Source organism: Symphalangus syndactylus, chromosome 5, assembly GCF_028878055.3.
Source record: "Symphalangus syndactylus isolate Jambi chromosome 5, NHGRI_mSymSyn1-v2.1_pri, whole genome shotgun sequence".
In the NCBI taxonomy this organism is placed as follows: Eukaryota; Metazoa; Chordata; class Mammalia; order Primates; family Hylobatidae; genus Symphalangus; species Symphalangus syndactylus.
Genome location: NC_072427.2, coordinates 70,098,838 through 70,387,195, shown reverse-complemented (window position 1 = coordinate 70,387,195; position 288,358 = coordinate 70,098,838).

Sequence of the window (288,358 nt, the reverse complement as noted above, 5' to 3'; positions counted from 1 at the left end):
TTTTAATTTCCAAAAAGTCCCCATGCACCCTTTATAGGCATTTGTCAGTTCTCACTTACCAACTTTAAACAGATGTAAAGTTGCATCTAAATGTTACTTTGTTGGAAAGCAGGCATAAAACTTTGGGGTAAGAAGCTTGCTCATAAGAGCTCACTTCATTTGCACTCACTTATATGAGTTGGTATTCCCTAGCAGGAATTGTTTAATGGAATCATGTATTCTAAATGAAACTGGGAGAGCCGAGAGAACAGGCTGGAGAAAATGGAGATTCATTTTCTATGGCACCCCTTCATGTGTAGACACATAATGAAAAATTGGTGCTCTCTGGAGGCTGAATTTGGCGAAACAAAGCAGAGTTTAGAGAACATGCTGGGAAACTTCTTTCTGACCCTCCAAAAGCCACTGCACAGAGGCTACTCCCATCCAAGAGGCAGTCAGCAGAGAAAGGTCGAATGTGGCTGAAAAACCACCACCATGATGAAGCATTTCCTGATTTCTCTACTCATAATTTCTCTCTCTACTTTAGTTCACTATACTTTGTTTATATTCATTTTTATCTTTATATTCAACAAAATGATATTGGCCTTCCTTAATGAAAATGGTCTCGTTTTCTCTTTTTATAACTGAGAGAGTTGTTGCAAGGATTATAATATCCAACTATTACATTTTATCTAATGTTACCCACATCTTCTTTAACCAGCATATTATTTCAACTTCCTCCTCACAATGCTGATGAAGAATTTCTTAGACTAGAACAGATATTGACACACTTATTTTCATAACAGTATCATTCATGATAGACAAAATGTGAAGGCAACTCAAGTGTCCATCAGCAGATAAATGGGTAAACACGATGTGGTGTATACATACAATGGAATATTATTCAGCCTTAAATAGGAAGATAATTTGACACATACCACAACAGGATGAATCTTGAAGACATTACTCTAAGTAAAATAAGCCAGACACAAAAGACAAACATTGTCTGATTCCACTTATATGAGGTTTCTAGAGAAGTCAAATTCATAGACACAGACAGTAGAATGGCGGTTGTCAGTGGCTGCAGGCAGGGAGGAATGGGGAGTTAGTGTTTAATGAGCACAGTTTCATGTGGGGAAGACGAACAAGTTCTGGAGCTACATGGTGATAATGGTGACATAACAATGTGAATGTACTTAATGCTTTCAGGACTGTACTCTTAAAAAGGGTTAAAATGATAAATTTTATATTATGTGTATTTTACTGTATGCAGTAAAACCATTTTTAAATTAAATAATGATTCTTATTTTCTCCCAGAAATTCCTGGGTTTTATCATTTTGTTCCAGATTTTTTATTCTGCCTGTCCCTAACTTTTCTGTCTCATGTACCAGCACATGCCCTGTATTTGACTTTGGACAATGTTTCAGTATATTTTCACATACAAAATGCTAAACACATTACCTAAGGGATCTGGAAAGGCATTTTGTTGTTGTTTAGCTGCAATACCTCAGAGCAGAGAAATTTAGTTATGAATTACTCTTGAGGTTTTTGGACAATGGGACAGAATGTGCTGAAACAAAGAAATAATAATATTATTAGAGTCAGAGAAGGCCACTCAGCTCCTTGTTTCAGACTCCAGAGAAAATATGTCTTTAGAAATTAAAAGATATCTCATGGAGAAGCTTCTTAATTTAAAACAATTCAAATTGAAAAGAAAAAAATAATTTCTGCTGATTATTATATTTTCCAGTTTGTCTTTTAGTTTTCTGTAAGAAAGAAAGCACCATCTAACTTTTCCCAGCCAACTGCTTACTTAATTTTGGTTTCTCTCTTCCTCTCACTCTCTCCTTTTCATATATAAAGCCCCTTCAAACTTACAGAATGAAATCCAAACTCCTTGTCACTGAATATAAAGTTTATTACAATCTAGCCTCAGACCATTTTTCATGCCTTATCTCCTAACACTGCCCAACAGCCTTAGATTTGCTCCAGGCATACCCCACCACCCACCTTCCAGAATGGTTCACGGTGCATCATTATTTCCTTTCTTTACACATGCCATGTCCTCTGCTCATAATACTTTCCCATCCTTCTTCGTGTGACACCTTTCTGCTCATCTTTAATTTGATTATCACCTTCTCTGTGAGGCATTCTGTACTTACTTTCCCTCCTCTGCCCATTGGTTGCCTACCCCTCTGAAATGACTTTTCAGTGATTCAAAGACACTGTGTCTAGTTCTGCTCTGGTACTCATACCACATGGTCACCATCGGTGTACGTGTTTCAGCTTTTAGGCCAGAAGATTCTCCAAGTGGTGTCATAATTATATTCCGGCACCTGGCACAGTGTCTTAGAGTAGATTCTCAGAGCCTTGTTTGACTACATAGATGAATAATTAATGAAAATGAATGAATGCAAATTAAGACATAAACATTCATTATGGATTTCACAGATAGAACACATAAACTTATTACTCAGAAGCAGGAATGAAGGAATGAAGGTACAGATTGTGTCTAATAGAGAGGGCAGAGCTTTTGTAGTTACCTTGAATTTCAACCCTACTTAAAAATTCAAAATCACTTTATGATTTTGAAAATCAATTTATATCAGTTAACTCCTTCAAAGTTGAAAAGTAATAAATTGTCTTCATTATATAAAATTAATGATTCTTCTAGCAATTATTAATAGAGAAGAATCCCTTTCTACATAGAAAATGTGTGATAGGAAAGTACATAGAATTGTTTCCACATACAATACTTTTAAGTTATATCCCTGGAGCCATTTGGCCTGGGATGTGAAGGTGGAAAGAAACTTAGTTTTATGCACATGCACGCTCACACACAGTACACTCTCTTATGTAAACCAGGCAGTGACAAGTTACTTGGATGGCTAAATCAAAACTGGCCCACCAAACAAAATTGTGCACTGTGTTGGAGAGCATTAGGGCTGCTGGGTTTTAAGGTTTGCCTTGGCTTGAATTCATTGTAACACCACCCACCTCTCTCCAGTTGGAATATTCTAACCAGGTCACCTAGATGCTGTGAAACAGATGTTCATTGAAGGGAAAAGGAAATAGGTGGTGTCCATTGAAAAGTGATAGGCATGGCAGAGGGGAAAGTATATTTTTACCTGCAACACAAACCGAATATTATGGAAAGTTATTGGTAGGGCAGAAATTCCTAGCTCTCCAGGAATCTGCAGCACTTAGTAAGCACTTCAGTGTACTGAGACACAAGAAAGCAGAGTGGTGGGGTGCTTGGGCTCTGAGGACAGACTCTTCGGCTTTGACTTCCAGCTCTGCATTACTAGCCATGTGACCTTGGGCAAATCACTTAATCTTTCTTTTCGGTTTCTTATCTATAAAACTGGGATAATAATAATGCCTACTTCATAGGGTTCTTGTGGTGATTACATAAATTGATACATGTAAAATATTTCCAATAGTGCATGGGACTGCTAATTATTATTATTACAATGATTGTCTCTGTGTCGTGGGACACCATTGCTGATTTGGGTTGGCAGTGATTTAATGGAGAGTTCTAACAAGGGAAGAACTCTTGATCAGGCTCCATCAATGAACTAGAAAACCCAGTATGTTCTCCATGCTAAGAACACTTGTGTTTACAAAAGCCAGGAAGGGAGATGGCAAAAACAAGAAACTACAGGCCCTCAAGCTATCCTTTTACATTCCTAAAACCGCAACTTACAAAGAGCATGCACAGGCTGTGGGCTGGTTTCAGCTCTTCTCCTGCTAACTAGCTAGGCAGCCTGTCAGCAGATTGATAGAGCTCTTACTTGGGAACACTTAGCTTCAGCTTTGGGACTCCAGATTCCTTCCTTGAATCTTTCTCCCCTACACCTTCATGATCTTTCCAGATTTTCACTTGATGCCTTTTTTCTTATAAAGGAATTTATACTAGTGAGGGTTTTCTTACCTGATTAAGTTATACATCTGTTTTGCTATTTAAGGTGTATGTTACAAACAGATTTCTGACATTGTAATAAAAACTAAACGAAGTCACTGATTGACAGCAGTAGAATCTTAGCTTGGATCTAAAACCAAAGCCTAAATAAACAAGCAAATATTTAAGCATCTGTGTGGTTAATGACAAATAATGTCATGTCCTCACTATCAAATATGCAGATGTTAAGAATTTATATACTGTATTTGCACACACACATGACTAATACATACAAAATAGGTGAGTTCATGTATGTACATCTATTATCTATCTGTCTGTCTATCTATCTATCTATCTATCTACCCATCTATCTTGTAAGTTGCAAAACAGCATGAAAATATGGTTTCATTCGGTAAAACGTTTGAATACAGTATGTTTTCTAAATGTTTATGTATGCATAAAAAACATCTGAAGATATACATATTTCTTTTAGGGAGTAGAATTTGGAGGGTAGGTGAAGGGAGAAGAGGAGGTTTTATTTTTTATGACTCTGAACTGTTTGAAATTTTACAACAAACATGTATTGCTTATAATAAAATGTTTCAAACAGCTATTCATATATATCATATTCAAATGACAAATTGTCAAATATAAACAAAAAGTGCATTCTTCTCTGCCAATAATTACTGGCCATTTCTTGAATAATTCAAAAGGATTTTCAAGGTTTTCTGTGGCTCAAGAGTAGTAACTTTCCATAATTGTGTAAAAATAGAGAATTAAGAAGAGATTCGGCTCTATCAGAACTTTTATGACTGAGGAATAAAGAGTATAATTGGGAAAGTTATGAGAGATGAGGTTGCAGAGGAAAGCAGGTATGGTATACTAAGGCATTAGACATTGATACATAAAGCAACAGAAACGCTTTAAGTAGGTAGAGTAATATAAAAGTTGCATTTCCAACAGACTACTGGGTGAAAGTTGGAAAAAGAAGTGAGTAATGCAAGAGTGGAAGCAGAACTTATGATTTAAGACTGATAATCTTAAAGCTTCTGCCTCAGTTGAGGAATAAGGCTTATAAATCAAACATTTAGAGAACAAAATGTTAGCTTTTTAACCGAGGAAGTTCAATCAGGTGCTAGTGTCCAATGGCTGGGCTTTCTCATTTCTTCTTTCTCAATTCCAAGTCAAGACTTTGGACTGACCCATTCAAGTGACAATTTCAGCCTGCAGAGTTAGTTATTTGTTCCTTGCAATCCCTAGGGACTAAAGGGGGAAACGAGGCACAGGTTCTCAGACATGTCTTTGGAGGCAGCTTTGGATCAAGACCAAGGCCTAATTATCTTGGTCTGAAGAGCAGAGAAGAATGTGTCCTTTCTTTGGGCAGGCAGATACCACTGGACAAAATCTAAAAGGATTGAACCATGAATGCTCGTGCCTCTTCTTTAGGGGGTGGGACCATAAGTGAGAAAGCGAGGAGACCGAATTGTTGCTGGAATACTTTCCTCTTTTTCCACTAAAAATTTGATGGTTAGGGAATAAGTATGACCCCGGAGCAGAGGGTCAGGCAGAGTGAGCTTCAATCACTTTAGAAGTTGCAATGTCCTGAGATAAGGGACAGATTCCCTGAGGTGGGGTGGAGCATCTTGGAGTCAGCTGGAGTACAGTGATGTGCTTCTTCGGCATAGAGTAAGAGTTCCTGTAGAACCATTAAGAGTTGGCTCAGCAGAATGGGAACATGAATTTATGAAACTAAAACTTAGGGGCTTTTTTAAAGAAATTGGAATCAGCTGTTTTCATCTTAGAGGAATAAGCTAATAGTTTAAAGATACATTTGCAAGGTTCTCTGGTTGTGTTTTGAGGTTTGCCATTTAGAAGAGGAATTCCATCATGTTCTGTCTCCTCTCTCTCTCTCTCTGCAGGTATATAATAATATCCCTTTTCATGCTTTAAGCTGCATACTATTTCATGGGCAGGCCGAAAACAAGTCTGCAGAAAGATTTGTGCATGAATGTTCACAGTAGCTTTGTTCATAATGGCCGCTAACTGGAAGACTAAAAATATATTTATCAGCAAGTAAACGGATAAGCAAATTGTGGTGTATTCATACGATGGAATACTACTCAGCGATATGAACAAACTATTAACACACAACAGCATGTATGATCCAAAAAATATTATGCTGAGTAAAAGAAGGCTACAGAGTACTTACTCTAGATTTCCGTTTATATGGAACTCTAGGAAAAATGAACATAATGCATAGTGATAGAGAGATCAGTGGTGGCCTGCAGCCAGTGTTGGGATGTCAATTTACTGGAAAAGGGCACCAAAAAACCTTTGAAAGTGATGGAGGTTTTTGTAAATTAATTGTACTACTCTTTACAAAGATGTATGATTTTGTCAATCAATGTGCAAAAATCACTAACATTCCTACACATCAACAACAGTCAAGCCAAGAGCCAAATAATGAACGCAATCACATTCACAATAGCCACAAAAAGAACAAAAGTACCTAGGAATACAGCTAACCATGGAGGTGAAAAATCTCTACAAGGAGAACTACAAAACACTGCTCAAAGAAATCAGAAATGACACAAAAAAATGAAAAATATTTCATGATATTGGATAGGAAAAATCAATGTTGTTAAAATGGCCATAGAGTCCAAAGCAATTTATAGATTCAGTGCTATTCCTATTAAACTACCATTGAGATTCTTCACAGAACTAGGAAAAACTATTTTATAATTTATTTTATATGGAACCATAAAAGAGCCTGAATAGCCAAGGCAATCCTAAGCAAAATGAACAAAGCTGGAGGCATCATTCTATCTGACTTCAAACTATACCACAAGGCTACAGTAACTAAAATAGCATGGTGCAAGTACAAAAACAGACACATAGACGAATGGAACAGAATAGAGAACCCAGAACTAAGACCGCACAACTACAGCTACCTGATTTTCAATAAATCTGACAAAAACAAGCAATGGGGAAAGGATTTCCTATTCAATAAATGGAGCTGAAAGAACAGGCCAGCCATATGCAGAAGACTGAAACTGGACCCCTTCCTTATACTGTCTACAAAAATTAACTAAAGATGTATAAAGACTTAAGTGTAAAACCTAAAGCTATAAAACCCCCAGAAGACAACCTAGGCAACATCATTCTGGACATGGGAATGGGCTAAGATTTCATGATGAAGATGTCAAAAGCAATCACAACAAGAACAAAACTTGATAGATAGGATCTAATTAAACTAAAGAGCTTCTGCACAACAAAAGAAACTATCAACAGAGTAAACAGCCTACAGAATAGGAAAAAATTTTTGCGAACTATACATCTGACAAAGGTCTAATATCCAGCATCTATAAATAAACAAATTATCAAGCAAAAACCAACCCATTAAAAGGTAGACAAAGGACATGAACAGATACTTTTCAAAAGAAGACATAGATGTGGCCAATAAGCATATGAGAAAAAGCTCAACATTACTGATCATTAGAGAAATGCAAATCAAAACCACAGTGAGATACCATCTCACACCAGTCAGAATGGCTATTATTAAAAAGTCAAAAAATAACAGACACTGGTAAGGTTGCAGAAGAAAAGGAACACTTATACACTGTTGGTGAGAGTGCAAATTAGTACAACCATTGTGGAAGACACTGTGGTGGTTCCTCAAAGACCTAAAAACAGAAATACCATTTGACCCAGCAATCCCATTACTCAAAGGAATATAAATCATTCTACCATAAAGATACATGAACATGAATGTTCATTGCAGCACTGTTCACAATAGCAAAGGCATGGAATCAACCTAAATTCCCATCAGTGATAGACTGGATAAAGAAAATGTGGTACATATACACCATGGAATGCAATGCAGCCATGAAAAGAATGAGATCATGTCCTTTGCAGCGACATGGATGGAGCAGGAGGCCATTATCCTCAGCAAACTAATGCAAGAACAGAAAACTAAACATTGCAATGTTCTTACTTATGAGTGGGAGCTAAATGATGAGAACACATGGACACATAGAGGGAAACAACACACACTGGGGCCTATCAGAGGGTGGAGGGCAGGAGGTGGGAGAGGATCAGAAAAGATAACTAATGAGTATTAGGTTTAATACTTGGGTGTAGAAATAATCTGTACAATAAAGCCCCATGACACAGTTTACCTATATAACAAATCTGTACATGTACCCCAACCTTAAAATAAAAGTTAAAAAAATAAATAAATAAACAAAGATGTACGATTTTATCAAACTTACTAGACTCTAAAGTGGGTACATTTTATTGCTTATAAATTATGCCTCAATAAGATTTAATTTGAAAAGTTCTCCATAAAATCAAGTAGGGGAAGATGTGGATCAGTGGAAACTCTCTTCAACTGTTCTTGGAAGCATGCATTGTTACAACCATGATTGAAAATGATTTGACATCATCTTATACATTTAAAGACACACTGTCCTAAAATTCATAAGAAAGTCAAGAATGAAGAAAAATCAAAATAATTTTGAAGGAAATGAATAAGAATTTGCCTTACCAGGTAACATGACATTTATAAAGAATCATATAGGTAGACAGATAGATAAATTAAAATATTGTGACATTTGTACAGAAATAAAAGGCAGGATAGAGGAATTACATACAGATTCCTGTATGTATAGGAAATGGTTATGCCATGCCAGGGGTAATTAGTTGTTTGTGGAGAAATAATAACTGTTCTATATAACACACTCATCTCCTGTGTGTATTACACTTATATAGATCTTACTATTTGTCAGGCACAGTTATAAATACTTTTATATATTAAGACATAGTCCTCCTAACAAGCCTATGAAAGCAGACTACTCAAAAAATAGTGACTTCAGGGAGCCTTTTGAGAGACTTAAGATAATTTACCAGGTTGTTTAAGTACAGTGTTGAACATTTGTGGCTCATGAAAAAGCTTAGTGAAAAATTATATGTATGATTCCCTCAAAAAAGAAAAAAAGACCTAAAGAAGTCTTTAAAAGAAATACCTTTTCCTCTATAAAAATTATTTCTTCCCTGAACCCCACACGCACACAAACACACTCAAGTGCACGTGCACACACACACACACAGACAACTTAGTCAACTTTTGTCCAGAATTTTAACATAATATATATAATTCTGTTGAAAATAGGTAAGCAAATGGGAAAGTAAGATACCCTTGCAAGTAGGCAAAATTCTGACGGTAAACCTTTTACTTTTTTGCATTTTATGCCACGTATTTCCTGTAAATTATCTCAATGTCTGTCCTATTAACATTATCTTCAATCTGTGTTACTTTAAATTCATAAATTCCAGAAACTCTGTCATCAGTAATTCACAATCTATTAAAAATAATATAAACAAAACAGGTATAATAAAAATGAATTATCTATGTATATTTTATCATTAATAAGAATCAAAGAGAGGTGTTTGGAAGTCAAAAATGGTATGGTGTAAATGGATCCAAATCAGTAAAAGAGAATGTCCTTAGGGAGATACATTTTGATGATTTCTTAAGTGCTTTTGGTTGGAATAATCAACCTGTTTTAAGCAGATGTTAACACTTTAGTAAGGGATCAGATATGAAAAAATCATCTTCCTGGCTAGATTGTGTATGCAAGCAATATTGACTAGGAGTAACTATAGTTATATAGTTAACCAGTGTAGTATAAGATAATAGAGTTCCTTAGTTGAGTTCAAAGAATCAAAACTAAGGTTTTGTATTTCCGCCAGTAGACAAATCTGGTGTTTTCAGGAATCAGATGAGAATTAAATAGGTGCAACCAGGAAGAAGTGCACGGGAACTTTCTTTCTTTTTTTCTTTTTCTTTTTTTTTTTTTTTTTTTTTTTTGAGACGGAGTCTCGCTCTGTCACCCAGGCTGGAGTGCAGTGGCGCGATCTCGGCTCACTGCAAGCTCCACCTCCCGGGTTCACGCCACTCTCCTGCCTCAGCCTCCAGAGTAGCTGGGACTACAGGTGCCCGCCAACATGCCCGGCTAATTTTTTGTATTTTTAGTAGAGACGGGGGTTTCACCGTGTTAGCCAAGATGGTGTCGATCTCCTGACCTTGTGATCCGCCCGCCTCGGCCTCCCAAAGTGCTGGGATTACAGGCTTGAGCCACCGCGCCCGGCCGAATTTTCTAAGAAAGAAGCTGGACATGAGGCAAAGGTATAGCATAGTGGTTATAAGAGCCAGGCTCTCAAGACAAATACCTGAACTCAAATCCTGACTACTATTTACTAGATGTGTGAATGAGGGTAAGATTCTTAACCTCCATATCTCAGTTTGCTTAGCAGCAAAAGAGAGAGAGTACTAATAACTATTTCATACTGTTCTTGTGAAAATTAAATGACATAATCTATGTTAAACAATTACAACAATGCTTAGCACATCCTAAGCGCTCCACGAATGTTCATTTTTATCATTACTAGCATTTTAGTTCGCTGACGAGTAATGCTGATGGAGGAGACAAAAATGACTGCTTTCGCTTGTGAGTATAATCTAACTATAATTCCAATGAAACATCAACTTTAATGTACACAAAAAAACACACGCACACACAAATGGAAGCCAGGAAGAAGTGACAGTCATACAAATGCAGCTGTGAGAACTTAGTAAACATCTTGCCCATAGAAACAGAATGGTAAGGACCAGTTAGAGAGGCATAGTTAGCCAAGGACAGTGTTGGGACTTGTCCATGAACCAGAATTATAAGAATTTGGAGGATAAGGTTATGAATATTTTTTAAACATGTAACAATTTCTGAATTACAATTCCAGTGAGTCATGCTGCACTTATTGCACCGGGGAGCGTAGGGTGTGACGCCCATTCACGTTCTTGCACATACTTGCTTGCTCTCTCACAGGGGATGGGGTGTTTATGGACATAACCTCACTCAAATCTGTACTCCTTTTTACAGATTTTGAAACGTTACGCAAATGGCCTTCAACTTACCTCAAACTGTGTATTTCACACACTTTCTCTAACCTTCATGTGGCTTCAAGCCCTTCGTCATTATCCCATATTGAACTTGTAGTCAATTAAAGACACTCAATATTTTTCATATGAGCTAGTTGGTCATATCTTCTTCATCTTCAGCTTATAGCTTGAGGGCTTTAGGAAAGGACTTTAAATTTCCCCTTACTATATTTTAGCTTGATGGATTTGATCTATCAGTCTCCCCTGTTTGTTGAGACCACACTTTGTCATTGTATTAGTCCATTCTCATGCTGCTAATAAAGTCATACCTGAGAATGGGTAATTTATAAAGGAAAGAGGTTTAATGGACTCAATTCCATATGGCTGGGGAAGCCTCACAATCATGGCGGAACACGAAGGAAGTGCAAAGAGATTCTTTACGTGGCGGCAGGCAGGAGATAGCTTGTGTAGAGGAACTCCCATTTATAAAACCATCAGATCTTGTGAGAATTATTCACTACCATGAGAACAGTATGGGGGAACTGACCCCATGATTCAATTATCTCCACCTGGCCCTGCCCTTGACAAGTGGGGTTTATTACAGTTCAAGGTGAGGTTTGGCTGGGGACACAGCCAAACCGTATGAGTCATCCAACAAAATTTTTATCTGCCTTGGTTTTGGGTCCTCAGTATATCCGGTGATCATGCATTCTACTACTTCATTAAAGCCACTGATGAAAACACTGAAAAGAAAAACATTGAGGACAGAGCTCTGGTGCAAGTCATGACATTAATTAAACAATTAGCATGCTTCAGGTATATACTCTATATCTATAGATAGCAAACTATATTATTCAGCCATGCCAACAGAGTATATAATTACGGGACCACATATAGTCAGGGAATTCAGAGCATATCCTTTGAACTAAAATGTGAAGATCTGGCTGTGATAGTTCACATTCACTGTAATTGTTCAAATCCAACAGAGCTATAACTTTAGGACTATACTTCCTCTGAATCATAATATTGTATTTTTAGAAAGCAGATAGGAGTTCTTATAATTGCTTTCTTATACACGTTTCTCATAGCTCTAGTCCTGGCAGATTTGGGGTTGTAATGACAGTACTATTTCATGGTCAAATATATTCTGGAAATGCTACCTACTGAGGAACTCAGTTTTGCATTGCATGTTAGCATCACGAAGATTCAGAAAAGTCCTTCAGTGAAGAAGGACTTGTTTGACTATGAAACGCTTGTTCATGAGATACCCATTAACATTCCAGGAAATTGCAGTTGTACAGCATGGAGAGTTAGGGTCTTGTGAAACAAGGTCTAAGATCCAGGGGAGAAGCCCTCAACATTATCGGGCTTAGAACACCATTGTGTATAGGAGCCTAAATCATACGGGAGAAGAAAGAGAGGCGCAGGCTTCTGTGATGAGCCCTTCTATTGGTTCTCTTCCTCTGAGCTTTGAGTCTCCAACAGTCCAGTGACCCTCCTCACTGGCTCTCCTGGTCCCTGCAGAAGAGTGTGGAGGACAAGGGGTTCTGGAAAGACAGTAGAGGAATTGTAGTTAGTCCTGGCCCAAACGGAAATCTTCCTGAGTTGAGGCCTCTGGATAGTTCTTCATGACAGAGGACAACAATTAGCTGTGACACACAATGTTTCTGAAAGATGTGACTCATATAACTTGCTTCTTATTCCCATGGCTGAGTGTGGATCATTCGGAAAGGTGTAGCCAAGGTCACGTCATCTATTTTATAGAATGGAATGAAAGACATCACTCTTACTTTCTGTACTTTCCCTTACTCACTGGAAGTCTTTTTCTCTTTCGGAGTGTTAGAGACAAGGAGAAACAGAAAAATCGTCTGTATTCTGTTTGTTGGTTTTGTGGGAGAAGGAGCCACTGGGAAGAAACCCAGTGGGTAGAGAGAAATGAGGCTGGCCTCTGATCTACATAAGCGCAGGCTGAAAACTGCACCTTCATTCCCCTCTCCCTGCGTATTCTGGGACTGTGAGATGATGAGAATGTCAAGGCATGACTTCAGTTTTCTGATTACCCAGGGGTTATGTCAGTCAGCCAAACTACAGGCTCTGCCCCTGCCTTCTTGCCCGATAGCTGACCTTGACTTAGCAAGACCACCCTCCTTCCAGCATAAAATCAAATCCTCCAATTTGCTCATCCGTGACTTCTCCCACACACGAAAGAGGCCAAATGTGTTTAATTACCAGAGATTATGTTGTAGTCCAGTGGGCTACCACCCTACAGAGACTCCCGCTGAGATCACAATGTTAATTTCCCTGTCAGAAGTCTGTCCTGATTTTAAGCCATGTTGTCTCGGTAGTGAGGAGTTCAAGGTTTTCCCGTTAGCTCAGATATTCAGTCTTAGGTCGCTGACGAGACACTTCTGGCAACAGCAGGAATCATGATTCCAGACTTCCAAACAAAAACTTTCATTAAAAGCCCTTCCAATCTCTAAACACATGCTTCCCCCCACCCACTTCTTTGCCTTTCTGTGTTTCCTTCTGTTTTTCTTGGCAGATGTTGGTGTTGGGTAAATATTCCTTTAATGGAGGTGCTTGTCTGTCAGGTCCCATCAAGAGCAAAGGAAATGGCAAGTTAATGAATTCAGGATTGTGTCTGGCAGAAGGTGTGTTCCAGTTCCATGTGGCACCTCTGGCAACAGGTTAAAACAAAACAAAACAAAACAAAACAAAACATAACAATGGATTAAAAATGCCGCACTCAGAAACCTGATTTGAAAATGGAATTAAATAATTGTCCAAAATGTAAATGTCCCTAAAGCCATGAGCAAGTGATGAAAGCAGAGGAGAGAGGACCAGAAAGGAGCAATTTCAAAGCAGTCATAGGACAATTAAAAAACATTTTTTAAAGCAGCAGTAAGAGTTTTCCAGAATGAAATTAGTTCAAAAATGTAAAAACATGTTTTTAAGATCTTGCCGTCCATGTGTTGTCTGATGAAGGCGGCAGCAATGAACTGCCTGTAGCGGGGGCATCTTCCCTACACTGCCAGAGCGGCTCCACGCAGGTCCAGGCAAGTCTGCCCTCTGGAGCGTCTCATTCTTTCTAATGCCAAGCAAGGCCTGATCATTAAAGAAAATGCAGGATTGTTGGTTGTGTCATTTCAAGTAAGTTTGAACAATTAGTATTTTTCAAATTAAATTATGACCAGTATCCATGGTGACAATATCCACTTATTTAATGAGGAGGGAAGGCAGGCACATATTATTATATTTTGTTTGTGCAGAAGCAGAATTCAGTATGCACTATAGCAGAGGATAGCATTATGGAGAAGAAAATAAGATTTACTTGGATATTCTTTATAAACAAAGGAAAAGAGGGAAACTTTGAAATGATATAAAAACTGGAGAAGGAACTAACTTAACTCCTTGAACAAGGAAAAGGCTATTGATAATGGAACAAACATATCAAACATTTGTATAAAAAATACCCTCAAGGAAGAACAAGTAGAAAGTTATAAAATTGAAAACTGTTGGAGAGTAGAGCTGAGTCAGGGATCTGTTTAGCAGAAAACCTTTCTTTGGAAAAACAGAAAACATTTGAGCACCTTAATAGAATGGCATGTTGGTCTCCTTGTAAAAAGCAAAAGCATCACTTTCTATCTTAACTCTTCGGGCTAACAGATCAATCATACCTAAAGATGCTGCTGATCAAATATGAGAACCATGTTATTCTTTGTATTTCTACAGAGTGGTAGAAGGTTTTATTGCCTAAGTCATTAACAACAGGCTTTTCTTTGCAAAAGCAATACAATAACAGCAAAAACTATAGATAGGCACAGATCCTCAGTGGTGCAATTAACCTGGATGAGTCCATGTGTTTATCAAGCACTCTCTCATCCCTGACTTCTCAGCTTACATTCGCACCTCATTCCTCACCAGATTCCTCAGTACAGAGTCACTTTAATAAATACTTGCTTAATGAACAAACAATGACTGGGTGAAAAACAGATATTAAATAAAAGCATAATAAAATGTAAAGTATCGTATTGCCCCAAAATCTTCATCTTCTTTGAAGACTTGAAGGTAAGAAACTGAAGGTAAAATCTCCAGAGAAAGACAATTTGACAATTTGGTTTATTCTCCAAGACATTTCAGAATACTATCTTTTGAAAAATTGGAGGGAGTCATGTAGAGGATACAGGAGAATCCCTAGGTGCCATAATAAACTGATGTCAAGACTCACCAATCCAGAGACCAAGACTTTTCCAAGGCCACAGCAGATAGGGTTGACACTGAACATGTATTATGAAAGGATGCCAGAGTCTTGGCATAAGCTCCTCTATCTGGAAGACAAGAAGGATGGGCCTGCCCGAGAATTTTTTTGGAAAGGATGCCAGGGAACAGCATGGGTGAGGAGAACAGAAGGGGACTCATTGGGAAACATTATTCCAGGGACAATAAACAACTAATGAGATTAAAAGGAGAATTTTGAGAACAGAAGAATATCTGGTACTCTTTTTTTCCAAAGCCTCACAACCTCTGACCCAAGGACTTAGGGAGAGGGCCTGTAACAGGTAGGACTGAACGTAAAAATTGCTGCAAAACATCGGAGTGTAAGGGGATGCTCTTTATGTGCTATTGTAACAAAATAAGTATAAAGGATTTTTTATCCTCCCCTCACTAAAAGGATTATTGGATCATACTGGAAGAAATAATGGTAGAATGGATGGTTTTAATGAGAAGTGACAGAAGGCTTCAAGCCACAACCAGCTCTACGAAGACCACATTATTCCACTCTTCAGAATCCTCTGGCAGATTTCCACTGTTCTCCAAATAAGGCTGAAACTCTGCCAAGGGAACAAAAGCCTACACAAAGTGCCCTCCATCCTCACCCACTCCATCTCCTCCTGCTCTTTCTCCTTCTTTCTCCTCCAGCCACTATGACCTTCTTGCTGTTTCTCAAGCAAACCAAACCAAACCTACCACAGCCTCTGGGCCTCTGCACTGGATTTCCCTGCTGTCTGGCAGGCTCTGCCCTAGATATGCACCTGGCTTCTTCCCTCATTTCATCCAAGTTTCTGCTTAAATGTTACCTCCTTAAAGAGGACTTTCCTGATTCACCTTATCCAAAATAATTTCCCACTTTTACACTCCGACACTAGATAGTATCTATTGCTTTAGTTTTATTCAAAATATTTATTATTACTTAAACCATGATTGTATGTTTATTTACTTATTGCTTGCTTCCTACGAGAATGTAATATCCATGAAACAGGTTTTCTTTTCTATACTGAATATCTAGACCCCTAGAACAATGGCTTGCTCATAGTAATGTCTCAATAAATATTTGTTGAACAAATTGATGACTATTCCAAAATAAGACCTATAAAGACAATGTCCAGATTGGGCTCTATGTCACAGAGCCAATATTAGCAGCCAAAGAGTATCTTGACAAAACAACAGTGAGAAGGGAGGGGCAGGGGCATCTAGGGAGCAAGGTCTGGGTATACCAACAACCCAGGCCACAAACAGAAGAAGGCTTTCCCAGGGGAGAAGAAATGCAGGTTGTGAAAGCAGAAATCTAAGACATTCATTTCAAGAGTGGAAAAAGAGAAGACTATTGACTGGTGATTGTGAGAATAATGTTAGGATGACAAGCAACCCAGCTTAGGGCATTCTGGGACTCATGAGGAAGAATTAGAGTTGGGTTAGGTTTCCCTATTTTTTTTTTAAAGAAATGGGGTCTTGCTCTGTCATCCAGGCTGGAGTGAGGGGTACCATCATAGCTCAACTGCAGCCTAGAACTCCTGGGCTCAAATGATCCTTCCACCTCAGCCACCTGAGTAGCTAGAACTTCAGGCATGTGCTACCACACGTGGATAACTTATAATTTTTTTTTTTGGTAGAAACATGGTCTTACTATGGTGCCCAGGCCTGCCTTAAACTCCTGGGGCTCAAGTGAACCTCCTGCCTCAGCCTCCCAAGGTGCTGGGATTACAGGTATATGCCACTGTTCCTGCTCCTGGCCTAGGCTTTTCCTCTTCTGATGGTGGGGGCTGAATCAGAATTATGTTGATTGGTTAATAATAGCCCCACTCTGTGCTGAAACCAGTGTGGTCAGGAAGACATGGTCCCTCACAGAAAAATCTCAGGTCCCAACCGTGACACCTTTTTTATTACAATATAGTTCAACATTATGATTTGAAGTTTCTTTGAACTACTGTGATTTTATGTCAAGCCAAATGCTGGAAGTTAGTCTATTAAAGCTCTTTACATCATATGCTAAACATCAAAACATGGTAACCACATTCTAAAAATTTGTTTTTATGAAATGAGAACCTCTGCTGAGCCATATAAGAACATCTAGTAGTCTTACTAGCTTGTGGAATCACCTTTGCATACATACTTCAAGACAGCAGAGTAGGGATGGGTCTCCTTGATGTTATTTATCAAACAGCCCTCAACACTGAAGACTCAGGGCACAGCAAAAATGAGTCTAAATATAGAAATAAGTTTGACACCCCAAATTTGAGACACAAGAAAGATATAAATCTCTTTTCTCTATGAAATAAAGTACTGATAAAACCAACAAAAAGGGGACCTGAGAATGAATATTTTCAACCCCATATATTTTCAAATACAATGAATGCATATTTACTCAGAAGAAATTACCTACAGACAGGAGAGCATCTAATTAGCAAATTTTAGTTTTAAAAACATGCTTTTAACTTTGGGATGTTTACAGGCAAGTTTGTTTATCTAAAATAAATCACACCCCATTGAATGCCCTAAAGTTACTACAATGTTAATTCATTTAGTACTCGGCCTAACACATATCAGTTGAATAAGTCTTGGCAGTATGCAAGTGGAAGGGATTGAAATAGATACTATCATGGTTTATAAACAAAAAGGAGACCGACTAATGTTACATGAATCTATTCACACTTGAGAGTGCCAAGGTTTTTAAGTTACAATGACGATCTCCATGATAGTGAAATAATAGACACAAACTGCCCTGGGTTTCATTCACCCACACAAATGAGGTGGCGTCTCTGCAGGTGCAGGTGTGCGTGGCAGGAGTGCACACATGCCCACAACATCAGATTCTCACTCTGCCCATGCAGGTGAGGTGTGGAACGACAGAAATATTTTGGATGCTCTCCTCAAAACTGATGGAACACAGACCCAGGAAAAGGCCTCCATCACCACAATGTAACCATTCCATGTAGAGGCATGCACTTGGGATGGGCTCTGGAAGTGGATTTGAAGTAAATGTTAGTGATTCATCCAGGACTGTAATTTCTAATCTAGGAGAAACACAGGTGCCTGAGTTTATAACAGATCTCTCTTCTGAAACCTCCAGCTATGCACTGCTGATTTGTTATAATGGTAGAGGTCCTGAAATATTATCTTTAAAATATACATGACTTGGAGAAGGGGCTGATTCTAAAATTGGGGCAGGAAAAATCCAAGATGAGTTCAGAGCATCTTGTATCACAAGTAAGTAAGGTAGTACACAGTATTGGATCATCTATATTATTAATAAGTATCCCAGGTGATGCTAAGCTTATCAGTTCTGAACCTTATTTTGACAAGACTGCCTTAGAACAACCACCACAACATTTTATCTTTCAGTAAATTATTGAGGGATATGAAACGGTGGTGTTTCCCAAGTTAAAGTCAGATTAACTGCACTACCAAGCAGTTTCTAAAGTACTTCTGCCTTTAAGGCAACTTAAGTTGAGTTGACTTGCATTATTTATGGACCATTTAGACAAAATTGATGTTTCTTATAGTTTATCAAACTACTGAGTGTTTCTCAGGGTAAGCAATGTGCTACCAAGATAAATAATGGAGGCCACAGAGCAATAGCTATGGTCTATATAGAAGCATAACCCAATCTCCCTGATAGCTATAACCCTACCCTATAAAGCAAAGGGAGCGAGTGAGCTCACGCAGTGCCTTTTCTTCCCTCTATTGTTGAATTTCCTCTTTCGCTGGTTCTGATATTTTCCTTTTTCATGGATTATTCTTTCATTTTAGTAAAGCATATCCACTAAAATTCTCTTGAGAAAAAAAATGCATGGGAGGTAGATAATTTGCAAACTTCCATGCCTGAAAATGATTTCACTTGTATCCACATATTTGATTGATAGTTGAAGTATCAAATATTTTAAGGTGAAATAATTTAACTAAAGTTTAAAACTTTCCCGACAATGTTTAGTGCCTTGCCTTGCCGTCTTTCATCTATCAGTTTTGCTGGACCATAAGCCATGCTTATTTTCTACTTTCTCCTTTCTTTATAGCTCATTTCTTTCTCTGAAAGTCTTTAGGATCTTCTTTTTGTCCCAGGTATTCTATAATTCATGTGGTTATGTGCTTGGCTGTTGGTATTTTCCACTCATTTAGCTGGAATCTCATGTTATTTTGTTCTGGGAAGCTTTCTCCTATTTTTAAAACATAATTTACTATCTTCTATTTTTCTGGTCCTTTTTTGGGATTCCTGGTCATTAGATATTGAGTCTCTTGATTTGATGATACAGGAGTTCTCATAGCTTATCTCATGTGACACATATGGTTCCTGTCTATAAGGAATTCACATATGTTCAATTTTTTTTTTTTTTTTTTTTTGAGACAGAGTCTCACTCTGTCACCCAGGCTGGAGTGCAATGGCAATGGTGTGGTCTTGGCTCACTGCAACCTCTACCTCCCTGGTTCAAGTGATTCTCCTGCCTCAGCCTCCTGAGTAGCTGAGACTACAGGTGCGTTTCACCACACTTGGCTAATTTTTGTATTTTTAGTAGAGACGGGATTTCATTATGTTGGCCAGGCTGGTCTTGAACTCCTGACCTCGTGATCTGACTGCCTCGGCCACCCAAAGTGCTGGGATTATAGGCGTAAGCCACTGCACCTGGCCAGTCATTCTTTCTATTATTATATTTATGATTCCTCTTAGAAATTTATGTCTTTGATAGTTGTCCAAAAAATGTTAACCTTAATTCAGCTTTAGTCAATGTGGATTGTTTTTTCTTTTTTTTTTTTTTTTGTTTACCAGGAAACTAATGTTGGAGAGAAAAAGAATGTGTGACTTCATGATCTTGGTGGGGTCCTTTTCATAGCAATTCAATTATTAGAGTCCATCTAGATGTAATCTTAGTCTTAAATCAGTTTCCTGGTAACTGGGTGAAGACACATTTAGTGTCAAGAGCATGCTTAAATGATCCTAGCAGCATTATTTCAAGCTCTCATGCATTTCACTTGGTAACCATTAGAAGAATCAATCAATCCTTGGCTTATCAAATGAGATTAAGTATGGTCAAAAATGAGACCACAGTGAAGTCAACTAAGCATCAGCTTTAAAAGTGTTGTTTCTAAAGGCAATAGCTAGCTTTGCTCTTTGAATATTGGACAACTTCAGAGTCAGGTATTTGAAATGCCGAATTTTAAATACATGTGTGTAGTGGTGTTGACTTCCCAACATAATGCTAAATATGGTTCATTTTGACTTTCTTGATATTTTGACCTCTAGTGTAGACTACACCATCTTCCTGTGTTACACATAGACTAGGCTAGGGTTTGCCTTCAACCATTCATTATCTTGATGTCTTCTTGGGAAACTTTGGGATATTAAGCCACTTTAGATGGGTTTGACTATATTTGCTATAGCATCAGAAGGTGCTATTACCTATCATTCTTTTTTTTTTTTTTTGAGACAAAGTCTTGCTCTGTCACCCAGGCTGGAGTGCAGTGGCCCGATCTTGGCTCACTGCACCCTGTGCCTCCCGGGTTCAAGCGATTCTCCTGCCTCAGCCACCCAAGTAGCTGGGATTATAGGTGCACACCCCTATGCCTGGCTAATTTTTGAATTGTTAGTAGAGACGGGGTTTTGCCATGTTGACCAGGCTGGTCTCAAACTCCTGAACTCAGGGGACCCACCCACCTCGGCCTCCCAAGGTGCTGGGATTACAGACATGAGCTGCCACACCTGGTCCTACCTATCATTCTTTTTTGATTTTTTAACATGTCATTCATGATTACTACCATGCCTAAAATCATCGTCTCTGGATATCTCATATGTTCCTTTCTTCCTAAATGTTGATTATTTTAGGTATCTCTGGGCCTAAGTTGCAATAAAAAAATTCTCTGGAAGGCAGGAAATATGTACTATTGTTATAATGCCATTCAGTAATATCTGCTTTATCATTCATTTTCATTTCATTTTCATTCTTTTTTTCTCTTTTTGTCTTCTTGTAATACGGCCTAGTGGAACTAGCACGGACTTGAGAATCAGACAGACTTGGATTCACTTCACGAATCTACCACTTGTCCTGGCTTTGTGACTTTGATTGGGCTAATTAATCTTTCTAAGCTTAAAGCTAAGGTATGACCAAATATGCTGATTTTGCAAAACTGTTACCATGATTACATAATAAAATGAATCTCATCTTACTAATATGTAATTAACGTGTAATTTTGAATAACATGATTCTACTAATTAGGGTGTTTTTCAAACCTTGTTGTTCACCAAAATCACCTGAGACACTTAAAAAAAAATACAAATGCCCAAGCCTCAGTGATTCTGACTTGATCAATCGGGGATAGGACCCAGACAGTCGTAATTTTTAAAGGTCGTAGGAAATCCTAATGTACAGCCAGCACTGAAAACTATCTGGTGAGAATTCAGTGAATGACAGCAATCATCATTCTAGGGTGAGGATGAAAAACTTCTTAGGAAACATACAATGGTAACAATTCTTAAGCCACCACAGGGAAGATGAGAGTCTACGGGCTACAAAAATAATCACCTTATTTTCACCTACCTGCATGATTTGCAGTGCTAGAGTCATGTGGGGTTTTCCTTGTTTCCTCTATACCTACAAAGACCCTTGAACATGGCTTTATAGATCCTGGGGAATAAATAGACACCAGTTGTCTTAATACCAGCAAGATTTAAAAGAAACATATTTCAAAGTAATTACTCAGGCATACTCCACCTATCCTCATATATAAAATTTGATGTGAAATTAAAGAAAAAAGTCCCTTAAAATAAGTCAAAAGAATTGAACAATGAGAACACATGGACCCAGGAAGGGGAACATCACACTCCGGGGACTGTTGTGGGGTGGGGGGAGGGGGGAGGGACAGCATTAGGAGATATACCTAATGCTAAATGACGAGTTAATGGGTGCAGCTCACCAACATGGCACATGGATACATATGTAACAAACCTGCACATTGTGCACATGTACCCTAGAACTTAAAGTATAATAATAACAATAAAATTTAAAAAAGTCAAAATAATTATTAAATGTAAATGTACAGATATGCTGAAATTTTTTAAAAAATTATTTCTTTATAAAATTTCAAAAGGGAAACAAGTTTGGAAAGCTTTAATATGGGTACTAAGGAAAGTTTTAACCTATTTTAAGATAAACAAAAGTCAAAAGTCTTTCATAATCTTATTTGGAAGAACATGCACAATTATGGTTTTTGCTTTCAGTCTAAAACAACCCATAAATCTCATAGCAGTTTGTTACTAGTATTGACAGATCCATAATTAAGTTATTCCACACTTAAAAGGTAACTCTAGAAAGTAAGTCAAAATAAACATTTTAGCATGCTAACAAAACCAGAATAGGGGTAAGGCCACCAGGGAAGAATAATGGCCTGACTTCTTTTGCAGCTTGTCCAGAGGTCTGAATACAAGGAGAATTAATATACCCTATTATGTCAAAAGTAAATAACATTATTATTCTTATTATTACTGATAATAATTTTTCATTGCGCTGGAAGAGGCTGTATAAACAACAAAAATAACCACTTAAAGGAATTACTACAATGTTTGGAAATGTAAGATAGAAAACTTGCAATAGAATATTTGTTCCAGAATATACATATAAAGTCACATCAAAGGATAATGGTATACCCTGGTGGTTTTTCCCATGAAATGCAACTAACATGGTATTAACATATTTTATACTATTACAGAACACCAAACAGTTGCTAGGCACTGTGATAAGTGCATCATCTTATTCAATTTAATTTTGACTCATAATAATTTAAACATTATTATCCTCGTTTTACCATTGAGGAAACTGAGCTCAAAGAGATTAGGTGCTTGCTATTCAAAGTGTGGTCCACCACCAGCAGCAGCAACAGCAAAGGCATTGCCTGGGTACCTAAAAGAAATGTGCAAGGATAGGCTTTTCCCCAGAACTCCTGATTGGTATTAACAGTTTAAGGAGATCTCCTAGTGATTCTGATGTGAGAATAACACTGGTATAAGTGAGTTGCCCAAGGTCATGCAATTAGCTGCCTCTGAATTTAGCTTTGTCACTGTTGATATAAGGCAGGCTCTAAAATGTGTACCCTAGGAAGTAAATGATACGTGCTACTTTTTATGAAGGTAAGGCTCTGAAAATGAGTATCGTGCAGGGCACTCATAGGTCAACCCAGAATGAAGGAGGATAACAAGGGTTGTATACTCCACAGGTATGAGTGTGAGATGCATCCCTCTGCATTCACAGCAATGGGGGTCTTCTGCCCTGACTCTAAGGAACAAATTCCATCAGCTTCTCCAGCTACCCAAAGTGTCCACGCCTCAAAGTTTCCATCCCCTCTCCACTCCATACACAGGCATAAGAGCATTATCTTTGATGGGGTCAGGGGAGGAAATGCTCCACTTTCCCCTTGCTGTCACTGTCATCACCATCTCTGACTGTCCTCTGAGCGTGGGTGTTAGCTCACATTCCTATAATGAAGTCCCTCATAGAACAGCACCACTTGTGGGATTCCCTAATAATTGAAGATATTTCTTATTGTAGTTCTCCAACTTTTTGTAGAGATAAAGCCCCCTCATTTATGTCTGGGAATCCCTATGGGTATCTCATGTGTGTTCAGTTAAGTCCTGTCAGCTACCACTTGGTACCCTCTGTTTTTCTCTCCCGCCTCTGCCTGCACAATTTTTCCTATTTCCAAATCCCTTCACTGTATCCACAGACACTGCTCTTCAGGGGCTCACAACTGTGGCTTTTCCTGAGACTTCTCTGCCACGAGGCAGCCACCAACACAGTAATCCTGGAAATGCTTTGGAGATCAAGGCTGCCATAACTTGTGCAGCTTGCAGGAAGAAAGGCACTGTCCCTTCGGGGACATCACTGGGGAACTCATAACAAAGCCCAATTCACATGACCAGCTCAGCCCTCTCATCTCTCAACTAAGTCTTCACTACTGGGCCAGGCTCCTCTGCCCAGTCCTCTCTTGTGCTACACTGTCTGTCTACATCTCTGTATATGGCGGCTTTGTGCAGTACCGAGTTCAGAGATGCCCAGTGAACACCGATTGTTCTGAATGGATGAACAATTTCTCTCCATAGTTCCTCATACAAATTCTGGCAGGCCTGGCCACCAAGTCACCAGACACCCTGAGGCATGTCTTAGCTACCTCAGTGAAGACAGCCCTCACTGAGGATTCCTTCCGTTAATAAGAAGGATGGATTCTGAAGAGATTGGTGCTGTTAAAAATTAGAAAGGAGACACTACTGTAGTCATTATTCTCTCTGAATGCCCGTGTGACAATGGGCTGTTCTCTTCCTCTCTCACCTGCAGGCCTTGTAACCTGAACTCCTTCGTCTCATTTCTGAAGGCTGCCTCTTCTCCTGAGTGGCTTCACTTGGGATTTAAAACCTGCATGAAGTCAAGGCTCAGGCCTGGCTTCCTTGGCTCCCAGATCATATGACCAAGTGGGAGTGATCAAGACTGCTGGCTCCTCCTCACCTGAGGCCTGTTTCTGTCGCATCCCAGCCATCTCCTTGTTGCAGCTGCCCATTACCCAACACCAAGCAGAGAGGACTTCTCCCAGTGACACTCACCCAGTGTCACCTTTGTCCACAAATATCTAGTCTTGTGGAACATGTGGATTAAGATACCAATGAATTCTTGTCTGTTTGGGTTCATGTTTTTCTATTAGGATAAAGAATATATAACCAGAGACTAAAACTAAGTGCTGTAAAATTAGTGGTAACATTTTGTTTAATCCTGAGAGACACTTTGTGAGTAAAAACGTTTGTTAGGTGAGGAAACTGAGAATGAGCCAAATTTGTTAATAAGTTAGCTTGCTAAGAAGTAACACAGTTAATAAGGGTTATAGGCTGGATTAAAATTCCTATCTGGCTGCCTCCTCCATATGTGCTCAGAGTCTTTGGACAAGTGTGGATGCTGAGTTAAGGGAGTGAGGATCTCTATTCCCAGTGGAGCATCCTTGTGAGAGCACACATTCATCCTCAGCCAAGACAGAATCAGTGGCTCTAGAGTTAAACAGCCTTAAGTGAGGGAAACAATGGATGTGGTGTTACTTAGGTTTGTCCCTCATTGCATTGATAGAAGCTGTTAAGCACATTCAGTTACAGATTGATGTAGAGTAATTCCGACAAAAATGCTCAACAGCATCGACTGTGGACAGTAGTCCAAGATGGTGTTCAACTGTCTCTACATAACTGTCAGCAAGAGACTCAGAAAAATATTGTGGGCCCTGGTGTCCGTCTACACACTGCTGATCAAGCTATACCTGAGACTGGGAAGAAAAAGAGGTTTAATTGAACTTACAGTTTCACATGGCTGGGGAGGCCTCAGAATCATGGCGGGCTACAAAAGGCACTACTTACGTGACGGTGGCAAGAGAAAATGAGGGAGAAGCAAAAGCAGAAACCGTTGATAAACCCATCAGATCTCATGAGACTTACTCACTATCATGAGAATAGCATGGGAAAGAACCACCCCCATGATTCAATTACCTCCCCCTTGGTCCCTCCCACAACACAGAGTAATTCTGAGAGATACAATTCAAGTCAAGATTTGGGTGGGGACACAGCCAAACCATACCACCTGGGAATGGTGCTGTCAGGAAAATGTGCTGCCACTGCCAGTGGGAGGCCATGCCAACAGGGGCCACCATCATTGTGACCCAGTGATGAGACTTGCACTGGAATCTATTGCCAACAATAGTTACTTCCACCGAGAACCAATTCTTCTCTAGAGGTTACATGGAGGCCACCCACTGGCACAACCCTGAGAGAAAGTCCAAGGCCACCCTTGGGAACCCAGATAACATGTAGCCTGGGGAGACCTGGCTGCCTTCACTATTCCCAGGCTGAGTCACATTTGTGAGGATAGAGTTTGTTGATCTTTGAGGAAACTCTTCACTGAGGATGAATAACAAATTCCCCCATGAAAACCTGGCAGGATTAGAGGCAATGAAACTTGATGTTTGGGGAGCCTTCTGCAGAGAATTACAGTTATGACTGGGTTCCTTGGCTGGGAAGTGCTTGGAGAGGGAGGGTTACATGTTATCATTTACCATTTGCTTTGGGACATCTGGTCAGCAGCTGTTGACAGAAGACTCTCTTAAACTTTGAGGGTCATCACCATCACTGAGCAATGATTTTTTTTTTTCTTTAGAGCTGATCTTATTCTTCTGGCATTTCCACTTTTCTCACATCTATTTTTGAGGTTTAACCTAATTCCCTCCTGAAATTTCTGGATGTTTCTCTGGGGCTCTTGCCTTGCTCTTTATTTCCAAACACTTTTTTGGGAGTTCTATTTACATGACTTTGCTTAAACGTTCCCAGACTCCTCTCAATCAGCTGTGTCTGCCCACCAGCACAGGCCATTCTTTCATCATTTCATTCCTGTTTGGGTCTTGTCTTGCAGTCCCCTAAATGTTCCCTTCCTGCCTCTACCACCAAAACATGTCACTCTTCACTCTCACACAAAAACACCCTTAGCAATGTTTACATATAATAAGCTACCTTTTTCCAGTGCTTGGGAAATTCTCTAGGAAAAACTTTGTCATTTGTGGAGGCTTCTTTAAACTCTATCATTCTGCTGATTTTCCAGGTAATTACTGCTAACTGCAATGCTTGTGGGCTAACAGCAGCCTTGGATTACCTTGTCTTTACCTTCTCCAAGCAAGCCAAGAACACTCCCATGGCACTAGGCAGAGTTTCCGAGGATGGGAGGTCACTGCTAATTCTTCCCTCACTGAAAATGTGCCACAAAGTGCTGCTTGTCCCACAGGCTTGGGGTGAAGACTAAATGACATAATGATATCAATGTGTGTTAATAAATACAGTGCTTTACTCAACCCAACACAACTTCTGGCCATCATCCTTCCATTCACATTATATGTCTTTGATGCAAAGGATTTTGGAATTCCTTCCAAGTCATCATTTTCATTCTCACATACTTCTCTTGTGATTAAGTGGCCCCACCCAGCTGATTCTTACGAAATTTGTGAATTTGGAGTCTTTGCATAGGCTTTACCTTATGTGTATAGTTTATTTTTTTTAACGAATTGTATTTCTTTACTGGTATAAATAATATTGAAGTTGCTGAAGTTTTCTTTTTCTAATTCCTTTTTCCTTTTCTTACACAGAGAATTTGCTTGAAATACATAACAAATTCTCAATATGCGGTACACTTCTCCACTACATTCTCAGGACCCCAATTCCTTCTAGCTTGTAGGGTTTCTGCTGAGAAGTCTTCTGTTAATCTGATTAAGTTTTCCTTTATAGGTTACCTGACGCTTTTCCCTCACAGCTCTTAAGATTCTTTCCTTCATCTTGACTTTAGATAACCTGATGACTATGTGCCTAGGCTATAATCTTTTTGTGATGAATTTCCCAGGTGTTCTTTGAGCTTCTTGTATTTGGATGTCTAGATCTCAAGCAAGGCTGGGAAAATTTTGAATTATTCCCTCAAATATTTTTTCCAAACTTTTAAATTTCTCTTCCTCTTTAGGAACACCAATTATTCTTAGGTTTGGATGCTTAACATAGTCCCAAACTTTTTGAAGGCTTTGTTCATTTTTTAAAACTCTTTTTGCTTTGTCTTTGATGGATTGTGTTAATTCAAAAGCTTTGTCTTCGGCCGGGCGCAGTGGCTCACGTTTGTAATCCCAGCACTGTGGGAGGCTGAGGCGGGCGGATCACGAGGTCAGGAGATCGAGACCACGGTGAAACCCCGTCTCTACTAAAAATATAAAAAAATTAGCCGGGCATGGTGGCGGGCGCCTGTAGTCCCAGCTACTCAGAGAGGCTGAGGCAGGAGAATGGCGTGAACCTGGGAGGCGGAGCTTGCAGTGAGCCGAGATTGCGCCACTGCACTCCAGCCTGGGCAACAGAGCAAGCCTCCATCTCAAAAAAAAAAAAAAAAAAAAGCTTTGTCTTCAACTCTGAAGTTCTTTCTTCTGTTTGATTTTGTTGCTGAGACATTCCAGTGAATTTTGCGTTTCTCTAAGTGTGCCTTTGATTTCCAGAAGTTGTGATTATTTTTTATTTATGCTATCTCTTTCACTGAAGAATTTCCCTTTCATATTGTGTATCATGTTCTGATTTCTTTAAGTCGGACTTCACTTTACATCTTGTAGTCCCCAGTGCCTATTGTTCCCATCTTTATATCCATGTGTACCCAATGTTTAGCCCTCACTTATAAGTGAGAACATGTGGTATTTAGTTGAATGTTTCTGTGCACAGTCACTTAAGAAAATGACCTCCAGCTGCATCCATGTTACTGCAAAGTACATTATTTCATTCTTTTTTATGGCTGTATAGTATTCCATGGTGTATATGCACCACATTTTCTTTATCCAATCCACTATTGATGAGCACCTACGTTGATTCCATGTCTTTGATATTATGAATAGCACTGTGGTAAACATATGGATGCATGTACCTTTTTGGTGGAATGATTTATTTTCCTTTGGGTATATACTGAGTAATAGGATTGCTGAGTCAAAAGGTAGTTCTATATTCAGTTCTTTGAGAAATCTTCAAACTGCTTTCCACACTGGCTGAACTAATTTATATTCCCACCAGCAGTGTATAAGTGTTCCCTTTTCAATGCAACCAGGCCAACATCAGTTATTTTTTGACTGTTTAGTAATAGCCTTTCTGGCTGGTGTGAGATGAGGTCTCATTGTGGTCTTGATTTGCATTTCTCTGATGATTAGTGACTTGGAACATTTTTTCCTATATTTGTTGGTTTGCTTGTATGTCTTCTTTTGAGAAGTATCCATTTGTGTCCTTTGCTCATATTTCAATGGTGTTGTTTTCTGCTAGTTCATTTATTTAAGTTTTTTACAGATTTTGTGTATTAGACATTTGTTGGATACGTAGTTTGTCAATATTTTATTCCATTCTGTAGGTTGTCTATTGATTAATAGTTTTTATTGCTGTGCAGAAGCTCTTTAGTTTAATTAGGTCCCACTTGTGAATTTTTGTTTTTGTTGCAATTGCTTTTGAGGACTTAGCCATAAATTCTTTGCCAAGACCAATGTTGAGAAGGGTATTTCCTAGGTTTCCTTCTAGAATTTCTATAGTTTGAGGTCTTACATTTAAATCTTTAATTCATCTTGAGCTGATTTTTGTGTATGGTGATAGGTAGTGGTCAAGTTTCATTCTTCAATACATGGATAATCACTAATCACAGCACTATTTATTGAATAGGGAATCATTTTCCCATTGCTTATTTTTGTCAGCTTTGTCAAAGATCAGATTGTTGTAGGTATATGGCTTTATTTCTGAGTTCTCTGTTCTGTTTTATTCGTCTGTGTGTCTGGTTTTGTACCAATACCATGCTGTTTTGGTGACTGTAGACTTGTGGTATAGTTTGAAGTTGGGTAATGGGATTGCTCTGACTTTGTTCTTTTTGTTTAGGATCCTTTGGGCTATAAGCTCTTTTTTGGTTCATATGAATTTTAGAATAATTTTTTTCTTAATCTGTGAAAAATGACACTGGTAGTTTGATAGGAATAGGGCTGAATCTGTAGATTGCTTTGAACACTATGACCATTTTAATGATATCAATTGATATGGTTAGGCTTTGTGTGCCCACCAAAATCTCACCTTGAATTATGATCCTCATAATCTCCATAATCGCCATGTGTCAAGGGAGAGACTGGGTGGAGGTAATTGAATCATGGAGGTGGCTCCCCCATGCTATTCTCATGATAGTGAGTAAATTCTCATGAGATCTGATGGTTTTATGAGGCTCTTCCCCCTTCACTCAGCACTTCTCCTTCCTGCTGCCTTGTGAAGAAGGTGCCTTGCTTCCCCTTTGCCTTCTGCTATGATTGTAAGTTTCCTGAGGCCTGCCTAGCCATGCTGAACTGTTAGTCAATTAAACCTCTTTCCTTTATAAATTACCCAGTCTCAGGCAGTTCTTTATAGCAATATAAAAACAGACTAATACATTGATTCTTCCAATCCATGAGAATGGAATGTTTTTCCATTTGGTTGTGCCATTTCTGATTTCCTTCAGCAGTATTTTGTAGTTCTTCTTGTAGACATCTTTTAACTCCTTAGTTAGATGTATTTATAGGTACTTTTAGGCTATTGTAAATGGGATTGCACTTTTTATTTGGATTTCAGCTTGAATGCAATTGGTATATAGAAATGCTACTGATTTTTGTACATCGATTTTGTATCCTGAAACTTTACTGTAGTCATTTATCAGTTGTTGGAGACTTTCAGTGGAGCCTTTAGGGTTGTCTATGTATAGAATCATATTAGTGAAGAGAGATAGTTTGAATTCTCTTTTTCTATTTGAATGACTTTTATTTATTTCTCTTGCCTAATTTCTCTTGCTAGAACTTCCAGCACTACCTTGAATAGGAATTTTGAGAGTGGGCATTATTGTCTAGGTCCAGTGCTCAAGAGGAATGCTTTCAGCTTTTGCCCATTCAGTATAATGTTGGTTGTGGTTTGTCACAGATGGCTCTAATTATTTTGGGATATTTTCTTTGTATGCTGAATTTGGTGAGGATTTTTATTATTAAGGTATGTTGGCTTTTATCTAAAGCTTTTCTGTATCTATTGAGATAATTATGTGGTTTTTGTTTTTGATTCTGTTTATTTGGTGAGTGACATATCAATTTGCATATGTTGAACAACATTGCATCCCAGGAATAAAACCTACTTGATTGTGATGAATTAACTTTTTGATGTGCTGCTGGATATAGTTTGCTAGTATTTTGTTGAAGGATTTTTTTTATGTCTGTGTTCATCAGAGATATTGGCCTGTAATTTTCTTTTTTGTATCTTTGCCAGACTTTGGGATCAGAGTGATGCTGGCTTTATAGAATGAGTTAGGAGGAGTCCTTCTTCCTCAATTTTTTGGGTTTCAGTAGGGTTGGTACCAGCTCCTCTTTGCAGATATGGTAGAATTGGGCTATGAATCCATCTGATCCAGGGCTTTTTTGGTTGGTGTTTATTTATTTATTTATTTATTTATTTATTTATTTATTTATTGAGATGCAGTCTCACTTTGTCACCCAGAATGGAGTAGAGTGGCATGATCTTGGCTCACTGCAACCTCCATCTCCTGGGTTCAAGTGATTCTCCTGCCTCAGCCTCCTGAATAGTTGGGATTACAGGAATGCACCACCATGGCTGGCTAATTTTTAGTATTTTTAGTAGAGATAGAGTTTCACCATATTGGCCAGGTTAGTCTCAAACTCCTGACCTCTTGATCCACCTGTCTCAGCCTCCTGAAGTGCTAGGATTACAGGAATGAGCCACCACAGGTGGCCGGTTGGTATGTTTTTTATGACTGATTCAATTTTGGAGCTAATTAATGATTTATTCATGATTTCAATTTATTCATTTTTCAATCTTGGAAGGTTCTGTGTTTCCAGGAAATTATTCATTTCCTCTAGATTTTCTAGTTTGTATCCATAGAGGTATTCATAATAGTCTCTGGGGGATATTTTGTATTTCTGTGAGGTCAGTTGTAACATCACCCTTGTCATTTCTGATTGTGCTTATTTGGATCTTCTCTCTTTATTTGTTCATCTAGTTAGCGATATATTAACCTATTTTATCCTTTAAAAGAACCAACCTTAGGTGCCATTGATCATTTGTATGAATTTTTGGGTCTGAATTTTTTTTTCATTTCTGCTCTAATTTTAGGTATTTCTTCTCTTCTATTATGTTTGTGGTTATTTTTTCTTGTTCTAGTTCCCCTAGGTGTTATGTTAGATTTTTAATTTGATATCTTTCTAACTTTTGACTTAGGCAATTGGTACTATAAACTTTCCTCTTAACACTGTTTTTTATTTCTGCATCCCAGAGATGTTAGTATGTTGTATCTCTGTTTTGATTTATTTCAAACATTTTTCAAATTTCTGCCTTAATTTCATTGTTTACCCAAAAGTCATCCAGGAGCAAGTTGTTTAATTTCATTGTAATTGTGTGGGTTTTACAGATCATCTTGGTATTGGTTTTTGTTATTATTCTACTGTGGTCTGAGTGTATGCTTGGTATAATTTCGATTTTTTTGAATGTATTGAGACTTCCTTTATGGCTGAGCATGTGGTCAGTCTTAGAGATTGTTCCATGCGTAGATGAAAAGAATGTATATTCTATGGTTGTTGGGTGGATTATTCTGTAGATATTTAGTTTAGTTTTTCTGCTACAACGATCTAGCTTATGCTGTCAGATGGGTATTGAAGTCCCCTGCCAATATTGTGTGGCTGTCTAAACCTTTTCATAGGTCTAGGTACTTGTTTTATTAATCTGAGTGCTCCATTGTTGGGTGCATATACATGTGGGATATTTATGTCTTCTTGTTGAATTGAACACTTTATCATTATGTAATTTCTCTTCTTTACCCGTTTTTACTGTTGTTGGTTTAAAGTATGTTTTTTCCCCCGATATGAGAATAGCAACCTCTGATCATTTTTGTTTTTAATTTTCACATGTTACAACACCTATAGCCTCAAAGTAAAGTCTCCCCTCACTTTGAGGATATGGGTGTTGTAACATGTGAGATAGGTCTCTTGAAGACAGCAGAGGATTGGGTCTCATTTATTAATTCAATTTGCCACTCTGTGTCTTTTAATTGGGTGTTTAGACCATTTACCCTAAAGGTTAATATTGATACGTAAGGTTTTGCTCCTGTCATGATGTTGTTAGCTAGTTGCTTTGTAATCTTGAATGTGTAGTTGCTTTATAGGGTCTATGAGCTGTGTATTCAAGTATGTTTTTGTGGTAGTAGGTATTGTTCTTTTGTTTTCATGTTTAGAACTCTCTTAAAAATCTCATAAGGCTGATCTCATTGTAATAAATTCTCTTATTGTTTGCTTGTATGGAAAAGATTTATTACTCTTTAACTTATGAAGCTTAGTTCGGGATAATATGAAAATTCTTTATTGGAATTTCTTTTATTTAAAGATGCTGAAAATAGGCCCCCAGTCTCGTCTGTCTTGTGGTGTTTCTGCTAAGATGCTATTAGCCTGATGGGGTTCCCTTTGCCCTTTATAAGTAATATGACTGTTTTCTTTAGTTGCCTTTAAGGTTTTTTTCTTTCATGTTGACCTTGGAAAGTCTGATGACTTTGTTTCTTGGGGATGGTCATCTTGTATAGTACAGGGATTCTCTGAATTCCTTCAATTTTCTTGTCAACCTCTCTAGTGATATTGGGGCAACTTTTGTGGACTATATTCTCAAGTATGTTTTCCAATTTGCTTACTCTCTCTTCTTCTTTCTTAGAAATGCCAATGGGCATGGGTTCGGTCTCTTTATATAATCCCACATTTCTCTAAAGTTTTGCTCATTAAAAACTTTGTTTTCAATACTTTTGTCTGACTGGGTGACTGGAAGGACCAATCTTTGAGCTCTGAAATTCTTTCTACAGCTTGGTCTAGTCTGCTGCTATGACTTCTAACTATATTTTGAAATTCCTGTAGTAAATTTTTTAATTTCAGAAGTTCAGTTTGGTTTTTCCTAAAATGACTATTCCATCTTACAGCTATTGGATTGTTTTACTGGCTTCATTTAATTCGATTTCAACTTTTTCTTGAATCTTGTTGAACTTTCTTGTCCCCTAGATTCTGAATTCTATGTCTCTCATTTCAGACATTTCAATCTGCTTAAGATCCATTTTTCTGGGAACTAGTGTGATCCTTGGGAGGTAAGGAAACACTGTCTTTTTGAATTGCTGCAGTTCTTCTGCTAATTCCTTTTCATCTCAGAGGGCTGGTGTTTCTTTATCTTTTTGAAATTGATGCCATTTGAATGAGGCTTTTTGTTTTCATTTTATTTTATCCCTTGAGGGTTTGACTATGGTGTATACTATAGATAGTCACTTGGCTTTGTTTCTGGGTGCTTTCAGAGAACCAAGTCTGTATAGTTTCCTTAATTGTGGTTAGTTTCCTGCACTCGGTTTCACATGTGATAAGTGCTGAATGAATTTATTTCTGTTTGGTGGTGTCATTCAGGCTGCAATCCAGTAGATGGTGATTAAGAGTAAGAGCCAACAGATAAGCTCTTACTCAGTTGCACACCTCTTTTGTATTTTATTGTGTTTGCAACAATACCATGGGGAGGGGAGATGGGGAGGCAAGAGACAACTCCCTCACCAATCTGTTCCCAGGTGGGCTTTGTGGGACATCCCTGTAATCACTGGTGTTGCACCCACATTTTCTTAGCCCCAAGAGGTGCCCTTGAAGACTGCACTCTCCTTTCTCTTATGGCTGGCCCAAGCCAATGTTCAGGTCACCAGGAGACCCACAATACCCAAGGACCTGCTGGTCCTCTGTGCTTGGCAGAGTTGGAGCATGTTGTGGGGTATGTCTGCAGATAGTCTGGTGATACAGTGGGTCAAGAGTAGAGGATTCCCTGGGCAGAGTGGTGTCGCTGCAGGTGTGCAGCTAGTGTGGCAACTGTGGCCCAGCTTTTTTTCTCTCAGTAGATGGCTGTGGGAACTGCCCAGCTAGTACTCCCACACTGAGTCTGCCTCCAGTGTCTGCCCTGGGAGCAGGTCTAACGAGCTAGTTTTGTCCCAAACCTTCTGCTCCCAGATCACTGGGCTGTTTCTCGTGTTATGAGCCATGAGGCTCCCTCAGGCAGAAGCTGCAGCTGGCAACAGGCTACACTCTTTCTGGACCAGACTTGCAGAGGTATGGATGCCTAGCTTCTGCACTGGTATATGAACCTATGCCTCACTCTTCCTCATGTTCCGAGATGGGGGTTGCTGTCCTGATCTATCTCAAACCACAGATCTCAGCTCAATTCCCTTAGGCAGTGTGCTCAGCTCCTATAAGGTTGGGACCAGGTCTGCATCTTTGTTCTTTGGCGCCTTGGGGTTAAGCACTGCCTATGCTGGAGGAGTCAAACTGCTCCCAGGCTGCTGGTAAATTAATTAGGCAGGTCAGTGGAGGCTGTGCTGTTTGCACCCTCTTGCAGGAGCAGCCAGGCAAGGGCCTTGGGAGGAGCTGACAAACGAGGCGGAATGCAGATCAGGTTTTCCCCAGTCCTGTGGGAAAGGCATCCCTGCCAGGAAGTTAGTAGAGGCTGGAGTCACTCAGAGCAAGATGGAGAGCCTCGGGGGATGGGTTCCTATGATTGTGTTTCACTGTACCTGCCTCACATGTTAAAGCTTCTGGGCTTTGTGGGAGTTCAAGCTCTGCCTCTGTCTACTTTCTGGGCAGTTCCCCCTGCCAATTCAAATGTGTATGGCGGTTGTAGGATTTGTGATATTCAGGATTCCAGAGATCCATATCAGGAGTGTTGTGCCCTGGAGTTTCTTCACTCACCCCTTAGGACCTGTTTAAGACTGAGAGCCAGTCCTCGCACTCAGTCACTCTGTACAGGCTTTCCAGCTTCCTCCCTCTTTAACTTTGGTGTCTGTGTTGTCTCTTACTGCCTTTCAGTGTTTTTCTCAAAAGATCTGTTCAAAGTGTGGTGATTTACTTGATATTTTGGTTTCTGTTGGTGGAAGAAGCTTTTCCTGCCTGTGTCTAGTTGGTCAACCCCCGTGTCATTTGTTTTTTTGAAAATTAGCTTTGCTGGTTATAGTATTCTTGACTGACAGGTTTTTTTTATCTATCAGCACTTTAAATATATCATCCCATTCACTCCTAGCCTGTAAGGTTTCTGCTGAGAAATCTGCTATTAATGATGAGGATTCTCTTATATGTGACTTGACTGCTTTTAGAATTCTCTGGTTGTCTTTGACTTTTGACAGTTTGACCATAATGTGGCTCAGAAAGGACCTTTTGGGGTTGAATCTACTTGGAAATCTTTCAGCTTCCTGGATCTGAATGCACTTATATCTTCCAAGACATGGGAAGTTTTAAGCTACTATTTCATTAAATAGGTTTTCTATGCCTTTCCTCATATCTTCTCCTTTTATAAATCCCATAAGGCAAACATATTTTCACTTAATCATGTTCCATAAATGATGTAGATTTTCTTCCTTTTTACAATTCTGTTTCTTTCTTTCATCTGACTATTTCAAAAGACTTGTCTTAAATTCACAAATTCTTTCTTCTACTTAATCTAGGCTATGGTTGAAACACTCCATTGCATTTTTTATTTCATTTATTGAATTTTTTACTTCCAATGTTTCTTCTTGTTTTTAAAATATCTATCTCTTTGTTGAATTTCTTATTTACATTATGAATTGTTTTCCTGATTCCATTGAATTGTCTACATGTATTCTCCTGTATCTCACTGAGTTTCCTTAAGATTATTATTTTGTATTTTCTCTGAGACATTTTATAGATATCCTTTACTTTGGGATCTGTTACTGAAGAATTATTGGGATACATTGGAGGTGTTACATTTCTCTTTCTTCGCTTTTTCATATTTCTAGTGTCCTTGTGTTGATATCTGCACATATGGTGGAACACTCACTTTTTCAAAGTTTATAAAGTAGCTTTCATAGGAAAAGCCTTTTTCCTGTAGATGGGTGTTAGTTGAGTAGGGTATTTTGACTTTGGTTTAGAGTAGGTACAGTAATGTAGTCTTATTTTATTTCTTTGGCTATAAGCAATGTCAGTAGTGTCGGCAAGTGCCTCAGTGGCCTAGGTTGGATGTTTTGAGGCTGAGGCATGGCTTTTCTGGCAGTAGGAGCCACCAGTCAAGTCAGTTCTCAGGCCCTGAAATGGTATGTGTGGGCGTGTGGCAGCTCTGATTGTCAGGGGGCAGGGTTTCCAGTGGTGTTGGCCTCTGAGTAGGCCAATCTTCAGGCCCTTGGCTGGAATGTGCAGTGCTTCTTCTGCTAGAGTGGGCAGACCCACTCACAGTGGTGGGGCCTTGGCAGGGCAGTCTTCACATCCTAAGGTAAGGGGTATGTGGCAGCTCCACTTCTGGAGTGGATTTTTTCCCACCACTACATAATAAGCATGAATACTTGACAGCCATGATTAAAGATGAGCAAAATAAGATTGAAAATGAAGAGTGTAGCTGGGGCTTGTTTCTGGTACTGTGATAAGACTGGTCATCTTTTCCTCACCAATAAAAATCAAAACCAAAAACCAAAAAAACCAAATTGGACAAAATTGGCAAAACCAATATATATTATTGATTACAGACAGACAATAAACTGAGAATAATTTATTGTTGAAACATTCTTAGAGTATCACGTAAAAATATGGTAGTCTGTGGCCTATTTGCTGGAGTCTGTGGGGTTGTTCATACTTCTCCTCTATAATTTAGTTGGTGATGACTATAATTTTAATAGCTTGTAATTGACCTCAAAACTTGCAGTTTTGCCACCAGAGGAGGCAGACTTGATTTTAGGCAAGGGAAGGAAATTTGCAACTTTAGAACACTGCTATATTCACTAAAATCAAGTCAATATTAACCTGAATTTGATTATGATAAAATTGCAATCAGTTAAAGATTTATTTTGTATTTCTTAGAGCAAAGAAACCCCTCAAAAATGTGGTTAACAAAAGAAATGTAAATTAAAATTACACACTAAAAAATATCTGTTTAACCTAAGAAAAGGCAGTAAGAAAGGGATAGAGGAACAAAAGAGAAGTGAGACATGAAGAATGTAAGTACTTAAATGTAAATGAACTAGACACTTCAGTTAAAAGACATACAGGGTAACACTGGATAGCAAATGATATATTATATGCTGCCTACAACAGAAACACTTCAGATTCAAAGATACAAGTAACTTCAAAGTAAAAAAATTAAAGAAGATATACTATGCAAGCAGTAGTCCAAACCATAATCATAAGAGGGTTACAGGAGCTATATGAATATCCTGCACATATATTATTTCAGGTTGTGGTAGGTCAAGAATCTGGGCATGGCCCAGCTGGGTCCACTGCTTAGGATCTCACAAGACTGAAGTCCAGGTGTCAGTCAGTTGCAGTCTCATCTGAGGCTCAAGTGAGCCTGCTTCTAAGCTCCCTTGGGTTGTTAGCAGAATTTACTTCCTTGCAGTTATTGAACTGGGAGTTGCAGTTATTGAACTGGGAACTTCCTTGCAGTTATTGAACAGTTTCTTGTGAACCGTTGGCCAAAGATTATCCTTAATTCTCCAATATGCCCACTTACTTTCTCAAAACCAGAAGGGAAGACAGGATGAGAGACTCCAGTAAGACTACCAACAAATTTGACCTATCTGACATATGTAGAAAACTCCACTCAGCAACAGCAGGAATAATATTCTTTTCAAGAGCACATTGGCCATTCTCCAGATAATAAATATGTGTTGCTTTAAGGTCCTAAGTTTTTGGAAATTTGTTATGAAGCAATATGTAATTCATACAGAGGGAAACTTTTTTGACTTGATAAAAGGTATCAAATGTTGGAAAAATGTTGAAAGTCAATGTTTTTTCTCTGTGCCTGTGAATAAGGCAAGGATGTTCACTGTCACCACTTCTAATCAACACCATACTGGAGGTGCTAGAAAGGACAGCAAAGCAAGGAGAAATTGAAGACATATTAGGGGACATCAAAAAGTTTGTGGAAAAAATGAATTAAAAATAAAAATATATATACACGTATATATATATAAACTTTATTTCTCAATGTAAGCTCCATCAAGTTCAAGACTTCTTTGTCAGGAATGATAATAGCCATTTATTCCATCCCTAAAAAACTCAGTGTCCTGAGAATTTAACCATGTTAATGCTGTCTTTTTTACATTATTAACTGAAGAAAAATAAGTGCCCTTTAAATATTTTTTTAAGACTAGTAAACAAACAAAAGAGCCAGAAGAAGCCAAATCATGACTTTAAAGTGGATGCCTAATGATTTCCCATCAAAATTCTCACAAAATTACCCTTGTTTGACAAGGGGAATGAGCAGGAACATTGTCCTGGTGGAGGACCCTCTGGTGAAGTTCACCTGGGCATTGTTCTGCTAAAGCTTTGGCTATCTTTCTCAAAACACTCCGTTATTATAAGCAGGTGTTATCATTCTTTTGCTCTCCAGAAAGTTAACAAGAAAAAGCCTTGAGAACTCCAAAAAACTGTTGTCATGACCTTTGCTCTTGACTGGTTCACCTCCACCTCTTGGCAGCCATTGCTTCATGCTTTGTCTTCGGGATTGACTGGTAAAGCCATGTTTCATATTCTGTTATAGTGCGTCAAAGAAATGCTTCAGGATCTTGGCGCTACCTGCTTAAAATTTTCATTGAAAGCTCTGCTCTTGTTTGCAACTCATCTGGACACAATTTTAGCATCCATTGAGTGGAAAGTTTGCTCAACTTTAATTTTTCAGTTAGAATTGTGGAAGATCAACTAATTAAGATGTCTACAATGTTGGTTATTGTTTCTGCTGTTAATCATTGGTCCTTTTCAATTAGGACTTGAACAAGATAATTTTTTTTTCCTCAGAAACTGATGTGGATGGTCTGCCACTGCAGGCTTCATCTTCAACATCATTTTTTCCCTTCTTAACAAGTTATCTATTTGTAAACTTCTGATTTTGATGGGGCATTATTCCTATAAACTTTCCATAAAGTATCAATAATTTCACCATTCTTTCATTTAAGCTTCATCATAAATTTTATGTTTGTTCCTGCATCCATCATAGCAGAATTCATGTTGCTCTGTTAAGGACTGTTTTCAAAGTGATATCTTATCCTCTTTAATGCCTCGAACTAGACCCTGTTCAGACATGTTCTAACAAGTTAGCATGAGTTTATTTTCATACAAAAAAATCCATGCATACTTTTTCATAATACACACTTTCATAAACTTTTTGAAGACCTCTTATAGGATTAGAAAGGAAAATATGTAACACTATCTTTATTCACAAATGATAAGCTTTTCTATGTAGAAAACACTATGGAATTTATAAACTTATTATTTGAACTATTATACAGGGTTTCAGGATAGAAGATCAATGATCAGTATAAACTCAATTGTATTTTTATATGTTAGTAATGAACAATTCAATAATAAAATTATGAAAATGATTTAATTTATAAATAATATTTCTGTTACGAAGTGAGAGAGAGAGAGGATGGGAAAAGAGATTGTGAGTCACAATAGTCTTTTAGGAAGAAAAAGAAGGTTAGGAGAGTGGTTCAAAATAAAGCTATAAAGGGCACAGGAGAAGTCATGAAGATGTCTGCAGTCCATATTAAGAAACTTGGACTTTAGGCTGAGAACTAGTAGAAAATATTTGAGGATTTTATGTTTTTAAATAAGGAAAACAACATGATATTTCTATATCAGAAAGCTTATTCTAACTGCAATGTGAATTGGAGAAGAATAAAACTGGAATAAGACAGGATGCTGTTGCAGTAATCTAGGCAGGATGGATTAGCAAAACTGGAAAGAAGTGGTCATATTTGAGGTATTTGAAAGGTAAATAATCTGAAAGTGATTCAATACATAAAGCAAAAGCATGAGTCAAATATTTTCAGTGCTTTCTAATGATTACAGACTTTCCAAAAAACATTGCCTAGATGGCTATGAAAGTTGGTTCAGAGTAAGTTCAAGTTTCCTCATGAAAATCTTTTCGATTTTACCTGGTAGCTTCTGGGTGGTCTTCAAATGTGGCAAGTGACCTAGATGAACTGAAATGTATTTTTAGATCCTCATATTCTATGAACAATAAAATTGGACAAAAATGCTTAGAGGATAAGTGAAATCAATAAAAAAGGAACATCTTGGAAATTAGCAATGGATATAAAACTGTGCTATCAAAGGATAAAGAAATTTAAGACCTAGGTGAATAAAACTGGACTGTGTGTTTTTTAATTCTTATTTATTCATGTATTAATTAAAGGAATATTTATTGTGTATTTACTATGTGTCAAAATTGTTTTAGGCATTTAGAACATAAGAATGAAAAGGACAATAAAGTCTACTTACTCCAATGAAATTGATATACTAATGGGGAGAGAAGCACATAAACAGATAATAAACGAGTAAGATTATTTTACAGATTCTGAATTGCTTCAAAGGATACAGGTTGAAGATGTAGTACTGAGAATGACTCAGAAAGGAGTTCCTTAAATAGGGTAATAAGCAAAGACTACTCGGAGTAAATAACATCTAACTAAGAAAAGGTAATTCTTAAGATATCATTATATATTATGGTTGTAACAAATAAAAGATTAAAAATAGTAAAGATGTGCTCATGTTCTGTCTAAAATAATATTATGGATAGAACAAGCAAGTCATTTGATAAGTAGAAGTAAGCAACCTGATGCATTTTTTTTTTGCTTTCTTAAATATTTTTCTAAAATCCTAAAGGTAGAAATAATAGAAAATAAGTACAGAAAAATTCTTAAAACTGGTTCTGGCCACATTCAATTTATGATCAATCTCCATCACTTAGCTCCAGTCTATATGAAAAGAAGACCAGTTAGTTGAAGGAATGACTTGAGAGTGCCATTGTAGGTCAAGGGAAGAGTACCCCTCTCCTCCTTATAGAGTCAGCCAGACAAGCCTATGGCTTTTGTTGACAAAGGGGCAATGCAGAGGTTCCTGCAACTAATTCTTCGGAAGCAACTTGCAATCTTTTGTGTCTCTAGAGTCTGGAACTAAAAATGTTGGGGTACGTGAAGATTTACTTTCTGGTAAATGCCCGCCAGAACTGATACATGGGAAAATGAAACATGAGGCATATGAACTTATTTGCAGCTCCACAGTTTTGGAGTTCAGTGCTGTACAGTGATTTCTCAGGAAGAGAGAGTCATTTGACCAAAACCATCCCTTCTCCAACCTTCTCAGTTTTCATATTATTTCCTGAACTCTGTTGGCTCTTCTTAGCTCTGGAGTGTTACCCTGTTTTCTACCTCTTCAGCAACTTGTCTCTAGCACCTCTTTGATACCCTTTAACAGCCTGAGGCCTAGGGTGACTGTTTTCCAAAATGACTCAACCATTTTACATGCCACCAGAGGTATATAAAGGTTCTCATTTCTCCATATTCTTACCAACACTTGTAGTTGTCTGTCTTTTTTATTATAGCCATTCTAGTGAGAAGTGCTACCTAATTGTGGTTTTGATTTGCACTCCTTAATGACTAATGATGTTAGGTATCTTTTCACCTGTTTTTTGTCCATTTGTATTTCTTCTTTTGAGGAATATTTGTTCAGATCCTTTGCCCATTTTAAAATTAAATTATCTTGTGAAGAAAGTATATTCTGTTGTTGTTTGGTGTAGTGTTCTATAGATATCTATTGGGTTTAGTTGTTTTATGGTGTTGTTTAAATATTCTATTTACTTATTTGTCTTTGCCTATTTCCACCCATTATTAAAAATGGGGTACAGGGCCAGGTGTGATGGCTCACATCTGTAATTCCAACAATTTGGGAGGCTGAGGCAGGTGGATCACTTGAGGTCAGGAGTTCCAGACCAGCCTGGCCAACCTGGTGAAATCCTGTCTGTCCTAAAAATACAAAAAAATTAGCCAGGTGTGGTGGTGGGCACCAGTAATCACAGCCACTCAGAAGTCTGAGGCAGGAGAATCACCTGAACCTGAAAGTCGGAGGTTGCAGAGAGCTGACAGCACATCATTTCACTCCAGGCTGGGTGACAGAATGAGACTCTGTCTCAAAAAAAATGGGTTATTGAAGTCTCCAATTATTATTATTGAATTATCCTTTTCTTCCTCTATTTCTGTCAGTCTTGGATTCGTGTAATTTGAGGCACTCTTGTTAGATACATATGTTTATAATTGTTATTTTTTTAATGTATTGAACCTTTACCATTATAAAATATTCCTTTTTGTTTCTTGTAACACTTTTGTTCTACAGTTTGTTTTCGATATTGATATTATAGCTACTCTAGTATCTTTAGGTCACAGTTTACATGGTATATATTTTTCATCATTTCACTTTCAACTCATTTTTAGTTTTGACTATAAAATGTATCTCTTATAGATGGCAAATATTTGGAACTTTTTTTATCCTCTCTGCTGATACCTGCCTTTTGATTTGAGAATTTAATTTATTTATATTTAATGTAATTATTTGATAAGGTAGAAGTAATGTCTGCCATTTTGCTATTTTTCTGTATGTCACATCTTTTTTGTTCTTCAATTTCTCTATTTCTGCCCCTCTGTATTAAATACATATTTTCTAGTGTACCATTTCAATACCTTTGTCATTTCTTTACTATATTTTTTTGCGTTAGTTTTTACTGGTGCCCTGGGGATTGCAATTAACATTTCAATTTTTAACGATCTAGTTTAGTTGAATACCAATTTAATTTCAATTATATACAAAACTTTGTTCTTGTAGAGCTTTGTTTCTCCTTTCTCCTTTGAGTTATTATTATCATACAAATGACATCTTTCAACATTGTGTGCCCATCAACTTAGAGTTATAATTGTTGCTTGTAATTGCATTTTAAATCAGATAAGAAAAAAAGGGTTACAAAAATAAATGTATTCAAGTTGTTTTTATCTTTATCTATGGAGTTAGCTTTATTGGTCCTCACGTTTCTCCATGTGTAAGTTGCTCTCTTGTGTTCTTTTATTTCAGCTGGAAATAATATAATACTAACTTCTTTAGTATTTCCTGTAAGGTAGGTTTGATAGTAACACATTTTCTTGGTTTTGTTTCATATTGGAATGTCTTAATTTCTCCATCATTTTTGAAGGATAATTTTGCTGGAAATAGAATTCTTGGTTGATGAGGAATTGGTTGTCAATCTTATTAAAGATCTTTTGCACGTGATGAATCACTTATTTTGCTCCATTAAAAATTGTTTTGCCAACCAAAAAGAGTCCAGGACCAGATGGATTCACAGCCGAACTCTACCAGAGGTACAAGGAGGAACTGGTACCATTCCTTCTAAAATTATTCCAATCAACAGAAAAAGAGGGAATCCTCCCTAACTCATTTTATGAGGCCAGCATCATCCTGATACCAAAGCTGAGTAGAGACACTACCAAAAAAGAGAATTTTAGACCAATATCCTTGATGAACATTCATGCAAAAATCCTCAATAAAATACTGGCAAACCAAATCCAGCAGCACATCAAAAAGCTTACCCACCATGATCAAGTGGGCTTCATCCCTGGGATGCAAGACTGGTTCAACATACGCAAATCAATAAATGTAATCCGGCATATACACAGAACCAAAGACAAAAACCACATGATTATCTCAATAAATGCAGAAAAGGCGTTTGACAAAATTCAACAACCCTACATGCTAAAAACTCTCAATAAATTAGGTATTGATGGGACGCATCTCAAAATAATAAGAGCTAACTATGACAAACCCACAGCCAATATCATACTGAATGGGCAAAAACTGGAAGCATTCCCTTTGAAAAGGGGGACAAGACAGGGATGCCCTCTTTCACCACTCCTATTCAACATAGTGTTGGAAGTTCTGACCAGGGCAATTAGTCAGGAGAAGAAAATAAAGGGTATTCAATTAGGAAAAGAGAAAGTCAAATTGTCCCTGTTTGCAGATGACGTGATTGTATATCTAGAAAACCCTGTCGTCTCAGCCCAAAATCTCCTTAAGCTGATAAGCAACTTCAGCAAAGTCTCAGGATACAAAATCAATGTATAAAAATCACAAGCATTCCTATACACCAATAACAGACAAACAGAGAGCCAAATCATGAGTGAACTCCCATTCACAATTGCATCAAAGAGAATAAAATACCTAGGAATCCAACTTACAAGGGATGTGAAGGACCTCTTCAAGGAGAACTACAAACCACTGCTCAATGAAATAAAAGAGGACACAAACAAGCAGAAGAACATTCCATGCTCATGGGTTGGAAGAATCAATATTGTGAAAATGGCCATACTGCCCAAGGTTATTTATAGATTCAATGCCATCCCCATCAAGCTACCAATGACTTTCTCCACAGAATTGGAAAAAACTACTTGAAAGTTCATATGGAACCAAAAAAGAGCCCGCATCACCAAGTCAATCCTAAGCCAAAAGAACAAAGCTGGAGGCATCACGCTACCTGACTTCAAACTATACTACAAGGCTACAGTAACCAAAACAGCATGGTACTGGTACCAAAACAGAGATATAGACCAATGGAACAGAACAGAGCCCTCAGAAATAATGCCGCATATCTACAACTATCTGATCTTCGACAAACCTGACAAAAACAAGCAATGGGGAAAGGATTCCCTATTTAATAAATGGTGCTGGGAAAACTGGCTAGCCATATGTACAAAGCTGAAACTGGATCCTTCCTTATACCTTACACAAAAATTAATTCAAGATGGATTAAAGACTTACAAGTTAGACCTAAAACCATAAAAACCCTAGAAGAAAACCTAGGCAATACCATTCAGGACATAGGCATGGACAAGAACTTCATGTCTAAAACATCAAAAGCAATGGCAACAAAAGTCAAAATTGACAAATGGGATCTAATTAAACTAAAGAGCTTCTGCAGAGCAAAAGAAACTACCATCAGAGTGAACAGGCAACCTACAAAATGGGAGAAAATTTTCACAACTACTCATCTGACAAAGGGCTAATATCCAGAATCTACAATGAACTCAAACAAATTTACAAGAAAAAAACAAACAACCCCATCAAAAAGTGGGCAAAGGGCATGAACAGACACTTCCTGAAAGAAGACATTTATGCAGGCAAAAAACACATGAAAAAATGCTCATCATCACTGGCCGTCAGAGAAATGCAAATCAAAACCACAATGAGATACCATCTCACACCAGTTAGAATGGAGATCATTAAAAAGTCAGGAAACAACAGGTGCTGGAGAGGATGTGGAGAAATGGGAACACTTTTACACTGTTTGTGGGATCGTAAACTAGTTCAACCATTGTGGAAGTCAGTGTGGTGATTCATCAGAGATCTGGTACTAGAAATACCATTTGACTCAGCCATCCCATTACTGGGTATATACCCAAAGGACTATAAATCATGCCGCTATGAAGATCCATTCACACGTATGTTTATTGCGGCACTATTCGCAATAGCAAAGACTTGGAACCAACACAAATGTCCAACAATGATAGACTGGATTAAGAAAATGTGGCACATATACACCATGGAATACTATGCAGCCATAAAAAATGATGAGTTCATGTCCTTTGTAGGGACATGGATGAAACTGGAAATCATGATTCTCAGTAAACTATCACAAGGACAAAAAACCAAACACCGCATGTTCTCACTCATAGGTGGGAATTGAACAATGAGAACACATGGACACAGGAAGGGGAACATCACACACCGTGGACTGTTGTGGGGTGGGGGGAGGGGGGAGGGATAGCATTAGGAGATATACGTAATGCTAAATGACGAGTTAATGGGTGCAGCACACCAACATGGCACATGTATACATATGTAACAAATCTGCACATTGTGCACATGTACCCTAAAACTTAAAGTATAATAATAATAAAATAATTTTTTTATTCATCTTTGACAGTTTGGTTATGAAGTGTCTAATTCTGAATCTCTAAAGTTTATCCCACTTAGAATTCATTGAGTCTGTGATCTATAGATTAATATTTTTCTTTTTTTTTTTTTTTTGAGATGGAGTCTTGCTCTGTCGCCCAGGCTGGAGTGCAGTGGCAAGATCTCAGCTCACTGCAAGCTCCGCCTCCCTGGTTCATGCCATTCTCCTGCCTCAGCCTCCCAAGTAGCTGGGACTACAGGCACCCGCCACTACGCCCGGCTAATTTTTTGTATTTTTAGTAGAGATGGGGTTTCACCGTGTTAGCCAGGATGATCTTGATCTCCTGACCTTGTGATCCACCTGCCTCGGCCTCCCAAAGTGCTGGGATTACAGGCGTGAGCCAACCCCCCCCAGCAGATTAATATTTTTCAATAAGTTTTGGAAGGTTTCAGCCATTTAAAAAAATAAAATGGCTCCCCTTTGTGGTTTCACTTTTCATGATTTCATGAAAAGTGATCAACTGCAGTCCAAAATACTGAATAAAGAATTCCAGAAATAAATAATTTATTAGTTTAAAATTGCATGCCATTCAGAGTAGTGTGATAAAATATTGTGCTGTCCCACTCTTTCCTGCCTGGGATGTGAATCATTTCTGTGTTCACTATATCCATACCATATAGAGCACCCATCTATTAGTCACTTAGTAGCTGTCTTGGTTATTAGATTGACTATTGCAATATTGCAGGGCTTGTGTTAAGGTAACCCTTGCTTTACTTAATAAAGGCCCCAAAGTGTAACGGCAGTGATGATGGCAATTTAGATATGCCTTTTCTTTTCTGGATTTTGGATGATGCTTCTGTGCTGAGAATAATAGGTGTCAAAACCCTGTATATTCTAAAATAGGTGTTTGGACTCACAGTGGGCTACCAGCTTGGCCACTACTAGTCTTTGTGGTGATATTATTAGTGGTATTTTCCTCCCTAGACATTGAAAAGACACATATCTCAGATGTATCATACTCATACGTCATACTCAGATATGTCATACTCAGAGTATCAGTAGTTCCTGTCAATGAACTGTGATCAGAAGAAAAAGAGACATTTGTCACTTCCTGGTTAAGACAATGGTGTACGTTATGTCTTTTCCTGCTGTAAAGAATCTGCAGGCACATTTTCAAATGAAAGAGCCATCAAGTGGTTAAATCTCTATCTGCTTGGGTCTTGGAGTAGCTGTGTAGATCAGAGTCTCCAGCTGATTGGTGTTAGACATAAATCATAAGTGAGAGACGCATTTGTTCTATTAAGCTTCTGAGTCTTCATGACGTATTTGTTAGTATGTCAGACATAGACTGACATAGCTTCTCATTCTCCTCCAAACTATACAATGGAATCAAAAATTTATTGAGAGATTGATAGAATAGAATAAATGTTTTTGGAAAATGTTACATCTATGCTCTTCAGTTTCTTCCTTTTAACACAAAGGCTGGAATATAGAGTAGGATATCTATCCCCAGATACCAGTTAGGTGGGTAGTTTTCATACCATTTTCTTCAGAAAACCATTCGAAATCTCAAGAGGTGTTCCCTAGCATTTGAGTAACATAAGGACTGGAACCTAACTCATACTGAAAATAAAAATATTTAAAGGCAAGAAGCTGGCTGAAGAGGTGCCCAGTTGTAGAGTGAGAGGAAAGAATTACAGAGGAAATAAACATCTCCTTCACCACACCTGGGGAAAAGTCAAGTATATCCCATGCAGTAGAGACACAAAACCTACAGAAGGGAGCCAAAATTGAGTCCTGAAAGTGGTCCCACCCCAGTGGTCCAGTTAGAGGTGAGAGATAATCCTAACAGAAATAATTTCTGAGGTAGAAGAGTGGGATTTAGTGATCAAGAACCATGTTGCAAGGGCTATCCATGGGAGACATAACCTGAATCAAAAAACTGTAAATATTTATCCTTCGTAATGTAGGTAAACTTGGCCTAACAATAATCACAAAACTCCTTACTGGAAAAAGAATAAGCTTTAAAACTTGAATTCAAGATTAAAACTGTTATACAGATTGGATTGCAATTTTAAATATCTGAAACTTGAGAATATTTGTTGATTTAAGAACAGCTTGGAAATATTGAGTCAGCTCAAGATTTTATCTAAGTGCATTTAAGAACAACTCAATAGAATGGGTATAAAATGGAAATAGTGGCAAAGAACAAATGTACTTTCTGCTTATAATTTACTGAGTCAATGCCTTTAATCAACTACTTTCAGTGACACAGGAGCATTTGGTATGCATAAAAATTGCAAATATTTTGTAAGTCTGAAATAGCCACATAAAAGTTATATGTATATACGTATACATACTTGCTAAGGAGTATATAGGTGGACATGGAGCACATGATCAGATTTGCCTTTTAGAATATCATTCCTTAAGAAGTATGTGGTAAAATTGAAAGAAGTTATGTCTCAAAGTAGAATGACCAGTCAGAAGGCTATTGCAATTTTCTAAGCAAGAGCTACAAGAGCCAAAACTAAGTTAAAAATTTTTGAATTAGAAAGAAAGAGAAAATTCAGGCAATATTTGGGAGGCAGAAGACGTGGCTTGATTATCAATTAAATATACCGTGTGGAAAGAAGATTTGAGCTCATACCAAGAATTCTGTCTTAAGATGTTTACTAGATTGGAGAACATCTATGGAGAAGCAATGTGGATAGAAGGAGAATTCAGTTTGTGTTAGATCTGTGGTGCTGGAGTTGCTCGTGGGATATTCAGGTGGACCTAGGGATATTCAGGTGGAGCTAGATATCAGATTAGAAGTCCAAGGGAAAAATCAAGACAGTGATAAAAGTTGAAAATATAATTGCATTTGCTTTTATCTACCAAAGCTATGGATGTCATAGGACATAGTCCTAATGAGATGTAATTGGAAATTCGCTGGGTAAGGGATTCAGGAAAGTGTAATTGATTAAGAAAGATGGTTGTTATTTCCTTTGTCCTTCTGGCCTTTGCTACTTCCTCTTTCCTTCTCCTACCTGGAATGAGATCATAAGACCTGCACGTTCAGCAGCTATTTTGTATCCGTTGGCAACAGAAGAAGGACAATAGCCTGCAAGCTGGGCTTAGAAGAAAAGAAAAATGGAAAGAGACATAATCTCTGTTGATATCACTAAAATACCCTAAATTGATTAACTCAGCGTTTCTTCTTTACAGGATAAATAAATCCATAAGTAATTAATCCATTATTGATGAGATTATTGATGAGATAAATAAATCTATAAGTACTTAATCCATTATTTACAATATTTTATATTGTTGAGAGAGGAATGTAGTCAAAACTAATATAAGAGTTATTAGCTCTTAGATGGTAGTGGAACAAGATCATGACTGTAAATGCCCAAGGCACTGAACCAAATATTTGGGAGATATTAACTTACTTGTGACGTTCTACACATGTTGAGTTGCCATATGTTTTGGTCTATAGCCTTCTGACTGGTCATTCTACTTTGAGATATAACTTCTTTCAATTTTATCTCATACTTCTTAAGGAATTATATTCTAAAAGGCAAATCTGATCATGTGCCCCACCTCCACCTATATACTCCTTAGCAAGTATGTATACATATATACATATAGCTTTTATATGGCTATTTTCAGTCTTACAAAATATTTGCAATTTTTATGCATACCAAATGCTCCCATGTCACTGTAAGTAGTTGATTAAAGGCATTGACTCAGTTAATTATAAGCAGAAAGTATATTTGTTCTTTGCCACTATTTCCTTTTTATACCCATTCTATTGAGTTGTTCTTAAATGCACTTAGATAAAATCTTGAGCTGAGTCAATATTTCCAGGCTATTCTTAAATCAACAAATATTCTCAAGTTTCAGATATATAAAATTGCAATCCAATCTGTATAACACTTTTAATCTTGAATTCAAATTTTAAAACTTATTCTATAACAGTCTCACCCTGCTATAAAAACACATCTGAGAATGGGTAATTTATAAAGAAAAGAGGTTTTATTGTCTCACAGTTCTATGGGCTGTAGAGGCTTCTGATTCTGTGGAGGCCTCGCGAAACTTATAATCATGATGGAAGGTGAAGAGGAAACAATCACATCTTCAAATTGCCAGCGAGAGAGAGAGAGAGAGCAAAGGGCGGGGGGTGGGGGAAGTACTACACACTTTCAAACAACTGGATCTCATGATAACTCATTATCCTGAGAACAACAAGTGGGAAATCCACCTCCATGATCTAATCACTTCCCACCAGGTCCCTTTCCCAACATTGGAGATTACAATTCAACATGAGATTTGGGTGGGGATACAGAGCTAAATCATATTATTCCACCCCGGCCCCTCCCAAATCTCATGTCCTTATCACATTTCAAAACACAGTCATGCCTTCCCAACAGTCCCCCAAAATCTTAACTCATTCCAGAATTAACTCCAAAGTCTGAATCCAAAGTCTCATCTGAGACAAGGCAAGTCCCCTTGCCTATGAGCCTGTGAATTCAAAACCAAATTACTTACTTCTAAGATACAATGGGAGTACAGGTATTGTGTAAATATTACATTTCTCAAGCAGAGAAATTTGACAAAACAAAGGGGCTACAGGCCCCATGCAAGCCTGAAACCCAAGAAGACAGTTATTAAATCTTAAAGCTCCAAAATAATCTCTTTTGACTCCATGTCTCACATCCATGCAACACCGATGCAAGGTATGGGCTCCCAAAGCCAGCGGCAGCTCCAGCCCTGTGGCTCTGCAGGTTGCAGCCCTCCTGGCTGCTTTCACAGGCTGCTGTTTAGTGCCTGTGGCTTTTCCAGGCACATGGTACAAGCTGTTGGTGGATCTACCATTCTGGGGTCTACAGGAAAGTGGCTGTCTTCTCACAGCTTCACTAGGCAGTGCCCCAGTGGAGATTCTATGTGGGGGCTCCAACTCCACATTTCCCCTCTTCACTGCCCTAGTAGAGGTTCTCTGCAAGGGCTCCACTCCTGCAGAAGACTTCTGCCTGGACATCCATGTGTTTTCACACATCCTCTGAAATCTAGGCAAAGCCTCCCAAGCCTCAACTCTTGCCCTCTGTGCACCCACAGGCTTAACACCATGTGGAAGCTGCCAAGGTTTTTGGCTTGCACCATCTGGAGCAGTGGCCTGAGACATATCTGGGGCCTTTTTAGCTACAGCTGGAGCTGGAAGGGCTGGGATGCAGGACTCCATGTTTTGAGACTATACAGAACAGCAAGGCCCTGAGCCTGGCCCACAGAACCATTTTCCCCCAGTTTCCTCCCCAGAAAATAGATTTTTCTTTTCTACCATGTGGTCAGGCTGCAAATTTTCCAAACTTTTATGCTTTGCTTTCCTTTTAAATATAAGTTCTAGTTTCAGATAATCTATCTATGCACACATATGAATGGATGCTGTTAGAAGAAGCCAGGCCAAATCTTGAATGCTTTGCTGCTTAGAAGTTTCTTCTTCCTGATACCCTCATTCATCTCTCTAAAGTTTAAACTTCCACAGATCCCTAGAGCAGGGGGGACAATGCTGCAAGCCTTTTTGCTAAAGCATAGCAACAGTGACCTTACTCCAGTTTTCAATAAGTTTCTCATCTCCATCTGAGACCTCCTCAGCCTGGACTTCACTGTCCAAATCACTATCAGCATTTGGTCACAACTATTCTACAAGTCTCTAGGAAGTTCCAAACTTGCCCTCATCTTCCTTTCTTCTTCTGAGCCCTTCAAACTGTTCAACCTCTGCCTATTACTCAGTTCCACAGTTGCTTCCACATTTTCAGGTATCTTTATAGCAATGCCCCACTTCTCTGGTATCAATTTTCTGTATGAGTTTATTCTCATATTGCTCTAAAAACATAACTGAGAATGGGTAATTTATAAAGAAAAGGGTTTTAATTGGCTTATGCTTCTATGGGCTGTATAGGCTTCTGCTTCTGGGGAGGCCTTAGGAAACATAATCATGGTTGAAGGTGAAGAGGAAGAAAGTATATATTCACATGGCTGGCAGGAGAGAGAGAGCAAAGATGCGGAACTGCTACACACTTTCAAACAACCAGATCTCTTGAGAACTCACTATCACAAGAAAAACAAGCAGAAATTTGACCCCAAGACTCAGTCATCTTCCACCTGGTCCCTCCCCGAACATTGGAGATTACAATTCATCATGCAATTTGGGCGGGGACAGAGTCAAACCATATTACCATGTAAGCCAAAAATATCAGTGTTGTGTCATGATGGAGCAAATGAACAATTAAAGCAAATAAGCCTGAGAGGTCAAGCAAGATTGCCCTAGTCGTTCATTAGTTTACTAAATTCATTCCACAGTAGTGTGTCAGGCACTCAAAGCTCAGTGAGTGGACCCCTTGGGGGCAGCTGCAAGTGGCAAAAATTATTCTACATGGATTCTCTTAGTCATTGTGGTTGTCTTCTTGGTGAGCTTGTTAAAATATACTCCTACTCTCTTTGTTTTTATGTCATATTCTGTTAACTTCATAACTTCTGGGGATTTCTTAGTCTTAAACTGAAGCCTTCTTGCCATATGTGCTTCAATGTCACAGAAGCAACAGAAGCTGTCTCTGTAAGAGAAAAGGTAGCTGTGGGAGTATTTAACCATCTTATTGGTTAAACTTTGTCTTCCCCAAATTCATATGTTAAAGTCCTAATCCCCAGCACCTCAGAATATGACCTTATTTAAAATAGGTAAGTGAAAATTTAATAAGTTAAGTGTGGATGAGTCATGCTGGAGTGGAATGGACCTCTAATCCATTATCACTGGTGTACTTATAAAGGGGAGAAATTTGGACATGGACACACACACACACACACACATACACACACAGAAAGCCATGTGAGAATAAAGTCAGAGATTAGGACAATGTTCATTTATGCCAAGTATTAGTCCATTTTCACACTGCTGATAAAGACATATCTGAAACTGGGCAATATATAAAAGAAACAGGTTTATTGGACTTACAGTTCCATGTGGCTGGGGAGGCCTTACAGTCATGGTGGAAGGTGAAAGGCATGTGTCACATGGTGGCAGACAAGAGAAGAGAGCTTGCACAGGGAAACTCTCCTTTTTGAAACCATCAGATCTCATGAGACTTATTCAATATCATGAGAACATCATGGGAAAGACATGCCCCCATTATTATTCAATTAAGTCCCACTGGATCCCTCCCACAACATGTGGGAATTCAAGATGAGATTTGGGTGGGGGACACAGCCAAACCGTATTATTTTATCACTGGCTTCTCCCAAATCTCATGTCCTCACATTTCAAAACCAATCAGGCCTTCCCAGCATTAACTCAAAAGTCCACAGTCCAAAGTCTCAACTGAGACAAGGCAAGTTCCTTCTGCCTATGAGCCTGTAAAACAAAAGCAAGTTAGTTACTTCCTAGATACAATGGGGGTATAGGCATTGGGTAAATGCAGCTGTTCCAAATGGGAAAAATTGGCCAAAACAAACAGGCCCCATGCAAATTTGAAATCCAGCATGGCACCCAAATCTTAAAGCTCTAAAATGATCTCTTTTGATTCCATGTCACACTGATGCAAGAGGTGGGCCCCCATGGTTTTGGGCAGCTCCACCCCTCTGGCTTTGCAGGGTACAACCTCTTTCCTGGCTGCTTTCATGGGCTGCCATTGAGTGTCTGCAGCTTTTCCAGGTGCGTGGTGCAAGCTGTCAGTGGATCTACCATTCTGGGGTCTGGAGGACAGTGGCCCCCTTATCACAGCTCCACTAGGTGGTGCCCCAGTAGGGACTCTGTGTGGGGACTTTGATCCCACATTTCCCTTCTGCACTGCCCTAGCAGAAGTTCTCCATGAGGGATCCACAGCAAACTTCTGCCTGGGAATCTAGGCATTTTCATATATCTTCTGAAATCTAGGCAGGGGTTCCCAACTCTCAATTCTTAACTTCTGTGCACTAACAGGCTCAACACCATGTGGAAGCTGCCAAGGCATGGGGCTTGCACCCTCTTAAGCAACAGCCAGAGCTGTACCTTGGCCCTTTTTAGTCATGACTGGAGCAGCTGGGAGGCAGGGTACCAAGTCCCTAGACTGTACACAGCAGAGGGACCACGGGCCTGGCCCATGAAACCATTTTTCCCTCCTAAACCTCGGGGTGTTTGATAAGAGGGTCTGCCACAAAGATCTGTAACATGTCCTGGAGATATTTTTCCCATTGTCTTGGTGATTGACATTTGGTTCCTCGTTACTTATGCAAATTTCTGCATCTGGCCATTTTCATGCTGCTGATAAAGACATACCCAAGACTGGGCAATTTACAAAAGAAAGAGGTTTATTAGACTTACAGTTCCACATGGCTGGGGAGGTCTCACAATTGAGGTGGAAGGTGAAAGGCACATCTCACATGGCAGCAGACAAGAGAAGAGAGCTTGTGCAGGGGAACACCCCTTTTTAAAACCATCAGATCTCATGAGACTTGTTCATTATCACAATAACAGCACAGGAAAGACCTGCTCCCATGACTCAATTACCTCCCACCAGGTTGCTCTCCCACAACACGAGGGAATTCAAGATGAGATTTGGGTGGGGACACAGCCAAACCATATCACCAAGGAATGTAATAGAATTCCAGAAAAACACCAGTAACTGGGGAGATACATGAAAAAAACTTCCCCTCACAGCCCTCAGAAGGAACCTACCAGTAGACATCATGATCATAGGCTTCTAGTCTCCATATCCATGAGCAAATAAATTTCTGTTGTCCAAGCCATTCGGTTTGTGATACTTTGTTATAGCAACTCTAACAAACTAATAAAGAGGCTTTAGTTTCTTTCCCTTGTTATGCAGTATTCTTCCTATTCTTTACTTTTGCTTTTCTTTTTCTCCCCAGAGTCACTTCCAGGATTTCTTGGGATTTTCCTTTCTAATCAATTTTCCAATAAAATATCCAAGGGATATTCTGTTTAGGGGCCCATGTTGCATTGCATTTATATTTCAAAACTGAAATCATTAATGGTTTTCCTCTTGATGACTGGGTTGGAAAGATTGATTTAATCCATTCTTTAAAGTGTAATTCAACATTCATTTATCTCTTTACTCATTCTACTGGATTCTCAGAATCCAGTAGTGTGAAAATGAACTGCTGGAGAGGTTGCATGGTTTTGATGAAACATTTATACTCAGAATTAAAAAGGACTGTTTCAATACTATCTCTTTCCTATTTAAAGCAAATAATAGGGTTTAGTTACCATCAACTTAAACTGAGCAGAGGGTACATTCTAGAAGAAGCCTGGTAGAGGGGTGTGGCAGAGGAAGTTTGTGTTGTATTTTGGAGTTTATGATGAGTATCGATTTGGGTCATAGAGAACTAGATACAATTTGGAAAGGATGAGAACAGAAGTTTAAAAGTGTGATATCACTGTACTTTATGCCAAGTCAGGATATTCTGTCCTCTTTAGAGAACAGTATGACTGAAAGAGGGGTTCAGCCAGTGGTCATCTGCATCAGAGCAATACCAAAAACAACCTGGATTTGCACACACTGTACACGGCCCAGCCAGACCACAGAACCATCTTCGCCGGTTTTCATCTGGATGCCTACACCATGCACAGAGCCATACTAAAGAAAAATAAATGACAATCTCTCTCTGCTGTAATTTAACACAATTCAAGCCACATTTATTAATGCTTCTGTGTGGCATGTATGGTGCCAGTTGTGTGAATATGAATAAGTCTTGGGCCATGACTTATTTGGTTCACAGTCTGGTGAGGAGGATCAAAAATCTTCATGAAATATGCCATACTTGACAATATATCAAGAACATGGATAAAATCATATTGGTCTTTATATTCCCAATACTACTTACAATAATGCTGTGGGGGGAGTATTATTATGCCAAGTACTCAGATGAGAATATAAGGGTCACACAGTTGCCAAATGTCAGAGACGAGATTTGAGCTATTAGCCCATCATTATATAATCTTCCTTGAAACTGAAATGTGAGGAGTCTGATGGTTTGTAGCCAGGGAAATGGTGTGTTCTGGCTTGTTTTCAGCTAGGTGGAAAAAAGACTGGAGAGTGGCAATTTTCTACCAAGACTATCTAAGCCAAATTCACAATCAACTCAGAAAACACACATCTCTGATACTCTAATTCAATTAAATTGGTTTGAAGGAAGGCATTTGGTTTATAAATGCTGAACATATAAACTTTTGGTACCATTGGATGTAGAAATAATCCATACAGAAAATGCATGTATTCGTAAGTATTTTAAGTTAATATAGGCCCATGGACATATATCTGGAAGTAGGAATTTTTTACAATTCACCTTGTTTTGTGCCTTTATCCCATAGGGCTTAATTCCAAACTCAGGCAACAAAAACATGTAAGGATTGAAGTACCATTTTTTAATGAAGGTTCTAACAAAAAAAGTAGGACTTTTAAAGTCTGTATCCTCAAATACAACATTTTACCTTCTAAAAGAGCTCCAGACTTTAATGTCTTAAGTCTCATTTTGAAATAATTACTGTTCTGTGCTTTTATTCACAGATCAGAATGCTCATATTGATAAGTGACAATTCAAGAGGATATTTGGCTTCTGGATGTCAAAAGCTGCAAAAGGAACATACTTTGAAGTGCTTTCAAAATGTTAGTAATGCAACTCTCTGCCTTTCACCTTCAGCTTGCCATGAAGTCAACTGTATTATTCCAGCTGAGCAACTTCCTACAAGTCTTCACAGCTCACCCAGACCCTCAACAATCATAAGAACCCAACAGGTATTGGAAATAATTAGAGGTGAAGAAAATGAGAAATCTTTTTAAATGTACTTGTAGCAACACTACAATCTGAGTGGTGACTAGACCTTTCCCAACAGGCAAATTTTATTATTCTAGTTACTTCTTTCAGAAATTATGTTCACATTCTGTTTTGTCTATATTGCTCCCTGGGAAAGGAAAAAATACTACTATATGGAGACTTTTTCACATATCCTCCTTTTCCCCTAAAAGACAGTTGATTTTAAAATTGTATTATTATTTCTTATATTATTGCTGTTACTATTGTTATTGATAATGAAACACACCGTTAATATGACACCCTTTAAAATCACACCTGGTAAGGTTATGCAGACATACGTGGAAAGACACATTGGCTCCAAAGTTCTATGACTACGCAGTAAGCACTAGTAATCTTTAGTCAGGGGACTGGTGGGTGAAAGGAAGAACTTAGAATGAAATCTGTGTTATTAGTCACTTTTTTCCTTAAGAGAAAGAAACAAATGAAACCATGAAAAGAATGACAGCAATGTGTTATTATTTTGTGCCAGTTTAATAGTATTTTGGTCCTATAAAGAAAACTGTGGCCACTTATGTTTCATTTCCACAAAGAGAAAGACAGCATTTCCTGAGACACGAATCCTGGAGAAATAGTTCCTTGGGAATAATAATAGGTATTATAATGAAAAAACACATGAGAGGTTATTGTAAAGGTTTAAACAAAATTAAATGGATCTCATTGGGACAGAACTTCTCAGAGTTTTTAATATACTAATATGCATTATGACACTACAAGAGAAGGATTTAGTATGTAGCATTTCTAAAATTCATCTTTTTTATGGAGGATGCTTCACCACCAGTGTTCTTCAAAATATGTTAGTGCTCATAACAGAAGACATTTCATTTTGGTATAAGAAATGACTTTACACTATCTCTTGAATCAAAGATGTTACACCGTTAATATAATTGAGAAGATTTACTTTGGCTATTAGCATATCAAATTTTTTCATGTTCCTTTCAGAATCTTTATAGACTAATATCTCATTCAAATGCAGAGGGTAGAAGACATAGCAGCTGGTTGTGTCTTTATTTAGCTGGCTTGCACCATAAATTTTATTGTATCTACAAACAGAGTTTATAAGTTTATAAATATCTAAAAGGTTGCTATGGTCTTTTGCTAGCAATGGCCCCTGAGGGAAGGACAAGAAATAATTAAAACAGGAGGTTTAGGAAAAATCATTTTAAAAGGCAGATCAGTTTACTGAAGAACCATGTGCACTCTGCCAGTAAGAGAGGGTTGTAGTTCCGTGTAACTTGCTTTGACATCTTACGAGTGACCTTACACTATATTTTTAGATGAAAGTTTTGTGTTGGGTGATGTGTTCAAACAAAAAATATGGAACACATGGCAACTGGTTAAAATTTGTGAACAGGAAGGTTGACATTTTTAAAGAGGTCCCACCAACAGATTGGAACCCCAACCATTCCAAAGAATTGTGGCAAAATAAAAGGGAAGACTCTTGTTATATGATGACCTTTTCTCTTAAAACCTCATTAAGAATATATCTTCTTACAGCTTTCCAGGAGATGGTATGTATGCTATCAAAAACATTAGGAATTCAAAAGTTGATGTGTTCCCAAGTAGTAACAATTTCCCAGGGAAATATTCCCAGAGTAAACATCTCCTTGCCCAATGCATTCCACAAAGCATCTTTAGAGGCTTTTAAAATTGTATTCCAAGGTTTTTGATTAAATGGCCATGTAGAGTGTTGAAATCAGTTTAGAAGAGTGAGAAGCTAAAGAATAATTTCATAACTTAGAATCTAGGCCTCCTGGGAATAAATGTTTCCATGATACAGTCTTCATTCTTCTAAAGCAATTTATTGCCTTTAGTGTATCTTGAAAAGTATGTGAAATATTTAAACCAGTTTTACAGTATATTAATACTCTTCTTTCATACTCCATGCATTTGAGAAGAAAGACACTCAATATTTTAATTTTTTTTTTTTTGCTTCTCTTGTACATGAGGCTTATTTCAGAGGCTTTTTCCCCCAGAATCTTTACTATTGACAGACAGATCTGCTCAATATTTTGTGCTCAACAATATATGGTCACTGGGTCCCATTCTGTAAGCAACCATTTTTTCTAAGCATAGAATACAAGAAAATTATAAAAAAAATATATCATGAACTTACTGTGTAGAATATCAGTAAAACTCAACAAGGACAAAAAACTCAGGCTTAGATTTTTAGAATATGAGAATTAGAAAGGAAATTTGATATTAGGTAGTTCAACTATCATTATACAGCAAGAAAACTGAACTTTCCTGAGATTAAATGAGTCTTCAGCAAACATCAAAGTTAGTTTCAGAGCTCTCTTGTTTTTCAGGCTAGTGGATTTTTGATAGATCATTTGACTTCCTATAATATGTTTGCTCTAAACCTACTCTAGCTATAATTCTTCACTCCACTCCCAAATTCTCAGAATGCTCAAAAAAATAAAATTATTCAAGTATTTTATTAACACTACAGTATTGGATCTACTAGCATAAATCTCTGTTCTGCTTATATTATCCTAATTAAGCTTGGAAGGATCAGCCTGCTCAAAATAATACCCATACACAGGCCCTTTTTACAAATTATTATAAGAAGAGTTCTTCCTCTGTCTTTATATTCTGGCCAACAGAATCCTAAGAAAAGTGTTATTTGATTCACTCAGGTTCAGATACTAGTGATTAAAAACAAGTGTACTTAGGCTCTCAAGACTTTATGTAAATTTTAAAAAGACTAAAGCAATATTGTGGAATATTCTACTTTTAGCTTAAACATACACGCATGGTACATACAGCAACTGTGAATATATACATACATCACTGGCAAGTGAATTTATCAAGAACTATCAAACCCCCTCACTAGGGGAAGATTAGACATTTAACTAGGATTGGGAAAATGTTTCTCCTAGTTTGTCTCTGCATCTTCTCTATCATCTCTCATATTGATTATTCTCTACCAATTCTTTTTTGTTGTGACATATTTTAGCCAAAGACTCATACTGACCCATAGTGTTGCATATCAGGTGCTCCATCATTCTTTCATTCAAAGATGTAATGAGTGCCTATATGTGCTCACAATGGAATAGGTAGTGGGGATAATAAGGTGAACACGTTACACATAGTCCTTAATCTCAAGGCATTCACATTGTAGTGAAGTGTAGAACTTGAGCAACTCAAAATTTATAGATTTTCCGACTGAGATCTGTTTCATTAACTTCTGCTTTTTTCTGTGGTCTGTTAGGGACTTGATACTCCATCTGAAATACACATTTATGGTTTTATCTCTCCACTAGGGAGACCTAATAAATGAAATGACTAAAACAAAAATGAATTACACTTTTTTGAGTTTGGAGAAAATATTTTGAGCTTACTTTTCCATTTTCAAGACTTACTGTTAAGTTCGTAGAAAGCCTTCATTTGCAAATAATTACATAAAGAGAAAGGTAAAGGTGCAAATCAGTCCTCTCACTTTTAAGCTGCCTCCTATTAAAATTTACCTTTCAAAATGGTTGACCTTAGGGACATAAAATTGAGCCTCATTTATTCAAAGATTACTTACTCAGAAAACTCTGCTAAGTGATTTCCAAGTACCTGGAAGAATGTCTACTAACAGACAAAACTGATTTTGTGGTCTCTGTGCCAAAGGTCACGCATGATACCCATAAAAGAGATTGTCTGACAATCAATCAAAGTCCATCATACTTATACTTTACCTTTGATTTTAATATATTCAATTAGTTTGTTTCCCAATCCACACCAGCTTGTATGTAACAATTCAGGAGAAGCAGTTTTGTAGCCAGGTCCCAGGGAAGCAGTGAGATTTAACAATCTGATAATACAATGGGAAAGGAAGAACAAACAAACAAAATCTGGCTTAAGAGCATCAGTCTGAGGAGATTTGTTGCTATGTGGCCAAAAGCTGTATTCATTTCAGCCGCCCCTGAGATTATCATGATCTTATTGCATAATAAAGAAATGGATCAATTCATTCAACACACATTTTTAAACAGCCTAATACAGGCCTGGAATTGGGGAAGCAAAGAGAAGTGAAGAGAAGTGAAAAGTCCTTAATGCTCTTGAAAATTTTACAGTCCAATAGAGAATCCAGAAACAAATCCACACATCTACAGTGAACTCAATTTCAGCAAAGGTGCCAAGAACATATACTGGGGAAAAGACAGTCTCTCTAATAAATGGTGCAGGAAAAACTGGATATTCACATGCAGAAGAATGAAACTAGATCCCTATCTCTTGCCATTTACAAACACTAAATCAAAATGGACCAAAGACTTAAATCTAAGACCTCAAACTACGAAGCTACTACAAGAAAATAGGGAAACTCTCCAGGACATTTGGCTGGGCAAAAATATCTCGAGTAGTACATCACAAGCAAAGACAACCAAAAGCAAAAATGCAACCAAAGCAAAAGTGGACAAATGGGATCACATAGAGTTAAAAAGCTTCTGCCCAGCAAAGGAAACAATCAACAAAATGAAAAGCCAACCCACAGAATGGGAGAAAATATTTGTGAACTACCCATCTGATAAGGGATTAACAACCAGAATACATAAGGAGCTCAAACAACTCTATAGGAAAAAATCTATTAGGTTGTTGCAAAAGTAATTGCAGTTTTTGCCGTTACTTTTAGATTACTTTTGCACCAACTTAATAGTAATCTAATTTAAATAACAGACAAAATATCTGAATAGACATTTCTCAAAAGAAGTCATACGAATGACAAACAGACATATGCAAAGGTGCTCAACATCATTGATCATCAGAGAAATGCACATCAAAACTACAATGACATATCATCTCACCCCGTTAAAATGGCTTACATCCAAAATACAGGCAATAACAAATGCTGGTGAAAATGTGGTGAAAAGGGAACACTCATACGTTATTGGTGAGAATGTAAATTAGCGCGACCACAACAGAGAATACTTTGACAGTTCCTCAAAAACCTAAAAATACAGCTGTGATATGATCCAGCAATCCCACTGCTGGGTATATACCCAAAAGAAAGGAATTCAGTTTATCAAAGAGATATCTACACTCTCATGTTTGTTGCAGCCACTATTCCCAACAGCCAAAATTTGGAAGCAACCCAAGTGTCCATCAATAGATGAAAGGATAAAGAAAATGTGGTACTTTTACACAATGGAGTACTATTCAGCCATAAAAAGAATGAAATCTCGTCATTTGCAACGACGTGGATAGAACTGGAAGTCATTATGCTAAGTGAAATAAACCAGCACAGAAAGACAAACATAGATGTTCTCATTTATTTGTGAGATCTAAAAATCAAAACAATTGAATTCATGAAAATAGAGACTGGAAGGATTGTTACCAGAGGCTGGAATGTGTAGTGTGTGGGGTGTGTGTGTGTGTGTGTGTGTGTGTGTGTGTGGCAGGGGGCAGGGGAGGAGTTGGGGATGTTAATGGGCCCCAAAAATAGAAAGAATGAATAAGACCTAGTATTTGCTAGCACAACAGAATAAGAATGGTCAAAAATAATTTAATTATACATTTTAAATTAATTGAAAGTATAACTGAGTTGTTTATAACACAGAGGATAAATTCTTGAAGGGATGAACACCCCATTTTACATGATGTGATTATTATGCATTGTATGCTTGTATCAAAACATTTCATATACCCCATCAATGTATACACCTACTATGTACCCACAAAAATTAAAATAAAAACACTTAAAGCAAAGAAAATTTTACAGTCCAGCTGGGATGGCAAAAACCTGAGCAAATATAATAGAAAAAGATAGAAAGTAGAATGGGTGTACAAAGGGGGAAGAAACTGAGTTGTCTTGAAGACTTAATGGATAACTACTATTTGAACTTGGTCTTAAAAGCCAATTGGGGACTTTCCAAATTGATAATAGAGGAATGGATATAATAGGAAGAAGAAGAAGATATGGTCTATGAGAAGGCATAGAGTCATGACAGAGCGTGTTATGTGTGGTAGGCAGAATTCTAAGATGGCCCCCAAGATTCCCACCCTTGCTAGATGTGCCCTGTATAATCCCTTCCTCTTGAGTGTGAGCAGGATGTGCCTATGAATATGATGGGATACCAGTCACATGACTCTGTTGTATTATCTCTCAAAAGGAATTTTACAGTTTCGATTAAGGTTCCCAATAGTTGCCTTGGAACTAATAAAAATGAAGTTTGTCATGGGAGAGTCTAACCTAATCAAGTAAGCCCTTAACAGAAGTCAAAAAGAGAGAGAAATTCTCCTGTTGGCCTTTTTTTTTTTTTTTTTTTTTTGAGACGGAGTCTCACTCTGTCACCCAGGCTAGAGTGCAATGGCATGATTTTGGCTCACTGCAACCTCTGCCTCCCAGGTTCAAGTGATTCTCCTGTCTCAGCCTCCTGAGTAGCTGGAACTACAGGTGCCCACCACGCCGGCCTAATTTTTTGTATTTTTAGTAGAGACCAGATTTCACCATGTTAACCAGGATGGTCTCAATCTCCTGACCTCGTGATCCACCTGCCTCAGCCTCCCAAAATTCTGGGATTACAGGCGTGAGCCACCGCGCCCGGCCCTGTTGGCCTTTAAAGAGCAAAATGTCACGTTATGTGTGGGGCCTCTGACACACTATGGGTCAGAGACCTGACAGCTGCCTCTGGGAGATGACAGTGACCCCCAGTCAACTGTTAGCAATAAAACAGGTACCTCAGTCATACAACAGCAAGAACATAGATTTGACAAACAACTTGAAGGAATCTGGAACCAAATCATTCACTAGTTCAGTTTCCATATGAAAAGACAGCTGCCCTAGGTTTTCATTTCACCTTAGTGAGACCCTGAGTGGAGAAATCCAGCTAAAATGCATCAGACTCCTGATCTATATAGAAACTGTGGGATAATACATTTGTGTCATATGAAGCTGCTAAATTTCTGAAAATTTGTTATGCACCAGTAGAAAAATGAATACAGCATTCTTGGGGAACAGAAAGTCAGTTAAAATTTCTGGATTGGGGGCAGGTAGACAACACAACAGGAGAAATACAGATGAGGACAAATAATTAAGGGTCTGAGGCATCATGGAAAGATTTGTTCTGTGGGCCACAGGGAGCTGTTTAAGGTAGTCAATGTAAAGGAAAAGGGTGCCAATAACAAGTTTGTGTTTTAGAAGGTTAATGCTGGCCAAAGTGACAAAGATGGATTGGATAAGAGAGATGATGGAAGAAGGGAACTGAGGCGGGCTGTGCTAAAATAATCCTAATAAATGATTATGAAAGTTTATTGAAAGGTAATGAGAGCAGTGAGGAAGAAAGGAAGATTAGAAAGATATTTAGAAGGTAAGATCAACCTGATGACTGACAGGAGACCAACACGAAAGAGGAAGATTAGTGAAGAATGATTCAAACGTCCTTGCCTCAATGATATGAGAATAAGAAAAGATAAACAATTAGAGAGAGAACTTACTTTGTATTTTGAAAATGGCATGTTTTAATTGATTGCAGTACTTCTAAGTGGTTAAGAAGGAACTACTAGGCAGTTAAAAATGTAGTTCTAGACTCTGGAACAAGGTGAAGGCTGGAGATTTGTTTGGATAGTTATCAGTAGAGTTAAAACACAGGAATAAATGAGATAATTCACGTAGAAGAGGTACTCGGAAAATATGATGACAGATTGAACTTGGAGGGACACCAACATTTAAGTGTACAAATAAGAGGAGCAGGGGAGGAAAACAAGAAACTTTTTTTATAATAAGAATAAAATCTAGAGAAAATCATATCTTGAAAGCTAAGGGAGGGTAAATTTTCAAAGAAATGAAGATTGAAGATTGCCATATGTTAATTAGTAAGTAGAGTAAGCGTTAAAGGAAAGCATTTGGGTTTAACAATAAGAAAATCCTTGGCCCTATTAAGAACAGTATTACTTTAGTAAGAGAGTTGCAAAGCAATGGTGGATGTTAAAGTTATAGTGCAGTGGATTTTAAGAATGAATGGGGAGAGATACATAGTGGAATAAAAGGACTACAATGAATTCCTTTTAAATAGCTGGGCAACAAGGGATTCTTCTCAGTGGAAACTAAGGGAAAGGACAGCATTTTTATAAGTACAAAGATAATCCATAGAATGAGAGAAAATATTCACAAATCATATACCTAGTAATGGCCTGTGTCTAGAATATATAAAAAACCCTCACCACTCAGTAATAAAAAGACAACCACAATGTCTGTTCAGATCTTTTTGGATTCCAAATTTGTATATCTTTCCAAAGATATACAAATGGCCAATGAGCACACATGCAAAATGCTCGACATCATCACTCATCAGAGAGATGCAAATCAAAATCACAATGGATGACTATAATTAAACAGGTAAGAGTTGGCAAGGATGTGGAGAAATTAGAACCTTCATATACTACTGGTGGGGATGTAAAACGGTACAGCCACTTTGAAAAGCAGTCTGGCAGTTCTTTAAATGATTAAACACAGAATCATTATATGACCTAGCAATTTTGTTCCTAGGTATATATCAAAGGGGAATGAAAATTTATGTCCACACTTGTGGATACAAAACGTATACACAAATGTTTATAGCAGCATTATTTAAAAGAGCCAAAGGCAGAAACAACCCAAATTAATGGAGAAATGGATTTTAAATTTGTGGTGTATTCACTCAATGCAATATTATGTGGCCTTAAAGAGGAACAATATCCAGATACATGCAATGAATGATGAACCTTGAAAATATAATGCTGAGTCAGAAAAGCCTGCCACAAAAGACTATGTATTGTTTGATTCTGCTCATATGGAAGTACAGAATGGGGAGATTTGTAGAGTCAGAAAGTAGATTGGTGTTGCTTTCAGCTGGGATAGGGAAGTGCAGGAGTGCAGTGCCAAAGTATAAGCAGGGAAAATAGCGAATGGTTATAGGTTTCTTTCTGAAAGTGTTCTAAAATTGACTATGATGATGGTTGCACAAAAAAGTGAATATTCTAAAAAATCATTGAATTGTATTATTTAAATGAGTGAATTGTACTTCATTAAAGCTGCTTTTAAAAAATAAATTTAAAAGAGAGATTGAAGATAGATAGGGTTGAAAGGAACATTTCTTTTAGCTTGTGAGAGATTCCAGTATGTTTGCATTTGGAGGGGAAAGAGTTGGTGGCTATTCATGGAGATTGATGGACATGATGATAACTCTGAATCATCAGAAAAGGTCAAATCCTGTTCAATATGTAATATCTTTCAGAAAGAGTTCCAGTAAAAACATCTAAATGAAATTGACTCCTTTGAACACGAAACTTGCTTTCTTTTATAGGAAAATTAATTTGTGAGGAACATGCGTTCCCTCAATGATGATGGACAAATGAGGTGTTACTCTAACTAGGGGAATAATGGTTACCAAAAAAATGTCTTTCTGCAAAATGATTTTTTATTTCTAAAGTTTTGAGGAAATTTTCTGGATTATAAAAAAAGAAAAGGAAAAATGTACCAAATGTCATGCTTCTCATACGGTTGTTAATTAGATCTGGATTAGCATTTAGCTGCCTGACTCATTAGATGTAAAGTTTACATGGTTAGGCTACAAACCTGTTCCACTACTAGATCAAGAATGGAAGGCCTGCAGTAGCCACCCATCCAGCTGATATAGTTTAACCAGGATACATTCTGGTATTCCTTGCGTTTCAGCCAAAATCTTTTCTGTCACCATTGTGTTTCTCTTTTGATATTGTGTTCAGCATTATTATTGCTTTTATTTATTTTTTTTACAAAGTACTTCATTACTCTTCAATGCCTGCAGTTGTAGCACATTGCCTGGATATTAAAAACAGATTGTTAAATACTTGCTGGCAAAATCCCAGAGGATCTATGTGGATCTATTTGTTTTAAAATTTATTAAAATTCTCTGGATATAGATAAATTTTGCTTGTTCAATATTTTTTATTGTTTCACCTGCTGTTGAGTAGAAGCTGCAACTGGAAAAGTTTTTGTTTTGTTTAAGTTACCAAGTTTCAAAATTGCTTGAAAGTTCCTAAACTTTTTTTTACTGGAATGATTTGCTTTGAAATAACCCATCACCCTCAGGAGGGGGGTTACTCACACAAGGTATCCAGATGTCTTGGGTAAGGAGCAAATATTCAGCATCCTTAAGGAAGGGCAAGAGCACTTGGAACTTGGCAGGAGCTCAGCCCATTAAGAGAAGAGACTCTCCACTCCTCTGTTGATGACCAAGGAAAATGGTCTGCTGGATTCCGAGTGTGAGAAAAGGCAGCTGAGCCTTGTATTTGACGGAATAAGCCAGGCAAAACAATTTGCCTAGTGCTGCAAGGGCGAGCCAGATCAGAGAGCATCCTGTGAAAGGAAGTCTGAGAGGGACAGGGATTCATTTCTGGGAAAGAGCATCATCACAGCAAACTGCTTAATAAATAAGTGCTGTTTTTTTCTTGATTTGGATTTGAGTTTCAATGTAGAGGTCAAGTGATTTTTAAAAAACCAACAAATAAACAAATAAAAAAAGGGGTTCTGGTTTATATAAAAATGATGAGCGTCAATTTGGTACCTATTCAGAGAAGAAAGCATCTGAGAGAGGAAAAAAATTATTAGGGACTTTGGGGGGAGTTTTTTTTAATGCCAAATATGAAAATGGGCCTATCCTGCTTTTCCTCTAAGATTTACCACATAATTCTCCTGCGTTTCTATTATGAGACCAGAAATTCTAAATAAGTCCCTTCTAGTGTGCTCAGAGGTCAGATCAGTAGACATGAACTAAAAGAGGCCTGAATTCTATAAAGCATTTTGTTATCCAAAGGCACAGATCCATTGATATGAATCTATATGTTGTCAATATATTAATATGAGAATGGAAAAGACACAGAATTAGGGCTACAAAATAGTTGGAATCACTGTTCCTCAGTTAGTGGATGAGTGGCCATTAGCCTCTTTAAGCCTCAGTTGCTTTATTTTTACCTCTGTTTCCTCATCTCCAAATTGGGGATAACAGATCATCTGATGTAGTTCAACAATCAACTGAGACATATGAATATATCATATATATGCTACAGTATGTTACATATATATACATATATATATGAAAGCTCTTCATAGGTAACAAAACATAAAATATTAATACTTACGTTAACTAGAAAACATCCTTGAACATTTTTAATCCAAATTTACAAAGCCAGGATTTGAACATAGGGCTATATGACTCCACAGTTTTTTTTTTCCCCAAATTTCCTTCTTAGTTAATCAGAATTCAATGAATATTTACAACACACAAGACTTTTTTTTTTTTTTTTCTGAGGGATACCAAATGGAAACAGATGTACATAATGTTTTCAAGGAGCTGATAGTTTATTCTAGAAAAAAGATATGGATACAAATTATCTACCCCCATGAGTTAGAAAATGATCGAGTCTTAAGAGATGTCAATTCAACTGATTATTTGATAATTACCTACTATACATCTGCAATGTGACAGATACTGTGTTGCCTGGGGACATAATGATAAGCAGAAATAGACATGTTTAATTTTCCTGCCAGTTTAGAGCTGATAGTCTAGAGGAAGAAGACAAATGTTGATCAAATAAATGCAAAATCACAACATTTATAAGGGCTTAAAAGCAAAGATACTTGGAAAGTGATAGATGACTCAGAGAAGAAAGACTACCTCCAAAAGACAATAAAGAAGAATGCTTTATAGAATAGAGCTCATCAGAGCTCAGCTTTTGAAGATAGGTAAGATACGGATTTACAGAGTAGAAGGGAAAGTTATCTCAGACAGAGGATACATGCAGTATGAGACAGAGAATAGGTTTAGTCAAGAAATGAGTCTTTAAAAGGGTTTGAAGGAATTGAAAGTAAATCCATTTGTCTAAGAGGTTTAGAAAAATAAAAATTGACAAGTATGTTGCAACAAAATTGTGAGGGTTTTGAATGCCAGGTTAAAGAGTTTGGATATTATTGTGTGTCAATCAGAAAAAACATGTGGAGTTTTATAAATAGTAGGGACATGTTAACATTGTATATATGTTAATTAATACTTTTGTACTTCAATTTGTTTATCTATAAAATCATGAGAATAATATTACTCATCAGATGGAACAGTAATAATAAATGTTTTATTTAAAGAAGCAAATAGACATATTAAGGTTCTTTGTGAAAAAACAATGACCTACAGTTACCTATTGAAGTATAGAATGTTACGGCTACATAGAATCTTAGCGACTTAGTGAGCAGTGGGTTTTACAAGTTAGGAAGTTGAAGTCCAGAGAGATTAGACTCAAGTGCGGCCAAACAACTAATAAGACACATAGTCCAGATGTCCTGCTTCCCAGGCCAGGGTTTTTTCACCACTTCGTGGAGCCTCTTACTTTTAACACTTCTGTTTATTTAGGAAAATGATACTCTTATTGCCGCTGGGTTTGCCCAACCCATAACAGCCTTCCACTACTTTACACCATGCAGTGAAGGAGAGATGCCTTCTTACGCTGGATGTGAACAGCTGGGTGTAGGCTATTAGATGCAGGGCTCTAAACAGATACTCTACTGTGTCCATCCTAGAATTTTGTCCCATGTCTGAGAAAATTAAATAACTAATGGGAAGAAACCACAGAGAACTGAGAAGCCACTCAGGAAAGACCTCATTCTAAGGGAAAAAAAGAAGCCAAGATACACTCACTCGGATCAAGTTGCATAAATCAGGTCTGGGAGAGAGAATGTGGTCCATGGCCTTGTCACTGTTGTCCTCCATTTGAGTCACTGGGTAAAGGGGCTGTAGCAAAAAATGAATAAAGCTTAAAATGTTCTGTTTCTCTACCATGTCTGAGGGACATTGAGAATGCAAAGTGTAAGTGGCAGGGATGCCAACAACACTGGCATTGGCAGCCTCCAGGGCCATGGCAGTATGGGTTGTGCTGGATGTAGTGTCACCTGGGTGCAAACAGCACCTCACATGGCTTTAGGTGATGACATCATTAATCAGCAGCATCAACATCAGCAAATTTGCCTCTTCTTGGCATTTGGTAGCTTAATTGTCACTTTTCCCTAGGCGTCACGGTGGGAAAGAAATGGGTACAGATGATGAAGTACCAAGGGTATTTGTGGCAATTATCTGGGGGTCTCTCAGTATCTCTAGTTTAAAAATTAAGAGGGATGAATATCCTACAGAATGAGATGGGAGTGAGCAGTTAAACTCTCTTGTTACATTTCTTCTATAAGTAAAAACAAAAACAAATTTAAGCCTGATATTTAAAAGAAATTTATTTGTTTGTGCCTCTCAAATGGTCTGAGTTATCTAGAACATTGTTGGGGGATTGATCAGCTGGTGAGTTTATATTTTTTGGATAATCAGTTTCTGCAGAAACAGATCTCTGAAGAGTTGGCCCTTTATTTCATAAGGCCCACCGGTGAGTTCTGTGCAAAAAGTTAAAGAAGACCATTTGGATTTACTATTTGCCTTTTGCTATATCTCAGAGAAGTTCTTGTTTCATGTGTTGGCCAGTAGAAGAGGCACCAGATTAGGTGTTAAAGACCTGAGTTTTAGACTTACTGTACAATGTAATCTTGGGCAATTTATTTACTTTCTCTGTCTGATGGTTTCATCTTTAAACATAGAAATTATGTTTCTGCCTGTCTTAGTCTGTTTGCATTGCTATAAAGGAATACCTGAGGCTGGGTAATTTGTAAAGAAAAGAGGTCTATTTTGTTCACAGTTCTGCAGGCTATACAAGAAGCACGACACCAGTATCTGCTTCTGAGCGCTTCAAGAAGCTTCCACACATGGTGAAAGTCAAACATCACATGTCAAGAGGAAGGAAACAAGAGAGAGGGGGAAGCAGCGCCAGGCTCCTTTTAACAATGAAATCTCCTGGGAACCAACAGAGTGAGAATTCACTCATTACTGCGAGAAAACAGCACCAAACCCCTCATGAGGGATCCACCCCCATGACACCCGAACTTCTCCCACTGGGGCCCATCTCCAATACTGAGGACCAATTTCAATATGAGATTTTGAGGGGACAAATATCTAAACTATATCATTACCTTCAGGAATCTTTTTGGAATCCTGATCAAATTCTATTTAGTAAAATAGGATTCTTTTAAAAATTGCATTTAACAACAGGAAATCTACTTTTCTATGTATGCATGCAAGGGATTCTTTCATAGGCTTTGCAATAGTGTTTTCCAAACTATTCATGACAATACTAATATCCATGAACTATTTCTTCATTAAATCAGATAGGCAAATACTGAATTAAATAAAGTTAAATAAGTCTTATTACTGAAGGTATTCTCAGAATCTTTAATACACCAGTGAATTTTGTCGGCACCCAAAAGAGGGGATTTATTATATGGAATTTTTCATTTAACTCAGGTGTTTCACAGAATACAAATTTGAGGAAATCTGTTTATAGTATTATTTGGATTTCTAAGCATGCTAATGGATTCTTTTAGGTTGCTTTTCCTTTTTTCAAAAAAAGTAAGTATTTATTAGCCTGAGTCATGCCTACTAATGAATATTTTTGAATGATGAGAATTTTGACTGCCTTTGTTCATAATGGTGAATTGGAATGCACTGATATTTTTAAACTGTTATTACTTTTTCAAGGGTTGACTCAAGAATTAAAGGGTGTGTATAGGAGGGGAAGTGGTTATCAGTGTTGGCAAAACTTGGCTTGAAGCTTAAGATAAGACAATAAACAGATACTGCATTCCTCATCTAGGAACATTTGGATTCCGCATTTTGAGTTTTTTAGAAACTGAGTGACTCACTACCATCCATCAATGTGTACTCCACCTTTAATGAAGGTATAATACATTTCCAGCATAGGTGTAGAGTAGATATCCTAATCATCTCTATGAAAAACATATGTAATTGTAGCAAGCCCTGGGAGCATCCATTTGTACAGCATGACTCTGGGCCCTTAGACACAGTTGATTTGATTAGTCTGGGATATGGGTCCGTGACTTCAGCTAAGCCAATGAGAATCTCTTCTCCAGAAGTTTCAAATTGGAATAAGATTCTGGATTTGGTTATGGTTTATCTCTTCATTGCTGTCACCCAGGCATAGTAAACAGGTCTATTTACCACCAAATGGACTAGCACGCAGGGAAAGTTTGTCTGCAGAGCATGAGAAAGGAGAAGCTTATATACAAGAGAGGAAGAGTTGAGAAGTAGAGAGAGGCCTTGGCTTTCCAATATCTGGTTCTCACTCCTGCTGGTTCCCACGACATTTTTGACCCCAAATGTGTACTGTAGGACATCTGTGTATCTCACTATTCCCCTCTACCTCCAAAACAACTTGAGTTTGTTTTTTATCTTTCCAAACAATTCCCTCTAACCCAAACAGAGGGAATGGTGTTGCTCCAAACACTGGAAGTGTGTGGTTGGTAAAACAGAAAAGTCAATTAGAGACAAAGTATAACACAATGGAAAATTCATGGCCTTGGATAACAGACACATTGGGGTTAGAATCCTGGCTCTTCTGATTGCAGAAGTCCACTAACAGTGGGAAGTGATACACTCTATAGACCTCAGTTTTCTCTTCAGTAAAATGAGTATAATAAAAGTGGTCAGCTGAGAGCATTTGGGTAAGGATTTAATGAGATGATGTATAAAATACTGAAAAAGCCCATGGCACATAATGAGAATTCAATACATCTTAATAACCACGATTGTTGATGCTTTCGTGGAAATAACTTTAATAAGGTATGTCATCTTCACAATCGTCAAAGATCAGATTTTTGATGATGAGGTTGTTGTTTGTGTTTGTTTGTTTGATTGTGTTTTGTTTTTGAGGTTTGTGACACTGAAGAGGATTGGACAGAAAGGCCTGGGCTGTACTCTGGATGGGACCATGGACAGCCACAAGGCAGATAGGCCTGGGTATAGGAATCAAGAAGGCAGCCGAGGGGCCGGGAGGAATACAGAAAGCAGAGTGGGGGGCAGTTCAGGGGTCGGGAGATTCAGAAGGACGGTCCTGGAAAAGATATTCTGGTGTGCTGAATGTCCCTGAAAATCTCCTTCTAGATCAGGAGCACCTTTCACACATCTACACTAAGGAGTCCGATCACCACTTCCACTCAATTCTCCAGCATAAGTAAGCTCTATCTTCATGATGACTGAGTGACCACCCCTTCCTATTTCATAAGGGCAAGATACATGTGAATCACCCTAGGGTAAAATCAGCCCCATGGAAAGGTACCCAGCAGCCCTCCTGCAGGCAAGAATCTCCAGAACTTAAGAAGAGGGCAGGAAAAGCCATAGGTTCCAGTCCAAATGCTCAGGATTTGGGGGTGAAACCAGCTCAGGTCATGCCATCTAATGTCCAGGCTTCCACCTGCCTGACCAATAAGATTCAGTAACCCTCTTCTTGCCTTGGCTCTGTTGGGTGCTTGAAAAGCAAAGTAAACACGGTTCACATGACTGTAAGGAATACGATTTTATTTTTGACACTGTTCTAACGGAAAAATGGACTGTTGTCAACATATGGTTTTCTTTTGTATTGGTCATTTTCCGTGGATTTCTCTCTGCATCCTTCTTCATATTGCCTTTTTGCTGTCTGTAGGATTCGATGTTCCACTGGCAAAGATAATAACAGAGATAAGAATGTTTTTATTTCTGCAGGAAAAAAAGAACTTAAGTGAACCGGTTTTGAGGTAGTGCTTAAGGTGGAGAAAATTCTCTAGATTAAAAAGCTGGAGGGTGAGGAAAGGAAAACAAAATAGGGGCTCAGAATTGGATAAATGAGCAGAGGGTTTCGACTCATGCTCTGAAGGAGGAGAGAATTACAGACTGACCTGTGTGTGTCCCCTTCTCTCAGTGAGGGCAGCTGGTAAAGACTGCAGCCCAGAACATTCTTTTATTGAATTCTGTTGTTTTTCTGGGTTGGCACAGAAAAATATGTCTCCTGGTTACCATGATTTTGTTCTTTTGCCTAGGACATCCAGATACTTCTCTTAGAGATGCCACGGGTTACATTCCCTGGCAGGATATTAGTTCTTGTTAAGAAACAAAAATATGCCACAATTCTTTATTAAAAGCATGAATTATTTTTTGATAATATATTTTAATGTGACCTCTCATCTTTTCTGGCTCATTCTCTAAATTTACACATCGGTCTCTGGAGGTTTCCTTGCCATAACTCTCACCTTACTGTTTTATTAGTTATGTTAGGTGTTTTGCTTTTTTTAATTTTTCATTTGTCAAGACCCTTTAAAGATGGTAATAAGTGCTGGTCAATAATTCAGCTCTGGGTCTTTTAAGTTGCTTTCTCAGCTCTGCAATTTAGAACCAAACGGAATTAGAACCCATAAGCTGTGTGGCTGCTTTATCAATGGCACAGGATTTAACTCATAAGACTAGGGGGTAAAGCAAAAACCTAATAAAATAAAGGAAATTTTTTTCCTAACTTATTTTATATATTGAATGGTAACCCCATGCTACCCATTAGGAGAAAAAACACATTGTATGTAAAAATGGACTTTGAAAATATCAACAAAATGATTGATTAATAAGTGACCACATGATTCAAGCAAATAAACATGGGAATGAATTCAAGTAGGTGAGAAAAGAAATGTGATCTAAAGAAAGTGGGCTTATGAAAAGGATGGAAGATGATAGTGTGGAGAAAGGCAGCGCATCTACGCAGTCTTCTGATTCCTTCTCATGACTTCTGAATAGGCCTTGGGTCTGAAACACTTCTTTACCAAGAGACAGAGTCCTCACTGCCTGTGCAAGATTCATCACCTTGAGTGGAAGTATCATTTCCTGTTTCAGACTCAATGCATACTCCTTCTTTCTGAGTAAGTGTATGTGTCCTATGTCACCTGACCAACCTTACTAGCATATCTGCCTCTGGCAGGAAGGGGATCAAGTCCTTCTGACACAGCGCAAGAGGGTATGTGCAGGCCAGTTGACTCATGTTGGCTACTGGGAGGGGGCCCGCTGGCCGTGGAAGACCCACCACTGATTCTGTTTTTCTTTTCTCTTTTCTTTTCTTTTCTTTCTTTTCTTCCTTTCCTTTCCTTTTCGTTTTCTTTTCCTTTCCTTTCCTTTTCCTCTTCCCTTCCCTTCCCTTCCCCTTCCTTCCTTTCTTTCTTTCTTTCTCTTTCTTTCTTTCTTTCTTTCTTTTTCTTTCTTTCTTTCTCTTTCTCTCTTTCTTTCTCTTTCTTTCTTTCTTTCCTCTCTCTCTCTTTCTCTCTTTTTTTTCTCTCTTTCTTTCTTTTTTTCTTGTTTTGGAGACAGAGTCTCACTCTGTCACTCAGGCTGGAGTGCAGTGGCACAATCTCTGCTCACTGTAACCTCCGCCTCCCAGGTTCAGAGTGATTCTCCTGCCTCAGCCTCCTGAATAGGTGGGACTCCAGGCACATGCCACCACACCTTGCTAATTGTTGTATTTTTTAGTAGAGGCAGGATTTTACCATGTTGGCCAGGCTGGTCTCGAACTCCTGACCTCAAGTGATCCACCTGCCTTGGCCTCCCAGAGTGCTGGGATTACAGGCATGAGCCACCAAGCCTGGTTGCTCTGTCTCTTTTCTAGGTGAGTAAAGTGTTCTTCCATCCAGTGGTTGACTGCATTGTGTTTTCCTTGGTGACTCCAAAACCAAGATGCAGTAAGCAGAAGTACTCAGACTTCTACCCCTGATAATAGGTGACAGATGGTAACTGCTCGACTGATAGAAAAGGTTTGAGGTGGCAGAGCAGCCACATTGGGAAATGTATCCCAAACAAAGGGCTGAGGGAGCTTAATTCCATCTTCTCTTGGAACATTCTCAAGTAATTGTCTCTTTTCATCTATGTAATATTATTTCCCATTATACTCTCCTGGAATTGTAGAACACAGAAATCTTGTCCACTATCTATATAAAGATAAATAAATAGATTAAATAAGGTGCTACAAAGTTGTCATTTGCATGATTAGAGAAAGAAAAAGCCACTGGAGAAGTTCATTCCAACAGGGACAGAATGAAGACCTAGGAATTGGAACACTAAAAATGTCTTGGTTTTTATTTTTTATTTTTTTAGATAACCCTAACTATTATAAGTGTTGCAATTTTATAGAATACATTCATTCATCCCACAGGCACACCAACTCCCAGATGACAGAAATATGTTAAGTGCTAAAGGTATTTCATTTCAAGGATTTAATGGTTTTAGGTGGGGTGGAGATTTATACGTAAACAACTTACACAACAACCTTATGTCAAGGATTGCTAATAGCAGCACAGAAAATTGCAATGGAAATTCAAAGGAAGTCACTATCAATTCAGCTTGGAGGTTGTCAATATCATTTCATAGAGGGGCCAACAGGTAACTTACAATTTGAAAGATGAGCAGGAGTTCACCAGGTAACTGAGGGAGGGTGTCTTTTCTGATGAAAGGAAAGGCTTAAAGAAGGCAACTACATGCATGACTAATGTGATATGGCAAAGGTGTGGCTGAGGTATGGAGTGCATGGAGATGTAAATGGAGAGTAACAACATGGAGTAGATGCATAGGGTAGAGTCAGCTGAAGAAGAGATTCTTCTGCTGTCTTCTCTAGATTCAGAATTTTGGACTCTGTCTTAGGCATTAAGGATCTACTGTCTGGTTTTTACTTGTATACTTCTTTGTAGGGAGAAACATGAAAAAAAAATGTGTCCCAAAGGGTGAATTCTTCTATGGTTTATAGAAAGGATTATAGAAAGGTTAGAAAGTGATAGAAAAAGACCAGCTCAATGTGTAATCTGGTAATAGATGAGAAGTAATTAAACTTGAACTAAGCTTGTGGCAGAACAGATGAAGAAAAGAGGAAGGATTCAAGGCATATTGATGAGGTACAGTTAATAGGAATTGGTGACTGGTTGAATTGGAATGTTGGAGGAAAAAATGAGAAATAACCCAAAGATCTCAAGCTTAAGCAACTGGGTGATGTCATTCATTGCTTCAGTATATAGAAAGGGGGCATGTTTGTGAGAGAACGTAGTGAATTTGTTTTGAGCAGGTCAAATTGAAGTCTCTGTGGGGCAGCCAGGATGACCTTGTCTCCTAGGCAAGTAGGAATACAGGACTGGGGTTTAGGAAAGCTCAGGGGACTAGGAATATTGCTTTGGTGGTCACTGGACTATAAGGGAAAATGGAAGTCATGAATGTGGATAAGATCACCCATCAAGGGCACAGAGAGTAGGAAGAATGACGTCTGTGGTTGTGAGGAGGAAATCAGCAAAGGAGATGGAGGAGAAGGAAGGCATCACAGTGGCAGAAGAACAAGAAAAGAGCAGAGGGGAAAATAGTTTGAAGGAGAAGGTGTGATCAACAGTATTAAATTACTCAGAGAAATAATATGAAATAAAGACAGAAAGTCTTTTGTGCTTAGTAATTACTGGTGAGCTCAGTAAATTCAGTTTCATTGCAGTGAGGAGGCAGAAGCCAGATGGTAGTGGGTTGAAGGCTGAAGGGAGGGTGCAGAAAAGCAAGAATCAGTGATTTGCAGATTATTGGAAAGAGCATATTAAAAGGAGAGATAGGCATGTGTATAGATGAGGGAGGGAGTCCAGGGGAGAGAGGACCATCGAAGATTCAGCAGACGGCAGAGATAACAGAGGAAGAGTCCTTTCTGTTCCCACATGCTTTAAGATTACATGTCCCAGTCTCAACTGCAGCTTTGTAGGGAATGGAATAGTAGCCAATTAAAAGTGGAATTATCTATAGCAAGATCTACCTGGGTGGGGATACTGTATTTTGTTTTTAAAACCAAAACAAAAATAATTGCAAACTTATGAACCATTTATAGTTCTTTCTTTCTCCATAAACTATTCAAGTTAACAGGGGAAAAATAAAGTTTCTAAATAAAGTCTTTCCCTAGGATTGCATTTTCGACTTGCCAAGCCAAACGAACCAAATCTTTTGTTTCTCTAGCAATCTTCCTTCCCAAGAAAAATACACCTGCAAGTATCAAGGGCCAGGTTCTTCCCACCCTCAGCCAATATTTTTTTTTCTTTTGCCCCTAAATCAACGTTAGAGGGCACTTCTACATTGTGCTATGTTATCCTTCAGCCAAGAAGGTTAAGCAAGTATAAGTTAAAGCAATCAAGTCATTCTCTTTATTTTGGAGGTGAAGTAATTGCCCACTCATTTGCTCCTGCAGATGCTCAGGCCATGAAGTGATCTCTTCAATGTATTCCAGCAGTATACAGAGTTGGAGGATTCCTGACAGTTCTGGCACAGTAGACTGCAAGTTACCATGTGTTAGTGCTTGTGATAATAGCTATTGTCTGTACCATCTAATTATCTCGTCTGGCATTCTATAATCAGTCATTCTTCTATGGCTTGATGAGAAGCAAACTCTTCATATTTTTATGTGCATCATGGAGACATAGATTCCCTAAGTGCAGAATCCAGACAATCTCTATGTAAAGCCCTGGTATGTAGACAGGCTTTGTAAAATTCCAAACTATGGAAACTTTACCCAGTGTATTTGGTTCTGGAAGTTTAAGTTTTTTAAAAAATAGAACTAAAGGGATAATTCTTGAGATTAGCCTGGTTTCTAGAAGTTCCTATACACCTAGATGTGGTTACTTAGTGGTTAGTTTTTCTACTTATTAAAAGAAAATAAAACTAGTTTACAATTATTGAATGCTTACTCTGTGCTAGGTGCCAGGAGAAGTGCATCATTCACCTTACCTCTTTACTCTTCACAACAGTCCCGAGAGATCTGTTCATGCTGTCCCCATTACGTACACCTAGAATCTGGGACTTAAGGGTTAGTGAATACTACATATCACAGCTAGTGAAGGGTGGAGCTGAGAGCTGATTTTACATCTGTCTAACAATTCCTAGTGCCCTCTTTTGCTTTCATTTTAAGGTCTTTCTTTATGTACATATCCACAGGGAACCAAAATACTGGATCTATATGGACATAGAGAGTAGTAGTAAGAAAGAACCATCAATGGATTTTACTCCTCACCCTATGGAGGACAAATGCCTCAAAGAGGCTACCTAGATCTTCATCAGTGTGATTTTTCATTCATCTCTCAGATCACCTTCAACTCCCAAGTAACAGATACCGTCACTGACTCTGACATAAGCAATATATATAGGCACATTTGGAATGCCTTCTCTGCTTTCCTTCTACCCAAATCTCCCCTCTGAACCTAGTTAGTATCTCTCCTTTTCCAAGGAAGACAACAGTGAGTGCACACGCCTTAATGAGCTTTTCCTTCTCTGCTCTTTTGTTTCACTTACAGGGAGTTTTGGATAAACTTTTACCCAGCTCCTTCCTATTTGCCTTGTGTCCTTTCAATCCTTTTATTCTTTAATGCTGTCTGGTTTTTGACATGAATTTGAGGCCTATTGTAAGGAGGAGGAAAGTGCTCAACAGTATTTTTGGATGAGAAGATGCCCATTTGATTTTGTTGAAGTAATTGTGATGGGGAAAGGGAGAGAGAAAAACTACACAGGAAAAATGTTAAATTTTTGAATTGTGAAGCCAAGGCAAGACCCCATGAAGATGCTGCTTGATAGCAACACAAAGATAACATTTTTTGACATGCTAAGCCTGCTCTTGATCACAGGAAACAAGGCAATCTCACCGGCTCCCTCAGTGTGTGTTGAAGCCCAGCACAGGCCAAGATACCAGCCAACTGTGAACATGCAGTTCAACCCAGAAGGTAAACACCTCAGAGGAGTGTTTCCTGTATGTCGACTGTTGTCATTCAGCTCCCACTCCACCCTGTTCTATAATTTCTCTTATGTCATAGGGAATGGAAGAAATACAGTTAGAAATACATTCTATTACAGTCTCACTCACAGACTTTTGTTACCATTTAACATTAACAAATCTTTGAACAAGATGTGAAGGCTGGCCGGGCACGGTGCCTCACACCTGTAATCCCAGCACTCTGGGAAGCCGAGCGGGGTGGTTCACCTGAGGTCAGGAGTTTCAGACCAGCCTGGCCAACATGGTGAAACCCAATCTCTACTAAAAATACAAAATTAGCCGGATGTGATGGCACATGCCTGTAATCCCAGCTACTTGGGAGGCTGAGGCAGGAGAATCACTTGAACCTGGGAGGCGAAGGTTGCAGTGAGCTGAGATCGCGCCACTGCACTCTAGCCTGGGCAACAAGAGTGACTCTCCATTTCAAAAAAAAAAAAGGTATGAGGGCAGCTTTCATCCAGTTTCCCGGTCTTTTGCCCCATGGTGTGGCAGCATTTTCCGGTTGTTTTGCCAAAGAGGCAGGAATGTTAGTGGACCCTCTCTCAACCTTTGCTTTTTCAGCCCTTCTAACAGTTTGCTAAGCACATTTCCCTTTATTGTACCCCTTTTTTATCTGAAACACCTAGAATGAGTTCTATTTTCTTGGTTTACACAGAAAAGGACTTAAGCTAGGACCAGAATCCAAACTCCGGCCACAGGGAGAAAGGTCAGATAACAGGGAGTAGTTATGACTAAAATGTCTGGTTTCAATAATAAGCCAAATTCTTCTCTCCTTGTCCTCTCCAGCCTGTGCACTTTCTCTGTACACAGGACTATAATTTGGAACGGATGACACCTATGTCCCTGCTGTCTCCCTCTTAGCTTCTACTATTGCTGTTGGAGCTGTTGACACCTGGCCTTTGTTACTCACAAGAGCAATACTAGAACTGTCTTACTTGACCAGAACAGCCACCAAGAATAGTCTTTGCTTCCATAACACATGGATTTGAGTTATGACTTAGTGACTTGAGGGATCCCAGAGTTTGACTCTGGTGGGCCTGCTGCATCATTCATAGCTGGTGAGAAGGATTGCTTGGCATTTGTCCTGATACTGGGAATAACTAAAAACCTGTTCTCAAGTGAATGTTATTTTGTCCCATCCTCTAATTCTTCTCGAGCTTGGGCTAAGGGTGGACATCATTCCTGAGGATGTCACAGAGAGTAATGACTCCTGTATATATCTCCTTTTATTTTGAAGGGCAAGTAGATCATCAAAGCTAGAAAGAAATCTCCTGTACCTTAGAAATGAAGTGGGATTCCCATACTTCCTAGAAAATTAGAGTTTAGGTCAAACGAGGACTTTTCAGTAGAATGAAAGCTCTGAAAGAATCCCATGTTTCCCTACTCAGGCCCTTTCATCCCACCCCTTAGATTTTTCACTTAAGCCCCAGGGAAAACACTACATATATTTATTTCTTGTGGCCACCCTTAAACTTGAAGAATCAGGAGGAGTTCCTTCACCTTAGAAATACAAAATATCTGTGGAGGAGAAAAGTAAAGTTTTCTTTTGGAAAATATTGGGAAAACTAATTGATAGAATGTTGGAACAAAAATTAGAAGTGTTACATTCATCTCTTCTTCAGCTCCAAAGATAGAAATCCTCCCTTTGATGGGGATAAGTTTCTGGTCATGTCTGGCACGTAACTGGTATTAAAACCTTCATGAATTTATCAATAAGATGGAGACAAGCTGATGGAGGCCACACTGCTCTGATCTTTCTGGAACTGAAACCTATTGAAAATATAAACAGTTGAGTAGCCTCAAACAAAACGATTGAGTAGCCTCAACTACTTCTACAGGGGTCCCAAAGACATTTCCTGTATTGCTAAATATAGCATTAGCCATGCATCCTTATGCTGATTAGCAGCACTATATCACAAATGCATCATTAGCGCTCATATCCCTTTTTCATAGAATAGCATAGTGGTGGGGGTGAGGATGAAGGTTAGAGCTGGAACTGCTAACGCATAGTACAAGTTTTGAAGAAATGCTGTTCCCAAGACAGGCAAGACCCTATTCAAAATTCATGATACCAACTCTGCCTTGCCAGTAGGGGTAGCTGCTGAGCTGCCAAAAATTGACCTTCTACTAGAGAGTCAGCCCAGGTGGGAGCTTGGAGTCCAGTTTATTTCCAACTACTCCACCTAAAATATGGTATCTTCCAGGCATGCGGAAGATACCATACTTTACCACATTACTCACCATTACTTTACCACACCCAAGTTGCTTTTGCTCACATTGTTCTCTTTCTGCCAGGAAAATTATTTCCTTCCTACTCTTCAAAGCCCAGATCAGATATGACCCTTTGTGAACCAACCACCCAGGAACCCCTACATGAAACAAATCTTCCCCTAAACAATGTGCCTGTCCATTCTTTCTTTCTATCATCTATCTATCTATATCTATCTCTATCTCTATATCTATCTCTATTATCTATCTAATATCCATCTATCATCTCTCTTTATAGCTCACACTGTGTTGCAGTTGGTTGTTTACCTATCTGTTTCTCCATCTGGAATGTGGAGTTTCTCAGGGCAAATTCATGTGGCATTTACCTTTATATCCCAGAACCTAGTACAATTGCTGCCATATACACACTCCTCAGGACAAGGAAGTGGACACTGTCAAGAAATCATATCAGAAATCGCTTAAAGAGGTTATATTCCAAAAGAAACCATGACATTTTGGGGCCAGCAGGATTTTTAGGTCTAGCTATTCATCCAAGGAGTAAGAAACATACTTCTCATTGAACTCCACAGGCAAGCATATTGGTATGTGTGAGCTGAGTGATTCCTGGCTGAGGCAGCTTCCTCACTTTAAGGGGTTGCATTTTTTATAGGATAGCAGAGGGAGCGGAAATTGAACAGTTAAAGTTATTAGAAACCCGGAGAAGAGAGTTACTGAAGGTACCCACAACATGCCCTGGATAGACAGCACATGCATGTCTGGAGTCAATGAGAATTGCCATCCCTGGTAGAGAGGTTCTGAGCCTCCATCTGGGTCATAAAACCAACAGAGTAGATTTTTCTTGCAGGCCAATCATAATGCTTAAGAAATGATTCCCCACTGACTTCTTTCACCACCAGGTAGTTTTAGGAGATGAGAGTGGGGTGGGAAAGGGAGGATTTCAAGAATCAGAATTCTTATAACAAGGAAGAATGTCCACATCAAAACCTGGATTTGTAGATCTGTTTTGTGCCAAGTGTGAAAAGGCATGAAATAGCTAGGCATGAGCTATTCCCCAAAGACTTGTCTTTTACTAGAAAGAACTTTATAAATGTTAATAGGTACTAGACTAGCTGGAAGCAGATTTGCTCTGGGCCCAAAAACATAAAATAATTATCAGTTTGTTTGTCTGATTCTAAACGGACTTAGTATTGATTTGCATTATAAGAATTCCAAATTCCCACCACTCTGGGAAAGTCATCCAAACCCACTACTTTTCATTCCTGGTAGTTTTCTGCACATGAAACTTCCTTTTCAATTTTGTACCAAATGTGGAGAAGAATACACATGAGACAAAGTCTGACCGTTGCATCTGCGCTCTTTCCATGGCTCCAGCCCAAACACTCGAGAGTGGGTTCCATTTCAACTGGTTTCAAGGGTGTGGCTCAAGTTCAGTCCATGTACAAAGGGAGGAGTTCAAGTTAATCATAGACCCTAAGAAAGCTTGAGAACAAAAAGCAGGTATAGTATGTACCAGAGGGTTTGCCTCTATTACATGGGACTTAGAAACACACATTATCACTGCATTTCCTGTCATAAAAATATAAATTCAGAATCTTAGAGTGAAAGAGACTTTAGAAGTTATCTCCCGTACTTTACAGTTAAGGATAGACCATACACTGAGTCAGCAGTGCTGAAGCTAGACACTTCATCTTCTAACTTCCTCAGCACACTTCTTCCTCTCTACTGCAAACTCTCTCCATTACAGAACATTTAATTTTTTTTTTTTTTTTTTTTGATGGAGTCTTGCTCTGTCACCGAGGCTGGAGTGCAATGGCGCAATCTCAGCTCACTGCAACCTCCGCCACCCAGGTTCAAGCTATTCTTCTGCCTTAGCCTCCTGACTAGCTAGGATTACAGGCGCGTGCCACTACGCCTTGCTAATTTTTGTATTTTTAGTAGAGAAGGGGTTTCACCATGTTTGCCAGGCTGGTCTCAAACTCCTGACCTCAGGTGATCCACTGGCCTCAGCTTCCCAAAGTGCTGGGATTACAGGCATGAGCCACTGCGCCCGGCCAGAACATTTTAATTTTTAAATCTTTTCATGCATAATATAAACTTAATGCATGTAGCAAGCCTATTTATTCATTTATGAATTTAATACATATTAATTGCCTACTATGTGCCAACATTGTTCTGGCTGCATTGGAATATTTTAGTGAGCAAAATACACTAACATCTCTATGCTTGCAGAGTTTATATATTCTAGTGGGATAGTTAAGACATACGTACTCATGCCCATTTGACAGATCAAAAAATGAAGACTCATAAAAAAGTAGCTTGGAAAACAAGTTAATTAATAACAGATTTGGCACTGTGAGCTAGAATTATTGCCCCAGACCCAGCCTGGAATGAATACACAAATTCATCATTCTATCTTGAAATGTATTCAGAGCCTCAGGAGGCAGAAAATTATGTTCACACACAGTCCTTTTTAAGTCGGGCACAAGTCAATCTAAGGACTGACGCTGTATGAGGAGGAAGAGCCAGAAGGCTTTTATTTAAAGAATGCAGATTTATTAGGTTTGCTTCTAAGTCTGCATGTCACTTCACTTTCTTGGTGATTGCTGTGGGTCGAATTATCTTTCCCAAAGATATGTTGAAGCGCCCAGTAGTTCAGAATGTGACCTTATGTGGAAACAGGGTCTTTATATGGGTAATCAAGTTAAAATGAGAGCATTAGGGTGGGCCTAATCCAATATGACTGGTGTCTTTATAAAAAGGAGAAATTTTGACATGGAGACAGATACATATAGAGGGAAGATAATGTGAAGATGCAGACAGAATGCCGTCTACAAGCCAAGGAATGCCTGATACTACCAAAAACCAGGAGACAGGTGTGGAACAGATTCTCCCTCAGTGCCCTCAGAAACAACCAGTCCTGATGACATCTTGAGTTTAGATTTTTAGCCTCCAGAACTGTGAGACAATAAATTTCTGTTGTTTCAGCCACCTGGTATGTAGTATCTTTTTAATGGCAGCCCCAGGAAATGAATGTAGAAATGATTACCACATTCAATTTCCCTTTTTCCACATAAGGTCACATTCAAAGACCCTGTTTCCACATAAGGTCACATTCTGAACTACTGGGCACTTCAACATAGCATGTCAATTTCTTTCATGTTCTTATAAAATGAAATCATCTTTTTATTTTTATGCCCCCTTGAGTTCTCCCACCTTTCCCTGGTCAGGGACACAAATTTGCTGAGGTTAGAGATGGAAGATAAGCAGGTCTCAGGCAAGTATTATACAGACACAGACGGAGTGAATGTCTGCTGCAAACACCCCCCATCATTGGTCACTCACACACTCAGCATTTCATAGCTCTGGGCAACTGTCTATAAATGACGGAATACCCAGCTCCAGAGATAAAGGAGATCTGTTCTCTTACTGTTTATTGTTAAGTCTGAAATTTTCAAAAGTTGTAGCCATATGACTCATGCAGTTAACCCACATAATGTGAGAGATACAAGGGAATAAAGCACTCTGACTCCACTTGTACCAAAAAAACCCTCCAAATTGATGATTTACAGAAGAAAAAATATGAAGTTTTTTCCTAGTGCACTCCCTTTGAAATTCACAGACAAAGGGCTTGTCTCGCATGCACTTAGACACCACCAGTCAAAATAAAGGATTAAATTGGGAGAAATTAGGATAATCTGAGTTTCAGATGATTCTTTTGAGCATCTATGGTAGTCAATTTATCATTATAAGTCAGTGTCAAATTTAGGAATGACAAAGTGTGACCATTAAAAGAATGAAAAATATGCCAACCTGTTGGACCAAGTAAGCTTCTTGATTACAAGAAATCCCTGATATATAATATATAGTAAATGCTCATCGTAATATTTGTTTCATTGTAATGAGCTAAGAACTGATGAAAAAGTAAAACAGAGACCTCCTTACATACTTCAAAAAGGGAGCATAGACGTAAGGAGGAGAATGGGAGAGATGAGATGTACTAAACTTACTGTGCCTTACTGTGCCTGTCTCATGGTAATTAGTCTGCATTATGATGAGTTTCACAGCACAGGGTGGTTTACGATAATCTCAATGTAAGTGAATGTTTACACTGACCATGCTGAGACGCCCCCAGGAGAGCACTTGAAAACTTCCAGTTACATGGTGGTATCTGGCAGAGCTCAGTTTTATTAACAAAACTTTCAAGTTACCGCATTTGAACTATAAAATTTCATTCCCCTTGTGTATATGATAATTGCCACAAAACTGGGTTTGATACCTGCAATATCAGTCTTCTCTACCACTTCACTAACCAAAGCATTTAAGGTCAATTTAAGGGTCTTAAGTTAATAATCTGTAGGCTTGCAATGGGCTCTTTTATTTAACACTTTGTTACTGAGAACTTGCTAGGTGAACTTGCTAGCTATTCTGTAGGTGCTACAAGGACACAAAGAAAATTGAAATCAGGAAATGGGTAATGTTTTATTCTGAACCAAGTTGTCTCTGGTGTACTTTCCTAGGAAGAGTTGACCTGGGGCTGGATGCAGAGACTCACATCTGTAATCTCAGCACTTTAAGAGGCCAAGGCTGGGGGATTGTTTGAGGCTCTGAGTTTCAGAAGAGCCTGAGCAACAGGGCGAGACTCCATCTTTACAAAAAAATTGTTTTTTACAAAAGAGTTGACCTAGAGGTCTATCCAAAAGCTTTCCATGTCTTGGTGTCATCACTGTGGTACCATCTTTTTACTTGGTTTCCATCTTTTTTCTTTCTCAGAACATGATGGTTAAGAGTACAAACTTTGGAGCCAGACTGCCCAAATTCAAATCCCAGCTCTGTTGCCCACTAGCTCTATGACCTGGGAAACGTTCTTTAAACTCTTTATATTCTATTTCTTTGGGTGTTAAAGAGGCACGATAACAATACCTGTGCCATGCAGTTTTGTAAACATTAAATGTGATAATATACATGAAGTGCTTATAATACTTTTAGGTAAATAATAAGCACTGCATAAGAATTTGCTATAGTTATCACTCTCCTAGGTCACTAGACAATACACAAAAGGTGAAAGAAGATCAGCAATGAAGAACAGTATCAAAACAGAGTTATAGAGATCCCCAATGTCAATTAAAGGGAGAAGAAAAGTGACAGCTGTTGACACATCTATTCTCATAATGAAGATTTCAGAAAAGAAGGTGTTTCCTAGCAAAATACACTCTTCTTTTCCCAGGAAAAGGGGGTAAAGTGTTTGTATTATTTTAAATAGCAGGCTGTCGCTGAACGTGGTTCCACAGTTCAGCACTTGAGGCAGATGGTTAAAAGCCACATGCTTGTGGATTTTCCCACTTTTTCCACACTCACAGACTCACAACCACTTTTGGTGCCCGTGGTTTAACCTCTGTTTCTCTAACTCCTGTTTATGAGTCAAGCGGTTTCATGTCATCAGATTGATGGGGAAAGTGTGAACAAGGATAAGGATGTGGAAGTAGTTTCCGCACTGGGAAGCACCACAGTGTGCCAATGCTAAAAAGGAAAAAAAGAATTCAAAGTATTTGGGCTTTGAGGGATTGTATTTAGTTAACTTTGAAAGTTTGAATGCAATCAAAGTAGCTATCTGAATGTTTAAAAGGTATTCTTTACTGGAATATATATAAAAATCTGTGTTGGAACAGACTGAGGTGATGGTGCAGAGAAGCAGGGTGGGTCTGGGGTCAGAGACAAACAAGAAGATTGGTAATCTCTCTCCCTTTCTCCTTGGAAAAAGCATAGGTCAAAGTTTACCAATGATGCCAACATCCCGTCTGGCCAAGACAAAGCTCAGTAATGAGGGCAGTGAGGACACAGTGAACCATACAAAGCTGTTTGTTTCTGCTGGATGCTAATGCAACAAGTTGCTGATGAAATTGCCTGGAAAAAAAAAATCCTATTCCTTATTCTTTGCTCTTGCTTGACCCCAGTAATATTAAATCTCAGAATTCCATAGAACCATAGCTAATCAAAACTCTGAAAGCCCTCAGAGATTTCCCTCCACCCCCAACTAATTTCAGAGACAAAGAAACAAAGCTTACATACAGGTTATTTGACTAACCACAAGCTACTGAGAGAGCTGGGTCTGGGATCCAGTTTTTCTGTCCAATGAGGAGCACGCTCCCGTGTATACTTCACTGAATTTCAGTGGGCATCTTCTGGGAACTTCTTGGAAGAATATAACATTTTTAGCCTTTAAATGATCCACAAAGATGGTTGGAGCAATTCCAGGTTCAAAGACATAGTTCTTCCAAGACGATGTGGAATGTTCTTTCTCATTGACCCTATTATCGCTGTTACTAAAGAAAAATGACCAAACTTTCTTTGTCAGGAAGACTGATGAGCAAAGCAGGACTGAGGGAAAAAGTGGCTTATGCGAGTTCTACATTTAGAAAAATGTTCTTAACTTCCTTGGCAAAATGCTCTCAATATTTAAGTGAAATAATGGCTCTTTCAAAAAGTCCAATCTTCTTTTACTATAGTTAAAAAGTATTTCGCTCATTTCATCTTCTTCCTAACCTGGCTCAATTTCCCCTTTTGCTTAATTAGTCTAATCTTTCCATCCATTTCCCTTACAAACCATGGTTTCTGGACTTCTAATTGTTTTAAATAGTTTCCATTGTAACCTCTCCCGTATATCCACATCTTTCTTAAATTGTGTTACTCGTAACCAGACATAAGATTCCATTTGAAGAGTTCCCAGGAAGGTGGTAAGGCAGTTATTCATGTACATTACACAGCATACAAATGAAAACAGAATACATTTGGCAATTTTCTACTTATGAGTCAGGGCTGTTTTGGAACTTTTGTTCAACTCAGTTCTGAACTGATTCTATAATTTTCCCCCTCATAGCTCAAATACTATTAATTAATCCATTCAATCATCTACTTGCTAATATCTTAATTAAAAAATTTCGAGGGAACTTTATGATAGTGATAACATTTGAAAAGGGATTCAAAATTCAACAGATGAAAGATTGAGATAATTATTTGCAAACCTTACATAATAATACAATTGAACAAAAAATTTACCTCCTAATTTGCTGGAAACAAGGCAACATGGGAAAATTTTCTATTTTAAGCAATTTTAAAGATTATTTGCTTCTGAAGAACAAACAAAATAAAAGTATCTCTGCTCATAGGTCTTTGCTTGAATTTCTCAGCCAGTGATTCAACACTTAAGTTCTCCTCCTCAATGCCTATGGGATCCTTGAAGATAGGCATCATTTCTTTTTTTTTTTAATTTTATTATTATTATACTTTAAGTTTTAGGGTACATGTGCACAACGTACAGGTTTGTTACATATGTATACATGTGCCATGTTGGTGTGCTGCACCCATTAACTCGTCATTTAGCATTAGGTATATCTCCTAATGATATCCCTCCCCCCTCCCCCCTCCCCCCTCCCCCCACCCCATAACAGTCCCCAGAGTGTGATGTTCCCCATCCTGTGTGCATGTGTTCTCATTGTTCAATTCCCACCTGTGAGTGAGAACATGCAGTGTTTGGTTTTTTGCCCTTGCGATAGTTTGCTGAGAATGATGGTTTCCAGTTTCATCCATGTCCCTACAAAGGACAGGGACTCATCATTTTTTATGGCTGCATAGTATTCCATGGTGTATATGTGCCACATTTTCTTAATCCAGTCTATCGTTGTTGGACATTTGGGTTGGTTCCAACTCTTTGCTATTGTGAATAGTGCCACAATAAACATACGTGTGCATGTGTCTTTATAGCAGCATGTTTTATAATCCTTTGGGTATATACACAGTAATGGGATGGCTGGGTCAAATGGTATTTATAGCTCTAGATCCCTGAGGAATTGCCACACTGACTTCCACAATGGTTGAACTAGTTTACAGTCCCACCAACAGTGTAAAAGTGTTCCTATTTCTCCACATCCTCTCCAGCACCTGTTGTTTCCTGACTTTTTAATGATTGCCATTCTAACTGGTGTGAGATGGTATCTCATTGTGGTTTTGATTTGCATTTCTCTGATGGCCAGTGATGATGAGCATTTTTTCATGTGTTTTTTGGCTGCATAAATGTCTTCTTTTGAGAAGTGTCTGTTCACATCCTTCGCCCACTTTTTGATGGGGTTGTTTGTTTTTTTCTTGTACATTTGTTTGAGTTCACTGTAGATTCTAGATATTAGCCCTTTGTCAGATGAGTAGGTTGCGAAAATTTTCTCCCATTTTGTAGGTTGCCTGTTCACTCTGATGGTAGTTTCTTTTGCTGTGCAGAAGCTCTTTAGTTTAATTAGATCCCATTTGTCCATTTTGGCTTTTGTGATAGGCATCATTTCTTGTAACATAGTTGTGGCTTGATTAACCCATGTTGAATGAATGATTTCCCAGAAATCCTTTATTAGGTTTTCACCTTGCCCTAAAACATTGACTACATGAATGTGTTTACGCTGTTTTGACTTCTTAGAATTGAGTGTTAGACATTCTCAGTTCACCAAGTGGGTTTTGACTATATTTGTATATTTTTAAATTTTATTTAGTAAAGGGGTCAGTAAAGACACTTGCTTTGGGTAATTGATCTATAGATCACACATAACTCTACCCTGAGCTGCACCACATCTTCCATAATAGGTGAGAATCAGGATGGTGCAGAACAAGGCTACTGAGCAGCCCCAGAGCTGAGGAGATGGCATTTTATTTATTACTGCTATATGCATCAGAAAAGCAAAGAACTAGACTGATTAGAAGACTTAAGGTCAATTTATCATTTTAAAAATAAAAGGAGATTTTAAACATTTATGTAAAATGAACACATGGATTTTTAAGTATTTCTTCATATTAGGATTATTAAGGGTTTTTGAAGTTTTCTCTTGGATATCAAAGTTTTTGTAAAGGGTATATTGGCTTGGCCTATAAAACAAAGCCATTAAACATCAAGATTCTTTTTAATGAACAAATAGTATGCAGTAATAAATAAAATGTTTTAAAAGACATAACCAAACAGGCTGCTCAAAAGCAAAGTAAACAGTTTAGTAGATAAGAAATAAAACTGAAATATAAGCAGTAAGTATTGTGGAAGCAAGAGCTCTGGAGATCTTCATGCCCAATAATAGGCATAGTAACTGAGTCTTGTTTCCTCAAAGGAAACCAACACTAAAAGTTTTCCATGCACAGTAGGGTACTAGATCTAGCCTTACTTCTTGGAGTCAGTAGCCAGAGAAAGGCCCCCTATACGTAAAGGTAGAATTTGAAAACAGTTGTCAACCTATTGCTTGAGGCTGTGGCTTTAAAAGCTGCTGTAGGTCTAGAACACAGAAATACTAAGACATAGGCTCATGATCAGGAACTAAGCCAACGAGCTCCATGAATGTATTCGGAATAGTTCAATGTCACTGCTGAACAGGAACCCCTAAACATCGTCATAAAACCTGGTTCTAGATAGGGAGCCCAAAGGGTTTGCCACACATACATAGAATATGGGAAAGCTGCTAAGGTGAGAGGAAAGAAAGAGAATTTTAATAGAAAGAAAGAAAGAAAGAAAGAAAGAAAGAAAGAAAGAAAGAAAGAAAGAAAGAAAGAAAGAAAGAAACGACAGACCAAAAAACTTCTCATTGAAAATGATTTTGCAAATTAAAAATCTGAAATCTAACACTAATAAAACCAATGAGAAGATAAAGGGAAGCAGTAAAGAGATATTGACTGAGAATTATCCTACACTGAAGAAACATAATCTTCAAATTGAAAGAGTATTCCGGGTGCTGAAAGGAAACATTTAAAATAAACTCATGCCCACACACATTTTTGTGAAACTACAGAATATGAGCTACAAAGATAAAATTGTAAATGCTACCAGAGAGAGGAGACTGACAAAAGAAGAATGACTGAGTGTTGGCAGAAACAAAAGGAAGGAAGGAAGGAAGGAAGGAAGGAAGGAAGGAAGGAAGGAAGGAAGGAAGGAAAAGAAAGAAAGAGAAAAAGAAAAAGGAGGGAGGGAGGGGAAGGAAGGAGGGAGAAAGGAAGGGAGGAAGGGAGGAAGGAAAGAAGGAGAAAGAACGAAAAAGAAGAAAGAAAAAAGAAAGAGAAAAAGAAAGGAAGGAAAGAAGGAAGGAAGGAAGAGGGGAAGGGAAGGGAAGGAAGCTGGAAATAAATAAGGACTTAAATTAAGAAATTGGAAGAAAAGAAGCACAACATAGCTATGAAAACTAGATGGAAAAAATAAAGATAAAGGCAGATATTAGATGAATTAGAAAACAAGATACAGTAGGTAAGATCAATAAAAATCAACAAATGGTTATGTGAAAACATTGATAAATAAAACTAAACAGTACTACAGATAAAAAAGAAAGTCATAAATAAATGATACCAGGACCACAAAAGAATGATATCTAAAAATAATTTGAGATTTTAAAAATAAGAAATTATTATTAACAACCCTGTCAACAAATTTGCAGTTGCAGTTCACGTGAATATTATTAAATTAGTCATTAAGTAAATCAAAACAATAATCAAAAGTCTCCCCCCTTCAAAGATAATAGGTTCAGATCAATATACAGGTGAATATTACCAAGCTATCATAAAATTAATAATTTCTATCCTGTATACTTTCAAATACAGAAAAAAAGGAAAGAGATAATTAAAGGATAGAAGAAAACCAAAATAACTTCCCCAGTCTTACACACCACTCAACACATTTCTGACACTAGATTCTCTGGTGTCAATTTAATCTTCACTCTATCTGGAGATAGTGTCAGATCCCACAAGTTCAGGGCTTGGTCCCACAAGACTGTCCCCCACTTCAGATGCCAATTGCAAGTCTTAGGTTGTGACCTGTACTTCTGACTGACCAGCTATAACTTGAGGCTTTCATGATTCCTTCCTTAGTTTGATTAATTTGCTAGAGTGGCTCATAAAACTCAGGGAAACATTTTACATATATTTACCCATTTATTACAAAGAATATTTCAAAGGATACAGATGAACAGCCAGATGAAGAGATGCATTTGACAACGTATGGGAGAAGGGACGTGGAGCTTCCATGCCCTCTTCAGGCACACCACCCTCCAGGAACCTTCATGTGTTTAGCCATCCAGAAATTCTACAAACTCAATCATTTTGGATTTTTATGGAAGCTTTATTACATAGGCATGATTGATTAAACCACTGGCCATTGGTGATCAACTCAACCTTCATCCTCTCTTCCCTCCCTAGAGTTAATTGGGCAGTGAAGAGAGGCTGAAGGTTGAGTTGATCACCAATGGCCAATGGTATCTGGTTCCCCTGGCAACCAGACTCTACCCTGACACTGTCCAGGAGTCCCCAACCATCAGTCATCTTGTTAGCATACAAAAAGACACATACTTATCACTTAAGAGATTCCAAGTGTTTTAGGAGCTGTGCTCCAGGAAATAGGGATGAAGGCCAAATACAGTATATATTTTATAATAGCACAGGTATATATAGCGTTTTATATTATTAATATGATTTTGATATGAAAATTAGAAAAAGAAAGTATAAGAAAATAAAATTATAGATCTATTTCATTTACAATATATCTGCAAAAATTTCAAATAAAATATTAGTAAGTAGAATTCATCAGAGAATATAAAAACATCCCATCATATCCTAATAGTGTTATTCCCAGAAATCCAGAATGGTCAAACATCAACAAATCTATTAATGAAATAAACCACAATTTCAAATTAGGAAAGGGAAAAAAATTATACCTTCAATAAATCAAACATATGATATTTCAATAAACGTGTAATAGAAGCACTTAGCCCACTTAGTATAGAAAGAAATTCTCATCTGATAAAATTCTCATCTGTCAATTAAAGATCTGCAATGAAAACTATATTTAACGTTGAAATTTTGGAGCATTCCCATAAAATGAGAAAAAACTAGGATGTTCTGTGTCATCACTTATATTCAACATTCTACTGCAGATCTTAACCATGCAGGAAGATTTTTAAAAAGCCATAAAATGAATAAAAATTAGAAATGAAAAGTCAAGATATCTTTATTTGTAGCTACAATGATTTTCTGTGTAGAATATACAAGACAATCCACAAATGAATTTTTAAGAACTAATAAAAGAATTCCACACTACTACTCATTAAAAGGTAAACAATCAAAATGCAAAAATTCAATGGAAAAGTACATTTCATTCACAATTGCAACAAAAACCTAAGGTACCTAAACATAAATAATGAGAAACATACAAGACCTTTATAGGAAAAAAAATGCAACAACATTACTAAAGAAAGTAAAAAGAGGCCAGGTGTGGTGGTTCATGCCTGTAATCCCAGCACTTTGGGTGAGGCTGCGGTGGGCGTATCACTTGAGCCCAGGAGTTCGAGACCAGCCTGAGCAATGTGGAAAAAATCATCTCTATAAAAATACAAAAATTATCTGGGTGTGGTGGTGTGCACCTATAGTTCCAGCTACTTGGGAAGCTAAGGTGGGAGAATTGCTTGAGCCCAGGAGGTGGAGGTTGCAGTGAGCTGAGATCACGCCACTTTACTCCAGCCTGAGCGACAGAGCAAGACTCTGCCTCAAAAAAAGGGAAGAAATGAAGAAATAGACGCATGTAGTATTTCCATGAATGGGAAAACTCAGGATTGTAGACATAATTTTGACATTTTCAATTAAGAACCAAAGGACAGGATTTGCCCTAAAATCAACACTTTGTATAAACAACAGTATGAAAATCTGCTGTCAGCCCAAGTACAGACAGACAGTTGGATCAGAATAAAATTCCTAGAAAAAGACACACATAAAAAATGATTTTGGATAAGAAAAAAAATAGCACTCCAGGTTCTCCAATCTCAGCTTCTCTATAACATGAATAAAATGTCAAAATTCATGGTTTTACAAACAGGAGAAATCTAGCCTCTTGATTTCTATGGAGGACCTCAGAGAAATAAGAATCTCTTTCCTGTTCTCCTCAAGCTTAACTTCTCTGAATTATTTTGACACCGGTAAGTACCTCTCTGTCTGAAGCCTTCTCTTTTCCTTTGACTTCCATGGCACTGTACATTCCTGGTTTCTAGTTCCAGGAGTTTGAAGGAGTGAAGCATGTGCCATCCCTGAATATGCTGAATTGGTATATTCATTATTTTTAGTTGAAAACACTGGAGAAATTAATTTCAAAAACAACTAGTTGATCTGTCTCTTCCTGCATGAAGCAAGCCATAAAGATTTTCTGGAAGGACTAACATCTCTGAACCAAGGTGAGAAAGCCCTTCTCACCAGAGACTGAGAATTGGAGGCAGCAATGCATCTGAGTAGATAAACTGTCTGAAGGACAGTCTATAAATTTTTCCAAAATTTATGAAATACTTTTAGCTTGATGAATTGTGTAGGAATAATAATTTTATAACTCAATCCAAAAGAAAATATTTTGAATTTATTTTGAAATATTTTGAAAATATTTTGTATTTTAATCAGATAAAAATCTTTAAAATAGATTTATTTTTTTTGGTTGCAGAGGAATAGAATATTTTTAGGGTGATAAATAAAATAATTTCAATCCTAGAAATATATTACATTGGAAAACAATTATTGTGGGAAAGAATAGAAATTTAATTTCAAGAAAAAACATCTCCACTATTGAGAAGCAGCTTATACATTAAAAAAGAAAATAAGTAACGGATGATAGTGTTTATCAACCTACTGTGATATTTCAATTCTATTTGCTTTATTTAAAAGAGGTCTAAAACATCAATGTTATAAACTATCACAAACAACATTCTTTGAAACTATTTAAACTTATGCTGAAATTGTTTAGATGTCAACTTGAAAATGTGCCAGAGGGCACACGGTTTTTCAAATTTCCTGGAATTTTTTAGGGAGTACATGGGGAAAATGCTTTGAGGACCACTGCCTTAGTGCCCATGCCCAACCTACTATGAGTATATCTAGTCTTAAAATGCATCCTTAGTAGTTTAAAATCCGTATTATAAAGGCTTGTTACATTATAATTTTAAGTTCTTTCCAATGTGGATGTAAATTATTCTCTTGAAGCCAACAAAAATATGCACATCACACTTCTCCTGCAATTAATTCCAGCTTCCCATATTTTATTCCCCTTTTAAGTGCATATTCATATTTGAAATTGCAAGACCGCACTTTTGCGGAAAACAGGTATGTCCATCAAAACACACCCTTTTAAGCTCTGTCTGTGTGAGGATTTATAATGAGCAAATGCTAGTTCATCGTCTACAGTATCGCAGCTTCTGGTTTCTGCAGCCTCAACCAATTCTTCATGTTGTTCCTCATGAAGCCTTTTCCCTTGTTCTCAGGCAGAGTCGGTCAGAGTTGGTCACTTCCTCCACGGGGCTTCTGCAGCACATGAACCCCTCCTCCATTACGCTCAGGTCAGTGGATTGAAATCACTGTAGCTGTGAGTTGAAAGTCAGCTGGAAACCTAAATTGGAGGAAAGAGCCTGAGAGGCAAAGGCGACATTCCTGGACACAACACGACAAAGAGTGGCTGTAACATAGCCTCAGTTGAGCAGGCCCTGGAATGGTCACACCAGACTTTTCCCTTTGCGATAAAATCTAGAAAGAGGTTGAAGCTAAGAGAGAAGAGTAATGAAGTACAAGGAATAGGAGCTGAACAAAGTAAAGGGTCAGTCGTTTTCCATCCAGGGCAACCCCACAGATGCTGGAGCGGCCATTAGCATACTTCATCTTGTAAAGCTCTGTTTATTTACTCAGACCTGGCACCTTTCAACGCTTACCGAGGCCGAAGCCTGGTTTAGAAAGGCAAACGCATAGAGAAACTTTCCATCTGGTTACACTTCCCATCATAAGACTGACATTTTCTGTTCTGTTTGCTATGGGCTGTTGGTCTGCTTTAATTTGGTTTTCCCTCCAGTTCTCAAGTCTCAATCTTTGCCAAATCAAGAAGCAGGCAGGAAGGGGAAAAAGAGGGGAAATACATATGCACTTGCATTCCCCAAGTCATCTCAGAAGTAACTTAATACTAGTTCAGGTCATCCATGTCTTACAAATCAGTTTTATTCTGTGGATTGTTTACACACCACTTCTAGTATGTCTCTAATAAATTAAAATTTGCTGAAGTGGTAAAATATACTGAAGATATTGTAAATGGTCTACAGGCTACACAGAGAGGCCATTATTCTTTGAGGAAGTAGGAAAAGCAATCATAAAATTTTGAAAAATTATGCAATAACTTTGTACTTATTGCCCATCTGTATTCATTACAATGATCTACTTCATAGACATATAAATAGAATGAGAAAGAAACAGATCTGCTGTGTGTTCTAGACTTTAGTCAATGAAATTCAATTAGTCTTTAATACAGAAAACCTCCACAAATGTCAAGCATTTGTCTGCGTATTTCTTTATGCTGTCCTGAAGTTATGTGTTTAGCTTCTTTCCAGTTCTTGCCCTTTCTGTTTTTCTTTTCAGAAAGTCTCTTTGTAGAGAGATGAGAAGATATCATTGCTTGGGTTTGCTGAGGGGTGGGGGTGCTTGGTGGCATTATTCTTGAGAGGCATTAACCTCTCTATATTACACCCTCCGTAAGCACTTAGTTGAGCTCTAGTGGGACAACATCATGCGGAATGTTTTCTAAAAAAAAAAAAAAAAAAGGACCACACAGATAAGACCGTAAAATTGCCAGGGACTCAGAACAGGTTTTACGACACGCACGCTGATCAAAAGGGCTTAAGCAAGATGGTTTTTAATCATATTTGGGCATTGGAGAGTTCTCAGGTTCAAAGAAATGGTTCTGTGTTTTGTTTTGTTTTGGCAAAGCTCTCTTTTCTTCAATAACCTCAGAAAAACAACGCCAACATAGTAAGGCTGTGCTCAATTTTGTTTCTGTGTTCAAGCAAAATATACCACCTTGAGGAGGTCTTTTACTTACAATCAGATCTGTATATTTTTAAGAATATTTTGAATTGGACATGCTCATTTGAACATTCACCCTTTTGAAACTAAACCACTTTAAATTGTGCTGGGAATCATACAGATGAACTGTTGAGAAAAAAGAATGTTCTAGCCGTGTCTGTTATTATTTTGCAAAGCTTGATGTCAAATATTTAGCATCATTTTTTAAAAATTCAAAATACAAAGTATTAGGTATAATGTGAAGTGACATTGTAGCCTAGAGCAAGATAGGAAATTAACCACCTTTGCAACCCAGGGCTCAAAATGTGAAGAAAGATCCTAGGTTAGACAAACTAGCCCCATTTGATACACAACTGCTCTCTTGTCTCCTCCTCCTCCTCCTTTTCTCCTTTCCCTTCTCTTTTTCTTTGTTCTTCTCCCCACCCGCCTTCCCCAATTCCTCCTCTCCACCTCCTTTCCCCATTTCTTGCAGGTCAGAAACACATGTGAACTTTGGAAATGGCTTGATTCCCGGTAGACTGGGTGTAGGATGACTTTGCTATAGAAAGATAATTTCCCTTTGTTTACCTACAGAAGTACTGACATCTCAGAAAATATCTTGCCAAGCATTTCTTCTAAGAGTTCGCCACGTCTTAAAGGAAGACAGAAGGAAAGGAAGAACAAATCTCTGCTTTTGGAATACATCTTTCCTCTTTTTCTGCGGAAAAATAATGAATATATAAAAATAGTAAAAATATGTTAGGCAGTTGGAGTTGCAAGAACATCAGTTAATCACATAAACCACAATGCAGGTGGAAAAACTCTAGCCCGAAAATGCTATTTAGTAATGACTGAGGGTCAGAAAGAATCACAAACATTCCAGAATCTGTGTCCTTAGCTTGCCTCAGATTATGAAGCGGGTGGGGAAGTAACGGGACTAGATAGACTTTGTGTTACCAGCTTTAAGCAGCAGCTTCCTTGTGTTGTTTTTACCTCATAGCCCTCCTAGCTCTCACCCTCCCTGTTCCCAGTTCACTATATAATCTGCAGGATTATGTTCTACAAACACTATTTTGAAAGTTTCCTCTTTTTCTTTTTTCAAATTATTCCTCGAGACTTTCCTTTTCCCAAGACTAGCTCTCAGAGTTTGGGTAAAGTAAAGCAAAACAAAGCTAAACAAAAAAACAGCCATCCAGGGCCTACTAAAAATCTATCAATCTAGGAACGGGGTCAAGACTCCTACTCCTTCATTAATTGGCTTTGTGGCTAAATGCTGGGCAGAAATCTCTAAACAGCAATTAGGAATGCATACTGTATTTCCTCTCCCAAGTAAACCTTTAAAGAGGAGTGAGGAAGAACTATCCAAGAAAGGAGGCTCAGAAATCTTATGAAAATGAGAGAGAAAGGAGTGGGGAGGGTTTGGGAGGTGGTGAACATAGCAAATGCAAACTAGGAAGAGAAGGCAGCAGAGTTTGGATGAGCTTCACAGGCTCCAGCTTAAGTAGATGAAGTTTTGGGTGTCGATGGGACACCCATGTGGAGACGCCTGCAGCCCTTAGGCCATAAGATATGTTTAATGTGCTCAAGTCAAAATTCAAAAGTCTCTAGGTTTATCACATAAAAGCACATTTGAGGAAAACACAATAATATTCCATATATTTATTCACCCAAATGTTGCCTGACTCCTTTGAAGTCATTTTAACTAGAATGTGTCTGCAGTGAGCTCTGTTCCACTTCTTTAAGGATCCCGCAGAGTGACTCCAATGACCTCATTCAAACTAATAAGCTTCACTTTCTTCCTCCCTTAAATCCACCTCCCTTTGCCTCTTAAACATCATGGAAAGGGAATGTGACATTTTAGAAGGTGTCATGCCGACAGCCTCACAAACTGAGGCTCATTTCACCAAAAAGGAGAGCTTGTGCTATAGCCAGTACATTTTCTCGCTCCAGTGTCCTCCACAAAGTAATTAACACAGCCAGGTCGGGACCATAGAATAATTCAGACATTCATGCCAGTAAAATACAGCTTGCATTGTAAGTGTTATTTCTTCTTTAAGTCTCTGCCCATGAAGTTTTTGAGGGCAAGGTCATTGTCTTACTCATCTTTGAGGAATATAACTGTATTGACTATGTAAAGGATAGTTAGAACATAATAGGTTCTCATTAATTGTTTAGTTGATAGATAAAAATTATTTGGTTCCTGAAAACAAACGTATAGCAATGGGAAACTTCAGAGTAGAAATGTTTGATTAGGTGCAAGTAACTTTTTCCCCCCTGAAAAAGAAAGTATATAATAGGGAACTCCAGTCTCTGCCTCCGGTACTTGAACTCCTGGAGTTCTTTTTGTACAAAGCTGTCACCATTATTTAGCTACTCAATTAACACCCTCATAAAGCAAGTAAACACTCATGGTTCTCCTTTACCCACATTTTTAATCAGATAGATCCTCAGGCATTAGATGCAGTTTTTTCTCCTGACAGCCTTTGGAACAAGCCAAATCAAAAGCATGTATGTAATATTGTAGCAAAAGTTTCTGTATCATATTAATTCTTTTTCTGTCTTTTATGTTGTAACTATTTCTCTATTGCTACATTTTTGTGACAAACAGTATTTTCAACTTCATTGTTCTTTATGTGGTTTTTGTTTTAGTGTTCTGTTTAGAAAGATTGTAAATGCCCTAAGTGTATATACCTGTTAACTTAGGACTTTTCTATTGTTTTTGTTATTTCACATCTTCCATTTAATTTCTTTGGACCTCAATTTGATGAGTGGTATATGGGAAAATACAATTTTATATGTTTTTCCCAAACAATTAGCCAGTTGTTCTAAAACTACATATTAAAGAATACAATCTTTGTCATGTACTAAATTTCTTTCTATATTTGATTCCACTTCTGAAAATTGTATTGCATTATAATGAGTTTCTATAAAAGCAGGAAAATTCTTTTATAATTTTTTGGCATATCTAGAAAGTACAACAATGCCTAATACTCAGTAATTGAATCAATGGATAAATTTTCCACTTCATTTAATCAATCTCTCAGGCTTGTTAATCCTACTGTATAAATATCTCTGGAAGAATTCCTTTTCCTTTTATTAGCACATTGCCTGCCCTCATACAGGCCCTAATAATTATGGACTTTTAAAGTACTTTTTACATACAAATGAAATAAGGTTCAAAAATGTAAATCTGATCAAGTACCTCCCCCAATCAAAATTTGTAAATGACTACTCATTTTATCTTGCATACCTGAGGACTAAACTATTATTGTTTTTCAAATATTTCATATTCAAATATGCCTTGCTGGTTTTTTGTTTATTTGTTTCTTAATCCTTGCCTTTGTAAAACTCGAACAGCTTGGTAATAAATGTATGGACAAAGTGGATTAGTATATAAAGAGGGGATTCATGGGTATAGAAAAATAAGTGAGTTTTGGCCAAGAGGAACAAAAACATGAAGGTATGGAACAACTCTCATGCTCTCCCAAAACCACAGGCTGTTGAGAATGACTAGTGTGCAGGTGAAAGTGAAGACATAAACATCCAGGGTGTGAAACGCCTTGTGTGTCATGCTAAGAACTTTGTGTTTTTCCTACAGGAGAGTAGAGCCAATGAAGTGTTTTAAATGGGGAAGAAGATTGGTTACAATTTTTCTGCAGGATAGATTGACAGAAAGTGAATTCAAAGCCAGGAGCCTGATTAACAATAGATTCTCCAATAGTATAAGTGACATATGATAAGGCCTTGAGCAGGATAATAGTATTGAGAATCAGAAGAAGGGATGCATGTGATGTTATGAAAGAAATTCTGTAAGATTTTGTGACTGATTAGACATCAAGGTGAATAAAAGGAAGAACTAGTGATTGATCCCCACGCTCAAATCTTCTATCAACCGCCATTTCTGGCTTGACTAACAAGATAGATGATAATGTTCTTTACTAAAATAGGAAGTACAGGAGGAAGATCTGTTTAGGAGATTTTAGGGTTGGTGGAGGAGAAAGGAGAGACAATATACTCTATCCTGGACATGTGAAGAGTTTCCAGAAGGAAGGAGTTGGTAAGAGTGTGGAATGCATCAGGAAAGACCAGTCAGATGTAGACTGCAAAGTGCCCATTTGGATTGAACAGTTAGAAGATTTTGGTGTTCTTCCTGGAAGTTGGGAAGGAAGAAAGTAGAGATTGTCAGTGCAAAGTTCTCCAGAAACAAGTGTAGCTGTGAAAGGCAGTAGATGAGTAGAACAGTGGCTAAAGGAGGCACCTGCGCTACACCTTTTATTTTACCATGGAATTCATGGGAGTTCATATTGTCTCCTAAACTGGAGCGCAACTTTTCTGAGGCCAGATACTATGTCGTGGTTTCCTGGATGAACTGAGTGGTCACTTGGTTCTTGAAGCCCTAAAATTTTACTAGTTTCTAATCCTCCACAGTGTCTATAATTATCCTGGTACTTAGGCAGTAGCATTCAATTAAATAGTTGTTGAACTGAATACTGTGGATGGGTGACTCACAACACTAAACTGCATTATTCAAGATGTCAGTGCCTCAATTTCCTCCTCATCAACAGCAATTATGACTGGCGTTCTTTTAATAGTAAATTGAACATGGAAACATTGTCCTTGCTGTCAAGAAACATTAACATTCATCTACTTAATGAAAAAGCCAGTCTACCTTTCTTCCTAGAAATATTATGAGGAGTAGCTCATATATGAGGGCTAGCACACGCATAAGGCACTGGAGACAACCAATACACAAAATCTCCCTTCATATATTATGCACTCTGGGTAGGTATGACCACGAGTCAGCTAACCACACAAGATGCTTTTAGGTCTAGCAAGTGGGATGGAAAGCTCACTGCATCAGTCTCTTCTGTGAGTGCCTGCACGCTTTCTGGTTTCAGGCTGGAAACGTCCTGTGGTGTGTCTGGCCTGGCCAAACCCAGGAAGTACTGAACTTATTAAAATTTAAAAACAAACCAAAGTTGTTTGGAACCTACAAAAAATTCACATTGCGTCTGAGGGTGAAGGCTTGGATTCATTTCTGATTTGACATGAGCACCATACATCAGGAAAACACAAACAGTGCAGGATAATTTCATGAAAGGGCTACACCCTTGCATTCAGTCTTATGACAGTCTCGCAAGGCAGCTCCTGTGCAGAGCCTAGAGGAATTTCGTGAAGCCCTCCCTCTTCTTTCAATTCCTTTTTATTAGGTTGCCATAGAAATTTGTAATTGTGAACAAACGTTTAGGCAGTTTCGACATGGACATTCTGAAGCAGAGCTGGGGGTATCTTGCTTGGGCTCCACCAGCCTGTGGAGGCAGGTTTAGTTCTGGCCCTGTGTTTGGATGGATCTGGCCTATGGTGGGCCCCTGGGCAGTCCCCAATCCAACCTGTTTCTTATAAAGATCTGGATCACCCATGGGCAACCCATGAGCCTCTGAGAATGGGTAATCAGGAGTTGGCTAAATCAAGCTGATGACCAAAAATGAACCTAGTAGTCAGGAACGAAGCTTCTGGAACAACCACAGGGTGTGATTATGCTATAAATTAAATTTACATCATAGAAAAGAATTATAGAATTATTGAGACCTGGAAGTAACCAAGCAAGTATGAAACTCCCCTCCCCTATGTTTTTGCATGAGGGAAGTGAGGCACGGAGATTTTTACGTGAGTTATCCAAAGTCAACAGCAGTTACTGATGCAGCCAGAACAAAGAACCGTGAGCTGACCTCCTTGCTCTTTTTCAGTCAATGTGCATGTGCACACACGCACACACACACACACACAACTTCTACACAAGTTATTTTTAAAATAATTTAGAGTTCGATAGAGATGTACAGAAATAAGCTCTTTAGTATATAAAAGTCCATTTAAGTGAATTGTCTCTTTTCCCTAATCCTGACACACTCACTTGTATATAGTTTGGAAGTTATAAGAGGTAGATAAATTAATTTACATAATGTTATAATGGCATTTTAAGGAGGAAAGGATTGGGAACGCTTGTCTTTTAAGCTCAAAGTAGTTAAACAATATCACTTGACCTGAGGTAGCCCAGAATAAGGTCAATCAGGAAAAGACATGAAGTCACCGAGACAGAATTCACCTGAGAATCTTCCATAATTCTGTATGATAGCTAGGCCTAGCATCCTTGCACTGAGAAGAAAACAGCTTCCCTGACCCAGGCATGTTAGGATTGACTTGTGCTGGGAAGGTGGCTGTGCTGGTGAATCCATAGGGCCCAGGACAATTTTGATTCAGAATACCTTACACTGGTGTACCACAAAGAATTGCTACATTTTGAGCAGTGGCCAATTTCAGTAGCAGCAGCACTGACCTGAGCAAGAGACTGCTACCAAACCACATTTCCAAGGGGAGCCAAGGTTAGGAGAGCTACCACATAAAATTGTGACTTTCATATTCATAGCTATAGCAAGTGGATGCCAGGGACTTTCTGAGCTTGTGGTTGCAGAAATAGGACTGCTAGGATTTCGGAGGAGGCAACAGCAAGCTTTGGCTTTATCAATGGTACTAGCGACAAAATGGGAGATGAAGGATGTCTCTTTAGACTATTCGTTTTAGTAGTATCTTCAGTCTCTGGCTTTAGTGACAACAATTGTAGGAGGGTGAGGCGTCTGAAACAACTAGTCTGGGCAGTGAATATGGAGTCCTTCAGCCTCATCTTCCTTGCGTCTCATCTGTTGAAGGGCCAGTAATCAGGGCTAGCTCTTTGAACATGAGTAAACACCCAAGGAGATTCTTGGGTATCAGGGGAAAGAGGGTGGAGAGAAGACTGGACTTTTTGGGACACCACTGCCCAATGGCATTGTGTGTACTCCTGGCTGTTAAGGCAGGTTGTACCAGTTTAAAAATTTTCCTTAAGCCCATGACATTTAAATTCAACAACTTTTTATTTCTTCTAATTTAAAGCCTGAGTAACGTGTCCTAGCTTTTTCTGAAGTATGAGGACCCAGTACCTCTTCAAGAGCTTGCTTTCTCTTTTCTTTTCTTTTTTTCTTTTCTTTTTTTTCTTTTCTTTCTTTTCTTTCTCTTTCTTTTTCTTTCTTTCTCTTTCTTTCTTTCTTTTCTCTTTATTTCTTTTTCTCTTTCTTTCTTTCTTTCTTTCTTTCTCTTTCTTTCTCTTACTTTCTTCTTTCTTTCTCTCTCTTTCTCTTTCTTTCTTTCATTCTTTCTTTCTTTCTCTCTCCCTCTCTCTCTTTCACTTTCTTATAAATGGTTTCAGTGTACTTCAACAATCCCAAAAATCTTTCTTCTTCCTGCATTCGGCACTGTCTCTTTTAGTAAAGGAAATTCTTCTTTAAAGTGATTCAAACATTCAGTACAGTTCCCAGCTCCTTGAATTCACAAATGGAGCATAATGTGCTTTCCAGGGCCACTTTCCAAAGAGAACCTTGTGGTGGACGTTATACAAATTCTCCCCGAGATGGAGGAAGCCTTTTGCTCACAGCTATTTTTTCCCTTGTCACTGATAGACAATTTCTCTTTATTAACATTAGTTTTCATACAAGTTTTTTAGGCCTTAATAAAGGAAAAGCATATATTTTAAAGCTTGTGTCATTCTTCCAGTCTTGAGCATTTACATCACATGTAATCTACTCTGTGAAGGCTTTTCCAGAAACCTCATTTCTCAGCCAAAATAATTTATTTCCCCCACTTTTCCCCATGGTATTTTATTCTTGCCATCAGACACAATAACAGTATAGGCTTATCTCTTTCTCCTACACAATCAGCTGTCATATAGTAGATGTCTCAAAAAAATCTTGTTGAATTTATTGAATGTACATAATATCTAAAAATATAGAATTAATTTTCAAGGATCACATAATTGGTCAGGAGTCTCTGCCTTGAAGAACCAGTAAATTATTTAGAATGTAAGGATTTGTGGAATGTGGAGCCAGATTTGTCAACTTTATGGCTTCCTACCTGTGTAATTGGGAAAATCATCATTGTCACATTGAGAGTTAGTTTCTTACCTTTAAAATGATAATAGCATATGTCTCACCTGCCACTTAGGGTATCTGCGGCAGGTGAGATTAAAAACATATTGTAATATATATGAAGGCATGTTGTAAATAGTAACATACCATTTAAAATTATTAGAATCATTTTATATGTTCATATATTTTTATAACTCTACATGTAACCACTTTATTATTTCAGTCTTTAAAATGCAGAAAGGCTAAAGGCCAAAAAAGGAAATGCAGATGTATATATTTTTACCCATTTGATGCTAATATGCTATCCTCTATGAAAAAAGTATTTGATTTAAAATAATAACATTATAAACTTTTAATAAATGCTTTGCAATCTATTGGCAATATTTCACAGCTTTTATCATAGCTCAGCTATTGTCTGAAAGTTGCCACATGGGAATTTCTTCTTTTAAATTTGCAATGATACAGAATTATAAAGTCAGAGACTTCAGGATATCATCCAAACTCAGCCTTCTCCTTCTTCATAGGGATGCATGACAATGATACGATGGCCTGTTCTTTTATTTAAAAAAGAATCCCCAAAGAAGAGTCTTCTATGGTGTTACTCATAGAATCTAGTATTTTTTCCAACTTTTGGAATTAGAAAGTTCTTCAATTGTAGTCCAAATCCACTATTATGAAGTCTATTTCTTCTTGTTTTAACCTCAGCTGAGATGCCAAGGCACTGCTTACTACTCTATCTTAAATTTTCTTTCATATGCTGGAAGAGAGTTAGGTAATTGATCCAAACTTTACAATCCAAATCACAAAGGCGGTCATTTGATCCTCTTAAATTAAGCCTTTAAAAATCTCATTTTATTTATTTCTTCTCAATTCCCTCTACTTCTTCTAGAACTGTTAGAAAGTATGCAATTTGAAACAGGACATAACACAAGTAAAATCATCCTACTATGTTTCAGTGAAGTGAAAATAGTAATGGAGAAGGAAACTGGCCTTCCAGTCTCAGTCCTGCTCAAAACATGCTGCTTTCCCCTAGATGAGCCAATTTACATCTTTAGAACTCAATTTTTCTGAACATGAAAGATGCTAGTGTACTGGATTCCTCCCATTGATATTTTTCACTTATGGCTTGAGAGTAGATAGGGGACATCTATAAAAATTCTAAGATTCAAGGACATCCTTCCCAGGACCCAGAACATTCTAGTTGAATTCTTTGCTTTCTAAATAAAAGAATATATGAATAAATAAATAGGTAGACAGGTAGGTAGGTAGATAGATAGATAGATGATAGATAGATAGATAGATAGATAGATAGATAGATAGATAGATAATAGATAGATAGATAGATACACAGACAGACAATAGAGTAGTTCAAGGGTTTCCAATACACTTAAAAAAAGAGAAAAGGAAAATATCTCTGTGTATATGATATGTCCTGGCAACTATATATAGTTTGGTGACTATATAAGTGTTATTTTCAAAATTATGTACAAGTTCATGTTTAATAGTCAAACATCAGCTTTTTGATGATGAGTTTGAGGTTTTTGGGCTATTCTTATGGAAAACATGTAAATTTACAAGGAACCACTGGAAATGAAGTTTTAAAATCATATGCATACGTAGAGGAGTTAGTGTCCAGAAAGAGAAAAGAGACAGTCATGTTCGGCTCCACATCTACTTCTAATTCATAGGATTCAGCTAACAATGACAAGTGATGTCTACTTCTACCACAGTGTAATAATATATATTTTTAGAATACTCTCTGCTTCAGGAAATTCATTGTTAGAAAATGCAAATAATAGCTTTTAAAGAAAGGAATGACTTAGTGATTAGGGTATAAGATGGATGGAACTCACTAGGCCATATTCTGGTGGAGCTAGGGAAGTCTCAGATACAATTCCTTGAGACAAGTCTTTACCACCTCTAGAATAAAGTTCAAACCCCTCAATATGGCAACTTGGCGAAGCTGTAATTATTTATTTTGTTCCCTTCATCAATTTTCTAAACTTGAAGTTTCTACAATACTCAATGGAATTCATTTATCTGAGCCTTTGCACCTTTTATTTTCTCAGACTTGAATGCCTTACTTCCAATCCCCTTGACATCCTGCTACACTACTTGCTAGTCAAACAGGACAGAGATATATCAATATCACATTCACTTGTTCATCTATTCATTCAACACATGTATTTCAAACATCTGTTCTTCCAAGATGAGAATGTAAAGTGAATTATACACATCTCCTGCCCTTGAGCATCTTACAACATAGAAAGGAAAAAGAGACATGTAAATTAATATATTCGATACAACATTATAGAGACTGAGATGAGGTTAAGACAAAATGTGGGCCAAAAGGAAGAAGTGATTAACCTCGGATGAAAAACTGAGCAGGTGTTGCTTCCAAAAATGGATGTGTTTACCAAACAGGTTTTGGGAAATGTAGAAGAAGGCAATCAGGCAGAAATACATTGGGAACAATAAGAGCAAACACACAGAAGTAGGAAATAGCTCAGTAAGAAAATTTATGTAGTAAGAGTATATATTGTGATAGAATGTGGTAAGATAAATGACTGGAAATGTTGGGAAAACAAAGGAAGGAGCTTGAACTTTTGTTTTACAGTCATGGAGATCAATAACTTGAACAGACTTGTGTTTTAGTAAGAGCACTGTGGCTACAGATCAGAGTATGGATTGAAGAGATAAAAAACCGGATGCAAAAAATATAGTTAATAGATTATTATAGCCATCCATGTGAATATGGTGAAGGCCTGAATGAGAATAAAATGGTGGGGATAAACAAGAGGGGAAAGATTTTGAGATATAAGGAAGCATTATTTTTAGGTCGTGGTCAATGAAGGATGTGAGAAGTTATGTGAAATTTAGGTCTATTGCCTAGGTGCTTAGGTCAATGGTCATACTATTCACTGAATTAGGTAACACGAACATAGCAAGTTTAGTGGGTGGAGAAGTAGGTATCTTTTGGGGACATGTTGGGGTAACTTCAGCACATTAAGATGAAGATTCTAACTATAGATACTCTCTAGAGCTCAGAAGAGAGATTTCTTCCAAAAATGTATTATTGAGAATTGCCAGCATGGTATTCTTTTATGTCAGGGCAGTAGATGATATAGAATTGGAATAGAAGACAGTCTAGCAAGAGTCCTGCACACCACCACTATTTAAGAAGAAGAGAAAGGGAAGCCATCAAAAGACATTGAAAAGAAATGAACAGAAATAGGAGAACCAGGCAGAAACTATCTCATGAGTCATTAGTGGAAAACTATTCAAAATCATGAATTACTAAAATCATGAATGAAAGAGGGAACATGACTACTGACCTTGAAGAAATATGGAATGCAATGAACAAATGTATGTCAAAAAATCAGATGTGTATATAAAATGATGAAGTTGTAGAAAAATAAAGTTATAACAAATGACTAAAGAAGAAATAAAAAAACTTAATAGACCTATTACAAGTAAGCAGATTGAGTCAGTGATCAAAAGAATTTCCCACAAAGAAAAGCTTAGGATCAGATCATTTCTCTGGTGAATTCTACCAAATGCTTTAAAAAGAATTAACTCTTCCAAAAAGAGAAGAGGGAAAAACACTTTTTAATTTATTCTATGTTGTCAGCATTACCCTGAATAATAAAAAGGGCATCATATTAAAACTACAGCTAAATATCTTTTATAAATATAGATGCAAAAATCCTCAAGCTAATGCAAGCAAATTGAATACAACAGCAAATAAAAAGATGTATACACCATGACCAGGTGAGATTCGTCTCAGAAATGTAAAGTTAATTCAACATATGAAAATAAATCAATGCATTGCTTCATATTAAGATAAAGGAAAACACATATGGTCAATTCAATGGATGATGAAAGGGCATTTGACAAAATCCAGCACACTTTCAAGATAAAAACATGCATCAAATTAAGAAGAGAAGGAAAAGTCTTCAACCTGACAACAGGCACTTATGAAAAACTCGAAGCTAACATCTTACTTAGTAGTAGAAACTGAAAGTTTTTGTCATAAGATCAGAAGCAAGATGGAGATGTTGCTCTCACCACTTCTTTTCACCATTAAATGGAAGAGTCTAGACAGAGAAATTAAGGAATAAAAAGAAATAAAATGCATCAACATTGGAAAGATAGAAGTAAAACCATCTCTATTTGAGGATGACTCTCTCTCTCTCTCTCTCTCTCCACACACACACACACACACACGTATACACACAATACTCCTAAATAATCCACAGAAAAACTATCAAAGCTAATCCAGCAGGTTTGTAGGACACAAGATAACACACATGAAAACAAATTTTAATTTTATACACTAACAAGAAACAATCTGAAATAAAATTTTAAAAAACAATTCAATTTACAGTAACATCAAAAACAATATAATACTGATGAATACATTTGACTATGAAAGGAAAGATTTGTACACTGAAAGCTATAAAATGTTATTAAAAGAAATTAAAGAAGACCTAAATAAATGAAAATGTATCTATGTTCATGGATTAGAAGACTTGATACTGTTAAGATGGCAATACTTCTCAAATTAATCTGGAGATTCAACAAAATCTTATCAAAATTATAACTGAATTTTTTATAGAAATGGGGAAATTAATCCTAAGATTTATATGGAATTGTAAGGGACCCAGAATAGCCAGGCAATCCTGAAAAAGAAAACTAACTTGGAATACTCACACTTCTGAATTTCAAATGCTGCTCAAAAGCTACAATAATCAAGCGTGTTTTGCTAGCATAAGGATAAATAATAAAATGTAATTGAAAGTTCAAAAATAAATTATATATCAATAAGTGTGCCAAGAGTATTCAACCGGAAAAGAAAAGTCTTTCAAACAAATATTGTTGGGAGAACTGATTATCCACATGAAAGAAATAAAATTGGATTCCTCTTTTGCATAATATTAAAAAATTGACTCAAAGTGCATCAAAGACCTAAATATAAAAGCTAAACCTATACAATCTTTATAATAAAACAGAGGTATAAATCTTCATGATTTTGGCTTAGTCAATGGTTTCTTATACATGACACTAAAAGCAATAGGTGTAAACAAAGAAAAAAATATGTGAATTTGACTTCATCAGAATCAAAACTTTTGTGTTCCCAAAACACTCTGAAGAAAGTGAAGAGAAACCCACATAATGGGAGAAAACATTTGCAAATCGTATATACATGTTCATATCCAGGGCATATAAAGTACTGTTACAACTAAACAGTAACAAGACAACCCAATTAAAAATGAGCAAAGTATTTGAATATACCTTACTACAAAGAAGATATTCAAATAGCCAACAGATGCTTGAAAAAATGCTCAGCAGCATTAGTTTTTAAGTGAGAAATAGATACAAACCACAATGCAATACTACTTCACACTCACTAGGATGGTGATAATTAAAAAAAAATAACAGGCTGGGTGTGGTGGCTCACACCTATAATCCTAGCACTTTGGGAGGCCAAGGCAGGCGGATCACCTGAGGTCAAGAGTTCAAGACCAGCCTGGCCAACATGGCAAAACCTCACCTCTACTAAAAATACAAAAATTAGCTGGACATGGTAGCAGGCACCTGTAATCCCAGCTACTTGGGAGGCTGAGGCAAGAGAATTGCTTGAATCTGGGAGGTGGAGATTGCAGTGAGCTGAGATGGTGCCACTGCACTCCGACCTGGGTGACAGAGTGAGATTCCGTCTCCATAAACGAAAACAAAAACAAAACAAAACAAAACAAAAACAAATAACAAAACAATTGTTTCTGAGGATGCAGATAAATTGGCACCCTCATACATTGTTGGTGGAGTTATAAAATGGTACAACTGCTGTGGACAATATTTTGGCAGTTCCTCAACAGTTCGGCAGTTCTTCAAGGAGATAAACATAGATTAACAAGATGATCCTAAGATTATATTCTTAAGTATATACATAAGATAATTGAAAACATACATTTATACAAAAACTTGTATCTGCATATTTTAGTTACATTATTCACAATAGCCAAAATGTGAAAACAGCCCAAATGTCCTTCAAACGACAGATTAAAAGAAAATGTGTGGTATATCCATAGAATGGAATATTATTCAGCCATAAGAAGGAATAAACCACTATATCATACCGCATGGATGAAACTTGAAAATATTATGCTAAGCGAAAAAGCCAGTTGCAAAAGGTCATATAATTCCATTGATATGACATATCCATCAGAGGCAAATCCATAGAGATAGAAAGTAGATTAGTGGTTGTCAGAGGATGAGAGGAGGAAGGAATAGGGAGTACCACCAATAGATACAGGGTTTTTTTTGGAGTGATGAGAATGTTCTGGAGTAAGATAGTAGTGGTTGTTGCCCAACCTTGTGAATATGCTAAGAACCACTGAATTATACAATTAAAAATGATGAATTTTGTTGTATGTGAATATCTCATAAAAATTGCATTTTCCTAATAACTAATGATTTTGAACATCTTTTTGTGTGCTTGTTTGCTATCAGTATATCTTCTTTGATGAAGTGTTTGGTCAAATATTTTGATGAGTTTTATTGAGTTATTGGATCTCTTATTGACTCATGACTGCTCTTTATGTATTTTGAATATAAGTTCTTAAAAGATGTATGTTTTGGAGTTATTTCCTCTCAGTCCCTTTCTCCTGGTATTGATTAATCCTTATCAACTTGTCTGTTACACTGAGGGAGACTCTGCCCCCTGCACTGACCCTTTGTTCTCGGGAGTATTGAGTAGAAAGCCCTGGAAAGAAGTTTCTGGTGGCCAGGCACGGTGGCTCACGCCTGTAATCCCAGCACTTTCGGAGGCCAAGGCGGGTGGATCACCTGAGGTCAGGAGTTCAAGACCAGCCTGGTCGTCATGGTGAAACTCCATCTCTACTAAAAATACACACACAAAAAAAATCAGCCAGGCATGGTGGTGGGCACCTGTAATCCCAGCTACTTGGGAGGCTGAGGCAGGAGAATCTCTTGAACCTGGGAGGCAGAGGTTGCAATGAGCCAAGACTATGCCATTGCACTCCAGCCTGGACAACAAAAACAAAACTCTGTCTCAGAAAAAAAAAAAAAGAAGAAGAAGTTTGTGAGTGAGTGCTAAGGCCCTTTATGCTTGGACTCCCAGCTATTATGAACAAATATGCCAGCCCACACTCTGCCCTTTAAAATTTCTTATAATGTTAACAGAGTTCTTCCCACTGATTTGAATGATGGCCATTTCTGTCTTTCATCCTCTGCCAAAAAGAAAAGAATTTATGAGTCCTATTTATCCTCAAAAGGTCTTGTCACTCTGGGGAATTCTGATCATTTAGCTGCCATGAAAGCTCAGGTCTCTGATGGGCTCAAGAAAATAGATGATTTAAGTATTTTATTATTGTTATTATTATTTGCAGATTATCCAGGTTTTTCTCAATGGTAGGGTAGGAATAATGTACACTTGAGGCTTTCTATATTCTTATGTAGAAACATAACCTTCCAACTCTTCTTAATTTAATTGTGGTGATTTGTGCCTTCCAAAGAGTTTGTCCATTTCAACTAAGTTTTCAAATTGACAGGCATAAATCTCTTCCTGATATTCCTTAACATACCCTGTCTATAGGATATGCAGTGATGATCCCTATTTCATTTCTGATACTGGCAATCTGTTTCTCTATTATCTCGATTAACCTGCTTAGGTATTTATCAGCTTTGTTGATATTATAAAGGAACATTTTTATTCTTTTTTCTATTGTGCATCTTTTATATTGATTTTTGAAATTTTATTTTTTATGTGCTTCCTTCTACTTACTTTGCATTTAATTTGTTGATTTTCTAGTTTTGTGGCTCACTTCTTTTCTAACACGCATATTTAAAGTATAAATTTCCCTCTTAATACTGCTGAAGCAGCATCTCACAGATTTTAATATGTCGTGTTTCATTTTTTTTAACTTTTATTTTAGGTTCATGGGTACATGTGCAGGTTTGTTATATAGGTAAATTGTGTTCATAGGGGTTTGGTGTATAGAGTATTTCATCACCCAGGTAATAAGCATAGTACCTGATAGGTAGGTAGTACCTGATAGGTAGGTAGTACCTGATAGTAGTTATTCTTTTTTGTTTTTTTTTTGTTGTTTTTGAGACGGAGTTTCACTCTTGTTGCCCAGGCTGGAATGCAATGGCGCGATCTCGGCTCACTGCAACCTCCGCCTCCCGGGTTCAAGCGATTCTCCTGCCTCAGCCTCCCAAGTAGCTGGGATTACAGGCATGCACCATCACACCCAGCTAATTTTGCATTTTTAGTAGAGATGGGGTTTCACCATGTTGGTCAGGTTGGTCTTGAACTCCAGACCTCAGGTGATCTGCCCACCTCCGCCTCCCAAAGTGTTGGGATTAAAGGCTTGAGCCACGTGCCCGGCCCTGATAGGTAGTTTTTCAATTCTCACCCCCCTCCCAGTCTCCACCCTCAAATAGGCCCTGGTATCTGTTTTTCCCTCCTCTGTGTCCATGTGTACTCAATGTTTACCTTACACTTATGAGTGAGAGGATGTGGTATTTGGCTTTCAGTTCCTGTGTTAGTTTGCTTAAGTTAATGATCTCCGGCTCTGTCCATGTTGCTGCAATGGACATGATCTTACTCTTTTTTATGGCTGCATAGTATTCCATGGTGTATATATACTACATTTTATTTATCCGGCCTACCATTCATGGGCATTTAGGTTGATTCCATGTCTTTGCTATTGTGAACAGTGCTATGATGAACATACACATACAGGTGTCTTTATGGTAGAAATACTTATATTCCTTTGGGTATATACCCAGTAATGGGATTGCTGGGTTGAATGATAGTTCTAAGTTCTTTGAGAAATCCCTAATTATTTTCCACAATAGCTAAACTAATTTACATTTCCACCAGCCAGGTATAAGCATTCCCTTTTACCTGCAACCTCACCAGCATCTATTATTTTATGACTTTTTAGTAATAGTCATTCTGCCTTGTGTAAGATGGTATCTCGTCGTGGTTTTGATTCACATTTCTTTAATGATTAGTGATATTGAGTATTTTTTCATATGCTTGTTGGCCACATGTATAATTTTTTTTTTGGGGGGGAAAACTGTCTGTTTACGTCCTTTGCCCACTTTTTTATGGGGTCATTTGTTGTTTGCTTGTTAATTTGTTTAAGTTCCTTACAGGTGCTGGATATTAGTCCTTTGTCAGATGCATAGTTTGCAAAATTTTTCTCTCATTCTGTAGTTTGTCTGTTTACTTTTTTGATAGTTTCTTTTGCTGTGCAGAAGCTGTTTAGTTTTATTAGGTCCCATTTGTCAATTTGTTGTTGTTGTTGTTGTTGCAATTTCTTTTGGCATCTTCATCGTGAAATCTTTGCCATTCCCTATTTTCAGAATAGTATTTCCTAGGTTATCTTCCAGGGTTTTTATAGTTTTAGGTTTTTTATTTAAGTCTTTAATCAATCTTGAGTTGGTTTTTATATATGGTGTAAGGAAGGGGTCCAGTTTCAATATTCTGCATATGGGTAGCCGGTTAGCTCAGCAACATTTATTGAATAGGGAGTCCTTTCCCCACTGCTTGTTTTTGTCTATGTATTAGTCTGTTCTTACACTGCTAATAAAGACATACCTGAGACTGGGTAATTTACAAAGGAAAGAGATTTAATTGACTTACAGTTCCACATGGCAGGGGAGGCCTCACAATCCTGGTGAAAAGTGAGGGGGAAGAAAGACACATCTCACTTGGCAGCAGGCAAGAGAGCTTGTGCAGGGGAACTCCCATTTATAAATGCATCAGTGCTCATAAGACTCATTTACTACCACAAGAACAGTATGGGGGAAACCACTCCCATGATTCAATTATCTCCACCTGGCCCCACCCTTGACAAATGGGGTTTATTACAATTAAAGGTGAGATTTTTGGGGGGACACAGCCAAACCATATCAGTCGACTTTGTTGAAGATAAGATGGCTGCAGGTGTGTGGCTTTATTTCTGGGCTCTCTATTCTGTTCCATTGGTCTAGGTGTCTGTTTTTGTACCACTACCATGCTGTTTTGGTTACTGAAGACTTGTAGTATTTGAAGTCATGTAATGTAGTGCTTCCAGCTTTGTTTTTGTTTTTGTTTTGGCTTGGATTACTTTGGCTATTTGTACTCTTTCTTGGTTCCATATAAATTTTAAATATTTTTTTCTAATTCTATGAAGAATATCATTGGTAATTTGATAGGAATAACATTGATTCTGTAAACTGTTTTGGGGAGCATGGCCACATTAACAATATTGATTCTTACTATCTGTAATCATGTAGTGTTTTTTCATTTGTTTGTGTCATCTCTGATTTCTTTCAGGAGTGTTTTGTAATTCTCATCGTAGATATCTTTCACCTTTCTGGTTACCTGTATTCTTAGGTATTTTATTCTTTTTGGGTTTTTGTGAATGTGATCACATTCTTGATTTGGCTGTCAGCTTGGATGTTGTTGGTGTATACAAATACTACCAATTTTCATACATTGATTTGTATGCTAAAATTTTGCTGAAGTTGTTTATCAGATCTAGGAGCCTTTCACAGAGAATATGGGTTTTTCTAGGTAGAGAATCACATAATCTGCAAACAGATAGTTTGACGTCTTCTCTTCCTATTTGGATGTCTTTTATTTTTTTCTCGTGCCTGATTGCTCTGATTAGAGCTTCCAGTACTATATTGAATAGGAGTGGTAAGAGAGAATATCCTTGTCTTGTTCTGGTTTTCAAAAGAAATACTTCCAGTCTTTGCCCATTTGGCTGTAGGTTTGTCATAGATGGCTCTTACTATTTAGAGATATCTTCCTTCAATGCATAGTTTATTGTGGGTTTTTAACTTGAAGAGATGTTGAATTTTATCAAAAGCTTTTTCTGCACCTATTGAGATGATCATGTGTTGTTTGGTTTTAGTTCTGTTTATGTGGTGAATCACATTTACTGATCTGTATATGTTGAACCAACCTTATATCCCAGGGATAAAACCTACTTATCATGGTGGATTAGTTTTTCATATGCTGCTAGATTTGGTTTGTTAGTATTTTGTTGAGGATTTTTGCATCTATGTTCATCAAGGATATTAGCCTAAAGTTTTCTTTTTTTGTTGTGCCTCCACCAGGTTTTGGTGTCAGAATGATGCTAGCCTCATAGAATGAATTAAGGAGAAGTCCCTCCTTTTCAACTTCTTGGAAAAGTTTTAGTAGGAATGGTACCAGCTCTTATTTATATATCTGGTAGAATTCATCTGTGAATTCATCTGGTCTGAGGCTTTTTCTGGTTGGCGAGCTTTTTGCTACTGATTTAGTTTTGAAACTCATTATTTGTCTCTTTGGGGTTTCAATTTCTTCCTGGTTCTATCTTGGGGGGTTGTATATGTTCATGAATTTATCAATTTCATTAGGTTTTCTAGTTTGTGTGCATAGAGATGTTCATAAGTCTCTGAGGGTTTTTTGTATTTCTGTGGGTTTGGTGGTAATATCCTATTTGTCACTTCTGATTGTGTTTATTTGAATCTTCTCTCTTTTCCTTTATTAGTCTAGCTGGTATTCTATCAATCTTATTTACTCTTTCAAAGAACCAACACCTCCTGGATTTATTGATCTTGTGTATGGTTTTTTGCATCTTAATTTCATTCAGTTCAGCTCTGATTTTGGCTATTTCTTGTCTTCTGCTAGCTTTGGCTTTAGTTTGATCTTACTTTTCTAGTTTTTCTAGGTGTGATGTTAGGTTGTTAACTTGAGATCTTTCTAACTTTTGATGTTAGAGTTTAGCATTGCAAACTTTCCTCTTAACGCTGCTTTGGCTATGTCCCAAAAATTCTGGTATATTGTAATTTGTTCTCATTAATTTAAAATTTCTTGATTTCTGCCTTAATTTTTTTGCTTACCCAAAAGTCATTCAGGAGCAGGTTGTTTAATGTCCATGTTTATTATGTGGTTTTGAGTGATCTCCTTAGTATTGATTTTTATTTTTATTGTGCTGTGGTCCATCAGTGTGGTTGGTATGATTTGGGTTTTTTTGCATTTGCAGATAATTGAGTTATGGTCAAATGTGTTGTCAATTTTAGAGTATGTGCCATGTGCAGGTGAGAATAATATATATTTTGTTGTTTTGGGATAAAAAGTTCTGTAGATATCTGTTAGGTCTACTTGGTCAAGTGTCAAGTTCAGCTCCTGAATATCTTTTTTAGTTTTCTGCCTCAATGATCCGTCTAATACCATCAGTGGGGTGTTGAAGTCTCCCGTTATGATTGTGTGATTATCTAAGTCTCTTTGTAGATCTCTAAGAACTTATCTTATAAATCTGGGTATGCTTGTCTTGGGTACATATATATGTAGGATAGTTAGGTTTTCTTGTTGAATTGAACCCTTTACCATTATGTATGAAATGCCGTTCTTCATCTTTTTTGAACATTGTTGGTTTAAAGTCTGTTTTGTCTAAACTTAGAACAGCAAGCCCTGCTTTTTTGTTTTCTGTTTGCTCAATTTTTCTCCATTCTTTTACTTTGAGTCTCTGCATGTCATTGCATGTGAGATGGGTCTCTTGAAGGCAGTACACATTTGGGTCTTGCTTCTTTATCCAACTTGCCACTCTGTGCCTTTCAATTTTATCTCATTTGCATTCAAAATTCATATTGAGCACGTGTCTTTATAGCAGCATGATTTATAATCCTTTGGGTATATACCCAGTAATGGGATGGCTAGGTCAAATGGTATTTCTAGTTCTAGATCCTTGAGGAATTGCCACACTGTCTTCCACAATGGTTGAACCAGTTTACAGTCCCACCAACAGTGTAAAAGTGTTCCTATTTCTCCTAATCCTCTCTAGCACCTGTTGTTTCCTGACTGTTCAATGATTGCCATTCTAACTGGTGTGAGATGGTATTTCATTGTGGTTTTTATTTGCATTTCTCTGATGGCCAGCGATGATGAGCATTTTTTCATGTGTCTTTTGGCTGCATAAATGTCTTCTTTTGAGAAGTGTCTGTTCACATCCTTCGCCGACGTTTTGATGGGGTTGTTTGTTTTCTTCTTGTAAATTTGTTTGAGTTCATTGTAGATTCTGGATATTAGCCCTTTGTCAGATGAGTAGATTGCAAAAATTTTCTCCCATTCTGTAGATTGCCTGTTCACTCTGATGGTCATTTCTTTTGCTGTGCAGAAGCTCTTTAGTTTAATTAGATCCCATTTGTCAATTTTGGCTTTTGTTGCCATTGCTTTTGGTATTTTAGACATGAAGTCCTTGCCTATGCCTATGTCCTGAATGGTATTGCCTAGGTTTTCTTCTAGGGTTTTGATGGTTTTAGCTCTAACATGTAAGTCTTTAATCCATCTTGAATTAATTTTTGTATAAGGTGTAAGGAAGGGATCAAGTTTCAGATTTCTATATATGGCTAGCCAGTTCTCCCAGAACCATTTATTAAATAGGGAATAGTTTCCCCATTTCTTATTTTTGTCAGATTTGTCAAAGATCAGATGGTTGTAGATGTGTGGTAATATTTCTGAGGGCTCTGTTCTGTTCCATTGGTCTATACGTGTGTTCATTGTGGCACTATTCACAACAGCAAAGACTTGGAACCAACCCAAACATCCATCAATGATAGTCTGGGTTAAGAAAATGTGGCACATATACACAATGGAATACTATGCAGCCATAAAAAAGGATGAGTTAATGTCCTTTGTAGGGACATGGATGAAGCTGGAAACCATCATTCTCAGCGAACTATCGCAGGGACAAAAAACCAAACACCGCATGTTCTCACTCATAGGTGGGAATTGAACAATGAGAACACTTGGACACAGGAAGGGGAACATCACACACCAGGGCCTGTCGTGGGGTGGGGGGAGGGGGAAGGGATAGCATTAGGAGATATACCTAATGTAAATGACAAGTTAATGGGTGCAGCACACCAACATGGCACATGTATACATATGTAACAAACCTGCACGTTGTGCGCATGTACCCTAGAACTTAAAGTATAATTTAAAAAATGTATAGAACTATATATATCATATAAAAATTAATTTTAAAAATCAGGATTAGCTATATGAACATCAGATAAGCTAGATTTCATAGCAAAGAAAATCATCATAATCAGAGAGGGGCATTACATAATGATAAGCAGGTTGATCAATGAAGAAGGCATAGTGATTCTAAATGTTTATACATCAAACAACAGAGCTTGAAAATATGTCAAATTTAAATTGGTAGAACTAACACTGAAAATAGACAAGCCAACAACTAGAGATGGAGACTTCAACAATCTCTCGCAACAACTGACAGAACAACTAGGGAGATAATCAACAAGGATGTAGAAAAAAATCAACACCACAGTCAAGCAACAAGATTTAATGGACATTTATAGAACGCTTCCCCCAACAACAGCAGAACTCAAACGGCAACAGAATGTATTTTGAGACAATATTCTGGGCTGTAAAATGAACCTTAACAAATTTAAAAGTTGTGAAATTATAGAGCATGTTCTCTACAATATAATCAAACTAGAAATCAAGTAACAGAAAAATAAACAGGAAAAATCTACAAACACACTGAAACTAAATAGCACACTTCTAAATAATCCATAGGTCAAAGAGGAAGTCTGAAAGGAAATAAAAATTCATTGAGTTGAATTAAAATGAAAATACAATATTTCAAAATTTATGGGAAACTGCTAAAGTAGTACATAGAAGAAAATTTATAGTACTAAATGCATACATTGGGAAAGAGGAATAGTCTCAGACCAATAACCTAAGTTCCCACCATAAAAACTCAGAAAAAGAGCAAAATAAACCCAAAGCAAGCAGAAGGAAGGAAATAATAAGGATCAGAACTGAAATCAATTAGGTTGTAAACAGAAAAACAATAAAAATAAATGAAACAAAGTCTGGTTCCTCAAAATGATTTAAAAACTAAATCTTCAGCAAGACTCACAAGGGAAAAAAAAAAGAAAACACAAATTGTCAATATCACTGAAGACACAGACAATATCCATATAGACCTTGTCTACATCAAAAGAATAATAAAGTGAATACGATAAATAAAAAAGTTCATATTTATATGTGGGGTTTGATCTTGTCATCATGTTGTTAGCTGATTATTATGCAGACTTGATTTGTAGTTACTTTATAGTGTCAATGGTCTATGTACTAAAGTGTGTTTTTGTGAGGCCAGTAACAGTCATTCCTTTCATATTTAGTACTCCCTTAAGGACTTCTTGTAAGGCATGTCTGGTGGTAATCAATTCCCTTATATATGCTTGTCTGAAAAAAATATCTTATTTCTTCTTCACTTATGAAGCTTAGCTTTCTTGGATATGAAATTCTTAGTTGGAATTCCTTTTCATTAAGAATGCTTCATATTGGCCCCTAATCTCTTCTGGCTTGCAGGGTTTCTGCTGAAAGGTCTGCTGTTACCTGATGACATTCCCTTTGTAGGTGACCTGCCCCTTCTCTCTAGCTGTCTTTAACATGTTTTACTTCATTTTGACCTTGGAGAACCTGATGACTATATGTCCTGGAGATGATTGTCTTGTATAGTATCTCACAAGGTTCTCTGCATTTCCTGAATTTGAATATCAGCCTCTCAAGCAAGGTTCAAGAAATTTTCATGGACAATGTCCTCAAATATTTTTTCCAAGTTGCTTTCTTTCTTTCTCTCTCTCTTTCAGGGATGCCAATGAGTTATATAATTTGTCTCTTTTCGTAATCCTATATTTCCCAAAGGTTTTATTCATTCATTTTTATTCTTTTTCTTTATGTTCGTCTGTCCGAGTTATTTTGGAGAACCTGTCTGTGAGCTTTGAGATTCTTTCCTCAGCTTGGTTTATTCTGCTGTTTATATTTGCGATTGTATTGTAAATTCTTGAAGTGAGATTTTCAGCTTTGTTAGATTAGTTTGGTTCTTTCTTATAACCGGCCATTTCATCTTTCAGCTCCTGTATCATTTTATTGTTTTTCTTAGTTTGGGTTTCAACTTTCTCCTGAATCTCAATGATCTCCATTCCTATCTATATTCCGAATTCTGTGCCTGTCATTTCAGTCACTTCAGCAACTTCAGCCTGATTAAGAACCACTGCTGGTGAACTAGTGTGGCCATTTGGAGGTAAGAAGACAATCCAGCTTTTTAAGGTGCCACAATTCTTGTGCTGGTTCTTTCTCATTTGTGCGAGCTGATGTTTGTTCAATCTTAGTAGTTGCTGTCCTTTGGATGGGGTTTTTGCTTTTATCTTCTTTGATGCCCTTGGGTATTTGATTGTGGTATAAGGTGGGTTCAATCAGCTGGCTTTGCTTCTAGAAGATTTTAGGGGACCACAGCTCAGCTCGGCACTCCTGGAGTGTGTGCTCTGACTCTGAAGGACTGGGACCAAGCCCCTTGCTTTGTTCTCTGGTCCCTTGAGGTTAGGAATCTGCAGTGTTGGAGGGGCAGAGGTGTTCTCAGTCTGTAGGTCACAACACTCTGATGGGGGGGTGCCAGCCAAAGTACTTCATTAGGGCAGTGGCAGTGGCAGTGGGAGTGGGCCATCAGAGAAATGCAAATCAAAACCACAGTGAGATACCATCTCACACCAGTTAGAATGGCCATCATTAAAAAATCAGGAAACAACAGGTGCTGGAGAGGATGTGGAGAAATAGGAACACTTTTACATTGTTGGTGGGATTGTAAACTAGTTCAACCATTGTGGAAGTCAGTGTGGCGATTCCTCAGGGATCTAGAACTAGAAATACCATTTGACCCAGCCATCTCATTACTGGGTATATACCCAGAGGACTATAAATCATGCTGCTATAAAGACACATGCACACGTATGTTTATTGCGGCACTATTCACAATAGCAAAGACTTGGAACCAACCCAAATGTCCAACAACGATAGACTGGATTAAGAAAATGTGGCACATATACACCATGGAATACTATGCAGCCATAAAAAATGATGAGTTCATGTCCTTTGTAGGGACATGGATGAAATTGGAAAACATCATTCTCAGTAAACTATCACAAGGACAAAAAACCAAACACCGCATGTTCTCACTCATAGGTGGGAATTGAACAATGAGAACTCATGGACACAGGAAGGGGAACGTCACACTCCGGGGACTGTTGTGGGGTTGGGGGAGGGGGGAGGGACAGCATTAGGAGATATACCTAATGCTAAATGACGAGTTAATGGGTGCAGGAAATCAACATGGCACATGGATACATATGTAACAAACCTGCACATTGTGCACATGTACCCTAAAACCTAAAGTATAATAATAAAAATAAAAATAAAAATAAAAATATTTTCTCCCAAAAAAAAAGACAAAGTTATATTTTTATATTTACTCATTACTTAATGTTTTCACTGCTTTGTGTGTGTGTGTGTGTGTGTGTGTGTAAATATAAAATCCAGTTAGTATCATTATGCCTCTGTTTAAAGTACAGCCACCCTTTGGTATCTGTGGGGGACTGGCTCCAGGACCCTCTGAGAATACCAAAATTCATGGATGCTCAAGTTCCTTTATAAAACAGTTTAGCATTTGCATATAATTTACACATATCTTCCCGTATCTTATGAAACATTTCTAGATTACTTATAATACCTAATACAATGTAGATACTATATAAATAGTTGTTATGCTGTATTACTTAGAGAATAATGACAAGAAAAGTCTGCATATAAATGATGTGGCTCTGATGACTGGAGAAACACCAGGGTCCTTGGTTTCGTGCCTATACGATTAACGTCAGGGACACACATGGAGCGGTTTTAAAGAGCAAAAAGTTTAATAGGCAAGAAAGAAGAAAACGTCTCTCCTGTACAGAGGGAGGGAGTCTCTGAATGGAGAAAACCTGCTTGCTGCGGAAAGCAGTTGGCTATATTGGGAGGCTGGAGGAGGCGGTGTCTGATTTGCATAGGGCCCATGGGATTGGTTTGACCAGGTGTGTCATTCACATAGTCCTTGAAAAAACCGGTGCTCCCACTCAAGTTTTTAATATGCAAATACAGGTCGCCATGATGTCCTGCACACGTGGTGTTATCTGAAGGCGGCCATGACACCTGGCACTTGTGGTGACAAGGAGAAGAGGGTGGGAACTGCCACGTTGGGTGGATCTACTTTCTAATCGCCTGCATTTGCATATCAATGGTTGCTGGCCTGGCCGCCTTTCTGTCAGAAAAGAAATGTTTTGGGAGCTGTTTTTATTAAAAGAAAAAGCCTTACCAAGGACTCCTTACCTTTACTACCTGCCTAAAATAATTTCTTAATAACTCCTACATTATTCCTCCCTGAAGAGAAGTAAACCTAACTGCTGTTGGGGTGTTGGACGACGATTCTTTCTGGCTACTTCCTGCTGAAAAGGGGCATGGGGCGGGGGAGCAGCAGTTGAGCCTTCTTCTGAGGTTGATCTAAGGGTTCTTGGAAGAATGGCATGTTCATGTGAGCTCTGCTCACAGCACTGTTTGGAGTTTGACTGCTTCTAAATGAAAAGAGATAAATTTTACAAGTTTAAAATATAGTGTTAGAATATGAGTATTAAGATTACCACCATTTGTGGGGGTCCTATAGACCATAACTGACAATAGAGCTTGATACCCATTAGTTACACTTACCGAGGACTCCTAACCCTTACTATCTGCCTGAAATAATTTCTTAATAACTCCTATATTATGATCAATACAGATGCGACAATCTTTAAAAAAAAATTATCCACAATTTGTTGAATCCATGAATGCAGAACCCACAGCTATAGAGAGTCTACTGTATTTTATTTAATATTTCTTATAGTGTAGGTCTACTGGGGACTTAAAAATCTGAACTTTTTTTTAGTCTGAAAACTTACCTCTAATTTTTAAACTATATTGTTATTGGATGTGGAATTCTAGGTTAACTTAATTTTTTAATATAATTTTAAAGATGTAATTTTATTGTCTTCTGTCTTGCATAGTTTCAGACAAGAAATGTGCTGTAATTCTTATTTTTGTCCTCTGTATATAAGGTGTCTTTTACTCTGTTTTTTACTTAAAATTTTTTTTCTTTATTGGCAGTTTTCAAACATTTTTTGTTGAAAATCGTAGATCTGTGAGTTTATAATTTTTATCAAATTTGGAAAATTTTCAGCTATTCTTTCTGGAGATACTTTTTCTCTCTCCTCCATTTTGGTTTCTAATTTCATATATTGTCTCCCTCTTAATTACAGAGGTTCTATTAAAAGTTTTACCACTTTTTTTTTCTTTTTGTTTCATCTGATAGTTTCTATCATTATATTTTAAGTTCACGGATTGCCTCTTTCATCATTTCTAAGCTGCCTTCTATTTCTTAAAGTATTTTTAACTTGAGATATTATATTTTTTCATCTCCAGAAGTTCCATTTGAATCTTTTAAAAATATTTTACACGTTTCTATTCATTATTTCATGCTTTCTTTTAAATTCTTGAACATTAAAAACTACCTAGATTATTTAAAGTTTTTTTCTGCTAAGATCATATCTGTCATTTCTAGGTATGTTTCTGTTGACTGGTTATATGTTATATTGTTTCTATTTTTCTTCTGTTAATGTGTCACATTTTCCTGCCTCTTTGTATGTATAACAAATTTTTACTAGATTGTCATTTTCATGCCTTCAAGTGCTGCATTTTATTTTATTTCTTTAAAGGGTATTGGCTTTTGTTCTGGCAAGTAGTTAAATTACTTGTGATCAGTTTTATCCTTTTAAGCCTTGTTTTCAAGCTTTTTAAGAGAAGGTTTAGAGCAATTTTACTCTAAAGACTGTTTAGCACCACTATCAAGGCATGACTTTTCTGGAGTCTTAATTAATGGCTCAGGTGTTGAACAAGGACTCTCTATTCTAGGTGGTTAGAACTTAAATATTTCCCAGACCTGTGTAAAATCTAGGAACTATTTATCTTACAAATTCACAACACTTTTTTTGGTCTAGCCTCATAGGGTTCTAGCCTCATGAGGCAGCATAATAGTCAGCAGTCATTTAAATGGAACCCCTAATGCGTATTTTTATAGCTCTTTATGCATTTCCCACTTTCTGAGTATTCTTCCCCAAACGTGCCTGGCACCTCAGCCTCCCTGAACTCTTTTCTCTGTCTTCTTGATTCAGCCAGTCTGCCATGCTTTATTTGGTATATCCCCTCTACACTGAGCTTTATAAAAGTCTCTAAGCAGAGAACAAAAACTGTTGTAGAACTCACATCACTCATTTGCCTTCTCTCAGGAATCAGTCCTCTGATGTCTATTGACCACTGCCTAAAAACCACTGCCCTACGTATCTTTTCAGTTTTCTATTATTTACTATACAGTAATAAATTTAATCCCAGTTATTAGGTTGGTGCAAAAGTAATTTTGCCATTACCTTTAATGGCAAAAACTGCAGTTACCTTTGAACCAACCTAATATTTTTATCACAGCTGAAACTCACTAAACCTTAACTTGTTTTTTGATTTTATCCTATAAAGTATACTGTTGGAAGCCAATTTCCCACAGGTCTTTCACATTTCTGTATATCTTGTGAACAAGACACTAATTGCCTTTTGTTTCTAACTATCTTTTCAAGGACGTTTTTAAGCAAACAATCTTGAAAGACAGAAATACTGTCCCTCAGAACAAAGGGCAGATTTTCTTACAGCCTTGGAAGCTCGAGATAGTATCTCTCTCTGGAGCAATGGCAGGCATACTTACTTTTTTTTAAAACAATTTGTGTTCCCTAAGCTCCCTACGTTCCCAGGGTTCCTGTCCTACAAAAAACTCACTGTATTTACAGTCATCTTCTGACCCTCTTCACTAAGAAAATTGGGGCTTGAAGAGCTGCTGCAAAATGCTAAGATTCTGTCTACTCTTACTGCTGTCAGCAATAAATTGTCTTTTGTCTCTGACCCCAGAAGTGTCATATTTTCTTTTCTTTTTTTTTTTTTTTTTTTTTGAGACAGAGTTTCACTCTGTTGCCTAGGCTGGAGTGCAGTGGCGCAATCTCGGCTCACTGCAAGCTTCGCCTCCTGGGTTCATGCCATTCTCCTGCCTCAGCCTCCCGAGTAGCTGGGACTATAGGCACCCGCCACCATGACTGGCTAATTTTTTTGTATTTTTAGTAGAGACAGGTGTTAGCCTGGATGGTCTCAATCTCCTGACCTCGTCATCTGCCCATTCGGCCTCTCAAAGTACTGGGATTACGGGTGTGAGTCACCACACCCGGCCAAGTGTCATGTTTTCTACTAGCATCCATGAAACTGCGATAGAATAAATTTGTTAGCTTGTAAGCAGGGTGAAATCTCAGAACCTTCACCATTTTTGATATATACTTGCTGAATGTACAATTTACATTTGTATTGGATGAGATAAAAATAAAATACAGCAACTTATAATAATAGCTAATATTTATTCAGGAAATACTTCTCAAAAGGTACTTTACATAAAATTATTCCAAAAACTCAGCAAAGTAAGTTATTATTCCCATTTTTTTTCACATGAGAAAGAGGTTCAGACAGGATGTGATTTGGGTAAAGCCAAATGGATAGTAAATAGTAAGTCAGCATTCAAACTAAAGCTTTTCTGTTCTCCTTCCAATGTCATGAAAACTCCCAGTACTACACAATTATAACAATATTAACATAAAAAGCATATAATTGAGGTTTAAATTATGTGGTAGGCTAAAATAACTATAGAAATTCTGAAGAAATTGAATCTGGTGCCAGCTAAATGCCTCAGAAAAGACTGATTTTAGGAAGAAGAATGAAGTAACCAAAGCTATTGCCAAGAGTCTGATACTCAAAAACTTTCCTGGGAAGGCCTCCATAAATCCTACAGTATACAGTGGAGCTATGCTATTTCCTGCCTCAAAAGTGAGGTTATGAAAAGTGAGATTACAAAACAAGAGTGTATTCATGACACATATCGAATGATAACCACTCCACCTTTACATATCTAGCTCTTGCTTACCCGCTGTGCTATTCCTGATTAGACTGCAGGCTTACAGAGGACATTTCAGTGATTATAGGCACAACAGAATACACTTTAGTCACCAAAGGCACCATAAGGAGTATGGGTTGTTTCTTGGTAAAGGAGTTGACAAAATAAAATATCTTTTCTTTTAATACTTATCCTGAAAAGAAAATAAGTGGAAAACACTTATTACTGATTAAGTACTTAATTGTTATAACCTATTTATAAAATCTTACTAAGGACACTTTAAAGTCCCTGGATATACCAGAACATTGGAAATAAAATATGCCCTCTAAAACTATTTGTCATTTAAAATCCTAAAACTAAAATATTAGAAACCAAGGAACATAGAAGCCAACTGAGTCTTACATAGGTCAGTGAGGTGTGAAAGGGGTAAAGAAAGGCAACTAATTAACAGGAACTGTCCTTTTAACATGTTCAAAGACTGATCTTAGCATAGCATTCTAAATCTGATTTTTTTCCCCAGAGGGTAAAGTGAAAAAGTGAACAATATACTCAGTCTTGCAAGTGCTAATGAAAACATGAGCTATTTGTATAAACAACTAAATCTGAATAAAAAAGAAAATTGGGTATTAAATTGAATAGGATTCTATAACTGTGACAGTTAATTTTAGGTGTCAACTTGATTGAATTGAAGGATGCATAGATGGCTAGTGAATCATTGTTTCTGGATGTGTCTGTGAGGGTGATTTGGAGGAGATAGGCATGTGAGTCCAAGCACTGAGTGTGGAACACCCGCCCTCAATGTGGGCGGCACTGTCCAATCCGCGGGGGTCCTAGATGGAAGGGCAAATTCTCCCTTTCTCTCTTTCTTACTCTCTCTTTTGGAGGAGGACACACTTTTTCTCCTACCCTTGGATATCAGAACTCCAAGCTCTTCAGCCTTTTGGACTCTGAGATTTGTACTAACAGCCTCACATGGCTCTTGGGCATTTGACCTCAAACTGAGAGTTATACCATTGGCTTCCCTGGTCTCCGGCTTTACAACTTGGACTGAGCCACACTACTGGCTTCTCTGGTTCTCCAGCTTGCAGACAGTTATATGGGACTTCTCAGCCTCCATAATCATGTGAGCCAATTTCCCTAACAAATCTTCTATCATCTGTCTGTCTGTCTGTCTATCTATCTATCTATCTATCTATCTATCTATCTATCCATCCATCTTATTGGTCCTGCCTCTATGGAGAGCTGTGACTAATACAGCAGCCAAAAGCTCTCTGCGTCTGGCTTTGAATCTGCTAGAGTAAAACAAATTGGACTCTTTCACAAATTAAAAAACAGATAATTTAAATATCTTTTAACAACTGGAAGAAGCACGTCTTACATTTTTTAATACAACAAATATTTATTGAGGAATATTCTGTACTGGGGGCTGTTAAGAGACATAGAGGCAATAGACAGAATATATTCCCCCAGTGCTTAAAGAAGCAGGGAATGCTATGGTGGTAATAAGTGCATCCAAGTAAGTATTTGAAGTCCATGCTTAATAAGAAGGTAAGTGGAGTGGACACAAGGAGATGGAAAAAAAGAGCTAGAAATTGGTAACCAGATGAGGTACAAAAAGCTGTCCCCAGAGACATGAGACATGCAAGAAGCCGAAGACTGGAGTTACAACATCAAGATCTTGAAGACCTTCTATCACCCTCATGGAACTGATCCTTCTGAGAGCACTGGCAGCAAAAGGATACAGGACAGACTTGACCATACTTGGAGGCAAAGCAAAAATACTGAGACAGTGCAATAGCAGTTTGAGATTTGAATATACTAAATTGGGTTCTATTTTAACATTTTTAAAGGCTAGGACATCATTACATTTTTTTTTTTTTTTTTTTTTTTTTTTTTTTTTTTTTTTTACTTTAAGCTATGAAGTCATAAACCAAAAAAGTAACTGCTTAACCACAAAATAAGATAGATTGGATTTCATTTCCCCCATGAGAATAGCTAATGGGTCCAAATGTAGCCAGTAGGCACCAGAGTTCATTTTACACAAAGAATGGTCATTTTTAGGAAAATATTGTGATAAAATATTTAGAGAAGGAAAGTGTGACCCTGAGGACATGGATTAGATACTCCCACCAAGGAGAGAGCTAAACTACTCTGTCCAAGCAGTCAACTGTACGTCATATTGTGGAAAACAAAGGAGAGAAGAAAGTAAAAGCCTGGTAAAGTGGTAGGTGGCTAGAATCCCAGTTGGAGGACATGGCCCAGAGGCTTTTGAAGAACAGGGAAGTCTAATATACATGTTAAAATTAACTGCTAAATTGGTCCATTCCTTTTTACCACTTCCACCAAATCTCTAGTCAGCACACACAGATGTCGCATGCGAGTAGTATTTCGGAGAGAGAAAATTAAGAAGGGGTTATGTGGGAATGAGATAACTACCCAGCTGCAAGATGCACATTGGACAATATCAGCAGATGCCAGAAACCAGAGCCAGATGTAGCTAAGAAAAACAAACACCTTGGAGTTTGAAGAAATCTTGGGAAGGCAATAGACTTCTTAAGGGCAACGTGACCCAAGCTGACATCTGGGTAACATGGATAAGAAAAGACCCTCTTCTTTAGTATTGCCTGATTTAGATCTTAAAATGGTAAGGCAGTGATTTTCCTGTGAAATAAGTTTAGATATATTCCATTTGGAAGACTGTAAAGCAAAGTGCACCATTTAGCTATTCCTGTGGACTTGAAGAGTTTTATTGGATTAAGACTTGAAGGAATTTTAAATAGCTGTATATATTTTCAATAAAAAATTAATTTCACTATTGTTTTTCTGTACAATTTGACAAGTATATATGCTGATTAAAATGAATTCCACTTAGTGTTTTTAAACAATAATAATGCTCAGTCTTTAATGTGTTCCAGTTTATTTTCCAGTGACAGAGTTTATTATGTGATTATTTAGGCCGAGTGGAGCAGACACCCCAAGTAACATAGCTTGCAGAAGAAGGGAATTTATGTCTCTTTTCACATATAAATCTAAACTGAGGAGGAAGCTCTGCTCAGCAATGTTATCAGGACTCAGGTTCTCCTAGCTTGTAGTTCCACCATTCCAGGGATATAAAATTAAAAATATAAATATGTTAGCTGAACTCTGGTGCTGCTTAAATATGTTCTCCCAGTCACTGCATGCTGACTTGTCACTGGATGTCAGACTGTTATGGGTCTCTCAGCTCTCTGTAACCCCAAAGCGAAGACATGGCATGTATATCTCACATTCTTCTCCAAAGTACAGCACATACTAGGTGATCATGTTGGCAACCTTTACTAATGCTGAAAGATAATATGAAACCACAATAGGGAGGAGGATACCAAATGTAGATGAGTAGGCATCACCTCTCTCAGCAGCCATACACCTCCTAGGAACTCACTGGCTGCTCCTCCCTTCAGCTCCTTCCAGATGCCACTAGGTAGTACAATCTATGCATCTCATATATAAAGAATGCTCTTTTGATGTCTTTCTCCATAAGTCTAGATCTCTAATCTTTTGACAAGTATCCAGCTTCCCCTGAAGGGAGATTAAAAGTCAGTTGACGTTTTAATAATGTTGGTAGTGATGCACTTAAGCATTCCTATTTGTTTTAGTTTTTCCATTCAGAACTTCCCTATGAAGAATGGGTAGATACTTGCCCCAGAGCCATATGATTGTAAAGCTTCCTGAAGTGATCCTTTTCAGAATTCAGGAAGCCCTCACCCGCTCCACTGCCACATGGGCTAATTTCTGCTTCCATCCTAGAATTGAGAAACTGCTACAATTTTTGTTTCTACAGAAGTTTCTTTCTTGAAGAGACCCATCAGTCTTGTAGAGATCCATCACTATTAGCCCTATATACTACATGTACTAATGAATATTAAGCCATCGCCCACTATGTGTATTGTCAGTTATGAGCATGTCTTACCTCTGCTCATAGATGGTGGTAAGCCTGAGGTCTCTTAAAGGCAGAGATATTCATATTTGTAATCCCACTGAATATAATGTAGTGCTTTCTGCATATACATATAGGAAATTAATGAGTATTTAATGGGATAAATTGAAGCAAGAGTGGTATGCATAGTCTAATATGGAGAATGCAGCCTAAATAAGATTGTTCAATAGCTTTCTATGATGATGGAAATGATCTATGTCTTTACTACATCTGTAGTCACTAAGGTGCAAATGGCTATTGAGCACCTGACATGTGGCTAGTGTGAGTCAGGAATTAAATTTTGTGTATTTAAGAATTTTTGTTGTGAGATTGAGTCTCACTATGTTGTCCAGGCTAGTCTCAAACACTGGGCCTCAAGTGATCCTCCTGCCTTGGCCTTCCAAAGCATTAGGGTTACTGGAGTGAGCCACAGTTCCCAGCTGGAATTAAATTTTTTATTTTAGTTAGTTTTAACTTATTTAAATTTAAATGTAAATAGCCACGTGTAGCTAGTGGCTATCTCATTGGGAGGGTAAAGAGAATATACAACAAAAATCTCCACCTCCTTTGTTTTTTGAAGTGTCTTTTTCTTTCTATTCCAAAATAAACAAGATTCCCAGGAGTGACTTGGTTCTGAATGACTTGGAAGTCAAAAGGAAGAGTCCGTTTCTCCAGTGACAAAAACATGCCTAAAAACAGGCTCTAAGCTGTCCTGGATGCCAATATTTGTGCTGACTACTTTATACTGATTGATTGCTCATACTTCCCGGCAACCCTGTGGAATAGATAACATCATCATCCCCCTTTTACTAAGGTATGGGGATGTTACATCTATTGCCCATGGTCATAGTTTAGCTGGCGCTGCTTTATAAAAGAATGAATGAATACATTAGTGAACGAATAACTGTGTTGAGATTAATTTCTCAGACATGGTCTAAATGGACTCACATCCCTCTAGTGAGTGATGTTACCTCTTCATGATAAGATGAATCATAGAACTGCCACATTCTGAAAAAAGCATATGAGAAACCATTTCTTCTTTCTCTGCCCCTGACTCCTTCCAAGTTGCAAGTCTCAGTGCCCTTGCTTCATTTGTGCTGTGCTTTGCCTCCTCAGGGAGGAGAGGCTGGAGCAGGGATTTTCCCACAGTCAGACCCTAAAGGCAACTGGAAAATGCTCCCCACTCTTTTTTTTTTTTTTTTTTTTTTCAGGGAACCAGACTGACTGATATGATGATATTTGCTCAGGAAAAGTACTTAAGGAGACAAAAAAAGTGGTATAGTTTTTGAAGGAAAGGTGTCTAGGGAGAGAGGGTAGGAAATTCAGAGGAACTTCTTTTAGCCCTTAGAACATTACCAGGGTTTTTGTTTGGGCTTTATTTGTGCATATGCTTATTTGTTTTTTGAGGTTTTCTGTTTGTTTGTTTTGCTTTTTTGAGACAGGGTCTCACTCTGTTGCCCAGACTGGAGTGCAGTGGCACAATCATGTCTCACTGCAGCCTCCTGGGCTCAAACAATCCTCCCACCTCAGACTTCTGGGTGTCTGAGACCACATGGATGTGCCACCATGCCCAGATAATTTTATTTTTTGTAGAGACCAGGTTTTGTCGTGTTGCCCAGGCTAGTCTTGAACTCCTGGGCTCAAATGATCCTCTTGCTTAGCCTCAAAGGTGCTGGGATTACAGGCATGAGCCACCAGGCTCAGCCCGCTTTTTATTCCCAAAAGGCAGAATCCAGTGTCTAAGACCTCACATGCTCTAATTAAGTAAGTGCCAGAAAAGGGCATTTTTTCCTTCTGCACTCAGTAAGGGTTGCTAAGGTTGGTGCTTGAAGAAGACGTGAAATCATACTGGGTAGGAGGATGGGAAGAGAAATTCATTACACAAATGGCTAATTATGTAGGAAATGCAATGGAGCAAAACTATCCACCCCCAAACTGGATCATGCGTGGTCTTTTGAGGTTAACAAAAGAAATGCCATGGCAGAAATGATGAAAATCTGTAAGAATGAAGTTCTTGAAGCCAATCTTGTCATTCTTGCTGCTTTCATCTCCTTGCAATTTGGCTCATTATTACTAGAAAAATATAACACAAGATGAAGTTATGTTCCAGAAAGAAAAAAAAAGAATTGCCTAGAGCAGGAATATTATTTTCCTTTATGATATTTTACATATATGTAGTTAAGTCAGCCTCGCAATTAATTAGATCCATGCAAATGTTTGCTCTGTCCTTGTTAAAAGATGACTGTGATTTGGTTTTAAATATATTTGTGTAAAAATATGTTTTCGTCTTTAACTGTTTGTATCTATTTGGATGGGCTGCTGTGAGCATCTAGTACACTCCATGATTTCCATTGTGATGGCGTTTATTATTACATATTGCACAACAAGCAGGTGTTGGTGATAATAACATACTTGAAAGAACACCTATAGTCTCACAGCGGGCAAGAATTTGTAATAGCACTGTAGGGATAACCAAGGAAGCCAAGATGGCAGTTGCTATCAACAGGGCAATGCAGATCCAACAGTTGGAGACATTGGTCACCTTGGCGTAGGTGTGGGCCCAGTCCACAATGCTGTTGGAGCATGCCAACCTGTGGCCAACATGATAATGCAAGCACAGGCACTAACAGGGGTAAATCACATCTCTCAGGCAAAATACAGGCCAACTTTTCATCTCTGGATGACAGTGCAGCCGCCAAGGGCTTCTGCCCTGGGTGATACCACACCTTATCCACTTCCCATGGTTCTTTTGGGTCCTGTACCCATGCCAAAGTCACAGGGGAACTTATAATAAGCTACACAGGAGGGTCCCTTCCCTGGCTATTCCACTACAGTTAATCACGGAGGCCACACGTTAAATAACCCAGGAGTAACAGGTAAATCATACTGCAGACCCTCCCCACAGGGGGCTACTATAGCCAACCATATGCAATGAGGGGCTTGAAGGGTTCATGGCCAACACCAGGTTTTTGTCTTCCCCTGCCTTACTGGGGCAGGCAATAACAGATTACCATTCATCCCCATACCTGGCTGGAGAAGGTCGTCCTTCCTCTCCTAGATCTGGCCACGTGGCCTGGCCCTACATGGGTCAGTAACTAACTAGCTAATTCTGTAACTTTCAGGTAATTATTCACAAGGTTAAGCCTCAATAAACTGCCCAGCTATTGCTTTAGATTACCATAGGTGTCACCTCCTTGGTGATCACCATCCATATTGTTCTGAGTTCAACTTATTGGCTACTTCATCCACACTTGGTATTAAACCATATAATGTCAGTACTGGGCTGGACTGCAGCAGCAATCCAGGCAGCAGCAGTACTCTGGCTAGACCTATCTGTATACCATGCCTTATTAGGAATGGGGGGATGCCCTTCATTACAGTAAAGGCTCAGGGTCTAGGGGTGCCTCTGGCCCCATGGCCCTATTTTTCATATAGACTACAGCCCCTAAGATCTTTTGTAACTCAGCTGCTAAGGAACTTGTACTCAGCGAATTCCACTGTTCTAAGTAAATGCCCCACTTTGCTAAAGTGGATGTCTGTGCTGTCCCAGTCTGGAGGGGTTGCTATCCATGAGCGCATATATCCTGTTATCGGGTAAGTCATCTGCATGACAACTATAACCTGACCTGCCATGCTTTTATGAGCCTGAAGGGCAGCATATACAGTTACTAACTGCTTTCTCAGTCTCGGGGGGGTGAGGGGTAGTTACCCATGAATGCACCCATCCCGCTATTACTAAATGCTTCTTTATCAGAATACCAGAGCTCAGCTTCCTTCTATACTCGGGACGGAAGGCCTATTGGCATACTCAGACCCTCTGTGTGCTGCTATAGGCCCTGACTCAAGCTATCTGTGGTCATTGCACATTTAGGTTGAACGGGCACCCTTGGTCGACTGCTCACAGGGCTTGTGCCTGCTAAATAGCCCACTTCACTACCAGATATGCTGTGTCAGCTGCATCATCCCAATCCCAGGCAAGAGGGGCATTGCTACTTCTAAACCTGCAAGATAATCAGAGGTTAGCATAACACTATCAATAAGATCATGACACACGGTGGGGCTTTGCATATAGCCCTACAGCAACACTATGAAAGTTCATTGCTGCCCTCCCATGAAGGCAAACTGTTTCTGGCTCTCTGGAGCAATGTCAGTGGAGAAGAATTGGACTTAGTCAAGTCCCATCACAAAGTGGTACTGTCCCAGTTCCATTGTCAAGCAGTCCATCAAGTCTGTGATGGAAGGTCCAGCTGCATGCAGAGGAGGTGTTACTTTATTTAGTTCCCGATAATCCACTGTCATCTGCCAAGTCCCATCAGGCTTTCTGACTGGCCATGCCAGAGAATTGTAGGGGCTTTGGGTGCCACACACTATTTGCACCTCCTCTGACTTCTTAATAGTCTCAGTTATCTCTGTATGCCCCCCTGGCAAGTGGTATTGATGAGTGCAGGTAACCCACCAGAGTTGTGGCAGAACTTGGGGCTGGTGATGTGTATGTCCACACAGGACCAGCTTTACTATATGAGCTCAGAGTCTGAATTCTCCGGCCCTGGTGTGCAAGTCCAGACCATGCAAAATGTCCACCCCCAGAATATATTCAGGTATGGGAGAGACATACATGGTGTACAGGTGGGGAGCCAAGTAGCCAATGCCAAGATGCAGAAACACAGGTTTCACTTTCATCAACTGGCCCCCATAACTATCAATAAATGCAGCTTTGCCTGGACACTTATCTGGGTTCCCATAAAAAAGACTGCAGTCTGCACCAGTATTTACCAGAGCTAGGACCTGCTGTACATTAGTGTGGGACCAGTGGATTGCCAGCTCCACATATGGCCTCTGGTCATCCAGTTCTCCCCCAAGCTGAGCACCTCGGCCAGTTCTCTAATCAAACAAGAAAGGCCTCGTATCTTCACCTGTCTGCAAAGAGTCCTTGAGTTGAAGTATCCAGGTAGGGCTGGGTTGAGCAACACTGTTTTGCCGCCTCTTGGGCATTTTCCCGAATTGCTATTCTGGGGACAATTGCCTCCACAGAGCCAACAGCATTCCGTTGGGTTGCCTGTCAATTTTCTCCTGAACACCCCAGCTCCGATTAAATCAATCCACATCTCCATGTGGGTCACCAGCTGGGGACCCATTTTATCTCGTGGGGTGGCTATGGATGAGGCATCTTCCCCTTCTTTATGGTGAGGACTCCCCAATCCCGCTGACAGCCTTCTGCCACCACGAGGGCTGCCATAGCAGTAGTCACTTCATGTATGCAGCACCCCAAATACAAGGTGAGGACAGCGGCCAGAGAGCCAGAAGCACTCAGGGGACACTGAGCCCAGCACAAGATCCCTTATGTGGGAGGTAAGAAGTTCATCATCCGGCCCCCAGGTATTCAGATCAAACATAGCCTGCCACATACCCATCTCCCAGAGTGTCTTGCCCCTGTGCTAACCTGTTGGCACAGCTGCACCCACTGTGGAACTGAGCATGTACTTCCCACAGTGCAGTAAGAGACACCTATCCAACTCTGCCAGCAAAGGTTCATTCCTTCTTGGTGCTGTGTGCTTCCAGCTGCTTCAGTGCTTTCTTAACACTCATGGGAGACCCATCCACTGCCTCCCACGTTTCCACTGGGGCTCATCCAAGCAGCACCACTGCCACCAGGTACCACAGCTCATGCTGTGGCCACGTAGTCGACCTGGGAGCCCTCAGGGGCTGAAGACCAACTCACCTCATCCTGCTGACATTGCCAAATGTCAGTTCACGACTATGCCTATTGTCGTGCCTAGGGTCAGGTTGCAGCTCATGCTGATGTCTGAAGGCAGAGGGTGGATGAGCAGAAAGAACACGGGGTGTCGTAGGCAGGTGAAAGATGATTTTATTCGGCAGCAGTTCTCATCAACAGCTTTCTCACACTGTCCACCCTGTCTTGGTTGCTTAGTCCGGTGGCTCCCACACATAGCTGTGCGGCTGGCTCTTCCTTGTCATCAGGGTCAGCAGCTTAACTCTTTCTGTCTCTGGGCATGAACAAGCTGAGCTGTCTTTTCAAGCTCCCCTTGTCCGTCTGCAAAGACGAACAGCTCTGGCTCTCTCTCTCTGGGTGCAAACACCTGTACAATGTCAGCAGGGCAGTTATATATTTTACAGACAACAGTGGCTTATAGCCAAGTGATGGCCTTCCCATGTTATGGCTACGTGGCTATGACAAGTACGGTTATGTGCCTGTGCTCTAAACTCGCTGAGTCACGCAGGATGTGAACATCCTACCTTGGCCTATCCTTGACCAGAGCACAGCCATGTTCCTTACAGCTAAGTGTGGACACATGACCAAAGTCTGGGGCAATTAAGAGCCATAAGTAGGATTTTTGTAGAGCCATGAGGAAGAGGTGCTTGATTTCACAGGATGTTGCAAGATTGATAGGATTTAAACCTGGAGCTATGGATGGCCATCTTGCCACAGCATGACATGCACCTGCCTGAGAACAAAACCAAAGAAAGAGAAACGGAGCTGGAAAAATGTGACCTGTATTGCTTGAAGTCAGCATCTACCCATGTTTGAAGTTCACCCCTTAAACTTCTCAGTTATTGAGCCTGTAAGTGTTCTTTTTTACTTACGCCAAAGTAAGTGGTGTTTCTGTGGCTTATAGTGGAAGAATTCTGCCTAATACATCTCTCTCTAGGAGAGTTTTCACTTAAGGAAGAAAAGCTAACACTTATTGACACCTAGCATCTGCCAGGTAGTTTAAGTACAATGTTCTCATATCAGCTTATATTTACAGGGCATAGTATTCCCATTTTATATATAAAGAGTGCTCTATTGGGTGGTTCTGTAATTTGCTTAACATATTCATCTATCTTCAGACATTTATAGTGTTTCTAAGTTTTGAAATTTATAAACCAGTTGCAGCAAAGTGGTGTTTGGTTTGGTCCTAACGGTATTTTTGAAATCTAAAAACCTTTAGATATAGAAATTTGCCATAGTTCCCACTACGTGCTGTCTCCACTAGGTGAAATGTTTTGCACCTTCATTAACTCCCATGTCTGGCCCAGTAAGCAATGGAGCTTTCAATCCTTATAAAATGTCACAATGAATATTCTAGCACTTCCAACTTTGTCTGCTTCAATTCATCCTGAATATAAATTCTTAGAAGTTGAATTTTTAGGATGAAACGTTTGCAGTTTCACAGGAATCTTGTCATATATTTACAACCTACCTTCTAGATGGTTGTATCAATTTACTCTCTGACCAGCTGTGCAAGTTTGTGCCTCTTTTCCTACACTCACACCAACCTTGGGTGTTATTCTTTTCAATCCTTGACTCTCTGATAGGTAAAATTGTTATCTCTTTAATAAGAGTACGTGACATTTCTCTATTATTAATTAAACTGAGTATATGCAAAAATATGTAGAGTATTCATATTTCTTTTTTCCCTTTCATGATGTTAGAATTTCCTATTTATGTATCCAGTTCCTCAATATAATTTGAACAGACTTGTAGAAACTGGCACCAGCTGTGGGGTGGGGGAGACTTTAAGGAGGACAAGGACTATGAAAAGGAAATGTACCATCCTGTCCCATAGATCTTAAACCTACAATAAGGATCTGACAGCAGAAAGCCCTTCTTTCTACTTCTGCAGTAGTGAGCCTCTGGGGAATGAGATAGACTGAACTTGGAAACCCAAGGAAAGGCTGAAGATAGATTGTTGTATCAAACTGATAGGCCAGGGACTGCTTGAATGTGACTATATGCCACCCATTCTCTAGCTTTATTTGAAAATCCTCTTTGGAATTGGCAGACATCTTGTGATGAAGGAGAATAGCAGAGGAAGTCAGGGGTGAAGGGGGCCCTTGGACATAGGCTACCTTAAGCAAAAGCAAAAACAAAACAGGTAAGATAGCAGAAACAGAGCATATGAAATAAGGGCAAAAGCAGTAGGTAGGTAAGAAAATAAGCAGTGAGTTGTAACATGCAAGATAAAGAAAATAAGTCAGAAGGACTTGCAGAAATAATTTGGTCACAAAAAGAAAAGTAAGGATGAGCAATTGGCTTACAAAAAATAAAGTATGGTTAAGGCACAATGAGGGAAAAGTAAGGATGACGAATTAGCTTTCAAGAGAAAGTGAGGGTAAACAAGTGAGGAAAAACATATAAAAGGCCATGAAATGTAATAAACAAGGGCTGATCTCATCTTGCAGAGGTCAGTGTGCTCTCCCTCTCTGAGAGTGTAATACTGGGCTTCATAAACTTTTGCTGCTTTGCTTTGCTATCTGTATGTGTCTCATCTATTCTTTGTTTGAGACACCAAGAGCCTGCAACTGTGCGGCACCATCCAGTAGCATCGATTAGACGAGCCAGCGAGGATACTTTATTTTTCTTTATCCTTTTCTGTCCTCTTGTGTCCAAGCGGCTCCCTTGTGGGCAGTGGTCAGGCGGTTAAAAGCCATTAGGGTGCCTGCTGCTGGAAGACTCCCATGACAGATAACCTGGTTGGGGAACAGAGCAATTAGGCTGCGAGGCGCAAGACAAATCCCTGCATCGGTGAGGTGTATGTGCAGCAATAACATCATGACTTCAGATCTTTCCTACTTGTGAACAGACATGTTTATTTTATGGCATATTTAGGGATAAGTGGGCAAAGGCATTAAATCCCAATAATAAATTTAGGCCAATGCAGGACAGTTCTCCTAAAGAGAGAATTATAATGGCTGCAGATGCTATTTGGGGAACTGAAAGGCTCTCATTAATTTTATACTTCGGAACTTTTTCTTGCCTAAACAAAGTAGGGATTTTGTGTGCTTGGAATGGCCCTGACCTAGGGGGACCACCTTGTGTAATAGGCTGCATGTTAACCCAAGGGACATGGTGGAACTTATTACATGATTTTCTCCATTGTCCAAATTAGGCATTTTATTCCCTTATTAAGAGGCCAGTCCCTAACAAATTTAAGCTAGGCAGTCTGCAATGCCTTGCCCTTCAAACTATAGTTACCAGAGTAGTTAAGGAAACCATTTTGGGGAAAAAAAAAACTAATTTGGCCAGCTACAGGGATGCCTGAAGCCAAGGGAAACTTATAGGTCAGCAGCTATGGCAGGATCCTCCTTCAAGTAGCTCAAGTGGCACCAGTGCCTATCTAAGGTCAGAAACATCTGACACTCTAAGGCCAGAGATGTCTGGAGCACTAAGAAGAGGATCATACAGGGGATGCTCTAGTGGACCTCTTCTCTTGCACAGGCACTCCACAGGTGATGTCCAATGAGATGCATTAGACCAGAGATCCTTACATTTTCCCTTATTCTCCTCCACGGCTAAACATGGGAAACTCTGTCTCAGTCCCACCTGATTCTCTCCTTGGCTGCATTCTCAACCACTGGAACAATCCAACCCCGAAAATTTGTGGGAAAAACACCTAATATTGTACTGTAACACAGTTTGGCCACATCACCAGTTAGCAAGTCAGGAACAATAGGTGGTCAATGGTAGCCTTAATTTTGACACCATCCTGCAGCTAGATCTGTTCTGCAAAAGACAAGGAAAATGGTCAGAAATTCTGTATGTTCTTTATGGCCTTATATCAAAATCTATCCATGTGCAAAGTTCCAAGGAAAGGTCCTCAAAAGGAGAATCCCAAAGCAGAATTAGACATAATAGATGATCCCCTACATTATGGACACATAAATTTCATTTCTCTTTGACACAGGGGCAAATTACTTTTTCCTTAGTGCTTATGCAGAAAAACTTTCCTCTCTAAGAGTATTGTGGGAATAGAAGGAAAGCTGCAAATTAGATTTTTTACTCCACCCCTGATCTGCCCATTTGAAACACAAGTTTTACAGAAGGGGTTTCTAGTAATGCCAGGCTGCCCAGTTCCCTTAATAGAAAGGGACTTTATTATCAAAATATGGATGCTACTACAATTCAAGCACTGCCCCACGTTTGCATACCCTAAAGTTTATGTGTATCATTTTCCTTCTGCTATAAATGATTTGTTTAAATCAGCATCTCTCTGGACAGCATTAGAGGCCAGAAGCCTCCCAGGATCTAGTCTTATTAAAAAAACTAATTTTGTCTAATTCAGAAGTTATAATATCTAAAGGTCAAATCAAAGAAGTTAGTCAATTCAAATTATTGACTTAAGAATTATTACTTACTTCATAATTGGCTAATACCAATCATTTTGCCTATATTGACTAAAGGTCAATTCAAATTATGGAATTAAGAATGGTTACTTATGAAGTAAGCTAGAAAGGAACTAGTAAGTAGAAGAGGAAGAGGTATGAAGAAAAATATGGCTCTGAAGATGTATTTTTTGGTAAGGAAGTTTATTTTAAAAAGATAATAATGTTGTATAAGAAAGGATTGTCTATAGTAAACTTTTGTCTTAAAGTAAAATGGCTGATTATTTAGGAAAGAGAGAATTTTAGGACAAGTCAGAAAGTCCAAGCATGTTGTAGATGTTCTAAGTCATCAGAAGGTTCATGAAGGGGAATTTATGAAAGGAATTCTGTATGTGATTAAGTTGATTATCATCAAAAGGAAATCATTTATAATAATCTTTCTAAAATTGATCCCCCATATTAAAATATGATTTCCTTAAAATATTAATTTGTTCTCAATCAAATTGCAAAATATTCACTTTTAATTTTATAACCTATTTTTTTTTCTGAAAACTTCTCAGTATTTTTACTGCTTTTGATTTTTTTCTCCCCTTGAGAAAACCTAAAATAATAACTCTGTCCTGTAACCTTAAACTCCTGATAACTTTTTCCTCCAATTCTAACTACATTAACAGGCTAAGGGAACAAGTGGAAGCCAAACTAAGCTGGTTCAAAAGCTTATTAAACCCTTTTAAAAATTGGCTATTACCAATTATCTTGCCTATATTAGGGACCTTTAATAATAATCTTCATTTTACTGCTCCTAGGATCTTGCATTTTGAATTGCCTTGTCCAGTATGTATCTGACTGCCTGGAAGCCATCAAGTTCCAAATGATAGTGACTCTGATGGCCTTGGAAGAACACCTAGCCATGACCAGCCCAGGCACCCAACATCTCCCTTAGATAGAGCAGGGTGAGAGTTCCGTGGTCCCCTGTTAGGTAGGAATCACCATCCAAAGCCAGCAGGAAGCAGGTACAGAACACAGACCCTTGCCTTTCAACAACCCATAAAAATTTATGGGGATCATGTCTCTCAGGGGGAAATGAGGCAGGAGAATAGCAGAAAAAGTCAGGGGCAGAGGGAATCCTTGGATGTAGGCTAGCATAAGCAATAGCAAAAACAAAACATGTAAGATAGCAGAAACAGAACATACGAAATAAAAGAGAAAGCAGTAAGTAGATAAGGGAATAAGCAGTAAGTTGGAACACACAAGATCAGAAAAATACGTCAGAAGGACTTGCAGTAAGAATTTGATCACAAAAAGAAAAGCAAGGATGAGCAATTTGCTTACAAACTATAAAGTGATGTTAAGGCACAATGAGGGAAAAGTAAGGATGAGCAATTAGCTTACAAGAGATAAAGTGAGGGTGAGCAAGTGAGGAAAAACATGAAAGGCCATGAAGTGTAATAAATTGGGCTGATCTCATCTCACAGAGGTCAGTCTGCTCTCCCTCTCTGAGAGTGTAATACTGGGCTTAATAAACTTTTGTTGCTTTGCTTTGCTTTGCTATCTGTGTGTGTCTCATCCAATTCTTTGTTTAAGACACCAAGAGCCTGGAACTGTGCAGCACCATCTGGTAACACCTGCAGTCTTTCTAAAATCTAGTTTACACTGAAGCCAGCCAGGCTTTATAGGTGCCTCTTTTCTTGGACTGAGACCTACAGCCATCTTCCTGATAATGTTATCATTTTATGCTATTTAGTATTCATTTTGTGAGTGCCTTTTGAAAAATCTGGGTGCTTTTATTTCCTAGAGTTAGCTAATTATGACATCTCTACTTCATCTGAATTAATTTGGGTATTTCCCTTTCCATTTTGTGTCAAGAAATCCCTCTCCTCCATTACTTTCCTAAAAACTGAAGGGGCATGTGATAGATTTGTTCTCGTGTTATTCAGAAGGTTAAGCAGAATGTGCCATGTTCAGCTATCCAATGGATCCACTCATGAACATGTCAGGTACCAGTCCCCTATGCAAACCAAACTGATAAAGAATTAAGCAATATCTCATATCATTGTGTATACTATGTATAGTTTGACTACTCACTATCTAAGAATTAGATAGATGAGCGTGAGAGATTAACTTGTGTATGTGTCTATTTACTTCCTGCTACAATCAAAAGCATTTAAGGATGCTTATAAAATGGTTTTCTGTAAAATAATTACCCACCTCAGAGAGTTTTTGCAAATGCACGAGTATCAAGCACTTAACACAGAACACGTTACACAGTGAGCACACAATAAATGTGGGCCGTAAAACTGTAAAATAAATAGAAAAAGAGATCAGGGCAAAACTATAATAAAAGCAGAATGTTATTACAAGGAATTAAATGCTTTATGATAACATATAAACGTTGCAAACTGGCCATCATGCCAGTCCCTATCGACTCCAGTGGGAATGGCACCAGGTATAAGATGCCTAAGAAGAGATCCAGGGCCAGAAAAAAAAGACACGAGTTTTACTGGGGGTTTATATACAGGGGAGAGAGTCCAGGGACAGTGGGCTGGGCAGGAGAACCATACGGCCTAGTGGCGGCAGGCTGGGCAGAAAAGCAACTGCTTGCAAAAGGCATGCAGTTTATAGAGCATTTTCACTGAACACCCTTTCCCTAACAATCTCTACCTGGCAACCTTCATTCAACCCAAACTCAGGGCTTCGATCTTCTTTACAGCCCACGTTCCATGGGCTGGAATGATGGCTCAGATGCTCCTCACAGACAAGGAATAAATATTCAGGTTAGCCTTTCCCAGATTCCCTATTTCTGAACATACATTCGGGTGCATCTGCCATAGGGGGTCATTCTCAGGGTATGCTTAAGCTATTGCTAACAGGTGAATTTACCATACACAGGATCCCAATTTTTCTCTAAGCTTCCTAGTGCACTTTTAAAAAAGGGTGCATTACATAATTCACATGTTCTGTAAGATAAAAGGACACCAAGTTTTTGTTTCTTTTTTATAGTAAGCCTGAGAGGTTCAGTAATTTACATAAGATAATACACACAGTCACTAACTGAAGGAGACTGTGTTTAATTAAACCCAGCTTTTCTGTGTCACCTTATTTCACATATTAGCATAAGTCTTGTGAGGTATGATTTCTGTAGCTTTGGGGAATGTGCTCTAGATCCTGGATATTAACTTGAGAAGCCCTGAACGTCAATTATAGAAAATAAGGCAAGGGAGGCTGAGGCAGGAGAATGGTGTGAACCCGGGAGGCGGAGCTTGCACTGAGCCAAGATCGCACCACTGCACTGCAGCCTGGGCCACAGCCGAGACTCCGTCTCAAAAAAAAAAAAAAAAAAAAAAGAAAAGAAAATAAGGCAAAAACGATGTAAACATGGATCATGGATTCCTAATTAAAGCATAATTATGAAGGCTTAATCCATCTTTCATATTTAGGCCAACTATTTACATCATTTTCTACAACAATCCAGGGTCATCTATTATTTTCTATTGTGTCCATAAACTATTGAAATGATCTGGAATTTCCAATAATATTACCATACTAAAATAAAATGGCAAATAAAGTTAAAAAACATTATAATTCTAAATTAGTTTTAGAGACAAAACACTTCTTCCTCACTCCCACTGATACTTCCCTGTCATCGATATCATGTAAAAATATTCCCTATAACTCAATATAACTGGTCAGTTTGAAAGAAGAAACTGGTGCAAGCTGATCGTCTTCAATCTTTAGTTTGCCTCAGAAACACCTGGAGGGTTTGTGAAAATAGATTTGCTGGGCCCTACCCCCAGTTTCTGATTCAGTAGGTCTTGGATGGGTCATGATAACTTGAATTTCTTATAAGTTCTCGGATGATGATGACGATAATAATGCTAGAACCACATTTTGAAAATCACTGCCTAGACTTGGATGTATCTTATTCCATTGGGAACTAGCTGCCTGTAGGAAACTTGCGTTCATTTTCTCCAAACTGGGAGGAGGGAGCTGTGATTTTCCAGTATTGCCAGTGTCTGGGTGACTAATTTTGCCTAATTTTGGAGTTCAGTAATGAGTCCACTTGCTTATAAATAAAAGCCCAACTTTCCAATATCAGCTTTATGTATGATAAACCTGATACACGATTCCTATCTGATTTATTTTTCATTTCACAACCAGTTTAGAACTCCAGAGGAAAATACAGAAGTATCATTTATTATGCCACCTCTATCCTGACATTATGTATGCCTCTAAAGCTGAAATCCAGAAATAGTATTACTATTCACCAAACAGACATATAAGCAAAATACAATTTTTGAATATGCATTTTAGTGGTGTTCCTCCACCGCCCAAAAAGAAGCGATGAGTCTCAAATACTATGTCAAAGTAAATGCCTGTGCAATTATAAAAATGCAAACTTAATGAGATGGGAAAAAAGATGAAGGAACATTTATTTCTAGGAATTAATGAATGCGAATTTTTGCCTGTGATTCACAATTGTTTGAGGTATATTTGAAATTAATGATCAAGTCTTATCTTAGTGACAAAATAAGTGCTAAGGGCAATTTAAATCTACTTTAAATGAGGCTGTGAATGAGAAATATTATTTTAAAAAGAAATGTGACTGACCTCAGATAATACTTGCATCCAAATTAGTAAGGTGATAAATTTTGCTCCCTGTTCCTGAAATCTATCTAGGAAGATTTGCATATAATAACCAACGAATATAGTTCACTTTCATCTCTTTTGATCTCAAAGATTCAATAAAGAAATTTCTTTTAAAATATAGTTTTATTAGAAGAGATGTTGCGGCAAAGGAAACCAAAATTGCGTATCTTGCCATTAAGCCCAGTTACCACATCAAAACTACACATTGTGCATTTCCACTTTCACTGGGAATTTTATTGTGCTTAAACAAAAAGTTAAAAAGTTAAAAAGTTGTGTAAAATGTCATACAAACTCCAACAATTTGGCAACAAGGGTTGGAAAAAACTTCATGTTTTACTATTTTATCAGACTTGTAACAAATATAAAAGAGCTGTTTTTCTAACCTTGGTAAGATATCTCCATAAAAGTCCTGGAATTAGCGTGATGCCCTGCGAGGTGAAGTACTTGCTTCCCCATGTTTTGAAAAGCAGCAGAGCTGTTGATCAGATCGTTAGCAGCTCACTAGAAATGCTGAGTCAAAAAAGCAAAAATAAAGGCTCTGGGCTCCTTTTTGTACAACTAGTGAGTTAAATAATTCTATATTAGTGAGAAATAGTCCATATCTAAAATATTATATTTGGTATTTTATTAGATAAAAATATTCTAATATATTTTATATGTATACCAAATGAGATGTAAAAATCATTTTAAAATTTTCATTTAAGCAAAATGCAGGTAACTTTTGTCCTGAGAAATTTGACAATTTAAACATATAGTTTCTGAGAAATTTGACAGCTTTTAAGAGGAAAATAATAATAACTCAACCCTTACAGGCTTTTTTTTTTTTTTTCGAAGTTGAAAATGCTCTCATTTTTAAGAAAGTTTTGGAAAATACTATGTCAGAATTTCCCTATCAGTTCCTACAGTGTTACCAATCTCTTCCCAGGAGCTATCTTCAAAGTATAATGTAACAGACTATCAGAATAGGAAGTCTATGTGAAATAGTAATTCTCATTTCTAAATTTACAAGAAAGAAAAAAATTAAATGCTGTGACTTACAGTAAAAGAATTAAAGATAAATATGGCTAATGATGTATAAAATCCCATTTGACTCTTATAACGTGTAAAGACTATTGCTCTTTAAACTATCTAATTTATCCAGTTTAAATCTTCAGATGACAAATCTGGATTGTCTTTATCACTTATTCTAGGATTCGTAAGAGAATAAAGAAAGATTAAATGGAAAACTGTTGGGAAACAAGTAGCAATTTTTTAAGTGAATTTTCCATTTTTTTTTGCATTTATCTTAGAAATGAATTTGTGTTCATAGCTTTATCTTTGCAATTACTTAAACATGAGAAAGTGTCTATGGATCGAAAATGTATGTATTTTAATGTTTTTCTGTGTGTGCACAAGAACATGAGAACAGATACATATTTTTTTCAACAATTCGAGTTCTTACAACAGAAGTAATTATAACTTGACCTAACAAAGAGTGAACACAAATTATAATCACAGGACATTCTATTTGCTGTAACATAATAGAAATTGGGGACTTACAACTGACACCTAGAGAAAAAGACAAACTGAAAACAAAAACAAACAACAAATAACAGTGCAAATCTTCATGCAATTTGGCTGCGTTGCATGTGACTTGGGGTTTTACTGGTGAAGTGGTAAAAACATGTTATACTGATTAGTGCTGGTGGCTAAAAGGGAAAGACATTTGCTCTTGTAAGAAGGGGGAAAATAATCAGAGCCTGATTTTGCTCCGTTAGAGTAAATTTTATAGCTATATGCTTGTGGTTTAAAAAACTTTATTATTAAAATTTTGCATGAAAAAACGTTTTATTGTGAATCTGAGCTTCTAACCCCTTTGTACTTTATTGAAACAATGAGCTTTTTCTTTTTCTTTCTTTTTTTTTTTTGAGACGGAGTCTCGCTCTGTCGCCCAGGCTGGAGTGCAGTGGCTCAATCTCGGCTCACTGCAAGCTCCGCCTCCCGGGTTCACGCCATTCTCCTGCCTCAGCCTCTCCAAGTAGCTGGGACTACAGGCGCCCGCCACCACGCCCGGCTAAGTTTTTGTATTTTTCAGTAGAGACGGGGTTTCACCGTGGTCTCGATCTCCTGACCTCGTGATCTGCCCGCCTCGGCCTCCCAAAGTGCTGGGATTACAAGCGTGAGCCACCGTGCCCAGCCACAATGAGCTTTTTCTAATTAAAGCATCACATTTATTATGTCAAATATTGAGTTAGAATACAACAAACTGTTTTCAAAACTAAAGAAAAATTTTAAATCAAGCGTTTATTGCCAGTATTATGATTACTTTCAATGATTTACAATTTGCGAGATGAGAAAAGTCATCTCATAACTGTTGAAACTCTAAAATGCCTCTTCTTAATCCAAAAGAATTAGTCAGAAAGTTGCCTTGACACATTTGAAGAAAATTAAGAGTAACTACTCCTGAGATGGTTAAGTTCTTCCAACAAGTCTAAGGGGAACAATATCCTATCAACATCAATAGTACATGAGTGAAGAAATAAAACAACCATTAAGAACTGTGTGAACTGATGAAGGGACATGCGGTGGCCTGGCTCCCACCTGGCTACCAGCCAGCAGAGAACAAATCCCAGCCCTGCTCATGACCACGGCATGACCCATGGTGAGTGTCTTCCATTCCTGAGCCCCCCTCAGCTTCCTCATCTGTTTTTAAAGATAGGATTGCCATGAAAATAAATGTAAAGATTTCCATAGTGGGAATCTGTGAAATTCTTTTGGTTGAGCCCCTGACATTGAAACTATTTTCATAATAGTCTAAGAAGTAACTTGCTTTGTTCACTCTCATTCTCTCCTGAGAATGCAATGGAGTTTTTCAGAGCTACATCATGTAAGATATGACAACAGATTGAATGCAGAACAGACATGAGACTCCAGCTGTCTCCTATTAAGCCAGACATTACAGTGATTTGCAGACATGTGAAAGAGTGCCTCTCCTCTCACTACTTTGTTTTGTTTTTGAAAACGCAGCTATTGTTTATAAAACTATGCAATAGGTGTTAACATGGAGTTTTAAATAAACTAATAGAAAATAGATTTAAAAGTCTTTTTTTCTAGTATGGTAAATACAGCAATGCAATAAATAGCCACAGATATACACACATACACAGAAGCTCTTTAGATACTAATAATATTTTAGCATGTGATGGATCCTGAGACTAAAAAACTGAGACCTATTGATTTAAATCAATTGCCTGACAAAAACTTTTTTCCACATGAATTAATTCACAAGGCAGAAAGGAATTCTCTGATAAGCTATGTAGCCCAAATTTGCTTTTAAAGCATGTAACAACTATCTATACTATTTCTCTACCTTTTAATAAATTGTTCAGAGCAATGGGTTCTCAACTTCAGCTGCATGTTAGACTTATCTGTGAAGTCTCTATAACATACTATTGTCTTTGGTCTCACGTTCTGTAATTGATATTTTATAAAAGCTCTCTGTCTCTGTACAGATTAATTTCATCATGAAAATAATAGGTTTAATGATTACCATGTCTAAGTAGGTATCTCATTGCTCAAACCAAAATGCACCAACTCCACCCTGTATCATAACTGTTCATGTGCATGCTTAACTTCCCCAGCAGACGCTCAGCAGTCCAGGGCAGCACGGATGTGAGAAGCATTTTATTCTTCTGGCCTACTTAGAATGCCACAGAGTATGTAAGTGTTCAACTAATGTTAACTGGACAAATGACTGAATGAGAGAATGTGTAATCGAGTACTCCCTCTACTTACTTTATAGTTCAAATGGGATGCCCCAAATGGCCCCCAGAGTGCAGAGCTTGGCACTCCTCATCCCAGTGATAGCAGCAACGTCCACAGCCCATTCTAACATCTTACATGTGTCCCTCTTTATCTTCCTAGGGACCTTATGAATAGTGTATGAATGTTTAGAGGGGAAGACCTCCAGCTTCTATCCTAGTTCCCAGAGCCACTGACTGCCCGGCAAAAATCAACTTTCGTGAAACCATGTCAGATAATGGAATGGGGGCCAGATAAGGGCCATGGTGTTGGGGGAACCTCGTCCTTGTTGCAAGCTTTCTTCAAGAACAGGAGACTCGGTGCCCCTGAACTTAGGATTTGGGGATACAGTCATGTGTCTCTGAGGTACACAAGACTGCTCAGGAATGCAGTGGCAGAGACGCCTCTGTGGCAGAGGACATAACACAGGGTGTGCCATTAAAGCTGGCCTCAGAAGCTACTGACCCATGGATCATAGTTGTGTCTTCTGTGGAGCCAGAACTGGGCCTCTCTTAGCAGATGTCCCCATGTGTCATTCTCAGTTAAGAGGGTTGCACTCTCTGATGAACTTGAGACTTAAAGGTTACTGCTCTCAAAGTTCCTTGAATTCACAGTTGTTGCCACTTCATGAGATGCAAACAGACTTCAGGAGGCTAATCCTGAGGCCTCACCTCATAAGTCCCCCAAATACCAACACTTTCTTCCTCTGCAACCAACTGATTATTGAGGGGCTGAAGATTTTTTTTAAATGATAACTTTATTGAGACATAATTTATACACCTTGTAATTTACCCATTTAAATTGTACAATTCAATGGCTTTTAGTATATTCACAGAGTTATACAACCATAATCACCATAATCAATTTTAGAACATCTTTGTAACCCCCCAAAAAACCACCTGTCTACATTGGCAGTCACTCCTTATTGTGATCCAACCCCCAAAGTTCACAAACCTCCAGTCCTCAGGGACGGGGTTCAGGACAGGCTATGCCAAAATATGGATCTTGGCATCTTAACTATTTTAGGCTTAAGGTATTTAACGAATGGCAAGTGGAGGAAGGACTCTCTGACTATCCCCTGAAGCAGATCACAAGACCCTCAGGGGACAGGTGCCCTTTCTATACCCAGTGTACTTCTCCTTAGGGTCCTTATCTCCAAAGAGGGAGGGACACCAAGAAGAAACGAACAAACGGGCCTCGCTAAGTTTCCTGTTTATTACCCCTTAGCCCTTTGTCCATCACATTTTTCCATGACTTTCCACTCATTACCAAACCTAATATGAAAGCACTCAGGTTTAACTGTTTCTTTAGGTTTTCATTTCCTTATGATGACTCCTGGGTCATGTAACACTCACATTAAGTAGATTTGCACTTTTTTCTCTTGTTAATGTGTCTTTTGTTCAGGGCCTAGTCAATAAACCCAAAATGGGTGAAAAAAAAAATTCGTTTTTCTCAGAATTATAATTTTTCCAATCTTTGCAAAATTTCTCTAATTGGTAAATTCTAAAAAGCAGTACATGTATTACTTAGGCATATAGGGGTAACCATTCAAATAACTTAAAACTAATACTAAAAATTAAGTGGTTATTTTAGGGGAAGTGAGACTTGTGAAAGGGTGGGGGAAGTTAGGCAAAGTGTAAGCCTAATTTTTAGGGTAAATATAGGCAACTACTAATCTACTTTCTGTCTCTGTGGATTTGTCTATTCTGGATATTATTATATGGTCAGCTGTGACTGGCTTCTTTCATTTAGACTGTTTTGCAGAATCATTCATTGCAACATGTATCAGCATTTCATTTCTTTTTAATTGCCAAATAACATCACATTTTACATACAGAAAAATGACATTTAATTTATTCATACATGTTGATGGACATTTAGATTGTTCCCCTTTTAGGTATTATGAATAATGTGAAGATTTATTTTTAGGCCACTAAAAACACAAAAAAATTTCCTTATGCCCTTCTCTCAGACCTACATGTGTATAATCAAGGGATTCTTCATGGAGCAGAGGTGAATGTTAGATCTTAAAGTTACATTTTTACCTCTGCTTAAAACGTGAAATTGGTTGACAATGTCTCTCATTAAACAGAAAAAAAAAATTCAAATAATACACAGGAAATAAAATGGACTTACTGAATTCAATCATACAGTCACAAAAGGTTAAAGAAAAGAACCTTAGAAGAGAATTAATTTTACAAGTAAAGAAAACTTGAGTTCCAGAGAGATTAAATGACTTGCTCAAGATAACATGCTGTCTTGACTCTTGATGCCGATGGGTTAAAATGTTATACTCCCAAGTTAAAAAAAAAAAAAAAGAATAAAGTTCAAAAGCCTCTCAAAGCAAAAGAAGTAAAAACAAATGTATTTACTGGAAATCTTAAAATGAAACACTTGAAAGCTATTTATTGCCTTCCTTTCCAGCTTTAGGAGACACACCCTTGTGATGATAAAAGAGCCATAGGTTACACAATTTTGTTCCTGATGAAAGAGTTTGCACCTTCCCCTCCAGGCTGCAGACACCCTACCATGGGTAATAGAAGAGAGAGGTGTTCCCTGGTGATAGGCTAGTAGGCCAGTGCCAAGCTCTGGGGTCCCAACTGGACAAGCAGAAGACAGCCCGCTCCACTCCCAAGACACATCACTCAATCAAGGCAGGGATGACTTCACTTGCCCCACCCATCCCAGCCAGGGGCTTGGACAAGTATTGAACCAGATGGCTCTCCACTGTGAATGGTGAAAAAAAACATTAGTGTTCTGAAAGTCCAGGCCTTTTGTTACTTTCAGAAAACAACAACAACAGATTTTATGCTTTTGCTTTCTCTGGTTAATCTCTATAAACTCTCAATATCTTTGGTATTTCTCTCTTGGAAAATGCAGTTTAAGAGCGAAGTAGATTTTTCTCATACAAAGGAAAGCTACTATATGTCTCACCATTTATGCCACCTACCTCTCCTATCTCCTCCTCCCCTCTTCACAACATTGCTGCAGAATTAATGGATAGCAGGATGTGTTAGGCTACCTGGAAACTTCTTTTTTGTGTGTGTAACCCTTGGGGCATGTGAATTTTTCAACACCTTCATACCTTAGTCTTTTTGTTTTTTTTTTTTTTTTTAGAGACAGGATTTCACTCTGTCACCCAGGATTGAGTGCAGTGGTGCAGTCATAGCTCACGGCAGCCTCCAATTCCTGAGCTCAAGTGATCCTCCCACCTCAGCCTCCCAAATAGCTAGGACTACAGGCATACACCACCACACCTGGCTAATTTTTTAATTTTTTTGTAGAAAAGGGGGTCTCGCTATGTTGCCAAGCTAGTATCAAATTCCTGGGCTCAAGCAATCATCTTGCCTCAGCCTCCAAACATGCTGGAATAACAGGCGTGAGCCACTGTGCCCAGCCTTACCCCCTCAATCTTAATCCACCCGTACATTTACCTGCCCAGGCCTCGTTTTCCTAATGAAAGCATGCTCTTCGAATCTTCTCTTCACAAATTTTAGGGTGTATTTTGATCAGATTTTTATCTGTTCAAAACACAATGGCATTTTTTTGTTTGTTTTAGGGGACTCCAAGTTGAAGTCATCTGTGCTTTGATTGGGTGACAGATCTTGGGGGTGCTGGGGGATGCCTTCCACCCCTCCACTTTGGAGCCCAGAACTTGGCATTAACTCACTAGCCTATCACCAGTTTTAGCATTTCTTATACACTATAGGAATGACACAAATTTCTTCTAGAATTTTCAAGATATTTTTCCCATTATTAATTCTCCCCCTTAATTTTTTTCATTAACTCCTTGCCTTTTAAATGCTATACCTGCATTGATTTAATTCTCTATGAATTGGATTGATTCAATAACTATTTATTTATTTCTTAATAAATGCTCACATGTGTTTCAATTCTTTAACCTTAAAACATTTATTTATTTTTGGGAAAATTATTGGCAGGATTCTTTTTTTGGAAAGTATAGACAAAATACATTCTAAGATAGTTTAAGTCAGTAAAAACTGAACTTGAGTTTATCTCTGTAAACAGCAAACAACCATTACCAAGTGTTTATTTGGATGACATTTGTATACTGTTGTCAGTTAAAACCTCAGTATTCTTCTTCAGATGAAAACATTGGTCAAAATTCGGTCAGTGCTTGAATTCCACAAGCAGTGCATTTTGTCCTTATGAACAAGAGTTACAGGAGAGAATGACTTTATTTCTTAAGTCTAGCTTTCTAGACAATCCCACCAATAGGACCTAAAATATATAATTAATTTCATAGTCTTGATATTATTATTAGACATAAAATAATATTTCTTTCACTCATTTATCCACTCAACAAATTCCTATATAGCTATATCTTTTGCAATTCAGGATCTCAGGGATAAAAATTTGTGATAAAATAAGCAATAGTCATAGAATCAATCTTTTGGGGGGATATTTTAATTCCAAAGTTCTTTTCTTCTCATTCGCTTTTCACACAGCGGCCACAGTTGACTTGTAATTTTCTTTTGAATTAAAACATCTTGCTTTCCAAATAATACACGTACATGATAACAAAATTTCCATGTATAGGGAAAGACTTCTTGTGAATACTTTCCCTAATTTCCCACACCTTTCCACAAGTCTCACTTCATCTAAAATAATGACTTTTAATTTTTAATATTTGTTTTAAGTTCTTTGAAGGGTTACCCCTACATACCTAAATAATACATATACCACTTTTTAAAATTTACCAACTAGAGAGATTTTCAATTGATTTCCTAGTATGGTAGATGATAATTTAGCTCTCTTAAACCAATTCTCACTTTCTGTCCTCCCAGCCTTCAGTGAATATCTGTTTTGTTTTGTTTCTTTTTTGGCCACCCAGCATTTGAACCCGTTGCTATTTTGGGAAATTTTCCCATCTTATAAGGTGAGAGGTAGAGGTAGCTTCTGGCTAGAGAAACTGAAAACACCAGATACTCACTTTCTCAAGCTTCCTTGAACCCGGGTTCATGCATGTGAGCTAGGCTCTACAAATCAGACATACCACCTCAGACTTGGAATCAACAGATATTAACACATTTGTGGTAAGATTGAGTTTCTGGGTAGCAGCAGCAGCAGTGCTAATTGAAGCACCCAGACTTCCATGCCACTTGTGTTTATAATACAATCTCTCTTGCCTTGTGCCCAGCTACGAGAGGAATTCTGCTATTAGACCAATTCTGCCGGGTGATTATTCAAATTGCTCCTGGGCTGCAAAGTCCAAGATTCTGCAGTCCTCTAAGTTCTCCACTTTTTCTTCTTAAGTGAGCCAGAGTTGGTCTCTGTTGCTTACAATTAAGAATTCTGACTGACATACTACCTAATCCTAGTTTAGTAACACTACTGCCCTCAGATCCTCCACTAGTCACTTTGCAACTTAAAGCAACATACTAGAGTGCTTCTATCAAACACAAAGAGTACCTCAGCTTCCCATTTTGCAAAATGAAGACACTAGTACTCCAATACTTGCGTCTACATTTCCTCCCTTCTTCTAAGATGAAAACACTAATATTCCATTCTAGAATTATAATCATTTTCTGTGCTTCGTTTATAATTTGATTCTAGAAGTTAAAAACTAATTAACGATCTTTACAACGTGCCCACATACAAATTATTAAATTCTGAGAGCACTGTGTGTTATATTTACATTTCTTTGTTACATGTCCTATGTACATCATAATCCAATATCATAATTCCTATGCCACTCAAAGAAAAAACGATCCTGCAGTTAAGTTGGAAGCCATCTGTTTTTACAGTCTGTCTTTTTCCTCTAACAGAACCTCAACATTTTCCAAGGCTTATCTAGAGGGCTCCATTTATTCCGATCTGAATTTTCTAGGGCTTCTTCGAATCAATGCATTTGGGACAAAGATGCCACTGTTTTCCTGCTTTTAATCCAGTAGTTCTTGAAAACTGTGTCCTGCTTTTCTTGATTTGGTTCCTCGTTTTATTGGAAAACATGCCTTAGTAACTTTCTAAGAAAAGGTCTATGGAGGACAAACCTTTGGAGCCTTTGCCTTGCCTTTGTGAAGAAGATTTTCATTATGGCCTTCCATTTGACGGCTGGTTTGGCTAAACATAAAATTATGAGTTGAAAATAAGTTTCATATAGAAGTCTGAAGGTTTTTCTCCATTGTCACTGTTGAGACATATGGCACTGAATGAAATTCTGTTTATTTATCTTTGGTCATTGTTCCTGAAGGAATCTATGACAAAGTTTGGTGAAAAAGGTGAGATGAGAGTAGATAAGAAGAAAGATCCAGAGCAGGAGGTATCATTCGGAAAATCTGATTGGAGATATTGTCCTGGCACAGACATTAGTGGATTATCTTTGGCAGCTAGAGTAGGAGGGGGAGAAGTTCCTAAAAAGAAAAAAGATTGGGGAGGAGCTGCAAATAAACTCATCGACTTGGCAATTTTGCTTAGTCGTTCTGGACTTTCCCACTACAATAAAGATGACTGTTCATCTAGAAATTATTCTCTTAGAGAAATGGCTTATTTTTATTAAGTCAACACAGCAAATAGCCTTTTTATTCTCCAAGGCACACATACATAGGACATATGATAGTGCTGAGATTTTTGCCTCTTCTGCAGAGTGGAGGTAGCATATCAGAATATAGCATGAATTTTTTGGAACTTTAATAGCACAGTGAAGAGAAAATTGAATGATCAATGCGGCATATTGCAAATGGAATATTTTCTTATCCTGAAAATATAGACTTACATATAATTATAACTCATACTATTGAGTATTATTCAAATTTTATTTTGCTTTATGAACCATGTGGAATGAAAAGCAATCATGCTGTAATGTGGTACCCTGTGACATAATAATGCCTACTACCATTACAATTTCAACAAACTTGGATTGGAATTCAAATGAGTAGTGTGACACTGAGGGAAACGCTTTAATTGAGAACATTTAATTGAGAATTAATTGTTTGAGAACATCCAGTGTTCTCAATCAACACAGGAAAGATTTATGACTCCCCCCCCCGCAACCTTTGGTGGTCTCTGTTGAGAAGGAAAAAACATGAACTGCCATTTGATTTTCCACTCAATCGCATCTACCAACTGGCAGACAGACCAACTGAGAGAGTCCCTCCGTTTAGTAGCTGGATTCGCCTTGGGTGTGCCCCAGGCGTGTTACCAAGGCTATTTCTTCCGATCAGAATAGTCCACAGACAGCAACTCTCTGAGGGAAGTCTCCACAACTGAACTAGTAAGATGTGCCTCTGCTTAAAATAATCATTAGGAATTTCTCCCTTCTCTTCTATCTGTCTTAACCTTCTAATTAGCCACCTCTTTATCCTCTGAGAATATCTCAAGTCCATGTCTGATAAGCCACTTCTCAGCAGGGAGAGAACTGCATCTTAAAATGGATTCGATGCTTCTTAGTAAACTGACAAATCAGCTGAGGAGTGAGTCAAATGAAAATTTTAGGACTATAATCCTGCAAAAAAGGTGATGATTGCTATAGGTTGGGAGAGTTACAATCTGTCAGAATCTTCTGTTGCAAGGAACAGCTTAGCCACACCGCAGTGCTCCATGGTGGCTGCCGTCAAGAATCTAAACAAGGCTTGGAATTCTCTGAGGATGTTATTCATAAAGGCACAGTTAATCAAACTCAGACCTCTCTTCAGAATCTCACTGTACAAGCCAAACTTATTGCCAACAGAAGGAAGGTGCCAGACCAGAGAAGGTAAGCTAAAATCTGTGTGCCCTGGCTTCAGAACTATATGAGGTCTCAACTCAGCCCATTTTAAAAAGTAAAAAAAGAAAAAAAAAAAAGATTTTGTGTATGTTGTTGCTTTGTTTGTTTTTACATTTATCAAACAGTTGGCTTTCTATTCATACAATCAGAGTTTTGTAACTAACCAAGGATTTTCAATCTACAGAAATAGATATTTTCACTGATTTTAATTTAATTTACCAAAAAGAAAAAAAAAATCTCTCCTTTCCTTCCCTCACCCTTTAGAGGAATTCAGAAAGGACGGGTATGGGCCAAAATCACTCTGGCTAGTGTCCATGGTTACCAAGCTGAAAGAGAAGGCAGTTTTCTGGATAAATGGCCTTGCCTTAAATGCCAGATGCCTGCTAAAAGTATTGCAGGCTCTCAGAATCTTTCTGTGCCTCCTCTGCCATCATAAACAGGAATGGTGGATCTTTCAACAGAGATACTGGCGTATCCCCATGGATTACACCCTTGGCTTCTGAGAAGAATGGTTTTCTTTATTCTTTGCACAGGGAGATCTCTACATATGAAAGGTGAAGTAACTTGATTTCAGTTGTTTCGGAACTAACTTGGAGTGGTGAGAAACTACAGCATTGTCATGTTCTCACCATCAGAGGTAAGAATAAACATAAGGCAATTTGGTGTTCTCAGTTTGCACAAATCCTGTGTTTAATGAACATTTTCCACCATTGTCAACTCAGGGACAAATTTTTCTAGGGTCCTTGAAGATAAATGTGAAGGGAAAGCATAAATAGGCCTATTTGGGATTCAGCTTCCATAAGTGAGGAAGAGAAGCAGCATCGGTGACGATCATGAGTTTGGTCTTTAACAATTTCCACCCAGCTTTGCTCAAGTATCTGGTTCTTCACCTACAGGTGAATTCTATGAAAGTTCCTACCTCATAGAGTTGTTGAACTTTTCTAATTAATAGACTACATTTAGGACAGTTTTAGGTTTACAGAAAAATGGAGCAGAAAGTAGACAGAGTTCCTATATACTTCCTCAGTTTTCCTTATTATTACTATCTTGCATTGGTGTTATGGGTGGTTGAATTTTAAATTACATTCCACATAGAAAGCATGGTATTTTACAGCTAGAATATGGTTACAAACTTAAACTATCATGTCTGTAATTCAGGACCCTCTCATTTGTTAATAAAACGTTTTCATTTATTTGATGACATTTCATGAGTCACCATTAGCAAAAAACTCCCCTAATTCCCTACCAGACAACCACACTATTTGCAAAATGCTGTCTGTGAAGATTTGTTTCTTTAGGTTTAAGATCTGTCTCTCAGTAATATTTCACTGAAATACAAAATACCCCTAAAAGAGAGAAAAGAATAACTATTGTTATCATCAATGCCTTTATTGTTAATTAACAAAAGACACAATCCCCATCCAGGCACTGTAGAATGATACTATCCATCAGTGGTTTTAAGAAGAATGACAAAGAATGTCCAGAGGTTCTTAAGTAGGAGAGTGCTCAAGAAGAGGAACTGGAGTAGTCTTATATGGTTAGATGATTACAGAAGAGAAAATTATAGCATAGGAAAGAAGAAGAAAGGAAAACCAGTTGTGAAAGAAGGGAGTATTGACTCAGAGCCTTTCTTCAAGGCAAACAGAGTCAACCTCTGAGGAGGCACAGGGAGCGGAGATGAAGGATAGGCCCCATAGGAGCCTAGATAGCTGGATGTTGTTCACTTTTCTCTCATTGAATATCAATAGGGCCAGATGGAAGAGGACCAAAATAGCGCCAACAGCATGATTATACAAAAGTGAGAGTTGAGAATACTGAACATATTGGCATTCAAGACTGACACAAAAGCAAGCACAAGAAAACAGACAAAACTCATTCTGGAGCTAGGTCACTGAGGAATGCATGCGTTTTCTAGCTGGCTGCACTTGGGAGAAAAGTTTAAGGCAAGTATGCATGTTGCCTAGATGTCAAAAGTATGTAGGAGGTCTTCAAGGAGTTCTCGGCCATGGCTGACCATTAAAACCCCTTTGAAGGTTTTATAAATATAACTACGTGGGCCCCAGTCCTAGGATATTCTGATGGTGGTGAGGGACAGGTAAGTATACTTGTTTAGGCCATTGCCCTGTACCTTAATTAATCATCCTCACTATCAAAAGTGTTGTTCAGGTACCAGAGCTCAGGTGACCAAGATACTCCCAGGCTCTGCTGGCCAGAGCATGAACAAGACCTAGCAACTCCCGTTATAGGAATCTACCACAAGGAAACAATCAGAAATGAAGGCAAATTTTGCATTCAAACTTGTTCATTGCAACTTTATGTGTGTTAGCAAAAAAGTAAGATAAACTGAAGTTTAGTAATAGGGAAATGGCATATCGATAAATGTTATATAGAATTCCAAAATTGTTTTCCAATAACTATGTGATACAGAAAAAAATGACATAATGTTAAGCAAAAAGGAAAAAAACCCAGGAAGACAAATATGTATATGTAATATGAGCTCTGTCTAAATTCCCAACCACCACCATGTATACACACACTAGGCATAGTACTCCAAGAAATAGCAAAAATGTCAACTATGGTCATCTGTATTAGTCAGGGTTCTCCAGAGAAACAGAACCAACCAATGGATATATATATATGTAGATTGATAAAGATATGCATATGCATATATATACACAAAGAGATTTATTATAAGAAATCAGCTCATGGCAAATGAGACAATATGGAGGCTGGCAGTGCAAAATCTGAAGAGCTGAAGTCCTAGTTCAAGTCTGAAGGCTGGAAGCTGTTATAGATAGAACCAATTAAGAGCTTATGTTCCAGTTTGAGTTCAAAGACTGGTAGGCCACCGCAGAACCAAGAAGAAACAATGTCCCAATTCAATTCTGAAGACTGGCAGGTAGGATAATTCTCTTCTACATGTGTGTATGCATGTGTGTGTGTGTGTGTGTGTGTGCCTTTTGTTCTATTCAGGCCTGATTGGATGAGACCCACCCATATCATGGTTTACTACCTTACTCAGTCAACTGATTTAAATGTTAATCTCATCCAAAACACCCACACAGAAACACCCAGAATGATATTTGATCAAATATCTGGGTACTCTGTGGCCCAGTCAAGTTGACACATAAAATGAACCACCACATGTGCTATCACTTAGTCTGTAAATTAGTGATAGCAGGGACCATATCTTTTTGCATGGATTATACTGTTATTGATTTATGACTTCTTAGCCAAGCAGAATTCACTCTCAGTATTCAAGAAAATGAAATAATATCCTTGTTGATGCATTAACCCAAGAAGTGGCATGCTTCAATGGAAATTGAAATTTCAATAAGCCTGTGAGGAGCAGCTTAATTAGTAAAATCTCACTGGCCATTCAGTGCGCCTTCAAATGTAAGCAAAAATAATAGGCAAGTGATTTATATACTTTTTGAAATTCCAAAATATCTATATGGAAGAATTCAGTTGTAAAGTTTTTCTTTAACTTGAGTGAATATATTATTGCATCTAAAATTATGTGCACACTTCCCCAAAGAATTATATGCTATCATAACCTGATATTATACTTGTATTTGAATATATTACATATATTTATGTTGAATATAAATTTATATGTATGCCTCACTGAAGAACTATGTGCTATTACAGCCTGATACTATGTATTAGCACTTGCCTCAGCTCAGAGTTACAGAAAAATTTTCATCCCTCTAGAGGTGAAAATATTCTTCCTGAAAATGTTCTCTTTATTGAGGATAAAGGTATGTGTTGGAAATTTAGTGGTTAGGAAAGGCAGAATAACTATGAGGAAGGAGTAGAGAAGGAGAAAGGAGACAAATATTAACCTTCTCAAGTAGCTTTTATCCAAAGAACAATTTTTAAATATAAAAGTAATTTCTCTTTTAAAAAAAGCTAAGCAAAATACAGTGAAAAAGAATACTAGAGTAAAAAGAATAACAAAAAAGCAGCAATTGGCATTTCTAGACAATTTTCCTTCCCAGTGGTATTCACCCCATAGTCAATGTTGGGAACCTGAGACAGTGCCCTTACTGGAGGTGACTAGCCCCAAGTTCAGGGAGTAGGCATTCCAGACTTTCTCATGTTAATCCTCAGCTCAGACCATTCAGCCAAGATACCACCCACAGCGGGACAAGATCTGTTCCTTGGGACATCTGCCTCAAGCATCCTTTAACAGTCCCAACCATAATCTATTCCTTTGTAATTATGTAATTATGCAATTAAATATAATAAAAGGTGGGGTGGAGGGAGGGGAACTTTCTCATTGGAGCAGGAGTTGAGCAGTTTCCAAACAGGAGCTATGAAATTTAGAAAAGAGGAAACCAACTCTCTAATACTTAAGAATATACTCCTGGTCCAGTCCTAACCCTGTGAAGGAGTTGGAGATGAGCTTGCATTTTAAGACCCCAGTTCCATCTTAGTTCAGTGATGCTGTACTAAGAACCTACTCTAAACTCAGGGTTTAGAAGGCTCATCCCAATTCAGACCTGACTCCTGAGCTGGCCAGGTAGTGCTAGGATACCCACCCATCCCAGCTAAAGTTCTTCAGACCAGGTTCTACCATAATATGTTGTCTTGAAATGGTTTTGTTTACTTCCACCAAGCACAATCCAGGAGCTAGAAAATAGAAGTGGGGTCGTACCTGTGTAGCCACTCCAGAACACAAGACAAGGAACCCTCAAGCAGGTTTGTGGGTGAAAAAGCTTCTGATCTAGGCTTAGATAATCCAGATACTTAGTTAGGAAAGTAACTCACTTTCAGACTCACAGGTCATCTCATTAATCCAATACAGTTGAGTGTCCCATATCCAAAATTCTTGGGACCAGAAGTGTTTTGGATTTCAGATTTGTTTTTCAAATTGTGGAATATTTACACTATACTTCCCAGATGATCATCACTAATCTGAAACTCCAAAACCTGAAATGCTCCAATGAGCATTTCTTTTCAGCTTCATCTCAGCACTCCAAAAGTTTCTAATTCTGGAGCATTTCAGATTTCAGACTTTTGGATTAGGAATGTTCAATCTGTACTTGTATTATGTGTGTTTCTGCCTTTGAAATTTACAAAAGCTTTTTCATACATTCATCCCATTGATGCCCTTGGGATGGCTTTGTACAAACAATGTCAGGTCAGAGATGGAAATGCTGCTTTGTGCTCACATGTCCCAGTTTCTCAGTCTTTTCATTTTTAATGTAAAATTTTTAATTTCTGTGGCCACATAGTAGGTGTATATATTTATGGGGTACATGAGATGCTTTGATAAAGGCATGCAATGTGAAATAAACACATCAGGGTAAATGGAGTATCCATCATCTCAAGCATTTATTCTTTTCTTATGTTACAAACAATCCAATTATGCTCTTTTGGTTATTCCAAAATGTACAATGACTGTAGTCACCCTGTTGTGCTATCAATTATTAGATTTTGTCTATTCTATCTAACTATACTTTTGCACCCATTAACCATCCCCATTTCCCACCCAACCACACTACTACTCTTCCCAGCCACTGATAACTACCCTTCTACTCTCTATGTCCATGAATTCAATTGTTTTAATTTTTAGATCCCATAAATAAGTGAGAACAAGTGATGTTTGTCTTTCCATGTCAGGCTTATTTCACTCAATATAATGTCCTTCTTTCTTTTTTCTTTTTTATGGCTGAATAGTAATCCATTGTGTCTATGTACTGCAATTTCTTTATCCGTTCATCTGTTGGTGGACACTTAGGTTGCTTCCAAATCTTGGCTATGATGAATAGTGCTGCAATAAACGTGGGAGTGCAGATATCTCTTCAGTACACTGATTTCCTTTCTTTTTGGCATATACCTAGCAATGGGATTGCTGGATCATACGGTAGCTCTATCTTCAGTTTTTTTGAGGAACCTCCAAACAGTTCTCTATAGTGGTTGTACTAACTTGCATTCCCACCAACAGTGTACGAGGGTTCCCTTTTCTTCACGTCCTCTAGTTTCTCAGTCTTATTCAAATGCACATTTATAGGATGTTTTCATATCTAATCTTTGTTTTCACTCTGAAAACAAATCTTATTTTTTCTTTTAACTTTTCATTTCAATTTTTCACTTCTAACATCACCTGTGATTCTCATACATTCCTCCTGGCAATATGACTTTTTCTTTATCCACTTTTCCAGCAGCTACCATATGCCTTCCATTGTGCTAGTTAATCAAAGTAGAAAGAGAGACTATTACCAAATAATAGAAGATGTCGGTTCTTTTCATCGTTTGCTCATAAGCGAATAAGGAAGAAGTGGTGACACTAAGCTAGCATTTATGGGTCTCTCTAAAGCATTTTTAATATACTAACTAAATTAATGTTCACAACTACACCATGTGATTAAATATTATATCTACACAGTTAGATGAGGAAACTGAACAACAGCAAAATGCTTAATTAGCTGATCAACATGCAGCTAAACATTGAAGCTCAAAGCCACAATTTGAAAAGTCAGTCTAACTTCTTAACCACTTTGTTACACAGTTACTGTGTCTAATGTATAAATAACAAAATAATTGGAGATATATCATAATATGTAATAAAATATTAAATATTATAATCAATACAGGCATGGAAATAAGGAAATCAAGACCATTAATTATGTAGTATAATATAGTTTGTATATTTGTCCTCTACAAATCTTGTGTTGAAATTTGATTCTCAATGTTGGAAGCGGGGCCTAGTGAGAAGTATCTGAGTCATGGGGACAGATCCCTCATGAATGGCTTATTGCCACACTCACAGTATGAATGAGTTCTTGCTCTATTAGTTTCCACAATGATTGATTGTTAAAGAGCCTAGCACCCCCCTCCCCTCTCTCTTTTCGTCTCTCGTGCCATGTGAAGCTGCTCTTCCCTGCTTTCTACCATGAGTGGCAGATGCCTGAGGCCCTCACCAGAAGCAGATGCTGACATCATGCTTCTTGTACAGCCTGTGGAATCTTCAGCCAGATAAACCTTTTTTCTTTATAAATTACCCAGCCTCATGTATTCCTTTATGGCAGCACAAAAGGACTAAAACATCATATAAACATCAAGAATAAAATGAGGTTGCAAAGTAAGCTGGGATCTCCAAGGAAGGCTTATCTTTGTTTCCCTTTTTCTGAGTGTAGTGATTAAGCCACAGAAGTTGAAATCTCTACTCTCTTGTCCCCCATCCTCTCCTTGTCCTGCCTTTGGATGCTACACCCATCACTGTGTTGACACAGCTCTTAAAGGTGCTCGCTTAATCAATGGATCCAGTGACTTTGCCATCCTGACAAAGTCAGTCATTACCATGGAAGAGGCCCAGGCTTTCTGAAGTTGCTTCTACCAGCTGTCTTCTCTAGCAGCCAAATGCCATATTCTATCATCAGCCTGGCTGCTTAACCTTGCGTAAACTACTTAAAAACCTTCTGTCTCAGCTTCTACTTCTATAAAATGGAGATAATATTAGTACCTACTTAACAGGGTTTTGTGAGGATGAGGTGAGCCAATACCTGTAAAGTGCTTTAAGTAGTCCTGGCACATGAGGTTGAGAAGCAAGCTGGGGTCTCCAACGAAGGCTTTTTTTTTTACATTAATAAAATATTTAATAAAGAGTTGTTCATTAAAAGCACATAGCTCATTAAATGCCACTCTTTATTAATATTTTATTATGAAGATTTTCTAAGTGATGTTTCACTCTGCAGTTTGCCTCACATCTCTTCTTCCCACATTTCAGAGATCTTGGCTGAGGTTCAACCATTATTCTTGTATCTTTCTTCCTGTGTCCTCTCTTCCCCAGAAATCGTATCTGCCCCTGAAGTTTCAGTGATTGTTTACATGGTTTCAGTATCCCCTATTTAAAATTCATGAGGCCAGAAGTGTTTCAGATTTCAAATAATTTTGGAATTTGAAATATTTGCATTATACTTACTGACTCAGCATTCCTTATCCAAAGATCTGAAATCTAAAATCCTCCAATAAACATTTCCTTGGAGCGTCATGTCAATGCTCAAAAAAAAAAAAAAGGAAGAAAGAAAGAAAGAAAAGAGAAAGAAAGAGAGAGAGAAAGAAAGAAAGAGAGGGAGAAGCAAAGAAAGAAAAAAGAAAGAAAGAAAGAAAGAAAGAAAGAAAGAAAGAAAGAAAGAAAGAGAAAGGAGAGAAAGAAAGAAAAGAGAAAGAAAGGAAGGAGAAGGAAAGAAAGAAAGAAAGAAAGGAAGGAGAAGGAAAGGAAAGAAAGAAAGAGAAAGAAAGAAAGAAAGAAAGAAAGAAAGAAAGAAAGAGAAACAGAAAGAAAGAAAGGAAAGAAAAAAGAAAAGTAAAAGAAAGAAGAAAGAAAGGAAGAAAAAGAAAGAGAGAAAGAAAGAAAGAAAAAGAAAGAAAGAAAGAAGAAAGAAAGAAAGAAAGAAAGAAAGAAAGAAAGAAAGAAGGAAAGAAAGAAAGAGAAAGAAGGAAAGGAAAATGACAAAGTGACAAAGATGATGGGATGTTACTCCCATGATTACATTATGTTATATAACACTCCAACTTAGCAGACTGGAGCAAGATAGACTCCTTGCTGGCTTGATGAATTAAGCAGTTACATTGAGAAACCCACACAGCAAAGAACTCCAAACAGGACTGCAACAAAATGTGGGTGCTCAGTTATATAGCCTCAAGAAAATGAATTCTGTCAATAGCCTGGCTGAGCATAGCAGATTCTTTCCCTGTTGAGCCTCCTGAGAAAACACAGCCTGATAGATACCTTCGTTACAGCCTTGGGTTACCCTCAGGAGAGGACCTTGCTAAACCATGCCCAAACTCTTGACCCACAGAAACTATGAGATAACAAATGTTTATGTATTGGTTTAAGTGGCTAAATTTGTTATGTAGAAGAGAAAACTAATAACTTGGTATGAGTTGATATCCATGAAAACACTATTGTCTACATCTTACTGAGATTAGACACCAATGTAATCTTTGATTCCTAGCTACTTCTTGTCACTTACATTCAATCACTAAATCTGAAGTAATGAGCTCACTAATAAGAATAGCTTATAATTATTAAGTTTATAAGCCATGCATTGAACTTACTTTATATAATAATCAGTGACTTATTCCCTTTATAGATGATAAAATTGAAATGTGGAAGTGAAACATATTTTGCCATATTTTTCAATTGAAAAAAAATCACAGATTTGTACATTTAGAAAGGAGACTTTATTCCTTATAAAGGGTTACAGCCCACAGGGAGGCCATCCTGACAGGCTGGGAAGTGTAGCCTCTGGCAGAGACCGTTGGCAGGCACTTTGAAGGAGGAAAGGTGAGACAGAAATTTATGGTGAAGGGGTTGGCTAAGTATACATATTCCAAGTTTATAAGAAGAGCTATGAATATTCATGAAGGGTTCAGTACCCGAGACATGTGTACTGAACAAGCACACATGTTGCATGCATCCCATGTTCACTTTGAGGTGGACACTTAACATTTAAATGCATTACAATTAGGCCCTGTATGTCAAAAGGTGAGGCAAGGACACAAAGGCATTCAAGTATGCAGCCTCTGTAAACCAGCCAGAACCCATCCAAGGTTAGGGGTCTTCTTATCTGGACAAGGTTATTGAAATTAGTTTCTTGTCCAATCAAAGCTGCAGTCATGGCTTGTGGAACAGGGGAGTCAGTGAGTCAGCAGCCGGCAGTGGATGAACTGCAATTATTTTAATACTGCTTTTCTTGAGGTCAATGCTTGCTTAGGTGCTAAGGAAAAAGAAAAACCTTGTGGTAGTTAGAACATAGTTTATTCTTTACGTGGAGGGATGCGTAGCTCAGCTTAAGGCCTGGTGTGGCCTTAGGTCCTGTTTATAACTTGGTATTTTATTGTCACAAAGAGTCCATTCTGTCAGTCTTATAATCTCTATTTTAACTTTAATGCTGGTCAGTTTTGTCTGACCTAAAAAAGGAGGGGATATAATGAGGCTTGTCCAACCTCCCGTCCTGTCACGGGCTGGAACTCAGTTTTCAAAGATTCGCTGGAGTCCCCTTGGCCAAGAGGGGGTCTGTTCAGTCAGCTGCTGGGGGTGTGCTTAGGATTTTGTTTTTAGTTCTTACATTCAAATCTGGTATCCGATTCCAAATCCTATGATCTTTCTGCTACAATGGACTGACCATCCAGATGTCTCTGTTAGATCAGAAGTCCTAAGTTACAGTTAAAATTCAGACTCCTTTCACCAGCATTTGAAATTGCTTGGTCTGGTCCTAATTCCCTCTTCAGGCTTTTCCCCCATTATTCATTTGCTCTCTCTAAAATTTCTTGATGTTTTTCTACTTCCTAGCGTCAACTCACAATCTCCTTTAGTCTTGTAACACCCTCAACAAAAGAAACACAATCTACTCCTTTGCTATCTTAGCAAGAGAAGAAAAATAGAAGAGGAATTTTTTTTTTAGATGAAGTCTCACTCTGTCGCCTGGGCTGGAGTGCAGTGGCGAGATCTGGCTCACTGCAATCCCTGCTTCCCGGGTTCAAGCGATTCTCCTGCCTCAGCCTCCCAAGTAGCTGGGATTACAGGCAGCCGCCACTACACCCAGCTAATTTTTTGCATTTTTAGTAGAGACAGGGTTTCACCATGTTGGCCAAGGCTGGTCTCGAACTCATGACCTCGTAATTCACCCGCCTCGGCCTCCCAAGGTGATGGGATTCCAGGCATGAGTCACTGAGCCTGGCCCAGAAGAGGAATTTTTTAAGTGTAGTGGGGTGGGCATACCATGGAGCCCTCATTCTGTTACTCCAAATTTCACCTTCAATTCAGCATCTGAATCCCAGGACTACCTCTGCCATTGTCATGTTATCTTCTTGGATATCCCTTCCTTTTAAATATATGAGGAATGTACTGGAGATGCCTGCCACAACCTGCCCCACATTCGCCCCTTCTGCAGAAAGTTTCCTTACTCCCCTCTTTAACAGGTGAATGGATTGCTCAATATCAGTGCCACCCTGAGCCAGATCGAAGCTTGAGGCAAAAGGAAAGGTGTGTGTTCTTACGTGTATACTTACCAAAACACCCTTCCATGTTTTGAAACAAGCAGGAAAAGATAATTGAAGTTCTACAACTAAAAAAATGACTACATGTAGGGCTCTGCATTGCATAATCTGTTCACACCTCATTGTCAAACCTCATAAACCTACCCCATGAGGACCTGGTGAGGGAGGCAAAAGCCACAGGGTCCAGGAACCATGCACAAAACACATGGTTCATAAACCCCCATTGTGGAAAAAACACAGGGTCATAAAACACACAAACAATGCCATCCTGTCTCTGTGTAAAATTTTACTATTTCTTCCTCAAGGACTTCTTTTTCACTAATTTTGCATTTTAACTATTGTATTAAATATTATCTTGATTACTGATTTTCTTGGCATGCTATTAAATTTTGCACAAAAAGACAGTGTTTTACTCTTTTCACTAATTCTGCTCTTATTCAATATCAACTGCTCAGTCCCAGCTGATTGAACCTACTACGGCCATCTAACCCAAGAACAGCCCATACGCGAGACTGGTATTGATCCACTCTATTCTGCCATTAAGGAAACTGCTGTGGAAATTACAGGCCAGAAAATACTACAGCAATCATGCAAATTTTCACACATAGGGTGACATCATTCTTTCCCCTCACCTCTCTCCCATTCTTCCTGTGTGACCAAGACGCCTCCTGTGGAAGGGAGGGGGTGAGGGAAGGAGCGGAAAGGAGAGTTCCCAGGCTGAGTCTGGAACGGAACAGGACATGCGAACTTGATAAGAAAGTTGGCTATGGTGAGATAATAGGACAACCTAGACCTGGTAATGTGGGGTTTTATGCAACAGGTACTTCTTCATTCAGTTTTCTCCTGTTTTCTCTTGATTTTTTATGACATTCTATTTACTAATGAAGCATAATGCTATCTGCCAGGGCCCAGATCATGGATAAGCTTTGCCTAACTCCTGCTATGCACAGTATCTCTTCCTTTCACATCTTCTGTCTGTACCGCCAAGGCTGTCTCTTTACATCAGGAGTCCCTTCTATTTTAGTCACCTTGAGTAGCTGCTGAGCCACCTCACCCAACCAGTAGAATCAGTTCCTGGAAATCAGTCTCAGGAGTCAGAAATTTGAAACAAATTCAGTGACCTTCTCCTCCAAAGAACGTAACTATATTGGCCATCCACAAATTACCAACAAAGAAAGCCATTTACTTCAGTGCATTATAAATTTTCATGAATGAAAACTTTAATAAATGACAACTGACATCATCAGTTTAAGAGCATTTGCCCCTGGTGATTTGTATAGCCCTGCTGACATTAATAAGAGAATATCTTTGTTCCTTGCCCTTCATCTCTCTGGTGCCAGGAAGACAAGCTACATTCACTCCCTTCCTTAAAATCATAAACTCAGCTTATCTCCTGGGAACCAGACCTTCTCCTGGGCTGGAAGTAATTCTCCCATAACCATAAACATGTAGAGAAGTTTAAGTGCAGTTGGGTGGAGATAGTCCTTCCTAGCAAGCTGGTGGAAATTTCATCAAGGCCAGTTTTTGGAATCTGACCTGTGAATAGCGATGGAATACAGAAATTTATATTTACTATTGCAGCATGCTTTTCAATTTTATACTTCCCAAAATAAATTTTAAGTTACTCATTGAAAAGATCAAGTCTTAAATGACTTCCACTCCCAGAATGGCCAGCACACAAATAGCTCTTCAAGGAATAATCTGACTTCTGCATTTTGAGCATCTTTGTCTCACTTCACATTTATTGCACCCCTGTTTGGGCCAGGCAAAGGGAATGTGGGTTAATTAGGGGAAGTTCCTGCTAGTCCTCGGGGTCTTGGATGAAAGAGGGAAAGATAGGTTATAGAGGCTAAACCCTGCTGTCTCAGAACTACCCTGCAGCAGTGCTTGAAGACATGGGGTTGGGGGTGTCTGAGATGTAGGAAACAAGTACAGTTTCTGAAGCTATTTATTCAAGATATACTATCAGACACAAATCTTAAAGGATCAGCTGCTTCCAGTGGACAAACACTTAGTTACCGTGCAGGAAAACAATACTGGATGTATCAAGTTTGGTAGGGCAGCTCTGCACTGTACATGCAGCACATGATCCAGATCCACAAGAAGGAGAAGCTGCTTCATAGATGGTAAACTGGATGGATGGACTACAGAGAAAAAGGAAAATAAAGCAAGGGTTGAAAACCAGGGATCAGAAACATGAAGAGGCTTGGATCAATGGAAAACTGGATTGGTGATGTGTATTAGTCTGTTCAGACCACCACAACAAAATACAGTAAATTGAATTTAATTTATGAAAAAGTATTTATGGAAGTGGATAACAGAGGGAAAGACATTTCTGGCAGAAGGATGATCCAAAGCACAAATGTACCGAAAATGTGATAGTTTCACGCAAAATCTGTACACGAGTGTTTAAAGCAGCTTCACTTATAATGACCAGAACTTAAAAGCAACCAGAATGTCCTTCAACAGATGAATGAATAAACAAACTGTGGTACAGTCATCCCCTTATCTGAGGGGAATACATTCCAAGACCCCCAGTGGATGCCCAAAACCGCAGATAGTACTAAACTTAACATATAGTATGTTTTTATTATACATACGTACCTATAGTAAGGTTTAATTTATAAATTATGCACAGTAAAAGATTAACAATAACAATAAAATAGACCAATTATTGCAATATACCGAAATAAATGTTATGTGAGTGAATATGGTCTCTCTCACTCTCTCTCTCTTTCTCAACATATCTTATTATACTGTGTTCACCCTTCTTGTGATAATGTGAGATTATAAAGTGCCTATGTGATGAGATGAAAAGAGGTGAATGACCTGGTATTGTGGCATAGTTTAGGGCTACTATTGACCTTCAGACATTATGTCAGAAGGAGCGTCATCTGCTGTGGGTGATCCTGACTCATTGAGCCAGGACGGTGTTGATGGTTGGATGTCAGGAGCAGATGATGCCGATGACTCATGGGCATGTGGCATATGAAGTGTGGATATGGTGAACAAAAGGCTACTTGACTCTCCCAGGGCACTAAGTGGGACAACAAGAGATTTCATCAGGATACTATAGTGTACAACTTAAAACTTATGAGTTATTTATTTCTGGAATTTTCCATTTAATATTTTCACAATTGACTATGGGGACCTGAAACCATGGAAAGCAAAACCACAGATAAGGGGAAACTAATGTACCACTGGCAGGGCTGCTTAAACAACAAAAAATTTATTCTCTCACAGTTCTGGAGGCTAGAAGTCCAAGATCAAAATGCCATCAGGGTTGTAGGTGTCAGTTGAGGCCTCTCTTCCTAGCTTGCAAGCAGCTGCCTTCCTCCTGTATCTTCACAAGTTCTTTTTTTTTTTTTTTTGAGACGGAGTCTTGCTCTGTCGCCCAGGCTGGAGTGCAGTGGCCCAATCTCGGCTCACTGCAAGCTCCGCCTCCCAGGTTCACGCCATTCTCCTACCTCAGCCTCCCGAGTAGCTGGGACTACAGGCGCCCGCCACCACGCCCGGCTAATTTTTTTTTGTATTTTTAGTAGAGACGGGGTTTCACCGTGGTCTCGATCTCCTGACCTCGTGATCCGCCCCCCTTGGCCGCCCAAAGTGCTGGGATTACAAGCGTGAGCCACCGCGCCCGGCCACAAGTTCTTTTATCTGTGATGAGCAGAGAAAGAAAGAGAGCTCTCTAGTGTCTCTTTCTTTTCTATCTCTCTCTCTCTTTTTTTTTTTTTTTTTTTTGAGACAGAGTCTCACTCTGTCTCCCAGGGTGGAGTACGGTGACGCGATCTTGGCTCACTGCAACCTCCTCCTCCCAGGTTCAAGCTATCCTCGTGCCTCAGCCTCCCAAGTAGCTGGGACTACAGGCATGTGCCACCACTCCCGGCTATTTTTTGTATCTTTAGTAGAGATGAGGTTTCACCATGTTGGTCAGGCTCGTCTCGAACTCTTGACCTTGTGATCCACTCGCCTCAGCCTTTGAAAGTGCTGGGATTACATGCGTGAGCCACCGCACCGGCCTCTTTCTCTTCTTTTTTTTTTTTTTGAGACGGAGTCTCGCTCTGTCGCCCAGGCTGGAGTGCAGTGGCGGGATCTCGGCTCACTGCAAGCTCCACCTCCTGGGTTCACGCCATTCTCCTGCCTCAGCCTCTCCGAGTAGCTGGGACTACAGGCGCCCGCCACGACGCCCGGCTAATTTTTTGTATTTTTAGTAGAGACGGGGTTTCACCGTGGTCTCGATCTCCTGACCTCGTGATCCGCCCGCCTCGGCCTCCCAAAGTGCTGGGATTACAAGCGTGAGCCACCGCGCCCGGCCCTTTCTCTTCTTAGAAGGATAACCGTCCTATTTGACTAGGGCCCCACTTTTATGTCCTCGTTTAACTTTTGTTACCTCTCTAAAGGCCCTGTCTCCAAATACAGTCCCATTGTAATTTAGGGCCTTAACACATGAATTTGGGGAGGGACACAATTCGGCCCATAACAGGATTATTTCACAAAAATGGCCCATTTGCATCAGCATCTTTCTTAGAAGGGCTCTTCTAGACTTGCCTCAGGGAGGTTAATCAAATTCCTCAAAGTCACACAGTTAGAAAATGGTAGAACAGACTTTTGGAACCTAGGCAGTAAGTAGGATAGACTTTGGAACCTGTCCTTTTAATCACTATGCATACTGCCTTCAAGTGGGAAATTTTTCATCATTTCCTCCACCAAATAACTTATTTAATTATTTTCATGTTTTTCTTATGCTCTAGAGTCCTGGCAGTTCCCGTGTTATTTTTGTCGCTGTTTTAGTTTTCCTTACCTTACAAAAACTTTTACTCTAGTCGATCATAGCACAAGGGAATTATTTTCTCTTCTAAAACTTGACAGATCAAACAAGTTTCAGGTTGTCAGATGGAGTAAATCTTTGCAACAACCAGGCAGTTCTAGAAGCACAAATAAGTAGTTCCAGAAGCACAAATACTTTGAACCACTTATGTACCTAGAAAGGGCCAATATAAGACCCATCCAGTGATCTCTGATACGTGCAATATACAATATTAAGGACAACACGCTCTCCCTGGTCCTTATGGTTTCATATCATTTATTTCACCAGTTGACATAAATATTTAGTTTCTCATGCTCTTACCCTTAATACAAACATTAAACTAAAATTAACAACTGGTTAAATGCCTCATATTTAAATATATTGATTTTTTTCTTGCTAGAAAAGAAAAATGAAAGTGATGAATTTTTTTCGTTCAGTGGCCTGAAGTTATGTTTCCAACAAAGTATAGGACCTAAATTCCCATTAGAAATCTGACACATTGGCCGGGCGCGGTGGCTCACGCTTGTAATCCCAGCACTTTGGGAGGCCGAGGCGGGCGGATCACGAGGTCAGGAGATCAAGACCATGGTGAAACCCCGTCTCTACTAAAAATACAAAAAAATTATCCGGGCGTGGTGGCGGGCGTGGTGGCGGGCGTGGTGGCGGGCGCCTGTAGTCCCAGCTACTCGGAGAGGCTGAGGCAGGAGAATGGCATGAACCCGGGAGGCGGAGCTTGACGTGAGCCGAGATTGAGCCACTGCACTCCAGCCTGGGCGACAGAGAGAGACTCCGTCTCAAAAAAAAAAAAAAAAAAAGAAATCTGACACAAAGGAAATGTGTTTGTTTGTTTTAGTAAGAGAGAAGGATTGATATGAACATGAAAAGCCTGAAATGCCAAACTACTGCACACGTGAATACCTGTCACATGAAAGTGGTGTTACAATTGTGACGCAGAGACACAAGCCAGGACTTTCTCAGGGACGGATTTTTCGGACCACCAGTAACTGTGAAAAAATGTTCCCAACAACAGTCTAAGAGAATGAAAAGCACAAAATTTCATTTTCTGATGGTAGAGCAGCACCGTCTAATGGAACCTTCAGTGATGATAGAAACATTCCATTTCCTGTGCTGCCAATACAGTCACCATTAGCCACACGTGGCTATTGGGCATATGAAATGTGGCTAGCTGGATTTAGAAACTGAAAGATGTTTTAAAACAACTTTTAAAGTTGTATTTTATTTAAATCCAAATAGCCACAGGCGGCTGGTGGCTGTTGCATAGATAATACAGTTTTAGAGTGCGGCAAAGGTGTTCATATATACTTTGTGTTCTTTATTTATTTTTTGAATGCTTAAGGAAAGGACAAAAATAAATTCTTTGAAGGGAATGGTTTGAGTGAAGAATAGGGGAGGCCACATTCCGGCTCCCAGTTTCCAGTTGCATCTGTCACATGCTTCTCAGTTTCAGTTTGCAGACTCATAAAATTCAATACAAATTGCACTATAGTTTTACTGTGAGAGGCAGCCCTGATTGGTGAATAGGGGATTGGAGAGGGGGCAGCTGATCTGGCATTCAGTCTGGGTACTCTGTTCCCCGCACAGGCCCTTGGCTCTCTCAATTTAGTTTTGACAGCTGAAAAATAAAATGGTTGAACTCAACAAATGCTAGGGCCTCACTGGCCATAATGTTTACACTCTTATCCGATTGACAACACATTACTAACACGTTTTATAAGTCGACGTTATTGCCTGGTGGAGATAGAAATAAAATCTTAGAAATCTACTGATTTAAGATAAGCTTTAAGGAAGTGCCAGAAATGCTTTTGATTTTCTGTAGGAAAGGTTTTGTGACAGGTTAGAACTATAATAATGGCTCATATGCATAGTTTTCTAGCCCAGTAGTTGGCAATAAAAGTTATTTGTGTGCTTATAGCTGCATTGCTATTCACACAAGCTCCATTGCTTCATATGTAGAACAACCATAACTAGACCTGCAAAATGGTCTCAGCGGTAGGCTCTGCATGGTAAAGGCAGTGTTCACACAAAGTAGTTAGCTATCATCCTATGAGAGGCCTCTAAATCAAATTTGCACATACAAGCAAGGATTTGCAAGGACTAATCAAATAATTATACCCCAGGCAACCAATTTGCATGGCAAGTTGCACAGTTTTATTTGCTTTACATTTCATCTTTGGTAAAATAGAGTACCATGTAAAAATCTCAGTCTGTGTGGTGTTTCGTTTGTAATTACCAGTGTTCACTAAAACAGGTTATGAGTTTATAAGGATCATGTTGTGCTCTGTGACTTACAGTGCAAAATGACCTCACACTGTAGCAACCAGCAGGGTACCCGGGCCATCTAGAATTGTTTTGCTCCCTACCCCTCCTCCAACATAAAAGATACAGAGTTTCTTTGAAAAGTAGACAAGAAAACTCAATCTCCAGCCTATGAGGCTTATTATTCTATCATCAGATGTGTGGTTTGTAACATAAAATATATGTAAGCCAGTCTACACCTAATATTTTAATAGAGAGATGACCAGTTGAAACTTTAAATGCCTAACACTCTTCTCCTTGCTTTTTAGAAAACTCTCTATATAGTTCTAATGGGCTCTTAAAATATGAGGTAACCACCAGAAATAGCTGCTTTATTTAAAAAGCTCACTGTTAAGGTGCTTTTGCTAATCTGACATCAGGGAAAACTCAAGTTCAAATTTCATGCTTTGGAAAGCAATAAAAATCACCACCTGGAAATCCAGAGGCATGGGCAAATTGTTATTCAAAACAGGTGTGTCAGTTTCATAGAAACATGGCAGAAGTCATTCAGTGGTTCTGGAAAGAAGGCTAAGGTCCCACAGGGCAGCAACTTCCTGGAAGGCCTTTGCCTTTAGAGTTCTAGCTTTGCATATCATGTTCACTGTCCTCAACAGAAAAATCTATTAGGTATGCCTAGGATGGAAATAGGTGAGTTACACCCACTGGTTCAAACCATTGCCCTTAAATAAAAGAACTGAAAACTCCATATGTTTATGAGCTCAAATCCTAGTGAATACTCTATAAATCTTTTCCGTTTTTGTTTCTTTTTTTTTTTTCTTTCTTGGCTCAGGTCTGGATCATGAAAAGAAATGCTATACACTGCCAGAAAGGATATTTGCAGAACTTCCAACCTCACCTTAGTAAATCCTTCTGATGCAGATTCTATAGGGGTAGTTTCTAGACTTCAAATTATTTAATATGTACCAACCACTAATAATATTCTGAGCAAAAAACCCCACAGCATTTGATGTAGTCATTAGTTAGAAACTCAAATAAGGTATGAATAAACAGGGTAAAAATATGAACTCACTAATTCTATAAGCCTTTTTGAATACCTATTGTGGTAGGCTGCAATACTATTTCCAACTTTTTACTCTACTCTATATTCCCACTTTTTGCCATGTGGCTTTGCAGTTTCTTCTGCTAAGCATGGAGTGTATTTCCCTATCTTCTTAATATCGAGCTTGATCATGTGACTTCCTTTCACCAATAAAATACTAGTGAGCATGACACAAGCAAATGTTTGATGTGTGTGTGTGATTGGGCTTGGCCTTTTGTGCTGTTGCCTTCGCCATGGGAACTTTTTCTTCTAATCAGCTGCTGCACCTTTAGCCTGGGTCCCAGGAACAGACACGGCTCAGCCTACAGCAAAGAGCCAAGATAACTAGATCCATCACTTGAAGGAGAGCCTCCCCACTGAGCTCGGCCTAGAACTGCCGACGCACAGCCAACCACAGAATGATGCTCTAGAGTATCAGTGTTACATTTTTTATGATGCTGGTTTGAGTGTAGTTTGTTTCTAAGCATTTTTTCAGTAATTGTTGACAATGTGCTAGGCATTGTGCTGGACCCTGTGGATATCAATAATTACAGACTCTGTTTTTGAGAAATTGGATCTAATTGGAGAGACATGTACATAAACAGCACAATATAGTTAGTGTTACAAGAGATCTGAACCAGGTACTTTAGGGAAAAGAGAAACAGGTACTTTAGGGAAAAGAGAAACAAGTTGATGACCTAGATAGATGTTCATCACATTAAAGTTAGGCCATATTTAGTATATACAAGTCCTTTTTTTATGCCTTAAAGATAGTTCCTGAGAAAACTGACCTTTTATATACCTAATACAATCTCAGCTCTTGCTAGTTAATAATTGTGCTTGTTTATAAGTCATGTGTTTAAAATTTACTTATTTTATCCTCATTTATTTACATGTGCTTCAAAATGACAACTGATCCAATAGTAAACTTAGGCTAAATCTCTACCATGACTTGAATTCTATTTTATTTCTGGGCATCATAGTGTATCCTTCTACCCAGCCAAGAAAATATACAAACGATCTGGGAATGGACAAGATATATATTATTTCTCTAGATGTAAACCTATGTTATGTGGAAATGCAAGGGGCCAAAGCTGGACTGCTGAGAAGACAATTCTACAACTGCAAATTCCTTCCTACCATTTAGAATATCTAATCTTAATGCCACTGTTTGCTTGCATTAAAGCAAAAGATGCCATCATTTTTCTGCAAAAGAATTACTTTGCGTTACTCTCCAAAGACTTATGAAATTCTGGAGATAGCAAACAAGGAGGTGAGGGGTGGAAGAATAGATGCTGAAGTTCTTGATCTCGGGTGAGGAGAGGCTAATGCTACATGCCATAGTCTTTTCAATGAGAAGCATGGCTGCATTTGCCCCCATTCTGTCCTAGCCTTGTAGGAGGCCTAAGCAAATGTACCCAGCCATTGTATCCAAAAATGTAAATATCCCTCTGGGTTGGATACTTCAGGAATGCTGCTGGAGAATTAATACTATCCCCAGGATCAGTGGACTCTCAGCATGGGCGGACACTCAGCACACCACACTTCCAAGACTTAGGCAAACATCAATCATGAAATTATTTCCATTGATGATTTAGAATTCTTCTACAAATATGTTGCAGAAAGCCACTATAGTTTGGAGCTTAAGCACATGAACGCTGGAGCCAAAGGACCTGAAATGTTGCATCTCCTACTTCCTAGATATGTTATTTGGAAAAATCAATTTTTCTCTATACTTCAGTTTCCTCATCTGTAAAGTATGTGTAGTGATACCACCTATTTCATAAGTTGTTGAGAAGAGGAAATGAGATTGTGCATCCAAATTACTAAGAAAAGTTTATTGCGCATATAAAATGCTAAATGATTGGTAGCTATTTAAAATATTCCCCACCTGCCAGACTATGCATGTTGTATCTATTTTGTTATACCATCCCTGCATTAGGACGTCATCATCAGAAATGTCTGAGTTGAGAAGGAACCTAAATACTTAGTTTATCCACTCACCTATCACCTCATCCCCAATACACACACACACACACACACACACACACACACATATCTTATAGACTAGAAAACTAAGGCTAAGACGGTAAATGATTTGCTAAGAGTTAGTGGCTAGACTAGAACTGGGTTATTCTGGTACCTGATAAAGAGCTATTTCCATTAAACCAAACTGAGGTAAGACGATTTATTTCCGGGGTTGGGGGGGTTGATCAAAATTGACCAAACCTTGCCAGAGAGCTTTGCGCAGCCTGTCATGCAGAATCACCACCAAGCTGCACAGACAGAGGTCAGACAAGCTAAGATCATCATTAAGGTTTGCCAACAGTGCTATCCTTTCTTTTGGCACACTAACTGTTGGAAAAACTTTGGGAATTAAAGTAGAAGCATGGCATATCTCTGTTTCCCACAATTTAACTTCTCTTTTGCAGAAGCTGTGTTGTGTAAGACCCTAAGCAATTCCTTGTTCACCATGTCGCCAAGGGACTTAATTCTTTTGCGTCTCCAGTGATAGTTAAGATTCTAGCAGTGGCTAGATTTTACCAATGGTATTGATTTAGCTCTTCAGTGGGTATGGGATTCTTTTCCAACTTTGCTACAGCCATGCCACTTTGACACTGCAGAAGTTCCTCTCCACCACCAAAACATACACACACACACACACACACACACACACACACAAACAAGGACCAGCATCACTGTTCCTTATGGCAAACCTGTCAGATGGACAAAAGATTACATTGCCTTTTATCTGTGAGAAAATTGAGGTTTAGAGAATTCTTGAGGCTTGCTGCAGATTAAAACAGCAGAATAATAATACCCACCCGATCTTCGGCCTGTAAATGCTTTGTTTTTGAGTGATGATGGATGGATATGTTAGCCATTCTGGTATGGGGCGCCCATTCTCAGTGTTGATGGCTGCTACTCAATGCCAAGGCAAGTGGCTGATGCCAAAGGCTCTTCTATATTTTTTCTCCCCTAAGAAGAGAGCTCAAGAAAAACTCATTTTTGACAAGTGATTTAAAACAGATAACATAGACTTCCCTTTCTGAACTCTGGGCTGGCATGGTGTTACCCTCAGCCTCCGTGCTCAGATGTGAGCACTCTCGGGAGAGGAAAAGTGTTGACATTTAGTTCTGTATTTCTAAGTATTAACACACGTGGTGGGGAGCCTTTTACAATTACTCACTCATGCTGAGGTCTTGGGCGGCCTGTTTGAGCCTTTTTCTCCCTGATGTCCCATCAAACTGCCATGAGCCAGCATGGATATTGTAGTCACGTGTTGGCAGGAAACCCGTCCCATTGAAACCCTCCTAGGGGAGTGAAAAATATAAGGAGGTGCAAATAAAATGAGGATTTAAATGATCTTTTAGAAATATCTTTAATTGCACACAGAAAGGCCTAAATACCTACTGCTCAACCTCTACAACCCTAAAATGCATGCCTTAGAGTAAGGGCATCAAGGGGGCCACGTTCTTCTTCTTGCTTCCCATTGCTTCCCTCTGTCTCTCCATTCTCCCCTTTTGCTCAAACCCCACACGTAGGAGGCAAACCCCCCACAATTTCTGTGTGACCTGAAGGAATGAATCCTGTCATGTTAGTTCCATTTTCCTAATAGAAGTTGTTCTAATAAGTTTAAGAGGCCACCAGAGCCCTTTGAGTTAGGAACAAATCGCAAATCATCATAACACTACACCTAGTCTCATTTTATGACAGCAATAAATCAAAAGCAGCCTCACAGTGTGAAAACTAGCTACAGCAGTCACAAGTGCCAGGTTCTTGGAAATGCCAATGCCCAAACATCTTTAGCTTTGCAGTGTATGTTTTGGCTGCTGGAGGCTCAATTTTTCAATTAAGGATTTTTAAAAAAAAGAGTGTGTATGTGAAAGAGAAAGAGAACAGCTTCAGGTAAATTTGCCAAGCCAGACAATGAGGCTCTTGTTCTTTATGAATTATATTTATTTATTTTAGCTTTACTTTTGTGTTCATGTGACTTCGAAAAGAATATTGGATGTGGAGTCCAGCCAAAGAGTGTTTACACACAATTTAATGTGATTTTGATTGTAAATGAAATACAAGTCTCCTAAAGATGCTACTTGGGTTGGCATCATCAAGAGCTCTAAAAACTTGATGAGATTTCATCTACAGTGCGAGCTTCTTAGGTGTTGGTTAGAATTCCTCATGGTTTTGCAAAAGATTTCTTGCATAATTATACACAATGAGAATAACTTAGAAAGAGACTTGGTACATACCCATCATTTAATGTTGTCTTTCACAGTAGACAATTGAATTTTTTAAATTGCCATTATCATTTTCTTAGTACAAAATGATATGAGTAACATGTTTCCTACTAAGCATTGTATGTCAGAGACTATATTGAACTTTGCAGTTGCTCCCTGAAATAATTTTTCAGCTAATATGAATTAATTTTTAAAAAAGCAAATGAGAGTTTAGCAAATGAAACCGAATGATCATAGTTCAAAAGTTTGGATATTAATCCTTGATATGAGTTGTTGCTAATAAATCTTTTAGAAAAAAAAAATTTACCTGACATTCTTTTTTCAAAAAAATATATTTGAAATTATTTTATACCTTTAATTTAGGGGCCACCAAAAGCTTTATTAAGTTTCTGATTAAGTAATTATTCTGCCAGATTAGCCACACGCTGGTGTCCATGATCAAAATCAAAGAGTCATCTTAGGCTGCTACTGCTTCTTCATACCCCATATCCATGGTAATGGTCGGTTTCTTCCTTCATAATGTCTAAACATCATCCCTCTCTTCCAGGCCCTCTTCTTCAGGAAACATTTTCACAGTCTCCTTACTGATTACCCACTGTCTTTCGTAGCCTTTTAATCCTTTCTACACAGCAAGGTCAGATTAAATCCCTCTGAAGCTCCACTTTCACCGTCTTACTTCCCTAATGATTTAAGAAGGTACAATGGCTATCTGTTGCCTGCCACGTGAAATCACAGCATCAGCTATATTAGTCAAAAAATTAACTGTCACAGTAGCACTCACAGAGAAATACCTGAGTACAGACAGGATGACAGGACTAATAGAGGGTTACATCCTTCGGGGCTGGTTATGAGCAAAGGGCTGGTCTTAGACAATATGTTTTTAGGTACATTCTATTTCTTAAACTGCCCAGTAGGCTCTGGAAAATTGATTCATTCTAATAACACACATGAAGACAGCTATTAACTAGGACACGGATTTCTTAATTTTCAGTGGTCCAACCACCACTAGGGCTGGGAACAGGACTGGTCAGATCTGAACAGGGCACTCCCTTCCTGGTGAGTGGTTCCCCTGGGAGACCAGACTATTTATCAGAGGGCGTGTAGGAAGCACAAAATCGAAAAAAGGAAATTGATTGTTGCCTGAAGGAAATATGCGTCATACTTATACAACCCAACCTATTGACCTTCTCCACCCAAGGGACAGCTCAGACTACGAAGGAAACAGAACTATCCTTATCATCTAAATCAAAACACCGATCTCCCTTGGGAGTGATGAATAAACAGGGATGGTTCTCTTATTTACTTATTTGTTTGTGTTAGTTACCTATACTTAAAAACAAACAAACTAAATGTACTTATTGGTTTCCCAACTTTGTATCATTATAGTATCTCTTTGTGATATGTTACTACATTCAGGTTTAGTTTCAATTTAGGCTTTCTTCCTAATGAAGTAAAATTTCATAAATAAGCAATTCCTAAATTACAATACAGTATGAGATAAAATTACACAAATTCCAGTCATTGCCTGGTGTTAATTTCTTGTGCCCATTTCACTGAGTGTGATTTCCCAACCTTGTCTCCAAATATAAAGATTTATCAGACTTTCATTCATATATTCCTATCTTATCACCAAACGGCCCTGAAATTCACTTCCACTTCGTAAACAATTTACCCAACTCATAGAACCCTACCAGTATTCTGTTTCCTCCACTCAGTTAACTCAACAATTTTTTTATTAAGAGTTTGCTGTTTTCCAGACACTTTGATGGAAATCCAGGCAAGCAGATGAAGAATGAAGACACGGAGATAAATAAGAAAAAGAAAGGCCTTGCTCCCCTGATTGAAGGTATCAGTTGGTGACACAAACAATCACAGCACAATTTGCTAACAGATGGAATAAGAGGTAGCCACTGGCCGGGCACAGTGGCTCACGCCTGTAATCCCAACACTTTGGGAGGCCAAGGAGAGTGGATCACCTGATGTTAGGAGTTCGAGACCAGCCTGACCAAAATGGGGAAACCCCATCTTTACTAAAAATGCAAAAATTACCCAAGCATGGTGGTGTGTGCCTGTAGTCCCAGCTACTTGGAAGGCTGAGGCAGGAGAATTGCTTGAGCCCAGGAGGAGGAGGCTGCAGCGAACCGAGATCATGCCACTGCACTCCAGCCTGGGTGACAGTGCGAGACTCTGTCTCAAAAAAAAAAAGAGGTAGCCATTATGTGTGGAATAAAGTTGAGAAGAACATGATTCACTTTATCTTGGGGAGTTAGCATGTGCTTGGGGTGACAACTAAATGTGATCCTTAAGAATAATGACCTCCCCAAAATGCCCACACCATAATTCCAAGAACCTAGAAATATGTATTGTTATGGGAAAAGAGATTTAAGGTTGAAGATGAAATTAAGCCTGCTAATGAGCTAATTTTGAGATGGGGAGATTATCTTGGATTATCTGAGTGTGTTTTATGTAGTCACAAAGGTCCTTAAAAGTGGGGGAAGGAGGCAGAAGGGTCAGTATCAGACTGATGTGATATGAGAAACTCATATTGCTAAATTTAAACATGAAAGGAAGCCAAGAGTCAAACTTGCAAGTGAACTTGCAAATGGCAAAGAAACAAATTCTCTCCTCCAGAAAGGAACACAATCCTAGTGTTGGCTGGTACCTTGATTTTAGCCCAGTGAGACCATTTTGGACTTCTGACCTCCAGAACTATAAGACAAAGTTGTGTTGTGTTAAGCCACTAGCTGTGGTAATTAGTTATGCAGCAAAAGAAAACTAATGCAAAGGGTAAGTAGGATTTCACCAGTGAAAGTGGCTAGTGAGGGTCCTGTAGTCAGGAGATAATAATGTTTAATCAGGCACTTGTGGTCTAGGCACTGTCATATATCATATGACAACAGAAATGTACTTCTGTGTGGTAGAAAATTATTAGATGAACTATCAATAAAGGCTATTAGTGATGTAGATTGGAAACGATGCTTTGATATCAGTTGATAAAGAGTAGCAATAAGACTTTTGCAACAATGTGATTGAAGAGATTGTGTGCTTCAAATTCCAGGAAATTAAGCACTAGGATACAATGAATGGATGGTATGAAATCACTGCCTTAGTCTAAAGTTCCCATTGCCATCTTCACTTCCACAAGAGGCTCCATTTGCACCTCATATTCAATAGATTTTATATTAATCTCATTACTTGCCTCCTGCAAAATGTACTTTTCTTTAAAGTGCCCTATTTCTTTTCATGGCACTGTTGTTTGTATTCCTACTCAAACTTGAAATTTCTAAATAATCTACCTCCCAACCTCCCTACACTCAACAAATTATCCTGTTGTATTGCTTCTGTCACCATGATCTTCCAGTGTCTTTCTCCTGTTTCTCTTTCCTATTCTACCCATATGTGTCATTTTAAACTATTATTTATGCTCTTTTCCCAATGAGTCATGAATTTCCCTTCCCCTCTTCACAGCTTCTCCATGACGTTTCCTTGCTTTTTTCCTCTTGTGAACTCCAGTAACACCAATTGTTCCCTGTAATACTTAAAACTTCCAGAAAGACTGTCTTTTCTCATGTTTCATCATGCCCATTCTCCCTCAATTTTTAGTTCACTACTGTTAACCTCATTACTGTTAGCTCTTCTATTGAAAAAGCTTTCTCTGAGGTCAAAAGTGACCTTTTTAGCTAATTTCAGGATCTATTTTGAGACTCCCTTCCTTAACTTGACCTCTCTGGGACACTGACATAACTGACAATTCTCTTCTTTCTGAAACTCCTCTTCCTTGGATCCTAAACTGCCCTTTTCCTAAACTCTACTTTGACTGTCTTACTCATTATTTTCCATCACCTCTAATACTACTCAATGTTCCTATCCTGCTCTTGCTGATGCTTCCCACAGTCTTAACCTAAAATCCTCATAACTTTTCACCATATTCTACAGATCTCTTCTAAAGGTATTGTGATCTAAGTATATCTTAAAGAATGAGAGAGACTACTAGAATTTCTTAACTCTGCTGAAATTCTTTCTTTCTAGATCATTTCTGAGTACCTGCTCTTGGCTCAATAGTATGCTAAATATACAAGAGAGGCCAAAAGTGATGAAGATGTAGCTTATTTTTAAAACTTTATTGTAATTAACAAATGTTAATTGCATATATTTATGGAGTACAATATGATGTATGACAATGCTTACATTGTGAAATGATTAAATCAAGCTAATTAACTTACCTATCACCTCATATACTACAATTTCTGGAGAACATTATGCTAAAATGTAGCTTCTGTCTTTGAAAGTCAATTTAGAGAAATGCAACATATACATATAGAAATTGTGACAAATGGTCTAAGGCAGGATTCATTCATTCATCATTGCCAATGAAAATTAAGCAACACCATTTGAGTGTAGTTGTCAAATAAATATGGCTAAAAAGAAATGTTTCTTATTTTATGGATAAAAAAGACACTGAACCAGCAGATCAATAGCCTTTCTTCCTTGAAGAATTGAGACACAAGGAGGAAATTATATGAAGAAAACTCCCTTAATCATTCTCTAAGTTGTTTTCAGCCTTGAACAAAGTCTCCTTTTGTACTTCCTTCTCACAGTTTGCACAGTTCATCACCAGCAATACAAGTAATTCAAATTAAATCTATCTGTTTGGGTTTTAAAAAATATTTAAATTTTTTCATCCTTATAGTTAAAAAATAACAGGGGAAATCTATCTAAGGAATCATAACAAGAAAAACATTTCACAGATGAATTAGACTGCTTCAAGACTGTCAGCTCTTCTTACCAAAACGTTTATTTATCCGTTTGCAATTACAAATCAAGCACCTGAATTTTCAGGCATTTCTTTCACTAATAAAATAGCCTCAAGTATCTAATTAGATAAGGAATACAAAAATTGATATTTATACTAGATTTATAGTATAATTGGTATTATACTTTGCCACCTCTGTTTAATAGCTATTCCTGGCAGACAACATACAATAAAAACCCTTTTAGGTCTGGCCTGAATAGGAATCAGATTAACTTAGGCATATCATGATGAAAATTTCTCTTTCTGGTCTATTAGGCTTCAGTTCCAAATGCTCTAGAAAATTAAAAGTGCCATTCTCCATTCCTGATTCTCCATCTGAATATTTAGAAACCACACTTCTTACCATGCTACAAATGAGAAAGTATCTGTTCTTATACAAAATAATTTTTCTGTTATATAAATTTCCTTGGGAAGAAGAAAAGGAAGCAAATCTTCTACACACTATTGCCTAATTAAATCCTAGTATGAAAATTATCAAAATCCATAACAGACATAAGATACCACCACTCTAGGAATAGATGGAATAATTAAAGCTTTGTGGATTCAACTAAAAAAAATTTTTTTTGAGCAACAAATACCTCAAAAATAGCTGGTTCAATGCACTAACCAAGAAAAACTAGGTTTCCTCTGATCCACAATCATTCAATAGGTAGTGTGAAATGAACTTTTGCACTATTTCAAATTCAAATTCCTCACAAAAATCCACTTCAGGTGAGAATCTGCAGGCCCATTCAACTTAATCTTTAGCATATCTCTCCAGGCATAGACACAGGAATTGATATTAACTCCCAAAAGACAACCCAAACTAAGCTATAATATTTATCAAGCTGTTATGATATATATATGAACAATGATCTGTATATGAAAGATAAAATAATAAAGATTTTTAAAAGCATAAGTAAACATCTTTATGACTTTAGAGTAGGCAAGGCTTTTTAATAAACACAAAAAGCATTAAACATAAAGAAAAATTGATAAATTGTATTAAAATATAGAAGTTCTGTTTGTCAAAAGACATCATTGATGGGTAAATAGGCAGCCCACAGAAGGGAAGAAGTTATTGACAATACACATATCCAATAAAAGACTTATATCTAGAAATATAAATCAATCCACAAGAAAAAGATTGACATCCCATGAAGAAATAAGGAAAGAGTTGAGCAGCAGCTTCACAAAAAGGACATCTAAATGGCTAATAATCATCTGAAAGGTACTTGATTTCATTAGTATGTTAGATTGCAAAAATGAATCACTTATTTTCCCAACCCTGTCTCTACACCCTTTTCCATGCAACTTGGTAGAACTGACTAACTCTCAATCTGAGCAAGGCTGAGTGACTCACTTTATTTAACCAATGGGATATTAGCAAATGCCATGCAAACAAAGGTTTGTAAAGCATTTGCATCATTGGGTTTCTTTGCTTTAGCACCTGTGCCATTTCCATGAGAATGCTGGGGCAACTCTGCTGGTGAATGAGAGATTTGTAGAGCCGAGATGAGTCATGCCAATCACTTCAGCTGCAGCTAGCCTCAATCTGCCAGCCATCAGTGGACACCCTTAGTCATATATGCAAGCCCAGCTAAGAATAGCAGAGTTGCCACATCATCCCATCCTCACCTGATTCCATACATGAGATTATATCATGATCAAATCATGAGATCAATACATACTTGAGATCAAAACATTGCAAATAAAGAGTCGATGCACTACTACTACATACACACTAAAATTGCTAAAATAAAGAAAACATCCCAAGTGTTAGCAAGAATTTAGAGCAATCAGAACTTTCATACATTGCCAGTTCAAACATTGTGGAAACTGCAGTATATTTTATAGTTGAACCTGTGCACACCCTATGACCAGCAATTCCACTCCTAAGCATGTACCAAACAGAAATGTGTATATGTGTTCACTATAAGGCATGTACTAAAATATTTGTCATAGAACTGTGGTAGTCAAAGAATTAGAAACTACTCAAATTTTCATAAAAAATAGAATTTATAAATAAATTGTGATATATTCACTCAGTAGAATTCTATGTAGCAGTGAGAATGAACTACCACACCTAGCCACACCAATGTGGATAAAATCAACATGCATAATGCTGAGCAAAAGGAACTGGATGTAAAAGAGTACATGTTGTCTATCTGATTCCATTTGTGTAAAAAACAAAAAAGATAATCATAATTAATGTTATTACAAGTCAGAATTGTTATTATTCTTGGGTGGAAGATGGTTATTGGAAAAAATGGAGGCATTCTAGAGTACTAGTAATATTCTGTTTCTATCTGTCTACTGATTATGCTGTTGAGCTCCATTTGTAAAAATTTATTGAACTGTCTGCTCACAACATTTGCACTTTTCTACATGTATATTACATTTCAATTAAAATATTTAAAAATTATCAAAAGTTTACACTGGAGGAGGAATAAAAATTGGTATTAATAGAAATGCATCTAGAGTTTTGAAATTCTTTCAAAAAATTAAAGAAGAGAGAATACTTCTAAATTCATTGCATGAGGCCAGCATTACCCTAATACCAAAGTCAGACAAGAATACTACAAAAAAAGAAAACTACAGGCCAATATCTCCGATGATCATAAAAGCAAAAATCCTCAACAAAATGCTAAAAAACAAAATTGAGCAACACATTAAAAAGATCATTCATCATGATCAAGTGGGATTCATCCCAGGGATGCAAGGATGGTTCAATATATGTAAATCAATAGGTATGTGTATTTGTCTGTTTTCACACTGCTATAAATAAATATCTGAGACTGGGCAATTTATAAAGGAAGGACATTTAATTGACTTACAGTTCTGCATTGCTGGGGGGGGCCTCAGGAAACTTACAATCATGGTGGAAGGTAAAAGGGGATGCAGGCACCTTCTTCACAAGGTGGCAGGAGTGAGTGAGAGTATGTGAAGGAGGAACTATTAAACACTTATAAAACCATCAGATCGTGTGAGAACTCACTCACCATCATGAGAACAGCATGCAGGAAACTGCCCCCATGATACAATCACTTCCCACCAAGTCCCTCTCTTGACACATGGGGGTTATGAGGATTACAATTTAAGACAAGATTTGAGTGGGGACACAGAGCCAAACCATACCAGTATGATATATCATGTTAACAGAATGAAAGACAAACACCATATGATAATTTCAATAAATGCAGAAAAAGCATCTGACAAAATTCAACCTCCTTTCATAACAAAAACTCTCAACAAATTAGGTATAGAAGGAATGTACTTCAACACAATAAAGGCCACATATGAGAAACTCACAGCTAACACCATATACAATTGGGAAAAGTTTAAAGTTTTTCCTTTAAGATCTGGAAGAAGACAAAGATACCACTCTTGCCACTTCTGTGCAACATTGACTAAAAGTCCTAGCCAGGGCAATTAATCAAGAGAAAGAAATGAAAAGTATCCAAATTGAGAAGGAAGAATTTAAATGGCTTCTGTTTGTAGATAACATGATTTATACATGAAAAACTGTAAAGACTCCACCAAAAAACTGTTAGAACTAATAAATAAATTCAGTAAAGGTAGAATACAAAATCAAAATACAAAAATACGTAGCATTTCAATACACTAACAGCAACTTATCTTAAAAAAATAAAAAAAGAAATCATATATATAAGAGCTACAAAAAAATACTTAGGAATAAATGTAACCAAGGAGGTGAAAACCATAAAACTATCAAATATCCATGAAATAAATTGAAAAGACAAAAATAATGAAAAGATATTTTTATGGATTGAAAGAACTAATGTTATCGTTTACACCAGCCAAAGTAATCTACAAACTTAGTGCAATACCTACCAAAAACATCAATGACATTCCTCACAGAAATAGAAAAAATAATACTAAAATTTGCAGCAAAAGACCTCAAATAGCAAAGGCTATCATACAGAAAAAAGAAAAAAGCTAGAGGCATCATTCTATATGACTTTGAAATATACTACAGAACTATAGCAACCAAAACAGCATGATGCTGGCATAAAAACAGAAACATAGACAAATGGATCAGAATAGAGAGCCTAGAAATAAATCCATGTGAACTAATTTTTGACAATGTTGCCAAAAACATACAATAGGGAAAAGAGCAGTCTCTTTAATAAATGGTACTGGGAAAATTAGATATCCATATGTGGAAGAATAAAATTAGACCTTTATCTCACACCATATACAAAAATCAAGCTAAATTGATTAGAAGTAAATGTAAGGCCTGCAACTGCAAAACAACTAGAAGAAAATACAGGGGAAAAGCGCAGTGAAACTGGTCTAAGCTATGATTTTTTGGATACAACTTCAGAGGGAAAGGCAAAAAAAGTTAAAATAGACAGATTGCATCAAACTAAAAAGCTTCTGCCCAGCAAAGGCATCAATCAGGTTCCTTTGTAGGTTGTGAAGAGACAACCTATAGAATGGGAAAAAAAAATTTGCAAAGTAAACATCCGATAAGGGGTTAATAGTTGATGATTCATAATGTTGAACATCACTAATCAACAGAGAAATGTAATTTAAAACAAATCTGATATCTCACCTCAGTCCTATGCCCCTTATCTCCTACTGCTTCATTATTTCTGTGTGCCATGGTCCCAGATGACTGTCCAAGCTGCAGCCATCATAACTGCACTGCAACTACCAGGAAGAAGAAAGGGGTCCTAAAGAAAGACGCATATTCTACTTTATGGAAACTTCTAGGAAGATGCACATAACACTTCTGCTCACATCCCTGATATGGTTTGGCTGTGTCACCACTCAAATCTCATCTTGAATTGTAGCTCCAATACTCCCCACGTCATGGAAGGGACCAGTGGGAAGTAACTGAATCATGGGGGTGGGTTTTTCCTGTGCTGTTCTCATGATAGTGAATAATTATCGTGAGATCTGATGGTTTCATAAAGGACAGTTCCTCTGCACATGCTCTCTTGCTAGCCATCACATAGGACGTCACTTTGCTCCTCCTTCACATTCTGCCATGATCATGGGGCCTCCCCAGCCATGTGGAACTGTGAGTCCATTAAACCTCTTTTACTTTACACATTACCCAGTCTCAGGTATTTCTTCGTAGCAGTATGAAAATGGACTAATACAGTAAATTGGTACTGGTAGAGTGGGGTGATGTTATTAAGATACCTGAAAATATGGAAGTGACTTTGGAACTGGGTAACAAGCAGAGGTTGAAACAGTTTAGAGGGCTAGAAGAAGACAGGAAAAAGTGGGAAATTTTTTTGTTTGTTTGTTTCTTTTTGAGACGGAGTCTCGTTCTGTCACCCAGGCCGGAGTGCAGTGGCGCAATCTTGGCTCACTGCAAGCTCTGCCTCCTGGGTTCATGCCATTCTCCTGCCTCAGCCTCTCTGAGTAGCTGGGACTACAGGCGCCTGCCACCACGCCCGGCTAATTTTTTTTTTGTATTTTTAGTAGAGACGGAGTTTCACCGTGGTCTCGATCTCCTGACCTCGTGATCCACCCGCCTTGGCCTCCCAAAGTGCTAGGATTACAAGCGTGAGCCACCGCGCCCAGCCAAAAGTGGGAAAGTTTGAAACTTCCTAGATACTTGGAGGGCTCAGAAGACATGAAGATGTGGGAATGTATGGAACTTCCTAGAGACTTGTTAAATGGCTTTGACCAAAATGCTGATAGTGATAATCCAGGCTGAGGTGGTCTCAGATGGAGATGAGGAACTTGTTGGGAACTGGAGCAAAGGTTACCCTTGTTATGCTTTAGCAAAGAGACTGGTGGCATTTTGCTCCTGCCCTAGAGAGCGTAGGAATTTGAACTTGAGAGAGATCATTTAGGGTTTCTGGGGGAAGAAATTTCTAAGCGGCAAGACACTCAAGAAAAGCAGAGGATAAAAGTTTGAAAAATTTGCAGCTTGACAATGCAACAGAAAAGATAAATCCATTTTCTAGGGAGAAATTCAAGCCTGCTGCAGAATTTTGCATAATTAACAAGGAGCCGAATGTTAATCACCAAGACAATGAAGAAAATGTTTCCAGGGAATATCAGAGACCTTTGTGGCAGCCCTTCTCATCACAAGCCTGAAGACCTAGGAGGGAAAAGTGGTTTCCTGGGCCAGGTCCAGGGCCTCCCTGCTGTGTGCAGCCCAAGGAATGGGTGCCCTGCATCCCAGCTGCTCCGGCCGTGGCTAAAGTGGGCCAAAGTACAGCTCAGGCCATGGCTTCAGAGGGATTAAGCCACAGCTTTGGCAGCTTCCATGTGGTGTTGAGCCTGCAGGTGCACAGAAGTCAAGAATTGAGGTTTGAGAACCTCTTCCTAGATTTCAGAGGATGTATGGAAATGCCTGGATGTTCAGGCAGAAGTTTGCTGCAGGGGCAGGGACCTCACAGGGAACTTTTGCTAGGGCAGTGCAGAAGGGAAATGTGGGGTTGGAGCCCCAATACAGAGTCTCCACTGCATCACTGCCTAGTGGAGCTGTGAGAAGAAAGCCACTGTCCTCCAGACCCCAGAATGGTAGATCCACCGACAGCTTGCACCATGCACCTGGAAAAGCTGCAGACACTCAGTGCCTACCTGTGAAGGCATCTGGGAGGGGCGTCTATACCCTGCAAAGCCACAGGGGTGGAGCTGCCCAAGGACATGGGAGCACACCTCTTGCATCAGCGTGACCTGGATGTGAGACAGGGAGTCAAAGGAGATCATTTTGGAACTTTAAAGTTTAATGACTGCCCTGTTGGATTTTGGACTTGCGTGGAGCGTATGGCTCCTTTGTTTTGGCCAATTTCTCCATTTTGGAATGGCTGTATTTACTGAATTCCCGTACTCCCATTGCATTTAGGAAATAACCAATTTGCTTTTGATTTTATAGGCTCAGAGGCAGAAGGGACTTGCCTTATCTCAGATGAGACTTTGGAGTTGGACTTTTGGGTTGATGCTGGAATGAATTAAGAATTTGGGGGACTGTTGGAAAGGCATGATTGGTTTTGAAACGTGAGGACATGGGATTTGGGAGAGGCCAGGGGTAGAATTATATAGTTTGGCTGTGTGCCCATCCAAATCTCATCTTGAATGCTAGCTGCCATAATCCCCACATGTCATGGGAGGGACCCGGGACTCATTGGGAGGTAATTGAACCATGGGAGCGGATTTTTCCCCTGCTGTTCTCATGATAGTGAATACAACTCATGAGATCTGATGGTTTTTTAAAGGGCAGTTCTCCTGCACATGCTGTCTTGCCTGACACCATGTAAGGTCTTCCTCCCTCACTTTCTGCCATGATTGTGAGGCCTCCCCAGCCATGTGGAACTGTGAGTCAGTCCATTAAACCTCTTTTTCTTTATATATTACCCAGTCTCAGGTATTTCTTCATAGCAGTATGAAAGTAGACTAATACAATCCCATTAGCCAGAACTTAATTAAAAGCTACCTCTATCTGCAAGAGACTGTGAAATACGATCTATATTCCAAGTGAAAAAGTCCAACGGAAAATCAGTTCTATTTTCCTAAGAAGGGCAGAATGGATATTGGGGCCAACTAGTAAGCTTTGACATTCCCTTCTACCGAATTTCTTTACTGGCTATCTCTGTCTTTAGCTCTGCGTATTATAGGAACTGGTGTCCTTTCCCAAGCAGCAATTGGAAAACTTTTTGTAAAAGACCAGGTGGTAATTATTTCAAACTTTGCAGACCCAACAGTCTCTGTCACGACTACTCATCTTTGCTGTGATGTCACAAAAGCAGCATAAACAACATAAAAATGAATGAGTGTGCCTGTGTAGAATAATACCATATTTCTAAAGTCAGGCAGTGGGCCAAATTTGTCCCATGAACTACAGTTTGCTGATCCCTGATATATTAGTCTGTTTGCATTGCTATAAAGGAATACCTGAGACTGGGTAATATATAAAGAAAAGGGGTTTATTTTGGCTCACAGTTCTGCCAGCTGTACAGAAAGCATGGTGCCAGCATCTGCTCCTGGTGAGGGCTTCAGGAAGCTTCCACTCATGGCAAAAGGTGAAAGTGGTGCAGGTTCATCACATAGCAAGAGCCAAAGCAAGAGCTGATGGAGAGAGGTGTCCCTGACTCTTTTAAACAACCAGATTTCTCAAGAACTCAAAGCAGTGATAACTCACTCATTACTGCTAAAAGGGCATGAAGCCATTCATGAGGGATCCACCCCCATGACCCAAACACCTTCCACCAGGCCTACACAACATTGGAGGTCACATTTCAAGATGAGATTCAGAGGGGACAAAACGTCCAAACCCTATCTCTATCACCTGCTTCAGATGCTTCAGACAGTCAGTAAGCCTCAGGAGAACAGAAAGGATGCCTGGCTTATTCTCCATGATGTCCCCATGCTCTGGCATATAGTCATTGATAAAAAAATATTGATTATAAAACATGAGGACCTTTTAAAAAGAACTTCAAGATGTCTTAATTTTTATTTCAAGCTTATTTCAAGAAAGAAAAGGAGTTAAGTTGAACATCACCAAGAGATGATACAAAGTTCAAGGTGAATGGAGAAGAAAAGAAGGGAAGGGAAGTGTGTGTGTGTGTGTGTGTGTGTGTGTGTGTTGTGGTGGTGGTGGTGATGTTGGAGGTGGTGGTGATGGTCAGAGGACAACAAAGAGAATAATCCAAAAAGAAAATTTTATTAGCCTGTTAGGTTCATGAGGACTTTATGGTTGGTAAACAAACAAATTCTCTCCTCCGCTACCCACATTCTTTTGGGTTGTTTCCATTTAAGGAGGCTGGTATAAGAAGTCTGGAAAAGGTGTTATTTTCCACAATTAGAGGATCCAAATGCAAGCCTGGGAGAAGCATTATTTCTTCGTGTTGACTCATTCTTTTCTTTTGGGGTCAACTCCCTCATCCCATTCATCCTTCCCTCTCTGAAAGTGATCCAGGAAAACTGCATGCTTCTCTTGGAATTCCACAAATAGAACAGAGCAAAACATTAATGAAGAGAGAAAACAGTTTTCATTTATTTTGCTTTCAGAAATACACTTGGAATGGTCTCTGCCAGGGTTGTACTATATCAAAGAAACCATAATCCAAAAAACAAACCATTTTTAAATGATAACCAACTGTATTTTGTATTTTCATTGAATTACTTTATTTCCGTAAAAAACAGAATTTCCATTTTTTCAATCAAAGAGCTGAGTTTCTAAAGCTTCCTGTGGTCTATTTACATTTCCTACAGTAACCTTCTTAAGCAAGAGACCAAGGAAAATATGAAACTTACTTTTTTGTTTCATTTTCCCTTTTTAAAGGAGCTTCGGTGTTTTCCTGACCTTGTTAAGGCCTAAGCAACAACAACAATTTTCAAATAAAAATTAGCAACAGATTAGCAGATGCCTCTTTATTACAAGAATTATTGTCAGTTTTCAGTTATACCATCACCTCTGGCTATATGCTATGCCTTGGATGCTTATGTTACTTTGCCTCTTTTTTTCCTCAAGAGCAACTAATCAAGAAAAGTAAGACAGTAAGATGAATCTAAATGTCTATGAACTGAAGAGTGGGATCCTTTAAGAGTAGTCTGACAGATATCATTTAGGAGGAACGTATTGCTAACTATTAAAACAAGATGGTGAAGGTAGGAAATCAAGACCTTAGAAGGGTTGCATTTATTCACTTATTTAAACAATATTTTTTGAAGATTTTTATTTAACCATCAGTGTAGTAGTGCTGGTGGAGGGAGAAAAAAAAAAGAGTTGTCAGTCATAATACTGCAGACCCATGAGTTTCTCTCAAGGGTTGGACTACTGCAAAATAAATAACTTGAAAAATAAGAAACCTGGAACCTCATCAGATACATAGTTTTGAGAATGTTCTTGACTTTCCCACATCCTCTGGGGAGCAATGGAGCAGAATCACTCTTTAAAATACAGAGATTTTAAATAGATCTGTGGATGTCATTCAGCCTAAAATTCCCACTGGCTTCCTCCATCTGTTATGGTATCTTCAGTTGCTTCATTCAACTAGACACAAAATGATCCTTTCGACCTCATGGTTTCAGCTGACATTGTTTGAAGAGAATACTTCCTTCTTCTCTGGAAGAAACCCTAATTGGACTCTCTGGGCTCCATCCATCACTCCTGCCCAGGCTAGGTGGAATCACTTCCTGGATGGTAAATAGGAATAGGAAAAGTGAGCAGAACCCTGGTATTTTTTCTCTTACTTGAATGCAAACTGCCTGTAGGGAGCATGAGTTTTCGGTTGATGAGAAAGCCTAAATTTGGTGCTTAATAGGAAGAAGCTTACTTGTCAGCAGTTATAAGCCATGGCCTTCAATCTAGCTTTCCATAGTAAAAAAAGCAAAATATTGGTTTCTACAGGCCAACTTTTTTTAATGTCTCAAATGGTTCAGACCTTGGATAGGAAAAAGTGCTGTTATTATTGATCCTCCTTGCCTCATGATCCCAATATCCAGTGCCATTAATTTTGAGAGAAAAAGACAGAGAATGAAATTTGCAGATGGAAACAAAACAAAACTATGCTTAGAGGCATTTGTTGAAGCCCCAGGAAGCTTCCAATCACGGTAGATTGTAATGAATGTTGATATCATACAAATAGAATACTTGGTTACATGAAGCATGCTTTGAACCTTGGGCTTTAATAGAGGTCATGTACATCTTTGACCTTGCCTGCTTCCTTTAATTCTTTTGAAGGTGCACTTTAGGACAGCTTCTGTGCCCCAGCTGTCCAGGCATGAGGCAGGGGTCAGCAAACCATGACCCATGGCCTATTATGGCCTGCTGCATGTTTTTGTGAAAAATTAAAATTTTATTGAAACACAGCTGTTAAAACATAAACTGAGTGAGGCACAATAAAAATTTATAGAGTTTATTTGTGTAAATGATGATTTATGAATTGGGCAGCTTCAAATCAGAAATGGTCTAGCGGCTCCATTGAAGAAGGCTGAGAGACAGGTTTTCATAGAATGTATGTTGAAATCACACAAAGAAAATATTTGATTACAGTTATAAAGTTGACTTACCTGGCCTGTCCCATTAGAAAGTCCCTAGTTGTAGAATTGTAAGTTTGTTGGCTGCTTCTGATAGGTTGAGCTTAAGTTGTTTTTCCTTAATATAGGCACTACGAGAAAAATAACTCAAATTACATTTCACTTCTGTTGGCAAATCAAGCAAAGCGATTCTTCAGGCCTAGACTCCATTTTAATTCACTTTAACACAGCTAAGATTCATTATGTATGTAATCTAGGACTATTTCCACGCTACAGAGGCAGAGTGGAGTGGTTGCAATAGAGACCATATGGTCCACAAGCCTAAAATACTTAACATCTGGCACTTTACAGAAAAGTTTACCCATCTACGCTTTAATGAGTTGAATGGCCTAATGCCTTTTGCTGTATTTCAGCCAGATCTATAAGCCATTAGGAGATTTTCACCTTGGATTTTGTAGTAATGACTTTCATCCTAAGCTGAGGCAAGAATGATCCAGAAATTGGGTGACTTGTGCAACTTTGATCCACATGTGCTAATTACACTGTGAATCTTAGAGATTTGTACTGCAGCTTTACCCACAGAAAACTAGAGGACTTTATATGAAACAAATAACAAGAAATGATGGCCACTACTATATACACTGGAGATCTAACCTGCACTAAAAAGGTAGAGGGAAAGCTGATTGAAATCCTCATTAAAACAAAGGCCCAAAAACTATTAAAGAAAGTCAGTACATGTATGTGATACCTTCACTTGAAGTTTATGCTGACACAGAAGTAGTGCAAATACCTTGGGAGTCAGAAATATTGCAGAAAGCTTTAGATGACAGACTTTTCCACTTTAAGAAACAGTTTGGATGGGGCATGGTGGTTCCTGCCTGTAATCCTAGCACTTTGGGAGGCTGAGGCAGGAGGATCGCTTGAGCTCAGGAGTTCAAGACCAGCCTTGACAACAGGATGAAACTCTGTCTCTGCAAAAAATACAAAAATTAGCTAGGCTTGGAGGCATGCACTTGTAGTCCCAGCTAGCTGGGAAGCTGTGCTGCAGTGGGAGGATCACTTGAGCCCAGGAGGTTGAGGTTGCAGTAAGCTGAGACCACACCACTGCACTTCAGCCTGGGCAACAGAGAGACCCTGTCTCAAAATAAATAAAAGAAAAATTTTTTTCTCTAAAAATGACAGAAAACATAGCTAAAATGTGGTTCAATTCAAATATTTTGAAAAATGTGTCTGGAAAAGGAGGGAGAGGTTTTAGTGGTTACCAGGTCAGGAAAGTGACTGAGACCCAAAGAAACCTAACAGATGAAAACTAGAATTGAACCTTAAGAGAGAACTTCCTGAAGAAGAGAACAACAGCATCCAGAAGGACTCCTGATTGGAGCCTGAGAAGGTGAAACAATCATGTTAGAGAGAGTGGGGGGCCAGATGCGGGCAGGAACCCACATGCTATGAAGGCAGGTAGTAAAGCCCTTCCAGACACGGGAGGCTAAGAAGGAGGCCTCCACCTGACCAAGCCAAGCTATGCTCTGAGATGTGGATTTGTCAAAATATATCTACATCAAGAATGATAACTTGGCCAACAGCCTTACCGTGTGCAAATGGAGGTGGTACTACTGGAGACTATCCAGGATGGAGCTCATCTGTGTGATGCTATTCTCAGCCAGAAATGTAGTACAGCAGCTTCATGGAGCCCACTCCATTTGTAAAATCACAATTCAAATGCCCGCAGTGCCCATAAGCCCTGCTACACAGAGGACAAGACCAATCCATGTGGAAGCAGAAGAAATAACACAAGGTTGTTCATGGAACTGGGAAATTGACTTTCCTGACTACAATTCTTGGAGACAAAATAATTTAGATCGAATTCCATTTTCACGACACACTTCTATGAAAAGGTTCTTACATTTTCTAAGACTTAGTTTATTTATTTAAATGGGAAAATACCTACACACAGAGTTTTTGTCAGGATCAAGTACAAAACTGTATGTAAAAATGCTTCACGCCATAGCTGTCATATATGAGCTACTCAATATTCAGCAAATACCATTTTCTTCATATCTTTGTCATAATAAAAGGAGATGGGAAAAAATTGGTAAACATAAACCTAGATTCTGTACAGAAGGTGTCCAAAGGATGGTGTCCTCTTCCAAATCTCACAGCTTTTTATTAAAAACAAAATAAGGGACCAATGTTTACAAGTTATAATTTTGGCAGACACTGTGTCTAATATAACTTTTCCAAATTTCCCACTAAATTAAAATAGCCATGAATTTAAATAAAAAGTCAAAGTGATGACAGTGCTGTAAATAAAAGACATGAAGAAGCCATAGGCCAAAATGCAGGGAGAGTTTCCACTGAATGAGAATGGAATGGCATGCTTGTTCTTGGATTACAGAACATAGGTTCCACCCTCTGATTCAGAACCTGTCAGAAGGCCCTAAAGAAGGTAAGACAAATTTTGCCTCAATTCAGAGGGGCAGGGTGTGTGCTACTCAGAAAGATAGGAGCCCATTTGACAAATGTGTAGGAATTTTGTATCAGGCAAAGTCACTGCCATTTCTCTGCTCTCCCATACACTCCTGGACATCACTGAAAGACGTTGAAGAAAGTGCACAGGTAGAGAAAGTTTATATCCTGGCATAATTTGTCACCTAAGATTAGATATTGCAAGAGTGGGCATAAAGAGAAAGCACAGTAGGTGCTGGAGGTGAAGTTTTTCATGTTCTGTGTAGTTCAAAGGAGCATTTTAACTGCATCTGAGGCTTTAGTTTAGTCACAGAACCAGTCAATCTGAAAAGAGAAAATCTATGCCTAAGATCTGCAGATTCAGTGCCTACTGGGCATCATACTGAGAAAATAGTGAAAACCAATCTTTAAAAAAAATTTTTTTGGGACAGAATCCTGCTTTGTCACCCAGGCTGGAGTGTAGTGGCACAAACAGAGCTCACTTCAGCCTCGACTTCCCGGGCTCAAGTGATCCTCCCACCTCTGGCTCCAAGTAGCTGCCACCATGTCTGGGTAATTTTTTTGTATTTTTTGTAGAGACGGGATTTCACTTTGTTGCCTAGGCTTGTCTCGAACTCCTGAGCCAAGGTGGGAGGATCTCTAGAGCCCAAGAGTTCGAGACCAGCCTCGGTAACATGGTGAGACTCCGTTTCTATTTTTTTATTTAAAAAATTAAAAATTAAATTTTAAAAATAAATACATATAAATATTTCAATAAATAGTGACCAAAAACTTTCCAAATTCAATGAAGAACATTAATGAAAGCAATAAAAAGTATAATGAACTCAAAGTAGGATACAGAGATCCACTCCTAGACACATCAGAGTCAAACTGCTAAAAGCCAAAGATCAAGAAAAAATCATGAAAGTAGCAAGAGCAAAAAAAGACTCATCACATAGAAGTGGTTAGAACACCTGAATCTGGAGTTAACATTTCTAATCAATAAACGAGAGAGACCAGTAAGGGTCAATAGATACAGCAACCAGCAGGAGTGGAAAGTAATGAAGCTGGAAGGCATGCATTTCAAAGAAGAAGTCTTGCTTAGCCTTGTTTTGGGTTTAGTTTTCGTTTCAGTAGAAAAGGAGATTAATTGTTGGAAAGTAATGGCAAGCAGGAAGAGCACCTACTTTCACCTTCTGGCCTTGATGTATGTGAGACGTAAGAGAAAAACACTGTTTACGTCAGACTTCAGAAGACTGTGGGGAGAACTTGACCTCAGGGAATAGCCTGGTTTTAGTCAAGGTAACAAAGACATAAAAACATTAGAGAAAAATGTTGAATTTATAAGAGATGTTGCAGTTCTCAGATAAAAATGATAACATAGATGTTATATATGAAAGACAGATAAAGGTGAGCCCATTGAAGAATTATAGGTATTCCAGAAGAGACAGGAACAGAACAGTAGAAAAAGAAACTAGTAAATTATAGCAAGTAAGAAAAATGCCCTTGGTTATGCAAATATCTGAGTCTGCAGATTAAAAAGATTTGTGAGTTTCATGTAAAATTACATGCAGTATTGAGGAGTAGGTTGCAGAAAGAAGATGTATCCCACACACAAATACATTTTAGAATTTTTTTAATTTAAAGGAAAAAATACCTTATAGGCTTCCAGATTAAAAAAAGTTTACAACACAATTTTATGTGATTGAATTATTATTAATGTGGAAAGTTATAGAAAGATGTTTTCAGATTCAGGGACATAATAACATATACCTTCTCCCCAGAAAATTATTTGAATAGTCATCTCAGTTGAGCAGAAAATGAAATCAAGAAAGGTCATAATGGAGCCAGGCGTGGTGGCTCATGCTTACAATCCCAGCACTTTGGGAGGCCCAGGTGGGCAGACCATTTCCAGTCAGGAGTTCAAGACCAGCCTGGCCAACATGGTGAAACCCTGTCTCTACTAAAAATACAAAAAATTTAGCTGGCCATGTTCGTGCACACCTGCACCCCCAGCTATTAGGGAGGCTAAGGTAGGAGAATTGCTTGAACCCAGGAAACAGGTTGCAGTGAGCTGAGACTGCACCATTGCACTCCAGCCTGGGCAACAGAGTGAGACTCCATCTAAAAAAACAAAAAAAAAGAAATACCATAATGCAATTGATCCTACTATATGGTAATAACTATATTTATAAGAAACCTAGGTTATTTAAAAACACATTATAAAAACACTAATTTAGGAAATCTGGATTTAAATCATTTTTTCTACAAAATTCTCACTAATGAAGGCAGCAGAGAGCCGTTACAGTTGATAACTATGAAACCTAAACATTACTGAGGAATTCCAGCAACAGATTACAATTAGCTTTGCTAACTAATCACCAATCCTATCACCAATAATAGTTACATATCACAATGTCTGTATTAGTCCATTCTCACACTGCTAATAAAGACATACCCAAGACTGGGTAATTTATAAAGGAAAGAGGTTTAATTGACTCACAGTTCAGCATGGCTGGGGAAGCCTCAGGAAACTTACAATCATGGTGGAAGGAGAAGCAAATACGTCCTTCTTCATGTGGCAGCAGCAAGAAGAGCTAAGCCAAAGGGGAAAAGCCCCTTATAAAACCGTCAGATCTCGTTAGAACTCACTCACTATCATGAGAACAGCATGGGGGTAACCGCCCTCATGATTCAATTACCTCTCACTGGGTCCCTCCCACGACATGTGGGCATTATGGGAACTACAATTCAAGATGAGATTTGGGTGGGGACACAGCCAAACCATATCAATGCCTTATACATATTCTTATTACCATTATCATCCACTGCTGTGATAAATTACACCACTAGAAATAAGTAGTTATATTGTAATGCAAGTGTGCTTGTTTTGCTGTTTCCATGAGGACTTGGTGCTAGATCTCTACTGAACTAGATTTATGACCAAAAGTGTTTTGTGAATCTAAAACATGTTCCTCACTTAATATTTTTTTAAAAGAACATTCCCTGTAGAAAACATTTCTATAAAAAAGGAGTGGAGGTAATCATGAACATCAAATAAAACAATGAGTGAAGAATAAATAATAGTGAAACTACGATTAAGAATGATAGTGATAATATATACTGAATTCTTACTATGTGTTAGACAGTGTTCTAGTACTGCCCTAGGTTCCTTACCTATATTATTTCATTTAATTCAAATAGCAACTCCATGGGGTTTATGTCTTCATTTTATAGATGTGGAAGCTAACAAAGTCACACAGCTAGTGAGTAGTGGACATCAAATTCAATCACAAGGAATCCGATTCCAAAGACCACCCTGATCATTAGACATGCTCCCTTGAAGCAAAAGCTGGTATCTTGATAATTTGAAAAAATAAAGGATGAAATACATATTCGTTAAGCTGAAATACAACCACCAACATAATTTAATACTTTTACTTTGCATGTTATGCCAAAAGATGAAAGCAAACAGGTCGCTGTTTATATAAAAAAAAGAAAATAAAGAAAACAGGACAAATAAGCTAGACTCCCCTACCAAGAAAAGTAAAAGAAAAGAATTCTGTTGAGAAGTCTTCTGATAGATCCACTCCTCCTTCTAACTCTGATCCATCCGTCCAGTGGAACAGTAGTACCAAAAGGTGTTCAGAGCCTGGAAAGTATGTGCTGGGCCATAATCTCTACCAAAGCACAGCCCTTTGTTCCCTTCTGGAGCAGATGGGAACCAGAGAACCCATGACAAGGAAGAAGGATTGGAGCTTTCTATACACAAGAGACCCATGCAACCCCGAAGTGTGTGTTCCTAGAAAGACTTGCTGCATCAGGCAGACCCCCAGAGAGCTATGTCTGTCCCTGCAACTGGGAGTCATAACTCTGGAGTCACAGAAGCATGGAGGCAGACAGCTTCTCCCTGGTGACTCAGCTCAGCATTTTCACTGACTACTCAGTGTGACATTTCACCAGAGCACAGACTGCTGAATCTTCCTTCAGATCTGTTTGTCACTGTTTAGTAGACCCAAGTGGCTTTATGTGAACCCCAAGATTAATCAAACTACGAGTAGATAGAGGTAAATGTTGACATGCATAAGGGGACCCAAAACTCAAAAATAAGAATAGCAAGTAGAGTACCTAGACTAGAGAAACCTGTAAAGAAACGGAATTGCTGGTTGAGACAGATGATAATATTAGCAAAAATAATAACAATAGTATGCACACTTAAGGAGTTCCTATAACAAAATATAATTCCTTATTTTTATATTGAAAGTATCAATAAATAAACTAAAAATGGGATGGTCATTAAGCAAATATATATAAGAATAGAATAAAGTAGCCAATCATGTAACCAGTAAAATCTCCAGAAAGAATGAAAGAAACAGAAAATATGGAAAGGCAATGATAAAAGAAATCATAGAGAAAAATTATCCTGATTTTGCGCTTTTTCAATTTGCAGACCATATTTTTATGAGTCATGATATTGTTATTTGATACTTATTTAATACAAGAGAAATAGGTGAATATTTTTGAATTTTAGGAATAAGAAGGTAACCATTAGTGGAATTGAAAAGCATAATAGAATTTCTGAACTAGTAACGGGAAAACAGAAATGAATAGTAACTTTTAACAGCAACCTACTTCCTGCTGACAGGTAACAAAAGAAGAAAAAACTAAATTAAATTAATAACAAAAACCAAATAAGAATAAAAAGAAGAAAATCTAAGTGAGATAAGAACTAAAAATATAGTAATAAATGAATATACTTGGAATAAACCAAGTATCTCAGTGGTATGAATTACCCTATTGAAAGACAGAGATACTCAAAATGTAATAAAGAAACAAAAGATAGCTTTCTACTGTTTAAGAGAAACATTCTTAAATCTAAGTGACATAAAAGAACTGGGAAAACACTAAGATAAGTAAAGCAACCACGCACAAAAGCAAACAGAAAGCAGATCCGTCTGCTTGTTTCTTTAAGGTTAAACACTTCAAAGACAGCAAAAAGCGAGGTGTGTAATGATAAAAGGTGAAATTTATGAAGGAGATTTGTCAGAAATAAATCCAAGTGCAACAAAACCAAAATTATTAGAAATTCAAGAATAACTTGATTTAAAAATTCATTCTTGCAGGCTATTTTAATATCACTTTTTCATAGATCTAGCAGACAACATGTAATCTGATCAACAAAAGTGTATGTGTGTGCATGCGTGTGTGTGTGCACGCACGTGTGTGTGTGTATCCTAAAAATTGGGAATAAGCTTTTTCCGCATCCAATGAACATTCACAAAAATTATAAAAATCTGATGCTTGGCTGAAATTTTTTTCGTAGAGATTTTACAGGTCACATTCTCTGATGAAAATTATATAAAATTTCAGTAAGAGATAGTATATGAAATTACAGTAAGAGTAAGATAGCAGTAAGAGAATTGTAATATAGTTAAAAGGTGAAATTAATTTTTTAAAAATCAAAAATAGTAGAAAGCACACACAAAGTTTCTAAAGCAGCTTCTTTGAAAAGAGTAGAGGACAACTAATAAAATGAAAATGGATAAAATCTATAGAAAACCAATAAACCAATTAAAACAAAAAATACAATAATGTAATTGAAGTAGTATACAAAACGATACATAAACACAAATCAAATGAGAATAGAAGGATTTAAAGCAAATATTATGTTCTATTCTACAGCCACAAGTTTGTAAACCAGAAGGAAATGAATGATTTTCTAGCAAACCCAAATTACCAAAATCAAGTCATGAAGTAGAAGCATGAATATATTAATTTCCAAGGAAGACATCTGAAATAAATTAATAAGCTTTGCCATAGTACCAATCAGAGTAACTTACTTATTACAAGAGATCAACCCAGAAATCTCAGTGCGTTAGTAAATGGAACTATATATCTTAGCTACATCAATTTTAAACAGGTGTGATTAACTCCCCCAAGCAGTGTTTCAGGGCCATTTGCTCTTTCATCTTGTAAACTAGATCTGCCGTTTTCTAGATCCCGGTAGACCTTTGCTACCTTCTGCATTTGGCAGGAAGGCAATGGAAGAAAAGAATATGAAGAATCAGATAGGAAGTTTATTTATGGGCCAGCCTTAAAAATGACTTACATAAATTCTGCCTACATTTCCTGGGCCAGAACCTAGTCTTGGGCCACATTTAAGGCAGCAGTCAAAGGAAGCTGCAAAATCATCTGTGTGCCAGGAAGAGAAGAGAAAAGGCTGTAGTGAACAACTAGCAAATCTTCTAATATATTCTGGTAAAGAAAGTGGCTGGGTTCACACCTTTTTATCATTAAAGAATTGATAATCCCAGGGATGTGCTGGAGCTTCTTAGAACAGTGGATAGGAGCTAATTGTGTCTTTTCCCAACTGCAGGTACAGTGACATTACATTGACGGCTATGATGAAAGTATTTACACCACAGTAATTGGCATTCGCTACCAACTGGGGCAATTCATCCATATCCCCCAGCCCTGAGAGCTGGTTATTTGAAACACCATCATACTACTGCATAATTCAAATACTGTTTAAGTTATTCTAAACCATAGTAAAAGTAATTATATATAGATCACCATCTCTAATTAATATAGATTCAAATCTAACTAGAATATTAACAAATCAAAAACCCTCTGGGACTATGCTCCTAAACAAGATCCATTTTCATTTCCTTCCTAGGGAAGAGAAAGTGCTAACTCTCAAGACACAGGACAAAAGAGGAACTATAAAGGGCATCTCAGATAAGCATTTCAGGAAGCAAAGCATCAATTTCAAAGTGTCTACATAGAGACAAGAACCAAATGTGGAGTGAAGAGTTCAGACAATATGGAGTAAACAGACATGAAAGAGAAAATGAGAGGTTTATCCAATTACCCACACAGGAGGAGGGAGCCCTTTATCACTTGCCTGTGGCGGAACATATCAGTATCAAGGAAGCCCAGCCAACCGATGTCCTCAAAAGGCTCTCTCCTACCAGAAAAGATTTCTCTGGTTCACCTGGGAAAGTCGTGAGTAACTATCTGAAGAGTTCCAAACTGTAGTTGATAAATGTCTTTGATGATTTCTCCAAACTTTCCTCCTCCCTCTAGGCTACTTGTAGGAGCTGACCGTGGTGATACTGGGTCCAGTGACTTCTGTGATATTCTACAGTTCACTGTACCTCTAGGCAATTTCTGGAGCACAGTGGGAAATGTAAGGTCTCACTGCATCAGAAATATGGAATTTCAAATTTTCAACTCCATTAATACTGTTATATAAGGCCTTGGCAAAAAAAATAGGGCAGAAAAGAGAAATACACTTTTTGAAAAGGGGATAAAAATTATCACCATTTGCATTTGATATAACAGTATACTCTGAAATCCCAGGAATATTAACTGAAAAGGTGTTTTTAAAAACTAAATAGTTTATAAAACAAAATAGAAAATCTGGGGTAAGAGAATGAAGATTTATACAACAAAATCAAGCAAGACAGAAGAGAAATGAAGGGAGAAAACAGTCAAGACAGTGCCATATCATGAAAGCCAAAAAAGTCTTTGAAGGGAAGCCATAAGTAGTATTAGGGCCTATAAAAAAATCATCGTGAGAACAGTAACTGTGGGTGATGCCACCTACCTGAACCCAGATGCCATAAAACTCCTGGATGTGAAAGACTTGCTATCTTCTTAATCCTCAAAGACCTCAGGGCACCCTCCATTGATGATTTAAATGCTAGATAAAGGCAAACAGTCACGCTCCCCTTGCAAAATCAGGAAACAAATGTTCTACTTTTACATAACATCACTGAAAAATTCTCTCATTTTGCAGGTCATATATACCAATGATGGACAAGACATTTGCCAAAGTCTAGAGAATTATGGCACTAAAGTGCTGATTCTTCCAGTTGAGGAGAAATAATTTGACACCTCTGGAGCAGCATACTTGTTCCACAATCTAAGCCATTCAAGCACATTTCAAAACATCTCAGTCAGCAATATGCACACTGAATACCCCTCTCCACATTGGAACAGTTCTTTCTCCTCTCTGATGTGGCCTTGCAGATATGCTCTGTGGTATCACTGTTAAGCTTTCCGTTTATTTTTCCACATTCACCTACAAAGAAAAAATTACTCTCCTTGCTTGCCCGTCCAAATTATCTGAGAATACTTTTAACAGCTCTCAAAATTGTAGAAAGATGACTTCATAATACAGCCACAAAATAGACTGACCATCTAGAGGAGAGAAGCAATACTAATTTTGCCCAGAATATTTTCTATTTTAGGCTTATAAAGGAGCATCTTAATAATTTAGGTTATAATAAATGCCACCATTTATAAATATCTTTGTTTTGAGATCCCCTGAAACATTATTTTAAATATAACATTTCAGCATGTTTGATCAAGTTATTTTGTGTGTCCACATTCTCAACTACATGATTTTAATATTCTCTTTCAAAGCAGATCTATAGGAATGCTACCATGTCAATTCAATTTTGAACAACTCATAAAATATGAGCAAACATCTTGTGTCAAAACATCACTTTCAGATATTCTGAGCACTAAACAAATCAATTAAATTATGGTTATGATCACAAAAAAAAGGCTGCCTAAGCCTATAATTTCATTAGATAACTCTAAGCAGTGAGTTAAAGTGATATGTTCCTTTTGGGGGATCCACAGTGAAAGATAACGTTAGTTGTAAAATTGTGTTTTGAGAAAGGATGGATATGAGGAAAAGCCCTGTGTAGTAACGAGAAATTATTTATCATCAACCATTTTTAATTAAATTTTATTTTTGTCTACATGTATCATGTTTAAATAAGTAAAACATCTACATGACTCAAAAGTCAAGACTTTATATTTACAAAAGGTATATTCTGAGAAGTCATCCCTTTGTCTACTGTCTCATCCAGTTGTCACTCTAAAGGTAGTAACTATTTTCTTTAGCTTATGGTTTACTAATCCTTTATTTCTTTTGTGTAAGAATAGACATATAAACATATAAACACATATATGATGCTTTCTTACACAAACTGTAGTGTACTCTATCATTTTGCCCCTTGAATTTTTTCACTTAATAAATACTGAAAATCGTTCCATATTAGGTCATAGAGATTTTCATTTTTCTCTTTGTTTCTGTTTTTTTGCATGATACATTGTGTGGCGGTACCATGGTCTAGTTGATCAATTTCCTAAACATGGGCATTTAGGTTTCTCCAAATATTTTGTTATTGGAAATGTCTCTGCTATATATGTTATTTTGTATTGTGGCAGCGGGGGAGGGGGTGTTTCCTAAGGGTAAATTTCTAAAGTAGTGTTAGTAAGTCAAAAAGTAAATCCATAGTTTTGAGATATGGTAATATTCAACTCTCCAACTAGAAAGTATTCTTGTAAAACAAATGAACAAGCAAATGAAGAAATCTAATTGCCTGAGATATAACTACTAGTTTACATAATATACACAGAATGGAGGAGCATTTTAATGACATCACAGTAATGCAATTATGAAAATCCAAAATGCAGACACTTGAACAAATAATCTGGTTTCCCCAACAAATAAATTGCTAGAAAAACAAAGCAAGTGCTAGGAGGGAACCTACAGAATACAAAAGACTTGGACATACAAACTAAATTTAATGTGTAAATCTTGTTTGGATCCTGTATCAAACAAACTGGAAACACACACACTTATGTGTTTATGTATAAATATAAATATATCTAATATATAGTACAAACATATTTTATATCATAAATGCACATATAAAATACAATTAGAAACAACAGATGCTGGAGAGGATGTGGAGAAATAGCGATGCTTTTACACTGTTGGTGGAAGTGTAAATTAGTTCAACCATTGTGGAAGACAGTGTGGAGATTCCTCAAGGATCTAGAACCAGAAATACCATTTGATCCAGCAATCCCATTACTAGATATATACCCAAAGGATTATAAATCATTTTACTATAAAGACACATGCACATTTATGTTTATTGTGTCACTGTTCACAATCGCAGAGACTTGGAACCAACCCAAATGCCCATCAATGATAGACTGGATAAAGAAAATGTGGCACATAAACACCATGGAATACTATGCAGCCATAAAAAAGGATGAGTTCATGTCCTTTGTAGGGACATGGATGATGCTGGAAACCATCATTCCCAGCAAACTAACACAAGAACAGAAAACCAAACACTGCATGTTCTCACTCATAAGTGGGAGTTGATCAATGAGAACATATGGACACAGGGAGGGGAACATCACACACTGGGACCTGTCGGGGGGTGTGGGGCTAGGAGAGGGATAGCATTAGGAGAAATACCTAATGTAGGTTATGGGTTGATGGGTGCAGCAAACCACCATGGCACATGTATACCTATGTAACAAACTTGCACATTCTGCACATGTACCCCAGAACTTAAAGTATAATAAAAAAAATGCAATCAGAGAAATCTGAACTCTGGATATTTGATGATATTAAGAATTAATGTTAATTTGATAATATTAATGAACAATTGTTCATTTTTAATTATTACAATTGTTCATTGTTAATTATTGTAATAAGTGATACTGATTACAAGCATACCTTGGACATACTGAGGGTTTGGTTCCAGGCCACTGCAATAAAGTGAGTATCACAATAAAACAACTCTTTAATCCATAGGATTCAGAATGGATGTTGTATTGGCTGACATGAAAACAACAATAATCTCCTTGTACATTTCCATCAAAGCTCTTGGGTGACCAGCTGCACTGTCAATGAGCAGTAATATTTTAAAAGAAATTTTTTTTCCCAAGCAGTAGGTCTCAACAATTGACTTAAAATATTCAGTAAGCCATGCTGCAAACAGATGTGCTGTCACCCAGGCTTTGCTGCTCACCTCATAGAGTACAGGCAGAGTAGATTTAGCACAATTCTTCAGGGTCCTGTGATTTTCAGGACAGTAAATGAGCTTGGTTTCAACTTAAAGTCACCAGATGCATTAGTCAGCCTGTCCTTTGAAGCTTTGAAGACAGACATTAACTTCTCCTCTCTAGCTAGGAAAGTTGTAGACAGCATATCCTTCCATTAAAAGGCTCTTTCTTCTACATTGAAAATCCATTGTTTAGTGTAGCCACCATCATCAATGATCTCAGCTAGATCTTCTGGATAACTTACTACAGCTTCTGCATCAGCACTTACTGCTCCATCTTGCACTTTAAAAAAAATTTTTTGATTTCCATAGCTTTTTGGGTAACAGGTGGCATTTGGTTACATTTTGGGGCACCCATCACCCGAGCAGTATACATTAAACCCAATTTGTAGTCTTTTATTCCTCACACCACAGGAACAGCCAGTCACTGCTGCTGAACAGTTTGTAACAACACAACTCCAGAACATGGAATGGTCAGCTCTGGGTACAAGCACTGGTTCACAAAACTATAATGGAAGCAGAGAACGAAATAGAATAGTGGAAAGCCATTGGTGAGGAGAGTATAAGAATGGAGCCCTGTAATGGGGTCCCATGAGGCAAAAAGAGAGAAATGGTGGGAACACCTTCATTTGGAGGATTTATAAATTCAGGCCTCAGACCTAAGATTGGAAAAGGCAGTGACTTCAGTTTATACAACATGTGAGAGCCCTGGTAGCTCTTATTAATGATGTGTTTTGGCTTTGGTCTGGATAATATTTTTATCCTATAATGCAACTATCATCAGATCACTCTTTGATTTGATGGAGGAAGGAGATAAAGAACATTGCACACTCTTTTAATAGATGAGATGTAGGAGGCAGAGGAACTGAGACACCAGTGACTTTATTTTTCACTTTTTCCTCTCAGTCCCTCTCTCAATACTCTGTGCATTCTCAAACTTGTGCTGTCCATGAGATTCCCAGTTACCACTTGCCATCTAGCATCTAGTCTTTCCTTCTTACTTTGGAAAAGGTAACAAATCTTTATAGCATTGTAATTTATACACAAACTTTACTTTTTCACTTTCAAAGTTTTATACCTTAAACTTGTTTAAATTGTTCCATCGGTATTTTTTTTCTTTCTATCTATGAAAATTGTGCATTAGAGGTTAAGATAAAACAAATCAAAAATTTTCCATTGAAACAAATGAAAATAATTTCTTATATTAACAGCTTTGAACTTAATAGCAATTTTTTTGAAATAAATTAATTCATGAACTTGTTTAAATTGTTCCATTAATATTTTTTTCTTTCTATCTTTGAAAATTGTACATTTGGGATTAAGACAAAACAAATCAAATTTTTTTCCATTAAAATAAATGGAAATAATTTCTTATTTAACAGTTTTGAACTTAACAGCAGTGTTTTGGGAAATAAATTAATTTGTAAAGTAAAAGCTAGGTATACTAGTTTATCCCTCCCACTAGACTCATAAACTCCATGTGTGACTCATAGTTAACACCAAACAAGATTTCTTGAACAAAATAAAATTTTAAAATACTAGTTACTATTAACAAGTTTAGTTACTTAGCAAAAGCTATTAGTTTTGGAAATAAGTGGATTATAAGTCTAAAGGCAAAGGAACTGCATGCAAGCACTGTACTTTAGTTAGTAAAGTTGTTTCCCATGGGAGCATGGGTTGACTATTCTGAAACCACTATATGTATATACTGAAATTGGATAATTAAACATAGATGGTGGATAATTTCATTAACAATTTAACTAGTGCCAGCTCCCTTTTTATATCTGCAGAAGAAGATGTGATTTAGGTGGTGTATCAATCCAAGACTGTTAGGACATAGATTGCATACCCAAACAACATTGTTAAGCAGAGTTAATGAAGAGACTATTTATGGTGATGAGGCCAGGACTGAAAAAAAAAATAATAACAGGAGTAGAAACACCAAGAGGCTAGCAACAGCAAGGGTCTGCATCCCTGAAGAGAAAAGGGAATCTCAGATAAGGCTGTGGCTCTAGCAGAGGCTGTAGGAGAGGACCACTGATGGAAACAGTGCCTTCATTAGAGGAAGGCGACCCGTGCCAAGTCCTGGCCAGGAAGGAAGTTGGCTGCAAGGAAAATACTCCAGTCCCTCCCCCCACCACCCTCAAGCCTCCTGCCAGTGGCTCTCATTGGCCAAATGCAAATGAAAGTTAGAGAACAAGGAAAGATTCCAGTTGATGAATTCCATATAAATCAATCTCCTGGGCACAGAGAAAAGTGGAAAAGGGTGGAGTGCAGATCTAGCAGTACAAATAGAGAATAACAAGCACATGGTTAATCTAATACAGAAAATTGGCCGAGCACACCAAAGACCAAGCCCATTTCTTTCATAATTTATTCAACTATTTAATTCTATTTATCTCTGTATCTGGATGAATCAAGTCTTTGGACAGAGGTGTTTTGGGGTTGACTGGTCATAGCTTAGTAGGCATAATACCTAAATAGCTAACTATATGACTGTGTGATATGGAATATTTAAAGAAGCTTCTATCCATCCCAATTTGTCCACTGGCAAATTCTGAATACCAGTGTACTTTTCATCATGAGGTCTGAATAAAAAGACAAACACTTTTCATGACCTTGACAAATAGATTGAGATCTTAACTTTTATAAAAAGCTTCAAAACCTATTTAAACTTTTTGTTTGACATAAAAATCTAGCTAAACTTCTATTTCTCACTCCGTCCCCTTTGTTTTTGCCTAGATGGGGTGAGATGAAAGGAGTTAACTTCACTAAACTCATCTCTTTTGATAAAGACTGAAGACCTTGATCAGGTTTCTTTCTAATACTGTTAATCCAAATTGTCCCACAGCCTAAGCTTGTTCTCAAAACAATTGAAGCTGAATGTTGTTCAGCATTTAAACTGAATCACCACTTGTTTTTAACCAAAGTTATTTTTATTTCAGTCGATTGCCCTTTAAACACTAAACTCAAAGGAAAGTTTGAATTTCAGAAGTAAGAATTGCTCTGACTGTAGTGTGCAAGACTTTTGGTCCTCCTCTTCGAGTTTGGCTAGCCTTTCATTTCTCTCTCCTAGCCCTTCTGAGAACGAGGAAGCTGTATATCTTCATTGTTTAAGATAATCCTCATGCCTCATCACCTGAAGTATATTGTTGCCTAACAAAGACCTACCTTCCCACATTTGTATTTACCTGCTTATTTTACAACTTGTAACCAGCCAAATAGATGATGGTCACTGTACATTCATATAGATGAGTATACCACCACACTTCTAAGAAATGCTTTCTCCTGAAGGCAGAATTCTGCAGGTGCCTGTTCTAACCATCCAAAGAAATTCAAGGAATTTTCTATCCAAATGTGTACTGACTCTCCATGCTTATTGAATTTGACTGTTTACTGAAGACATGGGTATCAAACCAGCCTATTTGTATAAAACACATTAGAGTAACTACCAGCCTGTATCAACCTGTTCAGAGATTTGAAGGAGAATAAAAGGAATCTACAAGTTTATATGAGCTTTTGTGGAAAATGTAAATGATTTGAGAATATTTTTAAGGCAGTGTAGTACGGTGAGAACAGTGAACTCGATTCAGGAGATCTCAACTCCAGTGTCCATTATGCCACCAAAAGGCTGTGGTGCCAGTGGTAACCCAATGAATGTCTAAAACACTTAATTCTGTTATTTATAAAATGGGAACAATGCATTTTTGACAAGATTATTATTACAATTAAATGAGATGTATGTATAAAGGTCATTTATATGGCATATATGAACATGCTATGTAATGTAAGGAGTGAAATTAAATCAAGCATGTCCCTATCTACTTCTCCTACTTAAAATCTATAGAAAGAACAGAGAAGACGCCTCTTAAATCCACAACTCCTCCAGGAAACAAGAAAAAAGTTCAAAAATGGCCCAGAAATTTGGAGAAGGCCCCTGAAAGGCTAAAAGCTGGTAGGATCAGATTAATAAAATAAGCCACACTCCAGAGCTTACATATGAAAAAAAAAGTAAATGAAAAAGGGTAGGAGGAGTTCAGGGAATTCTACCTATTTAGAATTAAGAATTTAAGGAGCAGAAGGATTCTCTATAAGAACCATTAGGGGTACTGGCTACCAAACAGCATTCATAGTGCATAGTCAGATAAAGCTTCTCCCCTGACTTGTGCTAAGCAAACACTGAATAGGACAGTGTGGGTACTTGGAGCAGAGAAATCACAGACAGTTCGTCATACTCATATTGAATAGGGATTCTCCACTCCTGAAAATGGACATTTTGTTCTGACAATGATCCTTTCTTCCACCACAATCACAGAAGCAAGCTATGTGAACCAGAAACAGCATTCTTTATCAGGTGAACAGAGACCACAAGTACAAAGAAAAACACAACAAAAAGCAAGAAGATGCAAGCCTGAATAAGAAGCATACAACTCAACATATAGAAGAGCATTTTTTTCAACCTTAAAAACACCTGAAAACATTTTTTTTAACTTTGATGTCCAGACTAAGCCATAAATTACTTAAATATCTGGGATGGATCCAAAGCATCAGTATTTTTAAATAGTTATCAGTAGATTCCATTGTATAGCTGAGACTGATTATTATTAGAAGAACAAATATCCTAGAAAATACACAGACATCCCACATTTTATTGCACTTCACATTATTGTGCTTCTCACATACTGCATTGTCCACAAATTCAATGTTTGTGGCAACCCTGTTTCAAGCTAGTCTATTGGCACCATTTTTTAAAATAGCATGTGCTTTCTTCTGTGGCACATTTTGGTAATTATCAAGATATTTCAAATTTTTTCCTTATTATTGTACCCATTATGGGGATCTCTGATCAATGATACTTCATGTTACTATTATAATTGTTTTGGAGTGCCATGAACGGCTCCCACGTAAGACGGCAAACTTGATTGGTAAATATTTGTGTGTGTTCCGACTGCTCCACCAACCAGCCGTTCCCCTGTCTCTCTCCCTCTCTTCAGGCCTCCTTATTTCCTGAGACACAGTAATATTGAAATTAGGCCAATTGATAACCTTACAATATCCTCTAAGTGTTCAAGTGAAACAAAGAGTCACATGTCTCTCACTTTAAATCAAAAACTAGAAACGATTAAGCTTAGTAAGGAAGGCATATCAAAAGCTGAGACAGGCCAAAACTAGGCCTCGTGTGCCAGTTAGCCAAGTTGTGAATGCAAAGGAAAAATTCTTGAAGGAAATTAAAAGTGCTAATGTGGTGACTATCTGAATATATGAATGATAAGAGAGCAAAACAGCCTTATTGCTGATATGGAGAAGGTTTAGTGGTCTGGAGAGAAGATCAAACCAATCAACACATTCCCTTAAACCAAAGCCTAATCCAGAACTCTCTTCAATCCTATGAAGGCTGAGAGAGGTGAGGCAGCTGCGAAGAAAAGGTTGAAATTAGCAGAGGTTTGTTCACAAGGTTGAAGGAAACAAGTCGACTCCATAACACAAAAGTGCAAGGTGAAGCAGCAAGTGCTGATGGAGAAGTTGCAAGTGATCCAGCCCCATTCTATTAGAAGAAGATGTCATCTTCCACTTTCCTAGCTAGGGAGAAGTCAATGCCTGGCTCTAAAGCTTCAAAGGACAGGCTGATGACTATCTTGTTAGGATCAGATCAGTGAAAATAAACCACAGCCCAGAGCTTAAATATGTGGAAAAAGGTAAAAGAGAAGAGATTGGAGGAATTCTGGGACTTCTACATATTTGGAATTAAGAAACATAAGGAGCAAAAGAAGTCTCTGTAAGAACCATTTAGGTCTGATCCTAATGCAACTGTGGCTTTAAATTGAAAGCAACACTCATTTACCATTCTGAAAATTCTAGAGCCCTTAAGAATGATGATAAATCTATTCTGTGTGCTAGAAATAAAACAATGAAGCCTGCATGTCAGCACAATCTCTTTGCTCCATGGTTTACTGAATATTTTAAGCCACTGTTGAGATCTACTGGTCAGAAAAAAAGATTTCTTTCAAAATATCACTGCTCATTAACAATGCACATAGTCACCCAAGAGCTGTGATGGACCTATATAAGGAGATTTATGTTGTTTTCCTGCCTGCTAACACAACATCCTTTCTTCGGCCTATGGATTAATGTGTAATTTTTATTTGCACATTTTATTATTTAAGAAATGCATTTGTTACAGCTATAGCTGCCATAGATAGTGATTCCTCTGGTGGAACTGGGTGAAGTAAATGGAAAATATTCTGAAAAGAAATTCATCATTCTAGATGAACATTTGTAATTTATGGAAAGAAACAAAATATCAACATTAACAGGAGTTTGGAAGAAGGCAATTCCATCCCTCATGGATGACTTCGAGGGGTTCAAAACTTCAGGGGAGAAAGTAGCTGCAGCTGTGATAGAAACAGCAAGAGAACTAGAATTAGAAGTGGAGCCCGAAAATGTGACTAAATTGCTATAATCTCATCATAAAACTGTAAGAGACATGGCTCACACCTGTAATCCCAGCACTTTGGGAGGCTGAGGCAGGCGGATCATGAGGTCAAGAGATCGAGACCATCTTGGCTAACACAGTGAAACCCCGTCTCTACTAAAAAATACAAAAAAATTAGCTGAGAGTGGTGGCAGGCGCCTGTAGTCCCAGCTACTCGAGGGGCTGAGGCAGGAGAATGGCGTGAACCTAGGAGGCAGAGCTTGCAGTGAGCTGAGATCGTGCCACTGCACTCCAGCCTGGGCGACAGAGGAGACTCCGTCTCAAGAAAAAAAAAAAAGAAAAAAAAGGAAAAAGAAAACTGTAACAGATGAAGAGTTACTTTTTATCAATGAGTGAAGAAAGTGTTTTCTTGAGATGGAATCTATTCCTGGTGAAAATAGTGTGAATATTATTGAAATAACAGCAAAGGACTTAGAGTCATAGAGAAACTTAGCAGATAAATCAGTGGCAGGGTTTGAGAAGATTGACTCCAAATTTGAAGGAAGTTCTAATTTGGGTAAAATGCTATCAAACAGCATCACATGCTATGGAAAATTTTTTGTGAGTGGAAAAATCAATCACAGTAGCGAACTTCATTGTCTTATTTTAAAAAATTGCTACAACCACCCCAACCTTCAGTTGAAGAGTAAAATAGAGCTGATAGATTAAGTTCAATGAATCTACAGGAATGCAATGTAGAAGGGCAACAAAGAATATGTGGGGCAGAGCTAGAAGACATCAAGGATGATCCAGAATTTTTCACAGCTATCTAGTAATAGTTACAGAAGTAGAGCATGGAAGAAACTGAGGCAAGGATAGAGTTACAGAAACAATAGAAAAAGCTTTCCACAGCTGAAGAAAGCCTAAGTCTTCAGATTAAATCAACCAAGTGCTGAGCAGGATGAATTAACCAAGATCTACATCTTCAGGTATCGAGGATATAAAGTAAATGCTAAAAGTTTTGAGAAAGAAAAAAATATGTTATCTATCAAGTATTGAAAAATAAGACTGTCAACCAAACTTTTTACTGACAGCATTGAATGTAAAAACAAACAAAAAAAAAAACAGAACAATTAACTCCCTCATTCTGAGGAAATATAATTTTGAATCTATAGCCTTAGACCCACTTTTTGTATGCTCAGAATTTCATCATCTACCTAATATGAAGACCTATAGGAAAAACGGTGAATCTAACAGTAAATCTGGTTTGAAAAGCAAGAAATTCAGTAAATCTTAAGTCTAAATAATTGGTGATCATATGTAAAAATAGTAGCATTTGAATAAAAAATTATAAGTGATTTCAACATGGAAGTTCTCAGCAGGAAGTAAAGTCACAACACATATTTTTTCCATATTTGTGGAAGAAAATAGATACCAATTAAATGAAGACACAATAGAGAAATATAACTACATCATTGGAAGTTCTTCTCTAACTCTTCAAGTATCCCATCCCCAGTCCCTAAAGCAGAAATTTTTATCTTCTTGGAGAAGTTCTGGGAAATTGTTCTAGAAATGTTCTAGGAAGCTTTAGAAAATGTTCTGTCATTCAACCCACTCCGACTTCTCCCCACAGAACTGTGTTATAGATTAAGAGCTATAGGTCCAGTATCTGGGACCCATGAATATGTTGAAACTGAGGGGGGAAAAAATGCTTTCTCCAAAAGAAGAAAGCTGCAAAGTTGAAATTTTAACAAATATGTAATCATATGCTTAAAAGGATTCCATATATTAACCTTATTAATTACTAAATGATACATTGAAAAATTAATTACTTTTGGAAACAATTTATAGATTTCATCAGAATATCTGACTCTGCGTAACAATTGCCAAGAAATCATAGCTAAGCATACATTTTAGAATTTATTTAGGGCTAAATATTTTCAGAACCAAAATCACAAAGGCGTTTTGAAGATTATTTTTAAAAATTATGTCTACATTATAGATACATATAAGGGAGTATGTTTAAATCCATTTAATTTGCATATAGGGCCTCCTAAATAAGGATTGCCAGAGTCTGCAAAGGTCTTATATTTATTTATTTATTTATTTATTTATTTATTTATTTATTTATTTATTTTTGAGACAGAGTCTCACTCAGTTGCCCAGGCTGGAGTGCAATGGCGCAATCCAGCTCACTGCAACCTCCACCCACTGGTTCAAGTGATTGTCCTGCCTCAGCCTCCCGTCTAGGATTACAGGCACCCACCACCATGCCTGGCTAATTTCTGTATTTTTAGTAGAAATGGGGTTTCACCATGTTGGCCAGGCTGATTTTGAACTCCTGACCTCAAGTGATATGCCTGCCTCGACCTCCCAAAGTGCTGGGATTACAGTTTGAGCCACCGTGCCTGGCTGCAAAGGTCTTGAAATAACCTCAGGGTGTTTTATCTGATTCATGAGGCTGGGTAGAAGCTATTAATGGTTCTGTTCATGGCTGGAAGTTGCTCCTGCTGTCTTTGCTTCCTGCTGCTGTTAAACATTCCTATTTAACCATGAGGTTAGCTCACCTGGGCAACCCCCTTTCTCTTTGCTTCTCTTCTTACAGGTGGGTATATTCAATTTGTAGGAGAGAGGTGAGAAGCCTTGTTTCAGCCTCAGCATCAGTTTCTTCTCCAATCCACTTTTAATTTCTAACAAGATTCTATGTCTGTTTCTTGGTGAGCCTAAAATCTAAAGAAGAAAAGGGATAAGGAGTTAGCTCACTCAGTGTTCTCAATAAACATTTTTACTAAATGCTAAGTGTATCTACAGATATAATAGAAATGGGATATATAATTTTCAAACCATTAGAAGAAAGAAAGAGTAAAGAGAAATCAAATGTTCTGACAAAAAGTGGAAAAAAATACAATCAGAAAGCACAGAAAACAGGAGATATAAAAGAAGATGTCAGGAAAAATGCCAAACAGGTCATTAATTATATGTGCAAATTTTTAGGTATAATTTATAAATTTAACTCAATAGATATCATATATATGATAGATATCAGATTAAGTGAATGCAAGTATTATTAGATCTACAGTGACACATTCAACTGTATTTCAGTGAGAGAATTTACACCTGAAATCATATGAAAACAAATTCAAACCAGCTAAATTATTGTATTCAATGTTTTTAATAGAATTGCAAATCAGAAATTCAGAAGGACCAATCAACAAATATCTGCAATTAGAATTTACTTTAGAAGTATTACAGACTAAATTTTTATTTGGAAGACATAACAATTATATTGCATTTAAAGAGAGCTTTGGCAAAGAAAAGAAAAACTTAAAACTAGAGGACTTATTTTTCTTAACTGTTTCTCTTCTAAAATCTTCACATTTATGTTGTTGAACCTCTACCACAAAACAAACTTGGGGAACTACCATAGGTTTTCATTTCAAAGAAATTATGTTTACGCTAAACTGTCCTCATAACTGAACAAATTCCCTAACAACGTGATATATAAAGGTTATTTTGACGTAGTTTAGTATCAGGCCTTTGGAATTAGGAAGCACATGGATTTCAGAAACATTTTGGGATGGTATCCTTGTTCTGCCACTTGCAATATGTGACCTTGGGTAAATTACTTAGATTTTCTGAGCCTCAGTTTCCTCATCTATAAATTAGGTTAGAAACAAACCACCTAAATAGATTTTTTGTAGGAATTAGATGAGATAATGAATACGATGCAAGTGGACAGTACTTGGCTCACAGTAAGTAGACAGCAAATAGTACTGCATTTTAATTTTTAAGGGCTGCTTATCATAACAAAGCATCACAATCAGGATGGCTTAAACAACAGGAAGTTATTATCTCATGGTTGTGGAGGCGGGAAGTCCAAGATTGAGGTGTCAGCAGGGTTGGTTTCTTCTAAGGGATGTGAGAAAAAATGTTCCATGCCTTTCTGCTTGGCTTCAGAGGGCCACCTATTCACTGTCTTCACATCATCTTCCCTCTGAGCATATTTCTGTGTCCAAATTCTCCCTTTGTATAAGGGCACCAGTCATATTGGAGTGGGACCATCCTAAGGACCTCACTTTACTCAGTTACCTCTATTAAGACCCTATCTTCAAATCAGGTCACATCCTTAAGTGCTGGGGTTAAGATGTCGACATATGAATTTGGGGAGGGGGACACAATTCAGCCCATAGTTTGTACTTTTCATTATTATTCTATCTAAATGTTACCATAAAATAGGGAAATTGTTATTTTAAGTCAGGTCAAAACAGGTTAACGGTATGAGAAAAGGATGCAGAGGATCTGAGACTTCTGCATAAGAAAAGCAATTTCCTCCCCTGACTCTTTCATCATCTCCCCTCTTTCCACAAAACACTCTGCTTGGGATACCACAAAACCAAGGAAGTTCACTGTAGATGACAGTCCTTGCCCAGTGCAGAACTGAGGGCACTTCTTTGAGTCATCTTGTTAAAGGCTGGCCCTAATTCTATTTGTATATGGCTCAACCTCAAATACCATCTATAGATGGGTGCTTTAATTTAGGCTAATGAGTGGATTTGAGGTCATCCTCCCTTGGAGAAACCTGAAACTGCAGTTCTGGCAAACAGACAGCTATGAGTGTATCTTTAATTAAAGGTTTTCCTTATGAAAACTGAATGAGTCTTTCATAGGAGAGAGTTGATCTTAAGAATCTAGGCAATCCTAATATACAAATAAAGCAAAAGATGTATGTTATATCATCTGTTTACGAATATCTCTCTGTATTGTGGCAATCTTTTAGCCACGAAATCATAGAGAATTAAAATGTTTTTCCTTGTACAAAGTACCCATCTCTGTGAAAAGAAAATGGTAAAATCCTGGTGCTATTGATGATAAACTTTCTCCTTCAAACGAGCTGAGAAATTCAGGGCAAAAGCTGCAAATTCATGTAATGAATTCAGAAAGACTTAAATTTCAGATCTGCCCTGGTGGTCAACATATGAGCTGTCTGTATTCAGGGTAAAGCCTTTTTTTTCCCTTCTTTCTTTTGGCAAGAATACTGAGTGTTGGATTATTTGCCTTGCATATTTTTAATACTTGAACCAGCTTATATAGAATATCTTTAAACAGATATGCATTTATCTTCTAAGAACAAAGTACTCACTTGACTGGATAAAAGTGTAGGGAGCAGCTTAGCTCTCAACCCTCCAAGTTGTTAGTAAAGATTATAAAAATTTTCTTTATTCTGTTTTTACTCCCTTGGTTGAATAAGGAGATGTACGTTAACCTCTCTCAAAATGGGATATCCCAGTGCAAGATTCCTGGAATTTGTTTTGCTGTCCAGACTCCAAACTACAAAATCAGTTTCCCAGTAGATGTACCTCTTACATGTTGCACAGAGACAGGGGATGGCTGGAAAGAACACAAACTTTGGATTCACATAACCTCGGGTTTTCATCTAATGCCATAATTTATCAGTTATCCCTTTGGGAAAATTGTTTAACCAGTCTGATCATGTTTCTTCATTTCTAAAATGAGCTGCCCACCATTGGTGTTTACGGGTATAACAACAGCTGTGAAACTCCAATAGCAAAGGTGTCAGTGAGGAAGGAGAGAAAATGCTAATCCTAAGGATAGACAGCTAAAGGGTTGGTAAACTGAGTGCCTTGCTGCTCAGAGGGACATTTTGTCCACAGGCCAAATGGTCAGTACTTGCAGTAAGAGGGAAGGATACTACTATTTACCAAGCATCACTATGTACCTGAGATCATGGTAGGCATAGTCACATGATGAATCTCATTTGTTTCTCATATGAACCCTAAGATGGCGATATCATTATCCTGATCACATAAAGGCTAAGTAAAGTACATTATTCAAAGCCACAGACACATAAGATGTGGAGCCAGGAATTAAAATTACATCTGTCTGACTCCAAAGCCTATGGTTTTCCATAACACCAACCTGCGTTAAATAATAACCTTAATAATAATAATAAATCTGTTCCTGCAGAGTCCAAAGAGAGGCTGGACCTCCTTTCCCAAAACCATCTTCCCAAGCTCAGGCTCCTCCCAGCTCCCAAGTATCTGCTTCCTAACTGTTGTCAGATACTCCTGACGTTGTGCTTCTCCATCTTCCCAACTTGACCTTTGCCCTCCCCAATCTCTTGTCTGGAATTTTGAGTCACCATTTTGCCTTCACCATCCCATTGTTCCTTTTTGACTTCTCATGTTGCCAAGTTTTGATTCTGTCAAGTTATCCCTGGAAAAGTAGGACAACAAGGGAAAGGTTTGGGGTTCAGAGAAAGGGTTTTTCCCCCTTGCTCACTCCTACTCTTTTAGACCTCAGCTCTTTCAGAAGATCTTACGTGAGCACCAGGCCAGCATACGGACTGCCTTACAAGTTCTCCAAATCTGTCCTGCCTACCCCCAACACAGCCCTTAGCAAACTCCATTAGATTCTGCTCATTCACTTGACACTATCCCCCACCAGAGTATGAGTTATTGAGGGAAAGTATTTAGCATACTCACTGTTAGTTCCCCAGAACTTTAGTTTGCACTCTACACACATACTAAGTACTCAATAAATACTTGTTGAATCAATGAAAAGTTATTGCACAGCATTGAATGAAGCTCAAGAAACATCAGTATACCTTTAATAGTTTATTTCCACAGATTCCTCATGTGGAATCTGTGGAGGGCTTTTGGCGTTTCATTTTAAATAATATTAAGACAGTGATCAAAATGTGGAGTATTTTGTAAATGGCAACCTTTAAGAATTTAAAAGCTAAGTTTAAATCTTTCTTCCAAAATGTATGAAATACTGGCTTTTCCTTGCGATGAAACAAACACTGGTTAGATGATAATGTCCTTAGTTTAATTTGAAGAAATGTCCAATTTGTTATCATCTTATTTCCTTCCCTCTTTCTATAATCTTAAAGCATTTTTATTTTACCACTGCCTGTCTTAGATATTCTCCAAGTAATAGATACAACATTATCCAAAGTTTATTCAAACTTATCTGAACCTTCTGGGGCTAGAAATTAGGTGGGAACTGTTTTCTTCATAAGATTTCCAGTGCGTTTTGGCTTTGAAAGCCTGGAAATGCAACAAGAATAGCTTTTCTTGTGGTATTTTGGTTTCTACTCCCAACCAAAACCAGGAAGTGCAGAGATGCACAAAAATTAAAATAAAGGGGAAAAAGTTAACTCAACTTTTTGAACCTCAAACATGATTCAGGTTCAATTTCAGTTTAAGGCAAAGGTTCAACTAAGATCTTGTTTTATCCAAACCACTTGGAACTTCCATTGAAATGACTGGTGGGCTCACATATGGAATTCTTTTCTAAGGCAAGAAGAAAGGCAATTGCTGATATATAGAATCATTTTATCAATAGGATGTTGTATGGTATTATCATTGTGATAAGAGAGTTGTTCATAGGATAGTGACTGCAGTGAAAGCAGAGAGTCTTACCAGTGCAACTTTTATGTCTCAGAACTCATCTTTAAAAAAAAATATTTATATATATATATATTTGTGTTTGTGTGTGTGTGTATGATCCTTGAATAATGTGAGGGTTAAGGGTGCTGATCCTCCAGGCAGCCAAAAATTCACCTGTAATTTTTTGCTCCCTAAATACTTAACTACTAATACCCTACTGTTGACTAGTGTGTGGGTCCACCTATACGTAAATTTTCTTCTGCCTCTGCCACCTCTGAGGTAGCAAGACCAACTCCTCCCTCTCCTCTTTGTCCTCAGCCTACTCAATGTGATGATGACATTCACGATGATTCACTTCCACTCAATAAAATAGTAAATATGCTTTGTCTTCATCTGATTTTCTTTCTTTCTTTTTTTTTTTTTTTTTTTTTGAGACAGAGTCTCACTCTGTTATTCAGGCTGGAATGCAATGGCACGATCTCGGCTCACTGCAACCTCTGCCTCCCAGGTTCAAGTGATTCTCCTGCCTTAGCCTCCTGAGTAGCTGGGATTGCAGGCATGTGCCACCACGCCCAGCTAATTTTTGCATTTTTAGTAGAGATGGGGTTTTGCCATGTCGGCCAGGCTGGTCTCGAACTCCTGACTTCAGGTGATCTGCCTGCCTTGGCATCCCAAAGTGCTGGGATTACAGGCATGAGCCACCACGCCCAGCCTTCTTTATGATTTTCTTAATAACATTTTCTCTAGCTTACTTTATTAAAAGAATAGAATATATAATACACACAACATACAAAATATGTATTAATTGACTGTTCATGTTAGGCTTCTGGTCAACAGTAAGGTCAATGTTATATATTTTATAAGCTATGACTTTAATGAGATGAGCTTTGTCCAGCTAAAATGCAATAAGTTTCCCACTTCTTTGGGAACATGAAATAAAGAAAAGTTGCTGTGTTACAACTCCTTTTTAGAACCAAAAGTTTGCTTTTGCATCGATTTGATTGGTTAATGAGTCTTAGGAAGACTGTGAGAATTCTGCCTAAACAGTGAAGAAGGGTGACTGAGATTTAAAAAGCAATTGTTCAAACCATTAGGATGGTGGAATGTTCAAATCCTTGAAATTGTAGTTAATGTTTTGAGACTCTAAAGTTTCAGTGAGCACCACATTTTATCCATATACAGCCAAGAACAGAAGAGCAGTAGGGATTTATGAATGGTAAAAAAAAAACCAAGTTTGCTATAAACTGCAAGTGGATAAAAACAAGATTCAAACACTCTGGAATAATTGGTATCCTAAGACGAGTCTTCAGGTTAGATTTATTAGCTGCTCTATTACTGGAGAACAACTCGACTACAGGAAACTATTTCCCTGATAAATGCCAAAGGAAATAAGTAGGGCTATTTTTCTCTTAGAATGTGTCTACATGAAACAGGAGTTGGTCAAACAAGCCAACTTAGTCAATTCACTTGAGGAATGTCCATCAAAACGTTTGCTTGACACTGATTTTAGTGATTTCACTTTTCTTTTTTTTTTTTAAGCATATTTTAAATTCTGGGATACACGTGGGGAATGTCCAGGTTTACATAGGTATACATGTGCCATGGTGGTTTGTTGTACCCATCAACCTGTCATCCACATTAGGTATTTCTCCTAATGCTATCCCTCCCCTAGCCACACACCCCCGACAGGCCCCAGTGTGTAATGTTCTCCTCCCTGTGTCCATGTGTTTTCATTGATCAACTCCCACTTATGAGTGATAAAACATGGTATTTGGTTTTCTGTTCCTGGGTTAGTTTGCTGAGAATGATGGTTTCCAGTGTCATCCATGTCCCTGCAAAGGACATGAACTCATCCTTTTTATGGCTGCACTGTATTCCATGGTGTATATGTGCCACATTTTCTTTATCCAGTCTATCATTGATGGGCATTTGGGTTGGTTCCAAGTCTTTGCTATTGTGAATAGTGCTGCAATAAATATACGCATGCATGTGTCTTTATAGTAGAATGATTTATAACTCTTTGGGTATATACCCAGTAATGGGATTGCTGGATCAAATGGTATTTCTGGTTTTAGATCCTTGAAGAATTGCCACACTGTTTTCCACAATGGTTGAACTAATTTACACTCCCACCAACAGTGTAAATGCATTCCTATTTCTCCATGTCCTCTCCAGCATCTGTTGTTTCCTGACTTAGTTGAATTGGTGTCACTTAGACTCTACCACAATCAAATGCCTACACAGAATGATGTTTTACTAAGAAAAAAATGATCTAAAATTTGAATCTTAGTTGAGTTTTAATGCCTTTGCAAAAGGATACTAATAAAATTGCCTCAGTTATCCATCAAATATTAGCCTCAGTACAAATGCCTCCTGAGCTTACTTTGTTATTACATTCCTGATATTTCGACCATAGTCATTCTCCCAAAATACTTAAGTGATGTGTGCTTAAAGTACGTTTAGGTATTGATACCTTATGTTTTATGGCTTTGAATAAGGGATTCCTAAATGTATTATTTTGGATAATATATTAATAAATTGCTTGAGATGCTATGTTTTTCAGGACAAGTTACAAAGATATTGGATTGGATAGCTGTAGAGGTTGTTTTGTCAAATATCACCAACGTTTTCAGGATAGTTGCTAATAAAATGTTTAGTGATGTTCTGAGACCTTTCTTATAACTTAATATGTAAGACTCAACAATCTTTGAAGTCCTATAAAATGTAAGGTGAATTATTAACATCTATCTCTTCTATTTGAAGATATGATGATAATATACCAAATTAAGTGTGAGAAAACCCACAGCAGTGCCAGGATGAAAAATAAAAAGTGGTATAATTTTCTAGGGAGAAAATGTATGTTGGTATTGGTAGACAAGAGGAATCATTCAGTTGTCTGTAGTTATCTGTCACACAAAGATAAAGGTTTCTGATATATTTTGGGGTTTTCCTCAAACACAGAGGGAGTACCAGGTAAGCAGAGGATGTTCCTAAGAACATCTGAGCAGTGGAGAATTTGGATGCATACTCTTCATTTCTTGAAGATTCCAGGTTCAATCTGTGTAGCCATGACTCTGAAATTGCTTTAAAAACTCTTTGACTCTGGTTGGAAATGGAAAGTAGACCTTTTGTAGAACTGCCTTAAGTGCCAGGTTAACAAGATGCCAGACTTTTCAAGGAAAGTGGATTTCCCTTGTGTGTTCTGGCTTACAAAATCTGTCTCTTTCATTTCAGGAATAAAATTGTCACACCTTCTAAACAGCAGAATAAGCCAAACTCAACAATCAAAGCCTTGTTTTTCTGTGAATGATCTTGAGCAGTCCCTTGAGAAACAGTTGGGTGGAGAATATAAGCATATAAATAAAGAACAAAAAGATTGGCTCATCTTACCACCGTAAATATTTCATCTGTCTACCTCTATTGTAAAGTATATATATTTTTTTTACTTAAGTTGCAAAATACTGGTGGAGTAACAGGATCTTAGATATCTCTTTATTCAGAATGAATAAAGTAGAGAAAAAACAAGCAAGGGAATTTCCCACCCATGTTTATATCAAAACTAACCAGAGATAATCCCTTAGAAGTGGAGGATATGCGGGTCTCTTAAACAATCAACTTCTTTGGAGGACCTACCTACAACACTGCCCAGTTACACTGATGAGTCAGTTCATGATACCAACTCATCAGTAGAAATGACTAAGTATTCTTGGTTAGAATAGGCCTAATACCTATCCTCAAAAACCATCAAAAATTATCAACATCTAATACTTCATATTGTGACTGCTCCAAATCATTTTGTCATTCAAATACGTATGTATGTTAAGTGCATGTGGGCATGTATATATATATATATATAAATACACTATACACACTATATGTATATGTATATGTAATTATGTGGTGTGTATGCAAAGAGGTTGTAAGAATTGATCCATAGTGTTTCTAAAGAATCACTTACCTCTGCCAGAAAGATATAAAAATGTAGTAAGTTAATATAAAGACAGAAACCTGAGGATTACATGAAACCAAATAAATCACAGCAACTTAAAATAAAGAGACTTTTAATATTTAGTTTATCTTCTGCCATGTGAAATCAATATGTCTTATTAAAAAAAATTGGAATGGAGAGAATCAAAGGATGACCTTTTTTCTTGTTATTGGTGTTAATAACTGTGTCCCATTGCCCCACAGCTATTTAGTAGTATTAGAAGAACACAGAGGAGGAAATGTTTTCTAAGGGGACTGTGTTGAAAGGTTGTAATGAAGTTTAACATAGTTTTGGAAGCTCAGTTTCACTTATTTTGTCTGATGCATGTATATGCATAAGATCAGGTTTCTGAGAAAGAAAGAAATACACTGCTCTTTTCATTGCTCAGACAAAGAATGAATTACAGATAAAATTTGGGGTGGAGACAAGGGGAGGGAATGAGTGCAATTGGGGGAGTCAGGAGAGATAACTTAAGCCATTCTGGGATAGCAAATGATTGATTTGCAGAGGCAGCCCTTCTCTCCGTTGGGAAGAACCATTTCCAGACAGCTCAGTCAATCCAGGTTCCATCAATTCAAATTCTTCCTGTGATGGCCTCAACATGTAGTGCAGGCCTCTAATTCAAGACATCCACACTGTATTACCTATGGTGAGCTCTGACATCAACACAACTGTAAGTATCTCAAAACTCGCATCAACTAGATATTTGAGCTCACCTCATTGTTTTTCACTGTGTGTAAATTCATTAAAACAGGAAACATCTTTCAAGATAGTTATGAGGCTTTTAAGGTAATGCGGATTTAAGTCAAAGCACAGCTCAACAGGGCCGTTTCTCAAGTGGTAAGTTGCTTGAATACAAAGACTATGTCATCATAGTATTTCTCTTTGATGGACCACTCTCTCTACAGAATCCACGCTTAGAACATATTTGATGAATAGAATTTAATCTTATTTTAACATTTAATTTTTATCAAACCACTACTCTTAAGTTATAGTCTAGATTCTCTGAGATTCCCAAGACCTTTTCAAGGGCCTACAGATTTAAAAACTATTTTCAAGCTAATGCTAAGATGTCATTTGCCTTTTCATTGAGTTGACATTTGCACTGATATTGCAAAGGCAATGATGGGTAAAATTGCTTGTGCCTTAGCACAAATTAAAGCAGTGCCACCCATCTGTACTGGAAGTTATGTTGCTCATCCTCACACATTTGCAGCCGAAAATGTTGCATGTCTTTCACTGAAGAACGGCATTGATACAGCAGTAAACATTTTTAATTTTATGCAATCTCGAATCTGAACTCCTTAGACTTTCTGATACTTGATGAAATGGGATGTATTTCTGAAGGCTACATATTGAAGTAGGAAGGTTGTACCAAATACAAGTTCCATGATTTTTTTTGTTTGTTTTGTGAACTGAACTTGCAACATTTTTTCCAGAACACAATAAAAAATTACTTGAAAGACCACATCGTAGACAAACTATTCAGACTTTGGCATTTGGTAGACAATCTTTCAAAAAAAACAAAACAAAACAACAACAACAACAACAAAAGAAATTCAAGTTATGAATCATTAATGTTTAAAAATAGAAGCTTAATCAATAGGTTTTGATATAATAGAGCATGAAAAATTCATTGACATGGTTTCACATTCCACATTGCAACTAACCTTTAAGAAACTAACACTTAATGAGTTTGGGGATCGTATCAAATCATATCCATAATTACCTGAAAAGCTTAAAAAATACTCCTCTTCTTTCAATTTCATATAATTCAACTAAAACAACATATCACAACAGATTGAATGCAGAAGCAAATATGAGAATCCATCTGTCTTCTATCAAGCCAGAACTTTAAAAGTTGTGCCATGCTATGAAACAATGCTAATCTTCTCACTACAGCTTTCATTTTGAAACATAACCTTTTTTTTTTAAATTCTAAAATATGTGATTTATGTTAATCTGTAATGGATTTCTTATTTCTATTTTAAAGCATTAATAAATGAACATTTTAAACTTTCTCAGTTTTAGTTTCCAATATGTTACATATTATATAACCCACTTAAACAAAAGCTCTTTGAGGTCCTCAAACATTTTCTAAGCACATCCTGAAACCAAAAGGCTTGAGAATTTCTGCTGTAGAGAAATGAGGAGACAGGTTTGACATCCCAGGGAATCAACAAATTGGGAATTATTAGCCTATAACTTACTGGTAAAAAATAATAAATACTTTGAAAAGTGGTAAAGTTACCATAAGAATGTAATTACAATGTCTCAGATGCTGATATAACTTTGAACTCAAAATGTGGTAAAACAAATGATTTGAAACACCTAAGATACACGATAAAAGAAATCTACCTTTAAATAAAAGTAATGACGCATTCCAGAAAAGAGTTCATCAGCCTCCTCCTTAATTCTCTACTCTTAAAAAGTGGATTTAGGGATTATCTCCTCATTTTTTGTCATGTTGCAAATTTTGCAAGTAAATTTAGTTTTCAACCCTTATTTGTAAATTAGAAAAGTTTAAGCCATTGATTTTAAAAATATCAGTCTCCCTATAGTAAATATTGGTGTCTCTTTGGATTTTCTCATTTCTTTGTTTCCTTTATTTATGCCAAAACTATTTGTTGTTCTCAACTGAACAATACGCAAAAAGTTAGTACAGTCAGTAACCACAGGGTCATAAGCCCTGGATAATGGGTAGCAGAGAATACACGCAGAGATGAATAAGAGATGCCCTTTACACTCAAAATACTTCTGGGCAGTATTTGAATATAAATTCATTTTACTATTATATTCAAGTTTTCCAAAATGATTGCCCCACACTTGAAGCCTTCAATCTGAAGTGATGGAAAACCTCAGAGGAAGTGACTTCATTAAAAATATAGAGTTCCTTGTCATTGACAAACCGGCATCACCCTCTTCTCTTGTACCTATACTTGGTCACTTCCCCTGGTTCTTCACTCATCCAGGAGGATGTAAGTTATTTACTGTGATTGTGAAGAGGAAATATATGGATCTAGTTTTCATATCCAAAATTTGTACTTACTTTAAATCAGTATGTAGTATTAGTGATTTCAGTTAAAACAACTCACAGACATAGTTGTTGGCAACCCTTATGCATACCTGGGAATGCTGCCTAAAAACCCAAATGCTGCAAAAGTCATAGTGCATTTCAGTCACACTCTGTTTCATATGGCACCAATAACAAATACTGTTGGAAAGCATTTTCAAAGATCCCAGGTTTTCTTAAGAATTCCAGGTCTAATTACCAAGTAGGCTGGACGGTCTAAAAACATTTATGGATATTCACTTATGACATAGTAATTACCAGCTAATTATGAAATAATTATACAGGGCCTTTTGTTTTTGTGTCTGGAAAATGAATATGCTAACTACTGTATATTTTAGTGAGGGATAGGATGTGTGCAGGGTAGAGAAATATCCCCTTTGCATTTCTTTTTCTTCTTTTTTTTCCCCCCAAAGACAACTCATGGCCAAAGATAATCATCTTTCTCTATTACAGCAGGATCCTGTGCATGATCTGCTTGACTCTCCTTTGTCTTCCACTTCTCCCTGACTATTTCATTCCATCAAAACCACAGAGAAGGAGAGGAGGCCAGTTTCAGCACCTCTGCCTCCACCATCACTACTGAGGAATGCTCTTACTCACTATAACCCAGAAGCAGGAGTAGAATCTCAGAGCACCCATGGAAAAAGGTGAGAGGCAGCTGGCTGTGAGCTATGTTCCACTCTGACTCCCAGTAACCCTCTATAAAATGAGTCAATCATCAATCATCAATAGATAGAGAGAAGCCATTGAATTCTTCCTGTATTCTTGACTGAAATACTATTAAGTCAGTATCTTACAGTTCCTCTTTCTGAAGATGGCTTGGTTAGTGATATTTTAGGAAAATTAAATTGAAATGGACACTTAGTTATGCCACAAGAGCACAGATAAGATGTTTCTTTTTTAGGGAACATGGCATAGTGGTAGAAGAAGCTTAGAATTAGAATGTAGACAAAGATGGGTTCAAATCCTAGCTACATGAGCTGAAGAAATGTATTTAGACTTTCTAAATTTAAATTTCCTCATCTGTAAATTGAGAATAAAAATATCTCTCAGAGAGATTCTTTGAGGATTAAATGAACGAATGAGTAATAATTCCTTTTGATGAAGTTACTTTCCTTTTCTTTCTTTTCAAATGATAGTTCTCTGCTAGCTCTCTCAAAACACTCCCAAAGCACATGGTATTACTTGAAATCTTTTTGCCACATGTAATGGATTCCTCTGCCATGGTAAGAATCCAATAGGATGGTAATCATGATTTTAATATTATTTCTTGCCATAGGTTTTGCTGTATTTTAATAGAAGGAATCATTCCACTCCAGTTTAATTTAATTCAACAAATAGGTACTGAGTTTAAGCAAATAAAAAACAACAATGACAACAAAAACACAGTGCTTGCTCTTTGTAAACATACAAGAGAGGAGAAATAATCAACATGTACACAAACCACAATAATGAGTGATGGAACATGGAGGTGACTCAAAGATGTACACATGGTGCTAGAAGAATTCTGGCAAAACAGATGCCTGTGAACAAATGTGAGCCTGAAGGAACTAATCCTTCAAGATGGATCCCAAGTGGCTAACTGGGCCTGAATTTAAAATAGAGTCAAGAGACCATTTGCTAACTAGAGGTCACGCATGCACTCAGTTCTTTAAAAACCTGCAACCTTGAAAAGGGATTTCAGGGCTCATCTGCTTCAACCATCAGAGCTCGGCTGCATCAACAAATCAGAACTAAGCAAGTTTCAATCCTTCATTTGCATAAGCAAACCTGATTGGAACATGGACAGGAACTTTTGCCATAAAACATGAACCCTTTCTTTGTTCTCTAGAAGGTACCCTCATTTTACACTGAAAGCTGCATCTCACTGTTTGCAAACTGTTCACGGGAATAAAGTCTCTTTCCTCCAAATTCCTTTTCAGAGAACTTTTGTTTACATGCCCTGACATGTGTCTTCACATTACTCCTCAACCATGAGTGCCTTCGAAGTGTTTTTACCTGCCATAAACACACATATAGAGCTAGGACTCATGGTGACTCCATGACACTTCATTAGAAGTTTTTCAGGCTGGTCGATGTGGTAGAATTCCCCCCACTTTCACCCCATCGTTAGCACTCAGAAAATGTGTGGAAAACCTGAGTTCAAATTTTAATACAAATTAACACAATGCTGTAGACCTTTATCCTCTCCCAGAGTCAAAATAGCTTGTCTTTCATTGAATTTAGAGGGAAAAATATTGGTAAATCTATATTGCTCCGTAAACAGTATGGCACAAAATCTGTTGCAATTCTGTGCAATTTTCTGTAATCATGTATACTTAAGTGAAATCCACATTATCATTATGAGCTGCACTATGGAAATGATTCTTTTAGCCTACAGCTATTAGAACCATCCTGGTGCCAGGACTAAGTTGTCAGCACCAGGGGAAGCAATTTCATCGAGTTTCTTCTTACACGGACACACGGCTCCTATTAGCACATATGCCTCCTATTTTGTTTTTCTTCCCCAACTCACGGAGTTTGCCTCTTAGTGGAAATGAAAACAATTTCAAGAATGAAAAGTTTCAGCTTGCTGCTAAAAATATCTCCAATCATCAGCAGGGGAGGCAATTCCTCAGCCACTTGCAACAAAGATGACCTCTTTGCCAGGCTTGGCCTACAGCAGGAGGTGTCTACTCATGAGCTCCTTTTACATGGGTTCAAAAATAAACAGCCAGTTCCTCTGGCTAGTCTCCCTCCTTGAATGGAGGCAGGGAACGTTCTGTACAAGGAAACCTTTTCCCACCAAGCTAGAGGCCAAACCTAACCAAGTCAATCGAAGCATCTGAGATACCTTAAAACATTAATAACTTTTAATTACAGGTGCCCAAGTGGCTCAATTTTAATGTCTCTCAATCCTGAGGACTCAGCATATTGAGGACATCATATTACAAAGGTGTGGCAGTGCATCATATTACTTTTTAAAAATAAAATCAAAGACTTTTTTTTTTATAAACCTCTACCTTGAATATACATCTCTCCCAAGGTCACAGGAATACATTTCCATATTATAAGTCACCAAGTAAGCAAAAATTTGGAAATGAATGCCAAGTACAGGAAAAGTTACACATAAAATTCCCTCCTATATTTAAGGCTGACAGTGAAATATACACGGCTGAACCAGCACTCTGAAAAATTGAAACCACATGGTGTCCTTACCCCCAGGTACCATTAGCATATGAGAAGAAAAGCCAAATTTGCTTTTACAAATCGAGAAACTGAGGCAAAACACCATAAGGAACTGATAGTAGAGTTAGAACTATGACCCAGAGATCACTCCCCTTAATCTCTCCAAGCTGGTGGGTAAATTTACTTCCAACAGTAGAGGTATGGAGTTCACAGGATTACAAGACATGGATTCAGAAGTGCAAACCTTTTAATATTTTCCCACAAAGTAATATATGTACTTTGAATCCCCTGTGTGCCTGGTGTTAGGAAATGTAATCATGATCAATTGCAGGTATATCCAGTGCTGTAAGATTTGCCATTAGTAAATTCAAAATTTCCTCCATGGCTCTTTCTCCCCAGGGTGCATCCAAGCTCCATGAGTTACACCAGATTGTGTCAATGGAGCATGGATGGGGCAAAGAGAGGCATCCATCATCTGCTGCTAAGCACATTATTGAATCTGGTTCTTCGCTATTGCTCTTCTTCTGTGTTTGCATCCATTGAGGTGTCTGAATGCCCATCTGCTAAGGGTATCCTTTTATTCAGACCATGAGACCTTTGGGTCTTCCAATTCTCAATATCACATCTGATCATTTACCATGAAAAAATATTTGGCCGTATCCACATGTTTGACGGAGTCTCAGGGACTCTGGGAGGATACCTAAGGTCTATCTCACTTAGATACACCATGCAGCAATTTCAATTCCTCTCTCCTAGGCATGGTGGAGTAGACAAGTTGGGAGCTTGCCCACCTTCCACCCCTGGAGATTACTTTGGAAAGTGAAGGCATAGCAGGATGAAAGTCTGGTTCAGAGAGCAGCATAAGTCACTTACTCTCCTTCTTCCTGTCCAGCTGTTCTTTCCTCAACCCAAACTTAAAAGATCTTGTTTTAATCTGAGGAGTCAATAAAGAGATGAAGAAAACTAGTTCTGTCCAAACACATATTCTCAGATATTTAAATTAATCCTTCCAATATTGCTCTGCCACAGCAAAATAGATTAAAGGTTATTAAATAAAAATCAAATACTTTTACTGTTCTCCCTTTCTTTAAGGAGTAAACAGATTTTTATTTAATAACCTTTAATTTATCAAGAACTAATTTCATAAAGCTCTACAGACAAGTAAGGAGACAAAACAGTGAAAGGGGAATAAGAAATTTAAGAACTTAGAGACTATTATTTGATTTGAGAAATGTTCTTCATGCTATTCTAGTTTTTTCTTTTCTTTCTTTTATCTTTTTTCTCCTTCCTTCCTTTTTTTTTTTTTTTTTTTGAGATAGGGCCTTGCTCTGTCACTCAGGTTGGAGTATACTGGCACAATCACACCCACCGCAGCCTCCAACTCATGGACTCAAGTGATTCTCCCACCTCAGCCTGCCAAATAGCTAGGGCTAGTGTACACTACCACACCTTGCTCATTTAATTTTATTTTTTTGTATAGACAGGGTCTCACTGTGTTGTCCATGCTGATCTCAATCTCCAGCACTCAAGCTATCCTCCCTCCTCAGCTTCCCAAGTAGCTAGGACTATAAAGCATGCACCACCACACCTGTTTTTTTTTTTAATAATGTGATTTTTTGTTGTTGTTGTTGTTGTTCTTTAGAAACAGGATCTCACTATATTACCAAAGCTGGCCTCAAACTCCTGGCCTCAAGTAATCCTCCCACCTCGGCCTCTCAGAGTGCTAGGATTACAGGCACTTTTTAACAAGCAGTATTACAAATGGGAATTAAATTTGTAGAGTGACTTGTCTAGATGTTTTTCACAGTCTCACAACTCCTCCTTTATCTGAGCTTTCTTATAATTGCCCATCTCATGCTATCCCTGCTCTCCCCTCTATTCTGGTTATTATCCTCACTATGCTTTACCAATAGCTAATTTTTTCTTTCTCTGTCCCCATACTTCACAATCTTTTCACTTCATAAAAGATGATACTACTTATTTGGAACTAAGGGATAAATGGATGACTACTGTTCCCAGTTAGATACTCTGAGCATGAAGGAGCTGACATCTTAGGTACTTCAAATTATTTTGTGGAACACTCCTGGGCCTCAGCAAACTAATCAGGAAGATTTGATAAAGGCAAGTCCTCACTATGCATCAAATCTTGCTCCTCCTTCATGTCCTCCATGAATCACTGTCAACTATTCTAGCCTATTATTGATCTTCCCGTTTTACAACGTCTTAAAAGGCACTTCAAAAATCCCCTATAAAACATTTAACCCTTTGTCCTACACTATCTTATACTGTTCTGTTTGTCTGAAGTATGTTATTGTTCTTTTAGCAACATTGGAAGATGCCTGAGTATATAAATCATATTTTCTAGAACTAAGACCATTTCAAGTCATTCAAATTCAAGGCTGGAAGCATTGTAGTTATTCAAAAATAATGTGGAAAAATCATAGTGCATAATGGAAAGAAAATGGGCAGTCATACAGACAAAAATGTAAGCCCTTCTTCCATCCATTAACCATACAAATTTGAGAAAGTCTAATTGTAAACGTTGTGAGAATCAAAGAAGATGATAGCACAAAGACACCTAGTGAGATTTCATAGCTACAAACTGAATAAATGAATGAATGAAAGAATTTCCATGAAAAGATATAAAATATGCTAAAGAATGTGCCAGATCAGAAAAAAAAGAAACACAAAAGAGCTGAAACAGCCAGAATCTACAGACCAGAAGTAGGTGAGAACACAGCATATTGTGAAACTGGCAGGTGGTCAGTTTAACTCAAAGTTAGAGTAAAAGAGTGGCAGACAGGACTTCCACTTTTGGCCAAGGTAGACTAACAGAGACCAGATGTACCCTCCTGCCTAAATAAAATAACTAGACTAAATGTATGAAACAATATTTTCAAAACACTGTCTGGATATAAGCAATGAAGGACAATGATCCCTAAGAAATGGGAAGCATATGAAGCAAGTAGTATTTTGTCCAGGCTTAGGTCGTTAGTGAGTTTACATGCCTCAGAGCCAGGAGAGAGAACTCTAGCAGAGTCCAACAAACTCCCTAAGTTGAGGACACAGGGCTGAGGGTCTGAGAAAACCACAATGGCTAGAGTTAGCAGGATAGAGTACTGGAGAAGTAAGTGCTGCATTGAGCAAGAACTACAAATATTTGCAGAGGGTCTTGCTGGAATCATCAGCAGAGTTTATAGATCACCACATTCATGTAAGAAAATAACCTAAAGCCAGGGAAAGAATCATCCAAAAAGGATTAAAGAGAGTAGTACCCAGCACTCATGTAAGGCCAGGAACATTGCTTGCTCCCACTAGCCAGACTGGAAAACCTCAAAATTCACATGGCATTGGTAAGAACACTCAGAAGGGTCTTGCCTCAGAAGTGGAGAATAATTTGGCATAACAATGCAGCACTCTGGTTCCACCTAACAAACTTTAAAAGCAAAACCCAAAGGATTAAACAGTTTCCAAGTAACACAACTGCATCCAAAAACAAAGCTCAAGAACAAAGGTAAAATTCAACAGACTGGAATTCAATAAAACATTAGTCCTGCCCAGAAGAATTCAAAACTATTTATGTATACACTCCACCCTCAAGGAGGGTGCTCCCCACTCCTTACACATGGACTATGCATAGTGACTTCCTTCAAAATAGCACAGTATGAAAATGAGGGGAAAGATTACTTTACAGTGGAGAAATGTGACAAGCATTACCTCAGGCAGGTGATCAAGGTTAACATCAATAGTAATAAATCATGTCAGTAATAGGTACCTTTGATATGATGTGATGACACTAGCAGTTTTCCTCTCAAAAACACAAAATCCCAGTCTCATCATGAGAAAAACATCAGAAAAATGTCAGTTGAGGGACATTCTACAAAATACCTGACTTGTACTCCTCAAACCTACCAAGGTCATCAAAAACAGGAAAAGTCTTAGAAATTGTCATAGCTAAAAACAGCCTAAGGTCATGTGACTGCTGAATGTGATTTGGTATCCTAGATACCACTATTAGGATCAGAAAAAGACACTGTAAAAAAAACTAAGGAAATCTGAATACATTATGGAATTTAGTAATATTATATCAGTATTAGTTCATTAATTATCACAAATATACAACACTTATGTAAGATGTTAACAGTAGGGTAAATTTAGTGTGGAGTATGTGGCGACTCTCTGTCCTATCTTCACTGTTTTTCTGTAAATCTAAAACTGTCCTAAAACGGGAAGGCTTTGTGAAATCAAATAGAATTGTAAAATATTTCCAGGCATCTGAAGAAGCAGGGAAATATGACCCTCAACATGGAGAAAAAAATTAAATCAATTAAAACTGATCCATAACTAATACAGATGTTATTATTAACAGGTAAGAACACTAAAATGGTTATAATTGAATTCCACATGTTCAAAAATTATGTAGGGGCATGGAAGATAACAAGACAGTCCTCAAATTTCCACAGTTGAAAACATCAATGTCTGAGATGAGAAATACATTGGATATAATTAATGACAAATTAGACATTGCCAAAAAAAGGACTAGTTAAGTAGAAGTTATAGCAGTAGAAACTATTTTCTACAAAAGAGAGACAGATAATTTTAGAAAATTAGCAAAGTAAAAGTGAGCTGTGAGATAACTTCAAATACCCTACCATGCATGTAACTGGAGTCTTCATGAAAGGAAAGCAGAAAAAAACTGAAAAAGTAATAGCTAACATTTTTTCCAAATTTGATGGGAAATATAATCCCATAGATACAGGAAGCTCAATAAATATAAAGCACAAAAAATGTAAAGAAATCTGCACCAAAGCACATTACACTCAAACTGTTGAAAATCAATGATAAAGAGAAAATTTCAAAAATAGCCAGAGTAAAAAGATACATTAAGCACTGAAGAAAAGGATGGCAGATGTTCCATCAGCTACAATGCAGGCAAGAAGACAGTGAGCAACATCTTTAAAATAATCTCACAGAAACAAAACTAAAACCTACCAACCTAGAATTCTATACCCAGTGTGTAACTTTCAGAAATATAAACAAATACTTTTTTAGACAACAAAAGCTGTGAGAATTTATTACAAGGAGATCTGCACTATAAGAGATATACGAGAAAATTATTTAGGCAAAAAGAAATATGATACCAGACTTGCACCTTCATAAAGACATGAAGATTTTCAAATGTGATTAAAACGAATGTAAATATTTTAAAATACATTTTTCTTATCTTTAGACTTTCCAAAAAATGATTGATTTAAAGTGGTTTTGGATAATGAGTAGAAAGGTCAGTGGAACAGGGAAGAGAGTCCAGACAAAGATCTAGATACTTATGAAATATTAATTTTAACAGAGATACAAATTCAATTAAATGAAAAAAATCTTTTCAGCAAACAGCACTAAACTGAACAACCATATGCAAAACAATGAATCTCAATCCATACCACATACCTTATCTAAAAAATAACTTAAAATGGTTTATAAGCCTATGTGACAAACTACAGGATTTATAGAAGAAAACACAGGAAAATATTTTTGTCTTTTGGCTAGGCAATGAGTTATTAGATGCAACAACAATAAAAAAGCACAATCTTTAAAAGAAAAATAATGATGAATTGGACTTCATCAAAATTAAAAATTTTTGCTCTTTGAAACACACTGTCGAGATTGAGAAGATGAGCCAGAGACTAGAAGTAACTGTGTGCAAAATACATGTCTGATAAAGAATTTGTATTCAGAATATATAAAGAACTTTATGACAATAAAAAGAAAATGAATAACTAAAGCCAAAAAAAATTCGGACACTTCACCAAAGAAAATATAGGATGGCAAAAAACCACGTGAGAAAATACTCAACACCTTTAGTCATTAAGGAAATGCAAATTTGAACACTACTTAATATCACTACTCACCTATTACAATGGCTAAAAAGAAAAAACTGATGAAACCAAGTGCTGGTGAGAGAGTAAAGAGACTGAAATTCTGAGATATTGCCAGAGAGGATGTGAAATGGTACAATGACTTTGGGAAGCAGATTGGAAGCTTCCTATAAAATTAAGCATACATTTACTATATAACCTAGGAATCCCACTCCTTGTCATTTACCAAAATGAAACTAAGCTTAAATCCATAAAAATATGTGCATGTAAATGTTAATGATAGCTTTAGCTATAATCATCCAAAACTGGAAACAACTCCAATCTTTTCTGACATTAATGTGAATAAACTGTGGTATAGTTATACCATAGAATACTACTCACCAATAAAGAGGTAATAAATTACTGATATACATAACAACATGGAAAAATCTTAAACATATTATACTAAGTGAAAGAAGGCAGTCACAAAAGGCTACAGAGTCTGTGAGTCCACTTACATGACCTTATGAAAAAGGCAAAGCCTAGGGCACAGAAGTCAGACTGGCATTGTCAAGGAATGTGGGTAGGAGAAATTGACTACAAAAAGACACGGAAATCTGGAAGGGATGACAGTGGTGAAGCTGTTTTATATCTTGATTGTGGTGGCTACATGACTGTCTGCATTTGTCAAAATTTGCAGAACTGAATGCTAAAAATGTTAATTTTACTGTCTATTGTGAAAATAGTAGCAGCATATTATATATTTGTAGTATATGTAGAAGCAAAATGTGTAAGAACTATAGCACAAAAATGGGAAGGAAGAATTGGAAGCACACTGTTAAAACATTCTTAAACTACATATGAAGCAGTATAATATTCAAATTGGATTGTGATGATGGTACTCATGGAACTCATGCAGATGGTAGAATGATGGTTACCAGAGGCTGGGAACCATAGTAGGAGTGGGGAGAGTGGGGAGTGGTTAATGGGTACAAAATTATGTTAGATAGAATGAATAAGATCCAGTATTTGTTAGCACAACAGGGTGACTATGGTCAATAATAACTGTACATTTAAAAATAACTAAAATAGTATAATTTAGTTGTAACACAAAGAAAGGATAAATGCTTGAGTTGATGAATACCCTCACTGACTCTGATGTGATTATTATGCATTGTATGCCTATATACACCTGCTATGTACCCACAAAAATTTAAAATATTTTAAAAAGAACATACAGTGTAAATTTTTGGACAGTTACCAAAATTTTTTAAGAGATACGAATAAGCCCACCATGAAGATAATATGAGGAGGGGGTGGAGCCAAGATGGCCGAATAGGAACAGCTCCGGTCTACAGCTCCCAGTGTGAGTGACACAGAAGACAGGTGATTTCTGCATTTCCATCTGAGGTACCGGGTTCATCACACTAGGGAGTGCCAGACAGTGGGTGCAGGACAGTGTGCAGCGCACCATGCATGAGCTGAAGCAGGGTGAGGCATTGCCTCACTCGAGAAGTGCAAGGGGACAGGGAGTTCCCTTTCCTAGTCAGAGAAAGGGGCACCTGGAAAATCAGGTCACTCTCAACCTAATACTGCGCTTTTCCAACTGGCTTAAAAAATGGCACACCAGGAGATTATATACCGAACCTGGTTCAGAGGGTCCTACGCCCACAGAGTCTCACTGATTGCTAGCACAGCAGTTTGAGATCAAACTGCAAGGTGGCAGTGAGGTTGGGGGAGGGGTGCCTGCCATTGCCCAGGCTTGATTAGGTAAACAAAGCAGATGGGAAGCTCGAACTGGGTGGAGCCCACCACAGCTCAAGGAGGCCTGCCTGCCTCTGTAGGCTCCACCGCTGGGGGCAGGGCACAGACGAACAAAAAGACAGCAGTAACCTCTGGAGACTTAAATGTCCCTGTCTGACAGCTTTGAAGAGAGTAATGGTTCTCCCAGCACGCAGCTGGAGATCTGAGAATGGGCAGACTGCCTCCTCAAGTGGGTCCCTGACCCCCGAGCAGCCTAACTGGGAGGCACCCCCCAGTAGGGGCAGACTGACACCTCACATGGCCGGGTACTCCTCTGAGACAAAACTTCCAAAGGAACAATCGGGCAGCAGCATTTGTGGCTCACCAATATCCACTATTCTACAGCTACCGCTGTTCTGCAGCCACCGCTGCTGATACCCAGGCAAACAGGTCTGGAGTGGGCCTCTAGCAAACTCCAACAGACCTGCAGCTGAGGGTCCTGTCTGTTAGAAGGAAACCTAACAAATAGAAAGGACATCCACACCAAAAACCCATCTGTACATCACCATCATCAAAGACCAAAAGTAGCTAAAACCACAAAGATGGGGAAAAAACAGAGCAGAAAAACTGGAAACTCTAAAAAGCAGAGTGCCTCTCCTCCTCCAAAGGAACACAGCTCCTCACCAGCAACAGAACAAAGCTAGACAGAGAGTGACTTTGACAAGTTGAGAGAAGGCTTCAGACAATCAAACTACTCTGAGTTACTGGAGGAAATTCAAACCAATGGCAAAGAAGTTAAAAACTTTGAAAAAAAAATAGACGAATGGATAACTAGAATAACCAATGCAGAGAAGTCTTTAAAGTAGCTGCTGGAGCTGAAAGCCAAGGCTCAAGAACTACGTGAAGAATGCAGAAGCCTCAGGAGATGATGCAATCAGCTGGAAGAAAGAGTATCAGTGATGGAAGATGAAATGAATGAAATGAAGCCAGAAGGGAAGTTTAGAGAAAAAAGAATAAAAAGAAACGAACAAAGCCTCCAAGAAATATGGGACTATGTGAAAAGACGAGTTCTACATCTGATTGTTGTACCTGAAAGTGACGGGGAAAATGGAACCAAGTTGGAAAACACTCTGCAGGATATTATCCAGGAAAACTTCCCCAATCTAGCAAGGCAGGCCAACATTCAGATTCAGGAAATATAGCGAACGCCACAAAGATACTCTTCGAGAAGAGCAACTCCAAGACGCATAATTGTCAGATTCACCAAGGTTGAAATGAAGGAAAAAATGTTAAGGGCAGCCAGAGAGAAAAGTCGAATTACACACAAAGGGAAGCCCATCAGACTAACAGCGGATCTCATGGCAGAAACCCTATGAGCCAGAAGAGAGTGAGGGCCAATATTCAACATTCTTAAAGAAAAGAATTTTCAATCCAGAATTTCATATCCAGCCAAACTAAGCTTCATAAGTGAAGGAGAAATAAAATACTTTACAGACAAGCAAATGCTGAGAGATTTTGTCACTACCAGGCCTACCCTAAAAGAGCTCCTGAAGGAAGCACTAAACATGGAAAGGAACAACCAGTACCAGCCACTGCAAAAATATGCCAAAATGTAAAGACCATCAAGGATAGGAAGAAACCGCAACAACTAATGAGCAAAATAACCAGCTAACATCATAATGACAGGACCAAATTCACACATAACAATATTAACTTTAAATGTAAATGGGCTAAATGCTCCAATTAAAAGACACAGACTGGCAAATTGGATAAAGAGTCAAGACCCATCAGTGTGCTGTATTCAGGAAACCCATCTCACGTGCAGAGACACACATAGGCTCAAAATAAAGGGATGGAGGAAGATCTACCAGGCAAATGGAAAACAAAAACAGGCAGGAGTTGCAATCCTAGTCTTGGATAAAACAGACTTTAAACCAACAAAGATCAAAAGAGACAAAGAAGGCCATTACATAATGGTAAAGGGATCAATTCAACAAGAAGAGCTAACTATCCTAAATATATATGTACTCAATACAGGAGCACCCAGATTCATAAAGCAAGTCCTTAGTGACCTACAAAGAGACTTAGACTCCCACACAATAATAATGGGAGACTTTAGCACCCCACTGTCAACATTAGACAGATCAATGAGACAGAACGTTAACAAGGATACCCAGGAATTGAACTCAGCTCTGCACCAGGCAGACCTAATAAACATCTACAGAAATCTCCACCCCAAATCAACACAATATACATTTTTTTCAGCACCAAACCACACCTATTCCAAAATTGACCACAATTGGAAGTAAAGCACTCCTCAGCAAATGTAAAAGAACAGAAATTATAACAAACTGTCTCTCAGACCACAGTGCAATCAAACTACAACTCAGGATTAAGAAACTCACTCAAAACCACTCAACTACATGGAAACTGAACAACCTGCTCCTGAGTGACTACTCGGTACATAACGAAATGAAGGCAGAAATAAAGGTGTTCTTTGAAACCAACGAGAACAAAGACACAACATACCAGAATCTCTGGGACACATTCAAAGCAGTGTGTAGAGGGAAATTTATAGCACTAAATGCCCACAAGAGAAAGCAGGAAAGATCTAAAATTGACACCCTAACATCACAATTAAAAGAACTAGAAAAGCAAGAGCAAACACATTCAAAAGCTAGCAGAAGGCAAGAAATAACTAAAATCAGAGCAGAACTGAAGGAAATAGAGAAACAAAAAACCCTTCAAAAAATTAATGAATCCAGGAGCTGGTTTTTTGAAAACATCAACAAAATGGGTAGACTGCTGGCAAGACTAATAAAAAAGAAAAGAGAGAAGAATCAAATAGACACAATAAAAAATGATAAAGGGGATTTCACCACCGATCTCACAGAAATACAAACTACCATCAGAGAATACTATAAACACCTCTACGCAAATAAACTAGAAAATCTAGAAGAAATGGATAAATTCCTCGACACATATACCCTCCCAAGACTAAACCAGGAAGAAGTTGAATTTCTGAATAGACCAATAACAGGCTCTTAAATTGTGGCAATAATCAATAGCTTATCAACCAAAAAAAGTCCAGGACCAGATGGATTCACAGCCAAATTCTACCAGAGGTACAAGAAGGAGCTGGTACCACTCCTTCTGTTTAAATCAATAGAAAAAGAGGGAATCCTCCCTAACTCATTTTATGAGGCCAGCATCATCCTGATACCAAAGCCTGGAAGAGACACAACCAAAAAAGAGAATTTTAGACCAATATCCTTGAACATTGATGCAAAAATCCTCAATAAAATACTGGCAAACCGAATCCAGCAGCACATCAAAAGCTTATCCACCATGATCAAGTGGGGTTCATCCCTGGGATGCAAGGCTGGTTCAACATACACAAATCAATAAATGTAATCCAGCATATAAACAGAACCAAAGACAAAAACCACATGATTATCTCAATAGATGCAGAAAAGGCCTTTGAAAAAATTCAACAATGCTTCATGCTAAAAACTTTAAATAAATTAGGTATTGATGGGACATATCTCAAAATAATAAGAGCTATCTATGACAAACCCACAGCCAATATCATACTGAATGGGCAAAAACTGGAAGCATTCCCTTTGAAAACTGGCACAAGACAGGGATGCCCTCTCTCACCACTCCTATTCAACATAGTGTTGGAAGTTCTGGCCAGGGCAATTAGGCAGGAGAAGGAAATAAAGGGTATTTAATTAGGAAAAGAGGAAGTCAAATTGTCCCTGTTTGCAGATGACATGATTGTATATCTACAAAACCCCGTCACCTCAGCCCAAAATCTCCTTAAGCTGATTAGCAACTTCAGCAAAGTCTCAGGATACAAAATCAATGTACAAAAATCACAAGCATTCGGCCAGGCTGGGTGGTTCATGCTTGTAATCCCAGCACTTTGGGGGGCTGAGGCAGGCAGATCACGAGGTCAGGAGATTGAGACCACGGTGAAACCCCGTCTCTACTAAAAATACAAAAAAATTAGCTGGGTGTGGTGGTGGGCGCCTGTAGTCCCAGCTACTCAGGAGGCTGAGGCAGAAGAATGGCGTGAACCCGGGAGGCAGAGCTTGCAGTGAGCCAAGATTGCACCACTGCACTCCAGCCTGGGTGACAGAGCAAGACTCCGTCTCAAAAAAAAAAAAAAAATCACAAGCATTCTTATACACCAATAACAGACAAACAGAGAGCCAAATCATGAGTGAACTCCCATTCACAATTGCTTCAAGGAGAATAAAATACCTAGGAATCCAACTTACAAGGGATGTGAAAGACCTCTTCAAAGAGAACTACAAACCACTGCTCAACAAAATAAAAGAGGATACAAACAAATGGAAGAACATACCATGCTCATGGGTAGGAAGAATCAACATCATGAAAATGGCCATACTGCCCAAGGTAATTTATAGATTCAATGCCATCTCCATCAAGCTACCAATGACTTTCTTCACAGAACTGGGAAAAACTACTTTAAAGTTCATATGGAACCAAAAAACAGCCCGCATCGCCAAGTCAATCCTAAGCCAAAAGAACAAAGCTGGAGGCATCACACTACCTGACTTCAAACTATACTACAAGGCTACAGTAACCAAAACAGCATGGTACTGGTACCAAAACAGAGATATAGACCAATGGAACAGAACAGAGCCCTCAGAAATAATGCTGCCTATCTACAACCATCTGATGTTTGACAAACCTGACAAAAAGAAGCAATGGGGAAAGCATTCCCTATTTAATAAATGGTGCTGGGAAAACTGGCTAGCCATATGTACAAAGCTGAAACTGGATCCCTTCCTTATACGTTATACAAAAATTAATTCAAATGGATTAAAGACTTACATGTTAGACCTAAAACCATAAAAACCCTAGAAGAAAACCTAGGCAACACCATTCAGGACATAGGCATGGGCAAGGACTTCATGTCTAAAACACCAAAAGCAATGGCAACAAAAGCCAAAATTGACAAATGGGATCTAATTAAACTAAAGAACTTCTGCACAGCAAAAGAAACTATTATCAGAGTGAACAGGCAACCTACAAAACGGGAGAAAATTTTCACAACCTACTCATCTAACAAAGGGCTAATACCCAGAATCTACAATGAACTCAAACAAATTTACAAGAAAAAAACAAACAACCCCATCAAAAAGTGGGTAAAGGATATGAACAGACACTTCTCAAAAGAAGACATTTATGCAGCCAAAAGACACATGAAAAAAATGCTCATCATCACTGGCCATCAGAGAAATGCAAATCAAAACCACAATGAGATACCATCTCACACTAGTTAGAATGGCCATCATTCAAAAGTCAGGAAACAACAGGTGCTGGAAAGGATGTGGAGAAATAGGAACACTTTTACATTGTTGGTGGGACTTAAAACTAGTTCAACCATTGTGGAAGTCAGTGTGGCGATTCTTCAGGGATCTAGAACTAGAAATACCATTTGACCCAGCCATCCCATTACTGGGTATATACCCAAAGGATTATAAATCATGCTGCTATAAAGACACATGCACACATATGTTTATTGCCACACTATTCACAATCGCAAAGACTTGGAACCAACTCAAATGTCCAACAATAATAGACTGGATTAAGAAAATGTGGCACATATACACCATGGAATAATATGCAGCCATAAAAAGTGATGAGTTCATGTCCTTTGTAGGGACATGGATGAAGCTGGAAACCATCATTCTCAGCAAACTATCGCAAGGACTAAAAACCAAACACCACACCTTCTCACTCATAGGTAGGAATTGAACAATGAGAGCACTTGGACACAGGAAGGGGAACATCACACACCGTGGACTGTTGTGGGGTAGGGGGAGGGGGGAGGGATAGCATTAGGAGATATACCTAATGCTAAGTGACGAGTTAATGGGTGCAGCACACCAACATGGCACATGTAAACATATGTAACAAACCTGCACATTGTGCACATGTACCCTAAAACTTAAAGTATAATTATAATAAAATAAAATAAAATGAAATAAAGAAAAAAAAAGATAATATGAAATAATATAAAAGCAACTCATCCAAGAACAGGCAATAAAAAGTGGAGCAAAGAACCAATTAAACAAATTGAAAATAATAAGCAAGATGGTGGCTTTAAATCCAACAAATTAACAAAGACATTAAAGATAGATGGTCTGAATGTACCAGTTTATAAACAAAAGAAAACAAAAACAAAAGCTTCCCAAGTTACAAGGTCAGTTATAGAACTCATAGATTCAAATTAGGTTAGTAAAGTAGCAAGAACTTTTTAAAAAGCAGGTCTAAGTCAGGAGAGAATTAAACAGAAAAGGGAAATTTTCAAATAAGCCTTCATACAAGATTCTGCTTTTAAATAAGCCTAATTAGGTGAAAGCTTTGTGAAGACAGAGCTTTGGAGGAAGCAGCTGTCCCGTCATGTTTTGTCCAGATGCGGTTTGGGAATGGGGGACAGCAGACAAGAGACCAGTTTTCAAGATCCAGACAGTCCCTTGTTCCATCCCCAGCTCAACCACTGACTCACCATATAATTATGGCAATTTGCTCAGATTTACTTTCTTAAATTTTTGAAATATGCAAAATAATACTTAATCTTCACCTTACTTACTGGGAAAGGACAAGGAGAGGCAAGATAGGCTCCCTAAAATATTGTGAACTTCTCAGTTCAGGAACACGTAATTACTATTCCTTTTCAAAACCAATAAATTTTCACCTGATTTTTCTTGCTTTTTATGCAGAGGGCTGATATTAAATTATATCCTTTATAACCTATTTTCTTTTTCCAAACTAATTTTGTTAGAAAATCATGAGATTGAAAGTTACAATGTTAAGTTTGACCTTGGAAAATTCTGTGACTGAAGAGGAAGCCAAATGTCATGTATCACTACATTTTGTAAAGAAATTGATCCTTTGAAAAATAGATTGGCTTCAAAAGGAATTTTTTAAAAGATCTGTAAGAACCTTTTCTTGCAAAACGGAAATACACACTGATAATTTATCTTTATTTCTGTGAAATCTACAACCCAAGAGATTACCCCTTCTTGCCCAGTAGCAGGAGTGACTACACACCATCAAACTCGGGAAGATGCTATTGATTTCCTTTTTCTTTTCTTTTAATACTTTAAGTTCTGGGGTGATGCTGTTGATTTCTATTCAACAGTAATTTATTTATTTCTTGCTAATGGGACCCTTGATTTTTTTTTGGTGGGGGGCAACAATGTACACCTACCTGACCAAAAGGTCATGAAATTTAAGCATCATTTCTCAGAAGGAAAGCTGCTGTCAGTAGAAGAAAGGGAGCTAATTCTTAGTTACACAGGACTATACTGCCCATGGTGAGAATTTTTGCATGTCTTGCCATGGCACATTAAAGGTCAGGAGTATTTCCTGGTCAGTGTGATAACTAAAAAATATTCTCTACCATTTCCAAGTGCTCACCTACAGAGTAATGTTCTCTGTTGAGAAACGCTTGGACCAAGCTCTTTTAATCTGTTGGGCTGCCATAGCAACATCCCATGGACAAGGTGGCTTGAATCACAAAAGTTTATTTTCTCACAGTTCTGGAGGCTAGAAGTCCAAGATTAAGGTGTTGGCAGGTCTGGTTTCTTCTGCGGCCTCTCCCTTTGGCTTGCAGATGGATGCCTCCTTGCTTTGTTCTCACATGACCCTTCCTCTGGGTGCATGCACTTCTGCTATTTCTGTGTGTCCAAGTTTTCTCTTCTTTTAAGGATACCAGTCAGATTGGATTAGGGCCCACAATGAAGGTCTCATTACCTCTTTGAAGATCCTATCTCTAAATATAGTCACATTCTGAATTACTAGTTATTAGAACTTCCACATGTGAATTTTGGGGAAACAAATTTCAGCTCATAACACAGACCAAATATTAAAATCTTGCTGCCCTTTTTTAGATACATTGACAGGTAAACTGAGACACAATAAAAAGTCTGAAGAATTTATTTGAACAAATAGTGATTCATAAATTAGGAAGCACCAAACCAAAAGAGGTTTCAGGCTCTTTTGAAGAAGTGTAAGGGACAGGCTTTTATAGGGTGAATGTGGAAGTAAAGCAAAGACAACACCAGACTGGTTACAGTTATACAGCTCTCTTATTAGGTCTGTCCCTCTGGAAAATCCCTTGTTATAGAACTCTAAGTTACTTGGCAGCTTCTCATTGGTTGAGTTTAAGATTCGTTTTTCTCTAATACAAGCATTTCTTGTAAATGCTTGTAAATGCCAAATTTAACTTATGTTTGTAATCAAGTGAGGTTAAGGTTACTTTCAATTCCTAATGGTTTTGTCTGCTCAGGAATTTTCCAGGGCTGTTCTCCACCTTAAATCACTTTAACAGACACTAGACTTTCCAACCTCCTAAGGTTGAATTTAATAAACGTCATAGGACCCGGTTCTGCCCAATGAGGTGTCAAAGGAAGTCGGCTTGGTATGGGTGTGGAGGAGCTTATGGGAAAGCTTTTGTTTTTCTGATAAAAGGGTTACGCATGGCCAGTTTTTCTCCTAGCCCTTTCTTTCAGCCTTGAACACTATATGATTGATGCCTGTGACCATGAGAAAAAGATTAGAGAATGGCAGAGATACTGTCTTAGACCCTGACATAATTGTTATTGAAGCAATCTACCTCTGAGTGTCTTGTCATATGAGAAAAATTAGCTGTTTAAGTTTCTATGGGTCATATTTTCTGTCATTTGCTACTGAAAGCACTCTTAGCAGATGCAACCTGAAAATATCTGAGAAATCCTGCTCGAAGTTGTGAAATCTATAGACAGACACTTACTCATATTGTTTCCTTGTTATTCTTTTAATGTCTGTAGGTCTTTAGAGTCTTTCACTTATCATATTTATAATTTGTGTCTTCTCTTTATCAGTCTGGCTACAGGTTTATCCATTTTATTTAAGTTTTTCAAATAGCCAGCTTTCAGTTTATTGATCTTTTTTCTGTTTTTGATTTTATTGATTTATGTTCTTATCTTTGTTATTTCTTCCTTTATGTTTACTTTGGGTTTAATTTTCTTTTCCTAGTTTCATAAGGTGGAGATTTAGACCACCTTATGGTTTGAGACCTTTCTTCTTTTCTAATATTAGCATTATTTCCTGTTATAGACTAAATGTTTTTGTCCTTGCAAAATTTGTATGTTGAAATCCTGACCCCTAATGTAATGGTATTAAAGGGTGGTAGGGTGGTATTAAGAGGTAATTTGTTGAAAGATGGATTCCCCATGAATAGGATTAGTACATTTATAAGAAGAGACATGAGAGTTTATGCTCTTTCTCCCCCTCCCTTCAAAACATGTGAGGATACAATGAGAAGGTAGTGTTTGGTTTGAATCAGCTAGCATCTTGAACTTGGTCTTCCCAGCCCCCAGACCTATGAGAAATAAATGTCTGTCATTTAAGTCTCCCAGTCTATGGTGTTCTTGCTATAGCAACCAGAACTGACAGAAACATTTTGTTTTAAGTACTGCTTTTGCTGCATCCCATATGTTGACTGGGGATTCTCCATGTATCTTTCTCATTATTGATTTCTAGATTACTTCCTTTGTGGTCCATATGATTTCAATCATCTTAAATTTAGTAAGATACATTTTATGGCCTAAAATGTGGTCTATGTATATTTGTAAACAAATGTGTTACTCAGCAGCTTTTGTGTCCTGTATTGATGATACTGTTCCTCAAGTCTTCTATAAACTTATGATTTCCTATTTGCTTGTTTAAAAATTACTGAGATAAGAGTGTTACAGTCTTCAACTGTAATTGTGGATTTATCTGTTTCTTCCTTTAGTTCCACCAGTTTTTGCTTCATGGATTTTGAAATCAGTAGTAGCATATACATTTAAGATTAATATGTTTATGATAAATTTATCCCTTTATTATTGTGAAGTATTCCCGTTAATCTGTGATAATATTTCTTGCTCTGAAATCTACATTGACATTAATTAATATAGTCATTCAAGCTCTCTTTGGATTAATTTTTGCATGGGATACCTTTGTCTATAATTCATGTATTTTTGTATTTAGAGTAAGTTTCTTACATGTCCTTTGCAGTAGTATGGATGCAGCTGAAGGCCATTATGCTAAGCAAATTAAAACAGGAACAGAAAACCAAATACTGCGTGTTCTTATTTATAAGTGGGAAGTAAAACATTGAGTACACACAGATACAAAGAGGGAAACAAGAGACACCAGGGTTTACTTGAGGGTGAAAGGTGGGAAGAGGGTAAGCATCAAAAAATTACCTATCAGGGCTGGGTGCAGTGGTCCACTTCTGTAATCCCAGCACTCTAGGAGGCAGAGGCATGCGGATCACTTGAAGTCAGTAGTTTGAGACTAACCTGGCTAACATGGTGAAACCTTATTTCTACTAAAAATACAAAAAAAAAAAAAATTAGCTGAGCATGGTGGTGTATTCCTGTAATTCCAGCTATTTGGGAGGGTGAAGCAGGAGAATCCCTTGAACCCAGGAGGTGGAGGTTGCAATGAGCCGAGATCGAGTCACTGCATTCTAGCCTGGGTGTCTCACTCTGTCTAAAAAAATAATAAAAATAAAAAATAAAATAAAAAACCTACCCTATCAGGTACTTTACTCACTACTTGGGTGATGAAATCATTTGTGTACCACACCTCAGTGATGTGCAATTTACCCATGTAACAAACTCGCACATGTACCCCCGAACTTAAAAGTTGGAAGGACAAAAAAGATTCTATTTTGTTTTCTTTTCCATTGTTCTATTAGCTATAGAAGTTTGTTTGTTTGGCTGGTTTTAGTAGTTGCAATCAGGTTTAAAACATACATCTTTAACTTATCAAAATCTACTTTCAAATATTATGCTCATTTACACACAGTATAAGAATCTTACAATGCTATACTTTCCCTTCCCCATCCTGGTCTTTATGCTATTGTTGTCATGCATTTTACCTCTATATGTGCTGTTAATTCTATGATAAATTGTTATTACTTTTACTTTAAATAGTTAATATTCTTTAAAGAAATTAAAAATGAAAAAAGATGTTTTTACCCATATATTGTTTCTGGCACTATTCTTTTCCATGTTTAGATCCAAGTATCTATATAATAATCGTACTTCCTAAAGAACGTCCTTTAACATTCTCCACAGCAATGAATTCTCTCAGCATTTGTTTGCTGAAAGTTGCATTTGGGTCTTTTTCTTGAAGACTTTGGGATGAAATTATCATCTAAATGGGTGAACTTTGAGTAAAGCTGATTGTCCTCCACAAAGTGTTGAAGGCCGGAATAGAAGGCCAATCAGTTGAAGGCCTGAATAGAACAAAAAGACTGGCCTCCCTGAGCAAGAGGAAATTCTCCAGCAAATGGCTTTTGGACTTCATCTTCACAATCAGCTGTCCCAGGTCTCCAGTCTGCAGGCTACAGATTTTGAACTTCCCAGCCTCCAGAATTGCACAAGCCAATTCCTTATAATAAATCTCCTTCTGTATGTATACACATTCTCTTAGTTCTGTTTCTCTGGAGAACCCTAACTAATAGACTATCTCAAACTTGTAGACTATAAGCTGGTGCAATTGTAGGGATCATCTTGTGTAATTACCTATTGTCCAATGTCTGAAAACTTTTTCTTTCATATATATTGACCAGTTTTCTACTTATTTAAGGTAGATCATTTACTTCAGTCCCTGTTACTCTATCTTTACTGGAAGTAGAAGTCCTACTTGCATTTTTTTAACCCCATTCATCTCTCATTAGAATCTCACGATGATCCAAATTGGAGTTTAAGAAATTATTGAATACCAACCCTTCACATTACAAATGAGTCCTGAATCCCATTCTTTTCTGTGTGAACAAACATTTACTGGGCATCGTTTAAGGACTTGGAATGTACATATTGTTTGCTGGAAATTAGTAGAGTGGTATCTCTAGTGCTTATGATTAAAAAGTTACTTTAATCTCTCACTTCTGCTTGTTTTTCTGAATTTTGTCTGAACTTGGAAGATAAAGAGATACTTTTTATTAAATCCAAACAATTGGCAGAGAAGAAGCAATGGATTTATATCTTCTCTGGAATTATAAATGATATATCAGAATTGTCTGTCGGTTTGCTCCCTCACTAGAGACACCACTCATTAAAGAATGAGCATCAGCTTTAAGCCTAATGGGTTTATGACACTTCATCGCTGAATATGCAAGCTTACCTACTATTCACAGATAGCGCAGGACATCGGCAGTCCTCCCCGGAACCTGCCCCGCCTGCAGATAGAGTGTGACTCATATGCACCCTCTCTGCAGGCCACGAGACTTCGAGCCAAATACAGAAGAGATTAAGCCCTATACTTCCAATTCCTTCTACAAAACTCAGATCTGGAGAAGAATGAAAAACGGGGCAAAGAGAGGTCAAAAGAGTTACGCTCATGGAGATTTCTTCCACAGAGCAGTATGGGCAGTGGAGGGTAAGTGTTCTCCCTAACACTGTTCATTTTACTGTCTGGCAAGTCCTTTCTCTTTGTTTTATGCATATTTATTAAAAGTCTCTGAACTCCAAACCTCTTGCCAACGTTTCTTAAGCCTGATGATTCCTACTATTGCTCCACGACGTGTATATGGGAGTTCCCATGTAGGAAGAAAAATAGCATCCTTGTATAACTAATTAAGAAAGATTAAAGAAAAGCAAAGAATTTAACCATCTTTACATAGAAAAGGTGGCCTGTGTTTTAGTGAATATTTTCTCAAAATCTATACCCGTGCCTGGCACATATTAAGCACTAAATAAATCTGTCAGATAAATGTTCAAATAATTAACCTAAGCTCATAAGCAAGAGTCTAAAATATTGATGGCAAAATTCCCCAAATGCAAAATAACTCAAGCAATAGGCATTCAGAAGTATTGATTTATATTATAGAGTCAAAACAAGGTGGAGAGTATGGATTCTAGACTCCAGGCTTGGATTTTGGCTCTACTTCTTCGACAACTTGTTATAACCCCCTAAGCCAAAGTCTTCTCATTCGTACATTAAGAAAAATAATATTGGCCAGGTGTGGTGGTTCACACCTGTAACCTCAGCACTTTGGGAGGCCGAGGGGGGCAGATCACGAGGTCAGGAAATCGAGACCATCCTGGCTAACACAGTGAAACCGCATCTCTACGAAAAATACAAAAAATTAGCCAGACGTGGTGGCAGGTGCCTGTAGTCCCAGCTACTCTGGAGGCTGAGGCAGGAGAATGGTGTGAACCTGGGAGGTGGAGCTTGCAGTGAGCCGAGATCGAGCCACTGCACTCCAGCCTGGGTGACAGAGTGACTCCATCTCAAAAAAATAAAAAGAAAGAAAAATAATATTAACTACCCCAGATGGTTCTTTGAGGGCAAATGAAATGATCTATTTAAAGTACTTAGCTCACACAGTGTCTAATACATATTGCTCAATAAACATTAGCTAATGGTAATAAAATAGTGGTATTAACCAGTTATGCAAGACCACAGAACTCTCCTTAATTCTGATCTGCAAAATAGAATAATTATAATTCCACTGCCTTGCTTCTCCAACATTTTGTTAAGAGGGTCAAAGAAAATGTTCATTGAAGAGCTGTATGGATACAAGACATCCCCATGAGTCATATTTTTTTCATACTCCCCCTGCTCTTCATTTACTGATGACCCTAATAAATATGTAGAAAGCTAGGGATATTTGAGGAGAGATAAGTGTGTTATAGGCTAAGAGGCTTTTCTGAGCCCATCTGCAAAGCTGCTGACAGTCTTTTTTATTGGTAAGGGTTGTGCCTTTTCACTAGGCTGTCATCATTTCTTTTCTCAAACTGGGTGTGGGTGGGGGCAGCCACAGCTGACAGGCAGCCTCTCTGGGTGGTCTCTCTGCTGCTGCTCAGAACGTTGCTGCTGTCATTTCTTAAGTAATCATCTCCTCAGCTTTTTTATGGCATTGACCTCCCTTGCATTCATTGACCTCTTTTGCAGATCATGCAGTCATGAAACTGTATCAGCTGCAAATATTGACAGCCAAACAATTTTGAAGGCAGCAAATCAACTTATGAAGCATAACGCCCCTGATTAAGCATATATATATATATAAAATTAAGAGCAAAACATTTACTTTATTATAGGTGTGTGAAAGGAAAGAGCATTATTTCAGTACAGTGAACTGCTTGGTAAAATTTGCAGTCTTAAAACTACTTTGTGACCAAATGTTGTAACTCAGAGGACATTAAAAATTGCAACATATTTTAATGAATATGTTTTTTGGGAGTAATTCCTTTCAACACAGATCACTCCAATCTGAAGTAACTGCCTGATTTACTTAAAATTAACTCATCTCTGCTTATGCCAACTCTCCTGCTCATGCTTCATCATTTGCCTCGTTCTAAATAATAGAACCAAGCAGCAGGTAAGATACGTAACAGAGGTTTTGGACGCAATAGGCCTTCATCAGTTGCATGTAACTTAAAAGCGTCTGTCTTAATCAAGGCTTTCCTGGTTGGTGGTTTCCAAAACCCACATCACATTAGCTTATAAGGAAAATATGCAGATTATGGTGACTGTCAGTCCATATTTATCTGGGACTGAAGGGTTTCCAAGAATGTGGGACTTTCATTGGTAGAACTGGGAAGATTCTGGGCAAATCGGGACAGTGGATCACTGAGGTGTTGCTGGGGTGGGATATATTGTAAAGATATTTGCCTATGTATGGAATTCAAGAGCAGGACACACAGTATCACTTCTTAAAGTAGGACAAAACACTGGAAATCCTTCAGAGTCAAGCAGCCATTTTTTCTTTTTCTTTGTATACTCTAGTTCTCTCTGAATGTTTATTTCATTCTCTCTCTGTCTCTCCTCTACCATCTACAGATTAGCTCACTGTTTTACCTTGACTTAAAAAGTACAAGGGTGTAACTCAGTGGAATTTAAAGGTCCACACTCTTATAACATAAAATCTTAAAGATTCTTAAGCAACAATTGAAAATTGTCAGTGTCCAAATATATCCTGTCTTTCTAAGAATGTTTAACCTAATGACTAGAATCCCTAAAATGCTCACATTGACTCAAAATTCATAGATCACAATCTGAAATTGTTCATCAATCAACATATTGATTATGAGGAAGTTACAGAATTGTATTATAGTACCTTGTTCCTGCTCACTGAATTAAGTGCCCTTATATGGAAATACTCCTGTCTTAGAGTATATTCTAATCCTGTATCCTTTTTTACAGTTTCCTTGAATACTTTAAACATTAGATTCAACTCATGCTAGACCAATTATTTGACTAGTTAATGCATTTATCCCCAAAATATTAAGCTCAAATATCATTACCAACTGGGCTAAACCAGTAGTTATTTCAATAACAGACTTCTCAAGAACTTGTTTGCATACCTGAAATTCTCACTAAGAGAAGGATTTTCTTAAGTGGTTAGTTAAGTTTAATTAAAACATAGTATGTTCAGTATTAGTTAACAAATCACCCTCAAAATTGCAAACAGCACAAACCAATGTGTTAGCTAACTGTGAGCTAGCTACTGCTCTAAGGCAATTAAATAATTCATGTTTCAATTTTTTGTGATGAGCTATTAATAAGATCACAAAAATGCATTTTAAAATTATTATAATTGTGCATGTATTCTATTATTTTACAAAGTAAGTAAATTCTAACTAGTGATTTGCAAATGGATTTTACGCATAGGTTGGATGAAATTGCTGTTTCCACTAAGAGTTTAATGATACCCATTTATTGTAATTTTACCTTAAGGAACCAGAACTGTTTTACTGCTGATGACTTTTTCTCAGTCCCTATTTTTCTTATGATATTTCCTTCACTGATTTGGGTGCTGGATCACACCTGTAATACCAGCACTTTGGGAGACCAATGCAGGTGGATCACCTGAGGTCAGGAGTTTGAGACCAGCCTAACCAACATGGTGAAATCCATCTCTACTAAAAATTTAAAAAATTAGCCAGGCATGGTGGCAGGAGCCTGTAATCCCAGCTACTTGGGAGGCTGAAGCAGAAGAATCGCTTGAATCCAGGAGGTGAAGGTTGCAGTGAGTTGAGGTCACACCACTACACTCCAGCCTGGGAGACAGAATGATTCCCCACACAAATATCTTCCTTCTCCCCATCCATTCAATGTGGCTATGATTTGCAGTTACATCAGTAAGCAAGATTGTTTTATGATGATGGTGTTAATATTATTCAGAGATAAGCCATGAGAAATGCTATATTTGTTTCTCATACAGAAGTTTCTTACCCTGGAGTCAACAGTTGCCTAGAATTGTTTTTTGTTTTTTGTTTTTAATTTGCTATTTTAGCCTCTGTTATCTACTTATGTTGAATTGCTCTGTTGTTAACTTGCTTAATTGGGAAATGTTTCCCAGAATCCATTTTTTCTGTATAGTTCCAGGTTAGAATGGGCCAAAAGAGAAATCTGCGCAATATTTTGGAGGTGGAGATAAAGCACTGAATATCCTTTTCAAGTATCTTTTTGTGGACAGAATTATGACAAATTGTATTAGTTCATTCGCACACTGCTATAAAGACATACCTGAGACTGGGTAATTTATGGAGAAAAGAGGTTTAATTGACTCACAGTCCTGCAGGCTGTACAAGAGGCATGGTTGGGGAGGCCTCGAAACACTTGCAATCATGGTGGAATGGCAAAGGGGAAGCAAGCACCTTCTTCATATGGTGGAGGAGGAGGAAAGAGAAAGAGTGAAGGGGAAAGTGCTGCACACTTTCAAACCATCAGATCTCATGAGAACTCACTCACTGTCACGAGAACAGCAAGGGGGAAATCTGCCGTCATAATTTAATCACCTCCCACCAGATCCCTCCCGCACCATTGGGTATTACAATTCAACTATGAGATTTGGGTGGGGGACATAGAGCTAAACCACATCACAAATACAGAGGTGCCTCAAGCTTGCTCTCCTCCACTCCCTGTCCGGTTCTTCTAGCCCCTGGCTCTGCTGACCAACAGTGACTTCAAGCCCACTGTCAGATATACAGAGCTAAGAGCTTCCCATAGACCTCTCCACAAGCTCCTCTCTGGTAAATCCCCTTCAGCAGCTAGACATACTTGGCTTCTCAGATTTTCCTACAAGCTCCAACTTATCCACCTGTGCCAGGGCTTTCGGGGGGGCTGGTTAGTGGTTTAATTCTCTAATTCTCCTATTGCCCCTTCCACACTTCACAGTCCCAGCTTCTACACTGTGTATGACTTAAACCTATAATTATCCTTGAACACTCACCTTGGTTGTGTTTCCCTGACTGAATGCTGAGACTCTAGTACTAATTCTTCCAAAATCAGGAAAGGATTAGATTGTATACCTCTTCCCAAAATAGCCATATGCATTAAGTAATTGATTATCTCAGGTTCTTTTTTTCTTATAAGGTCCCTTTTGGGTCTCTCTGTCCTGATTCTACATGGACTAGTTACTCTGAAGATCTGAGGCATTTATGTTATGTGGGATTACCCTTTAGCTAAGCTATATCCTGAAAAATCCCTTCATATCTCACTGATTCTTGAGTTTTTCTGTTTCCCAGATTCCATATATTCCTCTGTCTTGATTTGGTCTCTTGTTTTAGTGAAACAATATCTGTAGTAGCTTCTTGAGAAAGATGTCTGGGGATAGAGGTGTTTTTATACCACTTCAAATTGATACTATTTGGAGGTACCAATTCCCCATTTTTTTAAATCAGACTTTATGTTTTTTATCCCCTTGCCTTTTTGTTCTATATATCTTCAAACTTATCTTCCAAAAAATTTTTTAAATGTTTTCGCGCACTTAATTACAAAGAGTTCTACTTCTTCAGGTATTTCTCTTTTATGGTGTTCTGCTCCTATTTTTTGGATTTAATAATTACTCATTCTTTTAGGAAGAAATTAAATTTTACAAATCATTATGCTTCATGAACAGTATCTTTTCTTCTGTTATTTTCTTTTAATTTCTGTCATGTGAGTAGGACACCAAGAGGGTGCGTGGATGCTCTGGGTATATGGGCAGGGCATGTGTAGAGGTAGAATTCCATATATGATGACTAGGCAGGAACAGCATTTTGTGGTTTTGCTTTTGTCTATTTTTGTTTTATTTTTCTTAATTTTCAGAAGCTCATACACAGATTTGAGAAATCAGATTTATACACTGAGTGATCTTCATGTAAAGAAATATTCATTAATTTACTTATTGATAGTAAATCTGAAAAATGGTCTTAGGTGGTTATATGAAATGTATTCTTTCATACAATCTCCAAATGCCTTTCAAAAATTGCATGTACTGATCAATAAAAAGCCATATTTCATCTGTGTTTTCCACTCAATATAAAAGAGACAATTAAACATGTTTTGGGAACATTTAATTGGAGTATAAGCAACACAGAAAATAAAAATGTATGAAAAGGAAAATATGAAAATTAAAACACTGAATCTTGACTGAGCATATAAACAAGATAGTAATTTTTAAAGAGAGAAATAGTATCTTGCCTTTGTTTTAATAATTCCTTTACAAAATATGATGCTGTCAAAATAATCTCAGAATCCATATTTTTGAAAACTAAGCTATTTTATAAATAAAATTTTATTTTATAAATAAAATCTGTGTGTTCTGGCACAGAAGTTATGTTAAAATGTCTTTGCATGTGTAAGTCTTATTTTGAATCTCTTTTTAACTGTTCATATTTGGTTGGAATTGAAATCCTACAAACTTCCTCTAAGAGAAATGTTCACGAAATTTTGTGTTAGTAGAAAACTGCAAAAGAACATGTGTTTTCCTCATTTTAGTTTAAACTCAGGCAGGAGTGGCAATATGTAATAGATACCAGTTTTTCAAAAGTACCCTATATTACCACTACTTGAAAAATTCACATATAATGTTTTGTATTTTACAAATGTTTTTGGTAATCTTTATTAGTGTTTTTTATTTATCAAATACTTAGCAGACACTATGTGCCAAACAAAGTCCTAGACTCAGGGGATGCAAAATGAGCAAAACAAAATCCCCTCCTTGCTCTCAAGGCACTTACAATTTGGTAAAATAGACATACAAGTTTATAATCATAACAGTTTGTTGCACTACAATGTTACAATGTGATACATACTAAAATACGCACTGAGTGAGGATGCTTAGATCACGTGAGTAGGGAAATACATCAAGTGTTGGGATCAGGAGACAAAAAGGTTGGTCAAAGAAATTGATACTGAAAGGAAGTGAAAAAAAAAAAAAAACATAAAGGATGATTGGAGAGTGGTTGCAAGCAGCACAGGGCAAGTCTGAGGGTTTTATTCAGTAGCAGATATTAGGACTTGGGTCCTGAAGGATCAGTCAGATTTCCTTTGAAAGTCTCTCTCAATCTCCAAAGACAGGTTAGCAACTTCTTTTAAGTTCCAACTGCATCATAGCACTAACATACTCCACTGTAACCACATATTAATTGTCTATCTCTGCAAATAGAACTAGACTATGCCTATCTGGTTCCCAATTGTTTCCTAACTATTTAATAGATGTACTTGACTTGTAGAATTTATTCAATAAGTATTTGCTAAACTAAATTTAAGTTATGAAATTACACTTGGCAAGGGGTTAAGAGGGGGAATGACATTTCAGGAAGAAGGAAGTTCAAAAGTACGAAGGCATGGAAAGTGTAATAGTTCCTGATACGGTTTGGATCTATGTTCCCATCTAATCTCATGTCAAATTGTAATCCCTAGTGTTGGAGGTGGGGCTCAGTGGGAGGTGATTGGATCATGGGGGCAGATTTCTCAAGAATGATTTAGCGCCATCCTCCTGGGTACTGTCTTCATGATGGTGGATAGTGAGCAAGTTCTCATGAGATCTGGTTGTTTAAAAGTGTGTAGCCTCTCCTCCATCCCTCATTCTATCTTGCTCCTCCTCCCGCCATGTGAAATGCCTGCTCCCCATTCTCCTTATGCCATAATTATCCATTTTCTGAGGCCTCCCCAAAAGCCAAGCAGATGCCAGCATCATGTTTCCCATACAGCCTGCAGAACTGTGAGCCAATAAACCTCTTTTCTTTATAAATTACCTATTCTCAGGTATTTCTTTATAGCAATGTGAAAACAGACTAATACAGTTCCACACAAATATCTGCACATAATTGTTTATAGCAGCTTTGTTCCAAGCCTGAAAGCAACCAAAAAGTCCTTCAACAGATGAATAAATTAACAAACTGTGGTACATACAGGCATACATGGAAGATTATTCAGCAAGAAAAAGAAACTAACAAGCCATAAAAAGACATGGAGAAAACTTAAATGTATACTGCTAAGTGAAAGAAGTCAATATGAAAAGACTACATACTGTATGATTCCAACTATATGCTATTCCAAAAAAAGACAAAACTATAGAGACAATAAAAAGATCAGTTGTTGGCAGGTTTTTAGAGAAAGGAAGGAAATAGGTAAAGCACAGGGAGTTTTTAAGGTGATAAGATAACTCTGTGTGATACTATAATGATGGATACTAGTTGATATGGTTTGGCTGTGTCCCCACCAAAATCTCATCTTGAATTTTAGCTCCCATAATTCCCACATGTTCTAGGAGGGACCTGGTAGGAGGTAATGGAATTATGGGGGTGTTTTCCCCCATACTGTTCTCGTGGTAGTGAATAAGTCTCATGAGATCTGATGATTTTATAAAGGGAAACCCCTTTTGCTTGGTTCTCATTCTCTCTTGTCTGCTGGCATGTAAGATGTGTTTTTCACCTTCTGCCATGATTGTGAGGCCTCCTCAGCCACGTGGAACTGTGAGTCCATTCGACCTCCTTTTCTTTATAAATTACCCAGTCTCAGGTATATTTTTCTCAGCAGAATGAAAACAGACTAATATACTAGTCATCATACATTAGTCAAACCCCATAGAATGTACTATATAAAGAGTGAAACCTATTGTGAACTTTTTAGTTAATAATGGTGTATCAATATCAACTCATCAATTGTAATGGATATGCCACATTAACGCAAAGCGTTTATAATGGGGAAACTGTCTGAGGGTGTATATGGGCATGCTCTGCACTTAAATTTTTCTGTAAACTTAAAATTGGTCGAAAATTAGAGTTTATCAATTTTTTTTTTTTTTTGAGACAGAATTTCACTCTTGTTGCCCAGGCTGGAGTGCAATGGCATGATCTCAGCTCACTGTAACCTCTGCCTCCCAGGTTCAAGTGATTCTCCTGCCTCAGCCTCCCGAGTAGCTGGGATCACAGGCATGTGCCACTACGCCCAGCTAATTTTGTATTTTTAGTAGAGACGGGGGTTTCTCCATGTTGGTCAGGCTGGTCTTGAACTCCTGACCTCAGGTGATCCACCTGCCTTGGCCTCCCAATGTGCTGGGATTACACGGGTGAGCCACCGCTCCCAAGTTTATCAATTTTTTTAAATGCAGTTTTGTGTGGAAGAAATTTGGAGTAAGAGGAGAGGAGTGTCCAGAGATGGTGTTCAAAAGGGGTCAGATTATCAGAGATCTCACATGCCAAAGAGAGGAAAGTAGGAGCCCCAACATGGTACCAGCCACCCATCAGGGTCTCAATATTGTTGAATGAAAGTATAAGCACATGACTTTCAGATGGGGGCAATGGAGACCAATCAAAGGGTTTGAAGCGGGTAGCATGTTTACTTCTGTAGACTTAGTAAGACAGCAAAGCGATGCTAGCAGCAATAAAGGTAGCACGGAAGAAAGTTAGGAAGCTATTGCAGTAGATCCAGTGACAGATGAGATGTCTTCTTTCACCCGGTGTTTGTGGGGATGGAATGGAACATCAGACTAGACATTTTTCAAGCTGGGATGAATAATTAGAAGTGGAGGAAGTGTGGAGGCCAAGCCATGGATAACTCCAAGTTTTCCCTCTTGAACAACAGAGCAATCTGTAATGCTGTATAAACAGATTGAGAACACAGCAACAGGATTAAAGCTGAGGTAAGAGACAAAGTATATTTGAAGTGTTTAGCTTTCATTCAAATGGAGCTTCCAGCAGGAATGTGGAAATCTCAGTGGGATCTCTGTAAGGAGACCAGTCCTGGAGGCATAATTTGGGAAGTTATCAATACTAAAATTGGCAGTAAAAAATTGTGGAAAAGTGAGTTTGCCATAAAAACTGGGACCGAAAGACATCTGTTCAGCTCACATCATTTAGTTAGGAAAAACGTTTTTAGTCTCTTCACAAATTGAATCAAGGCAAGAAAAGTTAAGTAGCTGACTCAATAAATTACCAATGGTGAAAGAAGAGCTTGAACTCTGCATTCCTTGCATGCAAATTTTACTATTTGCACCAACAATAAAAAGTAATAACAACTCTAATAATTTCTACAATAGAGTTTGGTAGCCTATAGGCCATGTGGGCAACTGAAATACAGAAACAATTCTAATGGGAATACTAAATTAACCTGTCTGTATTTAAATTATCACTACAACTTGTATTTAACTGTTATATTTTAAAACCATAACAAAATAAAAAGTTAATTTCTAGAAACACGTGTTGAATCCACATTAATAATAAGAAAATTGTCTCTTTGGAAAGAGGAAGCACAGAGTCACACAAGTAGAGTGGCGTTATCAGCAGCACGATCTCAAAATCATGTCTTTCATTATGAAGCAAGAAGTTCCATCAAGACAAACATTTCAGAAATCCGGCCAGCGGCATTCCAGGAAATTTTTTAACCAATTGCAATTTTATTATCACAAATAGGAGAGTGAGTCCTATTCAATTCCATATCATGAGATATTCCAGTATTTAAGTGTAAAATTGAAAATAAACAAAAATGTTCAAAAAATTAGAAAGGAAAAGCCAAAACATTTACTATTTGGAAACAATGTAATAACACAAGAAGAAAATTATTTGTTATATCAGCTATTATATTTTCTTATTGGTCATTACTAATATGTAAAAAGATGATTTCTTTTTGTAAGCTAATCTTGGTTTCAATTACCTTACTGAGCTCTCACTAGTTTTAATCGTTTCTCAGTCGATTATCTTGGACTTTATCAATAGACTGAGGAGACAATTTTATGAGTTCACCAAAATCATTTTGTTTTCCTCCTGGACTCACATGAAAACTACCTTCCCTGCCTCTCTGGCAGCAATGTGAGGCAAGTTCTGAATGAAGACAACAGTTATGTATACAATTTCCAAGGCTGGTCATAAAATGTCCTGAATTATTCTTCACACATGCTCTCTCTGCTCTGTTTTCCTGCTAGATAATAAGACACAGGACAACCTGGGAGTATCTTGATCATGGCAGAGCGTCTGTCAGTCCAAGCTCCCAGAATGACTGGGTGAAGCCTAACACCGTTCAGCCTGGACCACACTGCACTGTGATGTGAGCGACAAAATGTAACTGCTTTAGCTAGAATAACTTACTTTGACCAACATAAAAACTAACATGAAATTTAAATCTTTTTTGAGCTAAAATTAAAACCATACTAAAAGACATAGGAGAGCTACACTAAGTTACAGATGTAATGTTATAAATATATAGGTTAATCTGTAAGTCCATGCAACCCCAATCGAAATCCAAAAATAATATATTATGGAAATACTAAGGTTAAATAAGAAATTCTTATGAAAGAATAAGATAGCTAAGATAATTTTGAAAAGACTAATAAGTGGGAACACTGCCCTATAAGACATAAAAATATATTTTAAAGCTATACAAATTACTATAGGGTTGTGATTTTACAGAATTATTCAGTGGAATCAATCAGAAAGCAAGAAAAAGATTCATAATATATAAAAGTATAATTCAAGAGAAAATTAGCATTTGAAGTCAGCATGGACTATTCAATAAATGATACGGAGATAAGAGGCTAATTACTGTAATAAGTGGATAAGATTAGATCACCTCACAGCATTCAAAAAACTATAATGAATTAAAAATCAAAACATAAAAATCAAAGCTACAAAAATAAAACAAGGAAATACAGAAGACTATGTTTATGACGTCAGGGAAGATAGGCCTGCCTAAACAAGTCATAAAAATTAAAAGGCATAAATAATTAATGTCCAGATTATTTAATGGCAAATCAAATCAAAAGGAAAAAGAAAATAAAATGAATAAAAGATAAGGAGCATAGGTCATAAACTGGGTAGTTCACAGGCGAAATAAGAACGTTAAATTAAAAAGATGCTCAATCTCACTTATAATTGGGTGTATGAAAATTTAAATAAGGCCAAATTTTACTCTTAAAATTAGCAAATTTTAAAACTTTTGATAATATCAACTATTGTTAAGGATTTGTAGAAGTAGATATTGCTAAACATTATGGATAAAAAGTAAATTGGAACAGTAGCCTAGGAAGGCAATTTAATGATTTGGTATTATCTATTCCAGTTGAAAATGAGCATGCCCTATGATTTAGAAATTCTACTACTTCGTTTCCATGCTGGCTACAAACATTCAATGTGTGGCTAAGAAGGCTCATACAAATATATTTGTTTCGGCACTATTTATATTAACAAAAAAATATAAACAACCTAAGTGTCCCTCCTTATGGGAGTGGTTAAATAAACTTAGGTCTATTGTTCAATATTGGTTATAAAAATGTGGCAGGCATAAATATATTCAGAAGCATATAATCTGAAGGCATATTACTGAAAGTCAGAAAGTGGAAGTGAAGTGGAGGCCACACTTCTGCTCTTCCTGCTTACCAGCACAATTATGGAAGTGTTTGGGTTTTCTGCCCAGTGCCCAGTTGCCTGTGTTTATGCATATTGCAAGCTGGTCATGGGGCATTGATTTGCTGGCTTGAATCATGGTTGCAGCAGTGAGGTCCTGAAGCAATAGCAGTGGCAGCAGTTTCCTGATACCTCAGCTTATTGACCATAAAAAGAGGTAGCAGGCCAACACTGTAGTGTTCTGGAGATTTTCCCAGAAGCCCATCTCACAGTTTACTTTCCTAGTTGAACCAACAATTTTGGAAACATGTAATTTCCTATATTTGTTATTTTTCTCAAGCTAGCCAGAGAGGTTTCCATATCTGCAACTGAACCTTGACATATAGTATTTGGTACTAGAAACGGCTGTGGGCAACAGGTTTTCAAGATCAAGAGTTTGTGACTGTTAATATTTGACCTGGTTGGTTTTGAGTAATGTCAATCTGGGTACTGATAATCTAAGGAAACTTAAATGTACCTGTGTTCACCTTGAATAAAACGCCAATTGAAGTTGTGGCGTTGGTGAATTAAGTGGTGACTGCCTTTATATAATATGTATAGCAGGTAAAACACAGGACTGTGGGATGGGGTGGCCTTTTTATAAAAAAGCCCACTTAATATTACAATGAAAATTACAGAATCCGGGTTTTTAATTCTCAGTCCCAAGAATGATCAGAGAATTGGGACGTTTATGTGAACGTCCTCAGAAATCTATGTCTTACATCCAGAGCGCTGATGTAGTCAAAAAGCACAGGCAGAGGCAAACCTTAGCACACCTAAACTACAACGAAGGTTTAATTCTCAACCTCAGTGCATCTTTTGTTTGAAGGTTGTGAAAGTTAGGGCATTGACTGGGAAAAATTGGAACCCTGAGAAACAGAATTACAAAATTTTGTTGAATATAGATGACTGAGTTTACCTCTAAGCCCTGAAACCCATGGAGCCTCCCTAGCTTCGTCTTATGAAATGGGTCCTCTCAGCTAGAAGACAGGTACTGATGTCACTGGAGGTCATGACTTGCGAAGAAACACCATTTCTCTTGGAGCCCTAATTTCTACCTGTCATAGCCTCCATACCCAAACTGAGCCAGCCCCTCCATACCCAAACTGAGCCAACATACCTCAGAGGACCACTTGGAAAATCAAACTTGAAAGGGAAGGCTCAGTCCCTAAAGAGATGGCAAGGATTTCTTTATATTAGAAAAAATTTAAAAACACTAGAAAATATATGCAAAAATAAATTCCAAGGGTTTTAGAACAGGAGTGGAAATATACAATTTTGCTTCTGACTGAATGAATCAACGTAGGTGTTCACATGAAAGACTCTCAGTTCACTGTGCTAACTCAAGAAACTGGGAATTTTGTACAGACAACTAATTAAAACCTAGCCTTAATGGCAAATAAGTACACATGTTAACTTATTTATTCTTCTCAATGACTCTAGAAAGTAACAATTAATATTACCCTATGAGATCAAATTAAATACTCTCACCTATGTTATGCAGCAGAGATAGGACTGAACCACTCTTAGAAAGAACACACAAATTAGACTTTTTTTTTTCCACATTTTACCTACAGTAGATAGACCATTCTATGAACCTGTCTAGGAAGATGCGTCTTACAAGTACTAGTAAAATCAAATAACGCTTTTCACTTTTTTCCAAGGAAAGTCACCAAAACAAAAGGTGAAAACAATAGAAAAGAGAACAATGATGAGAAGGCACAAAAATCAGAGCAAAAATAAGAATAAAAAGGGCAACAGATACAAAGAAAGGAAGGCAAAATCATAGAAAGGTATCCATAAGATAATAAAGGTAGAGCAGATGAATTAAAATATTCTCAAATGTACTTTCCTTTAAAATAATAATGTGACAGTATAAATTAAAAGTTCAGCCACTACATAGAAAAATCATAGTAAGATGCCCCACAGTCTTTACTTGAAAGCAAATCACCTGTTAGAATCATAAAATCAACGATTATTAGAGCAGAAAGGAACCTCAGAGTTTATCTAATGTAAACTCTGCCTTTGTATTGGTGATTTATGTCCTGAAGTGTTTTTTTTTTTTTTTGAGATGGAGTCTCTCTCCGTCGCCCAGGCTGGAGTGCAGTGGCGCAATCTCGGCTCACTGCAAGCTCCGCCTCCCGGGTTCACGCCATTCTCCTGCCTCAGCCTCTCCAAGTAGCTGGGACTACAGGTGCCCGCCACCATGCCCGGCTAATTTTTTTTTTGTATTTTTAGTAGAGACAGGGTTTCACCGTGGTCTCGATCTCCTGACGTCGTGATCCGCCCACCTCGGCCTCCCAAAGTGCTAGGATTACAAGCGTGAGCCACCTCGCCCGGCCTCTGAAGTGTTATATAAGGGGCTCTGTAACTCATTTTCACTAAACTACTTTCTTGTGTTAGCAAATAATATGTATGTAAATGGTCGAAGGAATTCTCAGAGATTATAAGTAAATCAATATCATGTACTCCTAATCATTATAATCCTAGTGTAACAGTAAAAATAATTGATGAAACTTTTCAGAGTAGGAATCTTGATGAGATCTACGTCATAATTTTAAGATAAAGGGATTACCCTCTCGATGTTGGTGGAAAACAGCAGCCTTGAATTTTCTTCCTAGACAATGTAGAGAATGGTATAAAATGTCTCAGAAAAAAATAGGCAATTCATTTTTATAAAGACCTTTGAAACAGGCATCAGGGGATCAGAGAAAGGAAGCAGCATTTGTTTTGGCCAAGAAGCAAATTGTTTAAAGGCCTGCTAACTTAGCCATATTCATTGATAGTGGTTTTTCATCAAAACACATACCATAGCTAATTCTAACATGTTTATGTCTGGTAATGGAATATTAATCAAGAAGATGTCACTTTTTTCTGAAGACTTTATTTAGTTTACATACCCAGCTGGCACTTAGCATTGCCTCATTACTGTCATCATTCACTTTCCAGATCTTGTCTCATTTCCGTGTAGTTTATGGCCTAATGAATTACAAGGAACAGATTGCTTGGAAACTGTTTTACAAAAATTTGATTATATGGTGTCACAGTAATATTCGCTAAATTTGACAAGAATGTACTGTTCACGTGAAAAAATCCTGTATTTATATAAAAATTCTTCATGATTACTATAAGATTATAACTAATGTTAAATTTTTAAAAATCATCAAATTGGACTCAGTCTTTCTCATAAAGTTACCAATCAGAAGACAAAATGATTGAATAAAGATATTGATCTGGATTGCCGAATAGTGAGGAAAATAGGTGGTTGCACTGTGTAATGTACATTTGGGACCTATGTGTCCTTGTTTTCTAAAATTGTAGAATAAAAATGCATTTACAAAAACAAGTCTAAAAGAAAATAGAGATTTTAAAAACAGTATGAGATACTGTGAACAAATATATCGAAACTTAGAAGAAAAGGATAGTTTTCCCAAAATGACTTAAGAAGACAGAGAAAACCTAATAAACCCCACCCAAAAAAATTAAAGAAATTGAAAGTCACCTTATCCTAAAGACCAGACCCAGATACCTTTAGAGATGACTTTAACCAAACTTTCAATAAATGGGTAATCCCCATATCATAAACTTGTTTCAAATAATAGAAAACTTGGAAAAGCTACCTAATTCATTTCATGAATTTACAATTGACTTCATGCCAAAGCCAGGCAAATACAGTCCAAGAAAAGGGAGTTATGGACCAATTCACTTGTGAACATAAATGCAAAGATATTAAATTAAATACTAAGAAACTAAATTCACCAGGGCATAAAAAAATACAGTTTCAGCAAGTAGGGTTTATCCCAGGAATTCTTAGAAAACCAAACATGAGAATATCTAATATTATTCACTGTATTAGTAAAATGAAGGCGAAAAGACATACAATCTCTCAAGAGATGCGGTAGATGAAGGAAAATATACATTTAGGTAAACATTCATAATAAAAGCAACTTTTACATAATAAAAGCACAGAAAACAAAGACTTCATGATATAAACACTTTGCTAGTCAGTGGTGTGTGGGAAGTTAAAAAAAAAAGAAAAGCTCTTTGCATAATAAGAGCAAAATAAGCATTAAACATAATGTTTTCCAACTTCCTTCTTCCTTCATCCAAAGTGATGAAACTTCTGAATCATTTGCACTATATCAGAACAAGATAAGAGCCTCCTATTGTGACTTCAATATTAAGCTATTTTTCAAAAGGCATAATTAGAAAGAAGACAATATTATCCTTCTTTGCTGATGATATCATTCTATTGGATTTTGTATCCAACAGAATGTTCACAAAACCTATTAAACTTATATGAGGATTTAGCAAAGTTCCTGGATAAATTATTAACATATAAAAAATAGTATAAAAAATGTTAAGGGCAGCAAGAGAGAAAGGTCAGGTTACCCACAAAGGGAAGCCCATCAGACTAACAGTGGATCTCTCGGCAGAAACTCTACAAGCCAGAAGACGGTAGGGGCCAATATTCAACATTCTTAAAGAAAAGAATTTTCAACCCAAAATTTCATATCCAGCCAAACTAAGCTTCATAAGTGAAGGAGAAATAAAATACTTTACAGACAAGCAAATGCTGAGAGATTTTGTCACCACCAGGCCTGCCCTAAAAGAGCTCCTGAAGGAAGCACTAAACATGGAAAGGAACAACTGGTACCAGCCACTGCAAAAACATGCCAAATTGTAAAGACCATTGAGGCAAGGAAGCAACTGCATCAACTAACGAGCAAAATAACCAGGGGACATCATAATGACAGGATCAAATTCACACATGACAATATTAACCTTAAATGTAAATGGGCTAAATGCTCCAATTAAAAGACACAGACTGGCAAATTGGATAAAGAGTCAAGACCCATCAGTGTGCTGTATTCAGGAAACCCAACTCATGTGCAGAGACACACATAGGCTCAAAATAAAGGGATGGAGGAAGATCTACCAGGCAAATGGAAAACAAAAAAAGGCAGGGGTTGCAATCCTAGTCTCTGATAAAACAGACTTTAAACCAACAAAGATCAAAAGAGACAAAGAAGGCCATTATATAATGGTAAAGGGATCAATTCAACAAGAAGAGCTAACTATCCTAAATATATATGCACCCAATACAGGAGCACCCAGATTCATAAAGCAAGTCCTTAGAGACCTACAAAGAGACTTAGACTCCCACACAATAATAATGGGAGACTTTAACACCCTGCTGTCAACATTAGACAGATCAACAAGACAGAAAGTTCACAAGGATATCCAGGAATTGAACTCAGCTCTGCACCAAGCAGACCTAATAGACATCTACAGAACTCTCCACCCCAAATCAACAGAAGATACATTCTTTTCATCACCATACCACACCTATTCAAAAATAGACCACATAGTTGGAAGTAAAGCGCTCCTCAGCAAATGTAAAAGAACAGAAATTATAACAAACATTCTCTCAGACCACAGTGCAATCAAACTAGAACTCAGGATTCAGAAACTCACTCAAAACCGCTCAACTACATGGAAACTGAACAACCTGATCCTGAATGACTACTGGGGACATAATGAAATGAAGGCAGAAATAAAGATGTTCTTTGAAACCAACGAGAACAAAGACACAACATACCAGAATCTCTGGGAAACATTCAAAGCAGTGTGTAGAGGGACATTTATAGCACTAAATGCCCACAAGAGAAAGCAGGAAAGATCTAAAATTGATATAAATTTGCCACCACCCGGGACTGGCAAATTAGCTTTTCTCAACATGCCCCAAGTCAGATAACTAAAATACCTCTTAGTCTAAGTAGACACTTTCACTAGATAAGTCGAGGCCTTTCCTACAGGGTCTGAAAAGGCCACCGCAGTCATTTCTTCCCTTCTGTCAGACACAATTCCTCAGTTTAGCCTTCCCACCTCTATACAGTCTGAAAACAGACTAGCCTTTATTAGTCAAATCAGCCAAGCAGTTTTTCAGGCTCTTAGTATTCAGTGAAACCTTAATATCCCTTACGGTCCTCCATCTTCAAGAAAAGTAGAACGGACTAAAGGTCTTTTAAAAACACACCTCGGCCAGGTGCTGTGGCTCAAGCCTGTAATCCCAGCACTTTGGGAAGCTGAGGTGGGGGGATCACAAGGTCAGGAGATCAAGACCCTCCTGGCTAACATGGTGAAACCCCGTCTCTACTAAAAATACAAAAAATTAGCCGGGCGTGTTGGTGGGCGCCTGTAGTCCCAGCTACTAGGGAGGCTAAGCCAGGAGAATGGCGTGAACCTGGGAGGCAGAGTTTGCAGTGAGCCAAGATCGCGCCACTGCACTCCAGCCTGGGGGACAGAGCAAGACTCTGTCTCAAAAACAAAAACAAAAACAACAACAACAAAAAACACACCTCACCAAGCTCAGCCACCAACTTAAAAAGGACTGGACAATACTTTTACCACTTTTGCTTCTCAGAATTCAGGCCTGTCCTTGGAATGCTACAAGGTACAGCCCATTTGAGCTCCTTTTTATTAGGCCCCAGTCTCATTCCAGACACCAGACCAACTTAGACTGTGCCCCCAAAAAACTTGTCATCCCTACTATTTTCTGTCAAGTCATACTCCTATTCTCTGTTCTCAACTACTCATACACTTGTTTACACTGCCGGTTTACACTGTTTACACTGCCGGTTTACACTGGCAGTTTACACTGTTTCTCCAAGCCATCAAAGCTGATATCTCCTCGTGCTATCCCCAAACTGCCACTCTTAGCTCTTGAAGTAAATAAATAATCTTTGCTGGCAGGACTATGCTGAATCTCCTTAGGCACTCTCTAATCAGATGTCCTAGGTCCTCCCAATTCTTAGACCTTTAATACCTGTTTTTCTCCTTCTCTTATTCCATTTAGTTTTTCAATTCATACAAAACCATATCCAGGCCATCACCAATAATTCTACATGACAAATGTTTCTTCCAACAACCCCACAATATCACCCCTTACCACAAAATCTTCCTTCAGCTTAATCTCTCCCACTCTAGGTTCCCACGCCGCCCCTAATCCCACTTGAAGCAGCCCTGAGAAGCATCACCCATTCTCTCTCCATACCACCCCCCAAAAATTTTCACTGCCCCAACACTTCAACACTATTTTGTTTTATTTTTCTTATTAATATAAGAAGGCAGGAATGTCAGGCCTCTGAGCCCAAGCCAAGCCATTGCATCCCCTGTGACTTGCACGTATACATCCAGATGGCCTGAAGTAACTGAAGAATTACAAAAGAAGTGAAAAGGCCCTGCCCTGCCTTAACTGATGACATTCCACCACAAAAGAAGTGTAAATGTCTGCCTTAAGTGATGACATTACCTTGTGAAAGTCCTTTTCCTGGCTCATCCTGGCTCAAAAATCTCCCCCACTGAGCACCTTGCCACCCTCACTCCTGCCTGCCAGAGAACAAACCCCCTTTGACTGCAATTTTCCTTTACCTACCCAAATCCTATAAAATGGCACCACCCTTATCTCCCTTCCCTGACTCTCTTTTTGGACTCAGCCTGCCTGCACCCGGGTGAAAAAAACAGCCATGTTGCTCACACAAAGCCTGTTTGGTGGTCTCTTCACACAGACGCGCATGAAACTAACATCACAATTAAAAGAACTAGAGAAGCAAGAGCAAACACATTCAAAAGCTAGCAGAAGGCAGGAAATAACTAAGATCAGAGCAGAACTGAAGGAAATAGAGACACAGAAAACCCTTCAAAAAATCAATGAATCCAGGAGCTGGTTTTCTGAAAAGATCAACAAAATTGATAGACCGCTAGCAAGACTAATAAAGAAGAAAACAGAGAAGAACCAAACAGGCACAATAAAAAATGATAAAGGGGATATCACCACCAATCCCACAGAAATACAAACTACCATCAGAGAATAATATAAACACCTCTACGCAAATAAACTAGAAAATCTAGAACAAATGGATAAATTCCTCGACACATACACTCTCCCAAGACTAAACCAGGAAGAAATTGAATCTCTGAGTAGACTAATAACAGGCTCTGAAAATAAGGCAATAATTAATAGCTTATCAACCAAAAAAAGTCTAGGACCAGATGGATTCAGAGCCAAATTCTACCAGAGGTACAAGGAGGAGCTGGTATCATTCCTTCTGAAACTATTCCAATTGATAGAAAAAGAGGGAGTCCTCCCTAACTCATTTTATGAGGCCAGCATCATCCTGATACCAAAGCCTGGCAGAGACATAACCAAAAAAGAGAATTTTAGACCAATATCCCTGATGAATATTGATGCAAAAATCCTCAGTAAAATACTGGCAAACTGAATCCAGCAGCACATCAAAAAGCTTATCAACCATGATCAAGTGGGCTTCATCCCTGGGATGCAAGGCTGGTTCAACATATGCAAATCAGTAAATGTAATCCAGCATATACACAGAACTAATGACAAAAACCACATGATTATCTCAATAGATGCAGAAAAGGCCTTTGACAAAATTCAACAGCCCTTCATTCTAAAAACTCTCAATAAATTAGGTATTCATGGGACATATCTCAAAATAATAAGAGTTATCTATGACAAACCCACAGCCAATATCATACTGAATGGACAAAAACTGGAAGCATTCCCTTTGAAAACTGGCACAAGACAGGCTCTTTCACCACTCCTATTCAACATAGTGTTGGAAGTTCTGGCCAGGGCAATCAGGCAGAAGAAGGAAATAAAGGGTATTCAATTAGGAAAAGAGGAAGTCAAATTGTCCCTGTTTGCAGATGACATGATTGTATATCTAGAAAACCCCATCGTCTCAGCCCAAAATCTCCTTAAGCTGACAGGCAACTTCAGCAAAGTCTCAGGATACAAAATCAATGTACAAAAATCACAAGCATTCCTATAGACCGATAACAAACAAACAGAGAGCCAAATCATGAGTGAACTCCCATTCAAAATTGCTTCAAAGAGAATAAAATACCTAGGAATCCAACTTACAAGGGATGTGAAGGACCTCTTGAAGGAGAACTACAAACCACTGCTCAATGAAATAAAACAGGATACAAACAAATGGAAGAACATTCCATGCTCATGGATAGGAAGAATCAATATAGTGAAAATGGCCATACTGCCCAAGGTAATTTATAGATTCAATGCCATCCCCATCAAGTTACCAATGACTTTCTTCACAGAATTGGAAAAAACTACTTTAAAGTTCATATGGAACCAAAAAAGAGCTTGCATCACCAAGTCAATACTAAGCCAAAAGAACAAAGCTGGAGGCATCACATTACCTGACTTCAAACTATACTACAAGGCTACAGTAACCAAAACAGCATGGTACTGGTACCAAAACAGAGATATAGACCGATGGAACAGAACAGAGGACTCAGAAACAATGCTGCATATCTATAATTATCTGATCTTTGACACACCTGACAAAAACAAGAAATGGAGAAAGGATTCCCTATTTAATAAATGGTGCTGGGAACAGTGGCTAGCCATATGTAGAGAGCTGAAACTGGATCCCTTCCTTACACCTTATACAAAAATTAATTCAAGATGGATTAAAGACTTACATGTTAGACCTAAAACCATAGAAACCCTAGAAGAAAACCTAGGCAATACCATTCAGGACATAGGCATGGGCAAGGACTTCATGTCTAAAACACCAAAAGCAATGGCAACAAAAGCCAAAATTGACAAATGGGATCTAATTCAACTAAAGAGCTTCTGCACAGCAAAAGAAACTACCATGAGAGTGAACAGGCAACCTACAGAATGGGAGAAAATTTTTGCAATCTACTCATCTGACAAAGGGCTAATATCCAGAATCTACAAAGAACTCAAACAAATTTACAAGAAAAAAACAAACAACCCTATCAAAAAGTGGGCAAAGGATATGAGCAGACACCTCTCGAAAGAAGACATTTATGCAGCCAAAAGATACATGAAAAAATGCTCATCATCACTGGCCATGAGAGAAATGCAAATCAAAACCACAATGAGATACCATCTCACACCAGTTAGAATGGCAATCATTAAAAAGTCAGGAAACAACAGGTGCTGGAGAGGATGTGGAGAAACAGGAACACATTTACACTGTTGGTGGGACTGTAAACTAGTTCAACCATTGTGGAAGACAGTGTGGCAATTCCTCAGGGATCTAGAACTAGAAATACCATTTGACCCAGCCATCCCATTACTGGGTATATACCCAAACGATTATAAAACATGCTGCTATAAAGACACATGCACACGTATGTTTATTGCGGCACTATTCACAATAGCAAAGACTCGGAACCAACCCAAATGTCCAACAATGATAGACTGGATTAAGAAAATGTGGCACATATACACCATGGAATACTATTCAGCCATAAAAAATGATGAGTTCATGTCCTTTGTAGGGACATGGATGAAGCTGGAAACCATCATTCTCAGTAAACTATCGCAAAGACAAAAAACCAAACACTGCATATTCTCACTCATAGGTGGGAACTGAACAATGAGAACACTTGGACACAGGAAGGGGAACATCACACACCGTGGACTGTTGTGGGGTGGGGGGAGGGGGGAGGGATAACATTAGGAGATATACCTGATGTTAAATGACGAGTTAATGGGTGCAGCACACCAACATGGCACATGTATACATATGTAACAAACCTGCACATTGTGCACATGTACCCTAAAACTTAAGGTATAATAAAAAATAAAAATAAAAAATAGTATCATAACTATATATCAATAATAACAATAGAAAATGGAATTAAAAAAGTATTTGCAATAGAAAATACAAAATTCTTAGAAATAAATCTAATAAAAATATATAAAATATGTGGAGAAAAGTTGAAATTAATGAACATTATCAACCTAAAAAAATGGAAATCGATGCTATGCTTCTATGTGAACAAATTTAAGGATATCAATTTTCTCTGAAACTAATCTGTAAAATTGATGCAATTCCCCTAAATTCTGGTTGTTTTGTGAAAAACTTAACAAGGTAATCCCAAAATTCATGTGGAATGCCATAGAGTCAAAAATAGCTAAGATTCAAATTTTAAAGATCAAAGATCCTAAGATTTACTCCACCAGATATTAAAAATTATCATAAATATTTAGTAAGTAAGACCAGAGACAAAGGGAGGAAAGATTGACAATAGGCCAATACGACAGAATAAGTAATACCCAAACAGATCTATGAATAAGTAAACTCAATTTTGACAGAGTTATAGGAATCATAAATCAGGAAGAAATAATGGATTTGTCAAAAATATGAAAAATGGTTAACTCCATCCAAAAAATTTTTAATTATTTCACACCACATGCAAAAATCTATTCCAGGCAGAGCTTAGACAATATCACAAACAAAATTTTAGAACTTTAAAAAAAAACAGAATACCTTTATGACTTAGGGTTAAGGAAGAATTTCCTAAATAAGACACAGAAAACACAAGCTGTGAAAGAAACTCTAAATAAATAACTAGATTAAAGTTTAAAACCTTTTTTCAATAAAAGACACCCTAAGAAAAGTTAAAATAAACCAATTTTTAAAAAAGCTATTTTGTAGCACACCTACATTTTAAAGGAACATTATTCAATATAGAGCAAAATAACACTTTATAAACTCTTATTTATTAAAAATAAATAAATAACTCACCTAAAAGAGAATGAGCAAAAGATATGCAAAGATATTTACAGAAGAGAGTATTTAAATAACCAATAAACCTAGGCAAAGATATACCCCCTCACTAGTAATCGAAGAAATGCAAATGAAACCAGAAAGTAAAACCCACAAAATCTCTCAGATTTGTCCACACTGAGCCTCCTACAATTTGTCAATTACTGTTCAGGTTTTCCTACCCCAGTATTGGTTACTGAAGAGGTATCTGTTTATGTAAGTTGTTATTTTGCTATTTGCCTACATCTCCAACTTTAGCAGCACTGATTTCCCTTTTAACCCCACTTCTTTTATGGATTTTTCAGTTTGTTCAGCTTTTTACTTGTTAGGATGGAGTGGCAATTTCCAAGCTAGAAGCAGAAACCAGAAAGCCATGAGTGCCTTCTTCAGACTACAGAGCTCATTATCATGGTTCTGGTGCTTTAAAAGGTTGCTTTCAAGGAGTAAACAGTCTGTCTGAAATTGCTTTTCAAAACCTAAAGTATTATTGGTGAATCATTACAAAGAAGTAAAAACGCTATCAATGAAACACTGCAAGAGGAAAAGCCAAAGGAGAAAAGGTCTTATTTGACTAAACAGAAATCAAATGTTTTCTTTTACGTCTTAAAACATGTGGACATACTTTAAACTTTTCTATTTGCTTTGGACTTTGATTTACCCAGGGAACAACTGGCAAATATATCAAAACCTATTATTTCCAATTGGCTTCTGCTTATTTATGCAGTAATTATCAAGATTATATGACAATCTGTTTTGATCATTAAGACAACCATTGGTAACCCAGAAATCACTGACTTTTTCAAAAGGAGATTTGTTTGATTTCCCCTCTGAGTGTTGATGTGACCTTGCTCTATAAGTTTCTGTTTTCCTTAGATGGATGATCAGAAGCCTAGTTGAATAAATCTTTTTTAAAAAACGATGAAATATTTAAACACACAGAAAGTATGCAGAATATCCAAATTATATCATGTATCTACTTCCCAGATTTGCTTCAAACACTTTTAAGGAAATAAAACACTTCAGATACATTTGATTCCTGTGTAAACTTTCCAAATCTCACCTTTTTCTTTACTTCTCAGAGATAATCATTAGGTATTTGTTGCTTCTGTGCACCTTTATATATTACTAGTACCTACTTATGTACCCTCTGACAGCATGCATTGATGCTCATATTTTTGCTATTTTAAACAACATTGCTAAAAATTTTATGTATTATTCCTATGCACATATGGGAGAATTTTTCTGGGGCATATGTCTAGGCTGGGATATCACTGTTGTCTTCAACTCAATTAGAAATTGCCAAATTGCGTTTTAAAGTGTTTGTACGAATTTACAACCCAGCCAGAAGTGGATGAGCATTTCTGTTGTTCTACATCTCACATGTTTATTAATCAGAATTTTTAATGTTTATTAATCTGATGAGTATGAAACTGCAGTATGTTGCTGTGAGCTCTACCAGGTTCTCACAGTGAATAGTGGAGATAAATCTCCTCATGCTTCCAGCATGGAGAGAAAAAAAGGAACCATCTTGAAATATTTCAAAGCATTCTGTTCTTAACAAAGTCTTCCCTTAGGAGAAATTATTTAATCAGAGCCTATCCTGCTGAGGTTTTGTCAGAGCCTAACTGATTTCAAAGAAAGAAAACATCCAAGTACAGCTGACTCTTGCCATCATGTACCAACTAAAATGGTGGGTTACAAACTGAGATGCTCCTGTTAAGTTCACAGTCCATAGGCATAGGCTCACTAAAAGGCAGAGACCTAATCACAGGACAATAGAACACTTTCACTCCCCCCACACCTTACCAGTACATTACTAAAGTGCTACTAACAGCAGTCCATTTTACCTAGTACATTATATATGGTTATCAAGAAAGCAATTACAAAGCATATAAAAAATAAATAAATAGTTTGAAGAGACAGAGAAAGTATAGCAAGATAGACCAGACTCACATATGCATGGATGTTGGAATTATACTGGGAATTTTTTTAAAACTATGATTAATATGCTAGGGGTTATAATGGATAAAGTAGATAGCATGCAATGAACTATGGGTGGTATAAGCACAAAGATTGATATTCTAAGAAAGAACCAAACAAGGAATACTGAGATTAAAAAATATTGTAAAGGAAATGAAGACTACCTTTAATGGGCTAATTAGTAGCCTACACACACCTGAGGACACTGAGTTTCAGGCTATCTCAATAGAAACCTTCAAAACTGAAAAATCAAAGAGGACAAAGATTGAATAAAAACCATAACATAATATCCAAAATCTGTTTGACAACTATGGAAGGGGTAACATGCATGTGATGAGAGTACCAGAAGGAGAAAAGAGAAAGGTGTGGATAAACATTTGACACAGTAATGACTGAGAATATCCCAAATTAATGTCAGACACCAAACCACAGATCCAGAATGCTCAGTGAACATCAAGCAAAATTAATGCCAAAAACTGCACCTAGGAATATCATAATCAAATTTTAGAAAATTAAAGATAAAGAAAAATTCTTGAAAGAAGCCAGAGGGGGAAAAAATCCTACCTCTTACTCATAGAGAAGAAAGGATAAAAATTACATCCAGCTTCTTCTCAGAAACCATGCTAACAAAAAGAGAGTAGAGTGGAATATTTAAAGTCTTGAGAGGAAAAAAGAAAAACAGTAACCTAGAATTTTTTTAGTCTGTGAAAATATCACTCAAAAGTGAAGAATAAATACGTTCTCAGACAAACAATAATTGAAGGGATTTGTTGCCAGCAGACCAACCTTATAAGAAATGTTAAAAGAAGTTTTTCAGAGAGAAGGAAAATGATATAGGTCAGAAAGTCAGATCTACAAAAAAAAGGAGAAGATGATCAAAAAAGGAATAAATGAAAATAAAATACAATCTTTCATTTTTCTTATTCTTAATTGATCTAACAGATAATTTTTCCAAAATGAGTGAAAAAATTGCATCTATTATTACAAACCCATAATAGAACAATGTATTCAATTATGTACATACGTATGCTTATGAGTAAAATAAATGACAGTAATAAAAAAATGAGAAAAATGAGTCCATTATTCGTTATTGTAAGGTATTCACACACCAATGGACTCAAAAAGTATTATTTAAAAGTGAACTTGGATTAGTTGTAAATATGTATTGCAAACTCTAGGGGAACAACTACAAAATGTCGAAAAAGAATTATAACTGATATTCTAAGCAGAGAAAGAAAGGGCAACAAATAGAAAACAGCAACTAACATGGTAGATATTAAATCAATTATATCAACACTCTGAATGTCAATGATCTAAATGTACCAATTAAAAAACAGAGTTTGTCAGCATAGGTAATAACAAAAAACCCAACTATATATTGTCTACAAGAAACCCATTTTAAATATAAAGACACATATATATTAAAAGTAAATGGATAGAGCAAAATATACCAGGCTAACGCCAATCAAAAGAAAGGGGAAGTACCTGTATTAATTTCAGAAGAGCAGGCTTCAGAGCAAGAAAAACCATCAGTGATTAAAAATGGGCATTACATAATGATAAATGGTAAATTCTCCAAGAAGACATACCAATTCCTAACATGTATGCACCTAACAACAAAGTGTCAAAATAAGTGAGGTATAACTAAAAGAACTGTAAAGAAAAATAGATGAATCCACCATCACAGTTGAATACGTCAACACACTTTCATTAGAAATGAAAAGAGTCATGTCCGGGTGCAGTGGCTCATGCCAGCACATTGAATGCCAAGGTGGGCGGGTCACTTGAGGTTAAAAGTTCAAGACCTCCCTGGCCAACATGGCAAAACTCTATCTCTGCTAAAAAAATACAAAAATTAGTCAGGTGTGGTGGTGGGCACTTGTAATACCAGCTACTCAGGAATCTGAGGCAGAATAATCCCTTTAACCTGGAAGGTGGAGTTTGTAGTGAGCCAAGATCATGCTACTGCACTCTAGCTTAGATGACAGAGTAAGACTCTGTCAAAAAATAAAGAAGAAAAAAAATGAACCGATTCAACAAACAAAAATCAGTAAGCACATAATTGAACAAAACAATAACATTAATACATTGGATTTAACAGTTATCTATAGACTACTTCATCCAACAACAGCAGAATACAGATTCTTCTCATTGTCACATGGAACATTTACCGAGATATACCACATTCTGGTATATAAAACAACCTTAACTAATCTCAAAATATAGAAATCATACAATATCTTCTCTCATACCACAAATAAATTAAGGTAGAAATCAATAACTAAAAGATAGGTGAAACATCCCAAAATATTTGGATGTTAAACCGTATATTTCTAAATAATAACAAATAGGCCAAAGAAGAAATATCAACAGAAAATTTTAAAATATTTTTAATTAAGTAAAAATGCACTTGTTAAAATTTATGGGATGCAATGTAAACAGTACTTACAGGGAAATTTATAGCATTAAATGCAAGTGTTAGGAAAGAAGAATACAAAATCAATCATCTAATTTTACACCAAAAAAACTAGAAAAAGAAGAGAAAATTAAATCCAAAGTAAATAGAAATCATAAAAATTATAGTAAAATGGAAGAAATCATAAAAATTAGACTAAAAAGTGAATAAAATTGAAAATAATCAATAAGAGAAAATCAATGAGACTAAAACTTATCCTTTTAAAAGAGCAATAAAATTAATAAGCCTAAGCCAGGTTAATTAAGAAAAGAGAGAGGACACAAATTACTAATATCAGACACAAAAGGTGAGACATCACTACAGATATCATGGACATTAACAGAATAATAAAGGAATACTATGAACAACTCTGTGCCCACAAATTGTATAATCTAGTTGAAATGAATCAATTGCTTGAAAGACACAATCTGTCAAAACCCACATGAAAAGAAATAAGCAATCTGATCAGGCCTACGTCTACTGAAGAAATTGAATCAATAATTAATAACTGTCCCAAACAGAAAACACAAAGACTAGATGGGCTTACTGTGAATTATTCCAAACATTTAAAAAAGAAATTGTAACAGCTTTCTACAATCGCTTCCAGAAGACAAAAGCAGAGGAAACACTTTCTAACTCATTCTATGGGGCCAGCATTATCCTAACACCAACACCAGACAGAGACATTACAAGAAAATAAAACTACAGACCAATGTATCTCATGAATATAGATGCAAAAATTCTCAACAAAATATTAGTAAATCAAATCCAGCCATGTATAAAAGGAATTATACACCATGACTAAATGGGATTTATGCCAGGTATGCAAGGCTGATTCAACATTCAAAAATAAATTAATCTAATCTATCACACCAACAGGATAAAGAAGAAAAGTCATATGATTATATTAGTAGATGCAGAAGAATCATTTGATAAAATATAACACCCTTTCTTTCGTGATAAAAAAAATACCCAATTAAACTAGGAATAGAGGGAAACTTCCTCAACTTGATAAAGAATATTTACCAAAAAACCTGCAGGAAAATTTATACTTAAAAATGAAAACTAGAGCCTTTTTAACTAAGATCAGAAACAAGGCAAAAATGTCACCTGTCACCACTTCTTTTCAACATTGTGGTAGATGTCCTAACTAATGCAGTAAAACAAGACAAGAAATAAAATATACATTAATTGAAAATGAAAATGTAACTGTTATTGTTGACAGATGACATGATTGTCTAATTAGAAAATTCAAAAGAATTGACTAAAAATGCCCTCCTGCAACTAATAAACAATTATAGCAAGGTTGCAGGATACAAGTTTAATATATGTCAATCACTTTCCTATAAACCAGCAATGAACAAGTGGAATTTGAATTTAAGAACACATTACCATTTACATTAGCACCAAAATAATAAAATACTTAGGTAAACATCTAACAAAATATGTTCAAAGTCTATATGAGTAAAACTACATGATTTTCTCTAGTTGTTCCAGCACCACTTGTTGAAAAACACTATCAAAAGAAGAACTAAATAAATGGAGAGATATTTCATGTTCATGGATAGAAAAACTCAATATTGTCAAGATGTCAGTTTTTCTCAACTTAGTCTATAGACTCAATGCATCTCCAATCAAAGTCTTAGCAACTTATGTTGTGGAAAACTGTTTCTATACAAACTGATTCTAAAGTTTATATAGAGAAGCTAAAGACGCAAAATAAATGGTACACTATTGAAGGACAAGAACAAAGTTAGAATACTGATACTGCCCAATTTCAAGACTTACTATAAAACTACTGTAATCAACACAGTGTGGTATTGGTGAAAGAACAGCCAAATAGTTCAATAGAACAGAATAGAGGAGCCAAAAGTAATCAACTGATCTTTGACAAAGGACAAAAGGCAATACAGCAGAGAAAAGATACTTTTTCGACAAATGGTGCCGAAACAACTAGACATCCAGATGTTAAAAAAAAAAATCTGGACATAGTCCTTACACCTTCAAAAAATCAACTCAAAATACATTAAAGACCTACATGTAAAATACAAAACTGTAAAATTCCTGGAATATAACAGAAAAGAATCTAGATGCCCATGGGTTTGGCAGGGACTTTTTAATTACAGCAATGAAGGGACCAAAGGGACAATCCATGAAAGAAAGAATTCATAAGCTAGATGTAATTAAAATTAAAAATTTCTGCTCTGCAAAAACAAAATAAAAAGACAAGACAGACTGAAAAAACTATTTGTAAAAGACATATCTGATGAAGACACGAGTTATTCAAGGCATATAAATAACTCTTAAAACACAACAATAAGGAAATGAACAACCTAATTAAAAAATGGGCCAAAGACTTTAACAAGTTTCCCACCAAAGAAGATATAATAATGGCAAATAAATGTATGTAAAGAAGCTCTACATTATATATAATCAGGGAAATACAAATTAAAACAATATTGAGATAATGTATATCTATTAAAATGGCCAAAATCCAGAACACTGACAACACCAAATGCTGGAGAAGATATGAAGCAACATGAACTCTTATTTATTTCTGGTCATAATGCAGAATGGTATGGTCAATTTAGAAGACAGATTAGTGGTTTCTTACAAAACTAAACCTACTTCTACTGTACAACGCAGCAACCCCACTCCTTGGTATTTACCCAAAGGAATGAAAACTTACAGCCATACAAAACCTGCACATGGATGTTTATAGAAGATTTAATTATTTATATTTGCCAAAACTTAGAAACAATCATGATATCTTTCAGTAGGTGAGAGGATAATAAACTAAGTGAAAGAAGACAATATGAAAAGGCTACATACTGCAAGATTGCAAGTATAAAACATTCTGGAAAAAGCAACACTATACAGTAAATTGATCCATGGTTGCCAGAGTTTAAGGAGGACAGCAGGATGAAGAGATGAAGCATGGAAAATTGTTAGGGCAGTGAAACTGCTCTGTGTGACACTATAATGGTGAGTACATGTCATTATACATTTGTCCAACTCCATTGAGTATACAATGCCAAGAGTGAACCTAATGGAAACTATGGACTTTGGTTGATATATGTTGTTTATAAAGAGATATATGCTAATCAACATATTAGCATATATATATATAAAACAAAACAAGAAATGGCACTTCTTGAGACAGAGGTGAAGACCAGTTTCATACCAAGATGTGCTATTGCATGTGACCCATTAATTTTTCATATCATAGGGATCCACTGTGTCATATCACATTTTCATTCTTCCTCACGCCCTTATATCCTGACATCTCTCCTTACTCAGATCAAATTCAACAGTCATTATTATCATTCTATCAAATAGACTCTCAACAGCCTCATGTTTATCTCACTTCATCATATAACTAGAAAAGCACCAACCCTGGTAAAACTCAACTTTTCATTTCTGTGAGAAGTTGAATATACATATGCCTGCATCAGATGTATGTAAATATCGCTGGAGAAAAACTCACATTTGTGCTAGCTGATTTGAATTTAAAATCATCCCTTCTGAACTTCAGTGTGCCTGCCATCCAAGATTTTTTATTTCATTCACTCTCTTACTCTTTAAGACAACAATTTTTTGTCATCTACTCTATTTTCTAAAGCCTCAATTACTCTTCTTAGTCTCACCTTATAATCCTGCTCATAACCATCTTTCATAGTATTTACTTCACACATTTATTTTGTTTACTGTCTGTATCACTAGAAACTTGGGGATTTGGGAGAGGGGTTTCTGCTGCATTCTCAGTGCCAAGAAGAATGTCTGATCTATAACATTAAACTCTAAAAATTGTATGTATGATATGTGTAAGAGATGCTATTTTGTAAATAGCAGTCTGCAGTGTTATTAAAAATCTTTATTAGCTGAATAACTGATGAATTTATCATAATACAAAGTCTACTTCTTATCTTTGAAGACTCTAAAAAGTCATATTCTTTTTATGCTAAGTAATCAACCTCCAGAAAACTGGCTTAATTTATGAAGTATATACAGGAATGAGGAACTAGTGTATCAACTTATTTGTTTATATTAAAAGGGAAACAACAACATTTTGTTTATGCCTGAAACTGGTATTGACAGAATAGCACCTCTTTCCCCACAGGGAAAGCAAGATCCACATGCAAATTATTATCTACATGGTTTGTGTTAAATATATTTCTAGGATCCTTGGCCATAACCAATTCTCTATATGTATAGAACAAGACTTCTAGAGACCAGTAGAAAAGAGGTCTTGGAAAGTTAAGAGATAAGTGGAGATTTCAGAGCATGTACATATTTCCTCTCATACAGTTCCGGGGAGATATTAGAGTTAAAACCCAGCCATAGTTCAGACCCAGCCAGAATGAAGGCGTCCTTTATTAACATAAGACACAATTAATTGAGACCTCTGAAATGTCACGCCCTAGGAGTACGGATGTATCTCCAAGCATAAGGGCAATATTGAAATAAATCCACCCTAATGAAGATTAAAACCAAAACATCAGGATCAAGGTGAACCACTGGTAATTTAATTGACTACCAAACAATGTTTAACACTCTTTTGGGAAAGATAATACAAGCCAGGGCTTTGCAACATATTTGCAATATCCAGCATAAGCAAAATTTACCAAGCTTGTAATGAAGCAGAAGAGTTAGTAGAAGTAGATGTAAATAGTAAGCAGACAATGACTTCAAAATAACTATGGTTCAAATATGATTAAGAAAAGTAGTGTAAAAGATGGTCAAAATGCGTAAAAATGGTCCATTTAAAAGAATTAAATTTTATGAAAAAGAATAAAGTGGATTTTCTAGAACCAAAAACTATAATAATTAAGAATTCAGTAGATGGATTTAACAATAAGTCTAAGACAAAAAAAGAAAGAATGGCAAAACTCAAATTGAGATCAACAGACTATATCATTATTGAATACAAAAAAGTTTAGAACAAAATCTAGGGTAGAAGAGATATGTGGTATTGGTCAAAAGCTCTCATATAAGGGGAATTAAGAGAATAAAAAAGTAACAATATTTAAAGGTTGAGAATTTTTTAAATATGATGAAAGACATGAATGCCAACATTCAAAAAGCTCAACAGAATAAGAAAATCCACACCTTGGCATATTTATTCTTACTGATAAAAATCAATAATAAAGACACAATCTTAAAAGCATTCAGAGACAAAAGATATATCAGGTAAAGGGAAAAAGCAGTAACAGTCAAATTACAGCACTATTCAAATAGGCGGACATAAACATAAGGCATCAAAAACCATTAAAAACCAAGGAGAAATAACACCAAACAAAAGAATGCAATAATCTCCCAGTAGCTGACCCAAAAGAAACAGAGCTATACAAGCTGCCTGAAAAAGAATTCAAAGTAATTATTTTTAG